Source organism: Trachurus trachurus (genome assembly GCF_905171665.1).
Source record: "Trachurus trachurus genome assembly, chromosome: 19".
Taxonomy (NCBI): domain Eukaryota; kingdom Metazoa; phylum Chordata; class Actinopteri; order Carangiformes; family Carangidae; genus Trachurus; species Trachurus trachurus.
In genome coordinates this window covers 22188221-22426780 of record NC_139913.1, presented here as the reverse complement: position 1 = coordinate 22426780, position 238560 = coordinate 22188221, and the positions used below count along the sequence as shown (strand labels likewise).

The following is a 238560-nucleotide window of genomic DNA, read 5'->3' as shown; positions in this document are numbered from 1 at the left end:
CAGCTTTTACTGGTATGTGAAATCTGGTGTGCACCCAGTGTTTTTTTTCTCTCTCACACTCCCAATCCGCATAATAGCTTAATATATGAAAACAATAATTAAAAATTATTATTAATTCAAAAAAAAAATCACATAGCTATTGACAACATCACATCATTAATTCCTGTGACCATAACTAGCCACAGTGGTCTATGATAGCAAATTTAAAGAGAGGTTGTGGTGATAAATTGCGTGGCGGAAGAGAATACATGAGGACTGGTTGAATTTGCGTTAATAGTTGCAATTAAAACATTGTAAAATCCTGGAGGGTCCTACCAAGAAAAAGGGGTAGAATGTAAGTTATATTATATTGAGCATATGTGACATTAAAGACAACCTGTGCCATGCTACGGAATAACTTCTAATACATTCTATTGGTGGGGGGAGGGGGTTGTTCCTTTCCGATGAACAGGAAAAGTGGGTGTGGCTGTTTTTTTTTTTTTTTTTTACACCAAGGAGTGTTTTGGATGAAAAGCTAATGCTTGCAATCAACTCAGAATCGTGAAAAACCCCTAGTTTGACCCCTCACAACTTACTTAAGGCCAAATTAAAAATTTCGGAATTTTTGAAAGTCTGGTTACAGGTAACTACCCCAACTACTTTTTTTAGGGGGTTTCCCACGGGAGTTGAATTTCAACTAACAGCTAAACTAGAAACACTGGTAACTGTTGGTTGTTTCAAACTCATTCAAATACTAAGCTGGTGTTTGTGAGTGTACCATGATGCTAAACATCCAGTATGTCTTTTGGAATTTCGAGAGTAGGCCTAGCCTAAAATTCCATTGAGGTTCTGAGCCTGTTGATCGCCAGCTAGTAGTGAAATTATCATAGAACCAATGATTTTGGTTGGATTTTTATAATTTTTTCACTGGAATGAGTATACTGTTTGCTGAAAATGATGACACATTGACTGATGTCATAACCTGGACCCATAGTTGATTGCCAATGAAGTAAAGATGAAAATATTGGGAAAAAGTGAGAAAACGCCTAATTTTTTTCCATAAAATTGATACAAAATCATGTAGAAATGTGTTTTAAGAGTTATTTTTTCAGTGGATGTTGTCACCACATGTGTTCTGTGTATCTGAAATGCATTAATTGACAGCCTACCCAGGCTACTGAGGATTTGAAGAAAAAAATCATTTTTTACAATTTCCTGTCGAAAAATAAAGGGTGCATACAGTGAAATGGCCACAATTTTTTTTCGCGATATTTCCGGCAGAGCAGACCCCTCAATTATTGTTCCTTAGTCTCAAATTTAACAGAAAAAACACAAATAAAAAGTATAACGGACGATGTCAGGTTCAACCCATTTTTGAGCCTGTGGCTCCCCGACTATAATGGCTTTTGAGAAAAGTCTGAACAACATCAACATCCCACGGCACAACACTGACCAAGAATGTTATAAAATTACACATGATAGCCTAATACTGTATATACTACGTATATGATACAAATTTAGTCTCTCAATTTGTTTATACTGTGACTGACTGCATGTTTGGACAAACACAAAGCTGATGTCCTTGCAGGTACTGACAAAAGGCTCACCTTCCTCAACGGCTGTCAGTCTCTCTTTCTTATAAAACATATCAAGAAGCTGCCAGAGGTGAACCTTTGAACAGAAATCGAACGTGCTCCTTGCGGTGCAAAACACTGTCTAACAATAACATCTAGGGGTCTTTCTTTTTTTTTTTATTATTGTGAAATTGGACAGTACAGTGGACAAAAACGAAAAAAAAGAACAAATTGTGAAACAAACAACAATATTTGTGTTATTATGTGTGTGTATGTGTGAGTGTGAGTGCGTGTGTGTCCGCACATGTGATATCTATGCAGGTTGGTAACAGTAATGATAATAATAATAGTAATACTCCAATTAGGTAAAAGGGAAATACAATAGATAAATAGTTAATCATAGACATGAGGGAGGGGGGGGGGGGGGGACGAAAAAAAAGAAAAAAAAGAAAAGAAGAGTGACGTAACAATAGTAATATTAATATCAACAACAATACTATACTAATGAGAGGGGGGTCTCTCTTTCACACTAGTGTGTGCCGCAGCACAGTGGTTGAAAATCACTAATAGCCTATATAGGCAAAATATCTATTATCTGGATTACACTAAAAATCATTGAGCATTATAGTTTTGAATCTGTATGATTTCTTCAATTTGATATGCCTGAAGCTAAAAATGAAGATTATGCTGCAGAGAGATCAGCTCACTGACCTCATTTAAATGTAAAATACCTACTTTTGTGCAGCTAGTGCTCTTTCAATTCAAACCATAACAGAAGATGAAGTTTGTTAATATCTTAAAGTAGCGTGGGATTATGAGAGTTGTCTTTTCACAGTTCAGTGAGCTACTCCTGATTAGGATTCAGTCATTGTCAGATGCTTTTTCTGGAAGACGAATGATCCACAGAGGTCTCTTCCTCTCCAAAACAAATGGAACCAGTGATTAGATCCAAGAAAAACACTGAATAAAGGAGTTTCACGTTAAGAAATGTCCCTGAGGTGCTGTGAGCCAAGCCACTGCTTACATTTCCTCATCTTATTGCTGTGATAACTGAAGGTCCATTCAGGGTTATTAAACTTGCTGTCAACGTATTTGCATTTGGTTATTGTTGTGTGGTAAAGCGGGCCGTTCAGTCAACGGAAGTTCAGCGGTTTGATTCCTGGCTCCTTGGACAAGACACTGAACCCATACTTGGCCTTGTGTCGTCGCCGGATGTGTTAATGATTACCTTCCAAACCGTGTGTGTGATGGGGCGAATCCCACAAAAACAGTGTAAATTGTAAAGCGTTTTGAGTGGGAGACTAGAAAAGCACAATATAAGTCCATTTACCATACCATTTATTTAAAGAGGTCTCCTCTTCTACAAAACAAATGGACCAAGATATTAAATTGGAAAGGGCAGTTTCACATTAAAAATCACTGATCCAAATCTGTTAATACATTTGAGGGGCTGTGATCCTCCCTTATGTAATAAACTCACCTTCTTCAATAACTTCTATTAAAATACACATTTTAGATCTTCGATCGAAAAAGTTTGTCGTAAAACTGGATAAAGATTCTGTTTTCACTTTTTCTGCAAACGAACACAATGCTTAAAGTTACAAAATTTACTCTGTTTTCAAAACTGCCAGAAACAGATTGGATCAGCTCAACAAAATATCAGTTTTTATGACATTTTATTGAATAATTTTCAAATTTCACATGTTATGTGATTGAGTTTGCAGGGATTATACAGCAATTACATTGTATTGAATACCAAAATGAATACAAATAATTGCACCTTTATTTCAACAGATATGATTGTGGTATGTTCACCAAAATGACAATATGAAAAGGCCTTGCATTCAACGTTTCCTGCTTCTGTTACAGTTATTTTGGCACTTACAATTTTGTTGCTCTGTGAAACTTCCTCTGTGTATCTATCAGTCGGTGCTTTCACATGTGCAACAGTATCCTGGTTATTGATCCCAGTAATGTCCTGGACAAATATTTCATCCTTGTTTTAGCATCCTGAAGACCATGACAATTTATCCCCAAAAGCTTCTAAATTCATCTAAACCAAACTAGTTTTATAAATGCAAATTATGATATGATATATTTTTGGGCCTAGTGAATTCTTACAATGAACCATTCTGAACAATGTGTAAAAGTAAACCATAACACAATGAAGCTTCTTTAAAATGACATAGGCCTTAGTAGCAACATGCAGGAGAAAAACAGTCATCTCAGTCTTGGACAGAGTGAAAAAAAGAGTCATTTTTCAAATTTATTGAACAACATGATTGATTTTATTAGAAGGACATTTGATTTTACAAAGCCACACAGTGTTTCAGTCGTTATTCACTGATTACTCCATCCATCCATCCATCCATCCATCCTTTCACTGCTTGACTACAGTGTGACAACAAACAGAACTACACAGTTCATTTCATTTTTGTTTAAATGAAGCCAAAACATTATTTCATCTCATCTGGCAATAGATTTAGTTTGGTGTCTTTTGGGATGATTTTCAGGCCTGTGTTGTGACTGAATGCAATATTGGCCTGAGTCAACGCTGTCTATATGAAACTATCATGTCAGTGAGGTAAAAAGATCATCAGAGTTTTCAGTACATTTCACAATAGTACTACAGTTGCGTCTTTTAATTTGTAAATGTACCAGTTAATCAGATACTTCCTGACAAATTTGCCAAAAATAGAGACCAAATGAAGGTGTTAAACAAGGCTCTGGAGGGCTGTAGAGTCTCTTTACAGACCGGCCTGCTGGAATATTCCTCTTAATACCTGCAGTGCTGGAAATAACATGGTAATAGACCTACATCCAAATCTCATAATGTGACTGGAGGAATGGCTACTGCTGCCTCCGTGGCACTTGGCTCATAATTCAATAAAAATGTTGCTTGTAGTCTTCCCGACAACTGCACATGGTTTCTGTCTCCAAAGTGATTCGAGTCAATATTGACATTTGCTGTGTGGTCTGTGGGTTTTCAAACACGCCGCTATTATACAGCACCTCAGCAAAGTTTGATTTGTTTAGTTCACATACCAAAATGCAATTTCATATCCCGGTACAACTACAGTCCACTGAACATAAAATATGTTACAGGCCTGAACATCACTCCGAGTTTCATCCGTGAAGGCACATTTTTCATTTCTGAACACGAGGAGCGGCGAGCCAGTAGACACTGTTCCTCAATTGGTGATGGACAACGTCAATAAAGATTATTGAACCACCAGTTTCTCATTGTCAGGCAGCTGCTGCATCTTCAAGGCCAATGGCTTTCTGTTTACCTTATGATGCAGCCTCCATCCATGCTAATAATACAGTAGCTAAGAGATACAAGGCAAATTATGTATTCTTAAAGGCTGCTTTCTGTCTGTTGCTGTCCTTTTTCGTCTTTAGTCCACCTAGCCAATTATGATCATGACGTTTTCTTGAAATATTAGTAAACCAAAGAAGTGGAGGACACCATACGGAGCTGTTTCCATCTCTTTCAGGGCTTGAGAATCTTCTCTTGACCACATAATATCTCCTAAAGTCTTTGGCTGAGTACTTCCTTATGCATGACCTGCACTATGCTGCCGCCAAGAGACTGACTGTGGATGTGCCTGTGTTGACTAATGCTCACTCTTAGTTGGAACAAAGTTGAACATTCAGTATTTATGCAGGTTGATGAAGAAACAGTGTCAGCTACTTTCTGTGGATGACTTCCTGCTCATCTGTGCTGGTCCAAGGGTGGATTCACTTTTAGTGGAGATTGGCTTTTATGCACGGGCCTTTGCGAGCGGTGATGGAGTCTGAGCTGAACATGCAATTGATTTTGCTCTTAGTTCATGCTAATAGAGCTTAGTCATAAAAATGACAGTGAAGAAGGAGATGGGATGGAGCTCTTAGTAGACTCTGTATAGCTGGTAGCTGTGTAGTGCAGCTCTATGGACTGACGTTTCAGCAGTTTGTTCCACTACTTTGGTCCAAACTGAAATATTTCAAAATAATGGTTTGACATAATGGTGATTGGATGCAATATGGGCCATTGTCATGAAATTCTGCGCACACACAAAAAAAAGATCCCCAGAGGATGAATGAATGACTTAATGACTATTTGATGGACTGCCATAACATGTGCTCCTCTTGTTTTATTATTTTGTTACCTTTAACACACATACAGTGTTTTACACCCTTATCTGGCAACCAATTTCCCTGGAAAGTTTGTGGCTGCTGTATTAACAGCTTGAATTACCTAAATTCTGTATTCATCTGACTGTACACAGAGCTGCTGGGGTTTCAGAGACAGTAAATGGACAGGGAGTGATCTAGTGCCAAGTAGTTATAAAGAGCTTTTAAACTGTAGTAGCGATGCTGGCTAGCAGCCACATATGGTTTAAAGGGACAACGAGGAGTTTCTATTTGGTTATAAAAAAGTCTCACGTTAATGTGGATGAATCTACGTTACCCACACTTGTTAATGGGCCCATTTTCGATAAATATATCGTTTTGTCTCTATCGTTATTTTGTTATTATTAGTGGTGGCGGAGATGCTGGTCGAGCCGACCAGCGTTTTTTTACTTTCGGTTTCGTGGCGAGTCATGAGAATAACGCCGCCGAATCGCCGTTTATGGTCGGAACTACAACGGTATGTGATCGTCTTCGAACCTCTGACTTTAATTCTTGATGAATGAAAACATGAGTCTGTCTTGCGCCGGTCAAAGAATTTCACGGTGCGCGGAGGCTCATAAATGTAGTGTGAAAACGCTTCACTTTTCCAAAACTCCTCGTTGTCCCTTTAAGTAAGTATTACACATTGAAAATACATGAAATAAAAAGGAGCTATACTAAATTAATACATATTGCCATTTAAATATGCTGTCAATGTTTATGACTTTCAGTGACCTGCCCTTGACCCATAAGCATGTTATGTCTTCCTCATAGACCTCTTTACAGTGAGAAGATATGAAGAACACAAAAAGCGATGTGTCTCCTAGATGACACGAATGCCATATTTTTAGTGTATGAATTCTTAAACAGCGTTTTGTGAATAATGCAACTTTTTGAGGGAAGGCAGGAAGCTCAGTGTTTTGCACTGTAGCTACCCTCACAGTTCGAGGAAGCCTGACCTTTTCTCAGTAGTTTCTTTGAATGGTCGACTGTCTGAACACAATTTTAGACAGTGAGACAGTGTAGACCTGAATGCCAGCTGTATTCCCATTTGGGAAAGGGTCAGAAATATAATGAATTAACAAGTAAAGCCCTTTCTTTTCTTTCTTTCTTTCTTTCTTTCTTTCTTTCTTTCTTTCTTTCTTTTTTTCTTTTCTTTTTTTTCTACAAAAATGTCCTTTTTAATGTGAAATAGTTAACCAACAGCAACATAATGTCGTCTGTGCTAATTCTAAATGCACTTTAAAAACCTGTCTCCCCTTTTCTCATCAATTTTCTGTCTGCTCTTTGCTCTCCCAAGAACATTTTGTGGTCAAAGGGAAGTGCTAGGCTACATGTGCCTAGCAGTAGCCTTTGCCCTTTTACAACTGTTGTAATTTTCATGAGGCAATGTTGCACTTACTTTGAGCTTCCTGTCGATAAGTGCATCAGCAACATTTTGCTGATCATGGTACTTCTACTTAAACACTAGTAGCTCTGACCAGCAGGGTCTCTTGCAGGAACAGTCTGGAGAAAGGGAGTTATTTGTTTGTTTCCGCTTTCATTCTTTTTTTCTTTTCTTTTTTAATTATTATTATTTTTTAAATAAGACAACTGAAATAATGTGACACAAAAACAGTGATTTCTTTTTCACATTGCTCCACTACAGTTATTATTCACCATATTACTCCACACTGTCTCATAACCCACCTGCTTCTCTGCTATACCACCACATGACTGCTGATGTCAGCCACGCCAGAGTCAAGGCTGGAAACCTGTAGACAAAATGGTGTTTGTGCGTCCCTCCAGCAGAGTGAGCATGTGTGGGCTATACGGGCTAAAGAGAGAGAGATAGGAAGAGAGGGAGACAGAAACAAACAGGAAAAAAAGAGCCAATTAAACTGATGACACAATCCTCTCTCTATTGTAGCCGCCCGTGCGCGTGCGTGCGCGTATGTCTGTTTACAGCATATTTATGAAGTTCAGCAGCCATATGAGAATTAGCCTCTGTATTCACCGGGGTCCTCCCACCCCTCTGTCTTGTTCTCTAATCCGCCCACATGTATCGTCTGAGGAAAAAAATAGTGCAGAAGGTGACGCTCTTCCAACGGAACAGAGACAGTCACAGAGAGGGAAAGGCAAAGAGAGGGGTGTCTACAGGGCTGCATCTCCTATTTAAACATTTGGAAAAGGGGGAGAGACAGAAGAAGAGCTGAATGGTAGCTACACCCTGTGCCTGGAAGCGTAGAGACACTGTAACAAAGGCTGGCAATTATTTTTTGGCTGTAACAAAGAGGTGGGAGAGGGGGCTCTGAGATCGAGGGAAATAGCAAACAAGCCAAAAAAAAGAAAGAAAAAGCCAAAAAAAAAAAGATAAAGCCAGTTTTCATTTTCAGGGGGACCTTCTGCTTAATTTCATCCGAAAAGACTCATCCCTTTGCCATCATCAGCATGACCATAAGCTCTAAGTAACATTCGGCTATCACGGTGTCAAAACGAGATTTTCAGCAACAGACGCGCGCAATCCTATTTTGATTTATTATAATCGGGGAGACAAAAAAGATCAACTGAATGCCTGCGAGAAACTGGATACTCTCTGAAATCATAAGAAAGAGCGATCTAACAAAGAAAACTACATTTTGATTGATCTTTAAGCTTGATGTGCGTGTTTCTGCGCGCACTCGAAACGAACCTGAACCAAAAGCAAGTGAGTATTAACCGTGTCTGTGTATATGTCTGTATTTTGGTCGCTTTATTCTGCCTTTATCGTCTAATAACGTAGCAGCTCTATTGGAGAGGGAGAAAAAGGGAAATACAGCGTCAAACCTACATTCAACAAGTATCGTTTAATGCACTTGAACTGCGATTTCCCCCCCCCCCCCCCCCCTTTAGCATGTGTGTGTATTGATCAGAATCAGGAGGAATCAAAATGATGTGTTCAAATTGAAATCATAAGCATCCTCCTTAGTTTTTATTCTATTTATTGCTGCTGTGATACAAATATAACTGTACTTTAACACAGTCAGCTTTGAATTATTATCCACTGGTATGATGCCTGAACATTTCATTTTGTAAATCCTGACATTCCTCATTGCACAAATGGTGGGTGTTTCCCCATCTCCACCACAAGATCAGAGCAGTTTCATGCCTCTGAGAGGAATGTGTGTGTGTAAGTGCGTGTGTGTGTGTGTAAGTGTCTGCTTGACTTTCCATGTGTGAGCTGCTTTGTGCTTTTTGTATATATCCTACTATGCATGCATTTGTTTTCCTGGCATGCTTCCTTCAGTGTGTGTTTGTGTGTCTGTGTGTGTCTGCTTCGTGGCAGCACTGGGTAGGTGTCAAGGCCTGAAATGGAGGTTTGATAAAGGAACCACATGAGGAGGGCGAGGGTGACACAAACACACACACATACACACATACAAGGGAGAGGGAGAGGAAGGTGTGAGGAAGGGATGGGGGGGTTATGAGAGCGGTGGGGTAGTGGAGTGGAACCACAAGTATAGCATCACAGAGATCTCATCCTGGAAGTCTATGGGGGCAGTTAAACGTCTAGACTCTGTCAACCTGCTCCATCTGCATTACACACTCAAGTCTCCAGTTTCATAACGCCTCTTCTTCCTCCACTTCCCAGCGCATGCCTCACTTTTTAATTTTTTTTTTTTCCCCTCCTAACTGGCTCCAGCGTTGCTCTTCCCCCTAATGGGAACTCTGCCTCTCTTCCTCCATTTGCTCTCTTCTCCCTCCTCCTTCTCAATCCTGCATTATAAAACCTACAGCTGGAGCTATTTTTAGATTGAGGGTAACCCAGAAAACACCCCTTCGATTTTAGCAAAAAAGAATGAGGGGGTGAAAAAAAAGAAACCTCCCCACCAGAGACAGTGGCATGTTGTCAGTGGATGTGATTGGTAGAGTAGTGATGGGGCTTGAAAAGGAGGGCACTGCTGTTTAAGCAATGAAGAGGGGTAGTGGTGGCAGTGTGGGGGGGTAAATCTATTTTGAGGTTGTGATTGAATTACGCATCTGTCGTATCCTGGGTTGGTGTGTGTGTGTGTGTGTGTTCTTTGCCTCCGACCCTTCCTCTCTCCTTGGATGTGATGGTTTCTTCCTCGTCTATAGCGTCACTTAGGAGAACTTTCCCTCTGCCCTTCAACTCATTTATACCCGATTACGCTCCTTTCCAAAAAAACCCTGAAGCCTTGACCTTGAAGCTTCACCTCTTATCTTCTCTCATCTCCTTTGCTCCCATTAAAAACTCCAACTTCTCTCCCTCCTTCTCATCTGTTTGGATGCTCATGTTTGACCCCCCCCCTCTCTCTCTGTGTCCAATCACCAGCTAGTTCACATGTCGGCTATCAGTGCTCGTAATACTTCTTCTCCTTGTCCCCGTTTGTCTGTCTGGCCTACTGCACCGCTGGATCATAATGGTCCTAATTATGCGGGGAGGGCAGTGTCATTAATTAGGTGTAGACAGGTTTAAATGACCTATGAGAGAGAGAGAGAGAGGGATGGGAGGTGTGGAGGTTAAATATATTTGCTCTTGATGCAAAGTCTCCTAAGAACCTGATTTTAAAGTTGAATACTGAGGGATATTAGCTCGGATTTATCCACGTCCAAAAATAGAGTTCCTTCCCGACATGACACACTATCCCACCGTATGTGTGTGTGTGTGTGTGTTTTTTCCTCTCCCTCCCTGCACTCAGTGCTTTGGGATTTTTCTGACCTCTCTTACACCAGCCATTGATCCTTGAAAGGAGCTTTACCACCTCTTCTCCCATCACTTCTTCCCCTCTCACATCCCCTCTGTCACCAGTGAGGTCTCACACAGTGGGAATATCTATCTGAGATATCTCAGCATCTGTCCTCCTGTGGGCAGGAAGGATTTTAGTCATGGACACTGACTGAGCTTTCAGGGCTCTATTACAGGCTTCATTGCTGCTGCTCTATTCCTGAAAATTGCCTTATGTATTAATCATCCCCTGCTAGCTAAAAGGAGAAAAACAGCAGCCTATATGATTCTTACCCTCATGAAAGAAAAAAAAACGGTGGCTGGTGGCGATCATGACAAGAGAGCAGCGACAACTTCTGGGGGGGCGGGGGGCTTGACCAATATGCACCAGGCTAGACCCCCGAGGGGGTGTTGGTGCAGTATGTGTGGATTGGTCAGCCCCTGGAGATCTCTGCTGGTGTTGCTGAGTGGAGGGGCCGCCTCTGGTAGATTTCCTCTCTGCTTGCTTAATTGATTGGCTATTTAATTCATGTTCTGGGAATTGGCCACTGGTGAGCTTTATTATGATGAGAAATGCCTGTTTTTTTTTTTCCCCCTCTCCTCTGTTTACACGAGCTGTCTCAGAGCTGCTGGGTCATTGTGTGGCCTTGCTCTCTGTTTTTATCTGCATACACACCCTGTCTGTTTTTGTCTCTCCACTCCGTCCATTCATACATTTCCTGCTGTTTTCATTCTTATTTACTCGATTCATACGCCACCTACCTCCCACCAACGTCCCCGCACGTGCACGAGCACCGTATCTTGTCTATTCTCTCCACTCCTGGCAGAATGTGAGTTTCACCGTGAGGTGCAATGACAGTCCGAGGGGGGAGAGGAGAGGACGGTGTGTGGTGTGACACCGCACTAAAAGGGGAGGTGACCGCAGTGCTTTTCACCGCGCTGCAGTGCCTCACTTTGTCCTGTTGGGGTCTCCTCAACACTGGGGAGTGCGTGAGAGAAAAGAGAGTGAGATAAGGTAGAGAGGAGGGGGTGGGGGTGAAGGAATGAGGAGGAGAGGAGAGGAGAGGAGGGAGGGAGGGAGGCGATATGGATGGAACAGCATGAAGCCTTGTGGTTACATCCTTTGATGAGGTAGCGGGTGGGGAAAAAAATGGCTGTGCACCAGAAACACATACGTAATTCGTGCTCCCTCTCTCTCTTTCTCACCCTCACACACACACACAACCACAACCACACACACACAGCTACACACTTGCCTGCAATGCCCTCCTTCTCCCCAGTGGTAGGCTACATTTGCCATTCAGCTCAGCTGTACGTCTGTTTTACATCCCTGCACTTGTTTTCCTTTCTCTCCTCCCCTATCTTAATCACTTCACTCTCTCTATTCCTCTTATTAGTATTGCACACCATGTGTACACCTCCTTCCCTCCCCAGCCACCACCCACAACCCTCCCTCTCCAGCCACTGCAAGGTCTTTTTCTGTCTGCCTCTCCTTCCCCACTTTTTCCTCCCCTCTTCCATTTCCCCAACACCCTCTCTCACTCCCCTCTCTACCTTACCCACAGCACAGCGTCCCTCCCTCTCCCCCCTGACGCACACAGTCTTTTGATCCTTTCCTTTTCTGTCCTTCCTCTTCCCAACACTCCCCCCTTCTCCATCTCATCTCATCTCACTCCCCCTATCTCTCCCCCCTGTGTGATTGGTAAAGGTTTTTGCCTTTTCTGCCAACTGCTGGGTCTTTTCCGCGCAGTCAGCACTCCTCCAAATTTCTCCCTTGCCTTCTCTGTCTCTCTCTCTCTCTCTCTCTAGTGTGTGTGCCCCCCCACTCCCAGTTACTGCTGCTGGTACCTCACAGTCAATGCATCCCATAATCCTGTGCTCCCTCCCCCTCTTGCTGCAGTGTTTCTGCTAATATATATTAGCGTCAGTGCAGCTTTCGTGCATGAGCCATGTGCACGCTCCCTCTCTCCCTCTCTCTATCAGTCCACTGCAGGAATGATCTCTTCTCTCTAATGCTTTATAATGATTAAGCCTCATTTTGCTTTTCTTAGCCCGTTTGCTCCACTCAGGTGTGTGTGCATGTGTATGGATGTATCTCCCCCTCCCTCCCTCCCTCTCCTGCATACTTGTGTGTGTGTGTGTGCAGTGGTGAGGTAGTGGTAGCAGGGTGGTGCAGGACATGGTGGCCAAGGCAGGAAATGCTGCAGGAGAGAGAAAGAGAGCGAGGTGGCGGTGGTGGGGGATTGTACCTCTTCTCTTCTCTGCTCCCCCTTCCTCCTCCTACTGCCTCTCGCTCAGTTTTTAGCTTCTTCCTCATGCACACCCCCCCTCTGCCTTCCTTCTCTTCTCACCTCTGTGTCTTTTTCCATCTGCACTGGATCTCGCCTTCATTCCTCCATTTTACACCCGATGCTGACTTTCTCTACCCTCCATCCCCCAGCTCCATACCTCCTCTTTTTGTGGGTCTTTTTTTCCAAGCCGGCATTGCACTGCTGTCAGTGATCAAAGTGCTGACGCTGACTCTTAAAGAGATGTGCTTACCTCCCCTGTATCAAACTGAAAATCCAGCTAAAACACACTCAACTCTCATGCCCTGAGCTCCTTAAGATCAGCCATCCGGCCTTGTTGACAACTGCTTTCACTCAAACTTAAAATTTGAGAGGTAGCAATGTAATTAGTTGCGGGTAAATGTGAGAAGACCCCCATTACACCCTGCCCCAATTAACACCCAAATTACATGAAGGAACACTTAAGCAAATATATGAAATCAATAAACTCACCACGCATGGTTCCCAGGGAACAAAAAGCCATTTAACCACAGTTACAAACTTGTGGCTGTCTGTGTATAAAATATTCAGCAGTTTGCCAAGAAGCTACAACTGACTATCAAGCACAAGTCAGGGCACTGAGTTACAAAGTGAAGTAAAAAAAAGCAAAAAAGCAAAAAAAGCAAATCATCTAATGGATAAAAGTTTCACAGTGAGATCACAGGAGCTGCGCTGAAAAAGTTTTTGTCCCGGAGAGAGCGAGTGTGCCGCTGTCCATGGTGCTGAAATCCAACCTACCTCACAACACAAGCGGTCCCTGCTGGACAGACCCACAGGACACAGCTGAGTGTGCATTTTACACTCTCCCCGCCTGACCTCACTTTCAAACAGTCTGTTTGGTGCAGTTTTTCTGTTTTGTTAGTTTTTTGTTAAAGTTTCTAATGAAATTAGTGTTGTTAACACATGGCAATACAAACTTTGGCGTAATGATGCAGTGCAACACAAAAACTCATGAGTGCAGGATTTTTCTTGTCAGAGATCCTGCAGCAAATACTTCAGAAAAAAAGTAAAGCCGCATTTAACGCCTTAGTTACTGGATGTTTCTGCTGTGTGCACACAAAATACATCCATTTATTTTTATTGTCAAGCTGTGCACAGTCTTAAATATTATTTTTTTATTCTTTACCCATGCAGTAGCCTCAATCTTAGTGAACCTTACCTGAGAGTTGAAAAGTCTTTTCTCCAGTATCTCCAAAATGTAGAAAGAAAAAAAAAATCAAAATAAGATTTAAAAAAAAAGAAACTTAATGTCAAAACAAGACCTGAAGAGAGACAGCTAACTTTTCCATGAACGAAAAAGAGACAAAAAAAGAGAAAACAAGTGCAGAGGAGAGAGCAGGACAACAGAGTAAACACTAGTAACATGTAAGACAGAACATCTGCAGTGTCCCACATGACAGAAAGCAAAAAGTCTGTTGGGGAGAGAGAGGAGGAGAGAGTTACCCCAAAGTGAAAGAATCTTACTTTGGGAGGGGGAGGGGGGATGGGACAGGAAAGAGAGAAAGAATGAGAGAAAATGGTGCGTTAGAGCAAAAATGCAAAGAGTAGAGGGGAAAAGGGGGGACAGAAGAGGCAGAGAGAATGAGTGTGATGGAGAGAAGGAAAGAGAGAGAGGGGGGAGGGGGCACCACATCGGAATAAGACCGTGTTGTGAGGAAGGAGAGGAAGAGGAAGGAGAAGGAGAAGTGAAGCCTTGATTCTGCTCCTTCAATGAAATGTGATTCCTTTATGCGGAATATGAGAGCGAGCGAGGAAGAGAAAGTGAGGGAGAGAGGAAGAGAGAGGGAGGGAGGGAGGGGGGGAGGGCCGGTGGGAGAGCTCACAGGAGAGGAGGAGGGAAGAGGGGGAGGAGGAGGAGGAGGTGGGGGGCAGTGGTGCATTTCTTTGAATAGAGAAAAAGGTTAACAACATAGATACGGTGCATGTATAGGCTTTTTCTTCTTTACGCGTGTCTTTTTCTGAAGCACGCACCCCCCCACCCCAATACACACAGACACACAGCCCCCCCCCTCCCCTCCCACGGATGTCGATGCAGCTCGCGGGCGAATAATCTGACTGAGAGAGAGAGAGAGCAAATAACTCTGGCTCTTTTACTGCAGCAGAATTCATTCACTTTTATAGTGCACTCTCCTTTTTTCGATGCTCTCCCTCCTCCCTCCCCACTTCTACGCTCCCCCTTTACCCCCCTCTTCTTCCATTACTGTGGAAGAGACAATATTACACTAGCTGTTCACCAGAAGTGTGCCGCACTCTCTTCTCCCCCCCCCCACTTCTCTCTCTTTTCTCTCTTCGTCCCCCCGTCCTCAGGTCTTTGTCTGAGCCTGCCTTGTTTTCCTGATTGTTCTGTCCTTTTCGATCCTTCCATTAAAAATCAGATTTATGGCCTCTCCCCCCCCCCCCCCTCCCTCTCTCCCTCCCTCCCTCCCTCCTTCCTCTCCTCCTCATTTCTGTCTCCACATGTCTTTACGCACACATACATCGCATAGTGTATGGGAGAAAAGTGGCAGAGAGCATTGACATAACTGTGCATGAATCTCAGTGCGATCGGAGGGAGGGGGGGATTAGAACGGGGGGGCAAGGGGGGGGGGGCAAGGGGGGGGGGGGGGCTGCAGCAGCAGTGTGTGTAGCACGCACATAGGCTGATTGAGGAGATCTAACATTAGTACGGACACTGCACTCTCGGGAGGCAATTAACACACATCACACACACACACGCACACACACGGTGCTGCGCCACCTCAAGTCACAAAGGCGTTCTGGAGGATGGGGAGGAAAAAGAAGCAGGAGGAGGATGGAGGATGGATCCCCAGTTTTTCCCTCTCTTTCTTCCATCTTTCTGTCACTCCCTCCCCCTCTTCCTCTCCTCTTCTCCTCACACACTCTTTGGTTCCCAGGCAGAGGAAAAGGAAAGAGCAGGGTTGTTGCAGGTGGGGTGGGTATGAGTGTATATGTGTGTGTATATGGGGAGTGTGTGTGTGTGTGTGTGTGTGTGTGATGGGGGTGTCTGTATGCTGAAGTCTCACAGTGGCCTAATTAGGAAGAGGATTTGAAAGAACAGTGACTCCGGCATCAAGCAGATCAATGTAGAGAGACTGTTGGCTGAACAAGTGAACATACAGTGACAGGCTGGAGGAACAATCCAGTTCAGAGGGGGAGAGAGAGGGAGGAAGAGAAAGAGGGGGTGGGGGGGCGGATAAATGGATGGTGGGATGGTGACCGTGCTGGGACCCCGGTCACATGACAGTAGCTTAAATCTTCCCCATCACTGAGGTGTTAACAATCAGCAGTGAGGATGCTGACTCATGAATGTGCTCCAAGCCACCTGTTTTTTCATATGCTGCACTAATACGCTGCTGAAGGCGTGTGTGTGTGTGTGTGTGTGTGTGTGTGTTTATTTGTTTATTTATTTATTTTTTGGATACTCCAGGATGCTGTGTCAAAAACAACTCGAAGCCCCCCCCCCCCCCCCCCCCCCCCTTCTCCTTTTGCCACTCACTGCACCTGCACAAGGTCATTTTGCACCCATTCCATCATTTGATTATCAAGTTAAGAATTGCACATACAGCTGCCCCCCCCAACCCTCAAACCCCCCGTGATTCTTAATTTGTATTGCAATGTTGATAATCCACATCTATTTCTCCCTTCAGCTAAAATTTCTGCCCTTTTTCTCTCCCCGCAGACTCCTCAGACTCCTCCCTCCTCCTCCTCCTCCTCCTCCTCCTCCCTTCGGTCTCTCTCATCCTCTCCCTCCCCCCCCGGTCCTCTATGCTCAGTTCGGTGTGTGTATCCTCTTTCAAAGGGCGCAAGGGTGGGAACAAGTCGTCCAACAAAGCATGTTACAGCGCAGACATGACTTGTCCGTCGGAAAGCGAGAAAATCGTGATAAACTGCGGGGGGGTGCGGCATGAGACTTACCGGAGCACCCTAAAAACCCTGCCCGGTACCCGCCTGTCGTGGCTCACCGAACCCGACGCGTTCAGCAACTTCGACTACGACCCCAAATTAGACGAGTTCTTCTTCGACCGCCACCCGTCAGTGTTTTCCTTCATCCTCAACTATTACCGCACCGGGAAGTTGCACTGTCCCAACGATGTGTGCGGTCCCCTGTTCGAAGAGGAGCTGGCCTTCTGGGGCATCGATGAGACGGACGTGGAGGCGTGTTGCTGGATGAATTACCGGCAGCACCGGGATGCGGAGGAGGCGCTGGACAGCTTCGAGAATCCAGAACCGGACGCGCCGGACGACGACCCAGCGCTGGGCGGTGCTGATGGGGACTTGAAAAGACTGTGCATGCAGGAGGACGCGAGGAAAGCGGGCTGGTGGAAAACCTGGCAGCCCAGAATATGGGCTCTGTTTGAAGACCCGTATTCCTCCAAATATGCCCGGGTGAGTTCCTCAAGTTGTTTCTCTACTGTTGCATATTGCATCTCATTATGTCTCAGACCACTGCTTGACTCATGATAAGTTTGAAAAACTTTTTTTTTGTGCTCTGTTAAGATGAGAACTGCAGTGGTTCATTGGACACTCACTGTTGGTATGTGTGTGATCCCTGTCAGTGCAGCTTGTATTAAACGGCAGGATATAGACTTACTGATATTGAATAATTAATGCTGATAGCATTGGAAAAATGGAAAACGGTGTAGCAGGTACTAGTTGATGTAACAACCTCGGCTGTTCACCTCCATGTCTTTCACTTGATATATTTCATGTTTGAGACGAGCTGGATTCACACTGAATGCCGTTTTTATTGCTGTCATAATTCCTACCGCCGTATTCTGCTACTTGAGCAGCCTTAATACACATCTGCCTCCAAACGCGCCATCCGCTGCGCCTCTTGCATCCAAACGCCTTCATTAGATCATATTTGTCCGTTTATGATGCACATCAATGCGCCGTATTTCATCTTAGCCTTATTTATTGTAGCACCGCATCGAGGAGGCTCATAGGACGCCTAATCGTCAGGTTTCAAGTGACTGTCTTTCCCCACATTTACCCTCAGTGGTGCTGCACTGTGTTGGGTTGGTTTTTGCCCGTCCACCTTGGCCCACTTGAACGGTACATGGCTTTTACGCGCGGGCTTTATTGCTTTTACGCGCATCTTGCTCCTGTTTTCATGTAAACAGTTAATGGTTTAACTCTTACAAGCAGATGTTTGACGACATTTGATCATACAGGTGTAAGAGTAACAAGTACCCCTGATTGTGTTTTTGATCCCTGGCACATGAAAACAATTTCAGTGGGCTTCTGGTTCTTTATTCTCAGACCCTCCAGTTACAGACAAATCCAGCTGCTTGATCATGACTGCTTTGATTTGTGTTGTTTGGTATATCCACTGATATAGTTTGATCATTCTTGTCTTGCACCTTTTTGTGAAGAATATTTCTCTGTCTTGAGGGTGTGTGAGGACCCAGAGGTGCTGCCTGTGAATGCATGCATGCATACTGTAGGTGCACATGCAAAACCAGACAGTCAGCAGACACCTGCAGTGGCCAGTTCATGCCATCACACTGAAAATAGCTGCATGTCCATGAAGAAAAAAACCTAACCCACTGCACACTCAGCAATGCATACTCTATTTACTATCACAGATGAAGACAATAGCAGCCCACACACACATACTCTTACCCTTGCTTCCCAAACACACACACATACAGACACACACTAATGCACACAGACACACCTCCTCTGGCACCAGGTATAGATCTACATACCTAGTTTCAGTTGCCTCCAAAGGAAGAGCAAAGTGTCTGCCTGTGATGGACAGATAGTCTGGTTTAGGCCACCTGATCCGCCTCTCTGGACCCGGGATCAGGCAGGAAGTGCTTCACAAACTGCCACTCTCATCCCAATTGGATTGATTTCTCACTATCCCACCCTTCGCTGCCCCTACTCAACATAACAGCCTGTTGTGAAGCAGTCCTGTGCAGAAAATCCAAATGTTGCATGAGGGGGAGAGATCTTTTGCGAGTTTCATTTGGCGGACTATGGCCAGCACCAGGCAAAAATAAAGGTACTTTTCATGTGCATGTAAACAGAAGTGGATTAGGCTGCTGAATTCCGAGTTATCTCAGAGCAAGAGGGGGCAGCATTTGCAGCGCTGCCATACCTTGGATGCAAGCTACTGTACCTGCTGCCTCGCTGCTAGAATGCTGTGGATTATGTAATGTACAGTTTAACAGCACATGCACTGGTTACACTGGCTACGATCTCATAAATGATCCAAAAACTCCCATCAATTAAGTGTAACGGCTGCATATGGAGGTCTATGTGACATCACGTCAGGGTTATGCACAGCACAGAGCAGGTAGTAGGTGGGATTCATTTCAGTGGCTGCACAGCACTGGCTCTATTTGTGGGTGAAAAGCAGCTCCGTTTCTCCCCGTTGGTCTAATATACCAGGCAGCGATATACGTCAAACAGCGATGTGACCCAGATGACTTCTTTTTTTTCCCTTTTTTCCACCCTCGCTCTTTCTAAAAGTGTCCTGTCCAACGTGGCAAAACCTCTTGGTCCTTCGGTCCTGAAAGATGCAAATTATATGTGAAGAGAAAAGACAGAGAGATGAAGACAGGCTGGGACAGGGGAAAAATGAGAGCTGATGTGGAAATACAATGAGACAGATGAGAGAGAGACAGAGGGAAGAAGAGGGAGATGAGAGGAAATAAAGGGAGACAGGAGGAGAGACGTTACTCTAATGATTTAAGGGGATTTTGTTTCCATGGCTGTGATGTAACGCATCAGCAATCAATGTTTTGATCACAGTGTTCGACATCCACGCAGGCTCTTCTTTTTGTTTTGTTTTATGTTTTTTTTTTTTTACCCTTTTTTTCTTAAAAAAAAAGAAGAAAAAAAATCACCTCCTCCTTCGCTCATGATCGTGTGAGGCTCGCTCGCGGATCTACCGTAGTGGCACACACACATGTACAAATGCACACATGCTGGTGTCTGTGCTGGCTTTTCTGCTGCAGTAGACACGGGAGAGAGGAGGAGGAGGAGGAGGAGGAGAGAGAGGGGGCTCTGGTGGAAGAGAAAAGAGGTGGAGGGGAGGGGGGCGATGGTGGTGATGGTGATGGTGGTTGAGAGGGATAGGCAGAGCGAGGGAAATGGAGAAGGGGTGAGATAGTGGGGAGAAAAGTAGAGGGAAAAAGGGGGAGCCTGAGAAGGACACGGAGAGAGAGAGAGAGTGAGAGGAAGCCGAGGAGGAGGAAGAGAAGAGGGGTATTGAGATAAACAGGGAGGAGGTGACAACCATCCACCATAGAGAGAGAGATGTAGCATGATGGGGGTGGGGACCCTTGTCTTAGTGTCTTCGATTATCTGTGAAGGCTTGAGCTATCCAATCTTCCTACCCCTAGCCCTCCTGCCTGCCTATTGATTGATATTTTATTGATTATCGTCTCTTTTTGTCCGTTTTTAAAGCCATTCTCTGTTTCTTTATCAACCCTTCAAATCTGAGAATACTGTGGCTCATTCTCCTCTGCTCAATGGTAACATGACCGTTAACCCACGGGCAAAATTTATGGATGTATATGTTTCTGTTTGATGAGGTGTTATACAATACAATTTGCATCTGATTTCTTTATTGATCTGTGCCTGGTTGACAAAGATCTAGTGCAGCTGTAAGACAACAGGGACTGTTGTATTATGCTGGAAAGACACAGATTTTCTCCCTTTTTTTTTGGGTCGAAGTCACTGTTTCAAACTCTGACAATGATCCTAATTGAATATGTAAGGATCCGCCAGTATCGATGAGCTGCTTCGCCTGTGTTTTTTTAATTGAACCAGAGCTAATCTTACTTGATATAATCACTTGTCTCTAAGCTGGTTGAATATATTGTTGTTAGACTAAGATGATAATGTTATGCCATTAAAATGTTAATGTTGATATCCCTAAAGGAAATCATTTTCAAAACTAAAATAGTATAATTATTACATTACAATTTAAACATGTTGCTATCTTAACAGATATATAAGAAATTATTAGGTAATCAAACTGAGTCGGTTTTGAATGTTGAAACTTTAACGAATGACTTTGACACTCTGTATAATAATATAGAGGAAATTCTTACGTAAGCTATTTTTTCTTAAAGTCAAAGTTTAAAATATCTTCTATCAGTATTAATTCTGTTGATGCCTGTCCTCTTGTCGTCCTGTAATGTCGTCCCACTGTCCCCACAGGTTTTTTCCGCTGTGTTTTGGTCACTTCTACTTTCATACCAGAAGGGCACAGTTGTCTTTGTCAGCAATCTCCTGACAAAGCACCATTTTGTAGCTCAGCATGTAAAAGATGCCCCTTTGCCCCTTTCCAAATCTGACTTTTTTTCTGGTGCCTGTGTTTGATTCGTTTCAGGGGAGCAGCCCTGTGTCCAGAACCGACCAACCAAACCCCCCCCAACTACACGCACACACACTCCCACTTTACCCACCCACCCCTCCTGTCCCTGAAGGTCATGTCTTACGGTTCATTGTTTGCTGTTCTTTTCCACAGTGTTCAGTGCTGGGGCGCACGATGCTGCCATAAACACAAATGTGACCCGCCGCTGCGCCAGACAACCTCAGAACAGGTCGTCTCTGGGTAGAAAACCACTGGGCTGGACAGAAAGTAGGAAAAGAGATGTATTGATAGGTGTTAGTATATAGATATGGTGTTGGGTGGAGGAGAAGATCTCCGGGGACAGGGCTTCGGTGACGTTACAATTTCTTTTTTCTCAAGAACATTGCATGACACTTTTAGGGCAGAGACTCTGAGTTCTGTATGAAAATATACAAAAACTGGTTTTAATTATCCAACTATCCACTCACAACAGCTGTCAGAATGATATTACATTTCATTTTCAATAAGGCTCGATGTCCTCGTTTGATATCAACCATACCAGGCGCTCATTTTTACCATATACTAGGTCACTTCTAATTTTGACTAGTCTTGTGAGATTATTTTGCACCAGTTTTGTTTGCCACGTAGCTCCACATAAACAGTATTCCCTCCCAACTCTACCCAGAGCTTAATGGGAATTGTGGGGAAGGGGACAGCCATATTGTTTGTGCAGGTCCCAGCCAATCACAGGTCTTGACAATTTCTTGTTACTTTAACGGTAAAGTGAAAGTGTAGAATTAAACTTTTATACTTTCAGCAATGGGTTTTTTTTTGTATTTGTGCTTCCCAAGTTGTTTCCATTCAAGCACCGACGCTGCTGAAAGGCGTATTTCCCACTTCCATTCTTGCTCCTCTCCCAGTGGACTGCATGTGTCTGAAAATAGCAAAGGGAGGGAAAAGGAGGTCTTAATTTCATTCTCTGGTGTCAAATCTACTCCTCCATCGCTGGTGAGGGTATGAGACTCTGCACTGGTATGACCACTCAGCACATAAGCAGTATGAAAATAGCCTAAACACCAAACCTGTCTTGAAGATGGTGTGATGTATTGTTAGGGTGCTCACCAAGTTTATTAAAGTGAACTGTTTTCCTTGAGCTGCTGGCAGGGTTGTGATAATTAGTCAAGCAGTCTTTCCTGTGCCTGCAATTGGCAAATGTATTGTGCTCTGTTTCAATTTTCCCTGACAAGGTTTTGTACCGCAGGCCTCCTCGGGTTGTGTTTGCATCCTCGGAAGTCACTGTCCCTCCGCTCGCTGCTTTGTAACTTGAGCGCTGCCTGTTGGCGATACATTACAGGATAGATGGTTGATGTCTCATAACAAGGACAGAGACATGATCTTTGTGTTGAATAAGCAAGAAGCACTTCTGAAGTGATGACAACAGAAAAAAGCTAGTGTTTGTTTTGGACCTCTTAGTGGTACTGTATACAGTGACTTTTTGTGAATACATTGTTGAACTCAGTTGATAGATGTTTTGTATTTGAATTTAACCTGATTGCTATATATTTTTCTTTAGGGAATACTTCCCATATCACATCTGGGCGTATTCCAGCTGACAATGATGCTGTATATGGACCAGAGTTGGGCCATTAAGAAGAAGTCAAACATTTGACCCAAGTATTGGCTGAATTTATTTTTCTATCTTTGAAACAATCTAGATGACCAACATATAGCTGCAATCTGCTCTTGTGGTTCATTAGAGATCTGCAGTGGATATAGAAAAACATGAGGCAGAGAAGCTCCTAATTTATCTACTTATAATAGATTAGGGAACCCTCCCCAAGGGAGGGATATTACTGATTGATAACATAATGGGAAATATGCTTATTCATTATTATTGATTGTCATTTTTTAAAATCTCATTTATGTTTATTTATGGTAACACTTTACACTAAGGTACACAAAATTAGAGTAGTTAATGAGTAACTAATGAAGAACTAATGAGGAACTAATGAGTAGTTAGTGAGGAATTGAGCTACACAAAATTACAGTAGTTACTGAGGAACTAAGGTACACAAAATTACAATAGTTACTGAGGAACTACTGATTAATTAACTATTAGTTAATGGTCAGTTCTTCAGGAACCCCTGATCAAATTTCAGAGGAGTAGTTAATGAGGAACTAATGCGTAGTTAGTTAGGGAACTGAGATACACAAAATTAGAGTAGTTACTGAGGAACTAATGATTAACTAACTATTAGTTAATGGTCAGTTCTTCAGGAACCCCTGATCAAATTTCCGAGGAGTAGTTAATGAGGAACTAATGAGGAACTATTAATGATCAGTTCTTCATTAACTCATGATCAAATTTCATAGAAAGTTAATCACAACTTGATGATTAGTGAACTAGTTACTTCATCAGTACAGAATCATTACTCAGTAACATGTCCAGTAGTTAACCTTTATGACCTAAAGTGACACATAATGAGTGGTTTTTCATTTCTTCATCTTCATCTTTACATTAGTAGTTCCTTAAAAAATCACAGACAGCAGGATTCTTTAGAAGATTTTATTCATTAATTTCAGACCACATACACATCAATATGACCATCCATGTTGCCTTCGAAATAAATATGATAGTTTGTCACATGTTTGGTAGGCTAAATGAATGTATCATGGGGCTGTGTAGTACTGTATACTGATCACACCGTGGTTCACAGTAAAGTTGTTTGAGGTGCACAAAATTTAGAGTAGTTATTTACTATGAAACAAATTTGGAATGAATGAGGAACTCACTATTAGTTAATGGTGAGTTATTCAGTAACTCCTAATCAAATTACTGAGGAACTAACTATTACTTAATCATTAGTTACCCTTTTTGTGTACCTTAAGGTAAAGTGAGACATCAAAATGAGTAGGTAATGAGTACTGAATCATTACTTAGTCATTAGTTACCCTTTTTGTGCACCTTATTGTAAAGTGAGAAATCTAATTGAGTAGGTAATGAGTACTGAATCATTAGTTACCCTTTTTGTGTACCTTATAGTAAAGTGAGACATCAAAATGACTAGGTGATGAGTACTGAATCATTACTGAATCATTAGTTACTCTTTTTGTGTACCTTATAGTAAAGTGAGACATCAATATGAGTAGGTAATAAGTACTGAATCATTACCTAGTCATTAGTTACTATTTTTGTGTAAGGTACACAAACATTACAGTAGTTACTGATGAACTAATGAAGAACCAAAATAATCATTTGCCTCTATGTGCACCAAAATAACTTTTGTCTTCACGGGCACCAAAATAAGATTTTACCTGCACAGGTACACCAAAATAACATTTTTTTTATGTCCACACACAAGAAAATATGATAGAATGTAAAAAAAAAATAATAATAAAAAGAGAAAGAAAAGAAAAGAAAAACCTTTGTAGCTTTCTTGTTTTAATAATAGCCTAATAAAAAATAACAAGTGTGTAGCGTCCCCAGCTAAATGATGGTCACAAATGATGAAACTGTTGGTTCACATTCCTTCATTCCATGGACCGTATTCAGTTGCAGACACACCGTAAGAGCTATGAGAAGAAAATAAAATACAGTTACCTTTCCTTTTACATAAATGAAATTATTTTTAACTGCTTTTATCACATAAACAATCATAATAATAATAATAATAATAATAATAAATTTAATTTGTAATGCACTTTTCATCGGCACGATCTCAAAGTGCTACAATTGTTAAAACAAGGTAGGGAAAGTAGAGTTAAAAACAGGGTAGAAGGAAGAGTTAAAAATGTTAAAAACAGGGTAAAGGAAATAAAAACATGCTCAATGTAAGTTGACTCCCTTTTTATCTATTTAATCAAAAGACAATATCCAAATGGAGTGCTGTATTACCATGAAATAAATATTTTTAACCGTTTGTTTTTAATCCAATAAACTGTTTTTAACCTTACCAGACCTCACATCAAACAGACAAAACAGTCCTGTTGCATTAATAAAACAATCAACGAGTTAGCTTAGCTTCATCTCACTTCAATGTGTTGAAGTGAGATGGAGCTAAGCTAAGCTAACTAAGCCGAGCTGGCCAATGCTAATAGCTACCGCTAACCACAACATGTTCCATACATACATGAGACTATCAACGGCGACCAAACTCGAGCCGGACATAAATATAACATGAAAAGGTAACAAAAACAAACCTTGTGCCCCTTATTAGCCAGGTGCTAGGGCGTTTCATGTAAGTTAGGCACACTTTTAGCATTGAAGACACTCTGGCCTTGCATACACACTGCCGGTAAAATCCGTAGCACCGGAAGTTTATGAGGTCTCGGCGAGACGCTTTCAAAATAAAAGCACTGAATATAACGTCGGCTTAATATATAAGAAATAAAGCCCTGACCTTGACTAATGTTCAGAAACTAAATAAATAAACATAAAAACAACAAATGAAGTAATGTTCTTATCATAAAGGTCATTTACAAAGTGTCATTTGTCTTTTATTTTGGAAACGAGATCATCATTTCCTGTGCATCTTTACTGTGAGGAGCAGTGAATTCACTTGGCACAAGAGAAGCAATTGACCATGCAGGGAAAAGCAAAAGAAGGAAAATCCCATTTCGACGATATCTCGAGGATGAGGGTGTGACCGTACAGTGATATTTTAATGGTATCTGTCTTTTTTTTTTTTTTTTGGAAGATGTGTAAGATGACTCCTCAAATTTTACTATGCTAACTTTCTCCAAAGTGACCTAGCATAGCATCGATGCTATGGTCGGTTAACAGAATGTAGCATTGATGCTACACTTGCACACGTTGTACAAAACATTAAATAACCTGTTAACTGCATCTGAATCGCGGGATTCTTTGCTTTCCGAGGGTCCTTCAATGGTGCCTCTATGAAAGTATGCTCAAGTGTTGCATTGATGCTAGCTCGGTTTAGCTCTGTTCCCTTACCATGTGGTTACATGACGCATATCGTCCCTTGTTGTCATAGAGGCACCATTCAAAAAATCCAGTGATTCAGATGCTGTTCACAACTCGTCTCTATCATATACGGTTCATAAGTTATTAAATATTGACAAAAATGTGCAACCTCAGCATCAATGCTATGCTCGGTTTAGCTTCTCTTCCAGTGTCACGTGTTGTCGTAGAGGCACCATTCAAGGACCCTCGGAAAGCGGATAACCCCCCCGATTCAGATGCTGTTCACAGCTCGTCTCTATCATAAACGGTTCATAAGTTATTTAATGTTTTGTAAAACATGTGCAAGCGTAGCATCAATGTAACGTTCGGTTAACCAAACTACGGTCGGTTTTAGAGGGCTAAATTCACTTTGGACAAAGTTATCTTACAGTAAATTTGAGGAGCAATCTTACCGAATTTGTATATATATAAAAAAAAGAGAGAGATACCATTAAAATGTACTTATACTGTACAGTCACATCCTCATCCTCGAGATATAGAACGTCTCTGATATAGTTGAGATGGGAGCTTCTGCTCTTCCTTGCTCTGTCCATTACTTCTCTCATCGTCGTCAAATGAATTCACTGCTCCTCACAGTAAAGCTGCACAGGTGAGCCACCGGAATTGAAGATCTTGTTTCCAAAATAAAAGACATGACTTTTTTTAAGCAAGTAAGTTACAAAGGTTTTTGTTTTACATTCTATGTCATTTTGGTGCACATGGAGGCAAATGATTATTTTGGTTCCTCATTAGTTCATCAGTAACTACTGTAATGTTTGTGTACCTTACACAAAAATAGTAACTAATGATTCAGTAATGATTCAGTACTTATTACCTACTCATTTTGATGTCTCACTTTACTATAAGGTACACAAAAAGAGTAACTAATGATTCAGTAATGATTCAGTACTCATTACCTAGTCATTTTGATGTCTCACTTTACTATAAGGTACACAAAATGGGTAACTAATGATTCAGTACTCATTACCTAGTCATTTTGATGTCTCACTTTACTATAAGGTACACAAAAAGGGTAACTAATGATTCAGTACTCATTACCTACTCATTTTGATGTCTCACTTTACCTTAAGGTACACAAAAAGGGTAACTAATGATTAAGTAATAGTTAGTTCCTCAGTAATTTGATTAGGAGTTACTGAATAACTCACCATTAACTAATAGTGAGTTCCTCATTCATTCCAAATTTGTTTCATAGTAAATAACTACTCTAAATTTTGTGCACCTCAAACAACTTTACTGTGAACCACGGTGTGATCAGTATACAGTACTACACAGCCCCATGATACATTCATTTAGCCTACCAAACATGTGACAAACTATCATATTTATTTCGAAGGCAACATGGATGGTCATATTGATGTGTATGTGGTCTGAAATTAATGAATAAAATCTTCTAAAGAATCCTGCTGTCTGTGATTTTTTTAAGGAACTACTAATGTAAAGATGAAGATGAAGAAATGAAAAACCACTCATTATGTGTCACTTTAGGTCATAAAGGTTAACTACTGGACATTTTATTGAGTAATGATTCTGTACTGATGAAGTAACTAGTTCGCTAATCATCAAGTTGTGATTAACTTTCTATGAAATTATATCATGAGTTAATGAAGAACTGATCATTAATAGTTCCTCATTAGTTCCTCATTAACTACTCCTCTGAAATTTGATCAGGGGTTCCTGAAGAACTGACCATTAACTAATAGTTAATTAATCAGTAGTTCCTCAGTAACTACTGTAATTTTGTGTAGCTTAGTTCCTCAGTAACTACTGTAATTTTGTGTAGCTTAGTTCCTCACTAACTACTCATTAGTTCCTCATTAGTTCTTCATTAGTTACTCATTAACTACTCTAATTTTGTGTACCTTAGTGTAAAGTGTTACCATTTTGTTCATCAGAAGCTGTCTTTATGCTAAGCTAGGCTCACCAGATGCTACCTGTTTATATGCTCAGCAACAAAACACACAAGGCAATTTTATTTGTATAGCCCGTTTTTACAAACAGTTTGTCTCAAAGGGCTTTACATGGCATCATAACAACATCCTCTGTCCTTAGACCCTCACATCCACTGAGGAAAAACTCCATAGAAAATCCTTTTAACAGGGAAAAATCTGAGAAAGCTCAGGGTGAGCAACAGAGGAGGGATCCCTCACCCAGGACGGACAGACGTGACATAGATGTTGTTACAGACAAGAAAACAAGTATTACTCGAAGTATCACATCGCATTTCAAACAGAAGTATTTAACATGCAGTGTGGTAAAGTTACAGGATTGATTACCCCATCAATCCAGCTACCTCTCTTTTTCCTTTTTTTCTTTTCAATGCTCAGCCATCTTCATCCTCCTCTTCCTCTGCTTTGGTCCATTTACCCGTGCTGGTTAATAATAATAATAATAAATTTAATTTGTAAAGCACTTTTCATAAAGTAATCTCAAAGTGCTACAGAAACCAAAAAACAAAATAAACAAAAGACTAAGAGAAAAATCAGACACGATTAAAATCAGACACGATTAAAATCAGCAGAAGAAAGAATAGCTGAAGGAGGAGAAGAAAGTGCAGAAAGAGAATAAAAACATCTAGGAACGACCTGGGAAAGCCTGTCTGAACAAAAAAGTTTTAAGCCCTTTTTTAAAGGCATCGACAGACTGGGGTTGTCGTAGGTGTTCAGGGAGGGAGTTCCAGATGTGGGGGGCAGTGGAGCAGAAGGCTCGGTCTCCCATGGTGCGGAGTCGTGTGCGGGGCTGGTGGAGGAGGTTGGTACTTTGGGACCGGAGGTTACGGGTGGATGAGTGAGGGGTAAGGAGGTCTTTGAGGTATTGTGGGGCGTTGCTGTAGATGCAAAGGTGGGTGATGAGGGCGATTTTGTATTGGATTCTTGAGGTTATGGGAAGCCAGTGTAGGTTCTGAAGAATGGGGGTGATGTGGTCGTATTTGCGGGTTTTCATCAGAGTTCGGGCAGCACAGTTCTGAATGAATTGAAGTTTCTGAAGGTGTTTGTTGGGTATACCGATGAGCAGGCTGTTACAGTAATCAAGCCTGGAGGAGATCAGGGCGTGGACGAGTTTTTCAGCATCAGAGAAGGTGAGGAATGGGCGGAGTTTAGAAATATTCTTGATATGGAAAAAGCAGGTTTTGTACAGATGTTTGATGTGGTTTACAAAGGTAAGTTGTGGGTCCAGCTTCACACCGAGGTTGGTAACTGAGGTAGAGAGGGGGATGTCTTGACCGGAGAAGGAGATGGTGGTTATGGGTGATGACTGGACCTGATGAGGGGTACCAATTTGTATGGCTTCGGTTTTGGAGCTGTTCAGCTGGAGGAAGTTGTGACTCATCCACGCCCTGATCTCCTCCAGGCAGTTGGAGAGGGCTAGAGTAGGTGATGATGAGTGGACCGGGGTTGAACGTAGGTTGGGGTCAGTTCGGAGGTACAACTGAGTGTCATCGGCGTAGCAGTGAAAAGAGATGCCGTGCCGGCTGATGACACGACCCAGTGGCAGCATGTACAGAATAAAGAGGAGGGGTCCTAGGACAGATCCTTGGGGGACACCGCATGTAACAGGGGCTGTTTGGGACCTGGCAGAGCCCAGGCTGATGTACTCTGTCCTGTCGGCGAGGTAAGAGGTGAACCAGTCCAGTGTGGAATGATGGAGACCAATGTCGGTGTGGAGGCGGCTTAGGAGAATATGGTGGTCGACAGTGTCAAAAGCCGCTGAAAGGTCCAGAAGGATGAGCAGGGAGGGGGATCCAGAATCGGCAGAGATGAGAAGGTCGTTGGTAACTCTCAACAATGCTGTCTCTGTACTATGGGCAGTGCGGAAACCAGATTGGAATATTTCAAACAGTGAGTGGAGTTGTAGATGTTCCTGTAGCTGTGCGGCAACAGCTTTTTCAAGCACTTTAGACAGGAATGGAAGATGGGAAATGGGCCGGTAGTTTGAGAGACATTCTGGGTCGAGGTTGGGTTTCTTCAGGAGAGGCTTGATAACGGCAGTTTTGAGTGAGGGCGGGACATGGCCGGAGTTTAACGAGTGGTTTATTATTTGTGTGATAAGAGGGCTTATGACAGACAGGTTTGATTTGATGAGTGTTGTAGGGATGGGGTCCAGGGGGGAGGTGGAGGGCTTCATCTTTTTGATGAAACCCTCAACTTCGGTCTGTGTGACTGTAGCAAAGGTGCTGAAAAGTGCAGGTTGAGGGCAGGCAGATGGCAGAGATGGAGCTGGGGAGCCTGAGAGCTGGGACCGGATGGAATTTATCTTGTCTTTGAAAAATGCAAGAAACCTGTTGCAGTGTTCTACTGTGGGTTCTGTATGGGTTTGGTTTTTGGGATTAAGGAGATAGTTTATGGTGGAAAACAGCTGTTTTGAATTTCCTGGACTGTTATTGATGATGTTGGAGTAGTAGATGGACCGGGCTTCTTTAAGGGCTGCTGCATAGGCCTTCTGGTGGTTTTTGTAGGCCAGCTTGTGTACCACCAGGCCAGATGATTTGACACGCCTCTCAATGGCACGGCCAGCAGCCTTCATCTTGCGCAGTTCTTTCGTGAACCAGGGGGCAGTGCGGGAGAAAGACACAGTTCTTGTTTTGAGAGGGGCATGTATATCCAGGAGGCAGCGAAGAGAATGGTTGTAGTGGTCGACCGATTTGTTGACTGATGGAAGGTTGACTGAGGCCAGCAGTTGGAGGTCAGAGTGCAAGATGGCAGGGTTGATGTTTTTTATGTTGCGAAAATGAATATCGCGTTTAGGCTGGGGGAGGAGAGATGGGCAGAAAATGTCCATGGAAATGATGCTGTGATCAGAGACGCCCAGGTCATATACTGACAGATCTTTGATGGAAGGAGAGTCTGTGATGACCAGGTCTAAGGTGCGCCCTCTGGTGTGTGTAGGTGCATCAACGTGCTGTGTGAGGTTGAGACAGTCCAGTACATGAAGGAAATCAGCTGCCAGGGGGGAGGAGGGATTATCAATGTGAATGTTCATATCACCAAGTATGATGTTATTGGAGGATAGAGAGCAGAGCGAGGTGAGAAGGTCGTGAATCTCTGTGATGAAGGATGGGTGTGGTTTGGGCGGCCGGTAGATCAGTACAGCATTGATCTTGGAAGGGGGTTTTGATTTGAAGGCCAGATATTCAAACGAGGACACATCAGGTAGAGACAGAGGAGACAGCTTGAGTGTGTCGCGGTAAATTACTGCCAGGCCACCACCTCGGCCAGTGCAGCGAGCCCTCTGCAGGTAACTGTATCCAGGGGGACAGGCTTCATTTAATGATGAAAAAACCTCAGGTTGGTGCCAGGTCTCAGTGAGGCACATCAGGTCTATATCTTTATCAAGAATGTGATCATGAACCAGGCTTGATTTATTTGACAGGGACTGGGCATTAAGAAGTTCAGTTTTAATGTGGGATTGATCAGTAGACCTCTGGATGGGACAGAGCAGGCTGGGATCCACACCTCTCTTTTCATCACGCACAGCATGGCACAGTCTCGCGATGTTCCCGGCGATATTCCTTACCGCGGTGGCGGCACTCTGATGACGTATCCGCGATGCGACAGGAAGAGCGGCGAGCCAGGTGGATGAGATGGAGCCGGTGTCGGGAGGCTGGATGTAAATAAACTTTCTCCGCGAGCTTCCAGCTTTAAGCTGTGCCAGGGTGGCGGGTCCGTTTACCGGAGTAATGAGCGGCGCTGGCTCCGGGAAGATAGGACGGATCCATCGGCTGCATACGAACCGGGCAGGGGGAGAGGATCCTAGGCGCAGCTCAGCCGAGGAAAAGACTCTCAGGTGAGCTTTGAGACGGGCAATCACACCGGCACGTTTCCCACGTCTTCTAGAGCGCTTTCTCTGGGGGAGAGGGCATGACAGCCGGCATCGGTGTTTGGAGCCGCAGGGTCCGTTGGAGCGGGACTTTTGGTCACGATCCCTCCGGGGAGAGACAGTAGGCAGTCGGCGCAGGTGATCGGGAATGTCCGCCAGCACCGGTGTTTCCTGATCGAAAAGTGGGCGATCAGGTGGCAACAGGGACTCTGACCAAGCCCTGAGGTCGAGGAGGGTTTGGCGGTCGTATGCCAGCAGAGCAGAAACATATCCGAAGGCAAAAAGCAGTAGGAGCAGGAAAACAGACATAACAGCGAAGGAGCGAGGCGGACGGCTTGCCAACACGGGCGCCATCTTCAAAGCTGAAGGAGGATTGGTTAAGTGCTGAATCAGCAGCACCCCACACCACTACGCAGACAGTCAATTAGTATTAGGACCTTGTGGTAAACCCTGGACATTTCGCTCTTATGCTCTGGAATTGAAATGATTTAGGAAACTGGCATGGTGGAGAGCTCACGCGGTGCCAGAGCCGATTACAGTGGTGGGAGTCTGAATTCTCTAAATGGGGCAAATCTTGTAAAAACACAGGAGAGGAATAGTGTATTGTGTACTGTAGTCACACAAACTGCCACATGCATAAGCACATGTATATGTAAACAAACAGGGACAGTGTGTGTGCATACAGAGGGAGATGTTTTAATTGTGTGCTGAATCAGAACTGCTTCCCCTGCATCAAGAGTCAATTATTCATGAGCAACATCCAGGACATACTGTAACTAAAGAAAGACTCAACATGGTATAGAAACACATTTACCCACTTTCATTATAGCTCACAACTTGCATTTGACCCCCTCAAACACCTGACTGAACATAAATCACCCTCAGCACACTCACCTCTGCACATTGGCCCATACTCTGTAAGTGTAGCCGCCCATAAACCATTCAGCTGAGCGTTCACACTCGCAGCACGCACATAAATCACTGCGCTTGACACGCCCCCACATGTAACCCTCCAGATCACTCTCACACGTGCGACTGTCCCATATGCGCATAAACCAACAAACTGAATCTTAATTAGCTGCTAGTTGTAATTGTAGATATACTTTCCAATTAGTATTCATTTATAAGGCTGGAAACTAAATCTATTTTCGCTATGTATTCTTCTGCGGATGATTTTCTTTATTAATATTGTTCAGGAAACATCAGGAGCTATGGAAACATGACGCTCCCAAAGCCAAAGATGCATCTTTATATAACTCAAGAATATTCCTCTTCAGATAACACCAAGTGGAGAATAATTAGCTAATGTCACCTTTAAAAAAGTAAAACCTGCAAGTGAAGTGGTAGTGTTGGTTAATAAACGACTTAGGTGATAATTGATTTGTTTTCTGTGAGTCTTTTACCATGTTCTAGCATTTATTACATTACAGTGGTAGAATTAATAAATGGCAGAATAATGTTTTATTACTGTACCATTTTGTAATTCTTAAAATAAAATGTCAGAATTTGTGAGCATTTCCAACCTCATCCTTAGTAGTTATTATAGTTATTGTTATCAGTTAATCTGCTGATTATTCACTATCTAATTTAAGTTTGGACTATATGTAAATGTCAGAAATAGTCACAACCCCAAATTTGAGCCATTTAATGAAAAATATGCTTTTTACTGCTAAAAAACAAGAAGGAATCTGTGTGAAACGATGTAATATTTGGAATTTATTGTTAAAAAATTCTCAAAAATCTAATGAATCATTAAAATAGCTGCTTATTTTTTTCCCCAGTTGATCAAATAATTGATAAACAACCAGCAGTAAGATTAAACTGACCATCAGAAAAGACAAAGACATCGGAGACATCACCTATAGTTTCTGTCAGATTTGCTTACAGGCCGAGTTAAATCAGTAAATGATACGTTGCTAATTCATCGTGTGCCGAGCAAATCATATAAGTCGACTCTGACGTTGTGATTGTTGCCGTGCCGTTGTGAGCACATCTGTTTAACAGTTTGGTGAGTGTCTCTGCATGGTTGGCCACGTGTCGTTATATACGTGTGGCACCGAAACAGTCAAACTGGATCCCTGCTCAGTCCCTTGGAAAATGACATTGGAGGGCGTCCCTGGGACCATTCCTGTGTGACCATCTGCTTCCTTGTGATTGTGCCTCATGTCCAAGTGGCAGTGGAGTGGAGGCCGAGCGCGTGTGCCATCCAGTGACCGCTTTAAATGGGAAAACGTGATCAAGGGGCGTGTGTCACACTTTTGATGCGGAGGTGGATTTGGATGGAAATGTGTCAGTTGTCCTGTGGAGGTTTGTTGACATCAGGACACTGGCCTCAAATTTGAGTTGACATAGAAAGGTTTACACTAGTCTGGTACATGAACGTAGAAGTCATTAATGCATGTTTTCTCTTGGAAAAAAGAGGAGGGGGGGGTTGGTCGTCACAGCTAGAAGAACAGGGGCTTGCTTTAGGTGTCTCGGACAATACAAGCCGGACAGGGGAGGACGGATGAGGTGAGGAAGGGAGGGAAAGAGGGAGGATAGACTGAGAGAGAGCGGGGCTGCGTGGCAAGGACGAATGCATATAGCGTGCTGCAGTAATCTGGAGCGAATACAAAGCAGATGAGAGGGAACGGACACGTGTACGGTTCACTCACCTCCACACAGTGTTTGTTTGTCTTCAAAAATGTTTGACAGGACTGCGGAGGGAGCAAAATGGAGGGGACCTGAAAGCTGCAGAGATACGACACAGAGACGACGTGTGTGTGTGTGTGTGTGTGTCTGTTTGTGAGGAGAGCTTACCGATTTAACTGTAGCGTGTCAAGGAGTTGAGTCATTCAGGGAATCTCTGGAACAGAAGTCTGTGTAATGATTGAAATTTTTAACCAGGATCACTTCCAAGAGCATCGACCTCAGAGAGTCAGTGGGTCTGACACCCAGAAAATAAAGTACATGCACGGATTACCCAGAGCAGGAGCTAATTATACCGCTCTAAGTTCAGTGCAGCCTCCCTCCAACCTCCATCGCTCCTCCTCCTCCTCCTTCCTCCCTCTTCTCCTGCATTCAGGTGGTTGACAAGCCTCATGCATACATATGAGACTCGCATAACATGTGTCTCGTGTCTCGTGTTTTGCACGTATGTGATCATGCAGCACACGCAGCCTTCCCAGCAGCAGCAGCGCCTCGCAATCTTTTCCGTTTTTAACTGCCTGTCCCAGCTCGGACATCAGCGTCTTCCATCTGCATTTCCCTCGAGGTGAGACGCGGCTGCTGTTCCTCTGAGACTGAACCAGGAATAAAGGTTCACGAGAATTCGATATCTACCTCTGATATTGTTTTCTGCTGATGGTGGGTCTGTTAATATCAGCCGTCATGGAGCTCCTCCTTGAAATGAACTCAGGTCCCACAGCACACCTTGAAAAAAATCTACACCTAGGCGAGCCAATGTCAACACAGAGAGGAGGTTAATTTAGGTAGGGTGAAATGATCAACCGATCATCTGCTAACAACCACTCGCTGACAACTCCCTTCTTACATTTGGACAGAAATTGTGAACATCTGAGAACATTTGTTTTTGACATCACTGAATTTCTAGAAATACAACATGTGACCATCAGGGGGTTGCGACCACCATTTGCTGATTAACTCATTATATAGTATTAGGGTTGCAAAATTCCGGAATTTTCAAAGTTGGAAACTTTACATGGGAATTAATGGGAACATATGGGAATAAACGGGAATAAATCCGAAATTTACAAAATTGAAGGTTGGCCATTAACAGGGAACTTAAATATAGTTGGGGAAAATATATTGTAGCATAATCTTGGCTAAAACAACCAGATTTAAAGCAGAAGTAAGCGATATTTTTGTGTTAATATAAGTCTTAAATAGTTATATCTTCCGACAGCAATCACTTACATAGAGTGTGTGGACCGAAACACGAGTCTGTCAGTCACTCTGCTCTGCTCTGAGCCGAGGAGAAAACTTTTCTCGTATCCTACAAGTTTTATCCAATGAGGAGAGAGAACGGCATGAAGGGCTGTGTGTGCAGCCAAGGGATGCGCGTGAATGTGGTGACGTAGGGACGAGGACCAATAGATCCATGACGAGGGCGGGGACTGCTAACTCCATCGGCTGACAAGACGTTATGGTGCGTTCAAGGCAACCCGTAACTCGTGTTTTTCCGACCTGTGAAGTCGTACCAGTTCGATCTGGTACGAGTTCACGGGTCGGAAGTTACGAGTGGCCGTTATAGTGACTTTCACAGGTAAAACAGGTCGGAAAAACACGAGTGGGTTGCCTGGAACGCTACAAAGTCGTAAGTCGTGACTTGAAGCTGTAATTTACGGTTTCAAAAGCCTGCCTGGAACGCAGCATTAGCCAAAACGACCGGATCGCTTACTTCTGCTTTAAGTATACTTGTACACTTGAATATCTATGCTATTCCTCAATCACATGCACACAGCACACTACTTACTGAGGGCTATTGAGGGCTAGTTTCTTTCCCAACATTCATGTTTTTGTTGTTCAGTAAAAGAATTGATTGTTCATACAATAATTAAAACTTGATAAAGTTCTACTCACAAATAAATCTGTTGAAATGTCATGTTTTTTTTATTGTATTGCATGGATGTCTGCTTATGACAAAACAAAATATTTACATTTATGTTTGGATACGATAGTTTGTTTAAATTACCCCCAATTTCCAGTTCATTCCCATAAATTCCCAATAATTCCCATAATTCCCATAAATTCCCATAATTTCCATGGAAAGTGTGGAATATTTCTGAAATTCCCCATCTTAACTTCCCATGGAAAGTTTCTGGAAATTTACTGGAAATTTTCCGCCCCTTTGCAACCCAATATAGTATGTTTGTTTAAAATGAACCAAATGGCAGCTACAGGATGTTCCCTCCAGTTCCTGGTGTAGTCCAAGCTAAGCAGCCTCATATTCACTGCACAGACATGCCAGTGGTATCAACGTTCTCCTTTAACTCCCGGCAATAAGATGTACCTCTCAAAATGTCAGCTGTTTCCCTGTAATGTGATAGTGAGGGAGGTAAAGAAAAGATGGACGACATGGAGCGAGAATCCGCAGCCACACTTGATCCATGAACGCTGCAGTCCAGTATTTTCCACACGTGACCGAACGATTAATCAGATTGGATGAAAGTTAATTGCCTCTGTGTGCGGAGCGGGGGGTTGTTTTTCTGTGCGGTATTAGCCGTATATTTAGCCGACTTAATGCTGAATGACAAGTCTGGATGCTGTAACTTGCGGTTAAGATTCTTAGACACATTTCGAGGAGCGCGGCTGCTGCACGCATCAAACTCAGACGAGGAAGCTCCGAGGTTGAGGGTCACACACAGCTAAGAGCCACTGAAGTGAAGACAAGTGAAAGACAACTCTGTACTGTTCTCTCTGCGTCTCTCCTCGTCCCTCTCTCTTGGTCTTTCCACTCAGCTTTACTGCTTGTCCATTTCACACGCCATGTCCCTGAAGGGAACTCTCTCCCTCTCTTTTGACATTTTAGTTGTTCTCTTTGTCTTGTTCAACAGTGTTTGACTGTTGGTTTAGGCTTTTCTTTCTTTTCTTCATTTAAAAATCATGAAAACTCATCTTAAAGTAGCAAAACCCTCAACTTGGGTGCTGCTTCTCTCAGAATATAACAGTGATGGTGGTGATGATGATGGTGGTAAAAGTGACGGCTATTCCTGTAAGCCACCCAAGGTTATACTCCCACTGCACGCTAAGTGGCTACTTTGGGAGTCTCTGAGTGATGGGCACAGTCATTCACCGTAAGATAATAGATTAATCACCCGATGGCGGTCCAACCCGTCGCTCCAGTTGCCCTTCAGGAGAACGTTCTGTTCTGTACCCCCCCCCCTGTCTTTAAATGTTCATTTTTCCTGCCTTCCTTCATTCATGTGCAGATATCAAACCATCATTCAGTCTCTTCTTATCATTGCTGACTCTGCAGCGGTGGTCGCCCTATGGGAGAGACCCCACATTACTCCTCCTCCTCCCATTTTTACCAGTCGGTTGTTCGTTGTAGCGATGCAGATCAAACATTAACATCATGATACAACCCCCCCCCCCCCCCACCACCACCACCAGCACCCCTCCTGTCAATAAGAGGCAAAATCCTTTATTTGTCTTCACATCTCCGTCAAGGTCACTGACAAATGTTAATCTTTCACCGACCGGCCGCTGATCGCTTCCTGCTCCTCTACATTCAGCTCCTTTTCTTTCCTTTTTTTTTTTTTACTCCAGCTGTAGGAGCAGTGTTTGGCTTAGTCCTGTCCTTGGTGCCTGAAAGCAGAGGCTAACGCAGTGGTTGTCATGGTGACAGAGAGCCAGGCAGGGCTGTGGTAATACTGTAATGATAAAGCTCTTCTGGATGGTGCCGCAGTAAACACAGCGCCACTAGGGTCCCGTTAAGGAAGAGCGCCGCACGCCGCCGTGCATGCAAAAAAACGCCTGTAGGGCTAATATCAGCCCCGACCATTTCTCCTCCGTTATATCGCTTACATTCATTGCTCCCAACACCTCCTCCTTTTCTTCCTCTCTATCTCTTTATTGCACCCTCGCTCCCTGCCCTACTCCACCCCCCCGTCGCCGATTGGTGAGACCCACACCATTGTCTTCTCTCCCCTGCTCATCTCTTTTCCTCTCCCTCCATTCCTTCACTCCCTCTTCCTCATTCATCCATCGCAACACAATCAACACCTTCTATCACCTCTCTTTCTCTCTTTCTCTCTCTGTCTTTCAAAGGCTCTTTCCCTCTCCCCCTCCGTCTCTGACTCCCGCTCTTTTAAATTTATGTTGATGATCTTTCCAAATCTAATTTCAGAGTCTAGAGAGCGAGGGAGACTCTATTGGGCCTTGAAGGTCATTGGGCTGCAGGTGTCACACACGGTGGCTTTACTGTAGGGAATCCAGCACATTAGGCTTCACTCCATTATTACAGCATGCCTCTGAATCGTATATCGTGGAGTATGAACATGGCTGTTCAGCCCAGAACACACACACACACAGAGACAAAGTGCCCAAGGAGATAAATAAGTGTGAAGTGACAGATTGCTGCTCCTCCTTTTATCATCTTCCTCCACCTCTTTCTTTCCCTCCGTCTCTCCGCTCATCCCTCTCCATCACCTCAATGCAGTGCTCGTGTAGCTACCACCACTCGCTATCTGTGATCAGCAGCACTCCTCCTGTTGCCCATAGGCTGTTTGTCTCTGTTACGTGGTGAGTCACACACATTCACACACATATGCACTTGTGCCAGGCACTTACGCCAACACATGTATACACTGGCTGGGGCATACAGTAATACACACTGATTTTGATGAGTAGCTTTAAGTACAGTTTATTAATGTTCAGGCAGTGGGAGTTGCTTCTCTATCACACACATGCTGCTGCATATTTAAAAAGGTTTGCCTGCTGTGATGGATTGATCAATATTGATTTGATGTTCAGATCTACAGTGTAATCCACTGTGCTCTGACATCTTCAGATCCGGATTGATTTAATTATACAACACGGGAATTGTTGCTTCGCCAGTATCGCACCGTGGCTTTTAACTATGGCACATTTTGTGTTAATTGCAACCACATCCTATAGGTTAAAGCTGCACATAGCATGTTATCATTAAAGGGATAGTGCACCCAAAATTCAAATTTCACTCATTATCTACTCACCCTCATGTCAACTAAGAGCTGTGAGAGTCCTCTGTGCTTTCTCTGAGTTACGGGGGGGTCCGCGCAGCAGTATTTGTCCATATAATGGTTGTCAATGGATACCAACTTTCTTCGTCCAAAAAGACACACCAAAAAACATCCAAATACCTCCATACTGCTCGTCTGTAATGTCCCTCTTGTATTGAAGCCCCGACATGAGAAATTGTTCCGCCGGTCAGTGCAAATCTTGCGTGATTTGCACTGACACAGGAAGAGCAGTGAACTGAGACACTGGGAGCTTCCGCTACAAACAAGCTTAAAATATAGACTTATTTTTCTTTTTTCGGAACAATTTCTCATGTCGGGGCTTCAATACAAGAGGGACATTACAGACGAGCAGCATGGAGGTATTTGGATGTTTTTTGGTATGTCTTTTTGGACGAAGAAAGTTGGTATCCATTCACAACCATTATTTGGACAAATACTGCTGCGCAGACCCCCCCGTAACTCAGAGAAGGCACGGAGGACTCTGAAAATTCTCACAGCTCTTAGTTGACATGAGGGTGAGTAGATAATGAGCGAAATTTGAATTTTGGATGAACTATCCCTTTAAATGCTCCTCTCTATAGACCTTAAAGTCTCTTTTTTTGTTTTTCTCTGAAGGAAAAGTTCAGCTGTGGCTGTTTCTCCTTGCTGATGTTGAGGAACAGGTTTTGTCTTTCACTCTCAGGGATTCAGATTGAAACACAGACGCGTTACTTCCTCTGTGTGTGTGTGTGTGTGTGTGTGTGTGTGTGTGTAAGATTTCCCAACAGTAAGAGCACCCGACGCCAGAGTTTAATTTAGAGGAAGAGGGAAATCAGGAGAGGCTCTGCAGTTGTATCACAAATCTCTGGTGCCCTTTGCTGCACGCGAAAGACAAAATACTGAGAAAATATTGATTTTGTGAGGATGTATATTAATCCAGTAACGTAAAACTAAATGAAGTTCAGGACTCATTGTTCAATGAAAATCCAGGTTCATATACTATATAAAATATACACAATTAACAAATTACACAATGATTATATTAATAGAATCTTAATAACACTGTAGATGAAACTTATACATTCCATATGTTACACTTTTCAAGTATTTTTTAGCAGCAGCAGTAAACAACATATTCAGATGTGTACATGGAACCTTTTCATTTATCAGAAGTATTTTTTTCCTGTTAATGATGAACATTATTCTTTTACATCTGCTCCAACATGAAGGCTTATTTCACGGCGGTGTAACTTAAGCATCAGCAGACTCTGTGTTTAGACTGGTGGTTTCTCCATCATCGTACATTCTGACCTGTCACTTTAAGTCAGATTCAAACCCTGGACAGTTTTTGTGGACAGATTTTTATGGTGTAGTAAAAGTACACACAGATCTGCCTCCGTTCCTCTGCTTGACAGAACTCGCTTTTCTGGCTAAGGCCTGTCATTTTCTATTAGCCTTCAACATCCTGATAGCGCTCCTTCTCTTTCTTTGTCTTTGCACTCCTCCTCTCACTATCACTTCTTTTTAGAAGTTCTCTTGTCATGACACGGTCACTTCACGTCCAGATCATCGGGACCATGAGCCACCTGAGCTTAGTTTAGCAAATGAAAGTTCATTTGCAAAAGCAGATAAGTGCCATTTTGAAAAAAATGAGCTGATGCTTTTGAATTATTCTTTACATAGTGTTGTTTAGCTTTATTTTTTTGAGTTAAAGCAGAAGTAAGCGATATATTTGTGTTAATATAAGTCTTAAATAGTTATATCTTCCGACAGCAATCACTTACATAGAGTGTTTGGACCGAAACACGGGTCTGTCAGTCACTCTGCTCTGAGCCGAGGAGAAAACCTTTCTCGTATCCTACAGTTTTTATCCAATGAGGAGAGAGAACGGCATGCAGGGCTGTGTGTGCAGCCAAGGGATGCGCGTGAATGTGGTGACGTAGGGACGAGGACTGTTATGGTGCGTTCAAGGCAGCCCGTAACTCGTGTTTTTCCGACCTGTGAAGTCATACCAGTTCGATCTGGTACGAGTTCACGGGTCGGAAGTTACGAGTGGCCATTATAGTGACTTTCACAGGTAAAACAGGTCGGAAAAACACGAGTGGGTTGCCTGGAACGCTACAAAATCGTAAGTTGTGACTTGAAGCTGTAATTTACGGTTTCAAAAGCCTGCCTGGAACGCAGCATTAGCCAAAACGACCGGATCGCTTAAATCTGTTTTTGTACATCTCATCTCCTTGGTCAAAGCCACTCAACTTTGGTTTGACTGATATCACCTGGTGTAAATAATAATTAAAATTTTTCAAATATTTAAAAAAAAAACTGAGTTATCTGCTTTTGCAAATGAACTCTTCAAATCTTAGCTCAGGATCGCTTCCTCTGTCGGTGTCTGAGTAAAACTGACTTCACTAACGCTCCGTCCTTTTCTCTGGACTGCTTCAACTTTTCCCTTTGTGCCTCTCTCTCTACGCATGGATCCACATCGTCTGGTTTGCCTCCCACCTCTCCACCCCCTCCTGTGTCTCCACCTGTGTAGCCTACATAAAAGATATACTACTGCAGTGTTGTCGCTATTTTCAGTTTGCACACTCTTTCGTGTGTGTGTGTGTGTGTGTGTGTTACTTTGTACATGTTTAATGACACTCTTCTTCAGCTTTAGAAGCGCTGCAGCGTGATAAAAACTCAGATCTTCTTCCAGTGCTCCTGGTTATTATATTACTCACATCATTAACATCCTCACAAGGAATAATGGCAGCAGTAACATAAAAAATAAAGAGCATCGCACCTCCAGGCGAATCTTCTCCTCCATGCCCTGATTTGTACATGTGAAGGGATTCTGGTGCTCAGCCAATGAGGGAAGATCCTGAGCGGGCCCTGCTGGTGCTATCCTGCCTCCCTGGGACAGGGAGAGTGGTGGTGGTGGTGGGATGGAGGGGGGGTAGAGAGGTAGGAGGGTGACTGAGAACCTCCGAGTGTATGTGAGTGTGTTTTCACGATACAGAGGGGGAGAGCACTGCAGCAATCTGAGAAAGTAGGTCAGACACCGACTCGCGAGAAACATAGCGGAGGAGAAAAAGAGGTAGGCAAAAGAGATGGAGAAGGAAGGGGGAGAAGGGAAGAGTAGAGAGGGAGTAGAAGGTAGGAAATGAGAAGAAAGTGGGAGGAGGAGGAGGGGGGGGGGGGGGGTGAAGGCTTGTGGAGAAACAAAAACAAACCTGATGTACAAAATGATTTAGGTCTTTAGGTCTTTAGGATATATTTGCTTAAAATGGTGCAAATGGACTTTTCCTACACTGGAACAGAACAGAACCAACCAACTCAAATAACCATTATGCTAATTGAACAACAAGCAGATCCCGATATAGCTCAATCTAAAACGCGGCACACTGGACATTGACTTTCCTGGAAGGTCACTTGTGTGGCTGAATGCTTGTCGGCGGCTAATCTCCTCCATAAATACAGCGGGTCAGAGTCTTAAGTCTTCTGCTCAGTCTGATTCTGTCATGAAGGCAAATATGCCAAGGCTTTACGGTTTCTCCCCCAGCTTTCAGAATCAAAGAGGAGCTGGGAGCTGAGAGGAGCGAGAGCTTTCAAGAAAAATAACTGAAGCTGGTTCCCTCCATTTGCTTCGTTATAAGGCTTCCTCCTATAAGTACGCCGCTCTTGATATTACATAAGTGCATAATGTCGAAAATGCACGGCGACACGCACAATACACTGAGGGCACTCAGGCTTCTTATATATGGACTCCACTCAAGTATGAATTACCTTTCTCTTTTGCTCTCCAGGCCATGTCTGTGTTTTATTATTTATTTGATAAAGCACAAAGTATACTGCATCTATAAATACACTGCAGGGCTTGTAGGAATGGACCACAACGGGGAAAGATCGTGCCGTATAGCCACACACACACACACACCGGTGTTATCACGCCACTGCAATTGATTCGGTGACAATTGAACGAGCTACAGTAGAATAATAAGCTCAGGCGCATATAGACACTAAGCCTGCAGATCACACACACACACACACACACACACACACACACACACACACACACGGCCAGTTTTGAGAAAATTGCCTTTGAGTGAGGGTGAAAAAAAAAGAGCAAATCTGAAAAATAAACTCTGGTCAACAACAGAGATCTCTTGAGGTGGGACACTGCGGTTATGACTTTGCTTTTTTTTGTTGTTTGTCCAGGAAATTTACCCCAAGGACAAAGATTTTGGAAGTGAACCAGCAGACATGGAGCTGAAAGACTTTGTAGTCTAAAAAGATGCTGCTTGTAGAAATGGCACTAAAGGCAACTGTCCCGGGAGGTGGAAGGAGACAGGGAGCTAAATGACAGTAGATACTGAGACTTCTCTGGAAGTAAAAGCAACAGTAGTTGAGTTAACACGGATGCATCTAATCTTGTGAAACACATTGTGTATTTGTGGCAGGTAAACTCTCAAGTTTACGGCCCGACCCGTAACTTTGCTTCTAAGACTTGAACACATTAATTATTTAACAGCGGACCAAAAATAACCCATAGCAGGTCAAACAAACGCACAAAAAGAGAAGAAACCGTTATAATTAGATTTAAATCTTATTTCAGTTTTCATCTTAAGTGGTGCAAATGGTGTTGTTCGTGTTACTTGAGGCTGCAAATTGAATCTGCATGTAAGAGGCTGCATCAGCGTGGCGTTAACTGCAGAGCTTCTCGGAAACAAACGTCTGTTAACTAGAAAACTGCAGTTCTGCTCTGACAGCTGCACCTTGAAACTCATGTTTTGACATTTTGAACACACACACACACACACACACACACACACACACACACACACACACACACACACACACACACACACACACACACACACACACACACACACACACACACACACACACACAGCGCTGTGGGATTTCTCACTTGTTTGCTGGACTGTGACATACAGATGATCAGTTATTAATCCATTTTATCCTTACAGCTTCTTGTCTTGCTCATCCCTCCATCCCATCCTGTGTCCACTCTAGCAGAGTATCGCCAAATAGCCGTGTTTTTCTGTTACTTTTCTACCGATGATTTGAGCTTCTATCTTGGATTCTGTGTTAGATTAGTGCAATGTAATTTTGCTCTCTGTTTCTTCAGCATCTTTCTCCCATGTTGGCTAGATGAGACAATTTTAGAAGGTCTTTCAACTTGAGGCAGGACCCCCAGGTTTTTGGGTGTAGGTGGATCTGGTTTTATTCTAATTATTGTGTTTTCAGTGGAGTCTTCATATGTCTTTTATTTGTGAAAGAAAAACAAACAAACCTAGATCAATTTATACGAATGAATGCATTTTAAAAGGGAGATTAATAGTGAATTGACAGTGCAGTTAATAATTTGATTAACTTATAATCACAGTGAGTTATTATTTTCCTGACGACACATAACATGACATGATACTGACAGCACATCTATTTTTACACCTTCATTGTTCATCACAATCATTTATGACTGTCAGATGTGATTTGGTCAGGGCCTGATGAGACTGATTGTCCTTGGACAACGGTCACAACGGGTCAGATTGGGCCTTTAGCTGAGGTCTGATGTTTTGATTTTGATTTTTCTTCTTCTCATGTACAAGTTTTGTGTAAAAAATCTAAAAAAAAAAATCTAAGGGTCCATTTTGGAACGGGTCCAACATCTCAGACGTAAAGACCTTTTGACTGACAGAGTGAGATAAGGGTTGCACATACACCAGTTGTTTCTCTTTGCTGCGGCTTCAGGTTTCACACTGCAGTAAAGCTACAGTTTTTCTTTATGCTTTTTTAAATGTTTTTTTGCCTTGCTGAATTTTCTTGATTTGCGTCTGACTCCTCTCACTTTCTTTTTCTCCTTTCTCTTCTCCCCTGTCTTTTGTTTTTCTGTTGGCTGGTGTTTCTTCCTTTCCTCGTAGTATGTGGCATTTGGCTCCCTATTCTTCATCCTCATCTCCATCTCCACTTTCTGCATGGAGACGCACGAGGCCTTCAACACCATCTACAACAGGACGGAGAACGTCACGGTGGGCAACACGACGCGCGAGGAGATCGTGTACGAGGTGGTGACCGACAGCTGGCTGACATACGTGGAGGGCGTGTGCGTCATCTGGTTCACCATCGAGGTCCTGCTGCGAGTCACCTTCTGCCCCGATAAGTTGGAGTTCTTCAAAAGCTCCCTCAACATCATCGACTTTGTGGCCATCCTGCCCTTCTATCTGGAGGTGGGCCTGAGCGGCCTGTCCTCCAAAGCTGCCAAGGATGTCCTGGGCTTCCTCCGTGTCGTCCGATTCGTCCGTATCCTCCGAATCTTCAAGCTCACTCGCCACTTTGTGGGTCTCCGCGTCCTCGGCCACACCCTTCGTGCCAGCACCAACGAGTTCCTCCTGCTCATCATCTTCTTGGCCCTCGGCGTCCTCATCTTCGCCACCATGATCTACTACGCCGAGCGAATCGGCGCCGACCCGGGCGACCCGACGGCCGCCGCCCACACCAACTTCAAGAACATCCCCATTGGGTTTTGGTGGGCCGTGGTGACCATGACCACGCTGGGCTACGGAGATATGTATCCGGAGACGTGGTCTGGGATGCTGGTGGGTGCGCTCTGTGCCTTGGCCGGTGTGCTGACCATTGCCATGCCTGTGCCTGTCATTGTCAACAACTTCGGCATGTATTACTCTCTGGCCATGGCCAAACAAAAGCTGCCCAAAAAGAAGAACAAACATATCCCTCGAGCACCCCAGCCGGGGTCCCCCAACTACTGCAAGCCAGACGCCTTGGCGATGGCTACTGCCTCACCGCAAAGGATCTTGGGAAATGTCTTAGGTGGAGTGATGGGTTCCGGAGGCATTGGGGGTGACTGTCCTCTCGCACAAGAAGAAATTATAGAGATTAACAGAGGTGAGAGATTTTGTTTTTATTATTATTGTAATGAAAGTGAATCGGGTAAAAACTGACCCGCTATCTCTTGGGAGATTTGGTGGTTTATCAGTGGCAGCTTTATAGTCCAGTAATTTTAAGCCAAAAAAGGGGTCAACGTTGAACAAATTGCAGCAGAACCAAACTCAATGATTTTGTATCCTCAACATGTCCTGAATGAGGGCAAAAAAGCCCCGAAGAATCCCATTAGGGGAAAGTTTCGAAAAAGACCCAAATATAGGCCATTCATACGCCTATTAATTATTTTTCTCACGTGAATAGGGTAACATTTGACCGATGGAGTCATCTCATTCCAATTTTCAAGCTGGTACCACCACAGCACCTTTATATATAAGTAAAAATAAATAAATTTGCTCATGTTAACAAAGAATTTCAAAAACTTGTAATACATTTTTTGTTTGTCTGAGTGTAAGTAATCAACTCAGTAATTTTCATATAGATATCTAAAGGTTAAAAATTTTGCCCTATTCACGTGAGAAAAATAATTAATAGGTGTATGAATGGGCTATATTTGGGTCTTTTTCTAAACTTTCCCCTGATGGGATTCTTCTTGGCTTTTTTCCCTCATTCAGGACATGTTGAGGATACAAAATCAGTTGAGTTTGCTTCTGTTGCAATTTGTTCAACCTTTTTTCATAAAATGACTGGACTATTAGACGTGCATGCTGATGTTTTCAGAGGTTCACTGGAGGATTAGATTGCCCAAGTGCCAAGAGAAAGAAGCGTGAGTACTATCAAGAAGCGATGCATAGTTGATTCTGGATCCACCCTGGAGAAATCACTGGCCCATCAGAACTCATGTGTAATTTATGATCAACTGGTAGGTCCACGGTCGCCTTAAGGCACCCATCTGTCAGTGAAGAACAAACACTATGGAAGTAGAATGAACTCAATTATCTATTAAAACAGCTTAATGCATCTCAATTTGGGCTGACTGCAGATATTTCTCTCCGGCATTAGCAGTAAAATCAGAAGGAGGGGGTAAATCAGCTCCTTGTTCGCTCTTTGCATGCTGCAACATCAGGCGCCGCTCACATGCAGCAATAATGCACCTTTAATGCATTACTCTACTGCCTGAGTCATCAGACAGAAAATATTGGTTTTATCAGCTTTTACTACATCCTGTCTGCTTGGCTGTCTTCCAGTCTGCAAAGGTTTCTCGTAGGTTGTGTTAGTAGACTTTTTTTTTTTTTAGCAGGAAGTTTTATTAGTCAAAATTGGCTGCAAGGCTCTTTTGCAGAATTATCGCCACAACACAAACACTCCAACGCAATAAACAACAACGATCAAGCTGTTGTATTTTCACTGAAAGCATTTGTATTGTCTGGAATAGCTGTGACCACTCTGAATGTTTTTTTCTCATTTTCAAATATGATGATCACTTTTGATTAATTTCCTGGTTGTTAAAATGTAAAGAAAAATGCAAATGTTCTTCACAAGCTGCAGTTAGATCAGTGATTCCCAACCTTTTTTGGCTCGTGACCCCATTTTGACATCACAAATTTCTGGCGACCCCATCAATCAAGATGTGCCAGCTCAGATATTTTTATATGCTGCATTTTATTTAAACTCAATTTAAATTTGAGAAAGTGAAAGTATAGAATACAGTTGTTTAAGATTGTGTGTGGTGTTTTTAATCATAATTTAAAAAAGAATAACAATTAGTTAAAACAATATTTCATCAGTAATTTTTTTAATCAATTACTAGACATTTCAGGCGACCCCACATTGGGTCCCGACCCCAAGGTTGAAAAACACTGAGTTAGATGATTATTCTGACTGATTAATGACAAAAATATAAATTTATAGTGTTAGTAAATGGATGATAAGACACAACTATTGTTTTAGCTGTTGCCTATTGCAGTTTATATAAAGTTTAAAATCACCTTATACTGTGTTTAACTATATTGCAGTGTCTATATGAACTTGTGACCTCATAATGCCAGCCTTCAATAGAAAATGTATTGCTTTATTTAATTTTCCAGGCTTGATTAATGAAGTACAGTATATTTGAAGGCAAATCTCTGAAAGCATGCATGTGAAACAGTATCCCTCCCCTCTGTGTCGCCCCCTCCCGTCTCTTCCCTCCAGATTCCAAGCAGAACGGTGATGCAGCCTCGGCCGCTCTGGCTAATGAGGACTGCCCCACCATCGACCAGGTGCTGAGCCCAGACGAGAGGAGCCCTATAGGGCGTGGACCTACCCGGGAACGCTACCAGCAGGACCGCGCCTGCTTCCTGCTCAACACCAGGGAATTCCGTGCCACAGATGGGAATGTGCGGAAAGGTACGTTTCACACCAGGAGACAGATACACCAACATGCAACATCTTATGTAAACAGAAAGCACACAGCAAGACGCCAGGCACAACATACTGTAAGCATGTGTGCTATACATGTGGAGTGTGCATCCGGTGCAGATTCTGTAAGTCCACACAGCTTTACTGCATGCACATACCGTCAGATTCAAACATTTAGGAAAGATGTGCTGGATGGGAGAGCACACGTGATGCTGTAAGACTTTCTCAGCCTCAGCTACTGATTGAAGGCTCCAACAACAACAACAACACACACACACATGTACAATCACACAGCCACAGCAGACAAACACACACAGCTCTTCTGCTCTGCTCTGTTTGTTTCCACCTCTTCACACTCATGTTGTCTGTGTTTCCATCACCGCTTGGTATCATACTTTATTTCCTCTATCAGACAGCAGTTTCTCTCTCTCTCCCTCTACCTACCTCTCTACCTTTTCTTTTCTTTTCTTTCTTCTTCTCACTCCCTCAGCCATGTCTTTCATTTTATTGCATTTTTTTCCCTCCATGACGTCTGTGAGGTTTTGTCGCGCGTCCCATGATGTCACGTTCATTCATGCTCATTAACGATCTCTTCTTTCTCTGTCTTCTGGACTCAGACAGTTGACCATGCATTAATTTACTTCTCGTCACTTCTGTTTCTCCCTCTCTGTTTCTCTCTCTCTCTCTCCGGCCTCACCTCGTCCTTTTTATTTTTCGCTTGCTGCCCCCCCCCTCCCCTCTCCCCTCTCCCCTCTCCCCTCTCCCCTCTCCCCTCTCCCTCCTCCCTCCTCCCTCCCCCCTTCTCCAAAATCCCTCTAACCTACCCCACATTTCATCTTTAAACCCATACCCTCATTTCCTGCCTATTTCCCCTTATGTGCATCATCATAACTCCCCTCCCCCTCTCCCCTCCCATTAAAAAAAATAAAAAATAAAATACCATGTGCATTATCTTCTTGCTCATGAAAACCTGACACCTTGATTCATTTACTACTGCAATCTAACCACCACCACTGTCGCCAACCTGCACCGAAACACTCCCTCACACTCCCTCCAAACTTTCAACACCCCCCTTGTTGACAACAAACTAGAGGCAGCAGCCCTGGCACCCAGCCCAGACTCCCCTCTGACTGAGGATTGGTATAAGATGGAAGGGTCTCTGTTACAGCAGGACCTCAATGCAAACTCCACCTCTTCCTGGATCAAACCATAGACCAGAGGTAAAACTAACAAAAATTAAAACGATAAATCAACCAAAGAGCCCTTTAGCTGAGTCAAACGTTTGACTGGAAACAATCCAGAAATTCTGATCTGGCTCTCCATGACATGGCATGTTTTGCAGATGCACAAATTTACACGGCACCAGCACAACACAGCAGCTTTGACACACACACATACTGTACACACACACACACACACACACACACGCACTATGCATGACTTCAGACGATAGATACACACCACCATTTCCACAGTGTTGTGTCTTACGTGTTCAGTGGAGTTTGAAGTGTCACCTGTGAAGAGTCTTTTCTGTGCCTGAATGTGTGCTGTCGATTTAAAATATCACGTTTAATGATCGACAGCTGAGCTTACAGTAGTTAAAGTAGTGGTTGAATCTGAATACTAAGGTTTGGGTTGTAAATGGTATCTTAAGGCTCTGTGAGGTATTTTATCCAACATTACACAACTGATACCTCAGCCCAGTAACAAATTTGCTTCATTATAGGTTTGTGAACTGAGCAACAATCTCAATAAACAATGTGAAAAAAAAGATGTTAAAAAAAATTTTTGGAAAGAAAATGGGGTTGCTCTGTGATACACATCGATGACAATGAGCGGTGAGCACAAAAAAATCTGTGTATACTTGTGTGTTTATGTCTGTGTGAGAGCTTAAAACTCGCATAGTAGTGTGGGACGCCCACATAACGCAAGATAACACCCAGCAACAAAATAACCCAGTTGTCGTGTCCTGTGTCAATAACTAATAAAACACACTGAAGAAGATTGAAGGGAACAGTGGGTCACGTTGTTGTCTGATGTGCCTCTGTGTTGTTGTTGTCTCTCTCTTCAGGTTGTGTCATATCACGCGTGTGTATGTGGGCTTTTTCATTCTTACGTGTTATACACTGTGTCTCTGTCCTCTCAATGCCGTCTGAGTGTTGTGTTTGTGTTGTCGTGTGTGGCTTAATTTTCTTTCTTTTCCCTTCTACTGTGTTTATCCGTGTCGCTCCCTCCCCCGTGGACCTCCACCTTGGTAAACCAAAACATACACTGCAACTCAAGAGCTTTTTTTTTTACCTTGAAAAATATATAGTATATTTATATTCATATAATATGTATATGTAATCATGCACAGGTTAAAGGGATATGCCAACATTTTCTTTTTTTGTGTCTTGCCTCACTCCAGAGTCCATGACCAGCAGATAGACACCATTATTTCGACTGTGCGTGCAGTAACAAGGGAGATAGAGCCGTATCGCCCGTAATTAGCTTAGCTCAAACGCTGGAAGTGTATAGGTAGTGTTAGCCTGCCTCCACCTAAAGTCATCAGAGAAACTCTTCAGCAACTCTAAACGGACCGATCTTCGTCTCGGAGCTGACAAAACTCTCTGGTAAGGCATCTTGAGCGGTCAAATGCCGGTAACGGGACGAGATCGGTCAAAATCCTCCAGTCAGTGCCCCTGACCAAGGAACTGGCTCATAATCTGGAGTCGGTCCCCGGGCGCTGCACCGCGGCTGCCCACTGCTCCTCAGGGATGGGTTAAATGCAGAGAAAGAATTTCACTGTACTAGCTGTATATGTGACCAATAAAGTACCTTTAAAACGGAGGGTTCAAGCAAAGACGGTTTATTTTGGTTCAAGCTAGCTACATCGAGGGTAGGTTAGCTTCCTATTTAAAAGTAAAAGCACAAATTCTACCGTCATGGTTTTCTGTATGTAAAGGGCAACAGGTGTTTTATTTTGTCAAAGTAACTAGAAGTGCGTTGGTCACAATGGCTAGCTTGAGTAGCGCCAAATTCGTCCGAACAAAATTGTAACCAGCTGGTATTTAGACAAATTAACGACACACTGCTGATCTAAACGGCTACTTTCTCACCTAAACATGTTTGAAATGTTGATAAAGTGATATATTTACAGAGTTTAGCGCTAAAATGCAGCTCGGGTAGGAGGCAGGCTAACACTATGCACTTCCAGCGGTTGAGCTAAGCTAATTACGGGCGATACGGCTCTATCTCCCTTGTTACTGCACGCACAGTCGAAAGGATGGTGTCTATCTGCTGGTCATGGACTCGGGAGTGAGGCAAGACATGAAAAAAAATGTATGTATCCCTTTAAAGTGACAAACTCAGCAAAATGGCAATGTATACTTACATGTACATATGCTTTATTTTTTCAAATCTTTGTCTGGACTTGATAGTTTCACACAGTGTTGACACTAATTGCAGTGTTGTATGACAATCGTCTTTCCAAGGCCCAAGGTCATAGGGGTCAGCGGAGCCATTGAGGTCAAGGGATAGTACCTCTTGAGACATGCCACGCTGGAAACAAGCAAAAAAAAGCAAACAAAAACTAACTACTATCACTCAACGTCCTACCTCAGTTTTGTAAACAAAGCCACTTGACGTTTGAATCAGTTACTACAATGCTGATTTACCAGACTTTGCTGTGAGCGTGTAATGGATCTGAAATACTATTCCCTAGACCGTGTAGCTGTGCTTTCAGTGCCTAGTTTAGTACAAAGTTCAGGACCTTTATTTTTTCCTTGTATTTGCACTGTGGAGACCTGGATAGAAATCAAAAGCTGCACTCTGTGACTGAAACACTTACAACACTGACCAGACAGACAGACAGACAAACACTGTGACAGATTTGATTGAAAAGTGGCTACATGCTGTCTAAGGTAAGCAAGCCTCGAGCTGTCCAAGCCCTTCACTTACAGGTCGCTGACATCGCTTCAGTTTCGATGGTTCTTATGTATAAACTGCAATTTAAATGCTCAAAAAAAAAATCCCTCTTTAAAGTAAATCAGGAGGCGGTTGAAGAAAAGAAGCTTGAGGCTCTTGTTAAATGCTTCAGGGTTTGGTTTCCTACAGAAACATTGTACATTATAATTCATATATTTAATCAGGGGATGTAAAACAACACAGTTGAGCCTTGTGCCCTTATACTGATTGTACTTGGTGGCTACAGTAAACAGCAAAAATTGTATATATCCAGGGCCTGATTCTCCAGTTTTTTTCTAATGATATCATACTGTATGTACACAGCTCTGTGATAGACAAATGACACCCAGTGCATGTGTAAAAAAAAAGGCTACATTTTAAACAATGCATATATGAACTTTTAGTATGAAGACAAACTTGATAATTAATTTACAAAAATAGATAGGTTCAGTATTTGATTCCAGTTAGTTAATGTCCCTGTTCTCTGCTGATGATGATAGACGTTCTCCTTCTTGCCTTTAAAGAGGGATCCTCACGCTGTCTAAACTCATTCTTGTGTGCTTCAGTTGTGATTTATTTTCTAGATATACGCATACAATGTCTTTGCCAACTTCTTTGTTTTTTTTGTTTTTTTTATTATCAGCTTTTCCTTTTCTTCTCTTTGATTGTTGGCCATTTGACTTCCTTATGCACCCAATGCAATATGCATGGCTCACTAAGGTCAAACGGTCAATCACCCCTTTGATTGCCCACTCCCAATCACTCCTCTAGACCTTCGTCAAGGATCTCAGTCTCGCTGGGCTCTGTCTTTCCTCCTCTCTCTTCCCTCTCTCTCACTGTATGTGTATAATTGTTTTTCTTTGTATATCTCAGTATACCTAATTTATGTCCTTTTGTTTCCAACATGGTGCGTACATCTTTCATTAAGTATTGTGTGGTGTATTTTGTGCATAGGATTAAGTTATATTTATTTTTAATTTTTATATTTTGTTGTTGCATATGATCTGTTGTTTTTTTCTCTTGATATCTTTGAGTTTTGTACAACTGTGTTTTTGTGGTTTGGTGTTTTTGACTTCTCTGTGTTCTTCCTGTGTTCCTCTTTGAGTTCTACCATCACCTACTACCTGTCTAGTGTGAATTGGATCGATAAAGGAAATTAACAAAAATAATTAGTGAAATCAATGAACAAAAAAATGGCACAAATCTCACTGGGTCAGGACATTCTCAACGACTCCTAATTCATCACGTGTGACCAAAGAATAATGATTATGCCTTTTACTTTTCAACACCCCAACACCACTGTTAAACCAGCACTTTTTGCAATTCAATACAATGTTGAGGTTTAACAAATATTATACATTAAACAGAATATGCATAAATCTATTCATAGACAAGCTGTTACTGTATATCCAGAGGGGCGCAGTCGCTCTTCATCCACATTTCATCCCACGCTTACCCTATCGTTTATTATTTATAGTGTTGATATTTATTAGGATAGGTTTTTGATGGATTTTTTATAGTCTATTTTATCACATCTACAAGGCATCTTTTGTTTCTGCCTGTACTCAGGAAAATTATTCAGTACGGTTGATCATTTTTACATGATAGCCACTGGATCAGTAACCAAGTATAATACACCAACTCTAATTTTAACTCTTAAAAACGTGTTTATGTGAAAATGTGTTTATTTTATTTGGTAACACTTGTCCGTGACCTCTTGTGTGTCATTATTCTCTTTCAGTAAAACTTGTTCCACGTTGTCATGCATGTTGTAACATGTGTAGCAGAACCACTGTGTTTCTTCCTGTGTCTCCTCATCCCAACACTGCAGATATTCTTTTGTCTGAGCCAGATTTTTACCTAGCAACAGGAATAATACATGTTATGTATATACAGTATGTATGTATGTATGTATGCACATTTGATAAATATTTATGCAAATCTATGACAAGTATCTATAGATATGAAATATTAAACAGGATCCAGCTTTAATGATAACAGCTGAGGCATGCAGGCCTGTTTGACCTACATGTAGGTAACAAGAGGAAGCAGGCTACAGTTGCATGTCATTTAGTTTCCCCAAAAGTATGTACTGTATGGACATATTGTGGCTTTGATAATGTTCCCGAGGAGATCAATACATCTAATTATGGGTAACATGAGATCAGACGTATCTTTAACAGGCAATTGATCCCATGTAAGAATGATACAGTATGTAACCGTGCTAAGAATAGCATGTGAAGAGTCAGCAATTCCCGTGTATCCATAGCGAGCGCACGCTGGTGAAGTCAAGAGGTCAAGTGGCGCTCTGCCTTCTGCACACATACAGTACATACAAGAATAAAGCAGTCTGTTAGTTTTGGTTTGGTCTGTTGAACATGATTATTTCCTTTGGTAAAGAGTCTGGTCAGAATATTTGCAGTTTTCCTCTCTCCGTTCCTCTGTGTGTTCCCTCTCCATAACCACCTCCTCCTCCTGTGATTAACACTCATTCTCCATCCCATCCCCAGGCCGCCACTGCAGTGCAAGTGTAACTAAAGTCTGATTGTAGGTAGGTATGCGCTCCCTCCATAGTGTAAATTAAGTGTGACTTTGGGTAGGAATTATGTCATCACTGAATACAATGACAGCCAGACTCCACATTTCCCCTGATAGACCATCCCAAAGCACAAAATCCCTGTTGATGTTGTTGTAAATACAGTAGTTAGCGCAGAGAGGAGGCAGCTAGCAGAGCGTGACAGACTGCAGTGGCTGAGACATGATTACTTTTACAATATGAGCGTCTTTATTGTCTTCTCTGAAAACTTTTCCTTGTGTTGAATTTCACCGAGCGATGCTTCCAAACATCAGGAAAAACGAATCTACCCATCAAGCTTTTACACTGTCAGTATCTAACCCCCGGCCTAGTCTGCATTGTTGTTCATCACTTCCACCTTCATCTAATCAAAAGATGGGAACATTTTTCTCCTCCATATCTAACTCATGTCTCACTTGACAAGTGTTTCAAACCCTCTAATTTCAGACTTGAAAAAGACAAATAAGGGACGTTTATTCACAGCAGCAGAGTCAACATTAAAGCCTTTACTAGATTAGTCTTAGTATGGCTGGAGATCATCATATACATAATACATAGTGTCTATTTTCTCTCTCTCCGTACTCTGCATGCTGCGTGATGATTTCTGCTTAGCACCAAGAATAGATCCAAAGGAGTTTCTCAGCAGATAAAAACCTCCACATACAGGCTTCTCCACTTTATTTTTGTGAGCTCCCATACTGCAAACCTCCAGTCTCCTCAGCATCCGTCACTATTGATCAAAGACAGCGCACAAGTAAAGCAGTTTCCTAATATTAAACCTATAGCATAAAAGCAGCTGACAGGGACATTACTATAACAGCTGGAATATTTGATGTACAGATACAAGTATAGTAAATTATTGGTTTTATATAATTTATATATTTGATAACACAGTTTCATTTGTCTTAAAGACAGGAACAACACTGTTTCATGAGAGAGTCAGTCAGTTTAGATGAGTTCTGGCTGTAAGATGTAAAACGGTTGATTTGTGACATCCACTGTAATGAGCAGTTGGAGAATATGAATATGACAGTTGTTTGTTTTCTACTATCACCAGTACAAACACATTTTGTGTAACCTGTTGACAGGCTTTTAATGTGAATACAATAGCAGTAGGTTCATATGTTTGCATTAGCAAAAACTTAAATTACACCGAATTACATTTATACATAATTTCCGGTCAGAACCTTAAATGTGTAAATTTGAATCCAGCATGGTGATGACAGTAAACTACTGTATGTAGACACACCTAATAGATATTGAGGGGGAAAAAATTAGCTTATAGATAATATCCAAAACAGGATGTGATTTCATTTCAAGTGTTAAAGATAACAACTTATTCAGCATTAAGTCAGGTAAAGAGTTCTCTTATTATCTGCAGCAGAGAACAGGTTGGGTTGTTGTACTCATCCCTCCCGTTGTCGCTCGTCAGTTCTGATTCAGCAAACATCACAAATTCGGCTGCAATTTAATGCGACCTGACAGTTTGTCTCGATACATTTGGGCAATTTTAACAAAACTCTTTTGGAATTGAACTTGAGAATGAAGCGTCATCGCAGATTGGCCGGACAGCTTCTCAGAAATCGCTGTGTGCGGCGCTGCCTGAGAAAAAAAAACCCAGTGAAAATGCATCATCAATATTTTACCGAGTTGCCATCTGACTAATGTGCCTGCGCCAGTCGGAAGAAAAAAAAAAGGATTTTTATTTATGGTTGGCTCAAATGATGCGCAATCTAGAGCGGTGGGGTTGGCCACCGTGCGCCACAGTATTGCTGTGTATCTTCATCTCAGCAGGAAGGCACAAAGGGTGTCATACTGCACCAATGGGTGTTGTTTGTTGTCTGACTGTGGCCTTGTGATGGTTGGAGTTTTACACAAATATGCACCATAACTACAATTCAGACCCAGCATTCCAGTTTTACATTAAAATCACATTAGCAACGTTAAACTCCACCCATTAAAGGTCCGTTAGCCATTGATAGGGCAGGTGACTGCCACCCTACCAATGGTGTTTTCCACTTCACCTGATGCAACAACACTCCGTCAGCACAGCACTATCTTCTCTGTGGCTGCTTCCAACAGTACAGGGGGAATTCAATGTCTGCATGCTGTGTTACACACCTTAAACACAGTGGGAAAGGACACATAGGCTAATCTGTTCTAAAGAAATTGGTTACTGTAAACCTGCAGTGGTGAATGCTGCTGCTTTAAAGTCACTTGTCCAACTGGTCTTGGGTCAGTAAATTCTGCCTTTTTTTTTTTCCTTTTTTCTTTTTACCGTGTGTCATTTCCCACTGTAAACAAAAATGTGAGCTGATCTCCACTACAGGATGCGATTACCGGGGGACAGGAAGTGTTTTTAACTGTTGCAGGGAGGGCTTTTTTGTGTGTTGGCCATTTGAAGTTTACTGGAACAAAAAGCAAATACTAAATTGGCTCTTTACGAACGCTAAACTATTATCCATACAGTGACTTTAAGAGTGTGCATCTTTAAGCTTTTTCACCTAAAGCCTCATGTGGCCAACTCTTAGACTGTATCAGTGATATCTATTTATATCAGTATTTGCTACTATGTGTTTTTGTTAAATTGTATAGTTCTGGCCAAACTGTTGTCTAAAACACCTGAACATTGTGTGTATTTGATATAATACATAATAAAATGTCAGGTGCTTTATTCAATGGGCCTACTATAGGTGTTACATTTCTTAATATCTTAAGAATCTTTTGCTTTTCTGTTTTGAAAAAAAAAGACATATCATAACTCGCATTTTCTTGTTTTGTCTTGTCTTGTCTGTCTTGTCTGTGTCTTTCCCCGTCTGTCCTTTAATGTCTTTATGATTTGATAACATTTTCAATTTCTTATCCTTAATTTCCACTCTGCTTTTGTGCTTCCTTTCTCTTTGATTTCTTCTGACACCATCTTAAACCTCATGTTCATGTTTCAATGATGTGTAATTTTCATAACAAATCACTTGAATATGTTAAATTGGTTTTACCATGCCCAAACATTTCAACCTTGGTTTCTTTTTTTTTATTATTTGCATATGATAACAAAACAAAAATTCAAATATTAATCTAATGTATTTATCAATGGTTAACATTACTGTGTTAAAGCAACGGGCTATGAGAAATCTCGCAGTCTCAATAACATATCGGGAATGGCTGGGTCATCGTTGCGGCTTGCTCCTATCACTAGCCCACCCTTTGAAACCTATGAGGCCCCAGGGCCCTTGCGCCGCTGTCGTTCCCCCATCCCCTCTATTTTGTAGCGGAAAGGATGGTTATGATTGGATAATAAGAGTTGCATTGGATTAGCCATGGACTGATCGCATTGTAGCCTCCATTTGGAGCGTATGCCGTGCAAAAGCAATAGCAATAACATAAGGTGAACTTGAATGTAGAAAGAAATGACCTCTCGTCTTGTGAATCCAATGGTTTATGATGCATGCATCAGGTTAGCTGATGGGGTCAAATACAAATTTTTGTTTGAAAGCTACACATATTTTAAGTTATTTGAAGAAATGTAAAATATATATTATTATTGGTTAGGACATGAAATAGTGTCAGAGGTTTAAAAAAAAAACACGTGATGGAAACGTGCACTGTTACATTTAAAAAGTGTTTAGATGGACATCCATTTTTGTGTGTTCTGGACCAAACAAAACTGAGCTCACGACACTGTCCAGAGAAATGACCATGAAACAAGAGGCTTCAGTTCATTTAGCCAAAGACAAAAATACATTTATAGATTAGTTTGATGTTGAATAGGTTTCTACTTTTTGTCCTTTGTGAATATTAATGAATGTACAGTGTAGATATCATTTTGGTACAGTAATTCTCTTTAAAATCAAAAAAAAAAAAAAAAAAAAACAGACTCGGCCTCTATAAGTCTCACTATTAACACCTCATTTTGAAAGTTATTGTAGCATCATTCAACACAATGTCAAAAGATAAAAAGCAAAAAGCAAAACTTTGCTTAGTTTAAAAAGAAGACAGATATTGAGCCATCTCAACTGTGCAGCCAAACATTTGAAAATTGTAGTATGTTTTATTAAACTGCTGTTAGGATCCCATTAAAGTAATTGTTCCCTCAGTACGTATATAGCTAAAGGTCTATACAGTCATATTTGGCAGTTGCAAGCATGTTCTAATATATTTATGTATATTCATCATCATAATATTAAATGCATTTATTGCAATCATACAAAAAATGAAAATATTTATATCATCATTTGCCTTCATGTGATCGATGGAGGTAGCCAAGCTAGCATCAGTTAGCCACAAGCTCTGGCCTTCGCTGCCACATCACACCAACGGCGGCAGGTTTAACAAAATCTTTAATTTATGCCCAGGAACTTCAGAAGTAACAATCTTTAAACTGACCAATGAAAAACAAGCTCAGTTTCTTACACCATCTTTACTTGTTTACATGCTTTAATTTCCCGACAAGATAGCTTGCTAATATGCATTGCTTGTTGTTAGCGACACCAAATGACCTGATGTGATATAATCTGGAGCTTTGCAGTGGCACATAAACCTCATCAACTGAGTTGATTCTGTGTTCAGCCAGTAAAGTTTTAGCATTTGAAACTTGGGGAGATTATACCCACAGTTGGTAACATTATAAAGGCAGCTGAAGACCTCATGAGTAGGACTTGTTCTGATTCTCAGACAGGAGCACAATTTAGCTTTCTGATCCTCCTTTCACGTTTTCTATTTGATGATAGTTCATGACTGAGTGGACCTTTGAAGAAATGGTAATGTAAAACGTGCAGGCCTACAAGTTTTCAAAAACCCAAATGCAATGTAGCCTACTTAAACTAGTACAATCTGTAAAGTAAAAAATATTATAGACAATAAATTATATATATAAAATTAATACAAGCACTTTACTAACACAGTTAATTTACTAACTTTTAAGCTTGCATGTTGGCAAAAGACACAGACCATATTCAAAGAAAAAAAAGAATACATGACCGCGAGACCATCGCACTTAATATGTCCCAACAATGTTCAGCTTTTCTAAATATGTGTTTTGCTTCTTTTTTCACTTTCAACCTATGTTTTTTAATATATAATTTTACATCTTTACTTTTTTTAATTTAAATTTTTGGTTTAAGTGTTTATCTAAAACGGCTTCTGTATAGAAGTTAAAATGACTAAATACAGGTTGTTGGTAAAATATATGACAGGGTTTATAACATGTTTTTTTTCCTCAGTGATTTCTCATACAGTATTGAATGCCTTTTAGTTAATTTATTGCTTTAATTTTTGTAACTGAGGGCCTTCCTCATGATACATCTTGTGTCAAAAGTTGAGCAAAAAAGATTTTAAAAAATGACATTCACATATGCAATAAACATGCAATATTACTTTAATGCTGGAAAACATGCTGTGCACATACATATGTAAATATGCAGATATATTTTTAATCCTAAAAATGCACAGACAGGCAGTCTACTTGTTATGTTTGATTTAGCTGTTGTTCCAGATCTAAGTGTCCACAAGTAACAATGACATGAGCCATTTGTCTTGTTTTCTTTCAAATCAATGTGGTCTAACTGGTCCTTCAGAGTTTGTGATGTTGTGGCTGCCATTTTTTTTTGATTGTTTCAGTTTTGTAATTTTATATTTTTCTTCACTTGTACTGGTAATGTGTATTTCATCGTAAGGAATGCATTTTCTGTACCACTGATTGTCTAGAATATCATTTGTCAAAAGCTCTTTGACAGACAGAAATGTATTAAGACTGAAATCATGAGGAAAAACTGTAAGTGCTTTAGAACCAACAATTATTTGCAGGTGTAAAGGGGAGAGTATTTCCAGAAAGTCAGGTCCTGATATTGTTACTGTCATAATCTATGGTCCTGATTGCTATTTTGTCTAAAAATCAATGTGCTTCCAGACCCCGAAACTTTCAGGACTTAGATATGCAGTGTTGCTTGAATTTGTTACGGGAGGTTAGAAAAGGTTTGTAAAAGTCTGATTCAGGATAGATTTCGACCATACTGTCACTGCAAGAACTAATGCTTGCCTGGCTTCATCTGATACGGGTTTATGAAGGCCATCGCACATGTTCTCAGACTGAACCTACTAGTAGTCGTGCTTATACGCAATATTGTACATTTCACCTTTATGATGTCAGAAAATTAAAATAATTTAGTGAAGCAGCATGCAAAACTTTGTTCCTGCAGTTACAGCAGCTCCTAGATGTGTAATGTTCACCTGAAATTGTACAGGTAGAAAATAGGATAACTCTGGGATAGTACATTTTTAAATTGAACTTGCAGAAAAAAAAAACTTTTGTGAGCGTAATGAGTCAGTGTTGATTGGCCTGAGTTTAATCCTCAAAGCTAATCCTAGTCCACATCAGCAAATTTGAATTTTGGTCTGTAATTTTTTGCTATAGCATCACTTCTCACAGTTCACACACACACAAAAAAGTGCACATGCATACTGTGTAATCTTAGAACGCCTCCACAATGTGGATGTTAAAGTTTGCAGATACTCAAAATTATTCTAATATGCCACTTTATTTGGAGTGTACGTTTTCTGTTTCAGTCAGAGAAAATGTCCCTCCATCACCCATACTGTATCTGCAGTAATGTTTTTTTGCTACAATCGACTGACAGTGGCTGAGAGAATAACATCACCTTACACAACACCACTTTCCACATGTATGATTATAGAAGTACTGTATTTCCTCAAATTTGCTTTGTACGGTATGCAAATGGATCTGAGTAATGTCAACTGTGGTTCTGTTGAATTCACATCCCATCGCTGTGGCCAATGCAAATCACCTAGGAGATTCTGAAGTAAACATTGCTTAAGTAAACAAAACAGGCAGATGTTGTAAGTGCCTCTATGAGGCCCCTCTAGGCTCTGATGTCAGTTTAGGAGTTCATGCAAACTAGCTAGATTTAACTAGCTAACCCTTCGAAGCAATGCTTAATAGATGAGTGGTTATTATTGAATATGTACATATCTGTATCTACACATGTGAATACATTAAAGTCATATGAAATGAATACATCTATGTTTACTTTGTGAGTGTGGGCAGAAGGTTTTATAATACCTGAGATCCCTGATTCAATTCATATGACACACCGGGTGTTCTGGTTATATTCATATATATTATTATGTCTGTTTCTAAAACAAAGCGTGTTTGTCTATTATTTTTGTACTATTATCATGTGACATGGTTATTTTTAAGGCAAACCATTATTAATTTAGCTATAGCAGCAGCTTGCAGGGGATGTCATTCTTGGTTGTTTTCACTGACAAGATGGGATAAATGCACTTGTACTGAATATATTGAAATGTACAGTAACATTTCAGGGGTTGTTGCTAATGTGAAGGGGAGCATATGAAGTAGAGTCGTGAACTAGCATACATTGTTTAGTTTAACCATGGCATTTTATTGATAAGCATAGGAATGTGAAATGTATTGTGTTGGGTTTTTTGTTTCTATGGTGCATCATATGAGAGGATGCTTAATCTAACTTGTAATATGCACTAAAGGAGTGGTAAATAACTGGTAAATTGGCTGGGCCGTCCAAGGTAAAACAGCAAATTGTAATGATCGTATTTCTGTACGTTTGTGGGAAAATAACGGTACCCCAGTTTAACAAAGATTTATTTGGAGCATCAGTCTTTCAATCTTATGGATCTTGTTAGCATCCGACAGAGTTTTACTCTATTGTTACTACACATATTTTTAGCTCTATCATATGGTAATTTGGAAAGAAGAATAATGTGCATAAGATAATTTGGCGGAAATAATGCAATTTTGTCCTGCATCAGTGAATTAGCTGTTGTGCTTTCTAATACCAGTGCTGTGTGTAACAGCACAAAGGCTGCTTTGGCACCGGTTCAGGCTGCACTGATGCCAGAATAAATAAAGACAAAGACAGAAAAGTCTGGTTTGTATCCAGACAAACAGTGGAGTGCCTTTAGACTTAAACTTAACACAGACAAATCTGGCATTAAGAGTCCTTTAACTTATTTCTGATTTTGTGTAGACTTATTTTAATACTTATTGGGTGGTTTAGATGAATAGATACAGATTCTTCCTCATGATGGAAACCAGTTTCTCATAGGATGTTTCCAGACCTTAACCTGTGATGAAACCCTTCACATTTACTGTACGATTTCTAAAATACGTAACCTAGGTCTCGTTTTCCACTGGAGAAAACCACGACTATTCAGTGGATATTGAGCGAAGAAGAGGCTGAAACGAAGAGCAGATGGGAAGAGCCAGTGTGGCTGCTCTAAGAGATGGTGTTTGTCTTGTGGCTTGATGTGTGCTGGTGAGACCAGAACAGTAGTGTTTAATCTCCTGGTAAATAATGCATGATGCCAGCACATGTGATTCAAGAACTGTTTGCCATAACTGTGGGCAAAGAAGACTTGACAGCGCCGCACCTACTGCTGTTGGCAAACACACTCTTGAATTTACACCTGTGTTTGCAAAATGTATATATTAAAAAAGGGGGTTACGCTTCTTGAGATGGTGTCAACTACATTTGTAAATTAACTACTTGCTTTACTAATCACAATAATCTATTAATGTAAAAACCTTCAATAATTCTCTGAGTATGCATATATGTGTCCATCTGTCAAAAATGTGTTTGTACGTATATGGAAATGTTGGCATACACATACAGTACATATGCACACACAAATATACATACACACAAACATATTAGTGCACAATCATCTCCCTAATATCTTACTTTGTTCACTTTGAAATTCTCTGTACATAACTCTCTCCTGTAAAGACGATGCTATATTTGTTGAGGGTTGGCAGAGTGGAGAGCACGGTGCTGGTCAGCTGGCTGGCAGCTTGTTTCACCCAGTCTGTTGTTTCTTTCTTCTAATATTGTCAGCTCTGAGTTTTTTTCAATGTCACCATTTCTTATGTGCCAACATTGTGTGTTGTGTTTGTTGGAAGATAGAATTGTCATCACAGTTAAAATGTGTACACTTCATTCTGACATGCACAGTTAACCAGCAGTTTAACAGGTAATGGTAATCCCTGATTACTTCCCTATTGTACATAATGAGAGTAACACTACGAAAACTGTGTGATGGAAATCCATGGAATTGGCAAATATCAAACATGAAAAAAAACAAAACAAGATTGTTTTATATTAGTCGAGCACTCCTATGAACCAATCACATGTGCTTACTCGTAATGTTACAAGTTTACTTAATTTTCAATTTCACTGAATGTGATTTGTTTTTCCTTTTTCAAATATTGTCTGTTCTCTCATGGACTCAACAGTAATGGCTTTCTGTTCTTGTCTTCACAGTGTTAAGTTTCTAGCATTCGCCTTCTCTCTAATGAGGAGTCAGTAACCGGTAAACACAATTTTGCGGCGGGAGCCACGTAAAGCGACAGGTGTGACACGGATGGACAGTTTAAAGGAGATCTTTGCGGTGACAAGAGAGAGGCCAGAGGTTAATCATGAATTAAAAAATCATATGGTCTGCTCTTCACGTTGTTACCAAAGCAGCCTCTTGGAACTCCGACCATACTTTTGACAACTTGTCTGACTGACCGTCTTCTTTTTTTTCTCCTTTTTGTTTTTTCCCCTCTTTTTTTCGGCAAACTGACTGAGCATTGCACAGACACACTTTGGGAGAGAAACGGACTCCTGATTACACATTCCAGATGACATCTCTCTGACAGCACGATACTCGCCATCTTGTACGATGACTAACTCAGTACCATCTGCGCAACTTCACGTTTCAGAGAAAAAAACAAAAAAACCAACTAAACAAAACAAAAAAAAAAACACTTGTCTTCACAAAGGACTGAATGAACAATGTAGCATCTCTGCTAACATATTGTAGCATTTGTTGGCCGGGAAATAACTTGACTTAATCCATTAACAGTGAGAGGAATTTTATGCATACAAGGGATCTTTTAGATGTCATTTTCCTCTTGGGTTCCTTTTCCAGTGAAGGAAAAAATATATATATAGAGAAAGTACATGAGAGACAAAGGATTAGTCTTACTTATTAACACTTGACATTCCAGAAACAAAAAGAGTACGGTAAATATACAAACAACGCACTTGAGGTCATCACAAGCACAGCATCCAGCGGCAACCATACTGCAGTCCTTCATTCAAGTTCAGCACTTGTACAGCATGTTCGACACTGAACCTATGTCTTCCATTCACTTCTATCAGACTGAAACACTGCCCTCCTCACATGTTCTGAGATAATCAACAACAGTGACACATAAAGCACATGTAGCATCAGCTCAAACAGGTCATGTATTGCATCTACTGTACGTCTAGCCTCACTTTAAACATTCCCCGAGAGAAACGGCGGAGAAAATAAAGACTCATCTTTATCTCTCATGTACTGCCACGGGCTAGCCCGTCAAAATCCATGTGGGATACCAAAGGTCCTGTAGCATGCACTTGCTGTATGACCTTGTGTAATGAATTGTAGATTAGGAAAAATATTCCGTTCAGGATGAGGTTTGTACTCGCCCTCATGCTGGCCATTGTCTCTGTTTGGTACAGAATAATTCCTCTAAGAGAACTTAGTCCTTTAACTGCCACTAACATTACATTCCTATATGCACATCTAAATGTTCCAAGTATTTTTCCCATGTCCGACTGACACGGAGCTCAGTCGCGAGGAGCAAAAAGACTGACTCAAGGAGAGGAAAAACTCCAAGGGACAAGTGTCAGTCTGTCTTCAATATCCGAGGATATTGGCTGGCCTAAATTACATGGAAAAGGACACCACTACCACGAAGGCACTTTTTACGTCACACACAAGTGTTCATTAGCTGGAAATGATCAGCTATCACTTTGAAAGGGACCAATCAGATAAATGTTCCCCTGTAACACAAAGGCCGACACTGCCAATTAGGCGAGAATTCCCAGACGCATACTGCCCCGTCTCTTTCTTGTCCCTCTTGCTGCCAACGACTGCTTCAGTGGCACGTCGATGTCAAAATAAGGATGGCCCATCAGTGGAGCCCTTAGGCAAAAGGGGAAAATGAGAAGAAATGGACCAAGAAGTAGAGCAAGTGTGGAAGTGTACAAAGAAATCAAATCTATATTTTGATAAACAAATCAACTATCCATGGCTTTGGAGAAAGTTTCCGGGAGAAGAAAAAAAAAAAAAAAAGGTCCAGAGCAGAAGGAAGGAAAAAAAAAATCAGATGCAAATGTGAATAGAAAAATCTGGCATCATGAAGTGGAGAGAAAGTTCTGAAAAACGAAGGAAAGCTAATGTTTTGTCATGAGGGGTGGGTGAAGGTGTTTTCCCCACATGCAGTGGGAAAATGTTTTTTTTTTGTTATGGAAAGACAGTGAGCAATGGAAGACTCTTGCCTATAAAGACATTGGGATGACAAAGGATGGACGCTGAGATAAACAAATGAAAAAAAAAAAGATAATGCATTTTTGTAACTTTGTTTACCAGCATGACTACTTTGCATGACTGTCTTTTCTGCAAGCCCTTAGTTGAAGACAAGGGTGCTAGAGATACAAAAAAAAAGTATATATAAAATGAATTAAAAAAATGTTATATGCAATTAATGTTTTAAAAAAAATTATAATGACAGAGAAGAGCTATATTTTGTTTTGAAAAGTAAAAAAAAAAATGTGAATATTGAAACATGTATGTTTGCAAAGTACACCCTGAACTTTGTTTTGTTCGATGAAATCTCTCTGCTACTACTGCCCTACATTCCTCATTCCAGTCTTTTTCAATAGTATTACTTTGTAACGCAGTATATTTTCTAACCATTCTATCAGCAGCGATCATTCAACACTTTGCCAAACTATAGCATTTGTGCAAAAGAGCGTTAACAATTCACAAAGTCCTATCCCCCCCCCCCCCCCCCCCCCCCCTTCTCTCCTTGAATCATTTGCACAACTTACCGTAGCAGCAGCAACAGCAGCAGTTCTAAAACAACAACAGCTCTACATACCACTACTTTGACTGCTTGATTAGTACTCATAGTTTGCTTTTTTTTTTTTTTCCTTTGGCAATAATACAAGAGTTGTCACGTGATTGTAGCAGGGCAAACGGAGAACCTCAAGAGTATCTTCAACGCCTCAGTGTTTAAGAGATTCGTAAAAAAAGGCCTTGGATTGTCTCGTGGCAGGATTTTGCTGGGATGGGCGGTTCTGTTTCACAAGTCCTTGGTAGGAAAATTAGAGTATAAGTGCAGGTTTTTTCCAATAACAGACTATGAGAGATACTTTACTGTCCTGGTCAACAGTCGAGAGAGAGATTTCAGGTTTGCATGGAACCAACTGCCATTCCAAAGTTTGTGTGTGGTTTAAAGGACTCAGGTGTGTTGATGGTGTGTGTGGATGTCGGTGTTTTGCTATTTTTTTTTTCTAACATAATAAATTCTAGTATATAGACAACGATAATGTGAACACCTCACAGTGATGTGTAAAAAAACGCATGCATTATGACTTGATAATCTCTCGAGGGGGAACAGAGTCTTGACATATCCCCTTAGCCTCCTATCATTGTGCGTCATGAATCCAGTCCTGATAACTATGAACACTGTGCCGTGTCGTAGAGCAGAAACGTCTTCCTCCCAGAGGCAACTGAAAACTACTCACACTCACAGTGTCAGCATGAGTGTGTAAGGTAGCTCGTCTTCGTTTCTTTTTCTTTTTTGAATTAGTTTATTTCTTTTTTTAGATGGTCGAGTCTTTTGCATCCGTCACTACCCATGGAGTTACCGTCGCCCAGCTGGCTAGTTGGCAGCTCATTACAGCACACAACCCATTCATGTGAGCACCAATCAAAGAGACCCAGAGCTTCCAAAATGATGTCAGTAAAAGTACTTTAAGTGTTGCAAAGAAAGAAAGAACATACAAGATACACCAGTGTCCACAGAGGGGAGGGTGATTGATGTTAGAAAAAAAAAAAACTTACTTAAAAAAAAAAAAAAAAAAGGACAAAAAAACATCTCATTGTTGAGTGCTCTCCAAGCACCTCATCCTTGGTTTGGAGTTCCAGGTGAGTTTCAGGTCCTGCTGGTTCAGGACTCAGCTCAGGCAGCTGAATGGTCCTCCGTCCATTCTTGGTACATTGCAAGTTGGAGGCTCACCAGTACACGAGACTCAATGGTGTGATGTAGACCACAGAGACTATTGGAGAATTCTGTCGAGTCTGCGTTGGTTTAACAGGGTCTAGAACTTACTTTTTGTCTATTTGCAAAAATGTTCCATGGGATTTTGTTTCGGTCCCTTATCTTTTTGAAACTCCAGATTTCAGTTCCCATTTTGGTAGGAATTAAGCAACTACGGCTTCGATGGTTACAAAGATGCTTAGGAATATTTCAGAGGTAAACCTCTAGCAATGGTGTGCGCACTTGCAAAAACTTTGTGCTTCACCCAACTATTTTAATTTTTTTTTACAGCCATGTTCTACTGTCCTTTCTGCCTTATTTCTTTCTTTATCATGGTTGATTTAGCCATTTCTTCATTCTCTACATTGTGACTGCTCTGCCAATGCCAGGCTGAAAAAGATGTCTTTCCTTTTCTATTGCATAATACTGCCATTTGATTTAGTCATGTTGAACAGAATGAGTTACAATGTTAAGAGTGCTAAGTCTGTTTTACTTTCTAAACTTTGCAATCTGTTATAAAATGTTTAGAGGTCTCCTGTGTAACACTCACATAACCAAAAGAATAAAAATGCTTTACATGGTAAGTAGGTACCACTGTTAACCTAACAGCTACTATGTGTAGTGACAATACTATGACATGTGGTCAAGGTGTTATGTGGTCCTTGGATGACACGTCCTTAATGAGCAACTATGTGTTTTCTTTATGTGCCTGTTTCTGTTCAATCTGTTTTCTGTTTGTTTAATTGAGGACACTGTATGCAATCTGCACCACGAATGCCACTGATCGACACTTACTGTATGCTCCCTGAGACACAGATGTCCTGTCATCAGTCCAGATGATTGCAAACCACATGTGTAGTGGCTTTATGGCTTTCCATAGAGTGACTTAGCAATCACACTAATCTAAAAAATATTTTATTTTAACAAAGTGATAAGACCAGAGTTGTTTTAGAGGAAATGTAATCATACTGAATAGATTTTACTAATATATTTACTATCTTATTTTAATCAGAAACAATGTGATACACACCACTACAACTCATATGGATATACATACATCTAATATTACTAACATCATGCATTTACGTAAGCATTCCAAAGATGAAAGATGTATGTTCATTTTACATGCCATCAAATTGTATAAAACAGACTTAGGTACTAGTCCATTGTACTGCGGTCTTAGTAGGAGAGTGAATGAGGAGGACAGGTGGTCACTGGAGCATCTGGTTGTGACTTATGCCGGATTTTATTTTTGAAATGTTGGAACACAAAGAACAACTCATCAAGAACTGTATAAAGTATATTTCAATGGAATGTTCATGATCTATCTTTTTATATTTTGAAGAAAAAAAATAGAAACATATCAATAAAGTGTCATAATTGAACATATTTCTACTAATGAGACTTAAAATGTATGAATGTCAATGCGATCTAATGTGAACCAATCTCCATAGCAGCTTGAATGAATAACTGATTAACAGTCATGAGATGCTTTTTCAGAAACATTAAAATTGCTTAAAATCATTAAAATGAACTCAAAATAAATTTCAAAAAGTGGCATCAATGGTGTGTCAGTTTGTTTAAGATTCATAACTGATGAGATGTGCGCTCCTGTGCATACTGACTGATATTATCCTGTACCGACTGTCACAGTTAATGCGTTTCCTCAGCCTGTCAGGAACACAGTATCACAATACGGTGATTGATATAATCTAATTTGAAGTGAGGACACAATGAAAATCAAAACTCTTCCAAGAAACTGAAGGATGACACATTAAATTTGTATCTGGAAGTTTAAGGACAGAGTGTATTCAGATGGCAGCATCTCTAAGACGGCCCAACTTCGAAGTTTCTGTTTCACCCAGAGGCGGCTGCATTGAACCATTGGACTTGTCACATAAAGGCAATCCATAATTTTAAGGTCATATGTAACCCTGTAACGATATTTGAGAATGAGGAGGTAATACAGTGTGTTTTTCCTGTCAGATATCAAATTACTGTTACTGTAACTGGTGATATGCAAGAAACCAGACACCAACATGAAATATTTGATACTAATTAAGAATAATTCTGTTCCTGGACTCGAGAAGAAAAAAAAACAGATTTTGGAAAAAAGAGGAAAGCAAAGAAAATATTTTTACTGTAATGCTGAACTTGGGTTATAAATACACATGCAGAAAAATCAGCACAGGATTGCTTTTAAGAAAAAATGCTTATATCCACTATGTAGGCTGTGAACCATATGTTAGTGTAAGGACCACATGGCAAGAAATAGTAATGTGGTCTGATGAGTCACCAATTTTCTGCTTATGTATACACACTGTTCATTTCAAACACGGCCTCTGTGGTGTTACATCTGTGGCCACATAGCTGCATGACAACTAAAGAATTTAAAGCCAATTTGGAGCTCAGTCAAAGGAAATCTCCTCTCGAAACTGATGTAACACAATGCTAAGGGTATAACAATCACAAAATAACCATTATATATTTTATTTTCACATATTTTAAACACAAAAAGCCAGAGGGATTGCTTGATGCATTCTTAATATCCACACAATTTAATTTAATATGTATCGCAAGGTGAGCAGTGTATTTCTCTCCAAGTGAAGGCAGCTATGAGCAATTGAGGCCTTTCCCAGTTTTTTCTCCTGACCAAAACGTCACCTCCCTCTGGTGGTGATACACAGTAGTGTTAACTTTAGTAGGTTCAGACTAATAACAGGATATCTTATTGATTTGGGGATTTATCCTTGATCATCATATCACAGTTTTTAAAAAACACATTACATGCATTACTAGTTTCAAACACAAACTCAAAATGAACCAATGATATGAAAGCTACTGACAAAAAAAACTGCAGTAATCAATATTATCAGCATTATTACAATAAAGTGTTTTGTAATAATTCTGTCTCAAAATTTGTATTTCTAACATTTTACTTCCTTTTTTAATGGTAAATTTTGGCATTTTCATGTTGGTCTCTGACCAGTATACCTTGACTTCAAATATTCACATGACAAACTCACAGGTTGAACAGGTTAGGTCAAAGACAGTTGTATCATTAATAATCTAAATAATTTTATTTTGACAGTATTTCAATGGAAAGCATTTCTCTTTGCCAGCAGATTATCTCTTTGGCCTACTGACAAATGTCTTTAACAGAAATTATACCCACAAAATAAATAATATTAAGCTTGTTTCGTCAATTTGCAATAATTAGATTACATTGTCCCTTTGTATGGGAGCTGAAGCCATGATTTTACATCTATATCTCCATCACAGCTAATATTCAGCCCTCTGAGGTTCACGAGGAGGTTGTTTTTTTTCCTGCTGAAGCATGTCGTGTGACACACAGGCGTCCTGTGGGGATGAGCAACAGATTGAGCGACTGGCAGGGGCTGATCATGATTTGGAAGCGATGGTGAAGTGAAAACAAGGGTCCAATTATCTTTGAATTCAAAGCATCATCATCAACCTTGAAATGACAGGGGAATTGAAAGCTAAAATAAATAAATAAATGAGCAAGCAAAGCAGAAAAAAGCAAAAATGTGTATTTAATAATTAATGGCTGCATTACACTTTACGGTGTGTGCTGACTGATTGAATGGCTTTGCTGGGACAGTTAATGGAAGTCGGCCATCTTCACTGTTATTCATTACAAGGGACGAGTGAAAGTGTCTGCTGTGTAAAGGGTCTTGCAAGAAAAAAAAACAACCTTATTTTTCACGGCCTTACAACAGCCTCTACTGTGCTACTTTAACATTTATTTGACTGTATTTTATTTCACTGCTACATCTCATTATCTAGCAAAACAGCCATGTCAATGCTAACATCACAGGTAGCAACTGTAGGTTTATAAAACAAAAATGTTAGTTATAGCTCACAAACAACAGCAAAACATGCACATGATGACAACATGAACATCAAAGTCTGTTCTCTGAAATGACCAAAATTACCTTTATGTACCATGGACTTAAAGGAGAAGTAAGCGATCCGGTCATTTTGGCTAACTTCTTGTCAGCAGATGGAGTTAGCAGTCCCCGCCCTCGTCCCTGCGTCACCACATTCACGCGCATCCCTTGGCTGCACACACAGAGAGGACCGCCCCTTTATGCCGTTCTCTCTCCTCATTGGATAAAGGTTGTAGGATACAAGGAAAGTTTTCTCCTCGGCTTACAGCAGAGCAGAGTGACTGACAGACCCGTGTTTCAGACCAAACACTCTATGTAAGTGATTGCCGTCGGAAGATATAACTATTTAAGACTTTTAACACAAACATTCCACTTACTTCTGCTTTAACTTAGGCATGAGTCCAGGTTCACAAAATTAGCTTTTTACAAGCATATTTTACTTTAGAAAAAGTGCTGCTCATCTGGACACAACAGGTTTATATTTATTCTTTTTTTCTTTCTTTTTTTTCTTTTTTTCTTTTTTACAACTACAGAGCTTAATCCATTATGTTTTATTTTTAGGTAACACTTCTTCTAATCAAATCATTTTGTGATAATGAGCCTCATTTTTTCCACTTGTCACTCTCTCAAAAATTCTCACTGTACTTAGTTTAACAAGGTACAGTGAGAGACCTCTGTCAGTCCATGAGTACCATACTTTTTAGAGTCACACCATGCGGTGCCAGGCAAACGTGACATTTGATAGGGAGGTTGAAGGTTGACATGCCCCATAGCTAAAATGGAGGGAAAGGACAGGGAGGGGTTGGTGGGGTCCGGAGAGATTGAATTTCAACAGGACAGCATTCCCAAAAAATTTCGAGACAGACAACGTGAGGCAGCGAGGGACAGGACAGCATCGTGGATGTTCCCAGAGCAAACAACTGGAAGCACAAGTTGTGTACAAGCTAGCCAGGGAGTGAGTGTAGCCAGTCTGTCAGTAGACCTGTGTGTGGGTATTGATTGAAGGCCAAACAAGGACTTTGAGTGTATGACGGACGGACATGATGACAGAAAGAAAGATGGACAACCTGATGAGCCACGGGAGGCGAACAATGTGATTTTTCATCCTGCCATTAGCGTCTGTCAGCAGCTGCTTCACATTTAGTGAGTAAATACTTTCATCTGTGGCTTGTTTCTTGTAGTTTATATAATCCACAGTTCACCTTTGAAATAAGATATAATGATTATTTTGAGGTGAATGAGAATCTCTTAACTGTGATTGAATCTGTCATGGAAACATTTAAGAGCCAACCCTTCAGCCACTTGCTTTTAGTTCTGTCTATAATGCTTATCAGTTGAAAACCGAATCCACTGATGGAGCTGTCCCTCTGGTTTCAGACACGGTTTGCTTTGAAGTCCACTTGTTCTCCAGATTCTCAGGAGAGTGCTTTGCCTCGTCGCCCGGGCTGGGATACTTCAAGGGATGGACAGCATTGACCCACAGGATGACGAAAGAGGAGGCAGAAGCAAAGAGAACGATGGAGATAACGATAAACAGCTGAAGAACCAGCTCAACAGCGAGGAAAAAGGAGAGAAGGAGATCAAAGGACATGAGACGGAGAAGAAGAAAGAGAGCAGACGTTCCGGGTCTCTATGGAGGAGCGGATGGGCGTTGAGTGAAAGACTTGCCATCAATGTCTCAGGGATGCGTTATGAAACACAGCTTCGCACCTTAGCCCAGTTCCCTGACTCCTTGCTTGGTGACCCCAGGAGGAGGTCACGGTACTTTGACCCCCTTCGGAATGAGCTCTTCCTGGACCGCAATCGGGCCTGCTTTGATGCCATTCTGTACTTTTACCAGTCAGGCGGGAGGCTACGCAGGCCAGCAAACATCCCCCTGGACATCTTCATGGACGAGCTGATGTTCTACGAGCTTGGAGAGGAGATCATGAGCCGCTTCAAGGAGGATGAAGGTTTTCCCAAAGAGGAGGAAAGGCCGCTGCCGAGCAATGAAATCCAGAAAAGACTGTGGATGTTGTTTGAGCACCCTGAGTCATCGTCGGGGGCCCGTATCATAGCCATCATCAGTGTTATGGTCATTGTGGTGTCCATCCTCATCTTCTGCCTGGAGACGCTGCCTGACTTCAGGAATGAGAAAGAGTCACGAGAGGTAGGAAATGTTGTGATTCATGTGTTGCTGTAGGTTTGGGAGGATGAACAGTGTGAAGAGTTTTTTTTTTTTTTTTTTTTATGAAGTAATTTAAAATTTCAGAAAAGTTGAATATCACGACGAGGAGAGTCAATGGTAAGTACTGTAATATCCTTTAAAACAGATATTTTAGTGGCCTTTAGAGGATCTATATAGAAACAGATTGGATGGCAATACAACAAATATTGGGAAATTGGACTGAATTAGATCAAAATCCAAATTTCTGTTGAGTCTCTTAAAAAACTACGTAATGGTTTTCTTATCTTTATGTCCAATATCAAACCAGATGATTAAATCCAACTTGTTAAAACAGATTCTTAAAAAGGCCTGAATCAAACCACCAGGGCATTAGGACTTGAATGGGATGAGTGTGGCTGCTTCGGTCAGAGGGAAACCTGATCCCACTGGAAGCAGGTGTTTGGGTAAACACACACTTGGTGAGTACTACAGTGTGTTAAAAGGAAAAATACTGACATGGGGAAAACTATTGGCCAATATGTCTGGAAGCAGACCAGAGAGACGGCAAGAGAATGAGGGAGAGACTTAGGAGAAGCTTATGGTGTGATTATTTTAGTCGGCTGTTAAATTTGATACACTCGGATTCAGGAAGTGCTAAAGGGTAGAGGGAGTAAAGGGTGGGGCCCGGAGTACAAATAAAAGGTGAGCTAAGACATGGTGAAGAGACAGTTAGGTGTGTTAATAGAAGGTCACACAAGTGACCGAACACATACACAAAGGTGAGCCAGAGCTTTCTGGTGGCTTAGAACCTGAGACTAAAAGGTCTCAGAGGATGAGTAGCATACACTGGGTCATGTTAACACATTCCTCCAGGACTGCTGTGCTAGGCCAGGCTGCCTTCGCACAAACGAGCTGCCAGGAAACTACTGTAACTTAGTCCTTTCCAAGTCAGCGGCAGACCCACTGAACTGCATTGGCAATGTTACTCGGCGGTAGTGGCCAGGGAGACGGGATAGCGACGAAGGTGGAGATGGATGAGGAGAGGCGCTGTGAGACGCTCATGTTTCTCTGCGAAGATCTCACAGGGTTATATATAGTCTTAGGAGAGCCCTTGGAGGAGATCAACACATAGATGTCCACCTTTAGCAATAAACACTGTCACTGACCTGCTACTGAAAAGCCACAGGAATACACCAGGATCGTTTAAACTGTCTTGAAACTGTATATATTACACGCAGACCATTACAGCACGCTGAAACCTTTAACATTTCCATATGATCCCTTTCCATGCTTCTGACTCAACGTTGCGTGTAAGATGTTTTTAACGGCCACCATCTAAAGCCTGAGTGTAATGCTAACTGATACGGAAGATGGAATGACAGGTGGACTGAAAAAGAGATTGCTACAGCTATGATTGAAATGTAAAGCCGCAGATGTCAGGCGCTTTTATGATGCTGCCAAAAGTGTGAACCAATGAGATGGCGGACAACATACTGAAATTCAATGTAGTTTAATAGGACACCGCGAAACAGTATCTCAGCAGTACTATGTAAACCACTTTTTATTCACTTTCTGTCAAGACGGATGAGAAGATTGATACCACTCATGGCCATGTGGTGAATACGAAGCCGGAGCCACTGGCCCGGAAACTTGGGTCTGTCCAAAGTAACAAAAAAATCTAGGCAGCCTACCAATGGCCGTCATATATTATATCATGTTTTCCTAACTCGTACAGAAACTGAGCCATATGTCAATTCACTAATTTATGAACTTTCATGTGCCACACTAAATCTCTGCGATAAACACTTTTGGCTATTGTACAAATCAAACAAACAAGTTACTTTTGGAAAGACCCAGGCTCTGCTTTGATTCCTTGTGTCATGTTAACTAGATGTTGTTTTTAGCCTCGTAATTGCCATACAAAGTTGAAAGTCATACAATCTTTGAATAAGTGAATAAGCACTTATAACTTAAAGCAGAAGTAAGCGATCCGGTGGTTTTGGCTAACTTCTTGTCAGCAGATGGAGTTAGCAGTCCCCGCCCTCGTCCCTACGTCACCACATTCCCGCGCATCCTTTGGCTGCACACACAGAGAGGACCGCCCCTTTATGCCGTTTTCTCTCCTCATTGGATAAAGGTTGTAGGATACAAGGAAAGTTTTCTCCTCAGCTTACAACAGAGCAGAGTGACTGACAGACCCGTGTTTCAGACCAAACACTCTATAGAAGTGATTGCTGTCTGAAGATAGAACTATTTAAGACTTATATTAACACAAACATTCCACCTACTTCTGCTTTAACTTTACATTTTTGAAAGATTTTGTCATGTTTACAATTTGAAAAACTTCTCTTTGTTGTCATTTAATTCTTATTAAAGTAGCAAAACATAAGGTCTGCACATCAGAAGTAGCTCCAAAGCTTATTCTTACTATCACGTCATATGTGATGTTTTGGGTACACAGCCCTTCTTCAGACATGAACCAGGTGAACAAAAACACCATGTTTTGAAGAAGGCCTGTGTACCCGAAACCTCACATACTATGAGGTGATAATAAAAATAAGTGTGCAAAGTAGACCTATTTTTAACCTTTTTTACTTAATACATTTTATATTTTCCCTGTCCTCTGCTTTTCAGGAATATTTCTACAAGTACCATGCCCAGGCAAAGAATGTATCCGAGACCATGCCTCCTCCACAGAGTGTCTTCCATGACCCGTTCTTTTTGGTGGAGACCATGTGTATATGCTGGTTCTCCTTTGAGCTCGTCATGCGCTTCGCTTGTGCTCCCAGTAAGACGCACTTCTTTAAGGACGTCATGAACATCATCGATTTCAGCGCCATCCTGCCCTACTTTGTCACCCTGGGAACGGAGCTGGCCAAGGACAATGACGCCAGCCCAGCGACATCCTTGGCTATCATCAGAGTCATCAGGTTAGTGAGGGTGTTCAGGATCTTCAAGTTGTCCCGTCACTCCAAGGGCCTACAGATCCTGGGTCAGACATTGAGGGCCAGCATGCGTGAGCTGGGCCTGCTTATCTTCTTCCTCTTTATTGGCGTCATCCTCTTCTCCAGCGCCATCTACTTTGCCGAGGTTGACCACACCAACACTGACTTTATCAGCATACCGCATGCCTTCTGGTGGGCAGTCGTCACCATGACCACCGTGGGATATGGTGACATGCATCCAGAAACAGTGTGGGGTAAGCTGGTGGGCTCAATGTGTGCCATTGCTGGCGTGCTCACCATCTCACTGCCAGTGCCTGTCATAGTGTCCAATTTTAGCTACTTCTACCACCGGGAGACTGAATGTGAGGATCAAACTGCTTACACCCATGTCCAGACATCGCTGTGGGAAGACGAGGAGGCAGAAGAGGAGGAAATAGAGGAAGAGGACAGGGATCCAGAGGAGGGTTATTATGCCATTGAAGGCAGCTGCAACCCCCTGAATGGGACTTTGCTGGGTGGACTGTGTTCAGAGCAGAGCACGGAGTTCAGAGGCGGAAACACGTATCTGAGGGAGCCATTGGTCACTCAGGTTTAAGGAGGTGTGTTTTGTACACTTGTCAAAACACACTTGAAAAATGAATATACAAGAAAAATGAAAGAGAAATGAAGATGAAAGATGAGTTGAGAATTATGGCTTCTGAAGAGAGAAGCAAACAAAAAGAAAATGGTGTAAAACCACAACATTTTACCACAAATATACCCACTGATAACCTTTTTATTGCCTTTTGTTTATTGTCATTTACAGTTATTTATTGCAGCACCAGCAAGCTAAATGTCACTGAAATGCAACTTTTGTATTATACAACCTCAAAAAAGCAAGAAAAAGACATAAAGTGAGCACATTTCACATTCTCAGGGTCATGATATAAATATAATATGAGCTGTTTTATTTATTAATGCTATCAGCTTGTGTTTGAGATGTAAATGACTTTCTGAATGTCTGTGCCTCGAAACAAACTGTGATGTCTTAGTACTGTCACTTTGTGCCTCAATGTTCGCAATGGAAGCAGATAGATTATTGGCAATATAGATGTCATGTCTCATCAAAACTCAACACCAGCAGAGCTGTCACTGCAAACAGACTGAGATAAACTCTCTTGTAACGCAACCCCACATTCTCAACATTCTTCTGTACAAAGTTCACACTTGTGTAGTTTTGGCTTATGTGACCTGAAGCGACTGACGTGACCTTTATCATGCTGTAATACAACACTATAGCAATACTTACTGTGCTCGTGTTGAAAAGGAAAGTTTTGATTGCTATGGCAGAAGTTTGCTATTTATCTGCTTAAATTATGCAGTTTTTAATAAAGATTATATTTTATTAATTTTCTTAAAAGAAGCCATGTTATTTACTGTATGGTCGCTTGTGGTATTGAGTTATTATTTAGAGATTCTTCATTGTTGCCACTAAAAAACAACATTAGCCTATCAGATATACTGTAGCTACTGTACATTTTTGGAGGATATAGAATATAACAAACTAGAGAACTAAACCTAATGTTTCACTGCTCGGGCAACAGCATCTCTAAACACAACATGTAGTCAGTGAAGGCTGCCAGACTGACTCTATGTTTCACCTTTTCCACAGTGGCTGCAGCTTCTAATAACTTTGCTCTCGATTTCACTAGAACACATTAGACTTTCCACGACATCATGGAAGGTATGTGCACTAATGTGACACTGCTATTGTTAATGGCTTAAATAATGTGTCTTAGTTTACTGTATAGTGTTACTGATGTAGGGTAAGTTTACCAGTAAAGAGAGGATAATGAAATAAACGTTTTGTGATATAAAAACATGATCAGCCAGTGAGAAAAAAAAAAAAACACATTTCCATAATAATCACCAACTCGCTTCCTGTTTCTGTCTGTGAAGTGGGGAAAAATAATGTGATAATAGATGCAACGCTTTTGGACTAAACTAAATATTTTTAGGCACATTTCTTCAGAAAAGTTTGTATTACACAATCAGGTTTATGCTGGTGGTAGTATGTTGTAGCTAGAGCAGTTACATGTAATTTAAATTTTTGTCAGTTTTCAGTGAAAACAATATTCATGACATAATGTACATCCCTCGTGAAATCCCCCTTTTTCTGTGCTATGGCAAATAATAAACAAGGGACCAGTGAGGATTTTATTTTGAAATGAGGTCACTTATTTTGACCCTCACTGCAAAGATCAAGGTGTCAATTTAGTGAATAAAGCCTGAGATGACACATCATAAAATATAGAAATATTTACGCTTTACATCGCACAGACAATTTATGGCAGCTGCCCATTCTGTAGTTCACAGAAAGGATCATTATGTTGTTGTTATGGGAAAATCCACTGGTCAACCAAATACGAAACAAACTTGTGAATATCATCCAACTGACTTTTTTTTTTTCTTTCTTTCTTTTTTTTTTTGGCCAACTTTACAGTAAGACATGCAGCAACTCACATGCTCACCAGAGCTCATGAGCAAAATGGGTTAGGACAGTTTTCCATCATTCTTTATTTATCCACTAGAGGGCGCTCCTGCTCCTCATAATAATCAGTTTAATTTCCTGACTGCACTGTGAAGGCTGTGATCCCTGGTCAGAATGATTTCCTCTCATCCTCCACTCTCTACTTTGTTAAACAGTTTCGTTTCACTGCTGTGTCAGTTCTTGGCAGACAAACAAACGTGAAATTTATAATCATGTTTATTTTCATTCCAAAGTTCTCTCCAGTCTGATAAACACACTTAGTACAAACATTAGCTTACTGGACTTTCCAGATTTCCAATTCAGAGAAACTCCAAAAGCCTCACATAACATCATGTTGCAAAACATTGAACATTTCTTACTTAGGCACAAACATAATCTCAAACAACTAAAATCAGAAAGCCTGTTAAGGTTCTCAAGACACTTATAAATACACAATAAATAAATACATTTAAATAATATTGCCCTAATAGAAACATAATGAGAACTGAAAAGACTAGCCTGCCCATCTCAAAAAAAAAAAAAAAATGCAAGTTTTACCTCATAAATGAAAAGTACATTTTCAGAAGGTGCAAATACAAAGATAAGTGCAGTTCACTATCTTTACTTTTCCATTGAGAACTGAGGACTGACCATAGAGTTAACGTCCATTCCAAGAAGGTCATCAGAGTCCACGTTGAAATATCTCTCACTGTTTGGTGTCTGCTCTGACACACTCTCCCTGCTCAGAGTATTCCTGAGCGGTAGGAACCGAGTGAAGGGGACTGCGTGTCGATCTGGGAAATGCTTTGATGCCAGGGACACAGGGAAACCGTGGTGCGAAGAAAGGAAACGGGTATATCCATCTGCCAGCAGCAGCTCTTGGAAGGTGCAGTCATCCTCTGTGTAGACTCTCTGAAAGTGGCAACAGAAGCACCAGTGAGTCACTAGAAAGACAAAGATACCAAAGGATGCTGAAGATTTATTTGCTTATACCGTACCTGCCCCCTCAAATGGCCTCTACTGTCCACACACAGAAACATGGATGATGACTGTCCCTTGATAACTGTATGACCGGGTTTCACTGATTTCAGCTGCAGCACACCTGGAAACACAGAAGCACATTCATATTCAGTCAGTTTAGTCAGTTTATTTGCCATTTGTGGAAGGAAAAAAAAGATAAATAAACAATCAATAAACAGATACAATAGATAAAATAGATTTTAAAAAAGGACAATTCTGGTGTATCTTCATAAAACTCTTGCTGATTGATCTCAGATTTCTAGTTCTCGAATTATGCAATGTCATGTGTGGATGTACTGTATTTATAAATGAAACATTTGCTAAATTTTTACATACATATGTAGTGTATATTATTAATAACACTTACTGTAAAGAGTCTGAACATCACTTCCTGACACTCTGCCATCTAGCGTTATCTGCAGGTACATGCCTCTTCTGTGGTTTTCTGCAACAAGAAGAAAGAGTGAACAACAAAATCAGTATCACGAAGAATTTAAGGTGTTTCCGAGAAAAAAACATGTCTTCAGGATTCATTGAAAGAAAAACTAAATTACAAAAATGTAATTGATCGTAATTACCTGTATAGAGATGACCCTCTCTGACTTGGTTATTGAAGGATAAAAGTGGGTTGGAGTCAGGGAGATAGAATGACAGAGAGAGAGGAAGTGGAATGAGGAGGAGAAAAAAGGACAGGTAAGAGAAAGGTGTGTGTGGAAATAAAAACATTTGGAAATAAAGATTAAGGGACTCTCAAAAGGAGATAAACAAGGAATAAATAGAAAATAAATAACTTTAGGATTAAAAATAAATAATAAATAGCACACAAGCAAGTTCTCTTTCATCAAATTCTGAATGGGAAGCAAGTTTTGTGCCCTTTTAAAGCAGTTAGGAGAAGGAGGGTCCTATTTCATGAGGGTTAAGTATGACTCAGACATTTCTACATGATGAAACTGTGATTTAATGCTGTGAAGACAACCTCTGCTCTCACGCTATGTATGGGCTTCCTCCGCGCCATTTACTGTAAGAGCTGCTTGTAAAGTCGGACCTCCTTAAAGTTCAGGTGGGTTTGAATTCTTCTGAGCCAAATAAGGAACACATATCCTCTGATCTCAGGTTGCCCTGTTAGTTCATTGTTCAAGGAACTTTTTATAATATTTTATGTATATAATTGTATGCATATTGTAGTATGTCCAATTTATGAAAATTGATTTCCTTGAGCTTTGTCAATAGATGGATATTGACAAAGCTCAAGGAAATCAATTCTAACGTTTCATTTTCAATTTAATCTGGAGTATTCTAGTGAAATTTAATTGGTTATGTAATCACAATGGATAAATACCAGTGAGTTTATTTTGTCGTGTCAAGGCTGAATGACTTGCAGTAAACCAGGGTGCTTTTCCTTCCAGGCTTCCACTTATCAAATATACACGTTTCTCAACAGCAAGAGGATTTAACACAAACTTAACCCTCTGCGTCAGCAGCTGCATTAATTATAACAACAATTATGAGCGGAAGTGACTAACTCGCTTTTCAGGTTTAATGGTGTTTATCTTTCTTTGGTGTGTGCGTGTGTGTGTTTTGAAAAGGAAAATATGGGAAACAGTGGGTGAAACTTATTTATGAGCAGAGGACAAATGTTTATCTCAGTGCAGCTGTGCAGTCACCAGAGAGGCAGTTCATCAGCTCTCTGCTGAGGAAACATGGAGCAGCACCACACTCCAAAAAGTTCTGTCTCGTTCCTGTAAATATATTAGCTCACTTTGACCCAGCTGTTTGTTCATTCATTTTATCATCAGGCCATTGTCAAACTGTCCTTGGTCTAACCTCGGTTCAAAGATTCACTCAACACAGGATCTCAACAGGATTTATGATTTGATGATGGTTTAAATAAGGTAACGGGAATATTAGCTGCTATGAAATAGTGACTGTTTACTATTTAACTCCCATCATTGCCTTTATAAATCTGCTAGCAAGGCAAGACGCAGACAATGACAATGTAATGATTCAAAAATTAAAGTGATAGTAACCTTTTACCACTTATAAATTAGTTGATATCAAATTAGAATATTGTCATTACTTGTTGAGTTTAGCAACCACACATCTAGAAATATAAATAGATACTGATTAATGTAAGTTAATTATGTGATTAACACTTCAATATTGACAAGAAATTGGAAACGATATGACACATTAGCTGTTAATTAAAAAATATATATCTTTCAATCTTTCAATAATAGATGACCAAGTTCATTCATAATTTCCTGATGGTAAAAAATAAATATAAGCAGAATTATGGTCATAAATCCTGAAAATGATTCCTCCATTTTTATCTTGTATCAATCATATAACTCTGATATACTGTTGTGTCTGTCATATGTCAACTCTACAGTGTAACTGAACCAAAAATACATTACTCAAAAAAAGAAAGAAAAGAAAAGTGAAAAAAAAAAATGTAATCCAGTTTTATGGATGGAGCTCAGCCAGGAGATGGCGCTCTGCTGTTTACTCCTTAAGGCCCCATGAGCACAGGAAGTTCCAGCACTGCCAGCACCACTGTGTGAATGTTGATCATGTGAAAAACACTACGGGGAAATGCCATCGCACACATAAATCGGGGCAGATTATTCAGAGTTGAAGGAGATGCTGTGCTTCCTTGTGACTCCAGAGAATAAGGAATTAAGGTTCAAAACAAAATTAGCTAAATCCTAAATACATTTGAAAAAATCCTTCATTCATCCTATTATTTTCACCTTTCATCATTATTACTACTAACTATATGATTATATAAATATAATTCTATATAACTTAACTATGCGTTGGTTCATGTTTCTCCCTTTGACTCCTGTGGTATATGTTGCTGTCCACTTCTTTATGAACATACAGTATATCGGCCTAATAAAAGGCTAAAGAAAGACCTTGAGATTATGTCACCTTCTGTCTGTTTTGTGTAATGTGATATTACATAAAGGTGTAATTTCATGTTGTGAAACATAAATAAATATATATATATTATTTCCCAGTCCCTATTAGCTATTATGTCTGATGTTGCTGCTAAATCCAAATTACAGCTGCATAAGAGGCTATCCCACCTGTCTAAGCCCCTCTCCTCCACCTCACGCTTTGCATGTGTTGTCTTTCAGTATTTCTGAGGTCTTTGTTATGCCTCTTGCCGTAAAGAGTTGAAGCTACTGTAGAGCTGACAGTTCAAAGATAAACTTGATGTATACGTTTTAATGGCTCATGTTTGAATAGATGATGGTGAGCTCTATTACAGCCTCTTACCTGTGAGCAGTCAGTGTGAGAGGAAGCTGCAAAATAACTCCCTCAATAGCATTTTACAGGTATGTTTTTTTAATTACAGCTTTTACAATCATTATCATTATTGTTATCATATTATATTCAATTATCATCACTACTCTCCAGTAATATGAATTTAAATCATAACACAATTTGTTTTTTTTTCTCAAAATGTACACATACAAGTAGCATATCTTAAATGTCCATAATTTAAAACATATTTCCTTTTTTTCCAACCTAAAATGAAATTACAGTCAGTCTTAAAACTAAGTATGAAATGAACGTACAGTTTAATACACACACATACATACTGTACATACATACATACATACATACAATAGCAGTTATCATAAAAAATGATAAAAATAAAACACACACATTTTACAAAGTCCTGACCCAAGCTTTCACATCATTAGATGATTGATATCATGACGTTCACTCTAAAATGGTTGATTTTGGCATGCATATTAACACAAATGCTTAACTCTCTTTTTCCCAGTTTGAACAGGATTTTGTCATAAAGCACTTTGCTAATTGTCTCATTGTCCGACCTATTCACATTTGTGCATCTCTCATCTGTTATGGCTTAAGAACATACATTTCATTTACCCTTTATACACCTTACATTCTCCCTTTGAACCTTCCTCCCCCCCAGACTCTACTGTATTGTTATGTTACTAGGCAGAGTATGTTCTATTTTTAGTCTAAATCGTAGTAAGATCACCTGAAAGGATGTGTGTCGGGGAACCATTCTCTTAATCTGGACAGGAATGCATTTTTCAATTTAAAAACTATAAATTCATTGTGTCAATATTGCCGTCTCACACTCAAAAACAGAAGATGAAATCACGATAGGCGATGGTCACGTTCTACAGAATCAAACAGCATCATGCCACAACTATGGATCAAGATGGAGTGAGAGAGAGAGAGAGAGAGAGAGAACAAGAGAAAGAGAGAGAGAGAAACAGATGAATAAACAGACATTCACTCATTATTTTATCATCTTTTCAGAAATCATTCACTCAGTGTCTTTGATTCTTCGAGGCGTCTGACTCGAGCGTCTTTTGTCGTCTCGTAGTGTCCATTTTTTTGTTTTGATCCTCAGTTTTTTTTTCTTCAAAAATGTGTTTTTTTCCTTGGTTTAGGATGGAGGTGGGGGTCTGCAAAACAGAATAAAACATACCTGATGAACAGGAATAGCTCCTGCTGAGATGTGGCGTTTGATTTAGTGTTCACAGGAGCTATTTTTAGCTACAGATAGAGTTTTCTATGAAGCTGCTTTTCTCACCTGGTGTGCTTATCTTTTAGCAGGAATATGTTCTCACGGACCCAGACTCTCCTCTTGGACCAGAGTTTACTGATAGAGAGAACAGTGTAATTAGTCAATGTACTGTATACATGTGGTTCAATGAGACAGATACAACTAAATCAGTGTAAACCTGCAGAAGTGGAGTTTTCAAAGATATTTTGCTGAAAATTCAAATACATTTTATCTAGTTTGTATGATGATGTATTAACAGTGCTGCACTAATGTACTTGTCTTCGCCAGGGGGTGCTGTCGAATATATCACGAAAAATATGCTTTTTTGTTTTTGCCATGAGGTACATGTGAGTATGAATGAAGCTAAAGTCAGTAGCTGATTAGCTTTAGCACAAGGACTCTAGGGCCTGACTCCCAAATGTAACACAATCATTTCGAAAGTTCGTTCAAAAAAATATACATCTAATTTTATTAATCTTAACAAAAAAGGGGAAAAGAGAAGAATGTAAAAGTAGCTTGTTAGCTTAGCTTAATCTGGGTTTAGTTAAACAAAGACCAAACTCAGGTGTCTGGCCTGTTTCCCTTCAAGGCTAACTAAATCAACATACTGCAAGTATAAACCTAAGATCCAAGTGTAAAACATTTCTCCAGACCTGAAGTTACAGTGTTACAGTGCAACATCCATGGATCATGTTGTTAGTTGTATGCTACTCTAGTCTCACTCACTCCCCTTGTTTTCAGTCTCATCAATTGTCTTAACAAAGGCATCTATCTACCATGAAACGACCTTTAAAGAACAAATTTCCCACCCTTGCCTTTACTCTGCCGTGTCATTGAAAGTTTTCCTCTCTTTAACTGGCTGTTTATATCAAAGTGACTCATTGAATTTGTTTGTAGTATAATCTGTTTCACGGAAAACCTCACCTAACAAAGTCTGTTTTATAGCCTCGAGGAGACATGGGGAAATCTGACATTAACAAATGTTGTGTATTTCTTCATATCAAACAAACCAGAATCTCAGTGAGGATGAACGTCTCCACACAGTCAGAGGATACAGACACACAAGACAACATCTAGATGTCAGAAACTAATATCACTCCACACTCACTTTGCTTTTCCAATGTATTCATGTTTGTTTACTGGATTTCCTCAGACAAGGAAAACAATGACTCTCAGACTCTCAGCTCTTACTAGATGATGATAACACACCTACAGAATGAATATGCTGATCAATGACCACAATCATCTTTTACATTTTTATCTCTTAAACCTGGATACTTTACTTCAATAAATATTCAGTAAATCCAGGGTGGCAGCCTGCAAGGTACAAAATGAAAAATGTCCTTTGTAAAATGGTCACCATGTGTGAATTAAACATTATTTAAAACTAACTAAGCTTATAAGGTTGAAGTGATAGATTCACTTCTACTTTGTGCACTACAAAAGAACTAGAAACTGTCTGGTATAAAATCCTACATGAATATATGTGTTGCAGCATCTTTCCATTCCCCTTTTCATTTTTGATTTTTTTTTGGCTTTATTTTCATGCCACATCTTGATATCAAAATTCAGAAATGTTGACTACATTAGCCACTACACTTTACTTGAGGTGTGAAATGGAAATAGCTACTGTAAAGATCATAAAGGCTTAGGTAGCGCTATCTTCTGTAATGTATGTCAGACTAGTATAAGTGGTTTAATGTTTCATGATAAATATTGTGTTTTGTCTTTCTAACAAATGTTTCAACAGAACAAGACAGGGTTCCTACAGCTTAAGCCAAGTTAAATTTAAGACTTTTTAAGACTTTTTTAAAGCCACTTGAAATGAAATTTAAGACTGACTTCATAATAAACACAAATGCAGAAAAAAGAAAAAAACACCACATCAATTACATAGGGTTAGGGACAATTTTACCCACTTTCCTGTATGTGATCTAAGGTAAAGTGACTGCTACATGAACATTGGATTGTGTCTCTTTCCAGCTGTCCTTTCAAAATAAATGTATAAAAAGTCTGAAAAAAACAAACAAAAAAACACTGACTCGGGAGTTGGTGGTGGTGAGAAATTTAGCGTTGACGGCCGCCACTAACTTCTCTATGTCGGAATGTTACCAATTATTTTGAGATTTGAGACTAATTACAACCATAAAATCCCACTTACCAAGTGTTAACATTTTTAAGAAAAATTGATTTAAGACATTTTAATGCCAATTAAGGCCTTGTTTTTAGATTAATGAATTCAATGCCTTTTAAGACTTTTTAAGGATCCGTAAGAACCCTGCAAGAAAACAGCAGAACACCAGATCCTGGCACGCTCCTCACCTTCGCTCTGGACTTTCCTCAGGGTGACGGAGGGGGTCGAGATGGCGGAGGCACGGAAATTGGCAGGTAATGTTTCTGAGGAGTCGGAGGTCACGCCACGCAGGTCCTTCTCTCTGAACATCTTCCTCCAGGATGGTGACCGTGTAAATGTTTTCGTGCCGTCCTGCAGAGACAAATTAAATAAACGTCAGTGTTCACAGTTGAGGCGATCTATTTCGGGGTCTTATTCATTATGCATAAGTGGGGTTTAACAAAGTAGTATTTGACAAAGCAGGATTTGCTGTGACAATATACCACAGTTGCACAGTTTTTAGTCCTACATGCTGTAACTAAGCAATTAGCACTGGTGTAAACACAGCTGAACCACTCTGGCATGCCAACAATTTGCCAGCAGTGCATGCCATAAGGCTGTCTTTATAAGGAGGAGAGATCCTTCAGTCTGCTTTAGTATTTTACCAGCAGAAAGGAAATGATCATGGCACACATTTGGCAAAGAGAAAGGATTGAAAAGTTTGGATCAAAGGCCCTATTGTTAGTAAAATAGTCTTAGTCTGGGTGGTTACAATCGACACACCCTCCCCCCTCCTAGCAGGAGTGATTATCTTGATTGATTTTCTACTGACAGTCTGCTGTGTCGTACCTCATCTGGCCTCCTCTCCGTTCCCATGGAGATGAGAGCGTTGTACTCCTTCTCCAGGAGCTGCCTCGCCTGCAATAGCGAGACACCAGAGTTTTAAGATCATAATTAAGATAATTTAAGAGTTTAGAGATGATCTCAGCAACGGACAAACAGAAGGTGTAGCAATGTGAATTGTTTTCTACATTCAGCTTCAACAAAGGCGGTGCAGTGTGGAGGAGTACCTGTGTGTTCTGATTGGGGATCTGGAGGAGCAGGGCCAGGTCAGTGTAGTCAAAGGTGTCATCCAGCGCCAGGAGGGACCCGTGCACGCCGCTTTCCAACAGGTTGTCAGCGAACTCCTTCAAACCGATTGACTGCACCCAACACATCACTCGCTCGTTGGACCACACCATCACATCTGTGGAGAAGGACACAGAGTAACAGTTATCTCCGGGACGTTGTAGTCGCAGAAATCACATCTGAAGAGAAGATCTGTCCGTTAACCACAGGGCTTATTACCCACTGGATACTTGTATTAGGTTATGAGAAGGCATGCTTTGTCTTTTATGTGTTTTTTTTTTTTTTTGGTGTGTGTGGGTTTGTGTATATATATGAGATGGATGAACTGAAGAAAGAAATAAAGGAAAAAAAAACCCACAGGGCTCACCTTGGTTCTGATGTTGACTTTCATCCCTCTTCCTCTCCAGCTCCTTCCTGTCATAGTTCAAGCGCTTCAAGCACATGATACCATAGTGAAGACTCACCCTGTAAGTGAGAATGACACACTGCTTTAATTAAGCTGGTATATATTTACACCCATGGAAATAAATGGTGCAAGGAAAAAGTTGAGAGAATCAAACAGATCTGATAAGATGGATAAATTGTCACAAACAAGCCAAGAATCTCTCTTTCAGACCTGTGGAAACTGTCCACCATTTTCAGCTGACCCCTCAGCTCTTTCTTGGTGAGGTGATCCAGCATACGGGCGTCCACCAGTGACTCCATGAAGTAGGAGCGGTACTGGGGTAGACCCAGGCTGGGCAGCCATTCGTTCCCCACCCACTCATGGTTCATGTCTCCGTAGGCCAGGATCTGGAGGACGGAGGGAAGGATGGAGATGAATAGAGAGAAAGGACATAGATACGTCTATAATAAAGTTTCAAAGTGTAATATTTAGTTCACATAGTTATTTTCCAATTTCTGTAGGCTAATGTCATTAGTGACATTTAGAACTGTAGTGAGTAACTTTTACATGTCTGTTCCATTCAAGCCATTACTAGATACACAACACTGATTAAAGGAATAGTTCACCCAAAATTGAAATTTCACTCATTATCTACTCACCCTCATGTCGAGAAGTTTCAGAGTTATCCGTGGCAGTTTCAGAGTCCTCCGTGCCCCAAAATGCGAAATTGTCCCGAAAAAAAATAAATAAGTCTATATTTCAAGCTTGTTTGTAGCGGAAGCTCCCCTTCCCGGTTCATCATTTAATTTTTTTCAGGACAATTTCACATTTCGGGGCTTCAATACAACACGGACATTACATACGAGCAGCATGGAGGTATTTGGATGTTTTTTGGTGTGTCTTTTTGTTATGAAGACAGTTGGTATCCATTTTCAACCGTTATATGGACATGCACTGCTACGCCGAGACCCCCTGTAACTCAGAGAAGCCACGGATAACTCTGAAACTTCTCCCAGCCCTTAGTCCACATGAGGGTGAGTAGATAATGAGTGAAATTTCAATTTTGGGTGAACTATCCCTTTAAAGCTACCTCACGGTATGTTTTTCAGTATTTATTGTTTTCTAATTTCGTATGGACCAGTGCTATTCCCGGGCTACACACAGGAAAGGACACGTTTTACATTAGATGGTTTGTTTAAAGTCTTAAATAGTAAATTTAGGCCGAAGTGATTTTTTTTGTAGAAAAAGTCTTATAACCCAAACTCTAGTGATTTTCACTCTGTTGTCCTCTGTGCTGGTCCTTCTGGTTTTCATTATAGCCATTTGATAAGTTTAAGATTTACACACATTTACTCTCAACTGACGGCAAACAGACTCTAATAAAGCGTCCAACTATGCTCTTTATAAACAACTGACGTGAGGAACAATAGCATTTACAAGTTGGTGTCAGTCAGTTTGTGTTATTTTTGGATTACGCACATTTGGAGGTATGTTTGGCATTTGGTACGTGCTTACAGTAAACCTCACTAAATTATGTTTGTGATCAAAAAGCATCATAGGTCATTTTAATATGTCGTCATTTCCCGAAGCGCCAAAGTGAGTAATGTGTGTGATTTCCTCTTGACCTAACACCAGACTGGTTCAGCCTTCCAGTAACAAGCATCACGTTATTCTGCAGCATGTGATGATCACAAGTGTCCTGATATAAAAACTCACCTGGTCCCAGCTGAACTCCTTCTGCTCCTTGTGGTTCGGGCAGAGAGGAAATGAAAGAGAGAAAGGCACAGAGAGCCGCAAAGAGAGGAGGGGGGGAGATCAGGGGGTGGGGGTGTGTGTTTGTGTTGGTGTTATGGTGAATTGGTGTCAGGGCAGAATGAGAGGAGGAGAGGGAAGGCAGAAGGAGGAAAAGTTTTGTTAGTGAGTGAGAATTAGTTGGAAAAAACACTACATCAAAAACAGATTTTGAGGAATAGTAAGGGAAAGGTGAAGCCAAACATGCCTAATTAGAGAGAAGGAAAAAGAAAAGAGTTCATCAGTGTGTGGACTCCCATGTGTGGAGAGGCCAAAACATAAAGCAATAATACAGGAAATACTGGAATAGGATTTGTATCAGAGCTGTCTCGGATTTATGCAAATCAAAGAAGTGCAGAAGTCACAAGCATAAAGTAAATAAATAATGAAAATAAAATGATAAAAATATTTGACATGTTACATAATACTCCGTCTTACTGGCTTGGTGGCAGCAGCGAGAGACTCCATCTCAGCATGCGTCATCCAGATATTACTGGTCGACTGTAACGACAGAGCACAAACACAACATCCTTGACATCAGTGTATGTTTGTCAGTGTCCAATCTGTGTGCGCATGTGGATCGCACACTAGCACAGCGGTTTTTTTGACTGATCCTTACAGAGCGCGTGCTTGCAGGTGCAGACGGACTGGTGAGGGAGACCATTTCCTGGATGGCCAGGCGGAGTTTGAGCCGGTGTAGAGGGTTGCTGATGCCGATCTCCCTCTGGATCTCTGTGTCTGAGAGGTTGGCCATGATGGCGCCGCTCTTCACGTTGGCACGACACGCTGCCACATACCACGCCGGCATCCCCACCCACAGCTGGGTAAACAGAAAGAAGACGCGCCGCACATTTGACCCCCCGGCAACTTGAAATGACGAATGATGATACTTACAAACGATCCGGTGACAAAGAAGAACCAATGTTTAAATGTCACTGGTCAAACTCAGTAAATAACTCATGAATAACAACATCTGAACCGGACTGATCCCCTCCACTTAGCAGGACACTGGGCCATGATGTACCTCCAGCCATGTAACAACAGTTGGGCCGTCCCATGAGGCGAAAGGCAGACCCTGACGACAGGCTTCCTCTAACAAGTCGTGCCTGGCAGGGAGAGTGGAAAACACAAGTTTGACAGAGATTAATTTCTTCATATCTCACCTTACTGCTGTATCCTTTTATAAATAGAAAATCACACTGAACTTAAGATACCATGACATTTGTGCCTTGCAGCACCTCAAGGGCATATATTTTTTAAATAAATGATACCAGGGGAATAAAAAGCTCTATCCCCCTGGGTTGGTTAGTGTCATGCTCTGCCAATGGCACCTGTCTGTGCCATTTAATAAAACACTAAAAGCTACGGGAAGGTTCAGAGATTTCTATATAGCATGAAACATGTGGAAAAGACGACTGAGTTGGTATATGCTATATGATGAGGTGCCTGTTCTCTTCCCTGCCCTATGAGATTACTATTTCGGTTTTTGTATGTTTTACTGTGTTGCCTTCCCCCTGTATGTGTATATTTATTGATTCTTGATTGTATTGTACAGGTGGTGTATCGTGTTTTGTGTTATACGTATGTCTGCGTCTACTGTGTGATTGTATCCGTGTTGTTGGGATTGTGTTAGCTGTTTTGTTCTACTTTATCCTTGATGTACCTGGAGGAATAGTGGTCAACTTTGACTGAATGTTTGGACTCCAGGAAGAATAGCCAAGCTAATGTGCTGGTGCTAATAGAGATCCAATAAATAAATAAATCTCACTTCTTTTTGCTGCGGCGGTCTTTTTCCACTGTTCCGGTCCCGAGTTTAGCGAGACCTAAGGGGTCGGCTGAACCGAGGTCATCAGAGGGTGTGGAGGCTGCAAAAGGTCAGAGGTCAGAGGAGTGTGACAATCACTTCATGAGTTCACCTCATTGTCAATAGATACATTGAGAATGGAAATGGCTTTGTGATTGAACGGTTCAACCAACCCAGTGAGGCAGATTCGCGCCCAGGTGCGCCCATCCTCCCCTTCTCCTTTTTGCCAAAGAGACGACCAATCGACGACTTGATGCTTTTCTTTTTGCTGGCTTTGTGGAGGGAGTCCTGGCTTGCAGTGATGGCCCCATCAGCAGAGAGACTAAACAGACATGGGGGGGAAGCAGAACGCGGTAAATGTCAACATCGCTCAGTAAAGTATTTTTAAGAGGAACGGTTCTGGAAAGTACCTGCGAAATTCACGGTGGTCGTCCAGGCCGGCACCGGGGTGGGTGTGTGTCATCCGGTCCAATCGTAGGGCTCGAGGAACGTTGGGAGGGTTGGAGTCAATCAGGGCAAGGGCTCTGCATTCCTCACCATCTTTGCTATTCTGTAGTGTCGGGAAAAAAATGAGTAGATTTACAATGTTTGACTTTAAAGGGATAGTTCAACATTTTGGCAAATTGGCCCATTGCCATAATCGCTATAGTCATAGCAGGAGGTTCGTTACCTTTAATTGTCGGTGTAAGCTATTTTTAGAACGGCGGAGCAGAGCAGCAGGCTGCGCAGGGCTACGCTATGGAGGTTAGGGGAATTTCTTGGTTTCCCTCATCAAACTCATCAAATACACAACCCAACAACTCCAAAACGCTGTCGTGGACAAGTTGTGACCTGCATTCATGCAAAACCGTTGGTGCGCGTTCCGTTCAGGGACAGTTTTTCAGCAAGCAGACGGCTCCGTTTTGTAACGTTCCATTATTATCTCATAAGCGTGGTGATTGTGCAGGTTACAACTTGTCCACGAAAGCGTTTTGGAGTTGTTGGATTGTGTATTTGATGAGTTTGATGAGGGAAACCAAGAAATTCCTTTAGCCTCCGTAGCGTAGCTCTGAGCAGCTCACGGCTCTGCTCCGCCGTTCTAAAAATAGCTTGCACCGACAATTAAAGGTAACGAACCTACTGCTATGACTATAGCGATTATGGCAATGGGCCAATTTGCCAAAATGTTGAACTATCCCTTTAAAGGGGTAATCTGAAGCTTATATCTCCACTTTGACGGCGTCGACATTGTACCTGTCTGTCAGTCTCCCTGGCGGGGGAGTGTGGCAGACGGGGGGTGGAATGTCCAGAACTGGGAGGAGAGGGAGACGCCAAGGTGGAGGAGGTGATGGAAGGAGTCATGTAGCCCCTCCCGACACTGTCCCGTCCCCCCAGTGAAGAAGGTGGAAGAGGCGGGGCGTCCAGGGCGACGCTGCTGACCCGGCTCTCGATCTCCTCCGCCCTCAGCTCTGTGCTCTCCTTCTCCTCCTGGATCAGTCTGAGAGAGGTGGAGAAGAAGTCTTTTTAGGTCTTTTAAACATTTTCTTCAAGGTTTTCGCTCCACACAAGCGACAAACATTTCTGTTAGGGGTGGGAGAAAAAATCGATTCACATAAGTATTGCGATTTTTTTTTTGACGATTTTTAAATTTTAAAATCTATTTATATATATATTATACTATATATATAATATATTTATATATATTATTTATATATGTATTGTACAATGTGCATTTGTTCACCTTTTTTACATACAGAGAGTCCAGGTTTTGAAAAGGGTTTAAGTTCACTTTATAATGGAGTATGTTAATTTATAGGCTCCTACAGTATTTGTGTGCAGATAAATGTTAAAATGTAGTTTACCTCAGTCTATATCTCATTTTGTCAGAAAGGTTTCAGAAGACTGTTTTTTCTATAGGCTACTCTATTTTTGCCTCTTTTATGCAGTCCAGGCTTTTGAAAAGAGAGTAAACAAATCTTAAAAGCTGACTTACATGTGATGTGTATTTTTTGGGGAAATATGGTTCCTGGAATAGTCTGTAGACAATTATAATCATTCAACTGTTTCACCGGTGTTAAAAATGCAGACTAAAAATCGAGAAAATCGGCAATATCGTAGAATCGCAATTTAAATCTAATCGGCATCCAAAAAATCTTAGAAGAATCAAATCGGGAGAAAAGCGAATCGTCCCAGCCCTAATTTCTGTAGTGAGACAGACAGAAAAAAGAGTCAAACTGCAAAAAACACAGAACATACTTAATCTCCTTGTTAATGGCCTCCAGTTGCTCCTGTAGCATGATGGCCAAAGTCTGTACATCTGTCTGTCCGCTGGGAGAGAGAAGCTCCGATCCAAACAGTGTCTCCCTGTCGTCCTCGTCATCAGAGCAGCCTCCCTCACCTTCAAACCCCGGGCCCAGCATCGAGCCGCTGTCCCACTCCCCATACTGGACACAGAAAACATGATGGTGAGGTCACAGTTCATGATGTGTCTCATTCTAATAATCCATCCAACCATCATCATCCTAATCATCATTCCCACACGGAAAGAACCTATAGGTTTTAAAGGCCCCATGGCATGAAAAATGTGATTTTGGTTATTTTTTCATGCTTGGGGAGGTCTCTGGGCCACGTATATACTGCCCCATGCATCAAACTGGTCATAAACGGAGAAACGCACACCGCCCATTTGTAGGAACATTCTCTTTGAGACGAGCAGATAGCACTTCCTCCTTTCTGTGATGTCACACACAAGGTAACTCCGCCCACTGTGACCAGTTTTTTTTTTTTCAATTTTTATGAATGCAGTTTAGGTTTCAGTTACTTGCCTGTGATTGGCCCGACCACATGCCACTCAAAAACAGTCAGCCAATCAGAGGAGAGGTTCTCATTCTCTCTTCTGATTGGCTGCTCTGCACTTTGCACTTTTCATATTGCACTTTATTACCTCCCCACAACATCATAGGCCTCTGTCAGTATATTTGTGCTTTTTATGTCATGTATGTGTGGTATGATGATGTTGACATTTTTAAATGTTTTAATGTTTTTAAATTGCACATTTGGAGTTTGGGGAAACGCAATTTCGATCCCCTGTGTAACTGTCAGTTACATTGTGTGATTGACAATAAAGTTTACTGAACTGAACTGAACTGAACAAATGACCTGTGCCTGCTAGAGCTCCAGAAAGAGGCAACAGAAAGGGACAGTATAAACGATATTAAGCAGATCACAGGTACTCAAAACCAATGATACATCTTGTTAGGGATATCAGCAGATAAATAAACCCAGAGAAAAGTACACAGCATGAGGCCTTTAATATAGGTTTGAATATATGTGACATACTGTACATAAAATTGGCCGCTTTGATATATACGCATATATGCTATATATATATATATGCTGCATATATGCACAGATAAACTGCATATAGGTTTCATATATGCGCATATATCCTCATGAAGATATATGAAACCTATATGCAGTTTATCTGTGCATATATGCTGCATATGCACCATATATATAGCATATATGCGTATATATGAAAATGGCCAATTTTATGTTCAAACCTATATTAAAAGCTATAGGTTCTTTCCGTGTGGGGTATCTCAGCTTCAGCTCAGCACCTTATTATCGTCTCTGGGCGGCCCCCAGCGGCCGCGGTGTGCCCTCCTGACCACCACCCCAGTAGAGGAGTTGCTGTAGCCAGATGGGAGCGAGCCTCCACCCTGGGGGTACCGCAGCTCTGAGGCGCTCCCTGGAAGAGATCTTCGGAAAAGGGTGGAGGGAAGTGAGCTCACGCTGCCCGCCCTGCGGTGAGATCCAGAATTCATTTGTTATGTCACAGCACTTGAAAACGACAATGTGCCCATTTTCTGGGTGAAAAGTCACAACAAAGTATCTCTGGGTAAAAAACAAACAAAAAAAGACACGAAAAGAGTTGCATCCACATGAATTAAGTGTGTACTTATTTGCATATTTGGCAGCCACAACAACACCCTCTAGGTGCTGTATCAATAATGACTTTTTTAAAAATAGATTTTAGCAGAAGTACATTAAAAGTAAACAAGAGTAAACAAAAAAGTGTCTTGGAACAGTGTAAATACAGCATCCCTTGGGAGATTCTGCTTTAACTAACACTAACTGCAAAGCTTACTGTATATTAATTGTATAAATACCCCCCCTCAAAAAAAAAAAAAATTCATTGTGACCAACCTGGAATAAGAGGCGCCAGGCCGGCCTCTCAGCTGATCCAGCTCCAGTTGGATTCGCTCCAGCTCAGCAAGCAGCTGCTCCTAAAGTACAAAGGAGAACGGCTCTCATCTGACCTCTATGTTAAGGATTGTGTCTGTTCCTTGTGGGGAAAATGTATTTTCACCATAAATACCTTATTAGCTATAAGATCATCTTGGATTTTCTTCATATTGGACAGTTCCTCTGAAAGAGCGTTCTAACAGAGCAGAGGAATAAACATTAGTTTTTCTTATTCTTATTTTCCACAAACTATACAGCACCAGTGATTGTTGTCCTCCTCACCTTCTCCTCTAGCGCTGCCATCCTCTCTTTGAGGTGGAGCTGCAGCCTCTCGTTGGACTCAGACAGCAGCTTGTCCACTGTGTCTGAGAGACGTTTGTTGTGTTCGTCATTCATCTTCTCCCTCTGCCTAGCCTAAAAAGAGATGAGGCCACAAGAGAAGTGCTCAGGGTAAAAAAATAAAAGGATTGCATTCCACTGACAAAAGGGAATTGTAACACAGCAGAGCAAAAATAAGTGATGTTACCCTCTGTAGTTCCTGGTTCTTCTCCTCCAGCTGGGCCTCCATTTGCCGTAGTCGCTCCTCAAAGTTTCCATGGCGTTCCTCTGCCTACATTACAGGGGAAAGTTGATTTATAATAAATCTAACGAGCTTCTAGAAACAATAATATCCCGATGGGGATAATGATTATATAATAATTATAATAACATTTTTATCACCCCAGTGTCAAAGTACCTTGTTAAGAGCAGCAACTCTTTGAGCGAGCTGGGCCTCGATCTCAGGCAGCGTCTCTGCCCTCTGGAGGGTCTGCTGCAGCTTCTGCTTGGCCTCATCCAGACGTTCCTGTAGCTGTCTGTTCTTCTCTTCGCTCTGGACACACAAACATAAACACACATGTATGAAGAGCTTCAACCTGAACCCGTAGACACCAGATCCAGGACACCACCGTCAGCCATAACAAAAGCAGGCCATTTATTATTCGAGACATTCCCTACCTGTCTGTGCAGGGACTCCTTGCTGGCCAGCTCATTTTCCAGCTTGTCTTTGATATCATGGAGAGAAGTCGCCTCCCTCTGGGCGCTGAGGTACCTGCATGCAACACAAAGCCACTATCAAATGTAAGATTAATCCACAATCCACATACACTAAATTCTAGCTATTTCAGAAACTTTTTATTGGGACAAATGTGTTTTTTTTGTATCAGTTGTTAAAAGAGAAAAATGTGACAGGAGCTGTGTACTGAGCCAACTTTAAACACTAATCATAACTGTTTATATTACACATTTGATTGGACGGGGAGGATGTCCACAATCAGTTACCTTCATTAAACTGTGAGCCACAAAGTCTTTTTTTTGCTTTTATTGCGCACAGCTGAATTCCTAATAAGAATATAATGCAAATGCCATTATGTAAAACAACCGTAGACTGTATAAAGAGGTCTCTGGAGACCTTTGCAACACATTGCCGGCCAACAGGTGAAACATATGCTCCTTCTGCTACAGTATGTCCATTACAGCTGATGTATGAAAATTCAGGCTCCAGAGGGAAAAAAAAAAGAAGGCGCACATCCTCATTAAAATTAAAAACAAATTCCTTAAATACGGCAAAGATTACCTGCGTTCTAGTGTTGTAATTCTTTCCTCCATGTCCTCCCTTTGGCAAAGAGCCTGAAGGAGACAGCGATGTATCATGAAACAAGATAATGAAGCGTCAGATCTTTCATAAAATGCATGATAATAACAGTTTGCATCACAATGATATGATAATGGGCAGGTAAGAGAAAAATAATGTCTCTATGTGCTGCATAAATAGTACATTTTAATGCTATAGGAGTCTGTTTAGAATTAATTCTGCATTGATTTTAGAGTATTAAATCTACAATGATATCAGTAAGGTGCTCTCCACCTCATTACTGTTTCATTTCTCTGAATTCCCCTCTCATTACCAAATAATGCGTATCAGTATTCTACAGCATATGCCCATTGTGTTCAAATATACACTTGTAGCCCCGGGAGTCGAGGGAGCTCAGGGTCTTGGCCAGGAAGAGACAGATTGGCCCGACAGACCTCTTTCACTTCCCTTTGGAGCTTCTGATTGGCCTCCTCCGACTTCGTCACCTCCCTCCTGGCGGCCGCAAGCTGTTCCTCTATTTCCCCAACCTGACGTGACACCACGAAAAGGGACACAAAATGACACAGATTGAACCTACGTGAGTCGGTGTTAACTGCCACAGCACCGAGTGTAAATAGAGACGACAGTGATAGATTACAAATGTCTGCCTGGCCAATGTAAAAGACTCCTAAAGAGCAGCGCTGACATAATTGTAGGGCACTGACACAGATAACAGGCAGAATGTGCCTCCGTCTGTGTCTCTGCTTTCTGTTCAGTCACTTCATCATCTTCATCTAGATACTTATCACCTATTATACAGTATTTTATCACACAAGGCCACATACAATATGTCTGTGATTAAACTGAAATGGGTTCTTTATGTGCATTATACATTATAATAATTATGACTTTTCAAGGCAGCTGTGATGGTCTAACTGGCCACAAGAGGGACGAGGGAAACCAGTGGAGCTACTGGACATCGTCCCCATCCTTCTTGGGATACACTGTCAGAGATGCTTGTGAATTAAGCTGTTAAATCAGTGCATTGACGGACTTTATTATGATAGCCAGCGTTCATTGTAATCTAAATTATAAATCAAAACAGGAATATCAAAGCCTAGGTATAAATGTGCTTGTAATCTAATTGTTATAACTCTTGACTTGTACGGGCAACTTGAGTTGCTGCTACTGATGTTGTGTCAGGCCACTGTATTATCTCTCACTCTTATCGTATGTCTCATGTTTTTTTAAAGTCTTTTTTACTTGCTACAAAACTAATTGCCTTACAGGGCCACAAATAAAGCTGAACTGACTGATTGACTATGTCCACTGTGTTGCTAACCAACATAATAACCTGAACGTCAGTTCTTACTTAATCCCTAATCTTGATCTTAACCTTACCTTTACACCAGATTTACAAATGGGGCACAGCATTAGTTCAGGCAGACTGACTTATGACATCCAGTAATGTTTCAGGGTTGTACAGTGTGGGTAATATAATTGGAAACCTCCCTATATTGCCCTGTTTGTATGTTTCTACTAATACCATTTACTGTTGCTGCTCCTTTCTTCACCACCACAGTCAATGTTAAAATGATAAGAATTTGATAGTTTTAATGTCAGTCCCAGAGGCCGTGTGTTGGTGCTGCGGTGCCATCGGTCATATTCAGCTCTGATTTCCTCTTAAACCCCAAGTCAAATATCCCTCATTTTCAGAAAGCCCCTCCCTCTGAAGTTTCAACTGCTACAGTACATCAGTCTATAGACAGACAGAGCCACACACACTCACCTGCCGACACATGAGGGCCAGTCTCTCCCTCAGCTGGGAGAGTTCGGCTCTCTGTCGCTCTATCTCTCCTTCTTTCTGTCTTTCCAGCTCGCTGTCCTCCAGGCCAGAGGAGGGGCCGTTGGGTAGTCGCTGGGAAAATGGCAATGTATGAAAAAAAAAAATGACAGTGATGAGGAGAGAAAAAAAAAAGTTAGAATCAATGAAGATTTCAGCTAGATATAAATGAGCTGTAGATGAGATGAAATCACATTGACACACCATGGAACCCAAACATCTAATCTCTACTGACTTTCTTGACGCTAACACATACACAAAAACAACTGGAACCAACATGCAAAAGCCCTCCCTTACATCTTTCCCGCTGTCCACCCCTTGTTGACGTCTTTTAATTTGGTCTCTTAAAGAGATTACCTGGAAAGAGGGAGACAAAATGAGCAGACGGACGATATGAATTAATGTTTCCTTCGCTGGTTGGAGCTCTTCATGCCGAGCTAAAGTATCCTTGAGACAAATCATTTTCCTCGGACTTTACCTCTTGAGAAGACGTAGCAAGTTGATCCTCTAACATGGACACCCTCTCAAGGGCCACACGGAGCCTCTCTCGCACCTGTGCGGCGAAGCAATAAGGAGGTGAGTCCACTGGCCATCGTGATGTTCGCAATTTAAGATTCAAGCTGCATTTGTGTCGCTAAAATGGATTTGGTCTTTGGTGCCTCTTGATAAGCTTTTGAGAAACAGCCCAAAACGGTTGGAGGAGATGGAGCCAATTAGAGAGCTCATGACACACAACAGAACATAAGGTATTTCTTACTCTGAGCAGAAATAACAAATCAGAAGCAATGATTAACATGTCATCTGCTCCGTGATTGTTTTTTTTTTTTTTTTTTACAGTATTGTTCTAATATCATTTTAACATTTGTTTGGTAATGAGGAAGCTAAAACTAGCCTATTCTTCTTATAATGGCCATCACCATAACCACAGATGTATTGTAGAGTCAATCCAAATTAGATGCTAAACAGTCCATGTTCTGGTTTGTAGTGCAGCCATCTTGGATCCTATCAGGCTACAAACATGGAGCTTTTAATCAGGGTTTGAGTTGAAATGTAGCATTTATTCTTCAACCTCCAGTAACAGCAGTAACATTAATAACATCAGTCTATTGTTTTGTTTTTGGTCACCTGATGACTGGAAGTGTAATATTCACTCCTGAGTAAAAAAAAACTCTGTCTCTTTAGCTGATAAATGTTCCACTATATTCAGCAGCATCAGACCAGAAAGCCCAAAACTGAGCTGACAGTTGCTGAAACGCTTCATGTCATGGGATTATACTGTTTGTGTTTGTCAAAATGTTAAACTGAATTAAATTAAAGCAGAAGTAAGCGATCCGGTCGTTTTGTCTAATGCTGCGTCCCAGGCAGGCTTTTGAAACCGTAAGTTACGGCTTCAAGTCACGACTTACGACTTTGTAGCGTTCCAGGCAACCCGCAACTCGTGTTTTTCTGACCTGTTGTCTGTGAAAGTCACTATAACGGCCACTCGTGTTTTTCCGACCCGTGAACTCGTACCAGATGGAACTGGTACGACTTCACAGGTCGGAAAACCACGAGTTACGGGTTGCCTTGAACGCATCATAACTTCTTGTCAGCCGATGGAGTTAGTTAAGACTTATATTACTGTACTGTAACACAAAAATATCACTTACTCCTGCTTTAAGTAAGTGTAAAAGTGAAGCATGTTTACCCTTTGTTTTTCACCATAATCAGATTTTCACATCTACAGTAGCAGTTTCATAAATGCAGAGTCTGATAACAGCTCAAAGCTAAACACTCTGACCTACCTTCTCATCGAGGGCCTTATGGTGTTCAAACAGAGACTTCAGGGCCTTGAGGACTTCCACCTCACTGGAGACCCCTGCAGGGGACTGGGCTTGTCTTTTCACCACCGTCATCCTCAGACTGCGCTCATGGCGAGACACCAGACACTCCAGGTGTTCCAGCAACAACTACAGGAGTGTGGGGGTTGAAGGCGAAGGAGATGTGGAGGTGACAGGAGGAATAAAAAAAGAGGTAAGACGGGGAATTTGAAGTGGTTTGAGGGAAGATGCAGAAACGGAGAGAGCAGGAGAGGGGAAAAGAGGGATAGACGAGAGAAGGCTCGGAAAATATGCAGAGGAGTGAAGGGTTTTAAAAGCGACAATGAGATGAAATTGGGTTGTGAGGAGAGCGCCGGGTAGCAGAAAGGGACAAGGAGTGAGTGGGTGAGATAAGAAAAGCAGATATGGACAAAAAAGGAAGAGAAAGAGAAGGAGGGGGGGAAATAGCAAATGAAACAGTGTCACACCCCCACAACCACAATGGGTGAGGAAGATAACATAGAGGCTGTTACAGTGCTAATAAGCAAAATGGCCGCTAAACATCTTACACGTGTGTTGTTTCTCTCCGCCTTGAGCTCAGCAATCTCCTCCTCTCTCTCCAGAAGCTGCTCCCGGCAAACGTTCAGCTCTTTAGTCAACACAGCAAACTCCTGTGGAATACACAAGCTGCGTTCAGGGGCAAAGAAAACAAACTGTTTAAATGAATGGTTTTAATAGTTTAAGTGGTCTCCGCACAGCCACTTGAGCTGCAATAAGAGTTTAAAGGAACAAATAATAATTCAGGCCAGACATAGCCAAATATAGTGAGTCTTAAATTTAAATAGAATGGTCTGCTCTCACCACACACACACACACAAACACACACACTTGCATAAATGCTCAAATGCTAAAAATATATAGAACTAAAGCCCCCCAGAAATGCACTTTATAAAACACCTGAGACCAGGGCCGTAGGAAGACGCACATGATGTAAACCAACATAATAATCATGTAAATCACTGACACAGTTTCCTCCACCACTCTCTCTTGCTCATCTTTCACTGTGAACTCGCATTCATGGATGGATTACATCACACTGTTACACAATGGCTCTGCACTGGAATGCACAAGTGAGACCCCCTCTCTCTCCCCCAAAAAAAGAAAAAAAAAGGAAAAAGACAGAGCATCGATATGTCATTTGCAACACCTCTGGGAATACATTTGCAACCTGCACAGTGTTCAAACAGAGTGCAAACGGGAGAGCACGTCTTCATTTGCTTCAAAAAAGAAAATAGAGAGAGAGAGAGGAAGAAAAAAACCTAAAGACTAAAACCCAGAGAATCCACGGTCAGAGAATGATTTCTTTATGTCTCAATAAAACACATCCATGGCTACAGCTTAGAGACAATAGTTCTTTGTGAGAAACAATGAAGTGCAGATGTTTACAGTCAGGATTACGTGCTTTATGATTCAAAAACAGTTGAAACTATTCAAATGAACTGAGTCTGTCTGCATGGAGGAGGGAAAGAGAGAAAGAGCCGGAGATAGATCTATACAGATGGTAACACAGTGGGTCCATTGGCTCTTGGCCTTATGGGATTGTTTCTTGTTTGGGTAAGGGTCAGCTACTCAGTTAGCTTCCCGTGTCCCCTTGTCATTTCTTTTCTATTTCATCTCACTCTATCTTTGAAGGCTGTGGCCTCCATTCATTTAAATTAATTTGCAGTACTATCTATGGCTTGCAAGGAAACTGAGGTTTATTCATAAGAAACTGATATTTGAGTGATGATTGTATCTCATGTATCTCATATTTATTTGTGTAGCTCTTTTAAGGTCTAATATTGTGAGGCTTATCACTGTACCTGATGTTTCAAGCTGCTAATAATGATCAATATCACTGTCAATTAATCTGTTGAATGATATGTGAAATCAATGTTTAATAGTAACAAACCAACACTCCCAAAAATAGAGGCTAGAAGTAGGAGACATTTTACTTTAACAATGAATTAAATGATGAATCAGTTATCAAAATAGCTGATCGACTTACTGATTAATCTACCACAATTATTACTATGAAAACAAGTATATCTCTTGATTTTAGATCAATATAGGATCAGATGAATTTGCTTTGACTAGACTGTGACTATGCAGACAACAAACAAATGGAGACTTTGTGTACAGTGCTGCAAGGACTGTAAAGTGTGACAGAAAACTATACTGTAAACACAATACACACGTTCGGAGCTGGGGATTTGTCCCAGTGGAGAGGGAAAGCTGTTCATATTACAACTAAAGGATAAAATTTTCCACTTCCAGTCGGTATTAATAAGCAATTTCACTGAGTAAACTAAAGAGAATTCCTATGAAATCAAGTATTCATTTAAGTCAAGCCGAAGCCATTAACAATTATTATCTTCCTGTGTCATTAATCATCTGCTAACAACATGGTCAACAAACATAATAAAGCTTGATTACACAATGAGGGGAACGCTGCGGATGCAACTTAGACTAAACAGCCACAAGATGATAGGCACATAAAGCTACTGCATTAGTAAGAACAACATTAGTGAGGAAAACTCAACTGAAGATGCAGGGGGGTGGGGGGTGGGGGGAAGGGGGTATTTAACATCCACTTTCTAGCTGCGTCACTCTGCATGAACTGTCACAGCAAAGGCTTAATGTCTCATGAGCTTGCTTCACAATGACACTCAGAAAAACACACTCAAACATAACTAGGCTGATGGCACAGAGGGTAGACAAGAAGAAGGGTTCTTTAACGCACTTGCGTTGCCAAAGCATATACTTTCACTTCCAAATGAAACGTGGTTTATATTGTTAAAGACCCCTAAACCAAAAATGCCCTTTTTGAAATTATTAACATGTCAATTTAGTGTGTGGGCTCTGCTACAAGGCATTCTGAAAAAACTGGATTCAATTTTTCAAATTGGAGTCAGTTTTCATGCGTCACGAAACTAGCAACCAATCCTGTTGATTTTGTTTGCATCACATTTGTTGTTCACTGTGTTGTGATCTTATACAGCTAGGGGCCAGATCTACTAAAGGTTTGCGTGTATTAAAACATGTGCGAACCTGATTGCACGCGCAAACACACCTGATCTACTAACCGGGCGCACCGAGGATTGCGTCTCTTAAACGGGCAAAATAGCACGTGCAATCCATTTAGCCTGTTTGCCTTGATGAATATGTAAATATGGGCCTTTCTGCCAGAACGCACAAAATACTGGGAGGAGTAGATGCAAATAGATTTATTTAGCGCACGCAATGTGATTTACCAAACCATGAAGAGATTGCGGTGGCTGTTTTTGCGTCTTTATTTACCACGTCTGAAAACCATGTACTAACTGATACAACTTTGTAAAAACGTATGCGTTTATTGATTTGATGCCTACTAGAGCCCCATGATCTTACATCTCTGCATTTCCTCACATCTGGGTAATTCTGTAGGATAACAGTTTTTCAGCTGTGTCTTTAGGCGCCATTACGCACGGCACACAACTGTCCTGCAGTACGCTCCTCTCCTCTCCAGTACCTGGCTGCTCAGCTCCGTCACTGTATGCATCGGATCAAATGTCATTCTGTCCCTTCGTCCATCCAGCTCTCTGTCCACACTCTCCATGGCGGAAACGAATACTGCGGTTTGCATGTGTTTTCATTTAGCGGGTTACTCTTAGATCACCTGTTTTGCGTGCGCTAACCAAACACGCAATATTTTAGCGGGCGCAAACAATTTAGCGCCCGCTATCTGGGATCTTAGTAGATCCGGCCCTAGATGTTCAAACATGTTATCATTAGTTGTTGTAGCCCAGAGGTTAGGTCGCCGCCAAGGGGGGAGTTGTGGGTTCTACAAGTGGAGACCACTTCTGCGTTCAAAAAACTGCAGTTCTCCGGCGGCCTCTGGGGGCTGGGACCGGAAGTGAGCAACTCTCCATTGACCTCCATGTTAAAATAGCCGACTTTACAGCTTAAAAAAACATATTTATAGCCTGGTGCCTTTAATCTTTGGTCTCTACCGATAGTTTCCACCTCCGTGAACACTGTCGGGGGGGTGAATTTTTTTGTACCACAACCGTTTTAGTGTTGTTTAGGCTTCATAAATGGGGGCGTGGTTACGTTGAGTGACAGGTTCGCAAACAGTTACCGGCTGTTAATTGGTTGCTTTGAGTTCAGTGGGCGGGTTCTCGGCCGGCAAACCGCCGCACTTCTCCAAATATGGAAAGTACACTCCCACTAAAATCCAAGATGGCGCAGTTCAAATGCCTGTAGTAGGAGCACAAAACAGACTCCCCCAAACCAATGGGTGATGTCACGGGTGCTACGTCCATTCTTTTTACAGTCTATGGTCGCCGCCTTGAATGCGGTAGACCAGGGTTCGAACCCCAGTGCCAACCTTGTGTTTTGACTTCACTCCTCCATTTTTTCCTGCCCCGTTAACGCGCACCGCCGTTACATAGCAACACGGTGGCGGTGGGTGGGCGCGAGTCATGATGCATTTGCATACTCATGAATATTCATAGTATCTGAATTTTTCAATGAGGGAGAAATAGTAGACCTGTTTTTAGCCTATTTGGCAGCTTTTTTAAACAACTTTTTTTGTGGGAAAGCAATTTTAATCAAAAAATAGTCATAGCAGAGCATTTTTACAAATTTTAAAATGCCTCTTTAGGGGGACTTTAAAGGTGTACAGAAATGGCCGTTTGTCCTGTTTGTCGCGCCGAGTTGTCACGAGCTGCAACACAAGTTTACCAGAGTAAGGAAAACGAATTTGATTGGTCGTTATCGAGCGGGCGGGATATTCAAAGCTTGGGGCGAGACCGAGCTCCGTGTGTGTGTGCGTGTCTCAGACGTTTGAATGACAGATGACGGATCCAATATCAGTGGCTGATGAATCGTGTACAGGCTGACGTATAATCCGTGTGCCTGCATTATCCAATGCGAAAAAAAAAATACACACTTTCATCCCGGATTTACTCAAAAATAGAATTTTGCACAAAGTTTGGCCTACATCGTCTGAAAGATGAGTTATCACATTAATTTTATGATCCAGAGTGGGCTCAAATTCAGTTTTCTTTTCTGTACACCTTTAACATACACACACGCACGCACACACACACACACACACACACAGTGGTACCTGTGGCAGAGCGATAGATAGCTGCCTTGAAAGTGATTCCTTTTCGTGGCCGAGCTCTCGGAGGCGGAGCTGAGCCGTGCCCAAACTGTCCTGTGTCTCCCTCAGGTTCTCCAGCAGCCTCTCCCTCTCTGTCAGCATGTTGACCATGAGGGACTCCAGGTTCCCTGTGCTGCCTCCTTCATCTCCTCCGCCTCTGGTCTCCCTCCCGCTGAAGCCTCCTCCTCCCATGGCACCTACGGGGCCTCCGACCCCCGCCCCGGCAGGTGAGGAGGGCCCTCCGCCAGTCCCACTTCGCCCATCCTCAGAAATGGTGGGCATCACCTCGCACATCATCATGAGACCGTGGCGTGTGTGTCAAGGTAACCAAGGAAACTAAATGTTGGATTGTGCGTGCAAAATGTCTGTCTTGAGTTGTTATGAGCTTGTACTAAAAGTTTGATGTACAAAATATAAATTTTTACATCTTCAGTTTTCCAAAAATATCATTCCTTTGGTCATGTCTACATATCTTCCCGTGATTATTGCCTGTATGTTTGTCTCCAGCACTTCCTTCTGTATGTCTTTGCTCACTTGTCTGCCTTCACAAAGTCCCAGCCTGCATGGTAAATGATCAGAATGCGTATGTGTTCCTATGTTATGCAAGAAGTATCTACGGGGGAAGCTGTTCTGTGGGTGGCTCGGATTGGAGGAGGGCGAGGAAGGGGTAATGGGGAAGGAAAGGATAAAGGAGGGTTGATACTCCTAAATTGTGTCCACGAGGCAGAGCTCCTCACTGCACCATGGGTAAGAGCTGAAAAAGAAAACAGGCATTGCATTAGATCCCCCTCAATAAACTTCACTGCACATATCACAAATGAAAAAGGACACTGCAAGCAAGAGCTGTAGTTTGGAACAACAACACACGCTAATGCAACTCTATGGAAATGTGACACTAACACCAACTCGCAATTAGCATCTCTGACAAAATAAAAAGCACATTGACTCAGTGCACGGTAATGTGATGACAACACCAATAAATATCATATCAATTCTGGATCTTTGCTTAAACATCCATCCTGAACCTTCAGAATCTCAACTTACAGTGAATGAAAAGAAAGATGTGTTAAAGTAGCTCTCTCTCACACACACACACACACACACACACACACACACACTGGCCCTGCAATCTGAGAAAGATCTTCAGGAGACATGAATTAAATTATCACGGTTCAACTTCCAAAACACAAAATGTTCGAAATCCTGTAAGTTACAGTGGTATAGTTTCACTATTAAAAAAATAAAACAATTAAATCCTGCTCATTATTGAGGTTTAGAAAGATGTGTGGAGAGATTCATGTTAGCTGTTTCACTATTTCCAGTAACGATGCTATGCTAAGCTAACCAATTGAGAGTAGTAGCAAACTTCTCAGGTAAATTCTCTGCAAAAATATAAGCAAATTAAAGGGATAGTTCACCCTAGAATGATATTTCGCTCATTATCTACTCACCCTCATGTTGACTAAGGGCTGGAAGAATTATCAGAGTCCACCGTCCCTTCTCTTAGTTACAGGGGGTCTCGGCGTAGCAGTGAATTTCAATGCAACGGTTGCAAAGGGACACCGGAGCTCTTCGTAAAAAAACACACACAAAAAAACATCCAAATACCTCCATGATGCTCGTATGTAATGTCCGTCTTGTGCTGAAGCCCCAAATTGCGTAATTGTCCCGAAAAAAAATTAAATAAGTCTATATTTTAAGCTTGTTTGTAGCGGAAGCTTCTCGTCTTCTTCTTCTTCTCCTATTCCTGGTCCGTCCAAATATCGCGTGATTCGCATTAACCGCAATGACGCCGGCGCAAATCACGCGATATTTGGACGGACCAGGAATAGGAGAAGAAGAAGAAGACGAGAAGCTTCCGCTACAAACAAGCTTAAAATATAGACTTATTTAATTTTTTTTCGGGACAATTACGCAATTTGGGGCTTCAGCACAAGACGGACATTACATACGAGCATCATGGAGGTATTTGGATGTTTTTTTGTGTGTGTTTTTTTACGAAGAGCTCCGGTGTCCCTTTGCAACCGTTGCATTGAAATTCACTGCTACGCCGAGACCCCCTGTAACTAAGAGAAGGGACGGTGGACTCTGATAATTCTTCCAGCCCTTAGTCAACATGAGGGTGAGTAGATAATGAGCGAAATATCATTCTAGGGTGAACTATCCCTTTAATGCTGCACAATATATAATACCAGCATTGTCTTTGTGATGTGAGCACGAGCAGGAAGTAGCCTGCCCTACAACCTTAAAGCGAATGAACACGATCATGTCACGCTACAACTATATTGATGTTTGATGCAAAAGGAGAACTGTTTTCACTTTTTAGGACTAATCAGAGAAATCAGATGTAAAATAATCTACAGTACTCTCTGATGTCAGCCTTCTCACTTAGTTCCTACTGAATTTGTGAGCTGGTTAATGATTGGTATGCAGGCTCTGCACACACAGCAAATCACCAATCACAATCACAAGAAGAAGAAACTATAAAACAACTAAGAGGAAGTAAAAAAGAAAAAAAAAGAAAAAGGAAAACAATGTCAGTTGTGTGGTATTTTACAAATGAGATGATATTGACCAAAAACACAATGTTTGGTACCTATACATAATGCAACACTGTATATATTGCAGAAAAAATATATATCACAATGTTGTTTTTTCCACTATAGTGCAGCCTTAAAGTACATTTCCCACAATGCTGATCTACTGATTTAAGACACTGAGTGCTATCATCTGGGTTAGGACTCATAAAACTGTTAAAATACTGATCTCAGTCATTTCAAAAAGTATAATTTGTCTTTATTCTCAGTAATGAAATAAATGCAAGCAATTGTGATTTCAAGAGATTGCTCCACTTCTCCACAGTTTTGTTCTTGCTGATTAATTTAGACTGTGTTTTTGTATCTTTCCTCTATAAGGCGTCTGTCTCCCCCTGCTAACTGTGGGTCGAAACAAATAAGAATCCAGGCAATCAACATTATTATAGTGCCTCGAGTCCTGCGTTCAGTCCCCCCATATTCTTCACTGTCTAGTCTACAATACTCAAGGGCTCGCACTGGCCTTTATACTTTTAAGTGGTTTGGACTGATTTAGTGCCCCATGCAGCCATCTTTATGTCAGTGAGACTGGGCTGTGTGATAAAGAATTTCTTTGTCCAACCAAAATCATCCATTTTGTCATCAAACTTATTCAGCACAAAGCAAGTGAGCATCAGCTTCAGCTCCAATGAAAATAAGTCTTTACCAGTGGTTTTATTATTAATATAAGAGATAGGGACTGTCAGCTCTTAATTGGAGGCCTGATACAGCCCTGCATTAGCTCCTCATGCTGGTGAGCTGGCTAGAGCACTTGGCATCCTCACTATGTGTCCCAATAAAAAACAGCTTACTTCCTTTCCCGCTCCACTGATGGATAATCACTGATGCAAGACTGAACTGGCATTCACTGCATGTCCTTACTTCGAGAGTTTAAAACGGAATCAGATTCAGGGCACACCGATGGCTGCATACATGTTGTAAAGTGAATCACCATGCACACTGAAAAAGTGAAAGCCTCATCAAAAGTCAGAAGCGAACATAAAACTCAGTGATAATTTGCCTCACATGGCGCACACCTGCATGAGCAACAGTGTGCTTGCTTAGCTTTGTTACATACATCTGGTCATGGCCTTGGTTAAAAGGTGATTATCACTTTTTGGATTCTCCAGAATCAGATTGATATACATTTTGTTTCCTTTCAAATGCAAATAGTTTGAAAGCATTCACTTGCTACAGGCATTTATAATAAACAAAGTAAAGCTGCTGATCAGGATCTATAGCCTTTTACTGGGGCAAAAATATATTTGTGGTCGTGGATATTTCCCTTGTGTCCACTGCTCTGAGTGGTTGACTTGAATGTGTCACTTTTGTGCATCTTTTTATTTTTTTTATTTTTTAAATATCTCGGATCAAACAACACCAACTAGCTACCTCTGATATTTACTGTTTGCTTTACTTGTTCCTGAGTTCCTGATTGTTACTCAAATGATCCTCCTGAAATCAACTGGATTTTGTACTGGGCCTTTACATATGCCTGTTTAAGAGTAGGCTGGCCTGTAGGCAAAACTTTCTAATGCTCAGTTTGGAATAATCTTGGAATTAGTCATTGTCATTACCAGCAGCTTTTCATTAGCACAGCAGGAGCAACAGAAAACAGGGTAATGTAATTACTGCGGACTATTGTATATATTGTAGCAATCGCTGCACAGGCTCATGGTGTATCCCTCCTGTGTCATTATGATGAGTGTGCGCTCGAAAAAACAAAGGATTCATGGCTGGAGTCCTGATTCAGTGCGGGAAAAACATAACTGTTCAGCCTGCAGTTTTGACTGAAGCGTCAGCTGTGAGGTCACTGGGCTTCAGGACCTGTGTGTTTGTGAGTGTGTGTGGAAGAGAAGAGAGAGATAGAGAGAACTAGAAAAAACAAGAGCGAGCACTCCATGTCTGATGCACCGTCCACTTCTCGTGCCATAACATTACAGCTGTGTGTTGAATAAACTGCTCTTCTTGCTGCCACTAAAGTGAGAGCAGCGGGCACTGCATGGCGACCGAGGCCTCGTGAAAACAATGAGCCGATGATATGATTTTTCTATAAGGCAGAGCCGTAGCACTGCTACATTATGAAGTAATGGTGGAGCTCATGCCACAGTATCAGCACACTGAAATCAATCAGGTTTGTGCATTTGTGTGCACATGTGGGTGCGTGCCTATTATGATTGCCCACATCATCATCATCACCATCATCATCATCATCATCATCATCATATACACGGTCACAATAAATCATGCTTGTACCCTGGAGTGGACAGACTTTCTGTACAGTATCTGCTTGCTAGATATGACCAATTAGGATGTGCCCCCACAATTAGGTGGTGGATCATGTTACTAAATATTCCCTGTGTCCAAAAAAAAAAATGAGCAAAGGAAAAATATCATAGCTGTTTGTGTGAGTGTGTGTGTGTGTGTGTGAGAGAGAGAGAGAGAGAGAGAGAGAGAGAGAGAGAGAGAGAGAGAGAGAGAGAGAGAGAGAGAGAGAGAAGGAGCAGCAAAAACAGCTCTCCTCTACCAGACACTGGGGCGGGGAGAGGGGTTTGCAGGCTCCCACCGCCGCCGACAATGAGAACTAAAGAAAGAAGGGTCTGTGCGATAGGTTTTACATCCAGTTAAGCGTTAAATCACCGCCTCAGCGAAAGACTGCATGCACGACGGATGCATTCTTGGCATTTCAATAAAAGCAGAGCATATAGCGACTAATAATGACCCCCCCGCCTCTCTCTCTCTCTCCCACACCTCCTCCTCCTCTTCCTCTTCCTCTTCCTCCCCCTCCTCCTCCGTCTCCTCTTCCTCCCCCCCTCCTCCTAATACCATGAAACGGTACCCCCTGGGCAAGAAACGCATCATTGGAATCGATAAGTGATTGTCGGCAGCTGGGTAAAAGGGGATGGAGGCACCGGGATTCGGACTGAACACGCTCTGCTGTTTGTACTGGCATCCGCACACTTCATACCGGGCTAGAGCTGATGGGGAAATGACGAGGCTCTCCAGATGACAGGTCGACCAGTCTAGTGGCTATATACCTCCATTTGTGGACGTATATGGGAGGAAGGACCAGTCCGTGATAGATGCACGAGCATGCACGCGCACATCTACATTCTTCCAGTTAAAAAAAAAAAAAAAAAAAAAAAGGCTTAGTAGCTAGAATGGCCTTTCCAGTGTTAAAATGAGCACTAAAGCAAAAAGAGAGAGGGGGGTGGGGGGATGAATCCATGCCTGTTCTCTTAGAGATCCTGCTCGACTGAGGCTGTGAAAGCATCACGTCAGGAGGATGGCCCAAAAAAAAAAAAAAATGCACATCTCACATTTTCAGTAATGGGCCTGCCTCCTCCAGACATTATAGAATTGTAAGCAACTCCATACAGGCCCAGTAACAGTGAGCAGTGAGACGAACTGGGAGGTTTGGCTACAAAGCTCCCAAAGGCAAAGGGCTTAGTTACAGCCATGATTAATTACAAGCAACACATAGTAGGCCAATATACAGTAGCATTTTATGATCTCTCCCTCTCTTTCTCTCTCTCAAGTGGCTATCACCTCACCTAGCCTAACTGTATGAGCGAGCAAGCGCGCCCTAAATAAATCGTGCCGTGTGCTGCCAACACACCTGTCAATGCCTGACACTGACATAGGCTCCGAGTTGCATAGACTATCTAATATAAGCCTATTTGCTTCTATTCAAATAGTCCCCCCTCCCTCTCGCTCTCTCTCCCCACACACACACACGCAAACACACACACACACACACGCGCGCACACACACACACATACACACACAACACCACCCCCTCCCTCAATCCTTGACAACACAATGTTAGGTAGCCCACTTGTTATCACGCGCGCATGCACGCACGCACACGCATGCATTTATCGTTACATTTGTGCATGCATGTTTCCTCCTTCTACGCCTTCCGACGAATATGGTTTTCTCTGCCGTTCAATGGAAAAATCTGGGTTGCGCGATGATGGGGCGGTGTGAAGTTGCATCCTTACCACAGTCATCGCGGGGAGCCTGTAGTGTCCATGTTAGATGTTAAATATCCCTTAGGTCCATCTCCGCGATGATCGCGCCTCGGTGTCCGTGCCCGTGCCCCTCATCCGAAACCAGAGCAAAGCTGACAGTGTGTGTTATTTCTTTCTGCCTCTCTTTTCCACATGTAAACGGCAAGCAGGGGGATTGGGGGGGTGGGGGGACGCGGAGAGAGACGATACGCCACCTTACCACAGACTCCCCCTCTGTCGGATTGGAAGGTAATCGGTCTTAAAGAAACATTCTCTCAGCATTCTCCGCATCTCTGTGATTTACGCGCGCGCCACGCACTCACGCGCACTCACAGGCCAATCAAACACCTGATTAATTATACAGTGTGTATGTATATCACAGACAGGTGCAAACTAAATGCACAGAAATTGTACTCCTAACAACCCCATATTGCCCTTTTAGCTGCAGCCTGAGTCCAAAATCTTTAATTTGAAAAAGGGCTAATTAAGTCTGATAAACAACATGCATACAAATGAATTTGTAAATAATAAACCAGAGTTATATCTGCAGCTCATTCTGGCAGAAGATGTGTGGGGTGATGCTCTGCAGGCCCAACTTCAGACCAGTAGAAAAAAAAAAACTCCTGTGAGAACTGAATATGACATCCAATATTTGGGGCTAAAACTATTAGCTATACTTATATAACTACACCAGTAATCCACCTTTATATGCATTCATTTTAAGGAAGCAGCCCTCATAAATCACAGTTCACATAGTTACAGGGTCACCTTGCCTCCATTCTGCTACATAAATACAGAATGTTTAATGTGTTAATACTGTATTTAAAAATCATCTCTTATTCACAGTCAATGCAGGAGTGCACTTACCGTGTGAAGTGGAACAGAAAGGTTGTCACTGTTTTTCAATGATGGCATGAATATGTTTAAAAATGAGCGTTATTGTGTTCAGTTGCCAACTTTTAACACATCTATGGAAATTGCCATATCTTTGGATGCAGCCCATAATGTAATTAGCATCTATACAATATGAGTTCATCAGCCCACACACACAAAAAAGCTGATTTCATAAAGGCTGTTATTAATATGCATGTTGATACTGATATCACACTTGTAAACAGATGAGCAGATCTCTCTGCAAGTGTGCATGTGTGTGTGTATAGCTCAGTAAACATAAGGTGGTGCTGTCTTTAAGAGAGAGAGCCTGGAAAGGGGTGATGTAATGTGTTCTCAGACAATGATGTCATCGACTGAGACACGGCAAGGATTTAAAGTGACAAAGGCATTTTCAGTGGCTCAGTGTAATTCTGCATCAGGTCTCCTCCGAGAGCAGCACCCGAGCACCCAGGGGACCTTCATTGAGGTGAAAAAAAATGATGCATGAAATGAGAGCAAAACAATACGTGTGTATTGTGCACATATTAAGCAGGAGTTGGCGTCTCACTGTAGCGCACAGCAGGTTTATTAATCAGGATATTTGAGATACAAAACACATTTTGTTACAGGGATAAAAACAGGGTTATGTTGCCGTCCACAAGCAGCCACTATCTACATTTTCTGTCATGTTAGGTGTACATCTGGAGAGGAATGAAAGAGTTAACCTGGAATTCTTGGCACGTATTTGACTGAAACTATACACAAGATATTTGGTGTTTATACCAACAGCTAAACAACACTATTTTTGCATACATAGATTTTATTTTCTTAAGACTTTTTTTGTTTTATTTGCGTTCATTTAAAACCACATATTATGAGTAATTGTTCAAGTTTACCAAAACGTTACATCCATATTCGATATTGTATGTTCCCATTTCACTGTCTGAACTCACAGTTCAGCCCAGTTTCCTTCAGCCACTCTAAACCCTCTTCCTGAGGTATTTTCCTTCACTAGAAGTCACTTAACTTTGTTCTTGTCCTTCCCAAGTTCATTCATTAAGCTCTTTAAGCTGTCACTGTTCTTGCTCTTAGAAACTTGTCCTTAACACTGTTACTCTTGCCTTCCCAAAAGAGGCACTCCGAACCATTCGTCCACCGCTGGATGGAGTGATGGAGTTGTTGCCGCCTCGTTCCTTCACCGTCTCCTTGTTCTCCTCGCTATAACTTCTAGATTTCTTCAGCTCCTCTGATCTCTCTTGGTCCACCTTCTTATCTTGGGACTCCTTTGCCCAACTTTCTTGTTCTTCACTCGTTTTTGCACGTTCACCCAGGCCCTGGTCAGAACCAACATCCTCAACAGGAGCTTGATTGTCAGCTTCTTGGACTTCTGACCGGCTCTCTTGCATTGAGGTTTCTTCACATTCTTTCTTCTGGATCTCTTCATAAACATGTGTCTCTTTTGCTGGACTGACTGAGGTATTTAACGCTGCTTGGTTCTCTGTTTCCACTGTTGAATCTTGGAGTTTATCATCAGTTGAGAGCCCCTTTTCATCAACATCTGGATCCTTGCTGTCCTCATGAGGAGATCCCCCAACATTGCCGGTTGTGTTGACCGGTACAGCTTCAGCCATCAGAGATCCTTCCTCCTCTTCTGGCCTGCATGGTGGCTGGGCATTATTCCCATCGTTCTTTGTAATCTCTGTGTCTGAGATACTGATGTCGCATGCAATTTTATAAAAGAGTGAATGGTTCTCTTTCATTTTTTCCAAGCTTTCGCACACTGTGGATGACATTTCACCAGAATCAGTCACGTCATCAGTGCATGCTGGTGGTTGCTCTATGTCGGTCTGATGTCTCTCCTCACTGCCCATTGAGTCTAGGCCAGGGATCTGCAGCGGTATGAATCCTTGCCACTGGTTGGTGGAGAGGAACCACTTGGCTCTCAGGTCAGAGGATGAAGAACTACTTTCGCTATCATCAAGAGAAGGTTCTTCAAGATTTTTCTCCTCTGCAATCTTGCAACTTACAAATCCCTTGCCCCCATCTTTTTGGTAGACAGTCATGGATGTAACATGATATGGTGAGGCTGGACGTCTGATTTTAGGTTTGGCAACCCCTGCTCTTCCACTGTGATCTTTGCGTTGTATTTTGTCCCCAAAATTGACCTGACTTTTAAATTGCTTCACATTTGCGCCTCTTTCATCTTCATCTTGAGATGTTCCACTTGAAAGCTCATGTTCTGCTGGACTTCGGGCATTATCCCCATAGCCAACATAAGATGGTTGGATTTCAAGTTCTGAAAGTAGAAGAATAATTTACCAGTAAGTTAGTGCATAAGTAGTTGGCAGCATGCACTCTACTGATACAGAATTCCTTTGGTATTTCACTGTAGTAGCTAATGGCTTGTAAAAGCTACCTGGAAGAAATACACTGATTATGCAAATGCAACTGAAATCAATGAACCTGTGCTCTCAGTTTAGCAACTTGATCTCAGTTCCAATCTTTAACTTATTGATTTTGTGTTGGGGAATACCATACGTACCTAATTTCCTCCTTTGTTTTCTAGCTCTGTCAGGGGGCTCCTGGTGACGGTCCTGCCCCTCCCCCCCGATGGGATGTGGATTGTGCATAGAGACACTCTCTCTGACTGCGCTGATAGATAGATAGATAGATAGATAGATAGATAGATAGATAGATAGATAGATAGATAGATAGATAGATAGATAGATAGATAGATAGATAGATAGATAGATAGATAGATAGATAGATAGATAGATAGATATGTGAAATCCACCTAAAGCACGTAAACACACATTTAGAAATAAAAGACTACATATCCCACCTTCTCATGACTCTCTCACGTATACGTTCCACACGTCGGAGTTTGGCCTCTCTCTGTTCCGGGGTCAGACAGGGGTCAGCGTCCATGTCAGGGGTCAGGAGGGCAGTGGGTCGTTCCTCTGCCTGCTAAAGCAGTCCCACATTAGAACCAATACTACACAATGAACCTACCTTAAGGGATAAATCATCGCAATAACTCATTTTTGAAGACCAATGATTAACAGAACATGATGTGAGGATATTAACATTATTACTGACGCAATGAGAGTAAACCCTGTTGTTTTTCTGTGGGTCATGAACACAGGCTAAAACAGACCTTTTAACATTAGTTTGTGAGCTTGACGTTTCATGTTTTTTTATTTTATGAGAAATGTTTATATGATGCTTTTGAATTTATTGTTATTTAATCTCACTTCATTTAGTCTTCCCCTGGTGTCTGAGCTCTCTCTTCCATTTCCTAAACCTGCATGGTCTCGAGCTTCACTCCTTGAAGTCTCTGGAGCCTCGGCTCTGCTCACATCTTGCCGTGACTCTTTCCTGGAAGCCCTCAGTGCACCCAGATGCTGCTGTCTGCTCGTCCTTTTAACTGGCTGATCCTGCTGCATTTCTCCCAAAGACTGGTTTTGATCAGGGCTCTCCAGCAGCAGATGCCTGGGTGGCTTATTCAACATTTTTTTACTCTGCTCAGTCAGTCTCTGCTGCATCTCAGGTGGGATCTGCTCAGGCAGTGGAGTGTCAAGCTCAGCCGGGGGATCCTCGACAGAAACCCGCCGGGCCACAAGAGAGGTCGGCAGTACAGCTGTAACCACACGTGTCACCCTTAAAGGAAAGGGCGCCTGAGGAAAGACCAAGATAGTAATTATGTAAGTAGAACAAGTGTAGGTTTGTTGGTATATAATATAATATAATATAATATAATATAATATAATATAATATAATATAATATAATATAATATAATATAATATAATATAATATAATAATTTATTCAGTTACACTGCTCAGTTATTTCTCTAACCTCCTCTCTGTCTGAACTCAGGATGCCTTGAGTGGGCATGGGAGGTTTCTTCCTGTTACTCAACCTCTCTTGATTTCTCTTCATCCTCTCGACCTGCTCTTCTTCACTCATCTTCATCTTCTAGAAAACATAATGAGTCATTTATCAGCTCTGGACCTCAGCAAAATTGACATAGCAAAGGTAAAACAAGACACACAATGTGTAATTTGCATTTCAAAAATGCCACTAAGAAACACATACTGTAGATTATTATCAGGGCAGTGTTTGCATCTGTCTATGCAGAGATGTATGTGTATGCATGGCTACGTGTATGGCTGCTTGCATCTGTATGTTCACATGTATGTGAGCATGTGAGGAAGGGGGGTTGGGTGGCAGAAGTGAGAAGACTGAGCTACTGTGAGGAGTCATGAACCTCTGGCTCCCCCTCTCGCCTAGAACAAGCACTGCAACATGCCCTAATTGCAAGGAAAATGAGAGAATCAAAGAATTGGAATTTGGCTGTGATTGCAATGAGGAAGGGAAAAAAAAAATCAGCTTTGACTGCTTCTATATTTGGAGGATTTTGGATCACATAGCATGCATGCCACATATGGTTAACCGGGAGACAGGAAATTATAAAGAATCAAACCTTAGTTGATTGGTTGGTTGTGTCTGGTGGGATCCATTTTGAACCAGAGTGAGATTCTAAAGATGGAATGAAAATACAGGAAAGAGGATGAGAAGGATATAAAGAGGACGAGAGGATGGGTGGGAGGAGATGGTGACAGGAAGAAAGAGAAACAGGAAATACGAGGGTGGAGGACAAACAAAGCCACTGGGGAACAACAAAACGATTTAGCCTTTTGTCTAAAACACCTATTAAAGCTGTTTGATACGAGATTAGTCAGAAAAATATCAATCTACTGGCCATTGTGTTAAAATAACTCTTTTCATGTACTCTATTTAAAATGAGTGTATCTGTGCCAACCAGATGCGTCTCTTGGTGCTTTCACATTAAGGAGGTCAGGCTGGCTGTTTCCTCTTCTGTGAGCAGGATCTACAGCCTGACTGTAGATTCCCTGAAAACAAACACAGAAAAACTCAAAAACATGTTCAAAGCAAATCATATTTGACAAAAATAATGCCAAGCAAGGATCAATATTTCCTATACCTCATATGGTGACTCTGTATAGCCATGGTACCGGTCCTGTTGGCTTTCCAGGAGCTCCTGGGGTAAAGCTGGACGGGCTGGTGGCTCTTGTTCCACATCCTGTTGGCATCATAGGAATTGAATAAAAAATGTGCAACGACTGGAGATAAAAATTGTATCTATACCATCTATGTAGATTCATTACACATGACAGCAACATTCATGATCTACTGATCTCGAAGGAACTCCAAAGAAACTGGCCCAGTGTTAGAAAACCTCTGGAGAAACCACAGATCTAGTCAGCAAATGCCAGCACACTGATTTAATCTTTGCCTTGAGTGAACAACAATTCCACGTTTGTTTGTACGAAGACAACAAATGTCAGGGGTCGCTGACAAAGACATAACGGACAGGAGTCGTTACCATTGGCAGTCCGCTCTGCAGCCGCTCCGTGGGAGAGCCGGGGGATCCAGGATGTGGGGCCGGGGGCTGGTACACTGAGAGGAACAGAAAAGGTCACAGTGTTGACACTGTTCATCTATTGTCAGGTTTCATATGCATAATCAGGATGAATCAGGCTGCTATGCACACTGGCGACCCCAAATGGCAGCAAGGAGTAATTGATTTTTTTTTAAAGGCTTAAAAAACAAAACAGAGATATATACTGTTCAGTCCTTTGGTTTAAATAGGTTATTGGCATAAGATTGGAGTTTTTGATATTTCTTTTTTACTCTGAAGTTTCAAATTATCCCTCCATTCCTCTTCTTTTTTTAGATAAAAGATTAAAAAAACAACTTGATAACTGAGAGGCTCTTTGGTAATGAAGCCTTGTGCATTAGGCTGATAGGTTGGCTGTATTCTTGCACTGGCTACCTGGTGTAGCTTTCATTAATTCACTTTACTGCATCTGTTCACCCGTCCAGGAATTCTAGAGCAATCCACCCATATGCTATAGGTTGTATACATGAAATATTCATGGACAATAGTTATAGTACAAGTGATATGTTGTACTGTATAATATGCCTATATAGTTTAATAGAATACTCAACTCACTATGTACTATATCTACAGCATTTTTAGTTATTGAACTATCCTCTCAATTTAACACAGAAATATACATTAAAACATATCACTGTATTTCAGCGGGTTTGGAAATGAATTAAAATGATTACACCACCAATACACTGGATTAAAATTAGCATTTTGCAAACTGGCATAACTCTTGGAGCATGTGCAGTGTAGGCTAAATGTCTCCATGAGCCCCAGACTAAACATAACAGCAGGAGAAGCTGATTCTTACTGTGGTGTCTCTGTAGTCCCAGCAAGAAGCGGAAATGATCCCTGTTGACCTTCAGTCCAGCGAGTATGTCCTCCATCATCCACAGCTCTCTTTGAGCCTGAGACTGCTCCTGATAAGAAAGAAACACATGATTTTAATGTCGAGACTGATATACATACAGTACTGTATAGATACTTTAACTTGTATTGTTATAAAAAAGTATACTTTCTGTTTGAAGTACCTGTGGTATTCCAAAATTACAGATGTGCTGAAGGTGTGAGCGAATAACAGACAGTTCACTCTCCATTCTCTCATATTGACTCCACACCCTCTCCATTTCCTGAATAAAAATAAAGAGACAGATGTATAAACAATAAATAATCCCTCATCAACAAGGCTGGATTATATTAGATCGGATTAGGTTAGATTAGATTAGACTAGATTACATGTATGCTACTAAATTAGGGGGATTTATGCAGCGCCACTGCGTGTCTCTTTTGGGTTCACTGCCACCGGGGGTTTTTACACACCAGTGATATGTCACACATTCTGGCTCGGATTGTGACCAGATCCTCCTGGAGCAAAGCCTTCTGGGTCAGTGCCTCTTCCTGGGCTCGGGGCCCCTGGATCTGCCACTCCTCCAGCTGCAGTCTGGACACCTCCAACGCACACTGGACACTATCCTGTAAAAGGACACTAGTGTCTCAGTCTCAGTTTGAAAATATATTCACAATATTAACTACTGTAGAATGGACATAGTACTTAATTATGAATGAGATTTAGTTTTCATGGGTTCAGTGTGACTGTAAGTGTTCAAAAAATACTCAAGTACCTTATCCATTTGCAGCTGGGCCAGCTCTATAGACAGTGACTGCAGCAGCTTGTCACACCCACACAACCTTGTCAACACGGCCTGTAGAGAAAACATAACTTGTGTCTACTCAAAGAGAAACATCTAATAGGATGATAAATGACTGAATCACAGTCTGGTGACTGTTATAAATAGCCACATGGAAAAATTGTGAATACTCACATCTGCATCACTTTCAAGAGGTCTGATTTGTGGGGTTTCCCTGGAGTCAGGCTTTGAGGCCTAGAATGCATTAAGGTCACTTTTATTAAATAGCACTTGTATTATAGTATTTGGTGTTCCTTTTTGTTCTTGTGAGTATAAAACTAAGAAATATGTGTTTTCATGAAATATATATATTTTTTAAATCTCTTTGCGACCACCACAGTTATTTATGGCGTTGTGTGCAGGTTAATGCTTGAATGCTTGACTGTTAATGCTTGAATGTTACAACTGAGCTTGTCTTTCAAAAGAGCACAGCACAAGCTTCAGCCCTCTCAGCCATGTGTTGGAAAAAAAGATCAAAAGATTTACTTACATATGGATGCACTTGTTATTTAGAAAACACCACATTCATGCAATAGTATTACTATGTAAGATATATCATTGTAATACACACCAAACATACAGATACACTGATTTAATAGCTTCAGATATAACACCACAATGAATGAATTAATAATTATAATAATGAGCATACACAGTTATATATGATTTGTTAGCAACATATAAAAAAAAGACAGTAGGCTACAAATATTTGTGACAATATACAACAGTGACATGAACATAAAACAAGTTAGTGACATACACACAACAGCTAATAATGTTAAAGTCCTTTTGTTAAAAGCCAACAGACATAAAAAAAACAGCTTTTAAGGCGACACAACACAAATATAAAACACCAAGACATCACTGACAGTTTTTTTTCTTCCCAACACAGCACACCATAAGAGCACACAGCACAGTAGAGCGGGCTGTACCAGAGCTGGCGGTAGCACACAAACAGATAAATGGCTGCGGTGATGGTGGTGATGGTGGTGGTGGTGGTGTGGTGGGTGGGGAGCATGTGCGGCTCTCGATGAGGGGGGCAGAGGGGGCAGTAAGTCTGCATGAGCCCCTGCAGAGTAGCTCTAAAGGAAAAGAGCACGTAGATAACACCAAGTAAGAAAAGCCGTTCAAGACTAAAATACTTCCATCAATAATCTATTTTAGTAACTAACTAAATCAGAATGGAGGTGTAATCAATAAATGTGATGTTCTGCACATTTGTCTGGAGGTTTTTCCCTAAATCTATTGTTGATTATAGTATCATACTACCTTTCCTAAAGGTCTTCTTCCACCTGGCATGTGATGAACTGAACCATATGTAGCTGTGGGCTGCAAACAAAGAGATAAGGTTTGAGTGACAGGAGAGGTTTCGTGAAACAAAAATTATACACTCCAGTGATTTAGCAATGCAACTAGAGTGACAGGAGCTGAAACTTCACATTTTATGAAGCGATAGTTAAAGAACTGTTTTCACAGGATGATGAGTGACCAGAATTGTATGTATGAATGCCCCTTTAAAGCAATTACAAGATAACACAAACCAAAGCAATATCTACTTTTAAATTACTTATTATTTGTGTGACAATGCTTAATTTGAGTGAAATTAACATTTTGAATCAAAATTTGGATAGTGTAGTATCTGCTTTTCTGTTCAGTATAAACAAGAAAAACATGAAAGTAAATATTTTTTGGACTTAAAAGTTTCACGTGTGTGAAAATGGCTAGAAAGTAGAGTTGTACTTCTAATTTCCTTGCACTCAAAACACCCTATTACTGTCTGAAAAATAATATAAAATCTCTAATAATCTTTGTCCTGACCTTGCTGAGGTTCTGCCACCTTTCTGACACTGGAGTGTTTGGAGGGGATTTGAACTCCAGGCTAGGTGAAGCAGGTGCATAGTAGAGGGTCTGTGGGACCATGAGCGGGTCATCGTGAGGTCGAATGTCAACCCTTCCCACTGGTGTATGAGGTCTGGACCCCAGCTGACCTCTGGAGGTCAAAGAACCTGTTCCCAGAGCTTCTGTCTGGGTGGGTGGGGTGATTTGGCCTGGAAAAGAATCCTCCTCTTGATTTGGACCATAGGCTCGTCTCCTGCTGAATTCAGGGGGGCTGGGTGCACTGTTTGAAGGGCTGTGAAGACAAACAAAATGCTAAACATGTGGCCTTTACATGAACCACTGGGATTTAAAGGGATAGTTCACCCAAAATTCAAATTTCACTCATTATCTACTCACCCTCATGTCGACTAAGAGCTGTGAGAATTTTCAGAGTCCTCCGTGCCTTCTCTGAGTTATCCAAAAAGACACACCAAAAAACATCCAAATACCTCCATACTGCTCCTCTGTAATGTCCCTCTTGTATTGAAGCTCCGACATGAGAAATTGTTCCGCCGGTCAGTGCAAATCACGCGAGATTTGCACTGACACAGGAAGAGCAGGGAGCACTGGGAGCTTCCGCTACAAACAAGCTTAAAATATAGACTTATTTAATTTTTTTCGGAACAATTTCTCATGTTGGGGCTTCAATACAAGAGGGACATTACAGACGAGCAGTATGGAGGTATTTGGATGTTTTTTGGTGTGTCTTTTTGGACAAAGAAAGTTGGTATCCATTCACAACCATTATATGGACAAATACTGCTGCACGGACCCCCCCGTAACTCAGAGAAGGCACAGAGGACTCTGAAAATTCTCACAGCTCTTAGTCGACATGAGGGCGAGTAAATAATGAGTGAAATTTGAATTTTGGGTGAACTATCCCTTTAACTACTGTATGTGCCCTACACACACTGAAACAACTTGACAACCTGCTGTTCCTCTGACGCACTCTCCGCCTCCCCCTCTGCTCCGAGTGCGACGTTCCCATCCTCCCACCGGTCAAATGACTCGGTTCGCTCACAGTCCTGCTGACATGCCTGTGTTTTTGGGAAGGCCCCTCTCCATCAGAAGGAGATTTAGGGAAATCCACTGATTCAGTGCTGCCACCTATCTGTGTGAAATCCTGATAACTTGAGCAACGCCTGAAAAGATGTAACAAAAAAAGGAGGAAAAAAAAAAATTGGCTCAGTCTCAGAGCACAGTGTAATCGTTTCATTGCATAACACCTCATATCCGCAGGAAACAGAGCTGTACCTGTTCATGGAGCTGTCTGGCTCCATGGCAGCAGACTGGCTGAGAGCTCGGACCCAACCCAACATATCCTCCTGAGTGTCAGCGCTGAAGAAGTAAGAGCGCATTCCCTGGTGCACCACCTAGTTTTACACAAATCATCCACAAGTTTAAACTCTTACTTCTCCCATAATGAAGAATCAATCAATCAATTTATTTGTAAATGCACAATAGAAAAACAGAAGAATCATGTTTAAATAATATTTTTCAGTCAGGTTAAAAGTGGTCACAATACTGAAACCAAATTTAAATCCTTCCCGTTTGAAACCACATTTGCATACATTTGCATAGCTAATGTAATAAGCTCACAACAGTGGGACTGTAAGGCCAAAATGCATTCATGAGATGAGACAACACAACCTTACCTACATCAACTCAAACATGCTAGTTTTTAGATTGTTTTTGATACACTCCTCTATTCTTTATGGACCTTAGGCCTCTACCATTTTAGTTTAAAAGCCCTGGATATTTTTTTACTGGCTCCAACAGAGGAAAACAGGGAGAAAAACCTCACATAGCCTCATTCCAGGGAAAAATAGTTTTTCTGATATTCATACTGTAGGGAGGTTTGTAGCCAGAAAGCTAATGAAAATAAACACAGGAAATAGAAAACAGAATGGGAGGTGTGGGAGAGATAAATAATTGACTGTTTGGCTGCTGTGGATTCTCGTGATAATATTAATTTGATTTTTGTGACCTGTGAAGAGTATAAATTATGGAGGAATAGACAGAATCTGACTTCTAGACTTTCTAAAAGGAAGGACAGTGCTGGTTCTGCTCGTACCCCAGGCTCATAAGTAAAGATGTGCTTATCATTACACAAGAACTTTATGGATTTAAGATTAAGCACCAAATCAAATTCATTTAGTTAAATAATAATATCCATATAATTTGTAAAACACATTTCCTGTTAACAATATTTCACATTGTGTATACCCACAAGGCTGATATAAGAGTTAAACTAAATGATGATACCTTGAAGGTGAACTTTCTGTTCTTGCATTCCCGTGGTGTGCAGAAGAGGATTTTGTAGCTTGGGAGTGGGATGCTGCCGAGCACAGATTCTTCTCTGCTGTCTGATGGAGGGCAGGAGAGAGGAGAACAAAAGAAGAGATGCCTTGTTGTTCATCCAGCTAGGGCACATATAAAAGAGTTCATTCCACATAAAGTACTGTGCTCCTTACCTTTGTAGTAAAACAGACAGTAGTTGGAGAGAACAAACCATCTTCTCTTCCATAGCTTCAAACCAGAGCTATCCTGCAGAGGGACGATTCATTATAGGAGCTCAGTCACATACTCTTAAAAAAACAATGATCAAGGTACAAAATGAGCTGGTTGTTTGTCGTTAGATGTTTGGGAAATTACTTTTTTGTTAAGCCATCCTCTAATCACCACAGCACAGTTGGGGTCTCTCCTGGCAGCCTGGCATCTTTTCCCAAAGTTTTGCACCTTCCCATCACATTCCTGTTCATCAAAAGAGGGAATAACATTATTTTTTAAAGGAACAGTGTCACATAAATCCTTCCACACATTCTTATAACGCCATGGAAGCCGTGAAAGCTGAAAAACGAACCTGTCTGACAGGAAAATAGGAGATAGTGGCCACACTGGAAGCTTGGCTTACTCTGTCCTGGTCATCCATTCTGCAGGGAAAAAAGAATATTCATTAACAACAGCTGAAACACATTAGATAACACTTAGGAGAAGATGAGTTGTTTTAATAAAAACAATAGGACTAACACAGACAAACAAAAGCCTACTGTGAATCAGTGCTGTTTCTATACAGGTGTCTTTATGATATCTTTGTGAAAATAAGTTGTAATTACTTGTGGTATAAACAGATAAAAGTGCACAAGAAATCCAAATACTGCTTATTCTTTTCAAATCAGATGGTAAATCTGAAAAACACAAAATGTCAACACACACACACAATTACTCAGCAACAACTCCCTGTATAGTTGGCCTACATATTTGAATGAACCAGCAGAGAGGGGTTGATGAGGCCTTACCAATACAAACTGAACCAGATTCTCTCTGTGTGGAAACAGTCAGTCACTCCCATGAGCAGCACCCGGTCCCATCATTTTCAGGCTCACATATGCCACATTCTTGTATAGTTGAGATTTTTTTCCTTGTCAACTGTTCATTCTCTCAGAGACTCGGTGTTGTGCTCTCCCATTTCCAGCGAAACTCTCCCACCGGTCTATTCTGAGCCATAACAGGCCGGTGTGCATCCCCACCATGAAACTGACAGGTGACAGCTGCGTCGCCGTGGTAGCAGGGAGGGGCCTGGGACAGTGTGAAAACCAATCTGGCAGCGTTGGGACAGGCTGGTATGACAGACGAGATTTGGAATGTGTCCCAAACTGCAGAACTGCAGCGTAGACTGCTTAGGACAGAAACCAAAATAAAAGAGTGTGGTGCCGGGAAGTAAAGTGGCATGTTGAGGACAAATGTGTAGGAGGGGTGGGTGGGGTGTGGGGCTCACTGTGTCACAGGCCTGTGTTTCTGTAAAGTCATGCTGTCTCTTAATAAGGATTCATCAGCATAATTGCCTCAGGTCACATGGTTGTTTCTTACACCTGAATTTACCTTTTTCCGATGTTTTATCCATTTTGGTGTTAATTCATTGCAACATAAAATCTGTTATATAATTACACCCCACATGTGTTTCTATTTGTTAAACTGACTTTATACTCATCTATTTTTGTTTTAAATTTGTTGCTATACCATTTTCTATAGTGTGAAGAAATTAGATTGTGTCCATCTTTTTAAATTCCCTGTTTTTATTTATTTTAATGATCATTTTAAAGGGACAACGAGGAGTTTCTATTTGGTTATAAAAAAGTCTCACGTTAATGTGGATGAATCTACGCTACCCACACTTGTTAATGGGCCCATTTTCGATAAATATATCATTTTGTCTCTATCGTTATTTTGTTATTATTAGTGGTGGTGGAAATGCTGGTCGAGCCGACCAGCGTTTCCTTACTTTCGGTTTCGTGGCGAGTCATGAGAATAACGCCGCTGAATCGCCGTTTATGGTCGGAACTACGACGGTATGTGATCGTCTTCAAACCTCTGACTTTAATTATTGATGAATGAAAACATGAGTCTGTCTTGCGCCGGTCAAAGAATTTTACGGTGCGCGGAGGCTCATAAATGTAGTGTGAAAACACTTCGCTTTTCCAAAACTCCTCGTTGTCCCTTTAAGTCAAAATAACCACTAATAGTGCCATGCAACTTTAACTTCCTATAAGCTCTTTCTTATGAATTTATGTCCATGTTGAAAAAAAGAAAAGAAAAGATATGAGATATTTCAACGTACAGCCATGTATCCATTTGGCACTTCATTTATGAACTACAGTATAAGAATTTTAAAAACTATAATCTTACCAAAATGTCTACCACTCAGCAACAACTTTATATTTCTGCTTGGATATCTGTTATATGTGATGTTTTCTGGTTTAGATTATAAAACTGATCCTCAGCAGCTTCTATAAGTTGCACCTGCTGCATTTTCCTCAGCACGGCGTGATTTCACAGCTTATCTAAACTGCAGCACTGCTGTTGACCTTCATGAAACAACAATAGAGATGAACTTGATGATAAAAATTCATGAGAACCGTCTCACATGGAGCCTCCACAAGCACTCGTGGGTGACCCGGTGGTTTGACGTGGTGGAGCTTCAGCAATCTATGTCAGTATCAACAACAGTTCACTACAAGCGAGACACGGAGTAAATCAGGGAAGACAATTAAGTCTTTGTCAGAGATGAGAGCAAGGACTAACAACCTCATAGCCGCTGGGGGGTTATGTGGGTGTCGTGAAATATTTGGAGAATCTCCTTCTTAATCAGCGGGGGTCTGGGAGGAGAAGACTTGAAATGCTAAAGAGGGAAGGACTGGAGGACAAATAGTGGGTTTGTGTACCACACAGAGTGCGCTTTGTAGCACCCAAAGACTCTGGAGCATCATGTGAAGTTGGACACAGAGCATGTTGAATACATCGGCACCAGAAACACCCTCCCTCTCCGTCAACAAAAACATTTGCATATCTCCTACAGTCTCATGCCTTTTAATGTCAACTAAATTGTGGCAACACATTCAACCTTACATTTAACAAGCCACTGCCTCAACTACATGCATGCCTTCCTGAGGAGATTTCCTAATGACATGGAGTTGCTGTATGTGCAGAATACAGTATTTCATACAGCTGTGGTCATTACATTTAGGTTTAAAAGACAATAAAGTGGCAGGTTAAATACAGCTGAGAGATGACAGCTTGGCAAAGCTGAGAAAAAGTCTCCCAGTGGGCCTGTTATATCTCAGCCACAGATAATGCATCACATCAGCTGCACTCCTTCCCCATCCTGTTTACCATGAGCAACAGTAACAGTCTGTTCAGTTAATGGGAAACGACTGTAAAGTTATTAAATGATTGAATATACAGAATTGATAAAGTTATCCTGAAATACACTCAAATATCTAGCTCAAGCAAGTGTTTACTGTTCAATTTTTAATTGCTCAATCAATTTCATTCAACATAAATCATAATAAAGATGCCATATTGTTTTACCTGGCTAATTGTATCCGCCTGCTGGCTGCTTCAAGCTCCATCACTTGGCACGTTTCCTCACAGCATCTCCTCAGGCTTGGCTGCCCTCTTCTAGGCAACCTCCAGCTCCTGTTGCCCAAACGGTCACAACTCTCTCCTGTTTCACTCTGCTTCCCTGCTCATACGTGTGAATCTCCCTCTCTGTTTCTCACTGTTTCACTCTCACACTCGGACTTGCAGCAGCAGCAGCAGCAGCAGTGTCTGTGCAGTGATCTACCTACGCGGGCTGTTAACACTCAGCCCGCTTCACTGTCTTCTAACAGTGCACTCTCTGTGAGCCCCTTTCTATCTCTACCCCCACCATCTTCTTCTTCCTCGCCGTCCCTCCCTCTCACCCGGCTCTGCCCCTGACAGCCTCTCTGTCTTTAGCCGAGTGTGGGTTTGTGACTTAGGAATTTACAAAAAAACAGCTGTTCTCTCATTCTCCTGCTTTGCCCCTTTGCATTATTTGAATTTCATTTCTTGGCTCTATGCATTTTGCTTTATGACAATTAAAGATTTGGATGCCAGTCTTGAATTATCATCTTTTATAAAGGCCCAAGCATTCAGAGTATGAACAGCTGAGCACAGAGGCCGGAAATATTTGTTTCACTTGTAATCCTTAAACAGAGCTTGTAGCAAATAATCAATACTAAAGCTGCAATAGATCATAATTGAACATGTCCAGAAAATTAGCATTTTTTAAATGAAATCACAGCAAAGCCAAATAGCACAGAAAAGGTTAAAGAATACAAACTAAACAAAAAAATATTCTAATAAACTTTTTTTTACACATAAAATATATATCTAAGGTAGCATTTAAATGTCAGACATGATCCCATTGTCTTATATGATTACAGTGTCTAGACTTTAAAGGTTTCCGCAATCAGGCAAAAGCGTTTTCCCAGATGGTAGGCTCTTATTTAGGTTTTCTCCTGCACTGAGTCAGCGTCTTCTGGAGTTCCTCCTCAAACATTCTCAAGATAGAAACTGAAATATGCACTAATGCACTTGACTCGGAGGCAGCACGCGAGAAAGATGGTGCTCAACAAAATCCGCCAGTAAGGAGGGAGGAGGGGGGCCGGGAGAGAGGGGAGGGCAGGAGGGGCAGGTGTGCAGGGCTTTAAGGTGAGAGGAGCGAGAACATTTCTCACTGTGAATAATATCAAAAATCTAGACAGGGGGAGAAGCAGCACTCAGAGGAAAAGTGAGAGCTGATACTCAGCAGCAGGCCACCACACATGCCTCAGGAGAGCTGGCATTATTGTCGTACAAGAGGAGGATATCAAAGGAATGTTAAGTGCTACGAGAACAGAGAAGATAAGAGAAAAGTCAAGTCTAAAATTATTCCTGCGGGACAGCAACAAGGCCCGGCTGGTTGATACACACGACTGAAATGTCTGACTATCACAGCTCTTTTCTTGCTCAAAATGCCTGATGTTTAAAACACAAAGCACTGCAGGTGTGGCACCAACGCACAGTGCTCAAATAGTAATCATGCCATTTTATAATTAGTGTCTCACATGTCGTAGGCCATTTGGTTTCAACCAGGAAGGTCGTGAACTTTAGATGCCCAGGATGTCCAGCTCTCACAGGGGGCACATCGGTCTGCCTCCAGATATTTACGACCCCCCACCCATTTAGCATACTTCACAATCACCCTGTTGAGTGACAGCTGCGTGGCTACTCATTCTCTCCTGTTACACGCTGAACAACCTGTGGGGCGGTCCCACTCAGGAAGCAGGAACAGTGGTTTCAAGGCTCATGGGAAATGTAGTTCATGACAAAGAAGCATACATAACCAGAGATGAACAGAGTACTCAACCCCAGTACTTGAGTAAGAGTACAACTACTGGTCAAAATTTACTCCGTTACAAGTAAAAGTAGCTCAGTCGACATGTTACTCGAGTAAGAGTAAAAAAGTACTTGCTTTTAAAGGTACTTAAGTATCCAAAAGTAAAAGTAAGAGTAAGAGTAAATTTCTTATTTTTCACATCAATAAATTACTATATTTTTTTCTAAATGAATTTAAGGAGCTTTTAACTCTTGTTTCTAAGAATTAAAGCGGCCGCCCCATGTAGAGGCTACAGTCCTCAACGCAGGCGTCCCCGGTTCGAATCCCGCATCGGGCAGACCTTTCCTGCATGTCATTCCCCCTCTCTCTGCCTCCCCCTTTCCTGTCTATCTCACTATGAGCTATCAAATAAAGGCAAAATGGCCCAAAAAATATACTTAAAAAAAAAAGAAAGCCTGCAGAAACACCTATAAAAACAAATACGCAGTGGAGAGCGTGCACTGTGATAGGTTTCCTTCTTTGACAAACACAGCTTGTGTCCAATAGTATTTTAGAAAGAAAAAAAAAATAGCAGACCTGAAAGTAACGAGTACTTTTCAGCCTTCCTAGAAATTAACTCGAGTAAAAGTAAAAATATTTGTCTTGGAAATGTATTCAAGTAAAAGTAATAAGTACCAAAGAAATCTAATACTCAAGTAAAGTACAAGTACAGTACTCAAGTAAATTTACTCCGTTACTGTCCACCACTGTACATAACATAACCGTCATCATTAGCCTGTACTCCCAAAAGTGTTCAGTAGCCTATTTAACAGATAAGGTATTTTGTGATAGACAGCCAAATAAATGAATGGAATAAAAAAATGAGTGATATATTTAAATGAATCAAAATAAATGTAAAATCGTTTAATAGATAATGAAAAACTCAACCAAACCCAGTTTTATGCAGTGCTGTTTTGTTTTAATAACTCTTCAAAATGTCATTTTAATGACAGTGGAAGTGTCATCGGTGCCTGCTGCTTTCATTCTGAGTCAATCACGTCTGCCCCCAAGGTGGTGGCTGTCGACTGCCAGTTTCAACTCTGCTGCCTGCCAACTGCACTGCCAGGAAGTATGGAGGTAGACTGTTCTTCTCAGAATTGTGTCTCTTTCTTAGAGGAATATCTTTACAATCATAAAACTGTCAGGCTGACTCAACAATGGATGAGTGGCTGTGAGCGCCCAATGTTACAGCTAATCAGCTGAAAATATAATGAAATAGAATGAAATTTATAACGTCATGTTTCATAGTTAGGGTCCGATATATAGTGTCATCACAAAAAAACAACAAGCTTTTTCTTAAAAAATATTGTGTGTCATTAACAATGAGCTTTATTTTACATATATTATTTCAATAATTATTACATTTGATTATCATTATATACTGTCCTCATAGTTTAATGTTTATTAAGGATCCACATTAGCTGGTACCTTAGTAGCCAGATAGTGATAGTGATATTCTCACTAAAATACACAGATTATAAGTCTGTTAAAGGTACAGTGAATAAAACTGTCTATTTTTTGTACACATAATTAAGGCACTTCAGGTTGTTCATTGTGATAATTTTAATACAGATATAAGATGATTAATTTGATTAACCTGGAAACGATATAGAGTTTGATATTGTAGAAGGTCACAACATTTGTGTTACTGCTTAAATATTCAGGAAGTCAATCATTCATCATTATTGGATTTCAAATGTTTGTCTACATCCTGTTTAGTTTCTTTGTGTTCCATTTGAAACACATGTCAAAGCGATCATGTTAAAGTAGGGATCAACATGGTTGTACATCACTATTGTACAGACAGCAAGAATCCACCAGGTGGAGCTGTATTATCATTTTGTTCATCACACAGAGCTTCTAGGTACTGACAGTCCTTTGAAAATAAGAATACTACAGAACACAGTTAAAACCAGAAGGTGAGCAAGATGTCAAATAGGCCAGAATACACACATACACAAGAAAAAGAAAAAAAAAGAAGAAAAAAAAAAACTCTTGTTACAACTACGTAGTATGTTATGGTATAACATGTTTGCAGGAAACAGTGTCAGCATGTCTGGCGACTCTGGCCCTAAGTGAATCATCATTTCATCTGCACTGAGGAACACCACTGACTGAATATGATTGTTTTTGAGGTGAATTAACCCAGAAAGAAAAAATACATTAGAGTAACAGTTACAATATGAGTTAAACTGTCACGTGCAACATAAAACACTCATCTCAAAATTGTAACTGAATGTTGCACCAAATGTAGTGTCATTTCTGTGAACATTTTGCTACTTTGCTTTCAGGTTTGATGACATCACAAATTAAAAAAAAAAAAAAAAATCAGTTTCCCAGTGTCATGCATGGACACATGTCCTAGATTGGCATTTGTGATAGACAGCAGTGACAGTGAAGATGAATGAGAGTTTGGATATGTGGTGTGTGTTGTGTTTGTGTGTGTGTGTTCTTGTACTTACTACGTTGTGAGGACCGGAACAAGTTTTTAACCAACAGAGTGAGGACCTTTTTGGGAAGTGAGGACATTTTGGCCGCTCACTTTTTCCAAGGGCTGTTTGAGGGTTATGACTTTAGGTTATAATTAGGTTTATATTAGGTTAAGAGTAATGGTTAAGTTTAGGCATTTTTTGGATGGTTAAGGTTAGGGTAAGGGCTAGGGAATACATTATGTCAATAATAATAGTGTCCTCACAAAGATAGCATTACATGTGTGTGTGTGTGTGTGTGTGTGTGTGTGTGTGTGTGTGTGTGTGTGTGTGTGTGTGTGTGTGTGTGTGTGTGTGTGTGTGTGTGTGTGTGTGTGTGTGTGTGTGTGTGTGTGTGTGTTTTGTGCCTTGTGTACAAAGAGAGAGAAAGTAACATGAAACTAACGTTCACACTAGTCCATGTCACACTGTAGACAGTTTGAATGTGGGCCAGAACCCATGTGACAGTAAATCTGCCGGGACCAATAGTGTGAGAATAAATGAGTGCTGCATATCATTAATTGGCTGGTGTTGGTCCGGATGGGAATAATATGGGAGCTCATGGAATAGATGTCATTTAGAATCAGCTACTGAATGCTGGTCATCAAGCTGCTGCACAAGTGTTCACATGAAGCTGGCAAATTGTTTTTGAGGACAGACTCTGACATGAGACTGACATTTTATCCATATAATGCTGTTAAGGAATAATACACTTTCCTCTTTATTTATCAACTTAACATTCAAATATTGGTTGCTAATACATTTTGTTGGACTTTTTGGAAGTTGTGGGGTTTGTTTTTGTATTTGGAGACTGTCATGTCCAGAGCAGTGAAATGTGGGACACTATGTAATGCTATATGTGTCACTCACATAGCATATACCACTTTGCTCATGACACAAGCTTAGAGTTACGACTCACTCACATGCCTGGCATATACGCTCACACATCCTGACACAAACATGTAGGGTGCCGGCCTCTGGGTGTGAGTATTCCTGGATCATGGGCTGAGGTTCTGTTTGTATTGAGCCACAATGGACGTTTGTATCCGTCATATAGGTTTTAACGGTCCCAGCTTACCCACCATAAATTCTCACTCACATTCATCACAGCATAAATCACACTTACATGTCACAAGTAAAGTTCAGCAGTTATGTGTGTGTATGCTATATTCAGTATGTATATATGCACACATATGCACACAGTATCATATTTGCATATACACATACTTGTCTTCACAAACATTTATGTTTATTATGCTGTAAATTTTAATGATGCCACCAATAACAGTGTCCCATCGGGAGGAGGAGGAGGAGAAGCTGTATATGAACTGACCTTAAATCCTCAGTGCATTAGCACCATGTTATCAAAAAACATTAAAATAAAAAATGAAAAATAACACAATGCTAAATTTGTTAACAATTTACTGATAATGCATCAACAAAACTGGACTAAATTACTTTTTTAGACCGATGATGGTTTTTAATGCTTGTTTGTTTTCACAGTACAAATTACGCGTATCTCATTTACATTTTATTAGAATATAGTTTTTATGTTTTAATGTTGTTATGAAATTTTCCAAGAGAAGGTAAAAAATGGTGTGTTATTTATACTGTAGGAGTGATATTTATATTTATAATCTCTAGATTCTTTTAAGAATCAGTTCTTTTTTTTTTTCTAACATGACATACATGGATTGTAAGTCACATTTACTTCAATGTTCACTCTCCTGTTAGCTCAGATTTTGGCTCCAGCAGCTCCTGCGGGAATCATCCAAGTCTTTAGCTGCTAAAAGCTCTGCCATGTTCACAAGCTTGTCACTGTGTGGAGCTGCTGCCTGGTGCTGAGCGGCTGGCATACTGTACACTGGCTCTTAAAGCTTTTTCACTGAAAACAGATCCCTGTTTGTATCATCACAGAGAGAGGAAAGAGAGTGCATGAGAGTGCATCACCCCTTTCACATCGTTTTCACTCTCTGCTGGTAATTCCTGTAGCATCTTTATTTGTGACCCACTTGGCAGAGAGTTGGTTTCAATGACCTATACGTTTAAGAGTTGCATGACTTTATGTCTCTGCACCTTTTGCCAACTTGTCTCATGACCTTTATTGTACAGCATGTGAGAGAAATGACAGCAGAGTCAAACACTGGCATGGCTCATGTGTGTACTTGATCATTGGGGCTCTTTATGGAGCTTGTTAAATTAGGTTGTGTGATGCATTGCGCCTACGGAAGTGTGAACGTTTTGTGTTTGTCTGTGTGCCCCACTTTTAGTTCCTGCAAAGCTCATGTGTTGGGTGTGAAGGCGGCAGGAGTTGAGGCCCACCTGTCGGAGTAGGAAAGTGATCTTCAAGCTGGATCGAGGCTCTCACATATCAAAGCCAGCCCCTATCACCCAGAGGGAAGTGGTTTTCTCTCCTTCTTCTTTTCTCTGGAGCTAAATCCAGAGAGGATCGATTCTGTAAGCACTTTACAACTGTGTGTAACCTTAGCAAACACAAAAGGGCTTTCACCTATCAGGGAATCATCACAGCCAGAAAAACGAGAGGCAGTGAATATGGTCAAGCACCAGTTGTTAAACTCCTCTTGGTTAATTCTTTTATCTGCATGACAAAGTTTTGCAAACACATGTTTATTAAATTTAAAATGTGACAGAGCTCTGAAAGAGTTGTGGTGTTACAGTATTTAAAACCAAACAAAAGTTGGTTTAAATACATACTTTATTTCAGATTGCATGAAGTTACATGACACCCAACATTGATAATATCATTATAAGTTTACAAATATCCAATATGATGCAATAGAACTAGACATACACCATATAATAAATGCATATTCAACAAAAAGGCACACAGTATAGAAAAATATTTCTCTAGAAATAATGACAATGAGTACAATGAATGTTTTTCTTTTAACACAGAAAATAACTAAGACATGTTTGTTACTTAATTAAAGCTCATTAAGGTTTTAAAATAAGACTAATGTGAATAAAACATTAGCAAAACCTGCCTGCTACATCATTAACACAGATGTATTCATTCTGTTTTCCTCATTATTGTGCATGAGGACTGAATTCCCACCCAGAAACCTGGAAGAATCTTCTTCTCGATCGTTGTGTTAACCTTATGCAACAGTTTGACCTCCTTCTCTGCTCCCTCGCCCCTCACACTGTAAAAGCTGATAATCCCTGCAGGCTGGTCGATGTAAACTCCAATTCTGGAGCAATATGGGACGTCGCTTATGCCTTTGTTCATGCCATTGAACCAGATCTCGTAACACGTGCCTGACCAACACAGACCCCAGGACTCCTCATTCTCTCCCAGACCACTTGGTCCACTATTTGCCCTCCGTCCTGCTCCTTCATAGGTGGCTCCGATCACCACCCACCCTGAGTATTCCACCTCCCAGTAGGCCCTCGTGTTCCAAACACCCTCTTTGCACAACACCTATAGGGAGAAAATACAAAAACAAGAGGATAACACTTTAGTTTATGTACCAGATAGCCTGTAAATGTATTTCTGTCTGCTGTATCTTTATTTTCTGACGTACCTGTGGAGAGTACTCGTATCTCTCTGGTCTATCCAGGACGGGGCAAATCTCCTCAGTTCTACGACACACTTTAGACCCACTTTCAGAAATCCACAGCATCTTGTTGGCAGTCTTATCATCCAAAGTCAAATTCATCCAGTCTGTAAGAGAAAATGAAGCTATAACAGTTTTTTTTCTCAATAAACTATGTGTAAATCTTGAAAAAAGTATAACTTTTTTCAATTATTTGAGAAACAAAACTTGCTCTTACACTTCATGAGCTCAGCTCTGCTTGTTGGTTCTGGCATACCCGGCACGTAAACGGAAACCTTTTCTGCAAGGAAAGAAAACAGGCTTAAATACAGAAAGAACTGATGTTAATACAAACATGTGCATTAATTCCATTACCTGCATTTGTCTTCTCATTCTTGTTGGATTTAAGTTTTCTCCCTGAAAATGTAAAGGCCAAAGATTAAACTGCAAGATGTGCTCTCACATTGACACAAACACATGGCACTGACCTCTGATAATCATGAAGTAATCTCAGCATTTAAGGAGCATTTTCAGAGAATGAAATATTCCTATTTTCTGAGTGAGACCATTAATATGAAAAGTCAACAAATTGTCTTATGCCGAGCATTTTCAATTATGTGTTGAAAGTTTGACAAACACACAAAGTTAGTTAGAATAGGATAATAATATTGACCCTTTCTAAAACATGTATTATCTAAAATGGAAAAGGGAACATGTAAGATATGTAAGGAGCCACTTAAAATATCTCTCAACAAAAATATGGTCAAAGGTCTAAATGTCTCTAAATGGTTCGAATCCTGCGTCGAGCGGCCCTATCCTGCATGTCATTCCCCCTCTCTCTGCCTCCCCATTTCCTGTCACTCTCAACTGTCCTATCAAAAAAGGCTTGAAAAGCCAAAAAGAAAAAAAAAACCTTAAAAAAAAATAGGTCTAAATGGCTTGATGCTTCGTTTTGCAGAGATACCCTTAATTTCCTTATTTCATATTCAGATGACTGGCTTTCATGTAAACACTCACTCACGACTAGAATGAGCCAGGCATCATCTCTCATTTGGAAGGCAAACAAGCTGTGAAGTTTGTTAATTGGTAATAACTGTCTTGATACATTATGTGTTATTAGAATGTAAAGATAAATGACATGAAGACTTGTGGTTGTACCTGGTTTGCTGGTCTCAGTGAGGATGACTGCAGAATTTGGTCTGGCGGGCATCTTGAGGTCTTGGCTAATAATCCACGTCCAAAAGTTCTTTGATTCACCCAAAGTAAACGTGCAAGGCGTTCGTCTTGCACTTGACTTTTATACCCTCTGTGAAGATGAGGCCGGGTGGGGTTAGAAGAGTCTCAAGAAGGTGCTGGGGTCAGTGGAACGGCCTCTCAGCAGGGAGGCAAGGGGGTGTCTGCACTTGACATATTGACATGTGACATATGATTAGGTGTGAGGCTTTCACGGGCATCTGACACGCCTGAAACTTTAGGAGTGTGTTCAAAAGAGAAAGAAGACGGCTGCAAACATGACTAAAAGTAAGATTCAGAAACTGGGCTCGTCAGTGTTGTCAGCGCGAGTGAGGTGGGCGGAAGCAGGATCCCCCCAAACAAAGGCAACACAGTCAAAAGGAGATGTTCAACTATGTTGACAGATAATGATGTATGACCCACATGGTGCATCTATTTTTAATTCCTACACCTACCAAGACTCAAGAATGTGTGAAAAGTGGGTTACAACGTCTTGCATCAGGGCCATTCATATTTATTTAAAGAGCAAAACCATGTTTTAATAAATAGGACTTCTTATTGCAACATTTCTTACATTTATGCTCAAGTTGAACACAAACACCACCATAAATCACTTGAAAACACTGCTGGCACCAGCATGGAGACACAGTGAAATAATGGCTGCATGGTTACAAGTTGACACCAACTCTAGTGGGGTGCAAGGAGGGTTTATGTGAGCAAAACTGGGGGATTAATGCATTTGTTTTTGTCATTAACATCATAGATACACAATCTGTAATGACACTGAGGGAATTAAAATGTGAGTTTATATAAACCCCTGCTATTTATAAGATCACTGATAGAGGAAATGGTAACACTTTATTTGACGCCTATCTCTATAACGCATTATAACCATACTAATGAGTTATAATGCAGTTATAGCGCTGTATAACTATAATTATAAACACTCATAAATTATCATAATGCTTATAACAATAATCATAACATACTATAAAGCATATGATAGCATATAATACGCTATAATTGTTAGTAACTCACTAACAATGCCCATATCAATAATGCATTATAAATATAGTTATAATGTGTTATAATTGGCTTATAAACGTGTATAACCATCATTATAAACACTCATAAATTATCATAAGGCTTTATAACAATAAGCATAACACATTATAGAGCATTATAACTCTATTATAATATATATATATATATATATATATATATATATATATATATATAGCATTATGATATTTGTTTATGACTATAGTTATACAGTGCTATAACTGCATTATAACTCATTATAAGCATGACTATAATGCGTTATAGAGATAGGCGTCAAATAAAGTGTTACCCAAAACTACAATATGTCAACTCACGTCAATGTGTATATCAACAAACCAGACAAAATTATTTTAATTTATTAAGTATTTTATTATTTATTCAAACATACCAAACTAAGTAACACTACACATTCTTAACAAACAAAAGCAACGGAGAAATAAATATTCTTGTATAAATAGATCAGTATAAACCTTCAGTGGTCCTGCGGTTTCAGGAAAGTTCACCTGATTGCACTTGGTTCCCTTTATTGAAATGCACTAAACATTTACTGTACAGTATGTCTGTTTGAGGATTATGTTTAATATACATGGATGTTTTAACTGTGATATAATGTGCACACGATTTATTCAAACCTATGCTGTGTTGGTAAATGCTTACATACTGGTATCTTAATAATTACATTAGGATCAGCTCACGATTCCTGACTTGTGATGACTTCCTCCTTCTTTACCATCAGACAGCTAGACTGTGTCCCCATCCAGAAACCTGGGATCATTTTCTCCTCAAAGGAGCTCCTAACCTGATGCAGAAGTTTCACCTCCTTTCCACCTGCATCCTCCTCTGCAGCCTTCACCTCCTCCACAGCATAGAAATTAAGAATACCAGCAGGCTGGTCGAGGTAAACCCCAAGTACAGAGCACATAGGCATCCCTCTGATCTCTACATTGTGGCCTTTGTGCCAGGCGTTGTAGCTGGAACCGCTCCAACCGAGACCCCAGGACTCCTCATTCTCCCCCAGGCCGCAGGATCCATGGCTGTTCCTCCTACCCGCTCGTTCATACGCGACCCCTGCTACCACCCATCCGGTAAACTCCACCTCCCAGTAGCCTCGGAAGCCCAGGATGCCTTCATTGCAAAGTACCTTGCGGAACGTGAATGAGAATAACAGGGTAATTCAGAGATAATCTCACATAACCTGTGATTTACTACAGCTGCCACTGTGAAGAATTTAGAGTAACCTCAGTTGCTCCGGCTTGTAATGCCAAACCACTTGGCTCAGGATTTAAATAAACATAGGGGGCAGCCATCTGATATAAGATTGTTGGTTGGTTGTATACCTCTTGAACGTAGTAAATCAAAAGAAAAATGCATTTCAAATACTATAATTTAAGACCAAATAATGTAAATGCATCTTCATACTATACCTGTGGAGCATACTCATATCTCTCTGGTCTATCCAAGACAGGACAAGTGAGGTCATCAGTCATACGAGCCACTTTGGCACCACCCTGAGTGATCCACAACACCTTATTTGCTGTTTTGTCATCCAAGGAAAGGTTGATCCAGTCTGAAAAAAAGGTTGAAGGAAATGATGATTTTCCTAAAAGCAAACAAAGAAACCCCCACCAAATGATTCGATTGTAAAAACTGATTAAAAAATAATAATCTCACGCTTGATTAGATCAGCTCTGCATTTGGGTTCAGGGATATTTGGTTCATAGGCTGGGGTGTTGTCTGAGGAATGAGAGGAGATCCATTAGTGGGTCAAGATTTACAGTTAGGGATGTCACGATTACTTGTTTTCACAATTAATAGTAATATTAAACGCCACAATTAATTAATCGTAAAGATTCCTTCGTAAATACTGTTACTTTCTCAAAAATTTGATGTTGGAACCACATCGGCAGTTATGTGCAAAAATAAAGGTAAATGCACAGATACTGGTCCATTTAACTAACGTAACATTGAATTAGTAGGAATTTAAATGTTAGGGTTAGGGTTATATTTAGCGTGTCATATTTAATTAAAAAAAGATCAAATAAACGCAAACATTTGGTATAAATGACAGTTTATGACCTGAATATTTCAAACACTTCCCCTGGGGATTAAGAATTGGTCATATATTAATAGATACTTCAAATATTTTGTTTAAACAATGAGTAATGTAGTTATATTTTGACTATATTTGATTTTACACATTCATAGTGTTGTGAAATTAATTAGTGCATAAAAATCGTGATAATCGTAACACCGTGATTATTTCTCTGACAATAATCGTACCAAGAAAATGTATAATCGTGACATCCCTATTTACAGTGTGATCAAGCCTGTGTATAAGTGACTGCCCTACCTGTGGGTGAGTTTCCAGCTTTAACTTTTTTTGACCCTGCAAGAGAGCAACCTGTATTAAGATCACAGTTATAAATACAACAGTGTGCGTATCAGGTGTGTCCCGACAGGTGACGACGTGAGACTCTGCAAAACGGTGTATACTTAGAAAACCATCTGCCTCTGTCAGATCATCACATCAGCAGCTGCATGCTTCCTGGAGCCAGTGGTTGATTCAAGCCGAGCGGCTGAAATTACCGAGACACCTCGCACGCTGCGGGGTCGGCCTCAGTTTCACATGTAGCATGAAGCTGAGAGCGGTTTATCAGAAGAGAGAAGGACAGGATGTGTCCACACAAATCAGATAAGTCGGGTGAAGAAGCTTCGTCACTTGTTTAATGAGGTAAAGATAAGAAGTTGTTTTGGGAAAGATAATGAGTTGTATCACATGCAACTTTTTCATCCATTAACAAAAGTTGCTAAGTTTGGTATTTATTGCATTTATATACTATTTATATATACAGTGCTTTGGTATCATATGCAATGCACTCTCCTGTTTTTTAAGGATGGACAAGAGGAAGAGACACTCAATCGCCCCAGAATTACCATGTCATCATCAGCATAAGTAATGTGTTGTATTAATATCAGGCAACAACACCATTCCCACATGGAAATCAACCGAAAACATGGAATTTACTAGAACTGCATAGATTTTGATTTGATTTTTGATTTTGTGTGGTGGAGAGTTCAAAGTGAGGCTGCGCTCTACAGTAAATCCACTTGTCATCATTAGCTACATTTTTCAAACTTAACAGTTATTTTTACGCCACGCACTCAGCATGAAAGCCATGTCTAAATGAGCGGATATTTATCTGTCTGTTGACTGGAGGCTGTTAGAGGTCATGTGAAGCCACCTGTCTCGATATAGCTGAGGGCGATGGAAATAACCGCTTTGTCTGGGCTCATTACAACCTGACACCATACAAAACATTTAAGCAGCCTAAACTCCACTGTGGCAAATCTGTACGGGGCTTGTTAGTCAAATGGTAATGATACTTGACTATTTTATTTCATAATGGCTACACTGCAGCTATTTCAACACATTGTTTAATTGAAACATTCCCTTGTTTTGTGTAGCCAATATTCAGATTATTGTAAAGCAAACACAATAACACTTCAAGTCTATTTTAAATAACTGCAATTACACGCTTGTCGTAAGACTTACAGCTTCCTCAAGTGATGTTTCCGCTCTGCCTTCCCTTCTTGCATTTTTCATGATAATACTACATAATACTATCTGTACATTAGAGGCTGACACTTACAACCCTGCTTAAAGATTCCTATTTTCAATCACGGCATTATCCTGCACATGCTGCATGTTTAATACACATAGTACAGCATGTGAAATCTGTTTTAATGCAGATGCGGTTGACACTTGCAGACCCTTGCTCCCAGGCAATAAAACGATTATACGCTCCTCACAATGACAAGCATGAAATCAGTCAGTGAATTATTGCCTTTTGCACACACACACACATACACACACGTTCTGACGACCCATTCACTCAGTATCTAACTCACAGGCGAATAAAAAGTGCTGCAGACAAATAGTGGGCTTATTAAATCAGCACATTTAAAGACATGTTTTCTGTATTACATGCACTAACTAATACATGCTGAAATATTTTTTAAATGTTTAATTTGATGCACAAAAAAAAAGATGACTGTAGTGTATTATACACCTTAACTTTCTTACTTTAATATCTTAAATTATTGTATGTTCTTCTTTGTATGTGTGCCTTGTCAAATTTTATCCACAGACTCTCATCCATTATCTAAGAATATCCAATCTAGAAGCCTTCATATATGACTTCTCTAGACAAAAACTTGGCAAAAACCTTGCAAATTTTTGACAAAACTTGATTAACTTGGCAAGTGACTGAGCATCCACTTGGTTATAACCCAAACAATCTATTTAAGAAAATAAAATTCATAACCTCCCAATGGGCCATCAGAGAGGAAAAATAAAGTGTTAAAGATCAAAAACCAATTGTGTGAAATGCAGAAAATAAAGTTCACCTTTGTCCGACCTCCTGGTGTTAGAAATGATTCTTGTTGTAGTAGGCATCTTGATTCCGGCTCGAGGTTGGACTAACTGTTTAAGCTGCTGCAGAGAACCTGTCTCAGGCCTGATGTCACTGCTCTTCCTGAGTGTGATGAGTCTTTGTTGGCTGCAGTGTGTGACAGCTTAATGCTGCTCTTATATACCTTAAATGCAGGACAGAGGTGAAAGGATCCGAGGTGGTGGGGTGAGATAAATCTTGCCAATATAGGAAGAGAGGAGGGGGAGCGTGTGGTTTGTAACCGGAGAGGTGCATGTATGTTTTTCCTTAAAAAGGTTTGATGGATGCCTCGATGTCTATAGGACGCAGTCCGTTTCCCAGTAAGCCCTGCCCTCCTCGCCCTGCATCAATACCACAGATCCCTGCGCATTGCACAGTGACAGTGTTGATGCATTGATGGTGGAGGTGATGCAAACGCACACACACAAGCACATATGCACATTTAGAGTATGCAGCAGCAAAGATTTAAAATTGCATGTGAGAATTCCTGGTGTTTAACATCGAGCCATGTGAGATCCAACAGGTGCAACAATACATTAAAGAAATGGAATAATATACTGTAACTTTAGTTTCAATACAAAAGTTGAACAAGTCAGTATGGGATGTATATGAGAAATAGAAGTTTTAAACTATTAATGTTTCTGTTAGTGCAACATTCATAAACCCTGCAGTTACCCACTTCTCCTGTTCACTGGAACTTTTAAAAGTTAGAGAAAATACTTTACTTTTAATCAGCATATAAAGTTTTACTGAATTTAATTCAGCTGTATGGATATCTTGATGTTTTAATTATGTATCATGTTTAATTATGGCTTTATTTTAATATTTTTCAAATTGGGTCAGTAATTATTTTACCTTTTACTCACCATGGCTTGCTAATTTTAAATATTTTAAAAAATAAAATACAACTGTTAAGTTGTCTACATTGGTGCATTTGTCCACACACAAAATGCTATTCATGGCAATTTAATAATGAAAAGTCCTTTGTGCAAGATGCTGAAATAATGTTAGTATAAACACTGATGAGTCAAATAAATCATTAAATTGAACATCTGATATAAATAGACACTGAAATAGGAATATAGGTTAGACAGGCAGCACATTGAATATATACAAACACAGACCAGTGTAAGCTAAATACATATGACTAAGTCACTTGTTCATGATGCCAGGCTTAGCAACGCTCTTGACCTGAATTATCACATCAACCATTTACTATCACAAATGTCTTAATGCACATGGCCGGGGTTAAAAGAAAAAGAATGTAGCTGGTCATAAACCCTTTCTTGTGATACGCTCGCGTCTCGCTGCCGGCTGCGTATTTACCATTTGCGGCACCCTGCCAAACCTCTAGCCAAGGCTGTCTTGTCCTTCTTGTGTTCCTGCCTACCCCAGCAGATGACTGACTGGGGCACTGATTGCAGTACAGCTGACATATTAAACAGTACATACCAGGAACTACAGCACTGGAACTGCCCTATATTGCCCAAGAGGAAAGAATTGAAGATGCAGTAGAGATGGATGATGGGTAACTGGTTTGCATGTGTACTACTGTACCTGTCTGAGATCCATCAGAGACGCCAGACCTCTAAACCTCTGATGACAGACCAGCAGCCTCAGCCAAATGACTGAGCTGAGATCCTGTTCTGTGGCCGCTCTGGATGTTCAAGGTCGTTATAACCTTTCAGAGCGTCTGTAGGCCTGGATATCATGCAATGATGTGCCACCATCTCTGGACAGAAAAACACACAATATACTTGATTTAACTTCACCGTTCATTTGGGCAATAACATTGACTTTTTGATTCAAACCACTTCTTTAGGACAATTTAGCCAACCAGTACTCAAGAGTTGCTCAAAAATACAGGAGGAATGATACCTAAAAAGGAGCATGTTGTGATAATATAATTTCAACCCTTCATTTTAGTGTCTAAATAGAGGTATTTCTTACTATAAATCTACCACAAAAAATAATTAAATGATCAAATTAAATAAGATATGCTCTTACAATGCTTTATAAAGGTTATGTCTTTACCTTGAGGGACTAAGTTCTTCTACCCTTGTGTAATCCCTCTGTTTCGTACTGGATGTCCATGTTCCTTGGCAGGTATCAGTTTCCAAGAACTGTGTACGATTACAAAGAGATGACAGGATAATTGTGAAAACAGATTCAGAACCTCTCAGATAAATATGGGTCAGCGGGTCAGATGTTGGCACTGACGTGCATATCCTGGTTTGGCAGCCTGAATGGCACGCCCATTAGTGAGCACTGAGCACATTATCTTCACATACCTTACCAAAGTTTTCTTAGGGAGCCCCAGAGGGCCCCAAAACCTTTAATACTCTCTTTCCTGGGGGTATATAAAGAAGTCGTTCGCATCATCGCAGCAGTACGCCGCTGACGGACGCCGACATTCACCAAACCTCAACAGAGAAAGAAGCCATAAAGATGCCAACCAGCGCTCCCAGTACGAGAATTATGCCTGCTGAGAGCAGACCTGGTGAGGGAACTCATTTGTTTAGTCCTCAGAGGATAATTTGATGTACAAAGATATTAACTCATTTTTTTAGATTCATTTTCTAATGTGTCACTTGACTGTAAACCTATTGTAAGTGCAGAACAAGAACCAATCATAGTTTGTTTGTTTTTTACATTTATAGGGAAAACATCCAAGGTTGCTGCTCCAGCTATAGGTGAGATTTTAAAGAAAATCTATTTGAATACGCTGACAGTTTATTTTTTGCTATTGCTTGTAATCATGTTATCATCATTTTGTATTAACCACCAGCTTTTCTCTTCTCATCATTCAGAAAACATCCCAGACTATGAGCCAAACATCCCCGAGCCAACATGCAGAGCTGATCTTCTAAAATGTAAGCACTTCTTTCTTTTTTTCTGCAGTAAATTGTGTAGCTTCTCTTTCTGACAGCGTGGCTGCATATTTTCCACATCCCACAGATTGGATCAACCTTTCTTTAGATGACAAGACAGCCAATAAGATGTTGTGGATCACAGAGGGTGGATCCAAAGTGTCACGCATGACTGATGATGTGACTTGCCCCGTCCTGGACAGACCAGAGAGATATGAGCATATACCTCAGGTATGTTTAAACAACCGTTGTAAATCTGAATGTTACACTTTAATCTTTTTTTTTTGTTCAAAACATTTTTATTCTCTTTCTATTCAAGGTCCTTTGCAAAGAAGGAATTCTGGGCTTCCGAGCTTACTGGGAAGTTAAATACTCAGGATGGGTGGTGGTCGGGGTGACCTATGAGGGGGCAGGGAGGAGGGGAAGCGACGGACCCTGCGGGCTGGGGGAGACCGAACAGTCCTGGGGTCTTGGGTGGGGAGGATCCCACTACCAGTTGTGGTTCAACGGCATTAACACAGAAATCTGGGACATTCCCAAGTGCACCACCATCGGGGTGTACCTTGATCATCCAGCCGGTGTCATCAATTTTTATGCAGTTGAAGAGGTGAACGAGGGAGAGGAGGGTGAAGGCAGAAAGGAGGTCAGACTGCTGCAGCACATCCAGAGTTCCTTTGAGGGCAGGATGTTGCCAGGTTTCTGGGCAGGACAAAAGTCATCATGCATGTTTGTTAAACAAGACGAGTGAAGTTAAGTGTGTGTTGTTTCATTTCCATTTCTTACATTTCCATTCAAGTGTCATTTACAATATATGCACATCTGAAAATAAAGTTTGCGACACTGTAGGATAATTGATATTTAAAACATATGCATATGTATAGAAAATCTTTGTAAATCTTATCAAGAGGCTGCTACTGTATATGTTTTGTGTGGATAAGAGTTTGTCAAAACGGAATGTATAATATTGTCATGTAGTACATGTATATATAATGTAGCATTGTGTACTTTCTGTTCTAGCAACACTGGTGTAAAGAATAAAATACATTATTATGTGTGATCTCATCTAAATGTTAATACATTGTGAAGTTTGAATGTTATCATGAGTTGGAAAGGTTTGATGACCTTCAACACAAGTTAATGTCAGCCACTGCTTTCTCATTCATAATAACACTTGGAGACAGGCTACTGTATGACTAATTACTTTGTTATGGTTATATGGACTTAGAAACTGAATAAATAAATTAAATACATATATTTAATGAATAAATAATTAACAGATATTAATTCATATATACATAACTACAGAGTAAAATGTGTAATTCAGTGTAAACGATGAAACCTCACTTAAAATTTAAAGAAAACATACTTATATACATATTATATGTTTAAATACTGTAATATTAACACATAGGCTACACCTTAGGGTTACCTTGACATCCACAAACTCTCAAGGAGCTCCACAGCTCAGAGAAAGTTGGTGACCACAATTGCACCATCCAAGATATATCACAACTGATCAATCCAACAAGAGTATCTAACACCACAACTGTCTTTTAGTAAGATAATGATTTAAGAGGAGGTGATCTTGCATAAGAAACAGAACAAGCTTCACCTTAGTTTACATGTTAAATATATTTAAGACAGGACAAACAAGGAACTTTTCTTTTGCATTGCTTTGTGTTATCCCCAGCCCGTAGGTCATGATTTATAAATACAAGCTTGTAGCACTGGAACATTAATCCATCAATGTCATGCAAGTATTCAAACCCTACCATACCTTCAGCTGCTCTGGATCTTTCATTCCTCACCTTCCACTGTTAACAGTGAGCGGGGGCCCAGAGGATTAGGCTGGTGACATGAAAGTAGATCCAGGGAGGCAATAAACAAGGTCGCATGAGAGCACACAGACGGGGCTGATGAGGGAGCACGGACGGAAGAGAGGAACTGATGAAATATAAAAAAGATAATGAGGGATACCGACTGGATCCATAAGAAGAGTGAAGAGATTAGATGATGATGTGCAGTTAAGTCATGTTTTGCCAGCAGTAGGTTTTGATGCCTTATGTATGGTGGAAAAAAACAATCAATAACAGCAAACGCACACTACAGAGATTTGCAAACTATAAACAGAATTCCACACAAGGAAGATGCTGTTAACTATAAACTACCAAACAAATGATTTAGATTTTTTATAACAGATAGTGAGGCAGGATTTCTACCAGGTAACTATGACCTTGTCAGGAGTACACAGTGTAGTAAAAAGTGCAGTGCAGTTGAAGTGTAACTTTAATCTATAACCCTTTTCAACATTTCACACAAAAAAAAAATTAATCAAAAATATGTGTGGATTTTTTTCTCCCCTAACCAAAGATTTATACAGTAACTTTGACCAAACTTATATTTATTTTTTGTTGTTGAACAGCTGTTGACTTTGGCTCTTACGTCATTTCTCAAAATAGTTTGGTGCTGCTGGTTGAGGTGTGTGAGCCATACACAACTTTGTCTTTGCCTCCATCTGCTGAATATCATCAGTATCACAAGGTTTTAAATTCAAAATGCCTTTTCCACTCCTTAAATAAGCCAGGGATTCCTCATGATCCAAAATAGCACTTTCATTTTCATGTAAACACTTTAAATAAGTCAATGCTAATTCAATACTTTTTCTACTTTACTCTCTTGCGGCATTGTGTTCATTGGCTTACGGTGCCCGTGCCCCTATGGGTTGTAATGTCTGCTGACAATGACAAATAATGTGAGTGGTCAAAGGTGGCATTACATCCTTCACAATGGTGTCCACATGAGGCGTAAGAAGATAAATAAGAGGTCAATGTTCAAATGAAAAAAAAAAACACAACTTGAGAAGAGTCCTCACAATAATCAATGCTGTAGGGTTAAATGTTTTTGTGAGACTACATGTACTTGGCGAGCAGCAATGGAGAGAGAAGGTGAGGAATTCTTTGAAAAAACAAACAAAACGGGCCCCAACAGCAGGAAGTACAACACTGGAACATTGTTTAGTGTAGATACTTCATTTCCAATTTATTGAATGGACTTTGGCATAGATGTCTGTGTGGCACTGGCGAACCGTAGCCCCAGACTCTGGGCATGGGACCACACATGCTATGCTATTGCTATACACAAAGCCAATAGTGCTATGTCACATGGAGGGATAGTTCACTCAAAATTGAAATTTCCATATAACGGTTGCAAATGGATACCACTTTTCTTCGTAACAAAAAGACACCAAAAACCATCCAGACACCTCCATGCTGCTCGTATGTAATGTCCGTCTTGTATTGAAGCCCCGAAATGCGAAATTGTTCCGAAAAAAATTAAATAAGTCTATATTTCAAGCTTTTTCGGAACAATTTCGCATTGCAGGGCTTCAATACAAGATAAACATTACATACAAGCAGCATGGAGGTATTTGGATGTTTTTTGGTGTGTCTTTTTGTTACGAAGACAGTTGGTATCCATTTGCAACCGTCATATGGACATGCACTGCTACGCCGAGACCCCCTGTAACTCAGAGAAACCACGGATAACTCTGAAACTTCTCCCAGCCCTTAGTCGAGGTTGAGTAGATGAGTGAAATTTCAATTTTGAGTGAACTATCCCTTTAATATATGTTGCACCTCCATGTGACATAGCACTATTGTTTTTATTGCTTTGTTTATAGCAATAGCATAGCATGTGTGGTCCCATGGTCCTATTGAAGGCCCAAAGTCTGGGGCTACGGTTCGCCAGTGCCACACAGTGCCAACACTGAAACTTCTCCCAGCCCTTAGTCGACATGAGGGTGAGTAGATAATGAGTGCAATTTGAATTTTGGGTGAACTATTCTTTTAAAGTATAAATTCAGTATAAAATGTATCCAGTTCAACTTCATACTGACTCATGTGCCAGGACACTGCGATACTGAACATAAATTCAAACATAGGACATTTTAAGACACAAAATTTAACCTAAAATCTATCACAATTCTTCAAATGAGACCAGCACAGTTAATAACTAGTCATTCTGCTTCCTCTTGGCAGATGAAGAAAAGATGTACAGATGTTATTCGTCTATTTTCAGAAACATCTTCAACCAAATAGAAAGCTTTGTGGACAGATGAGACAAAAACCTTTTTGATCCCAAACTGGAGCTTTTTGGCAAGTCAGCTCATTATACACAGAAAACACAAAAACTAGCATTAAGAGAAAATAACTGCAAAGAACTTTACCGCAAATACATGGATCAGATATATTCTGGGGCTGCTTTGCTGCAGCTGGCATAGGCTGTCTGTGCAGGGTACAATGAAATCTCAAGACTATCAAACCATTCTGGAGCGAAATGTGCTGCCCAGTGTCAGAAAGCCCAGTCGAAGTCAAAGGTCAGGGGTCCTCCAACAGGGTAACCACCCAAAACGTACCCACAAAACATTAGTCTATCTTAAAGTGGCCTTCTATGAGCCCTGATCTAAATCCTATTGAACATCTGTGGAAGGAGCTAAAACATGCAGTCTGGAGAAGTCACATTTCAAACCTGAGACAGCTGGAGCTGTCAAAATAGGCTACCTGTTGACATGTGCAGAAGTCTCATTGAGAGTTACAGAAATCACCTTACTGCAGTGATTGCCTGAAAAGGTTGTGTAATAAAATACAAGTTTAGATCATTTTTGTCCAGGCCAGTTTCATTAGTTTGTTTTTTAAAATAATTCTGTTGGTCTGGTTTTCGTTAGGCCTAGTTAATTTGGACTTCTTCTTTAAAAAAAACAAAAACAAAACAAAACAAAACAAAAAAAGATAAATAAATAAATATATTTTGTCCACATCTGTAGTGATTTTATCAACGTTTTCCCTAAAATATCGCGAGACCATCCCCTCTGCTGGCACGTGGGTTGGTAATCTTAAACACAAACCCGGGGAATATAGCTGGATTCATTCAGATGGAAAAGGTTGTTGCCACATTTTTGTCAAACAAAGAAAATCAAACTAACCGTCTGTTGGGATGTCCTGGAGGAGAGGAGCCTTCCTCTTCACAGAGCGGATGTGAATAATCCGAGGATGACGTTGTTGTGGTCCTGTTTGACGCCCTATAGCCAGGCCGGGGCCTCCGTCCGGAGTTTTTTGAGGGACAATGAGTTGGAGACCAGATCGACTGTATTGGTTTGGAGTCATCGACTTTAAAGCCTTGCCGCCGGGATCCAGGTGGATACATTTCTGTACATGTTCCCGTTGAGACACAAAAACTCCGAGAAGCCGCAGGTGAGGAGCGGAGGAGAGCATCAACAGGTGGGCCCAAGTTAGTCCAAACACACTAACAAACACACACACTGGACAGTCTGGCCAGGGCTTTAGTTGCAGAAGTTCATAGTGAGGCAGAGATCAGATTACAGAGGCACAATAAACCAGTTAAAACCAGTAGCTACTGGAGAGCAGCGGGCAGCCTTCACTCAACCTGGACCGGTGTCGTGCCAAGGTGCGTATCCCCGAGAAGAAGTGTTTCCCCTGGCCGCGGGAGCGCGCATGCATCCAGCGAAGGTGGAACTATGACACTGCGCGTGATTTCATCTAAATAAAGGAAACTACGCACATTTGCATCGTTTGATTCATCATTTTAGTGTTCTAGTTTTATCAGCGAGGTTTTGCAAAGTGGCTCCTCTATCAAAATAAATGATTTAATCTGTAGCCTATGTGTTATTCAACGCACTATTATTCACTAGGCCTACACTGAGTTGAGAACGTACTGAAAAACCGAGGCAAGCAGATACTGTACCGTATTTGTGTTACTATAACTTGACATAATGCGCTATGATGCTGTTTGTTGAATAAAATAAACTCCACTTTTCAAAATCAAGAACGCTGTAATTATTTGCTGCCCTCAATTAGTTTCCTCTTTTCCATTCAAAGTTACAGGGTTCTGACCATCAAGTCATTTATTCTGTGTATCACTCAGACCATTTTAAGTAACCTTGGTGAATATGAGCATGTTTCCTCTTCCACAGCCAGAGTTACATGGGGAAACAAATTATTTCAGACTGTCTATTTTGCCTGCCATGAAACGTAGGCCTATCCCCCCTTATGGTGGACTGGTGAAGTCTGAGCACCAAGTCATTTATTCTGTGTATTATTAGGAAACTTGTTCACAGAATAAATGACTTGATGGTCAGAGCCCTGTAACTTTGAATGGAGAAGAGGAAACAAATCATGTTGATCCAATTCACTTTATGCACAGCTACACTACTTCCTGAAATAAGCCAGCTTGTTTAATTCACTGTCTTACATTATTGGACCAACTGATTAATCCAGGTGTGTCTGAGTAGTCACAGTGGTCAGACACACCTGGATTAATCAGTTGGTCCAATAATGTAAAACAGGAATTAAACGAGCTGGCTTAATTCAGGAAGTAGTGTAGCTGTGCATAAAGTGAATTGAGGGCAGCAAATAATTACACCGTTCTTGATTTTGAAAAGTGGAGTTTATTTTATTCAACGAATAGTGCATCATAGCGCATTGTCAAGTTATACACAATACGGTGTACTATGTACCTTGGTTTTTCAGTACGTTCTCTATTCAGCGTAGTGAATAGTGCGTTGAATAACACGTAGGCTCGCTGATAAAACTCGAACTGAACGCTGATAAAACTCGAACACTAAAACAATGAATCAAACAATGCAAATGTGCATAGTTTGCTTGAAATCAAGCACGACACCTGTCACGATAATAATCAGGGCTGGCCCTAGGATTTTGGTGGCCCTAAATAAGATCATGTTTGTGGCCCCCAAAATACTCCAAGCGTAAACACTGTCTGTTCATTTGTCAAAGACGGACAAATGAATTAACTAGGGCTGACCCCAAAAAATCAAAGCTTCGAAGCCTCGAAGCTTCCTCTGTTGCCACGGTAGGCTAATTGATCATGAAGTCTGTGATCAATTTTTTCTTTTTCTTTTTGACACTGGTTGTCATCGGCAATTGTTACATTGGAATGAGTAGGCTACTTGACATCCTGGAAACCCTGCCTGATAAGTTTTGGAGACATGCAGTGTTAGTTTGCCATACACATTCATTATGTCCGCCACGATCTCCCGGTCGCGTGCAACAACTTGGTGCTGACCTGTTGATCTGCCTATTTTGTGATTTTATTTTGTGATTTGTGATCAGCATCTCCTCGTTCATGGTGTCTGAAAACCACTGACCTGTTGACAGCTTCAGGCCGGCCTCAGCCCGTTACAATGTTTTCAAGGCGTATAGTGCGGGAAATATGATCCGCCGTAAACGCGGTGTATTTTGTTTTGAAAATTATTAACCAGGTGTTTTGTTTTGTATTTTGTACACAATTTCCTGTCCTGCACAAGCTGCTCTGTGCTGAATTTATGCGCCGTGCTCCGGCGTCCGGCAACAAAGAAGCTGTGTGTGTTGCGGCAGGCTGCAGGATGCCGCAGCCGGTGGAAGCTCACACATTGACTAGATTAGATTAGAAACGTATCGGCTGTGCTCTGGCACACGGCGGCAGAGCTGCAGCCGTTCTGCATATCTCCCTCTTTCGTTTTTTAGTCTCCTCAGACAACACTTTTAATTAAAGCAGAAGTAAGCGGAATGTTTGTGTTAATATAAGTCTTAAAGACCCCCTCCCATGAAAATCGTGTTTTTCGTGCTTTTCACGTGTTCCTGTGGCATTTTTCTTGTGTTAGAGGACATATCAGCAGAAAAGGAAGTGCAAAATTGCATTTCTGAGTTTTTCTGCCTTCAAATTGCTGTGAACCAATGGCAGACTCAAACTGGCAGTTTCAGGGAGACTGGAGCTGACGTGTCACAGCTCCAGGGGAGGGCACTAGTGCTACAAGCTCCCGCCCCGCTCTGCATCTGGCTCTGAGGTGAAAGGCTTCACAGCTCGGTGTAGCTGTCAAGGTATAACAGGTATAGCTCACCTGGTAGAGCAGCTTGCACTGTGAGCAAGGACTATGTTCCAGTCTGGGATCGAATCCCAGTGTGGAGTTTTACGCTAAACGCGCTGAATCTGTAATTGTACAATGTCCAGCTGTCAGCGAGCGGGGGGTGGGGTGCGAGGAGGTGGCTGGGCGGGTGCAGAGCAGCGCAGTCTCCGCCCACCCTCCAGAGGTGCATTGCTAATGAGCTGGTTTTAAAATGACCAAAAAGGGTCGCGGGAGGGGGACTTAAAATAGTTCTATCTTCCGACAGCAATCACTTATATAGAGTGTTTGGTCTGAAACACGGGTCTGTCAGTCACTCTGCTCTGCTGTAAGCCGAGGAGAAAACTTTCCTTGTATCCTACAACCTTTATCCAATGAGGAGAGAGAACGGGATAAAAGGGCGGTCCTCTCTGTGTGTGCAGCCAAGGGATGCGCGGGAATGTGGTGACGTAGGGACGAGGGCGGGGACTGCTAACTCCATCTGCTGACAAGAAGTTAGACAAAACCACCGGATATCTTACTTCTGCTTTAACTGTTTTTATGAAAGTGCACGGACATGTTAAAAATGTAAAACAAAAAATTACTTTCATACAGACAGTTCAGTTGAGTTCACATCTTTGTTTATACATATGAATCCTTATTAGGGTCCGGGCAGCTAAGCTGCCGGGACACTATTGTATTCCTAGGAATTCTTCTTCTTCTTTCTTTCTTTCTTCTTCCAAGGAAGTCATACTTCCCATGGGCGAAAACTCACCAAACTTTGCACAAAGGTTCAGTCCCATGCCAGATTCACTCAACTCCAAGGACATGTGCCCCCCCCTCCTAGGGGGGGCACAATAAGCGTTTCAATTTAAAAACTTTAAAAATTCCTACCAAACCAACGGTAGATGCTACAGTGTTGAAACTTCACCACAATGTAGCCTCAATACTGCTGAAACTTTTGTCCACTTAAACTTATTACAAATTATGAAGTCCATCACTCTGTTTTTTTCAATAACTGTAAAACTTTTAAAATGTATCTCCTCCCACAATTTTTGCTCAATTGACACCAAACTTGCTACAGAGCATCTCCAGACCGTCCTCCACAAAACTTTTTGCTCTCATTTTTGATTAAGCAAAAATTGAGCCTACAGTGCATGAAAACGTTTGACTGTAAACAGTACTGTAAACATATACCATCAAATTCTTGCTAAATACATTTTCAAACTTCCTGAAAAAAAATGAGAATATTCTGGAGTCATGGTTGATGAAGTTTGGCAAATATCAGAATTTTAATTCAAAAACTGAATTTTCTAGAACATTTTGAATTCTGCTCTCATGGGAACAACTGCAATCAATGTGAGTGTGGAATTTTTAAACATCAGATTTTCTCTTATGAAGCAAAACACTTATCATTAAAAACAAATCACCAACATTTCCATGCTGTCAAGATGCAATTTATGTATTATCAGATTTTTGTTTAGATAACTGAATTTCTGACTTTTGACCATTTCATCACAACAGCTGCCCGGGCACTGACTCACCTGAGTGGATAAATGAAGCTACAGTACACAGCAGTTCTCACTACCAGCCAATTAGCTCAGCGAGTTAAGAGCTGGTTCTTGGTGTCAGAGATTGTGAGTTCGAGACCCAGCAAGGGTGATGATGATGATGACAGATCAAATTGTCACATGTCCTCAAGCTGTTTTGCTGTCTAGATGCAATTTATGTATTAACAGATTTTTGTTTAGATAACAGAATTTCTGACTTTTTGACCATTTTTGAAATCTGCGTTCACAACAGCTGCCCGGGCACTGACTCAGCTGAGTGGATAAATGAAGCTACACAGCAGGTCTCACCACCAGCCAATTAGCTCAGCGAGTTGGGAGCTGGTTCTTGGTGTCAGAGGTTGTGAGTTCGAGACCCAGCAAGGGTGATGATAATGATGATGACAGATCAAAATGTCAGTTGTCCTCCACATAAACACAAGACAATTGTCCTAATGGTGCCATCACAGCAAGCCTCTAAATTTTAAAATCCAAATAGCTTGGACTGGACCATGTGCGAAGGCTCCTAACATCTTAAGAGTCACAGTAGATGTTTTACAAATAGCCTACATATCATTATTTTACCTCAAAAACTGATTTTTCTTTTTACTGTGGTTTCAAATCTGCCTGGCGACAGTGAATGGCTTACTCAATTTGTGAAGCCACTGTTGCACTGCCACTTGTCAATTAGCTCAGTGTGATAGACAACGGTCTTTGGTTCTAGAGGTTGTGGGTTCAATCCTCAAATGATGCAAATTGGACATTATAAGGACAACTGTCCTGTCTTCCTATTCTCCTGTTTGTTGCTCAGAATTGCCTAAATATGCCCAAAAGTAGCCCGGACCCGACCCATTGCTGCGCAGCAGCTATAATTATTATAATGTTTTTAAGAAACGGACGTGTGCATGAACTCAAGAGAAAACTGAGTCCTTCCTCAATGAATTTAATGAAACTTCTCAATTTTTCCACAAGATGGAGCCATGGCGTCATGCATCAATTTAAGATGTATGGTAAAGGGCCACAACTACAGTGCTTTTTTGTTCTATGTTGACTTTGCTTTAACATCTTGTATAAAGCACGAGGTTGACAATACACATCATTATCAGATGCATTTGTTAATTTCAAGTGATTGATGACAGTCACTCTTCCATGAGCACTGCTAATTCTAAACACCAAATCCTTGCCAATGCCACACAGGATTATCTCAAGTACAAAATGGGAACAACATTGTGTTGTTTTACATTTCAACAATTAAACACAACACCAATATAAACTGATTGTCTGTCTGATCTTGTGCTATGAAAATATTGGTTTCAGTTATAAAATCATTGCAACTAGAAAATCCAATTAAAAATGCATTATATGTAGATGTGGTGGAATCTCCCTTTTGTCATGGCAGGGTGTACATTTAATGGATATTTGTAATTTAAACATAATACCATTACAGCTCACTAATTCCTGCTAAACTGTTTGCCATAAAGGAATTATGGTTTGCAGGAACCATTTACAAGAGAAAGCATGCAATGAACAAATAATACAAAAAGAGAGAGAAGAAAACGGTGATAGAGAAACAGCACAGAAAAAATACAATACTGTAATACACAAATCAACTTGGTACAGTATACCGATACTGCCCGCCACACAGGGCAATAATTGGTCGGTCTCTAGTGTAAATTACCAAGCTGGTGCAGCATCCAGGCGCTGTACTGCTATTGAATTTCATGTTTAAATTGAGCCATCTAATTGCAGATGTAATAAATATGACTGTGGTCCCTCTGCTGTGAAGTTTATCCAATGTGAAGAAGCAGTCAGAGAGTATCAGTTCCTGTGGAAGTCAGAAAAGATGTTCATCTTTCTGCACATGACTCTCACAGTTTTGGTGTGTTTGAGTGTTAGCCCAGAGCTGGAAGCACACTGGGCTTACTCACAGAGCTGCCCCTAAACAACTAGTCGGATGATGGACAGCTGATGCAATGACATCAAGCGTCATGATTTGAGGGGAATATAAAAGATCTAATTTTCTGTAAGGAAAATAAAATATGCTACGCGGAGTAATGCATTTGTAGCTGCAGTGCAATTTCCTTATCAAGATTGTTGAGTGGGTTTAGAAGCAGGCTGTTCACTCTCTCTCCTGGGAGAAACACCTGCAAACTTGGTAAAATGTCTGTTTTAAGTTTTGCTGTGGCATGCATGAATATGAATGGTAGGATTAGAGAGGTGGGAAAATAAACACAACTCAGGGGAGAGGGAGTATAGATGAAAAGAGGAAATCTGAGCACCAAAACCTGTCACTTAAATTGCCCACAATACATCCTGTCTAGCCTGTCGACATCAACCCTGTGAATATGAAAGAGAAAATGTACAAAAAGAAACGGAGGAAGACTTAACAGCGCTAATGAGAAGCAATGTAGGTGAGCATCCTCATGCTCCAAATGCAGCATGCAGACTGTACCCATGCCTCCCTCTCACTTCAATCCTACAGGCCTGAAAGGGACATTTCAGCATTTCTTTTTGAAAATACTACATCAGCTAGAAAACCCCTACCATGCAAAACAAATTTTCATTTAAATTCAATTTAAATTTGCACTATGCAGACGCTCCATTAAACTGTATCTTCACAGATTCTGGACTAATCACTGACTAATCACATTAGATACACGGGATGCTGACTGGGGAAGAGTTATTTTCATGTTGCCATGGATCTTCATCTCATCACTATTTCAAATATCTTTTTGAGGAGCTTAACTGCTCAAAATGCTCTGAGAGAAACTTGATACTGTATATCCACCACACTGCCCTTCCCCATCTGTCTGTCTTTCTTTGCCCGAACACTCGTTACCATCACCTAAACTTGTCTGTGATTCCATTTTCTATACCAGGATTATTTTATACTCCCACTACTTCATATGTATGTGTTTACTGTTCTGCTCCCGCTCCTTTATTGACACGGCGTGATATCAATCTTCTCATATAAATCTGAACAAGAAAGTGAATGAGATTTCCAAAAGACTCAATATTTTATATTTTATATTACATTCTCACAATGGTGGAGGGAGTAATCATCAGATCCTTTTAAGGAACAATATGACACTATAAAAGTCCTGCATGCAAAATCGCGATTAAATAGAAATGCTGTATGAAGGTATTGTTTGCAAACTTGCACAGTTTAATCACCACAATTTTCTTGTTTTTTCATATAAAACTTAAAGCTGTGAGGTAACCGCAAGCAACAAGTAACAGCGAGTAACAGTACATTGATACAAGTGAATAAAACATGTCCCTCTGAAATGCAGTCAAGTGGAGCTTTAAAATGTAAATTTTCCAGGAAATTACAGATGTCTCAGAAACTGTTCAGTTCTTCAGAGTGTGTATACTGACTTACGATCCACTACAGTACTTGAAGCATGGTACTGTAGGTTATATTCATAACTCTCCTGTCAATCTTATTCTTTCCCTTCCCACCACTGTGTTATATCCCTTTTTCAACAACTCCAGCTACAGATACACTGGACTGGTGGTCCCTGAGGCCTGGCATGCCTTGCCCCATTCACACTTTGACCCCAACAGCAGGAGACTTGTCTCCACAGAAGCTCCAGCTGTTGACGCAAGCACATTTTTGATAAATGAAGGAAGAGATGACAGATTATGAAGACATACCCAAGACTTGAATCCTGGCCACGAGATGCCAGGGAACAGGGCTGACACTGCTGCGTAGGGTAACATTATAAAAGTATACTGGCTGTGGCCAGCTGACCATGTACAGCTCAGGCTTTCACCAGGCTTTGTGCTACAAATAGGACCCTGGTGAAGTGTTATGGCTCCATTTAAGAAGCCAAAGTGGTGGAGGGTAACTTAGTGCTTTTACTCAAGCACTGAATACAAAATATTAAACTACTTTGCTTTAGTGCTTCCATTTCACTTTTACATTGTATGTATTTGACAGCCATATTGTTGCTGATAAACATTATACACTAAATATATCATCAGCTCATAAAATATGGTGCATTCTTATAAATTTCACTACCCAACTTTATGTATTGCACTTAAAATCATTTCCAGCTCAACCAAATGTGTAACTGCATCAATAATCCATTAACAGAGTAATACAACAGGGGCCAATTATTCACATATTAGATACATTTACTTGTATTTGTTGATAGTGTTTGACTTGAGGGATGTTTTGCATTGGTGCAAAGACACAAAGAGCAGAAATGGATAGGCTGGTTCTATCCAAACAGTTGCTAGGCAACCAGCAGAGAATCAGCAAAGCAAAAGTCACATGACAACACAAAATATCGAATTTCATTACGCAAATTGTCGTTTCTATGCCTTCACGTGGGCGACATCTGTGACCAGAGGCATTATGTTGTCGGTGTCTCAACAACGCACTGAGGCAATGTCTTCAGAACTGGCACAAACATTCACTTGGACTTGAGTTTGGTGGTCGAAGGTCAAAGGTCAAGGTCATGGTGATGTCACATATTTGGAAATGTGATATTCACTTGACTGTGGTTGAACCGACGAGACTTTGGCAGCCAAGGGTCAAACGTCAAGGCAATTGTCACTTCACGAAATATGCTGTTGCCTTTGTGAATGTGATATCTCTCTCAGCAGGACTTTTTCTCTCACGTTTGACACAAACATTCACTTGGACTCAGAGATCAATTGATCACATTTTGGTTGGTCAAAGGTCAAAAAACAACATATTTGGGCGTAAGTCAAGTTTCACAATTGCATTAACTGCAACTGGGCTCACTGGTGTAAAAATACGACCACGAGGCACTGATTCAAATTATTGTTGGTTTTGTTTTGATTAAAAGGAAATTAAAAAAAAAAAAGCATATTAACAAGTGCGTTTTAGATTTAGTCCTAGCCCTGGTGCAGCAGCTCTGTAAACTGTGGACACACCCAATCTAGCTCTTTCTTCCTCTTTAAGTCCAGTTGCTCTTTGAACTTAGGGCAACTGGACACTTGGTCCACTCACAGAGGTTAAAAACGTTTGTCTTCTCACCACTCTGGTATGATAGTAAACTTAACAACATCAGTTTAACTTGCTCTCTAATTTGAGAATGAAATCAAACACTGTTCATTAAGATCCGGTAATGCAGTTGCATGTTGAACTGATATTAAAATATTTAGTTATCTGCATCTCCATTCTCTTGGTTTCACTCACCCTGTAGCATTAAGTGATATGGATTTAAAGGGACCACTAAAATTATTCGCAAATACTTGTTGATCCTGTTCCTAATGTGGGTGTGAGTGGGGATGACTGAAAGATTAGTTTGACACCACAAGGTGCCAGATAAAGTGTCAAAAATTGGGTCAGTCATTGGTCATCTCTGTATTCTGTGTTTCTCCAGTGAACATCAGAGCTCGCCAGGTTTAGTCAGTCCATTAATCTCATCATAAATGAGTAAGACCTCTTTCAGCGCCACCTCATTCTCTTGTCTCTTCACCTTATCACACTCTCACTCTGAGTGCTTCTCTTCTTGAACTCCTTGAGGGTTTCGTCAGACTCTTCTGCGCGCCTCGCTCACTGGAGGGTGTGGGTGACTTGAGTGCCAGGAGAGCTTTGAATAACACAGAGAGAAGGGAGAAATAAAAGGAATAAGCACCACAAGCCCCTCAGTCTTCTTGAAGCAAAGCGAAGACACAGGAATAACCATGCCTGAGCCAGTCCCTGCAGGTATGCAGATACTTTTTGTGAAAGCATAATTCATTGTAATTAGTCTGGAGACTTGGCTTTGAGTGCCAGAGTTGATGCTTGAATGTGGTTTGTTTGGAGGTTTTAGTTTGTTACAGTATATTTGCCTGAGATATGTATACTCAGTTGAATGTGGCAGAACTGATGCTCTGCAGAAAGTGTCGTTTTTATTCTTCGAAAATATTTATTTTTCAAAAAATAACCGTATTTTGGTGTATGTTTGAGATTAGTTCATTATTTAATGCATGCTAAAAAATGATGAAATGATGAAAATGATGATCTGACGAAGAAAAAGCAAAACATTTTTGCGGCTTTGAAGACAAGATAAGCATGACCTGCAGGCAGTTGAAAAATCAAAATGTTTCAGCTAAAACAAATCAAATCCTTTCAAAATATGATCAAAAACAATCAAAGTGTTACCTAATAATTTTGATATTGCTGCTCACTGATTCACTCCTAAGGCCATTTAATATATTGTTAAACAAGTAAATACTGAAGCTCATACAGACATTTTTACCCCTTCTTTGCCTCCATGTCGTCTGTCTAGGAAGAATGTTCAAAAGGCCATAAATAATCACATAGCCAGCTGCTATGATATCATCAGGGTCAGTATGTTCATGACATCAGCCCAGTCAGTTGCCGTCTTATTGAGTAAGACTGGAAACTTTCCAGACGCAATTGTGGAATAATAAGGAAATACAGTTGTTATATTGTATGTGCACAGTGCTGTACTGGTGACATAATCTATCGATGTGCTACTCTACATACTTAAGAGTATTTTTAATCCATTGATATCAAATGACTATGACTATTCTTATTTAATAACGTATTTTTCAAGTTTCTGTATATTTTTTATAACGGCAAACCTGAGACCTCTGTTGTCATATATAGAAATGTCCTTAAAAAGCACATTTTCTCCCATAAAACTTAACACTTGGCACCTTTGGGTTTTCTCATAAATAGTTGTCTTCTGTCCTTCACCAATGTGGTGACATTTGTCCATGTTGACCCAGTGTGGGTCTAAATCACCGAGCTGACAGACACCTAATCTAAGAACCGGTCATAGGACAAGACGGGCCAAGACTGTGGGAAGTGTGTTGAGCCTTTCAGTCCCTTTGACTAATTTGCACAGCGACTGTCTAGTGACAGTGAATGTGTCGGGATTTGCTTGGGCTGTTGGTGCATTGCTCTTAATTCTACTTTGCACTATTTTAATTTGTCTTTTCTTGCATCTGACCTTGGGTTATTTTTTATTTTAATGATCTAATCTAGGCAGTTTTTATTTTTATCCCAGACACATAACCAGGCATTAGTTCTATTCACCATGTAGAGCGACAGAGTTTATCCATGTAATGTGGATATGACTCCACTTTGCTTACCGTATGACTGCACCACCCACTGTGCAGTAATTCCACATCTCAGTAGCAAAGATTTGATTACATTGCTCAGATAACCATCCACTATTCATTTCATAATTCTAAAATCCTATCAAAATTTGATAACATTTTCACCCTGAGTCTTCAGAGTAACAGAATCAGTTATATTCATTATGTATGTATTTACACACAAGATGAGTTGAAAATTTTTTTTGTATGTAGCAGCCAGAACCAGCCCTCTGCTAACAGCTAAAAATATCCCTGACCTTTTCCACTTTGTTTTTTTTCCTCTTAAGTTCATAGGGTTTCACACACCCGGGTGTATCAGGTTTTGCTGTAAGCCTTTCATAGGTCCAGCTGAGATAAATCATTATGTAATCTGTCACTTTCATCCAGAAAGTTCCCTCATGGTCAGCAGGCCTGACGCGCCCTCCTGAGTGTGTGATGGAGCCCCGGTGCAGTCAATCAAGCACATGACAGATTTCTACTCAGTGATTAGAAGCGATCATATGATTCATGGTCGTAACTCCTTTCATCGTCGTGACCTAATGAAACACTATGAGGGCGAGTTGGATCAAAACTGTTCTGGGAAGTTTCTCTAGCTCCCCGCTGCAGTTTATCTTCAGCAGGAAACAAAAATCACAACATAGAGTACAATGATGAAGTGATTAATGCTCACTCTGTGAATGGACAATGTCATTTAGAAAATCACTCTGAAAGGTGCAATTTCTATACAAAGAAGTTCCATCATCAGAAATCAAACACTGATGAAATTGCTGTCACTCACATTTTGATTGACAGATCTTTTAATCAACCTTTTTTAAGCTTCTCTGGTTAAAACTCATAATTATCAACTGTGTGTGTGAAAAAAACTCAACTTATAAGGTTAAATTTTATTTTTTTATCCCTTTATTGTGAAGTTGTGTTGTTCATCTTACAGCCTGATATAAATATGGGCCTGTCACCTGAGAGATGTGACAGATATTAAATTCAAATGGACTCATTTACTGAAATTTCATCAGCTTTCACTGTATGAGCAAGTTGATTTAAAAGATTTGACTTTTGACAGAGAAAGTAGACATCACAGAAACTTGTTAAATACGTTGAATACATTTTTTGTTGTTTAATTCCTCTAGCACACATTTAATTGAATAGTTAGGTGACATTTTATATATTTGTTTGTTTATAGCATTAAATTATGTGTTGCTGAGATATCTTCATAAACCTGTCTAGAGGCACCAAGAGATCCTCTGTGGTTTGATAAGGTCAAGCCACCCAATACTTTTCTTTATGTCTGGGTCATTACACACACAGTAAATCATGTTGTCATTGGTCGACATGGGGAGGTAAACAAACAGTGAGGTGAAGAGCTGAAGTAACTAAACTGACCGTGACAGGAGTAGAGACACCAAAAAAGGTTCACAACTTTTGTTTCCAGAAATAGAACTGAGGCCTGAGATATAGAAATACAGTGTAATACTGCAGGGAGCTGATTTACATGTGAAAAAATAAGCGAGAAAAAAAAATAAAAAATAAAAACTCCCCTAAGGAAACAGACCTTTTTTTTTCTTCTTCATTTTTTTCTAAACAATTACACCCAACAAGCACACCGTCCGAAATCATATTAATTATACATCCACCTCAGCTCTAACAGCACTGCCAGTAAATGAAACCACAGACAGTCTCAGAGGGGAATATTTGAACTGAGGAACAGCTGGTCAGAGGTTCATTATCCAGCTTTATCACAAACTTGTTGAAGATGATCAAGATTCTCACCCCAAGTGGATTGACTTAGCAGATGCTGATGCAGATTTACACTCAGCGCAGGTGTTAAACCCTCTCTCAGGGTGTATAAAGCATTAATGCCAAAGACTTTATGTGGTGAGCAGCATCCAGTTTGACAGTTATGTCAGCAAATCCTTTCATTTTGCACAGAGAAAGTTATTCTTAGGTTGCTAACAGTGCAGACATACTGTGGCTGGTATACAAGTAGCCACTTGGGGCGAATGCGGTACACAAATACAGTTGTAGCTTTAAATACAATGCTAATAAGATATCACCTCTTCACATGAAGGTGCCAGTCTGTCTTAAATATGTGAAAGAAGAAGTGAGAAAGAAAAAAAACAATGGATGTAGCACATTAAAAATTGTGATTATATATATATACTGTATATATATATATATATATTCTTCTTCCAAAGTCAAGTGAATACAATGTGATTTCATGACACCTATTTTAGCAAGAAATTTATGACAAGCCAGGAGCAAACACTTAAGGAGGCAAGGTCAAGCTGGTTTGGCTATTCAAGGAAAGTAAGGAGAACGTGGCGTGGTTTCAGGAGGGTCATAAGACACCATCCATGGCCTTTTCCAGCAACTGCACTGACCCCCACCGAGACTCTTGGGGAGCTGGGTGTATCATACGCCTCTATTTCAGTTGAGAATTTCCTTTTACCAGATTTAGGCCTCAACAATGACACCCACAGGGCTCCACGCTCCAGAGAAACCGAGCGTCTGTGTTTCTCTGTAGCGCCACAGAAATGTGCCTTGCCATTCAGAAATGTTGATGTGGGAAATTTATAGAATAAGTGGGTGAGAAAATAAACCTCAAGTCACCGCGATGTAGGTCAAGGCGTCGTTTCAAATGTTTCTCCCAGAAGTCTTAACATTTTATGTGTGGTCATTTTATAGAATGTATCCTCTTACCTTTTGGGTTGTATTTTAGATTTATGAGCAAGGATTACTAGCTTCAGAATGAAAGTCGATATACGCGACATATGCATTCTTGAAATAACCATTTTATATAATGTAATCAGCTTCAGACAAACATCTAGTTGTATGTTGTCAAATTAAACGACAAAGTGTGATTCATCATTGCCTAAATTAATGAGATACAATAAATGACATGTATATGTTGATGTGTTGTCAATGTCACATGAATACTGTGTGTGAGGGAAGTTTCTAATCATTTTCTTCTGTTTCTGTTTCTCAGCTAAACCGGAGGGGGATGGTAAGTCAGCTGCCACACTACATTTGCCCACTGACCTTTTGTGCCTTCCATTATCACACAGTGACTCGATTATTAGCTCTCACATTTTCACTTTTCACCCAACATCTCCGGTCGACCGCCTGTGTCCAGCAAACACAGACTCTGACCTCTGACCTCTGTGTCATTAGCAAGACTCATCTTCATTTAGCAAGCTACTGTATATATTTACTCAGGATCTGTATTATGGTACATTATCATATTACTCTCTTCAACTCATGTAATAACACCACAGTGAAAAATGCACGAGTGATATTTGAGTTTGTTCATGTGACACTGGTTTGGATTTTAATGTGTTACACATTGATACCATCTATTTGCTCAGCTGTTAGAGTGGTTTGGTTTTTATATTTGTTTTCCAAATACCCTTCTAGATATTGCTTTTCTTTTAGTGCTGAATTTCTAACACAAATTCACTAATTTTAGCCCCAGAGGAGCCAGCTGGAGATGGTGAGGGACGCAGCTATGTGTTTTGTTTTTGTTTTTACTATTTCTATGTTGCGACTTGATCACGTGGTGTTAATATGTGACAATGTTTGGATTGAACCGAGTGTTGAAAATGCATTTTGAAACTAATCAGCCAGGGTAATTATCTGAACAATACAAGAACAAGTGGCTTTGCCATAGATAATAAGTTGAGCAATTACCAAGTCAAGAAGATAGGCCCTCGTGTCAATCAGATGATATGAGACAACATGAAGCTGCTGAAGGGGCTAATGTAATTATTATGCCACTTTGAATCAGTGTGTTTGCATTCCTCAGATAGCCTACAGCATGTTAGCTCAAGCTCCATCCAGAGTGTGTGGTAAAAAGACGTCCCATTGTATTCTCCATGTACGTCGTCCTGCACTCTGCACTCGTCTGGACTGCGTATCACAGCATCAGTTCTCCCTCTGTTTTGTTGTTGTGTTTTAATTACTCTGAGTCTCACTGTGATTAATGTTCTTGTTTTGGATGAAAGTAAAAAAAAATACCCTTGTGTTGACTTTGTGTTTTCCAGCATGTATACTAGAGAGAGGATCCATGCGTGTAACGAAGATACACCATCTATGTGGATTTTTAATACAGATTGACTGCTACTGGGTGTATTTTCCCCCATCTGTGAACTTGTGTTTCCCCACAGTGACCTTTGGTTAACATTTCACTGCAGGCATGTAAAGTGTGAGAATCATCTTCAGCTCTTCTCTGCTCATGTGTTTTGGTTGAGTTGGTTTTCGTCCCTGCAAGATTCCCGGTTTTAAACTTGTCCCTGTCCCGTCACATTCTGCTGCTTTCACTCATATAACTATGACTTTTATTTGCACAGCAGAACCGCTGCCAGAGGAAGATGGTAGGCACCTCCTTAGCGTCAGGGGATAACATTCACCTGTTACTGACTTTCTTCTCAGCTTCTACAATTATAGAGTGATTAATTCTAACATACATCAGAACATGAGCTAATTTTCACTCATTTCCTTTAGATGCACCCCCCCCAGATGCAGGTAAGGCAGAATCCTGGACAGTGAATGCACTTGGTTTAATATGTCTGTCTATAAAGTCTACTTAATGTATTCACATATGAGTATATGTGCAACACTGTGGACCTGCATGATTGTTCAGGTGTGTATCAGGCTATCTGTGTAAAGTTTTGTAAAGCGTGCACAACACAGTAGTCTTTATACCAAACCAAGGCGTTGTTATCAACTACAGTGCATATAGTATGTTAGTGGTTTGGTTACTAATGCTGCCTTGACATAGGATCTAGATGCATTTTATGTTGTATGCCTAAATGTTGTTTTCCGTCATTGGACTGATATGTACTATACATATACTGTACATGTATATGGTGTGGCTCAAGTTGGTTTGGTTTTACAGTCCTATACGTGCACTGCAGCACATATAATTTACTGTTGTATTGACAAGTACAATATACTTCTATGTTCTGGTCTCTGTGTCTTTCTACTGTCAGCAATTCATATAATTCACTGCCTTCTGTTTATCTGTGTATCTCTTCCTGCATGCAGTAACCCTAAACATGTCAAAAAGGAAAAAAACTTCAACTTGTGAATGCAAGGCGGATTCATCTTCTTCTTTTACTTCTTTTTTTTTTTTTTTTTTAAATCAGATGTGATGGTGCATGATATTCCCTTTTCGTGTTTGTTTAACGTCCTCTGTTGCAACTGTCCACTTGTGAAACAACAAGCGTTTGCTTTCCGAGCTTTCAGTTTTGTCTGCTTCCTTGTCTGCAACAGATTCAGACGGTGACGGGGATGGTAAGAAAAGCGCAGCATTTAAATTGACATGTCTGTTTAATTTTTGACCCCCTTATATAATATGATTTGAGTGGGTATCGTGTGTATAATTTGTGTGTAAATTTCAATTATTATGTGCTGGTCAAGGTACCACATAATATATGACGTGTTAAGTGGAACTGGGTTTATTTTATTATTTGAAATCATTTTCATCACTTCAGTTTGGACTGATTTTGACAAAAAACTGATCACAAGGGATCTAATGGAGTCCATCAGGTTACTTATCAAATTAAGTTTCTCTGTTGCAATATATTTATATCTTTCTCATACCATGAAAACCCTCCTTAGAGCTTAGAACCTCCAACAGATTTACAACTCTGACCAAGAGGCAAAGAGACAAAGACCCGATGGGACTGGTCCAGCTGGTAGTTTAAAGCATGATGATATCATTGGCACATTCACCTGTTTTGTTCACCACGGCTGGTACGTGTTGATACTGGCAGACAACTCACTCACTAATAATGCTGTTTATGTTCTTTCAGCAAATCAGAATTTGTTTCTCCACGTGAGGAGTGGCTGCCCATTCCATCTGTGACCTATGATACCAGCTCTCTTTTGCTTCTGTCCCTCTGGCCATTTAAACAATGAGAGTGACAACACAGCTGTGCTTCAAGTGTAACCGTTATTGTGGAACAATGGCAGCTGTTGCAAACATCAGCTGATGCGATGACACTTTTATCGTTGCTTCTCAGCTTAACACGAAGCTGCCGGAGGGAAACTGCAAGGAGAGCTCCAGTTATTTGAGAAATCTTAGTCAGCAAACTGCAAAGGGTTTGTATTTGGGTTCGTGCCTCATCCTTTTATCGGATGCCGCAAGGCCCATACGTGATTTACTTACACCTTGGTTGTGTATCACAGCCTTCAGTATGATGCATAAGTCAACACCCAAATTTTTACAAGTGAAATTCAAGAGCTCTTCTTCATGTTTCAAAGATGCCGCTGTCTGCCGTGGTCTATCATGGGCAGAGCTTCCTGATTGATGAGTTGGACGTCCACTCTATTTGGACCTACTAGTTGATTGGATGGAGAAACGCTATGGAAGTGCCAAGGCTTCATGGAGCTGAAAGCTGATATTTCCTTGTGCTGCCCAAATGTATTGGAAATATCCTGGGGGTAACACAGGCATCTCCCACTTATTACCCCCCTGGGATGAGGAGGGACACCTGTGTGAGTGGAAACAAAGGCTTATGTGCCAACATTCTCACATGTTGCCTGATGATCCCTCTATGGTGACTTGGCCACATAACCTGTTTGGCCCATAGACTGTAAAAAGAATGGACGTAGCACCCGTGATGTCACCCATTGGTTTGGGGGAGTCTGTTTTGTGCCGCTACTACGGGGGTTTGAACCGCGCCATGTTGGATTCTACTTGCCATATTTGGAGAGGTGCGGCCGTTAGCCGGCCGAGAACCCGCCCACTGGCCTCGAAGCAGCGTTCTCCGGACCTGTCACTCAACGTTTTCGCGCCCTAATTGGCCAGAATTTTAAACCTAATAATAGTAAAAGGGTAGAGTTTAAAAAAAATCCACCCCCCTCAGAGTGTGTGCGGGGGTAGAAACTATCGGTTGAGACCAAAAAACGTAATGGTACCAGGCTTTGATCATGTTTATTGGGGATGTAAAGTTGGCTATTTTAACATGGGGGTCTATGGAGAGTTGCTCCCTTCTGACACCAGCCCCCAGAGGAAGCCGAGGGGATTGCAGTTTTTTGAACGCGGAAGTGAGCTTCACTTCTCAGACCGACAACTGCCCCCTTGGTTTGGCCAAGTCATGCTTACTTCCTTTTTTGACTGTTTGGCCATGTGGTATGCAGATGTGATGAGGAGAGAATAGCCACGGACCTCCCTTATTGAAGCACTGCTGCTTTGTGTCCTCAAAAGGAGACTGCTATCTTGGGGAAATTGGCTGCTGAGCTGAAATTTGCCCTGAAATATGGCCTTCTGAGCCAAGCAAGGGGTCAAAAAGCAAGGTGAGGTCATTAAATGTTAACTTTGGTTACTGCAATAAATTCCTCGGGGACCCTGTGCTGCCAGTCTGTTGTATCATCGCTGTTTATCTCCCCTTAGCATTTATGAGTGCACAGCTCATCACCCCTCCTGCCTGTCATGAATGTCCATCTCTGAATGTTGGACTTGGCGAGTTTGACCTGCTGTAGCATCAGTTAATGAAAGAGGAAACAGTGAGGGCAGGGCACAGGCTGGACAATAGAGACACCTGGAGGTCATTACCGTCGGCCCTGTGTGTGCGACTGTGGGAGCACCGGTCCACATCCACTCCACGACTGTCTACGGACAGGCTATGTTAAGCACAATTCTTCTTTTACATGGTGAAGTCATTCGCTTTTCATGTGGTAGCCTGGCTAGCAAGCTAAACACACAGCCAGCAGCTGAGGGACATTCAGAAGGAAACCTGAGGAGATGGACTTTTTCTTTGGTCAAAACTCAGCCTACAGTTGGTCTGATGCCAAGACATCCGTATCCAATTTTAGCCCGTATGCATATAGGAACAGACCTATACAAAGACCAATCTGCCATCTTTCCCACCTCAGTTTAGTGAAATTATGTTTTTCTCCATTTACACTTGCTGACTGAGGGGAGAACTTAGAGGTATCAAGAAGGGATTTAGTGCAAAACACAGTACTGTGCGTAATAGATATATCAGCTCCAGGACTTGCTGCCATCTGACAAAAAATAAGTGGCTCTATCTACAAGAAAGACAAAGCCCATAATAGAGGTTGTGAAAATGTCATTGGTTTCTGTTGGGATGTACTTAAAATAATCATATACACTGTGTCTTAATAGTAAGTATAGTGGTTTGAGGTTTTTATATCTAGTTGCTTGACCCCCCTAGCTCCAGAGTTGGTATTGCACCGCATTGAATTTGATATCAGTGTCTGTGAGAGCTGAACTTCTGTGTGGGAAGTTGTTTATCATACCAAGGCTGTTTAAAGCCATGGGGGTATAGCGTGTGGGGGATTATCATCACTTGGCCAACTGCAGACTGTTTGGGGGCACTTGCACCAGTATTTCTTCTGATCGTTAGCAGGGAGTTGCTGCCAACTTTTTTTTATTTCTATTTTTTCCTGCCATGGAAACCTTTTGAATGTTATAAGACAAGATGTGCTGAATGTCTAGGGTTGCATTAGTCTCAGGCTATCTTGGGAAAGAGATTCAACAAACTTATATTGTACAAATTATAATATTCACGACACACCATTGCTCTAAACAAACAAACAAATAATAATAATTAAAAAAGAAATACAAGAGGTAACACTTGAATGGTTTATTTATATATTTAGGTGGCCTGAGGTGCACATGCTCTGTATGAGCTACAGTAATTGCCTCCTTTGTGAGATGCAGTCTTGCAAGATCAGTCCAAAAGAAGTAATCAAGGTATTTTCAAACAATATTTTTTCCTGAAGTTCGATGATTAAAAGTGAAGTAATCAACAACATTTGCTCACTTTCAGTTTTGGTTGATAACTGTCATGATCTTACCTTCACGAGCAAAGATTCAGTTTTGATTGCATTCCACTGTGTGGTGTTTTAATGTAATAATTCTACAGAATAATCATTCTGTAATTGCTGTTCATTTTGCAATGTTTTACCTCATGGATTTGCACTGACCTATGGCACAGTATAACATCTGATTGTTATACTTCCATAAGTTAAACTGGGGTATTTGTTTTTCCCCAGTTGAGGCAAACCATGCGGAGGAGGGTAAGGGCGAGCAGAAGGCACAGTGCGGGACTGTGGCAATCCACTGCATGCAAATGTGACGTTGATGTTATGAAATGTAAATTAATGCATCCTAAGTGTTGTTATATGTTAGTCACATGTGAAGATGTCATATTTCTACAAGCAGTTCTGGTGGTATATGGTCAGTATATGATTTTTGAATATATAAAACCAAGCAGGAACTTGTGCTGTATATTATGACCTAATTAAGACTTAATGCATTGGTTAAAGATTTCTACCCTCAATGGTAAACCTTTGATATGCGTAGAAAGCACTGACGTACGAAAGTCAGCAGATGCTCTCGCTAAAAGTTTTATACTTAGCACAGTGAGCGTTCATTAACACATTCTGAACCTCCTAATTGGTAATGATGATACTTTGGTGTAGAGATTAAATATCACTGGAACTTCTGTTTGCATGAATACACGAAACACACCCATGCTGCTCTCTTGTCCTTGAATGTGTTTTGAGCTGAGAATACAGTTCAGCTGAGTCTCTTTCCCCTCATCCATGTGAACAACTAATATACTGTATATATATTATTAGTGTCTTAGACTTTTATCTGCTATGGCTGGGGGAAAAGACATCCTGTTGTTGCTCTGGCAGTGAATAAGAGATAAAAGCAGTTCTGGCCAATAAATGTCAATAAAGCGCAGCACAGTAAGTGTCCTGTTGTCCGTAGCAGTGGCAGTGCTGAGAAATCATAATGAAATCATTTGTCCTCTACTTTTATTGCTATTAAAACCACAAAACAGTAGAAGATATTAGTATTACTTGTCACTGGTGACAATTTGATAAACTACTACATTAGACTGATGTCAGAGGAAGTTTATATGGGGTCAGACATAACACATTTCTAATTAGTCGAGCGAAATTAATTGTGCTTAAAATCAAATGCAAAATTGCAGGAAGAAATTACATTCATGATAAGCAAGATTAATACATTCATTAAGAGGAGAAGCAAGTATTGCAATTATACAACTGCTTCTGATATATAGTCGTGATATAGCCTTATGCTAATTTGTAATTGAGTTTAGGGTTTGTTAATTATGACTTACAGTTAAAGCAAAGCGAGTAACTGTAACATGGATTTTGTGTCAGTATGTTGTGAATGTTTGCAGGATCTGTCTGTTAGGCCTGTTACCATAGCTACAGCATTGCTCTATATCATGTTGTGGTTGTACAGTACTGTATGTTCCACATGTTCTGTACGTGCACAGCCTGTGTGTGCAGATGTCATCCAGACGTTTCTGTGGTTGTTCTCAAAAACAACAACCATGTACTGTATTGCACTCTGTCCCTTGCACTTCAGTTTGCTGCACACTGTGGATGTTTGTCAAGTGTCATGCAAAGGGCCGTGTCTATCAAGACGGATATCCCCATTACCACATCAAGCAAACTAATTAATGTCTCCTTTTGCAGAGCAAGGGTCGACTGAGCTCACCGGGCTTTTCCTGGAGAAGCCCCCGGAGAGCGTGGTCGCTGTTACAGGTTAGAAACCTCAATGGATGGGTGCACAGTTGTCAAGATACAGACTGGAAATATTATAGCAATCCACAACATGTGAGTTCATTGTTGTTTGTCAATTGCAGGGTCGGATGTCACTTTTATTGCCAAGGTTGACTCAACCACCCTGACGAGAAAACCCGCCATGAAGTGGCTAAAGGGCAAGTGGCTGGACCTTGGCAGCAAGGCTGGGAAACATATGCAGTTCAAAGAAACATATGACAGAAATACCAAGGTGTGTGTTTGTGTGTGTGTGTGATTTGATCCACTTCTTTTGGAAATAATTCTGCAACTAAGAAGTAACTGGGTAATGTTTTGCCTCACAGGTCTATACTTATGAAATGAAGATCCTCAAAGTGGTTCCGGGAGACGCTGGCGGCTACAGGTGCGAGGTGACATCAAAAGACAAGTGTGACAGCTCCACCTTTGAGATCTCTGTTGAGGGTGAGTGAAAGCGGACTCTGGCCCCACAGAGGCAAACACCGATTCCACACATGCTGATGTTTTGATCTGATCCAGCCCTGATTTGCGTTCTCTGCAACTTCTCTTGTTACAGCTGCACATGCAGAGGAGCATACGGATATTTTGTCCGCCTTCAAGAGAGCGTAAGCGCATTGGGATTTGTGTTTCAGCCTGTCTCAGTGGTCTGTGTGCGCATGTGTGAATACACAAAAGGGAAAATGCATACGTAGGCTATTTATAGTAATGTGTGTGTGTATGTAAAAGTGCATTTGAGTCCATGTGGGATATAGCAGCACAGTAAATTGATATAGGGCTATTTCAGAAGATGACCTTGCCTGACCTTGGTTACATTGTATGTATGTCTGTTTCCATACACACAGGGATGCTGGGGAGGACGAGGGAGATCTGGATTTCAGTGCCCTTCTTAAAGCCACTAAGAAGTGAGAAGCTCCATGATATTTGGTTTAATTATCAAGCACATACTGTAGTATGATTGTATTCGCAAACAAACCAATTTCCAACGACTGACAGGAAGAAGAAACCCCAAAAAGTGGAACCAGAGGTAGATGTGTGGGAATTGCTTAAGAGTGCCCACCCAAGCGACTATGAGAAAATCGCTTTTGAATATGGCATCACTGACCTGAGGGGCATGCTGAAACGTCTGAAAAAGATGAAAGCGGTTGTGCCCAAGCATACCGAGGGTAAGTCGAGTCAGGCGAAGGGTAGAGGGAGGGGAGAGCATTTGAAATATGGAGGAAATGAACTGCGAAGTGAGATTTTACCTCAGGGAGAAGAGGCGGAGGAGACAAAAGGCCTTACAACTGGGCAGAGTAAATTAGAGGAAGGTTTTCATGAACCATTCATTCATTGTTCCTAATTCCCTCCTTTTTGTCTGCTACACCAGCTTTCCTGAAGAAGCTCGACGATTGTTACTCGGTGGAAAAGGGCAAGAAGATCGTCTTGAAATGTGAGGTGGTCGATCCCAACGCCCAGGTGAAATGGTTGAAGAATGGCCAGGAGATCAAACCCTCAGCCAAGTACATGTCTCAAAGCACACACACACACACACACACACACACACACATTTAGTCCCATGTGGGACATTTTCTCAATTAGCCAGCAGTGTGAGGTTGTATCATATTAGTCATCAAGCTCAGTTGGACTTAATGGGCAATGCTTTAAAATATCGAGTTAAAATTATCTCTGCCACAAAGCCATACGCTGAAACGACACTGCCATCAACACGTTTATTTTTAGGTGCGGTCACAAGAAGCCTCCCTGTGGCTTAAGCAATTTGCACTGCTACGACATCATAGGCCCCATCTAGACTAATGCTGCAGCCTCAGGACAAAGACTATTCAAATTCTACATTTACAAGTCTTAATGTGAAGAAGAATCATAGATTAGACAAAAATGTTTACAAAATAGTGAATAATTAATGTTAAAGGATTTGTTTGTTAGTTTTAAACTTCATATAGAGATTATTTTGAAAGGCAGTTGTTACTAAGATTTTGGCTAAAGGAACTTTGACCCAGAGACTGTGGTTTGACTTTCAATCTGTCACTCTTCAAGGTATGTCATTGAGGCAGTCGGCAATATCAGAACACTTACTATCAATAAGACCACCCTGGCTGATGATGCTGCGTACGAGTGCGTGATTGGAGAGGACAAGAGTTTCACAGAGGTGTTCGTCAAAGGTCCTCCATCTCTTTACACTTGACACTTTATCAGCAGGATTCTGGCAACAGTTTCTTTCTTCTGCTGGATTCATGAATGTTTCTGTCTCCATCCAGAGCCCCCCGTGACCATCACCAAGCTGATGGATGACTATCACGTGGTCGTGGGAGAGAGAGTGGAGTTTGAGATCGAGGTGTCGGAGGAGGGTGCCCACGTCATGTGGTCAGTAAACATCCCAGTACTTTAGCGTAATAGGATCAACCCAGCTTGAGTCATCTTCAGGATGTGGCTCTAATCCCTGGCAGAATACAATTAAACTACTTCCTGTTCTTCAAACAGGAGAAAGCCGGTCTTGCAGTGGCATGTTGTATGTAGTTTCTGAGCTGCTGTACATATAAGATCATATTAGATAAAAATGCAAAATCTTGAGCTGTCAATTGATATTAATATTCAATCCCAATTAATTAATCTCACAAGGGTCCAGAGTTATTCATGATTAACTGAAAATTATATTTTATATTAATTATACAATATGATGACACCATCCGTTTGGTGTTAGCTGTGACAGTTTCGCTTGTGAGTGAGCTGATTCATTCCTGGCAACTTAATCACACATTTAAAGAAATAAAATAGAAATAAAAAATAAAAACAATTGTGGTATTGTGGTGGTAAAAGAAATTGTCATTCACACATTTTTATCGCATTAACTTCGACAGCCCTGCAATACATGCTTGGAGCCCTCGCTTTGTTATCTGACGTGCTGATCTGCTGTGTGCATCACATTTTTGAATTCTATAATACACCATCACTTGACTCCTCATGTTCAAATAAGACATCATTTACATACATAATTACATGCAATGATCTGCTCTGACAAACCCACCACTGTTCTAAGAGCCATAACCGATTTGTGCCTTTATGCTTTACATCAACTGCAGCAGACAGACTTATGTTCTTCGTAAAATCGAATCAAACTTAAATGTATTATCTCCTAAGGAGATCGGGAACATGTTAAATTGAATCTGAAGACTTGCCCTGAATGCTGAGTAGCTCGGAAAGTCTGAATTTAAAGCATTATTTCGTCATTTCTTTGTATTTGTTAATATTTTCAATTGCTGGGAACAAAAAAATTAGTATCAGTTAACACGTGAAAGCAGCAATCGATCCAAAGACAAATATAGGATAAATATGCTCGAAGGTGATGATGTAAGACCTCACAGTGTGTGTAGGATTTTCTTTCATGGACACGTAGTATCCTTCCCTTGGCACAGAATTTATTTTTATCATCTCTCATTGATGAATGCAAAGCCCATTCATATTTCCCAGAGCAATTTTTAGCAGTGAGTGGTTGAAATGTGAGTGTGGCTGGTAAATTCACATCAGACACAGGTTTACTGTTCTGATTTGGTATGAAATATTTAGCAGCGACATCTTTCAAAGAGAGACACTCATTTTATATTCATTCCCAGGTTCTTTGAGGATATAGAGCTTCACAGGGACAAAGATACCAAGTTTCGCTTCAAGAAGGATGGAAAGAAGCACACACTCATCATCCAGGAGGCCACGCTGGATGACATCGGAATGTACCACGCCTGGACAAACGGGGGGCACACCAAAGGAGAGCTGGAAGTGGAAGGTACCGCATCAATCTCATTAAGTTTTTATTTCCTTTTTGACTGATTGTGCAGCGTATTTAAAGGGATAGTAGCATTTTTTTAAAAGGGGGATTGTATGATCTACAAATAGCCCCTAAGTAGTTAAATTGCAGTAGAAGACTCTCTGCACTCCTCCCGTTAGCAACGCCAGCCCATAGCCCTGCCCAGAGATTTACAACATACAGTGTTGTGAACAGACCCAAAAAAACGGCCTATTTTCGCGGCCTAAAAGAGGTTTTACCTGAAAAAAAAATACACAGTTCCATTGTTCGCTACAATATAATTTTTTCCAGTCCTACTTAGGGGCTATTTGTAGATCATACAACCCCACTTTTAAAAAAATGCTACTATCCCTTTAAATGCAAATGATAATTATAATAAAGACAACAATGAAGGAGTTTCTTTTGGTTACATTTGTTAAGAGGAAACTACTAATGAAAGTCTGAAGGTTGTATTTTAGAATGACTATATTTAGTTTGGCTTTTCTGCCATCCAAGTGTGTGCTGCTCAGTGAGGATGCAGCTGAATTAACTGCTGGCCCAAGGGCTTAACGCCTCTCTTTGTAAACAAACTAACAGCTCATGGCAGTGGGTGGCAGGATGTTACCATCATGAACCTTTGCCCCCCTCCCCGCACCTTCACTCACTCTGTTTCCTGCCTGAACGCTTCTCCTGTGGTTTCCAATGTCTCATTCAGAGAAGGAACTGGAAGTGCTGCAGGACATTGCCGATCTGACGGTGAAGGCGACGGACCAGGCCATGTTCAAGTGCGAGGTGTCTGATGACAAGGTCACAGGAAAGTGGTTCAAAGATGGAGTGGAGGTTTTGCCAAGCGACCGCATCAAAATGTCTCACATCGGAAGGTACGAAGATGTGTGGCAGATAACACGCAGATGACAGAACAAATATTAGGACACTTTATATCATGAGGCACATGTTTCCCCTCGTCGTATCATCTCCGTTGCTTCAGGTTTCACCGACTCACTATTGACGATGTGAAGCCAGAGGATGCTGGAGACTACACATTTATTCCTGACGGATACGCTCTGTCACTTTCTGCCAAACTCAACTTCCTGGGTGAGAAAGACAGAATTATAATAAAGGAGTTACTGTGGGTGCATTCATCATCAGCCTGAATAATGTTGTCAACCTCTTTCCTTTTCTCCAAAACAGAAATTAAGATCGACTATGTGCCCAGACAAGGTGAGTGGCCTTAAATTGCTTTAGTTTACAAATGACTTGAAACCATTTCATGTTGTGTAATAAGCCCACTTCCACACACTCTTCTCTGTTTTCCATCTTTCTGTAAACCAGATCCTCCAAAGATCCACTTGGACACCACTGGAAGCATGGTCTCCCAGAACACTATCATTGTGGTGGCCGGCAACAAGCTGCGACTGGATGTGGAGATCTCAGGAGAACCACCTCCCACCGTGGTCTGGACAAAGGGGGATCAAGTAAGAGTGTGATAAGGCTTGGGGGTTAGGGTTTGCATACCTTGTCATAGATGTGCATAAACAAAATGAGTGGCAAAATTAATGTGAAACCGTGTCAAAGAAAATGTCAACAGAAATGTCAACCGTGTCATTTATTTACAATCATGGCATCCATGATGATGTGAGGTCAGCAGGATGTCCAGTCAACATATCACTGCAGTGTGTTTGCCCTCTTCTCTCTGTCCCCTCTCCCATTTTCTCACTATCTCTGCAGTTAAATGTTACCTCACATGAAAATAACAAAACAAAAACAAGGTTCAGTTGAGATTTGATCAACCATTGGGATTTTCTGTGCCTACAGGCAGAGGGTTACATGAAAATACACTGCTCCGGATGTTTTCAGTCCAAGAAGCCAAGTGCTTTTTTTGATTGGGAGCAGGATATGACTGTTCCCCAGTGAGACTGCTTCTTATTGTGCTCTAGTATTACACCTATGTGTCGTTTTGTGCTGCCAAAGAAACGTCATCACCCCAATTGGCCCTTAAGTGTCTGTCTGGTGGCCCAGTCTCCCCTGTAGCTGGCCCCAAAGTTAAGAGCCACTCTGGAATCACAGAAATAAAGTAACCCGGCACTAATTCTCCTGTTTCTCATAAACCTATTATTATGTCAATTCACATTACAAAACTGCTGCAATTTCCTGTTCATTAGCCAATCACAGAGACTGAAGGGCGCGTGAGGGTGGAGGCAAGGAAAGACCTGAGCTGCTTCGTCATAGAGGGTGCAGAGAGGGAGGATGAGGGCAAATACACCATTGTTGTGACCAACCCTGCTGGAGAGGACAAGGCCATGCTGTTTGTGAAGATTGTGGGTAAGTACAGTTAAAGGGATAGTTCACCCAAAATTCAAATTTCACTCATTATCTACTCAACCTCATGTCAACTAAGAGCTGTGAGAATTTTCAGAGTCCTCCGTTCCTTCTCTGAGTTACGGGGGGGTCTGTGCAGCAGTATTTGTCCATATAATGGTTGTCAATGGATACCAACTTTCTTCGTCCAAAAAGACACACCAAAAAACATCCAAATACCTCCATACTGCTCGTCTGTAAGGTCCCTCTTGTATTGAAGCCCTGACATGAGAAATTGTTCTGAAAAAAAATGTAATAAGTCTATATTTTAAGCTTGTTTGTAGCGGAAGCTCCCAGTGTCTCAGTTCACTGCTCTGCCTGTGTCAGTGCAAATCTCGCGTGATTTGCACTGACCGGCGGAACAATTTCTCATGTCGGGGCTTCAATACAAGAGGGACATTACAGACGAGCAGTATGGAGGTATTTGGATGTTTTTTGGTGTGTCTTTTTGGATGAAGAAAGTTGGTATCCATTGACAACCATTATATGGACAAATACTGCTGCGCGGACCCCCCCCCCCCCCCCCCCCCCCCGTAACTCAGAAAAGGGACGGAGGACTCTGAAAATTCTCACAGCTCTTAGTTGACATGAGGGTGAGTAGATAATGAGTGAAATTTCAATTTTGGGTGAACTATCCCTTTAACATCAAAGTAACTGAGGTGGTGTGATGTATATATTTCCTGATGTATCTTGAAGCAAATTTTTGATTATTATTATTATCATTACTTTAGATGTGCCTGACCCCCCTGAGCATGTCAAATGCACCGGCGTTGGAGAGGACTGCGCCACCATCACTTGGGACCCTCCTAAATTTGATGGTGGTGCAGCAATTAAAGGTGAGGAATTGATTGTTCTCGCTCCACACATGTTCAGGAAGCACGAATACTTCCTGATTTGTCTTGAATTTATATTCTAGACTTTTGTTATGCTCACTGTGTTTTTACATCAACAGGTTATCTCATGGAGAGGAAGAAGAAAGGTTCCTCCAGATGGACAAAGCTCAACTTTGACGTGTACGAGTCGACTACGTATGAGGCCAAGAGGATGATTGAGGGCGTCTTCTATGAGATGAGGGTTTTCGCTGTCAACAGCATTGGCATGTCTCAGCCCAGTCTCAACTCCAAACCCTTCATGCCTATCGGTATGTCCCACAGCCATCTCTACTTGCTCTTTCTCTGCCTCTCCCTTGTCCCTGCCTTTGTGCATCACCCATTCTCCGTCAGCGGGTCTCTTGAGTGTCTCTCTCTCTGTCACCCTCAGCCCCAACTAGCGAGCCAATGCGCCTGACGGTGCATGACGTGACAGACAGCACATGCAGCCTGAAGTGGCTCGCCCCAGAGAAAGTTGGAGCTGGAGGCCTGGATGGCTACGTTATTGAATACTGCAAGGAAGGAGGTGATAAAAATGCACATTATGCTCATTGTGTAATAACATAAACATTCACAGACAATTTAAACCCATTTAAAACCACTTTACACACACAAGACAACAATATATAATGGCAGAACAAAAAAAACACAACAAGCACTAAGCACTAAGACTCAAATCCCACTCATTGTGATATACTGTTTCATTGTAGACACTGAGTGGGTGGTGGCAAACAAGGAGATCTGTGAGAGACAGGGATACGTGGTGCGTGGCCTCCCCGTGGGAGAAAAGATCAACTTCAGGGTGGTGGCAGTAAACATCGCTGGACGCAGTCCTCCCGCTACACTGGGGCAGCCCGTCACCATCCGTGAGATCGTCGGTGAGTTGGTCGATTTATTCAATTCGACTACTCAGTATGGGCTAATATACACACACTGCAAAAACTCAAAATCTTTCCAAGAATATTTGTCTTATTTCTTGTCAAAATGTCTCATTTCTAGTCAAAACTAATCTCTTTCCACTTAAAATAAGACTCATCACCTAAAAATTAACTTGTTTTTTAGATCATTTTCACTTGTTTCAAACAAATTTTTACTTGAAATAAGTAGAAACATCTGACAGTGAAAGCAAGTTTTTTTGTGCTTGTAATAAGAAAGAAAAACTTGCCCCACTATCAGATTATTTTAAGTGAAAATATGCTTGAAAGAAGTAAAAAATGTCTAAAAACAAGCTACTTTTTAAGGTGATGAGTCTTATTTTAAGTATAATAAGATTGTTTTGACTAGAAATAAGACAAATATTCTTGGTAAGATTTAGAGTTTTTGCAGTGCAGTACCACAGTGTCCTTTAATGTGTCTGGTTGTAATGGGACGTCTCTTTCCGCTTTAGAACATCCAAAGATCCGCCTCCCTCGTGACCTCAGAACAAAGTACATCAGGAAAGTGGGAGAGAAGATCAACCTGACCATCCCCTTCCAGGTGAGAGAGACAAACAACAAAATAAGGACAGGAAGAAGGAAAATGGCTAGAACCAGACTGTGCCATAACCCATCTTTCAATAGAATACATTTTTTTGTGCCATTGGCCATTATGAAAGAGTAAATGTCACATCTTAATGGTAAAACAGTTTGAGGCCAATCAACTGTTGCACTCTGATGCATTTGTCTCACAGGGTAAGCCACGTCCTGTCGCGACCTGGTACAAAGACGGCCAACCCCTCGACCCCAAGATGGTCAACGTCCGCAGCTCCACTGTGGACACCATCCTCTTCATCCGCTCAGCAGAGAGAGAGCACTCAGGAACATATGAGCTGGTTCTCCAGATTGAGAACCTGGAGGACAGAGCCTCCATCAACATCAGGATTATTGGTACGGTGCTGTCGTGATGATTCATGCTGGCTTTTGAAAAATTAGAAATTCACCCAGACTATACTAAAATATGACACCAATGTTTAATTCACACAGATAAGCCTGGACCTCCTCTTAACGTAAAGGTGATAGAGGTCTGGGGCTTCAATGCTGCACTGGAGTGGGAACCCCCAAAAGACGACGGCAACTGTGACATTTCAGGGTACACTATCCAGAAGTCAGAACTGAAGACCAAGGTGAGGAAACTTCAACTTCAGAATTAAAACAAAATAGCTTTTATTGCGAAGTAGTTATTACATCAACAAATAATTTGACATGGTGGAGGGACAGTTAAACAAGTGAAAGGGAAACACTTTATAATAAGTACACGCTATTAAGCATTAATAAATACTGAATTCTTCATTTATTATAACTTATGAATACTCATTAGAATGTAGTTTATAAATACAGTTAGTACTTATCAATGATGAGTAAAAATGTTTTAACTGTGTTTATAAACTACATACTAATGAGTATTCATGTGTTATAAATGATGAATTCAGTATAATGCTTAATGCTTAATAGTGTGTAGTTATTATTATTATTAAGTGTTACCAGTAAAAGTACTAAAAATACGATAGTAACTATAAAAAATAAAGATGAAATAGATACGAAATAGATACTATGTACACAATATATAGAGTGAACTAGGTTCAGGGTTATACCCAGGGGGCAAAATCCCATTCTTTTTGAAAAACGGACACGGAGCGTTGTAAAAGGTTTGACACCAGAAATGGTATGTAGGAACTTCAAGGATTAAAACCTGGGTGGACAACCCGGTCAACTAGCTGCTGGAAAGCTACAGGGGACAAAACCCCTTTCTTGGGTCATTTTGCTGGCAAAATTATGTAAATGCAAATATGTAGGTACTACAATGGCACAAATAGTCATACAACTATAAAATTTGAGTTCCTCTATATCATTTCTGGTGTCAAACCTTTTACAACGCTCCGTGTCCGTTTTTTTGCTTTGCCCCCTGGGTATTATATGGTGTTTATGGTTTAACCTAATCATTTCACTCTTTTTTCCTTTCTCTGCTCAGGAATGGTTCACCGTTTATGAACACAACAGACGGACAAACTGCACAGCTTCAGATCTGATCATGGGCAATGAGTACCAGTTCCGTGTCTATAGTGAAAACCTCTGTGGCAAGAGTGAGGAGGCACGCTTCAGCAAGAACACAGCCACCATTGTTAAGACAGGTGTGTGTGTGTGTGTGTGTGTGTGTGAGACAGAGAGACAGAGAGAGAGCCACCTTTCTCCTCTGATTTATCGGGGCTGACTACGTTTACTCCTCTCAACAGGCCTGGATATGAAAGCAAACCCCTACAAGGAGAAGGACATGAACTGTATGCCCAAGTTTACTCAGCCCCTGGTTGACAGATCTGTAGTGGCCGGGTACAGCACTGCCATCACTTGCTCTGTCAAAGGCTTCCCCAAGGTAAACACGCTTGTTAAAATAGCCTGTGGTGGCTGATTCACAGGAGGATGACAGTGCCACTTGTTATAAGCAAATCAAGATGTGACGTCTGTGTGGGCTTCTTACTACACTGTAGTCCTAATCATCAAGAGGCCTAACACAAAGCAAAAAAAGCATAATAATAAAAAATAAAATTCATAATATCGAAGACATTTTACTGTACCTGTTTTTTTTTTTTCTAATTTGCCTTCTCTGTTTCTTAGCCTAAGATTACCTGGATGAAGAACAAAATGATCATCGGTGACGATCCCAAGTTCTTGATGCAAAACAACCAGGGAGTGTTGACCCTCAACATTCGTAAGCCAAGCACCTTCGACGGAGGCAAATACTCCTGCATGGCTGTCAATGACCTGGGCAAGGATGAGGTTGAGTGCAAGCTGAATGTCCGAGGTGAGGACAGGGGACATACAGGGCTGCGAAGGGTGGGAGGGATGATAGAGGAGACTTTCTGCAATTTGAACATTTTCAATTTGATTTGTTTCCTTTCTATATGCTTGTTATTGATTTAAAAAGAAAAAAAGTTGACTTTTTATGTTGAAAAACACACCTTTATTCTTGCCAAAAATATATTTCAACACACAAAGTATTTAAACAAAACCTAACACTCAGCTTCTGTCTCTTTATTCCAGTCGCCACCAATCCAGACAAGCAGTGAGAAACCGAACAGCAACGAATGTGAAATAATATGAACCAAACAGTGAGTGAACAGTGAATGTTACTATGTAGTTGAGTTCACACTGTCAAGAGTGAATCAAATAAAACCTAGTGCTGCCAGCTGTAAAGACTAGTTTGTCGTCTCCACGTTTTATTTCTCTGTTAAATTCTCTCCACATCCACACTTCACGGTAGCTGGAGGAAAAGAGCTCACAAACCTCCCACACACTCACACAGTCAGGATCTGAATTATCAAAATACATGGCACATTATTATTAGAGCTGTTTCCACAGCTGAGAAGCACCTTTTAGTATTTTTGGCACCAGTCTTCTGCATTACACCTCCCTGGAGTAGCGCCCTCTCCTCCTGTGGAGCACCACTCCTATGCTGAACAACAGCGCCACTGCCAGGAGACCCACGGCAACTGCAAGAGCTGTTATGACACCTGTGGGGGACGACAAACCCTGTTTAGGTACATGTGAATATGAAACGTTTTGGAAGATTTCCAAAAAAGCCAATGATATTTTTAAATCAGACAGTCTGTGCAGAAAATCCCCCACACTGGTCCCCGAAGTGAAAACTGGAATAAAACATATTGCAGTGAGGCGTTGGCAGTAGCATGTGTTCAGATAGGAGCACTGAGACTGAGAGCAGTGGTGGACAGTAACGGAGTAAATTTACTTGAGTACTACTTATTACTCTTACTTGAATACATTTCCAAGACAAATATTTTTACTTTTACTTGAGTTAATTTCTAGGAAGGCTGAAAAGTACTCGTTACTTTCAGGTCTGCTCTTTTTTTTTTTCTAAAATACTATTGGACACAAGCTGTGTTTGTCAAAGAAGGAAACTCTAACCCCTAAAAGCAGCACATCAGTGCAGCTGGTTTCAAAGAGTTAATTCTCAGAAACAAGAGTTAAAAGCTCCTTAAAGCAGAAGTAAGCGGAATGTTTGTGTTAATATAAGTCTTAAATAGTTATATCTTCCGACAGCAATCACTTCTATAGAGTGTTTGGTCTGAAACACGGGTCTGTCAGTCACTCTGCTCTGCTGTAAGCCGAGGATAAAACTTTCCTTGTATCCTACAACCTTTATCCAATGAGGAGAGAGAACGGCATAAAGGGGCGGTCCTCTCTGTGTGTGCAGCCAAGGGATGCGCGTGAATGTGGTGACGTAGGGACGAGGGCGGGGACTGCTAACTCCATCGGCTGACAGGAAGTTAGCCAAAACCACCGGATCGCTTACTTCTGCTTTAAATTCATTTAGAAAAAATTATAGTAATTCATTGATGTGAAAAATAAGAAATTTACTCTTTACTCTTACTTTTACTTAAAGTAAATTTAAAAGCATGTACTTTTGGATACTTAAAGCAGAAGTAAGCGATCCGGTCATTTTGGCTAATGCTGCGTTCCAGGAGGGCTTTTGAAACCGTAAGTTACGGCTTCAAGCCACGACTTACGACTTTGTAGCGTTCCAGGAAAACCGTAACTCATGTTTTTCTGACCTGTTGCCTGTGAAAGTCACTATAATGGCCACTCGTGTTTTTCCGACCCGTGAACTCGTACCAGATCGAACTGGTACGACTTCACAGGTCGGAAAAACACGAGTTACGGGTTGCCTTGAACGCACCATAACTTCTTGTCAGCAGATGGAGTTAGCAGTCCCCGTCCTCGTCATGGATCTATTGATCCTCGTCCCTACATCACCACATTCACGCGCATCCCTTGGCTGCATACACAGAGAGGACCGCCCCTTCATGCCATTCTCTCTCCTCATTGGATAAAATTTGTAGGATACAAGAAAAGTTTTCTACTCGGCTTACAGCAGAGCAGAGTGACTGACAGACCCGTGTTTCAGACCAAACACTCTATATAAGTGATTGCTGTCAGAAGATAGAACTATTTAAGACTTATATTAACACAACAATTCCGCTTACTTCTGCCTTAAAGGGATAGTTCACCCTAGAATGATATTTCGCTCATTATCTACTCACCCTCATGTTGACTAAGGGCTGGAAGAATTTTCAGAGTCCACCGTCCCTTCTCTGAGTTACAGGGGGTCTTGGCGTAGCAGTGCATTTCAATGCAACGGTTGCAAAGGGACACCAGAGCTCTTCGTAAAAAAACACCAACCAAATCTCGCGTGATTCGCAGTAACCGCACTGACGCCGGCGCAAATCACGCGAGATTTGGACGGACCAGGAAGAGGAGCTTCGAGAAGCTTCCGCTACAAACAAGCTTAAAATATAGACTTATTTAATTTTTTTCGGGACAATTACGCAATTTGGGGCTTCAGCACAAGACGGACATTACATACGAGCATCATGGAGGTATTTGGATGTTTTTTTGTGTGTGTTTTTTTACGAAGAGCTCTGGTGTCCCTTTGCAACCGTTGCATTGAAATGCACTGCTACGCCAAGACCCCCTGTAACTCAGAGAAGGGACGGTGGACTCTGAAAATTCTTCCAGCCCTTAGTCAACATGAGGGTGAGTAGATAATGAGCGAAATATCATTCTAGGGTGAACTATCCCTTTAAGGACCTTTAAAAGCAAGTACTTTTTTACGGCCGACTGAGCTACTTTTTCTTGTAACGGAGTAAATTTTGACCAGTAGTATTTGTACTCTTTACTCAAGTACTGGGGTCGAGTACTCTGTCCATCTCTGACTGAGAATATGGGGAAAAAAATCTTCACCTGTGCCCGACCATTTAGTCCTGAAGCCACACTCAGCCTCCCAGTCGTCTGCCACCACCTCCCGCACCAGCTCATTGAACATGGACAAAGGGCAGGGGTTTAGCCCGTTGCATCCTGGCACAGGGTTGGGATAGGGCTCCTGCCAGGAGTCATTGCGGTAATACAGCTCCACAGAATAGGACCTAGGGAATTATTAGGACGAAGACAATGAGATGACACACAATTACGGTAAGTGTTATGTAAATGTGGTTTGTATCGTGTGCTAATTTGGCTGCTGCGGCCCTGGATCTCTGCCAGCTTTTCATCGAAATTGAAAAGGAAAACAAACAAAAAAAAGCTTTATAGTGCGGCGGCTAAATGGCGGAATGCAGTTCTTCAACATGTGGTGGGGATTTTGCTAACTGACCTAGATTGTGCACTTGAATATGCAAGGAGAAGGAGAAGGAAGGAGAAGGGAAGTCATTACCCATCATACTCCTGGTAGAACTCAAAGAGCTGACAGGCAGCGTAAGGAGGGAGGAGGCCGTTGTACACGTCCAGAGCCGCCTGGAGGGTGATGAGTGTGGAGTCATGCTGGAATGAGAAACAAACATCACAGCAGTAAAGAGATGAGCAGATACGCTATGCGAAGACAGCTTAGAAATGTGTTTACTCTATGTGGCCAAACACTTTCACTTACAGCTGAGTACATAATGAATTTAAGAGAGCTGCCTTGCTCCGCAGCCTTGGAGAAATTCCTCAGGATGGCGTTCAGCAGGACCCCTGGCAAATTAACACAGTGTCAACAGTGCAAATGTAATTTCCCCAGATATCAGCACAATCCTTTTGACCTTGTTGAGCATCTTGTCTTAGCACATAATCATCTATGTCATTAGCTCATATGTGCTAATGTGCTTTTTGAGGAACCTGACCCCACACTTTACACTGTCTGAGGCGTCAACAAAGCCTCAGCCAGCAGTCACAACATCAGATTTTGCGGAGAAATATATATATTTTTTTGCTCTAATCACATTTTTGTCACAACACCGCCTCTAAATAAATTGCCTCTGCTTTATTTTAAATGCCCACCTCCCGAGAGCCGGGCCTTGTCTTTGCGCTTGTGGCTGAGGATGCTGTACATGACCTCGAAGGATGCTATCCTCTTCAGGGTGTCCAGGACGTCTTGGGTGGCCCAGCGTGGGAGAGTCAAGTTATGGATCCTCTGCGCAAAAGAGAATAACATTCATTACACCGCATCGCGCTAATAATCACATTACACAACATATGAATCACAACAGCCGGTTTAAATGGCTGTATTTCATCGTTTCTATTATCCCGGCTATTTTTAGCAGCGGCCCGAAGATAACAGATGCTCATTTTGCAAGTGTGAATGAGCGTATTCAACCTGGCCTAGAATCCACCCATCCCATAATTCTTTAATTATCATTTCAATATGTTGTCCTATTCATGTCTTACTGTATGTATAAAAATTATTTCCCCACACGCCCACCGCCTCCCCATCCCTCTGCAGATGTGTTGAAGGGAGCTTTTCTCCCTCTTTCTCTGTGACTCTCTCTGCTCTGCAGCTGCTATTAGGATCAGTGATTCGAGCATATGTAAAGTACGGGATACAAGTGTTATTGTGTTTTAATGCATACATGCTCGTTGTGAAATATCAAGTATACCTGACAGTTGAGAGTGTCATAGACCCTCCATATTTTTTTGCCAACCAGTTTGGACACAGGGTAGCCGGTGTGGTTGGAGAGTCCCTCCACAAAGTACTGCACGGTGGAGACAAGGAAAAGAACAAAGGATGAAGCTCCAGGGAAAACAACACTTCAATTTACATTTTTATTAATATATATGTTTTTTTTGTTGTTCTGGTTGTTTTTGCAGGTGCACTAACAAAGTACTGTATGTTTTTTGAAGTTTGCAAGTCCTTATTTTTACACAGCTGCTTAATATAACAAATGACTGTAGTTGTACTGATGTAGTGGCTTTAACCTTAGACATCACAATTAAAGAAAAAAAAGAAACATGGCACCATTTTGGTTCTTGCATGTAACTTGAAGGTACTGTGCCTCCAGCAGAGGGTGTTAAAATTCAATCCAGGAGACCCAATCTTGATCTCCAACACCACCTTAATAGGCAGCACATGGGACTCTGTTTAATTAAAACCTTTTCATTGTAATTTTTGATCTAATTCAATCCAACCGTTAATTAGAGTCTCGGAGAATGTGAGAGAAATTGCACTGTGCAGCTTTATGTCGGCAGTGGAGGAGTCACCGTGCCTGAGAAAAATCACTGAGAGGGCACGATGTCTACAGCATAAGTAACACGTCCACTGGAGGTGCTGATAACATTGGCACCAGGAACTGTGAAAGTATATGTTTCACCGTTTCCTCAGAAATGTGCATTTCAGGGCGTCTGCTGATCCACCAATGGAGGACGAAAAGGCAGAAAAGATGCTGCTGAGGTGAGGAAGAGTATTATTCACTGCAACTTTGGATTATATAATTCTGATGATATAAAACAGAGTTGCAGCAGGTTTTCAGCGGTGAACGGCCCCATGACTCATGGGAAAGTGATGTTTAACGCAAACTGCGCTGTGAGCAGAACATGCACGTCATCGAACAGATGCTGAGGATGAGCTTCTGTACGAGTGAGTGTGTGTGCTCCGTTGTTTTACCTGGTGAGTCCTCAGGAACCTCTGGTAAGGCTGACTCTCAAAAGTCTCCGTCATCAGCGCTCTGAACCTCGGACAGTCTTTGCCTGGAGACTTCAACAGCTTGAGAAATCAGAAACAATGTGCAGCACAACATCAGTGGAAATGATGCACATTTACTGCAGGTACTGCAATTCCTCTGGGCACAATTCTGTGTTCATTTCACACTTTAAAAGCTGCGAAGAGAGACTCAAATTAACTTGTACAAGTTTCTCTTCAGCTGTGTACGGCCGCTGTGTGACAGGAAATATTTATATGGCTTAGCAGCCCACCTTATCCTGAGCCCTGGGGATGGTGTGCACTGGAATAGGCCGCCACAGTAACTGGGGCATGATGGGAGGCGGGCGTCTGGATGGGGGAAACATCCCAGCAAGGCAGGCCTGGGCACTCATCAGAGTGCGGTCATAGTCGGTGCTCCGGACGTATAACTGTTAGAAAACATGAAGGGAATATGGTGTTAAAATGCTGATAGCACGCTGTCACTGGCGCCAATGGGACACACACACACACACACACACATTGGGTATAAAGGATCGCATTTGGGCTTGCAAAGTGGATATGCATAGAATTTAGTTTCTAAAGATGCCAAATGGATGCACCCAACGAATCTGAAGCGTATCACGAGTGAGTTCTATTTATCCCAAGTTAACTGAGGTATTCCCTTAACATGAGGAGGAGGGAAGTCAGAAAAGATCCAAACGGATGAGAGCGGGAGGGGGGAAAGATCCATCTTGCTGTGATCTCTTCTGACATCAGCCTTCGCTCGTCTATATCTCTCTGTCACCCTGTGTCAGGTTTTTGCACACAGTAAATCACGCTGATAAGGTTGGATGTTCCTGTGATGCCGAGGATGCTTATTTTTTCTCCCCCTTTTCCTTTGTCAAATTAAAATAGACATGGCAGCGCGGGGAGAAGCACGGTGCAAGTTGACTGAGACTTGGGCGACAAATCGCCAATGACAGACACTGAGAAGTTATTTTTGTGGTAATTGCGAGTTATTTGAGAGAAGGGGGGGAAAGGACTGGATGTGAGATTGGAAGGAGAGGGGGGGAGCGAGAGAAAAAAGGAAGACAGTGATTGTAAAGGAACAGAACAGGCAGGAAAAGGAAGAAAAAAGCGGAAATGCTGTCTTAGTTCTGACAGTATGCTGAGCATGCAGCCCAGGGGCATACTGTACCAACATGCTGCCATCTGCACTGTACATGGAACAAGATTACCCAACATGTTACAGCAAATTACAAGGCCAACGCCAGTGATATCACCATTATGAGTCATGCTCATTAACTTAGTGTGTTTACAGTGGTTCCAGACTGTTACTGGCCACACATGAACTTGATTTCACATGTTGTGCTGAGGGCACGCATGAAAACAGGATTAGGTGACACGGAAGCACACAGGCGGGCTCACAGGGGAATTCAGCTAATATGTGAGGGGGAAACAATCATCACACAGCCATGAAGTTCACTTACCTCTTTGTTGTCGTAGTCTTCACTGAGGAAATTTCCATAGCGCCTCTTAAGAAACCTGCCTAGCTCAAACTGTTGTTTCATGCCCAGCTGGAAGGAAAATATCACTGTTATTCTTATTCATTTGCTTTTTGTGTGTATGTGTGTGTGTGTTTTATAAAATCTGATTTACGGTTTGGCAGATTTAAAGTCACAGTCAACTAAATAACAAATTTCAACCCCATCTACAGGGCCGCAAGTTCACTGTAAGCTGGTTAATTACCTGACAGCTGAACATTAAAACTTAAAGATTTTCTTCCTTAATAAAAATACTTAATAAAAAAAACATATTTTATAACATGGCGAATGGAATATAGTGCAGCTTATGACCACACAAAAGAGCTCAACATTAAAGGACCTCATGCCTTGATTGCACAGTCTATAAAATTCTATAAAGTTTTATCTTTATTAAACATCTCTTATGGATTAGTGTGTCACCCCAGTTTATGTTGGGATGGGACTCAGTTTTGCAGCTCGCATGAGCCTCAACAGGATATGTGGGTATGGGAAAATTATTATTATTTTTTTTTTGTATTTGGTTGATTTGCTTGTTAGATTTTGTTGGCAAAGATGCTAATCACACACAGAGAATAAAACCCAGTAGGCCTACCTCAGTCAACTGTCCAAAGCCCTGAGCCCACACTTCCTCCCCATGAGGATCCCTGGGATACGACTCAATGGGCGATCGATCCCCATGTCGGAACACCTTGAAAGTCATAACAGATTATGTCACTTGGATGCAGATGTTAAGACTGCTGTGCTGTCCAAGCCATTACACGGTGTACTTAAGGGAAAAATACAACCCGGGACCGGAGTCAGAAATAGAAACCTAGCATCTCGGACAGTTCACAGAGCAGAGAAGTCATTTTGATGATGTCAGGAGGAATCAAATGCTGGAGTGGCTCTGTTAGCGGGATTAACCCGAGGCATCGCTTTCTAAGCACGGTGATGTAAAACACAGGTTGATTAAACCCATTCACTCTTTTTAGCGCCACAGTGCTAACAGTAGCAACACTGTCAGTGAAAAAAACAACCTCAATGTCGAGTCAAGATAGACTAGTTTGCTCTTGGAGATATGTTGATGACAAACACTTGTTTCCACTGGATTTAACATTGAACTGAACTTGACCTGCATACTTAATATGCAATTAAGCATAAGAAGCTCTACATAATTTAACTGCTAGCTAGCATTAAATAATTAGGTATATCTTATTCAAATCAAATTAAATTATATTAAATTATTGGTACTGAAGTATTAAACATGCTTCTGGAACGTTCTAATGTACAGTTCATTCTTAGTTATTATATATTCATTTATGTGCAGCAGTCTAATGTTAAAGAAGGTCAAGTTTGAATTAATTTGAAGTACAGTCTTCAGTATGATATGCAGTGAAGTAAGATTATGAAAGGGCAAATTAGCACAGATAAAAACAAACACAATTATTAGATGAGACAATTCAAGTTCCACAAATATGTCAAGAAGAGATCCTAACCTTGAATTTATGTAAATTTCTAAATGTCTGGATATACCATGAGCTGCAAACTGCCAATGTGATATAACAGAAATTTGAAACAGAAAGTGATGGCCACACGTGAGAAAAAAAATAATGTGCCTAAAAAAATAAAAAATAAATTTTGTGACATTATATGAGAAACATTTGTGATTTCCACTTAAATCCTTCAGTCATCTTTCCCATTCTATCGTTGAACAACAGTGTGAAAGAAAAATATGCAAAGAGGTTTATGAACAAAGCTGGTGGCTGAGATATGTGTGACGCTGTTGGAGTTTAGACTCAAAGTAATCCTTTGTCACATAAATGTGTAAATATAATAATACTCGGCGAGCGGAAAAATGCAGTGTAATCAGTGGCAATAGAGTAGTAGCACTCTGATGTGATCAGAAGTATCCTCCAGATTACATTAAAATTCTACCCAGCAACAAATACAGCTTGTCAGTAATATTATGTAAACATCCTGCATGTGATTACACTGCGTTCTAACAATACAATTCAAATGGCAGCGATCATTATCAGCTGAATACAAAAGGAGAGGGAGAAAAAAAATGCGGGGTAAACTTACAGCGATGACAAACTTCAGCACCCGACACTCAGTCAAGCAGATGCAACAGAGAAGGAATAAACAGCTCAGACCTTCCAGGAACTTCCGCATCTTTTTGACTTGTCAATCTCTACCTCAGCAGTTCCTCTGCTAATATAAAGGAAATATGTCAAGAAATTTGAATTCTCAAAGGCCATCAAAAGCAGAGTTTATTCAGCAGTATTCAAGCAAAGGTGGTGCAAAATATGTCTTCTTATATGAATTATATAACATAAAAATAAGTGAGTTTGGTCATGATTTTTTAAACACTCCATTGCCCTGAATTTACATCATCTTGATTTAAACATTTATTGCTGTGAATTCCTTTGTCATCTGCAGCTGAGCACATGCACAACAAAGCCTGACTGTATAAATCAACACATGCACTTACCTCAGCATACTTGTTCACACACTGAGCTGCTGTAGTCACAGGATTCACAGACAGGAGCGGGCTGCTGTGCATCCCAAATCTTCAGTCATACCCAGATTGACATTAAGTGCATGTTCCAGTAAAGGAGCCGGTGCTTTTATAGCCCTCCTACCTGACCTCCTCTCGCTCTCTCTCTCCCCGGGGATTTCTGGTCCCAATCTACTCCATCGTCAACTAGAGTCCAAATCACTGTCTGTGCCAATCCCCCCCCCCCTCACTCGCTGTGCAGCGACACGACAGCCCACCCTCGCTGACATGTTTGACTCAGCTTTTAAACTTAAGGACACATGTTTGGCCCCATGTAATGTAGATAAGCCCACTTTAAAGTCACAGCCATTCATCCGTAAGGACTTTCTGGCTTTAGAGGTACAATATGACAAAGAAATTGGTTAAGTTAAAAAAAAAAACACCCACCTGGCTTCTCATATTGTAACTCCTACGTGCATAAACACACTCATGACACACTTACACACTGGCCAAGGGCAACAAACACTCATTATAACTTGCTATGTCATCTGCTGTGGGTTTAACCCGAAAATTACAGGGCCCGGAGTGTTTTCCCTGACTTGGCACACATGTAAGTATCTGTTAGTATCAAAGCAGCTTTCTGGGATACAGTGGGATTAGTGAGTATGAAGGTTTAGAGCCATACAGAGCTGACATCATATTTGATAAGTATAAGATGAGATCTCTTGTACTAAGTTATACACAGTTCAGTATTCACAGAGGGGGCTTGTCAGTGCGACACGTGGACTACATTATACACATGAAATGGAAAAACTTCATAGAGATTCATCTGCAATAAAGCAGCTGACACAATCGTCAGCTTGTAGCTATACGCTGAACCGGCGGTGGATGCGCTCACTCCAACTTGAGGGGGAATCACGGTAACACAGTGTTGAGGCAGTGCATTACAGATGAAGCCATGATCCGAAAATTACATAAAGGGTAACTCAGGTGATTTTTCTTGCTGTCAACAAATCCCATGTTTTGCTTGCACAGCTGAAATTGGACACAGCTTATTCCTCTGTGCCTCCATTGTCGCCCAAAAACTATTAAAAACACATAAGCCACACTTGCACTGCCTGCCATGTTCTGTTATAGCAATGAACATGAGCACTGCAGTTTACATATTCATCATCTAAGTGTCACAAGCACTCACTGCTCCCTAACAAATACAATATTGTCTCTGACTCTCAATAATAGTTTATTTTGCCTTTAAAAAAAAAAAAAAAGTATGAGCATGTGTTTTCCTCCTTTTTCTTTAAACGTGCATCCGCTGACTGAGGCCTAGAGCACCACGTGTGCAGGGAAGGCTACGAGGTATCGAGACAACAGGAAATCATAAGTATAAGAAGTATGCTATACTACTTATGCAAACTATAAACTATAACATTTCATCACATCTCCATCCAAGTGCAGCAGGTAAGTGTGATAGGAAGGTGGAGTGGAGGTGATGAACAGTGATGGAAAAGTATAAAAAGTATGTACATAGCCTTGTACTTTGACGTGAAGATGCTAGGCATTTTGAGGAAAGTTCTCCCTTTAATTCACATGCCTCTTCATCCATAAGTTTATTAACATCATTTCTTTATTCCGACCACAGATATTCATCCCTATCAAACGAGGCTTAGTCATAACAGCTTATTTTTACCGTCTTCCCGAACATAGAGTCATCAATTCAACATTACTTATAGAGGCCCCAAGCTTTGGACTGAATTAAACTTATCACTGAGGTCCATCTCCTCTCATTGCATTTTTAAAAAGAATCTGAAGGAATTTTTTACTTTCCACAGGAACCTAATTATCTTTCTCTTAAATATATTCTCTCTGTCATTGTTCTGCTTTTGTCACATATTTTTTTGCTGTTATTTGCTTCAAGTCCTACCTTGATTCCTGCTGCTATTGATCTTTTGTCTTTTGTTTTGATTTACCTCATGTATGTTGTCTGCTTGTCTCTTGTTTTGTATTATTGACAGGGGTGGAACCTTGTACAAGTTCGCTAGGACTTTGTTCCCTCCTTGCGCATTTTTTTGTGCTAAATAAATGAACCTGAACCTGACGTAGGGCTCAACGTATTTAGTTACTTTCCACCACCGTGCAGATCTCCCTCTGTCCATCTGTTTTACTATCTCACACAAGGTATAAAGTATTCCTCTCACAGTCTAACACACACATACACAAACACACATGTGGTACTGTGGCTGGTACAGGTTGACTTTGATACTCCTGTGGAAATGGATGAGTGAGTCCACCTGTGCGGCTCTGCGGAAAAAAAACATATACATACAGTACTGAGTCTGAGTGGAAGAAAAAAGAATCGTTTCACCATATGAGGCTGTGAGACTCACACGTAAGGTCACACACACACACACACACACACACACCGCTCCGCTACAGCTGATACACAACAGTTCAGTGAGGAGTTACTAAAACATGCACAGACTCACAACTCTGCAGCTCCCTTTGCTCGCACACAAAACACACACACACTTGCACTCGCACACTCACAATGGCATGCACAGCACACCTACACTCCATCCCTTTCCCTGCCTCTCCCCCAAGTGGCTGTAGTGTTTTTGTCTTTGTTGAAATAATTGCAGTGATTTTCAAGACCGTTGTCATGGCAACGCAGAGGTTGATGCATGTTGACAGAATCTGTTGCAGGGCGACCAAGAGACTGAAAATGGAAGATAAGAGGTGGGAGGAGAAGTGGTGCGCGTGTGTGTGTACGTGTATGTGTATGTGTATGTGTGTGTGTGTGTGAAGGTGATGATGGTGGAGGGAGTGGGGAGGGGGGAGGGGGGGTGTTACATGTGCTTCAATCCATATGATAAATGGGGATGAGCAGTATGGGATGTCTCAGCCTGACAGAACGAGGCCCAAGATCAGGAGTGAACAGTTATGAGTGTATTGTGAACAGAAGAGAGAGGGAGAGAAAAGAGAGAGGGAAAGAAAAGAGAGGGAGAGAGAGAGAAAAAGAGAGAGAGAGAGAGACAGTGAGGGAGGAAAGCGGGGTGCTATTTTAGTCCGGGCGTTGTCATGGAAACTGCAGCCTCACTACAAATGGAGACATCCAGAACACATGGATCGTCAAACAAATGGCGTGCGTAGGGCCCAGCGTGAAGCTACGCCATGGCTGTGCGACACCGTGCCATCTCCGTCGAACCCACCCCCACCCATGCACCCACCCACACTGGCACCCACCCCTCCAGCCCCAGATAACAGTGGTGTCTTCTTCATCACAGAGACTGAATATCAATGGGAGGGTTGCTTTTAAGGCAGGGGGGGGTGGGGTGGGGTGGGGTGGGGGGGGGGGGAAGGGGACAACTGCATGGAGTCAGGGGCTGAAGTGACAGGCAATAGTGTCCATTCAGGCAGTGAGTCACAGCCACTTGCTCTCTGTCTTTTAATTAACAGTCTTTTCCACACTTCCTCCTCTCCTCTCCTCTCCTCTCCTCTCCTCTCCTCTCCTCTCCTCTCCTCTCCTCTCCTCTCCTCTTGTCTCATCCTCTGTCTACCCTTCCTCTGTCTGTCTGTCTGTCTCCCATTCTTTCCCTCTTCCTCTCTGCCTCTCCCACCCCCCACCCCACCCCACCCACTGCCCCTCACCCCCCCCACCCACCACCCCCAAGCCCCCCCTCTCCCGCGCTCTGAAGGACGGAGGTATTCCCACATTTCTCCGTTGCTATAGCAACACCGCAGCGAGAACAGGAAAGAGAGGACGCAGGGAAGGGAGGAGGAGGAGGAGGAGGAGGGGAGGATGGAGACATGTTGGTGGAGGGGGTAGAGAGAGAGAGGGAGAGAAAGAGTGGAGGGGGGGGGGGGGCTAAGATGAGGGGATGTGTGAACAATGCTAATGCTAATGGTAGCAGCAGCAGCAGCAGCAGATCAGCCAAGTGTTGGTGAATTCACTGCTCATCGCTTCATGCTCGGCCCAGACTCACATGTCATATCCACATTTGCATAACTGCCAGTGGAGATCAGTCTGCTGTGTATGTTGCCATGGTCATTCACATCCCCCTCAAAATAATACATGAGAACTGACTCCGCTCAACCATTTGACTTTTTTTCTTTTCCCTCTGTGACATTGACCAGCTCTGCAGAACCTGCATCCAATTTCAGTCGTTTCTTGAGCATCATTTACAAACCCTGGTATATCTCTGTGTTGTGTTGTGCTGGCTGGCTGGCAGTGTGGGGCTGAACTGCTGTGTGCTTATCTTCTAGTGATTCAATCAGTGCAAACCAATGCAGGTCAAATGACCCACTAGACTGGAAGATGTATCTATGTGGAATACACACTGAAGCCATGGGAAGACCAGAGCTATTTCATATCGATGTCATCATCCCATTCAATCAGGACAGAATGCAATCTCATTATCTCCTCATATATATCGTAGGGCGTTAGAACAAAGCGCTGTTGCATCAATTTCCCAACATGTAAAAGATGTGGAACAAGCGGCAAAGCTCATGTGGCCTGCAGAAGAGACGAGCGCCCACATCCTCCTCTTTGCTCAGTACACGTGTTTGTCCAGTTGACATGTGGTATAAAACTCGATAGATACATATCAGCCTGAAATAAATATATTCCTTATACATGCCACTGTCATGTATGAATGCTAATGCTGAGTGGTACCTGGCATCGTCTCCTGCATGTCAGCTGTCTCGCTGTCCTCTCCTTTCAATCAATAACTCATCTCTTGACGTCAATATTTTTTATCCCCCATGGGACAAAAATGTCCTTCTTTAGGACAAAAGGAGAATAAGCAAGAGAGAAGGAAGGGAATGTGAAAAATAGAGCGATCACTTTGTCCATGTGAGGAATCTCCATGACTTTCCTTGCTCTTGATCAATGTCCATTAATGTCCTGATGCGCTGATCTGCTTCTGTGCAGAGCGGAACGAAAATAATGTTATCAAACAGCCAGAGCAGTTCCTTTTCAATAATCTTAAATAATACGACATAGATGAGGAAAAGTAAGTTTGTTTTTTTGTATCAGCAGTCTTATAGGCCTACTGTACCTAAATATATAGGACATGTAAAAAAAAATCAGATTCGGCATTTACTTTTTTGTAAATAATGTGCACTTATTTTCTTGCTGAGAGATAGATAAGAACACCAACACCACTCTCATATCCGTATGGTAAATATGAAGCTACACCCAGGAGTTGGTTAGCTTAGCTTAGCACAAAGACTAGAAACAGGGAAACAGTTAGCCTCTATCTGAAGGTAACAAAATAAACTTCACAGCACCTTTAAATATGTTATGTACCGCATTCATTCTTGGTGCATTGGGGTTTAGTCGTCACTGTGCTGAGATCTGAGACTCCATAATGTGTTATTTTTACACTTTGTTTTTTTTATTAGGCCTAAACAAAAGAGATGAAACGTGCTGCAGATCTTGTTCCCTGTGGACAGAACCAGATTAGCTGTTTCCCCCTCTGTCAATCTTCTCATCTACCTCTCACCATGAGTTATAAAAAAACAACAACATACTACTACTAAACCATCGGTGGATTAAGTAAAAATTGCCATATAATTCATAGCAGCATTAAAAGGAAACATTAACCAAGCAAAGTAAAAGCATTCGCCCCTATCTGCAGTTATGGTAAATCAATACTCAAGTAAGTGTAATAATCAACAACATCAACACAGTGCCTGAAAAATGTGTTTGTGTGTGGGAGGGCACACACTGGGGAACAATTTGCTATATACCTTCCTCCAGTAATTACATGGGAAATGTGTGTTTATAATGTACACTGGAAACAAAATATGCACAGGAAAGTAATTACTTAAATCTCAGCCTCCATCATAGGCTTAAAGTGTAACAAGTGAGATGTTTGGGAGTTGGCTTCCTGCTCTTCTCTGTTTTGTTTTTTTTCTGACACTTTTTTAATGATTAGAAAGCACTGAAAGTATCTCACTATATGTGGAACACAGTCTATGAGATAAAGTGAATATGTAACAGTAAAATAACAAATGCCGCTGCATCCAAAAATGTAACCTGCATCATCAATCACAGCCCATGCACATGTACACAACAGCATCTCTACACACACACTGTTCAGCAGCGTTTAGTGGAGAGAAGAGAAACAAATGCAGCTTTTTTCACTTTTTTTCCGGGTGACATGTCTTGCTGGTTAGGTTGAGTGGTTTATCCCCAGAAGAGGCAAAGAGCTGTCTGGGGTTACGAGGGCTTCTGAGTGCCTGTCTGCAGTGTGCAGCAGATACTGTAGCTATAGCTCCCCTATAGTATGTTTTTGTATCCTCTGTATCGCTGTATTATTAATTTAGACCTTTGGGTGAGGGAGGAAAACAATATTCCCAAATCAAAAGATCTGCTGCATGGCTCTTAATGATATTTGGGAGTGGAGGGGAAATCTAAATATAGATAGAAGCAAAAGCTAAAGTATAGCCTACAGTACAGTATGAGAAAGCCTTGTGAGAACAGCAGTAGTAAGCTTGAAATTCATCAACATAGTTTCATGTAGTCAGAAACTGAATCTTTAAACAAAGAGCGGACTTTAAATCGAGCTTTCCTTTTATGCATCTTACACAAATTAGGTCCAACTGGGTCACTGTCATCTTTTCTTCATACTTTCCATAATACTTTGGATTCTCAGTCCGAGCTAAGCCAGCTAACTGTTCTGTATAGTCCATACTCATATAAACAATGCCTAAATAGGCCACAGGATCTATACTTAGTTTTTTTTCTTTCTTTCTTTTTTCTTATTGCTATGACTGCAGCCCACACAGCTGTATCACACAAACTACTCTCGTGTTAAACACATGTGTCTTTTGCTGCAGCCTTTAAAGTGTGAAGACATAAAAGGCTTTCACATTTTCATGGTTCCTCGATCAGCGGAGATGCAGCCCACAGACTCTGACACCTCTGCTTCACAGTGGAGTTTATGTTGTGTCAGGTTCCCCACAGACTCTGCAGTCTGTCTGTGGGCCAGGGGAGCTGAGGGAATCCCTGGAGAAACAAACAGCTGGGAGGTTATTGAATTTGAAGGAAAAAGACAGCATTGGGAAAAGGAGAGGATAGTGCAGGCACAGTAGATTTCTAGAAAATGACTGCACCATAACTGTGCAAGGGGAGACATTGATGCACTGTACGGGGAGTATGTTAGGCTACATTTTCCAAACAGCAGGTTTTTCTCTTTTCTTTTTAACGTAGTGTGTAGTTTAGAATTACAAGTGGGAATTTATGTTGATATACAGTATATACTGTATGCCTCCTGTGGATTATTGTGGTGTCTTGCTGCAAGGCCTGAAACTAGCATTTTTAAATTTCACCTATTCTAATTGAAAAAATCACCCTACTCCATCAGATTATATTCATGCCAACATCACAGAATGCTCGAGCTGCATTTGAGCATTTCTCTTTCATCTTTAGTGCATATTAATGTATTCTTTTCTGCTGCATGTACACTCCTTGCACACTTTCACACACACTCCCACTTCACACGAGCATTACCCTTTTCAAACACAGCAAGAAAAGGACAAATTCAAGGCTTTTCCCCACCATATGTTCACTCACTAACACAAGCTGAGAAACAGTGAAAAGCTGGTATTACAGAACATTTGGTTTGATTACGTTATTTGTCTTTGCTTTGGGTTACAGTTCTAATAAAGTACTACAGCGTTACCATGTAGGCAACATTTTCTATCGCTATTTCAGTGTGCAAGCCCTTTAACAGTGTGTCCAAGAAATCTCAAGGGGTCTGAGGTCTCTGGAGACCAGAGTACAAGCCAAGTACAATTACATTCAAGGAAATGACTTTACATAGTGCCCCCTAAGACATTTCAAAGATAAACTCCATGCTGTAAGGCCCCAATATTTTATCTAAACATAGTTTCAAATTCACCGGCGTAGTTCATGGCTGATGCATTTGTATTATGAATCCCTTGAGGTTGTTGTTTCGTAATGTGGGCTGGACTTGTATCGTGCAGTGGACATCTGTGGTAGTCCGTACAACTTCACCTCAGCCTGGGGTTCAAAGTAAGCGTAAAATATCAAATCTGGAACATGCAGATGAACAGAATACAAGAGTGAAGCAAAACAATCCGGCTCTATTTTGTCAACCGTTTCAATATGAGCACTGATAATGATGCAGGTGCTGAACAAGTGCTGCATATTTTTATCCAGCATAAAAATAATAGCAGAGATTATCAGCAGCACAAGCCAAGTCCACTGAGGTCCATTTTATGCTTGTCTTGCATGGAAAATGTCTAACTGTTCACTAACACAAACTGAATTTCTTTTCCCTACTTGTCACATTTGTAATATCACAGCATACAGAAAAAATAAGAAATGCCAGTGCAGGTTAATGCACAATTACGCTAATGTAACATGACAGAGTATTTGATTTATTAAGGCGGTTGCCATGCTGTAGAGATTACAGCATGTACTGGTGTTGTGTTGAATTTGTTAGATTAATATGACTGTACTTCTACAGCCGCCCCCTTAACCAATTAGTCTACTAATTTGTTATTAGGATGTCAGTCTGCAAAGACTGGTAGATCAGATTAAGATTCTTTTTTATTCTGGAAAAGTATGAGCCCACCTCTAGCATTATAATTCACTATTAAAAGTTTGTAATGTTTAATAAAGTCAGTGAGTAACTGTTCATATTTATAGATATTTACAACAATCAGTTTCATCTTTTTGCATTTTTTTTCACATTTAGCAGCTGCTGAGACTATTGAATTTTTTTTTAACAGCTACAATTGCTATTGCAAATGTAATTTCAAACATAACAGGATTTCAAGGTACCATTGTCTCAAACCACAAAATTATTTTCAAAGTGTGAGTTTGTCTCCTGGTTAAAGCGTGAGAAAAAAGAATGAGGTAAAAAGAAAAAAAATAAATAACAAAATACAGTGTAAACACAATTATTTTTCACACTTTTTTCATTTTGTTTTTATAAAATTTCACGCAATAACTTATTTGAAACATCATCATGGTGAATTTGTTAACTCATTTCTCAGTTAGTTAGTTGTGGTGCTCAGTAGGATGAAGTCACAATGAAGAATGAAGGTGGTTTATGTCTCTAATAGCAGAATAACTCCTTACAGCGAGCGGAAAATTGCATCACAGAAGTAGCAAACAGTGAAATAATATACCTCTCAGTCATTGTATGACAGTCATTGAAGTGCAAGTGTAGCACATGTTGAATTTGCTATAATCGAAGAAATACACTTTGCTGCCACACTGTGTACCTGGATGGATGCATGGAAAAAATGACATTTAATGACAATACATAAAGACCCAAATTCATAATATCACATACTGAAATACAACCAACAACCGGAAAAAAGAAAGAGAAAAAATAAAAACACAAAATGACATTTTTTTTCTTCCATTTTTTTTGTGTTAAATAAATCTAAATCTTTCTAGCGATTAACACTGTTCACTCTTTCTTTTTAAAAGCTTTCAAAACAGACCCAGGTTGTATATATATATTTGTTTTATCAAACAGAACGGCTTACCTTTTAAGGACCAAAAGGTCAGTCAATTTTCTAGTCTTGCAATTTTGGTGTCTCAGGTACGATAATCCATTTCATTAAGAAGTTTTGCTTCCGACAAACCAAGAAATGTCATCTGGGCTGAAGCATCCAGTGCAAGCGACGGTTGGTGCAGAGGATAGACATTTGCCAGTACTCCATGTGTAGCCAGGCTGCATCAAATCTCCACCATAATATACAGTGAGGTACAGTTGCCCAATCCGCAGATATTCAGATTCCAGTCTCAAGCTTGTGATCCTCATTTAAAAGGTGTCACGTGTTTGTTAGCATTCCTTATGTGGAGCCTCCTTTAAAACAGCATCAAGTATATGTACAATGGCAGCCACTATACTAAGATGCAACAAAGCCCTTCAACATTTCCCCCAAAAATGTTAATAACAATGACGATAACAGTGCATGGTGCATGTTATAGATGTCCAGAGGTATGAAAGGAACATTTCTGTGGTGTAACTAGGTGAGTCACCATCATAATTAAACATAGCTACAGTAGTGTTACAGAAGATTTGTGCCATGGTTAAGATGCAGACACGTACCCTCACACAGCACACAAGAAGGTATCTAATATGCTCTTTGAAATCTGACGACAGAGCCACCAAATGTAGAACATCAAGGGAGCGGCCATATGTTGTGTCTTTAGCCTTCATTTATATTCTATTTGTGTCTCAGTGGGGCTACAGTTGAATCCTGCCCACTAGATCCGTCGGTTGGGTTACAACACATTTACATTTACTATGGCTTTGAATGACATTCTCAACCTAAAACACTGACACCAAGTTGAGAGAATACATGGCTGCAATTTAGACAACCTGAGTTATTTGATCAATCCATTTAGATGTGGCATTGTAGGTATTAACAGACATATTTTCAAAAGATGGCTTAGATGTTTAGCATTAAACAGGATGATCGTGCTGTGCATTGATGTAACAGATGTTCCTTTCATGGATTAACCTCTATGACTGCTCAATCTGGGTGGGTTTCCTCTGATATCATTGCTCATATCATCATCATCATCATCATTACTATTCTTCTGTTCCTTTTCCTACTATAAGTGTGGTCTCATTCCTGATAAGTAAAACCATCATCACTCACATAAAACAGCTCATATACACACACACGCACTCACAGACTCACAGAGTTACATATACATATACGTATGTGTATATATATGTATATGGAAAAGTAAAAGAACAAAAAACAGCAAAATTACATAGAGAGCTGCATTACAGTCAAAAGCTCACTGATACTTTGTTGATCATACTATCTCAGGTACATTTATCTCTGATTTATCAATAACTGGTCCCATGTCCAGTTTGTGCTCAATTGCAACAAACATTTTCGGTTCTTGCTTGAAAAATACAGTCTGTCATCCAAAAAAGGCCATTTATTCAATGTATTTCTTAACCTTAATCAATCTTCCCATTTCAAAAACAGTGTTAAAGAATTGCCATGGGAGAAGCATATCGAGAGCTACTTTTAGACAAAAGTGCCTTCATTAAGAATATCATCTAGTTCCATCAAAAACACTAATTTTGCAAAACCAGTAGTGTCTGTAGAACATCTGTAGAAGAGTGACTAAAAGCCTGTCTGAGCATGTTAATAGAGAAGATGGCACCTATCATTACCAGAATGACTAATGGCTAAACCACAAACCATACATTCAATCCCGGTTTAGCACAGAGGCCTGCATAATGTCTCACATTTTACTTATGTGGTTGCCATATTGACCCGCCACAACCCAATATATGATTGATTTATTTCACACGTAATGATACATGGCTAGACAACTGTACACATTATATCAAACTAACAAAAATAAAGAAATACATAGTTGAAACGCAAGAAGCGTAAATGGCATTTAACATATGAAAGTTACACTATAAAAATGTGGATCTTACAATTGTCATACAACCAGACATTATTATTATTAATATACTGTACATTTCCATTCATTCCAATCATCCTAAGATGGATGTTTAATCCCTTCTTGAATGCTGCTGCAGATAGATGTCTAATCATCCTTATGACAGCATTTTATGGCATGACTATGGTAACCATGAGCAAGGAGGTCATATCAAATTCCTGTCTAAAAGCAAATATCTGGCTACTGATCTGATTTAAATAACACATTGTCAACACTTTATTTTACCCATACAGATCTTTGCATTGAATTACCTTTCCGTGTTTGTGGAACATAGTTTTACCATTATTTGATGCTGGCATTTAAGTATCAGAATTGTCAATTCAAATACCAAGTAGCTGGCTTTTACAAAATACATAATACACTCTCAGAACACAAAAGTTTGTAATGATTATTACTGAAGCAACAGACAAAAGTTTGTCAAACAGAGATCTGCATTTACTGTTCTACAACCTAAATGGACTTTATGTCACGAAGCCAATTCAAAGATTCACAATGAGTGTTGCAATTGAGCCCTTATGTTTCTGAGAAGTAGCCAAACTTAAAACATGTATCATAACCAACCTCCACTATCACCGCCCCTGATTATTCACAAAGAAACAAACTATACCAGCTTATGCATCCACCCCAAAATATCTCTGCATCGGAGTCTGCAATGATACATATTTAAATGAAAATATATTTATATAATTTGTGGATTTTTCACAGTAGTTTGTACTGCACTGTACCTTTTTGTCCATCTATTTATGCCTACATAATTTTCACCTTGAGGGAGTCTATTGAGTCACTTGAGAGAGAGTGTGGCTTTTGTTTTGTGTGGAAGAAAAATGTCTCTTGGATTTTGTTCTGTAATGTCACCGATCTTCAGTGTGGTAAGTGCTGTGCATGTCTTTCATCTCTGCTGGCCAACAACAATTTGGGGACTAATTACTCTGAAAGGCTAGTTTTTCCATATAGGAACACAGCTTGTAGAAACTGCAAAAAACATTTGCTTTGGCACAGATTTACATTGTAGCAATGTCCATTCCTTGATCTCCATGGCCATGATCGTTACTACAAACACAAGTGGCCCATTGTGGTAATCCTTGGCTCAGTACACTGTCACGGGTAAGTCTATGTGTTTGTGTATTGCCGTGTCAGTCTATCCTCTCTCCTGGTGTAACGTCAATGCACTCTAGTGTCTAATCATTCCGCGCATATAAACCCAACATCAATCCCCTCTCTGTCTCCGACTCTTGCGCACTCTCTCTCTATACTCTCACTTTTGTTTTTAGATTTGAGTCTCTTGAACGTTTTCCTTCGAGGGCCCCTTGAAGAGAAGAGGCTCCATTTGGGGATTCTGGTTTTGGCCCATGAAACCCTTGATCGATCCATGTAAGCCCATAGTCGGCATGGGGAGAGACATTGGCATTGGTGGGGACATGGAATTGGGGTTGATGTTGGTGCCATTGCCTGATGAGGTGAGCAAATTAGATGTAGAGATTGGGACTGAGGTGCAGGAGATGGGGATATCCTGGCATTGCGTGTTCTTGAGGATCCCTCCTGGTCCCATCCCTTCGCCAATACTAAGACCCATCACGTTGTTGTTGAAATGGGTCTTGTAGTAATGGTTAAGAGTATCTGTACGGCCAATGTTGGGAAGGTTGACTATTTCTGGATGATGTATCCTTAGGGTTCCGTCTCCACCTGGACCAGAATTCATTGTTGAACCACCTGAGATGCCACTTCCAGCCCCGGCTCCAATCTCATCTTCAACATTTACTATCTCGATGGCTCTGGCTGGACCGTGGTGCTTGTGTAGCTGGTGCTGCTTCCGAAGTTTATAGAAGACCACCAGCATTACAGCTGCCATAAAAGTAATGGCCACGAAGCAACCAATGATAATCTTAGTTGTTTTCATAACATCATCCAGGCCTGGAATGTTAGTTACATCCATTATGGACACAGTCACTGCGTTTTCAGTAGCTCTGTTGGCTCGTGGGGACAGCGAGGAAAGAGAGGAGAGGGAAGGTGATATAGTGATGCCAGGTCTGCCCTCTATCACCCCTCTTTGAGCAGTTGGATTAGGAAAATCTATGAAGGTCTCATTAACATACTGTCTTGCTGAGTTCTCCTCCTCTCCTCTTACTGTCTCAACTGTTTCCACAGTGACAGTGGTGAAATAACTGTAGCTGTTGCTGGGGTCTGATGCAGACACATTGAGGACGGCGGTTGCAGTTGTGTTTCCGGCGGAGTTGGTTACCATGCAAGTGTACTGCCCAGTGTCTTGCACGGTCACATTTGTGAAGTTCAGCGTTCCGTCATGAAGCACTGAGATCCTAACTCGGTACGATCCGTGGGTCATCAGAGTGCCGTTTGGAGTGAACCAATTCACCGAGGTCATCGAGGTTCCAGTGCGACATTTCAGCTCAGCAGCCATGCCCTCAGTGACATTGAGGTCAGTAGGTGGCTCAACAATCACTGGGGCAAAGCAGGTAAAGTGGGTCTGGTCTAGTTCCCCTATGTACTTGCCCTTTAGACCTGGGGGCGCATGGCAGCGGGCACAACATGTGGTGTTGCTGGGAACTGTTTCTTTCAGCCACCAGCTGAGCCACAGAACATCACAGTTGCACACCCAGGGGTTGTGGTTGAGGTGTACCCTCTCCAACTGGTGCAAAGGGGTGAAGAGGTCATGGGGCAGGGAATGCAGGGAATTGTGGGAGAGGTTGAGCTCCTCCAGGTTTTTGAGATCATCAAAAGCATTGCGTTCAATGACTGACACTCTTGAGTGCATTAGCCACAGCTTGCGAAGCGACACTAGACCCTGGAAGGATCCAGGCCGAACTATACCCAGCTGGTTCCCCGACAGCTCCAACTCCTCCAGTCGTACGAGTGGGGTGAGGTTAGGGATGTCCTTCAAGCCGCACATGCCAAGATTCAAGAAGCGCAAGTTTACCAGACCTTCGAAGGCAGCCTCTGAGATGAAATCCAGCTTCCTGAGTTCCCCTAGGTCGAGACGTCGCAAAGAGGGAACACGGTGAAAGGCAAATGCCGGTAGCGTCTCGATGGGGTTGTTTCGTAGCCATAGTTCCCTTAGCTTGCTGAGGTACTCAAAGGCTTGCGACGGTACCACTGTGAGACGGTTGTCAAAAAGCTCCAGCGTGTTGAGGTTGGGAAGGCCATTGAAAGCTCCCACCTCAATTTGTCGGATGTGGTTCTTAGAGAGCTGGAGGATTTCCAAATGCCGCAGGTGCTTAAATGTGTCAGACTTGATCACCTGGTGTAGAAAACAAACAAACAAACAGACAAAAAAACAGGGAGGCGCATTGTAGCAACGCCAGAATTACTGCCATCAACATACAGAAAATGAGTCACAATGTGAGCAGAATTTAGGGTCTGCGTGTAGAAGTGTAGAGTTATATTTACCTGAATTGTGTTCTCTTGTAGATTGAGGTATCTTGTGTTCTCTGAAATACTCTCTGGTACTTGATCTAAAGTCTTCCTTGTACAGATGACACGGCTCGCCTGGTTGGAGCAGGTACAGGGGGTGGGGCAGGGGGGTGCTGCCTCTGTGAGCTGAGGTCCATGGTTGTGCAGCCACAACAAAAGCTGGACCAACCAGAGGAGGGGGGAAGGGGTGCAGGGGCTGGTCACCATGACAACACGCATGGCAAATGAGTCATGACCCACCCCTATTGCTATGATATTGATAAGTCACCTCCAAACAGGGGAATTTAAGTGCTTATCTTGATGTTCATATTTGATTCTCTTATTCTTTTGTTTCTCCTTCGAGCAGTCAGTTTAGAAATTGAAAGGGAAAGTGCAATGTTATATTAAAGACTATTTATCATTAATGGATTCTTATTATACTTTGCTCATGCCTCACACACCTTATTCTCTTCAGTATGTCATTTTAGGGAACCCTGGATTTTTTTGTTCCCATGGCAATCATTAGCGTAGAAATCAAATTTTGGGGAGGATTTGCTCTTGAAAGTGTTGTCCCTGTGGAGGCTGTTGCTTCTCACTGTAGGGGGAAGAGAGAAAAGCAGAGAGAGGAAGGAGGTCAAGTAAGTGCACAGTGCTTTAGCTTCAAGATATCAGCCTACCACAAACACGCAAGTATTCCCAGGAATTAATGTAATATATCAAAATACTACACTGTCTTGTAACGGGACATTGTAATATCTTCTCTAAAGAGACAGGCCTGTAGTCAAACTGGCGAGTCAGCTGCCATTTTCCTCATAGGTTGAACTTAACATCTGGGTTATGGTGTGAAATGGCCACAAAATTCTAAAAACCTCAAGCTGGATCACAAGTGCTGCAGCATAGCCATTAGGATGAGAGTCTCATCATCTGCTGGTATGCGTCTAGTCAGCTGCACAGAAGTAGAATCTCACATTTTAAAGAATGCAAAGTTGTTGAATGCAATTACAACTGCCGCTGGGACTCATCTAGACCTAAGGTTAATGCAGAGATTCATGCAATCCATCATGAGGCAGCAGCACAGCATTACAAATGAGATAACAAATGATGCCTGCATGCAGTAATTTAGCAATTAAGATATGAAGGAATGATTATTTACTCCTGCTTTTTTAACTGCAATGCACATGCTGTGTACAATGAGTGACACACAATCAGAAATGATCCCCAACCAATGAAGGTGATAAAGGCACACATGAATATTGACAGCTAGCTTGTGAAGGATGTTGCAAAACCCTTTAATGTCTTTTGTAACACATATTGTGTGTGTCTTTGGTTAAGAGAGTGTCACACACACTTCTTGAAGAAACAGAAATGGCTGCGAGCATCAGCAGACTCACTAAATTTAGAAATGCTTGGGCTTGTTCCCTTATACTGATTAAACCACAGAGAAAGTGTTCATTGTTTTCTCAAGCTCGACACGATGACTCTAGCAGTCACAAGCCTGTGTTGCCCATTGAAAACAAACAAGAGGATCTTTGTTACCTGTTAAATTTTGTGACTAATGTGTTACAATTACCAACATCCCATTTATTATAACTCTCTGATACATTTTCTGAGTGGTTTAGTGTCTAATAAACAGGGTATTTTTTAAAAGCTTCCATGGCAGTCCTTAGCATCTCCACCTAGAAACACGGTTGCTGTGGCAACCTGCTCACTCACCATCTTGTGTTTTTACTGTCCAGTGCCCTATTCCACATTACTGTGTTTAGCTGAGCTTGATGAACATTTGCTGCTCAAAACTGATCACAAACATATTTTTGGTCTGAAACAACATGTCTTTGACTTTAAGCTGAAGGTGTTTTCACTTTTTACCAGATATACCATCAATGGTTTATTGCTCAGTAAGATAACTCGACCAAAAGGAAAAAAAAATAGCATTGCCTATATGCAAATATATATTTAGCCTATAAGTGCAGGGAACCCGGACGGAGCACACATTTGAACCTTGGCCTTCCTTATCACAACAGAGGGAACAAATCTGCCATGAATCTTAATATCTACAAGGTCTGAGGATTAGGTCAACATCAGTCTTTATTAAAAACATAGCTCTGAGAACTCTTAAAGCAGCTATTAAGAAAGCTCATAAGGGAGTGTATGCTAAAAATAGACTTTTTCAGATGCTCTGCACATCCCACAGACTCTCTCTCTTTCTCTATGTGTGTGCATGTGTGACACATGCACACACAATCCCATATCCACAACCTTCCTACAGTAAGTGTATCTGCCACAGAGAAATAATAACACATTATCCATCTCTGCTTAGCGAACAGATGTACATTTTTAAACACAACTTCTGAACCCCATCCAGCAGGTGATTATGCATTTCAGAAATTAAACAGAGTTGAAAAAGAAAGAAAAACGCTCCAGTGTCTGTCCCAGACGTCAGAACTGTATCTGATCCAGAATGGTGGTTAGATGGTTTGAATGGTTATCAGCTCATCAGAAAAAATGATTCATGGAAGCATCAAAACACAACATCATTAATATTCAGTTGGTAAAAGAATGGATACCACTGCCCTGTTTTTGATGCAGTGTTTCATGTACCAGCACCTCAATGACAATGATGTTTATATTCTTGTGCTTTTTTGTGTATCTTGAAAATATTTGTGATTAAAGATGATTTCAAGAAAGTGCCATTCTTTAAAATTCCCCAAAGCACAGATGTAATGATGTTTCCTTTACACAGTAAAAGGGGCACAGCTGTATTCAGCTAAAATACACTGTGATGATGGTATAAAGATTAAGCAAAAATGCACAATTGCTTTTTGTTTGAAGCTTTAACGTGTTTCCATCATTGCATCATTACAGGAGAGAAGCATTTGGCAGCAGTCAACAGTAGGCTAAGCTGTTTGATGCAGCCCTTTTTTCCCCCTTAAAACTGAATGAATTGAGCCTTTTCTCTGCTTTAAGTAGCAGCAAAAGTCACTGGGGTGAGGCAGCTAAACGATCCATGTAAAAGCACCACACAGGGTAAAATTGTATTATAAGGAGAGACCTTGAATTTGGAAGCAGGACGCCTGTTGCCTTGACCTCCCATCTTCAAGTTCTCCAGCACATGAGAGCACAAGAACAACAGCACACTGAGATGATGGCCCTTTATTTTTAGAATATTACACCTTGACTCATCTGAGGGCCAGCTCTGTCGCCAATGGCCTTCATCCTCATCCTTGTGCAAAAAAAAAGTGTTTTCTTTGGGTTATTGCACCGTTCAGACGTCGTCTGAGTTTTTTTTTTTCTAACCAATTTCACTCACAGGTATTTCTCTGTCTTGATCTTAGCCGTTTTTTCATGTCAAGAGCAGATTGCTACCATGTAGATATTGATTATTTGATCAGGCCTGAGAGAGCGCTCAGTCGTGAAAAGACAAATTAGCTGCAAGCTGCTGACCAATTGCTACAAACCAATCACATCATCGTAAGCGCCTGATTGTATCAATGCCTTGCTCTCCACAAACAGAGTCATTAAGGTTTATGAAGAGGCAGAAAATGCGTCTTGTTGTTTTCATTAAACGTCGAGGTTGTGGGATGTTTCCTGTGTGCCTACACAAGGCCCAATTAGACATCATGTATTTACAGATGGTCTGGATGAACACAAAGCGACACAGGTGCAGCAGGGCCAACATCATCTACTGTAACTATGACAACACTAGATTGATTCAGGACGTGGGAATCGGGGTAGGATGGGATGCATTTCAACAGTATAGTAACAAGCATTGCTTTTTTTTAAGAGGGGAAAATTGCAGGTTGATGCCAAATATTTTCTCCACTTTGAGCTGATGACGAGTACATTTCCTCATTTCTCTCAAATCAACTCGTGGAAAAAAGAGAGAAAAGGGAGAAAGAGAGCGAGAGGGGGAGAGAGGGGGGGGGGACATAACCTGTCCATTTTCTCCTGCAGTCGCAACCTCTAATCTGCAATCTCTCCTCATCATATAGCCTCTAGCATAATATCTCCTACAATTCAACAGAATGGCCTTATTCATCTATGCAGCTGCGCTCACTACGGCGCACCTTCTCGGGAACGCAATTGAAATTCTGAATAGGCCTAATTCTGCACATGCTGCATTACAAAATGGCTTGCATCCATTCTCTCTTCAGGGTAATGACAACATGACTGCACCCAAAAATAATCCATAGACTCTACTGTTTTTTTGTTTTTTGTTTTTTTTGGGGGGGTGGAGGGGGGCGAAGATAATATTTATGGACATATGAAACACACAGGCTTACATAAGCAGCCATGTCATTTTAATACATTTGCAATGAGCAGCACAGCTTTATTCCGCCGGCAACACTATGTCTTCTGCTGAGATTAATTATTCACTTAAATTATCATACATCCGTGCAACATTTGCACATTTCAATGCTCAGTCTCTATCATCTCGTGTCTGATTTCAGCATCCATGCATGTTCGGTGACAAATGCAATAATTACGCCGGCCATTTCAGTCCCTTCTACCTGGACATCTCCACGTACCTTAATGTTTCGGCGGCTGCGGCGCGAGGTCGATGTTTTCTCTCTCCTCTCGTCCCTTCTCCCGATCGTCCGTTTTCCAACCTCGCTATCTATGTCTCCTTTTCTCTTCCCCTAAATTGATTCGCTTGTTTCCACGGCTGTGAGCTGGCTCTTGTTCTTGTAGGCTAGATCCGCAGCGCCAACGCAACGCGGGGGGCTACAGTGATGGCAGGTTAAAGATGAACCGAATCCACACACACACACTCACACTCACTCACACACGCATACACACACGTTCACATTCACAGGCACACTCGCGCGCGCGGGTTAAGGAAGAAAAAAAAGGAGGAAAAAAAAAACCAGTGATCAGATTTAGGGGTCGTTGGAGAAAATGATTTTAGTATTATCACATTTAGGAAGGAGGTCTGGGGACGAGTGCATCCATGCGCCTTATCATCACTGGAGAGGAACGCAGGCAGCAAACGCGACGGCGCCCGCTGGGCAGAGCATTTTGCGTCCAGCATAAGCGACTCTTTACGCACTTTCCGTATGTTTGAGTCTGAATCCCACTAAGGCGGCATTAGAAGAATAGATGAAGGACCAAGGACTCGTGGATGTACCTGCCTTTTTTTTGGATGTTTCCATGGATTAAACTCAACATCCAGAGCGTGATGTTACCAAAATAAGACAGTGTTTTTTTCTTTTCTTTCTTTCTCTTTCTCTCTTGCTCTCTCTCTTGTTGATTTTCAAGTCTGCAGCTTTTGCCACATCACATAAACTCAAAATATGGGATGAGAACAGTCACATATTTATTAATATGACTCAGCAGCACTCCATGTTCAGCAGAATTAAATGAGTCAGTGTGTTACGTCTAATAAAGTGAGATTTGAAGCTTTATCAGTGTTGATCACGGGCACCTGTTTGACCAGACGTCACCAAACATCTGCAGTGAGAAACATTTCTGCTCCGCTGAGTCTTAAAGAGTTTTTGGAGGCCTACTAATGTCCATGTTCACAATGAATGCTCAGTGCTAGCACATGCATTTTGGTAATGGCCGGCTAAGATTAAATCTAGCAAACTAATGAGGTCTGTTTTTCTGCAGAGTTTGCATATGAGTATTTATTTATTTTTTCCCAAAGCAATCCTCAGGGGTGAAATTAAAGCTGTACACAAGGAAGCCACCACTATAAGTTGCTGTCAGCATCCAGACAGCGGGCACTCTGCGAGGCTGGCACATTATAAAAACCTAAACCTTTGAATACTTCTGAACCCTGCGAATGTGCATGAGAAGTATTTTGCAAGCAGGTTACAGAGTTTAGTAGGCTGCTGCATGTTTTTAATTAGAGGATTGAAAGGAACGTCAGCAAGTTATTAGCCAATAAAGAAAAGCTTTAGTCAGTAAAGAGATGCCAGTCTCTCTCTCTGGCCTGTCCTTATCGATCTATAACATGAGTGTGTCCACACACACGTGTCAAGTGATTCAGCTGCTCAGAAAGATTGTAATTTAAAGTTAGTGCAGAAGAAGAGAATGCCCCCCTTGTAGCTTCATATCCACCACCAGGACTAGAGTTTGTGGGTAAAAATAAATCTCAGTACATCTTTGCTCTGTCTCAGCTCTAAAGGTCAAAGGACAGAGAAGGCCAGTTATGCTTCAGAAAGACCCCCAAGATATAAACTCTCTCTCCTCCTCTCTATCTCTCTCCTCCCTTCCCTTCCCTTCCCTTCCTCACCCTCTCCCGTGCTCCTCCCCTCCCTCCCTGTGAATGCCGTAGTGAGTATTGTTCACGACCACTAGCTTTTGCTGAAAGCCGCACAGCAATGAGGTCTCTGTGCCTTTTGCCTCTCTCTTCCTCTCCCCTCCCCCTCCTCTCTGCCTTTCTCCCTCTCTCTCTCTCTCTTCTCTCTCTCCCTCCCACCCATCTACCTCTCTCTCCTTCCCTCTCTTTCTCCCTCTATCTCTCCCCCTCTATTAAATTTCCAGTCACACAGTGGTGCAGAGGATATTCCTCCTTTCCCTCTTTCTCCCTCTTCCCTCATTCCCTCTCACTCATGCTGAAATCTTAGCCCACATCCAGCCTCTCGCTCGACCCTGGCTGCCTTTCAGTGCTTTTCTGCCACTCTCGTCTCCCCTCTCTGTACATCTTTTTGCCTTCCAACCCCCGCGCCATTTAAAATGATTCCACGCCACCCATGCCAAACACACCCTGTGCCTCTACTCTTCTTCCTTCCCCCCTCTCTCCACTCTATGTCCTCACTGTCATTGCACATTGAATCTGATATTCCCCTTATGCATGTATGGTACGTTGTGTATGTGTGTGCACGCGCACGTGTGTGTCTGTGTGTGTGTGTGTGCAGGCACCCTTGAGCATGTGTGCGTGTGTGTGTGTGTGGGAGCGATGGAGAGGAGGGAGGGAGAGGGACATGCATTTGTGCACAGTAAATGAACAAACACTCATCGCTGTATTGCTTGTGTCATCAGTACAGGAAGGCTCTTGGAGTAGAAATACAGCGGAGGGAGCTAATCCCACTATCCAGCGGACGAGTGCATGGCATTTCCAATACAACCCAAACCCCATAAACTCTTAATGCTGTGTTAGGAGCCACAGGGGAGGAGAAGGGGAGGGCAATGAGGATTTGGCAGCAACATGCTAGTGCCAAGACATATGTGGCATGCTGATAGCAGTAGAGAGGTGCTGCTCACATTTTGAAGAAGCTTAGGAGGGGGGGGCTGATACACATCCATCACTTTGATGATTTGGGGATTCTAGCTATAGGCCTCACCGCTCTGGAAGCAGGATAGTAGCACACAGTTCATCGCAAAGATAAAGAACGTGAATTATCTATGTAGCAGTGGCACCGATGTTAGATTTGGGTGAAGAGACGTCGGTGATCCGTTCACTGGCCCTGAGTGTCCAATTGGGATCGCGAACAAAGTGATATTTTTGAGGTTATTTTTAGGAATTGTTGCCGAAAAAGTTGGATTGGTGCTCATTGCCATCTGTGCAAGAGAATAAGAGAGATACAAGAGAGAGTTTCGAGTTATTCATGGTGACACCCCTGTGTGTGTGTATGTGCGTGCGTGTGTTAGGGAGACAGAGAGGGAGAGAAAATAGAGAGAAAAATCCTAGTGTCACAGTATCTTAGCAACTGCCTCCATCTCCTTGGAGACAAGAACTGACATCATTTCCTGTCTGTGAGAACTCACTTTTGGTTTGTACACAGTGTGTTTGTGCGTACAACTGCGAGGGCATGTACGTCTGTGTGAGTGTGTGTGTCTGTTTGTTTGTGTGTTGGCGTGTGTCCATGTTCATATGCAGATGTGGGCCTGCAGTATGTGCACTGATGCAGATAGGATGTACGCCAGTGATGTACGCCAGTGTTTCAGTCAGGGTGCATTCAAGAATGTCGCTCAATAGTCGTTTTCAGTGATCCACAATTACACTGGGACTGATTTCTGCTTAAGACAGCTCTTTTTTTGTACTTCAACTATCATTTTATTAACAAGGATTTCAAATGGATCTCTTTACATGAAAACCAAAACAAAGATGCACCCCAAAAAAACAATTTCAACGCTATTTTCTAGCAGCTAAGGTCCATAAATCTATTCTGTATACCTTAAAACAACAATTTTTGTCTGTTTATACTAATGTGAAAGGTTTGTTTGCTTTTATTTTCAGTTCATTTGTAGTACTTCAACAACCAAGACTCTGTGTCTGTATCATGAAGTTTGCTAGTATCTAGACTCTTCTGTTCATGTAGGCCTACATCAAACAGCTTGTGACTTATTGTAGCGAAAATCCAATCTTCAACTGCCATCTTGTGGGCAAAAGAGTGAAGTGCAGCCAGAAATAAAGTATAACAACTCAATTCACTGTTTATACACAAACGACTACAACACAAAAAGTTTAAACTACCAGTATTACCGGTAATACATACCTAATTCTTTGTGTCATACAAATGTAGAAAATTCAACAATAACTGTCCTTTATTTCAAGTCACCAATGTGAAAGATTTGAACTTGCAAATGGTGATAAGTCAGAGAAAAATAAAAATAAAAATATTTCCTAATGTGAGCTCATGGATAGTTACGAATTAGCATATATAATTTCCATGTCCAGAAAGAACGTGTGTACCCAAAAAACTATCTCTACAAGTAGCAGAAACTTGATGATGTTGAGGACAACTTTAAAAACCTTATCCTGTTGGGACTCTCTAATAACTTATGTGAACAATTTACGTCTGGAACTAGAACTCTGAATGATTAGAACTGCCCTTGAACAATCCTGTAAGAAGTATTAGGTGCACTTGTTATTGTTGAGAATATGATTGTTTTATATGATAATTGGAAAACTACAAATATAGTGTTTAAAATAAAAATAAATAAAAAACCTTATCCTGAAACAAGATGACGTCTGTATCTCAGTAAACTTGGGGTGTCCTTTCCTCAGATGTATAACACGACAGCTTCATCATAGTACCTGCCTCCAAAAGATTTCATTGACATCGACATGAAACTGCGACTTTCACATGGAAACAGAGCTGGTTGCAGTTGCATTCAAAGAAATGATTTTGTTTCACAGATGCATTGAGCAGGAATTCCCAAATCTAAAAGATTACTCTAAATGAAAGTCTGCACCCTGAAGAAAAAAAAGGGGTCACTTCTAAAATGGCTTTAAGGAGGAAGAACAGGCTTTAACAGGAAGAATGTCTGGGATTACAGAGAAGTCCACACAGTCAGAGGTTTGATGTTGCAGAAAGCGGAGAGGTACATGCATCTCATCTTAATCTCATGAGCTAGGTTAGGACAATTTAGTGTTGAAGATGCAAATGTCATAAAATAAAGTTCCCACAAAAGCTTGTGATGAACCAGTCCAGCCCTTGGAAAAAATATGGGTCACCACATGAAAGAACACACAGACCTTTTTACCTTCAGCAGATGATTATTATTCCAGGCTCATATGAATCGACACAGTCAGCAACACAAAGAGTCAGACCATCACACAGATCAGCATACGATTTACAAGACGTCACAAGGGATTTGGTCCAGCATTGTGCCAAGATGATGCTTCAGCAGAAAGTGCACACGTCAGCAAAACATTCTTATTCAAGCTCACAACTTTATCATTAAAGTTCCCTCAATCAAAAGGAAGAGACAAGGGAAAGCCAAAGCAGCAAAGGCACGGCTGTAAAACACACACAGTGGCCTGCACCGCCTGTTCTGTAGCCCAAACTGTCATCCCCTGTATAGACGCTGGCATACTGTATAACATATAAGCACATGAGGGACACAGATGACTTGACGTGTTGTCTCCACATATTAATCAAAATTTTTGTAGTTTTCTGTATGCTAATATAATATTCTCTGTGCATCTGTGCATATAAATAAGACATTTTAGCCATGATGGTCATGGTCTGTCAGTTTGCCATTTAATATCTTAAATAACTCAATAGATATGCAACACAGAAATGTGTAGTTACAGGGTGAAACTGTCTGACCTTGTTGAGCAGTTCAGGTTCACATTTGTCTATTGATTAAAATGTCACACTTGTTGGCTCAATTGCCATGAAATTGACAGATACCCATGAAAAAATACAATTTTTGCTCCTGAAGTGCTGACTACATTTCATGTGCTCTACTCTAATATTCACATCAAATGAAGATTTGTACATTTTGCAGTCAAATATAATTATTCCCAATATCTGATTAAAATTTGCATTTGTTCTGTTTGTTTTATTAGCAATTACCTGAAAATAATGACCTTCATGTGATTGATTCATAATGTTAGCACACTAACACGCCACACTAGGATGTTGCCCATAAATCTGCTAAACGTCAGCATGCTGACATGGTCTATAGCATTTAGTGTAGTAGCCGTTTGTCAAACAAATAAAAGTTTCAAATCAAACTTCAAATTATACAAATCAAAGGGCCACCGTTGCACCATGGGTTGTGGTGTACTCGGATGGGAAAAATATAATGTCCAAACAAATGTCCAATTTCAACAAAAATCGTGGTTTATTTAGCCAAAAAGTGAGCAAACAAAGAACAAAGAAAATCCTGTGCCTCTCCCGCTCCGGTAAAAAACTATTTGCCCACCCAGGTGCATGCTGGTCCCTTACCGACAGCAGGTGCCCCCCGAACGTACCCAAATTAAACAAAACACAAAATTTAAACAAGAAACACCTAAACTAAACACATAATAAACTAGAATGTTAATAGAAATTTCATCATAATGAAATCAAATAAATTGAGAATAACCAAAACAAAATACTCACTAAACAAAATACTAAACAGCACTAAATACTACAAATAAATAGCTCCAACATTTAGCTTCAGCCTATAGCTTCATAGAGCTGTCACCCATCTGAGAGAATTTAATAGCCCATCAGAAAGCAGCTTGATCTGTCCATGGCCACATGTCCACAACACTAGCATTGTGAGCCTCACACAGCTCCAAGTGCAATGAGGAGGAATCAGTGTAAGTGCAGAGACTCTGCAGCACCACCTGTGTTTCCTGTTTCTGACATCTCACTGACAAAAACTTAGAACCTAACCCTAACCACATCACAGAGTAGAGTAAGTGTGTAGCCTATGCATAAGATTGCTTTATTCTGTATTGTAAAAGAGGGGGCCCTGGCAGCCGGCGCTTCACAAACCACTTATTTCCACAGTGCACAGCTGGAGCACCTCCGGTTCTCATCTGGACTTGGACAGCTCAGCTTTCTAACTTCCAAATAGCCTACATGAAACACAATTAAAACAATACACAACCTTTTACAGAATTTGCTGTCAGCACCTCCACGTGTAGGTTCCACCCACGACCTGCATCCCCCTCTGGTCCGCAACCACTCTCTCCCCCCAACATATATATAATAGTACTGATACATTTTGTTCCAACAGCCTCAAATCAAGCGAGTCAGTGCAGTGGTGTTGGTTCAACTTTAACCTACCTTTTGCTGCAACTTTGTTCAGCAACCTCAGGTGCGGGATGCGCCGGCCTTCCTCTCAGCCCGGGATCCAAACTCCATCACGTCGTGGTCACCAGTCACCAATTATGTTGTGGCAGAAAGAGGTGGATTACAGTAAGAGAGGAATCAGTTGGTCGAGACATAGGTGTCCAATGGGGAGACTTCTTTATTTACAGCAGCTGTATTACAGAGCTTGACATGCCTTTTTATACTGAAGACAGCGTGTGTGTGGGTGTTGAGTGGACTCATCCTGTTTACTCTGTTCTCAATTCCTAGAAAGGGGGGGACATTTCTCAATTTCACTTATCTTGAACCTTAACAAAGATGTGGGTGTCTCAACATTGTTTGTGTGTGTGTGTGTGTGTGTGTGTGTGTGTGTGTGGTGTACTTAGGCCTATGCCAATATTTCCAGATGTTTCTTGTTGTTTCATGGACTGGTTTCTTCGGCGTCAGAACAGGTAATGGTGACCTGGCTCTCACTCTCCCACAGTAGTCTACTCTACATCATAATAAGCTTATATGAATCTAAAATTAAGAATGTTGTGAATTGACATATCATCTTACAACAGAACCGACAGGATTGAGCAAAGATTGAGAAAATGAAGAAAGAATAAATACTGTAATGAAATCACATTAATGTACATGTAACAAACCATATCTTAAACTCAGGACAGCTGAGTGGTTCGGTGAGTCTCATGTGAAAGTCCCTTATGTTGTCTCTATTCTCTTAATAATCCAAGATAGGGCACTGTCGTTCTTCAGATCTTTTTCCTGTTTTTAAATGTTGACATCCCTACTCCTTTTTTCCAAGAATTTTCTTCATTCTTCCAGATGGAAGACCCAACTGCAAAAGAAGTAAAAAATGATAGGTGTCAAACACTATATGAAAAATCAGTTTATGTATATACAAAGATAGTAAACAAACATTGGAAGGTGACTATGTTGGATGCATGATTTCCAAACAAAATGATCAGGAAAATGTATGGTTAGTAAATGTATCATATACCGTATATATCATATTTTGTAGTCCACTACTTTTTTAAAGGGATACTTCACCCAAAAACCACTTGTAGTAGTAGCTCTGTTGATGTTTGTGCGCATGCGCAAGATTTGTTGCAAGATTTTTCTCCATCATTGTAAACCAGTGGATGTATGATGTAAAAACGAAAGAACGTCTCACACAGGGCTGCGTGAGACGTTCTTTCGTTTTCGTTTTTACTGCTGGGAGCTACCACTACAACAAAGCTAACAACTTTTTCATGTCGCAACTTCAGGACACTGGGTTCAGTACAGACGAGCAGTATGGAGGCATTTGGATGTTTCATAGTTTGTGTTTTGGAATCAAAATTGAACTCTATCTGCCGCCATTATATGAAAATCCGTTACCAGCCGGTCCCCCCCTTGAACTCCAAAAGCGTTTTGATAACTCCAAAAGTTCCCCAAACCCTTCCTTGGCATGACGGTGAGTAGATCAGATCACTGATGTGGTGATCAGATTGTGATGGAACTGACAAACGTTGCATTTAGTGCCACGCGTTACACGTCACTGCTCTGGAAACACTGGTATAAGTGTCTTTTAATAAGGGGCTGCTAGGCTACCCCGTATGTTGTTGTTGTTTGTTGTTGTAGTATTGTTGTATTTTTAACTGGACCCAGAGTCTGGACTAATAAAGTATCTATCTATCTAGAGAAAATTGGTGAATTATTGATTTTGGTGAAGTATCCCTTTAACATGATCAAACCATAATTTAAACGTGGTCCAAGTGAAGCATACAACATTACACTGCTATATGGAGGTTTGTATACCCATGGATCCTTACTAATAGATCCAAGTGATCAAATAGCCTACTAATATTTACAACACCATATAAAAGTTAATGTGATTACCTCTTTTCGGACCTTCGTGTATGCTGCTTTATTGCGGGGACAACGGAAAAGTCCTTTGTCCTTGTAGAACAGACAGTTCACTAGAAGTCTGAATGAAGACTCCATTTTTCTGTTGTCTGGTAAAGTGTAGTCTTCGTCAAATGTGTGATGCATCGCCACCAGAATGACTCTTTCCTTTGTTAAACCTTTGTACAGACAGACAAGAGGGATCATTAATTGCAGCAAAAAGACAAAACTAAACGTGTCATTTTTTCTTTCGATGGGGTCTCTGCATGCTTACCTTCGATATGGGACTCGGCTGCATCGAAGGCAGCGTTGACATCAATCTCAAAACGACTGACAATTGGACAGAAGACAATAATCGCATCGCTCTCCTCATGTTTCTTCACCTGCTTTGCACCTTTGCTGGTGAGTTTTTTCAGAAATGTCTCATGAGAGTCCAAAGTCTTTCCAGCTTCATATGAGTAGATTTTTACCATTTTTCCTGAAAAGAAAAAACAGAGTTTCTGTTAAGTTTGGGGCGATGGGGCCCTGTTTACTGTTCACAACTAATTGTCCAATCAGATTCATTCCTTTGTTGATTTTTCTTAACTTCTCTTTATAGAAACAGAGATGACACCTGCTATTACAGTATGGGATGTTTTCTCACATCCTCAATTGTATGTGATTAGATTAAATATTTCAGTAAGTGGTAGGCTAGGCTACTGTATCCATCCAAAGCACAATCGAGGTTTCTTTGGCTGTGTGTAACCGTTTAGAAAAGAGAAAGATGATGACTCTAACTGAACTGACCTGACCTCAAACACTTCCTGTATAATGTTTGTTGTGTTCATACCGTATGACAGCTTGTTGCAAACAAAAAGGTTACTACTGCAGCAAAGCACAGGGGAAAAAGACATTTCCTTTGTAACCGTTATCCTTAAAAGTGGTCAATTTCACCCTATGGTGAAGTGTTTTCACGATTTGAGGGGTTTGCTGAAAACACTTTAAAACAGAGACAATTAGTTCATGGAATTACTTACTGTTTACAGCATACAGCAACACCGTCGGCTATGGTATTTAATGATTGAATTTAATTTAGGGTCCACTTACTCTTTGAGTCGATGTTCAGTCGAATTGTTCCGTGTGAGACCAACACCCCGGAGTTACACAAATTCCAGCGTTTGTGTTGTGCATACTTTCACTTTCTCACTTAAACAATGACGCAACTAAGGGTGCGCTACCGCAATGTGACCAGCAGAGGTCAGTGTTATAAAAATAGTTGGGCGCTCAAGAGACAGGATGTTAGGCCTGCACGGCAGACCCTGTTAATTTTCACAGTTGAAGAATAACACCAGTGGGAAATACTTTCAAACACATGTACTATTCACAAATTAAAGATTTATGATAAATCACTTTTTATGTCTCAGAGGCCTAAAAGAAGAGAAGCTACAGCCACAGGCTGCAGCTTTTAAAAAGCTACAATCTCAAATGTCCAATTGAAATCTGCAGGATTTTACTGGATGTTGGAGGTTTTGATTTGTTTGTTTGCATAGAAACAAGATCTACAAGACAATCTGATTTTCTCTATATATGCAGCTGGGAATAAATGCACAGATCCAGTTTCCTGTGTCAGCACATCAATTCACACTGTTAGCATCTAAACTAGTCTACTGAACAGCCTGAGGCCCCAAGGCTGCATTTATATCTTAACACTATGTCAACTGACAAGCTGACTACAGAGGATCACTACAACTGCATGTTTGTCACCAGCCGAGACAGTTCAGTGTGTATACTGTTTCATAAAGGAGAGGTGTGAAGTGAATCAGTGGGAGTGTTTCCTCATCCTGGATCATCTGTATCTGTATCTGCACCCAGTGTCAGATCAGAGGCGAGACAAGCTGACATCCCCCCTGAGGTTTCACTTACCTCTGACAAATGAGCAGTGCTGCTGATGGAGTGGTCAGTGGGCAAAGCTTGGCCTTTATTCACTGATCTCTAAAAGACAACCAGCAGATTAAAGAAACACATTGTGTGTATTTCCAGACACATTTTTTATTTTTGATTTGTTTGTTTCCCCTAAAAGTTACATTACGATAAATGAAAAAATCTCTGTCTATTCCAACTTTTATATTCTTAGGATGGTTCTGCATTGCTGTAGTGGATAAACTTGGTCTGGCATCGGTTACAAGCCATTAAAGAAGTTCATAATCAGGGCATGCAGTTAGTTAGTTAGTTAGTTAGTTAGTTAGTTAGTTAGTTAGTTAGTTAGTTAGTTAGTTAGTTAGTTATGAACTGAAAACGGACACTTTCTTACTCTTTCGCACCATCAAACTACCAGACTAAAAGAACTCCAGGTAATAAAGCAGCAGTTTACATTTCACAGACACGGATCTGAGATAATTAAATAACTGTATGTGACATTTGTATAGTATTTCTATCCTTTAGACTGTCTCAATGAAACAGTCTGCATTGTTCACACATCCTGAATGTCTTTGTTATTCCCACTATGATCAAAGGACAGTTGTGTAATCCACATTTATTTACTATTGGCTTTGGGAAATGTTTATTATGTTGATCAGTGTTTCTGCCACATTATACAAGTATCATCTAGTCGTGTAATTTTTTAATAAGCCGAGTCAAAACCAACTGAACCAAAACAGGAGAAGTGCCTCAGAATATATTTTTTTGTAAATTTTTAATTATCATCTCACTTTCCTTTTGAGGGTTTTTGACAGTTATAGAGTCACATGGCAAATGCCAGTCTCCTCTAAAGTGGCCTAGCAAAAGTTATGTGCATTAGGGTTTTATCTCGCATCAAACCAACAAGACAGAAACTGACTTCACCTCAAATCGCATGAGAGACACTAGCAGTGCTATCACCTTTGATATCACATGCACAACGCCTGCAGGAGGTTCACCCCAGGGTCCACAGTCCAAACCACAACTTCAGCTACATGTGATCCATCTGAGGGTCTCGGTCTCCAGTTACAAGCCAAGTTTTGACATTCTGCATGATCCTGCACCAATGTCCAACTTATTACACACTTCATCATATTATCATCTTCATCCTGCTCATTCTTACACTTTGCATTTAACCTGTACCGTAGTTAGTGGGCCTATTGTCAGTAAATCCTCCTATTTAAATGGAGTCTTTGTCCTGTTGTGTTCCCTTTGAAGAAGAGACTGGAGGTCCACAGAACTGAGGAATCACAGCTTCTCATACTGGACTGATTGGATTATGGATTCATAAATTATTTCCTCCTTAGAGGTTGGTTCCTTCAGTGAGTGTTAATTTACACTACACTGCTCCTCTGTCACAGTTTCTGTCTAAAAAATTTAACCGTCTCTTAACTCTATAATAAATAAAACCACACACACACTCTGTGAATTAGACTAAGAGTAAGATGATTTTAGGTACCAGTATCCCTGATAGTGGCACTGCAAAAACAAGCCGCACACTCAGCACAGGCGATTATAACATTTAATCACTGAGCACTATCGCAGAGCTTTGCCGGCTTCTCGCCCCAAGGTTTGATTTACCCGCCCTCTTCCTGAGGAAAAATCTCATTCACTAGACGAATTGCTGAGCGGGCCTCTCCGACCAGCCCCTATAAATCATTCTTTAATCAGAGGCCTCTGAGATTGGGCGCAGACACCCGCGGGAGCAACACAGTGACACCTCAACTCCTCCCCATGTGTATATCTGCAGTCCTGGGAGTTTTTATCCTCTTCTGTTTCCACCTCGGGTTTGTCTGCATTTGTATCAGTCATCGGGAAACTAAGAGGGATGACCCACCCTGCACACTCCAACACCCCCCTCTGCTCGGAGGAGAGAGATGCCAGGCACAAGATTACTGGTTTCAGACTGCGAGAGGTTACACCCTCTCAGGGCTGGCAAGCAAAGCGGGCGACTGCTCCAGAACCTCAGGACTGCTGGGAACTCTGAAAGCTCCATCTTTCTAAACCGCTCATGTTGTGGTTTCCAAAACATGAAATGGGGAAAAATACTCACTAAATCACTAATAAAGGCAGATAGCTGACAGCTCTGGTCAGTTTTCTCATTATCTCCAGATTCTTTTTCAGACAACAAAGTACGTCATATAACAGGAGAGACTTGTTTTTGAAACAAAACAGAAAAGTCTGTTTTCTATTTTTGAATACAGGTGGAGATAATAGTTGTTTGTTTGTGTCATCAGCCAATCAAGATGAGTCCCTCTGTCAAGTCATGAGCAGTAAACCAGAGTAGTTAGTTCTATGAGGACAGGACATGTTGATAAGGGATATTAATCTGATAATTATTACCTATTAGTCATCATCACACATTCTGAGAGCTCAAGCTGACATGTTGTATCCGACCATTTGCCAACACTCATATTTGAGAAGGTGGTGGAGGATTTTTTTTTTTTTTATGCTTTTTTACTTTGAAATATTTCAAATGAATCATTTTTGAAAATAGATTATAATTTCTGTCTGATAGTGGAGAATCATTATCTGGGTGAACTGAATATCCTGTGGTTCATAGTTTAGCCTTGAGCCTCGAGGAAACCGCCGTTGAGAAAAAACAAACTGTTTTGGAGCTTTCAATCATATCACATGATCTTCATTGGCGTGTGGAGTTTTTTGTGGTGCTATTGGGTTGTTGTTGGTGGGTTTTTTTTCTGACTAATTTTAAGCACCGAGTGATATTGACTTTCAGCACTGGACTGGCAGGCTGAGTGGTACAGAGTTATGTAAACCTATACACAACCCTCAAATAAAGACAAATCTTAAGTGAGAAACCAAAAAAGGTAACCTCAGGTCACTTCAGAATAAAAAGAGAATCTGGTAGGGATTTGTGCAACAGGATGAAAATATCTCTCACAGTGAAAAACCTACAGCTTCCTCTGAATGGAGGGCTGCGGTGCTGCCGGTAAGGGTCGTGGAAGTATTAAATCATGGATATGTCTCATCCTGAGGTTCTTATCTGTCTTGTGCTGTTGGTGTAAACTGCTGCTATTGCTTCATCCCTCACACATGGAGACGTATTCAAAGTCTATATTGCATCTCATGTGGCTGGAAGGAATTTCACATATAGGGGATGTATGATCCATGTTTACAATGCAGGAGCAGAGGCGATGCAAAGAGGTGAGTGCGGTCAGATGAGCGCGAGGAGGGAGCTGCTGGACCTTTTTTTTTAATTCAAGGATGCTCTGACGTCACCATGTAGAAGTGTTTTTTTTTCTCCCCTCTCTCTCTCTCTCTCTCTCTCTCTCTCTCTCTCTCTCTCTCTCTCTCTCTCTCTCTCTCTCTCTCTCTCTGTCTCTCAGCCGGTTTGGAGCTGACAGTCCGCTCAAGTTGCCGGAGAGCGCGCTCACCCTCTGCCTCTTCCCCTCGTGCGTGATGACCATGGAGACGTCCAGGAGTTTTTTTAAAGGAGGACGACGTTGCCAAAAGTCAGTGGGCAGCGAGGGATGCCTTTTCAATTCACGAGCTGAGGAGATGGGGCACGGATGGATTGTGTTAGTATGCTGCGTGACCAAGTGATGGAATAAGTGCTGACTGCCAGCTGAACTGACTCAAGTTTTTTTTTTCTTCTTTGTCCTGCTTTGGAGTCAGTGAGCAGTTCAAAGCCACTGAAACAACCTGAGAGGACGGATCGCAGAAGCAATTAGAAAACCATGCACTGTTCATATCCATGGAGAGATGGCATGCGTGCTCCTCTTCACTCGACTTCTTCCCTTCTCACACAGGCTCACCAGAACATCCATTTGCCTGCTATCTCTTCTCCTTTCATATTTGTGCTACTGTGCGCTCTTCCCTGCCGAGACCATCATGCAAAAGTCAGGTGATCCGAGCTGTCAACGCGTCCTGGCCGATGGAGCCAAATTAAGGCGCCTCCAGAAATCCCTCTCCTGCGTTTTGGCGCCGCTGGATGTGAGAGCGAGCGGTGCTGAGGCGTCCGGGCTGAGAAGCGCCTCTCAAAGACCCCCGTCGGCTCTCCTCCACGTCGTCAGGAACGACACGCCCAGCCCCCCGATGGGTAGTTTAAAGTTTGGGAATAAAAAGTTACCAAATGCCATCATAGTGGGTGTGAAGAAGGGCGGGACGAGAGCGGTGCTGGAGTTCATCAGGATCCATCCTGATGTGCGAGCAGCTGGAACAGAGACTCACTTCTTCGACAGGAACTATGATAGAGGTCTGGAGTGGTACAGGTAAGAGCACAGCTCGCCTGCACAGGTGCGCGTCCATCTGTGCCTGTCATGTTGTCTGTAAACAGACTCTGCAAATGATTCTCGTTTTGTGGCAAGAAATCAAAGACCGAGGCTGTTTGTGTTTCTACACTGTGGAGACTTAAAATAGAACATGGTCTGTTGGGTAAACCTGTTAGTTGGGACAGTAAATTATTTGTTGCCTTGATTGGTTCAAGTGCAGCTTTTTCACATAGCTGCCTGTAGACATATTGTCAGCTGTGCCTGCTGGGTCTAACATATATCTGCTTGTAACTGAATAGTGAAGATATATAGATATGTTAACGGTGACTATTTTGCTTTGTGATTCAATTTTTATATATATATATATATATATATATATATATATATATATATATATATATATATATATATATATATATATATATATATATAATTCTACCTTGGAAATTCAAGGATATTCAGATAAGATGTTGTTGTGGCTGTTCATCCTACAGCTTCTCTGTCTGATAAGCCCGTCTATTCATGAGGGAGTTACCTAAGCAATACTTTAACACCTATAAAACACTGTGTCATCTGTCAGTCAGTGTGAGCTCCTCTGAGAATTACAATCACTCCTCATATAAAATCAGTTTCCTGCCGTTACAAATGTGGCCTTGTGCTGTCCTTGCCCCCCACCCCCACCCCCCTCTCTCCCCAGGGTGCCTCTCTGTGTACAGTGCACTGTGTTTTAGAGTTGGGTAAACATCCTCGATGTGTTCTCCACGGTCTCTTGACTCATTTCACATCCTTATTGCAAAGAAACTTTGGAGGCCTGATTTCTGTTTACACCAGCACAACAGTGGCTCTTTTTTTTTTCAAGATGTACCGTGGAGCAATTCATCAGATTTCTCATAAAAATTCAGCCTCTGGAGGCGAACAGTGTAAACAGAGGTGTGCAGGCCCGCTGTAGCTGCAAGGCCTCTCAGCTATTGTCTTGTTTTTGTTTGTAATAGTTAGACTAATATCTATAAATGAGATTTACACTGGATGATTTATTGATTTTAAAATGCTAAATGAAGCACTGTTAACAAAGAGGTTCCCCATTGAATTCTTTGTTTGTCTTTGTTTGACAGATGATCAAGCGTCTATTCCACATAAACAGCCGCCACATCACTATTTAAACACATTAATTACAGATGTAAAGCAGATGTGTCCTATGTGGTTTAGTCATGAAGCAAAAAGAGACAACCACGCACAACACATTCACAAACGCAGACTGACTTCCAAATACATTTCATGTTAATGATTGGCTGTCAGGTACCCTGCAGGAGGTATACGTATCAGTGGTATTATAAAATAATTATAGACTGAAAGTATCTCCACTAATTGGCACTCTTCAGGACAGTTGGAGGCTGGAGCCCTTTTATCTCAGAGATGTGTCTTGGAGGTGTGTGATCCTTCTACCATCACTGCAATGTGATTGGCAGCTGTCAAAGCTGTCGAGGAAAGGTCAAATGGCAACTTTTTGTCTGCGGAGGATTGCCTCCAAGACAAAGAGTTGCTTCTCTGAAACTAGTTAATAACAGCTAAATTATTGTTTCCTGTCTCAGTTTTAGTGTGAGATCACGTCTGCTGACGCTTTGCCTTTGGGCAAACAAAAGAATAAAGAAAACAGAGAAGTGATATAGATACCTGGGGATGGCTCACTGGGTACACTGCAAAAACTCAAGTATCTTACCAAGAATATTTGTCTTATTTCTAGTCTAAATGTAATTTATAGTCAAAACAAATCTCATTATACTTAAAATAAGACTCATCACATAAAAGGTAGCTTGTTTTTAGATACTTTTTACTCCTTTCAAGCATTTTTTTCACTTGAAATAAGTAGAAAAATCTGATAGTGGAACAAGTTTTTCTTTCTTATTACAAGCACAAAAATCTTGCTTTCACTGGCAGATTTTTCTACTTATTTCAAGTGAAAATTTGTTTGAAATAAGTGAATATGATCTAAAAACAAGTTCATTTTTAGGAGATGAGTCTTATTTTAAGTGGAAAGAGATTAGTTTTGACTAAAATGAGACATTTTGACAAGAAATAAGACAAATATTCTTGGAAAGATTTTGAGTTTTTGCAGTGTATGGATGTGGATGCATCAGATGGAGACTGGACTGGAGAGACCAAGTGAGAAGAAATGCAATAAAATGGCACAAGTCTGTGCAGCACTAAAGGCTGCAGTGCGGAGCCAGGTCGGCCAGGGACTGGAGCTAGTGTGGAAAAAACAAATAAACATTTCATATTATTTTATGGGCCACTTGAAGTACAACAAAAGATTTATCTAGTGTAAGCAGCGAAAATTCATCCTTGCTTCATTTTCCAGTTTTTTCTTTAATCTATACTTTAGTCCAGGGGTGGGCAATTGTTTTTTCCAGTGAGCCATACTGACTCTAATTAAGTAAGTGAAGTGATGAACCTACTGCTATGACTATTGGGATTATTATGGCAATGGGCCAATTTGCCAAAATGTTGAACTATCCTTTTAAAATACACAAACCGACTAATTTGTAGATTTAGCTGAAACTAGTGAAATTAGTCAATAAATCGACTAATTGATTGTTAAAACAGTTGCAAACATTAATTTAGAAAGGTTTTCCATAATCAAGTAACCATTAAGTCATTTTAAGTATAAGATCCAAATCCATCCTGTACGTCTACAGCACCATGTCTTGATAACCATTAGACAGTTCTCTGGTGTTGTTGGCAAATGGTTAAGTCATAATTGACTGATTATTCTTGAAAATATCTTTGACTGCAGCCGTATCTAAAGGCCCCCGTTACAATCTGTCCTTAGTCTGTGATGGTCTCTAATCAGACTTCAAACTTTTACTTTGTGGGGGTGTTGAGTGGCGCAGGTGGTTAAGCAGGCACCCCATGTATAGAGGCCACAGTCCTCAGGCAGCCCTTTCCTACATGTCCTTCCCCCTCTCTGCCTCCCCATTACCTATCTCTCTCAACTGTTCTATCTAATGAAGGCACAAAAAACCAAAAAATATACTTGAAAAAAAAAACTTTTACTTTGTGAAAGCATACCTGTTCACATGGTTTCTTTCAAAGACCACAATGGCCTAGTTAGAAGACCCAGAAGTCACTCTGCTATATGTGTTCTGTTTGAATTCATGGTGATTTATTGCTCTTGAACCATGCAGGGCTGATGCACAGGAGAGCTGTCTGCAAGACAGGTCTCCTGTGACAACAGCCTATGACTTTGCTTCTGTGCTCCTATTATCATTTACATAGAGAAACTGGGTTCACACTCAAGTCAGTTAGTGAGGTTTTACATCTCACTTGTGTAATCCTGCCCTAAATAGACATCTAATACACAATTTATTCCTTTTGACTGATGAACGCAAGGACATTATGTCCTCTGAATCTAAGACTTTAACCAATTCAGAACAGCTAGAAAGTATGTTTTAAAAAAACAGTAATGTAATGTCAGTGTAAATGAAAACTCTTACCTCACTGGAACTTTTACTCTGTGTTTTCATCTTTCATTCAGAGGTTTAATGCCAAGGACTCTTGAAAGCCAAATCACAATGGAGAAGACACCAAGCTACTTTGTGACAAAAGAAACACCACGCCGCATCTCTACCATGTCCCCCAACACCAAACTCATTGTGGTGGTGAGAGACCCTGTCACTCGTGCAATATCAGATTACACTCAGACTTTATCCAAAACCCCAGACCTGCCGAGCTTCCAGGATCTGGCCTTCAGAAACCAGTGCCTGGGCATCGTGGACATGTCCTGGAACGCCATCCGGATCGGCCTGTACGCTGTGCACCTGGAAAACTGGCTGCGGTACTTCCCCCTGGCTCAGATCCACTTTGTGAGCGGAGAGCGCCTCATCACTGACCCAGCGGGGGAGTTGGCTCGAGTGCAAGACTTCCTCGGGTTAAAGCGCATTGTCACAGACAAACATTTCTATTTCAACCGCACCAAAGGCTTCCCTTGCCTTAAGAAGCCGGAGAGCAGCGGCTCGCCTCGCTGCCTGGGCAAGTCCAAGGGCAGAACTCACGTGCAGATAGACAGAGACGCTATAGAGCAACTACGAGACTTCTACAGACCTTACAATGTCAAGTTTTATGAAATGGTGGGCCATGATTTTAAGTGGGAGTAGAGATTTGGAGACACATTTTTGAGGCACTTATGTATTCCACAAATCTCCTGTCAGAACTGGTTTGCTACAGTAAAGTCATGGTGAAGAGGAGCAGCGAACTCTCAGCAGACATCAGATAATTTGTGTGAAGCAGTAAAAACAGTATTATTCTTTCAAGAGACACTAATGAACAGAGTCAAATCTATAGTATGGCATTGCTTTTGCACCTGTGATGATCAGTTACCAGCCAGCATCAGCGTCCTGCTTGTTGTTAGATATTATAGCCGTCATTCCAGCTTCAGGATCTCACGATTCCAGCTCCTGCGTCCGTATGTTATTGCTGACTGGATCCCACATTTGCTGACTGCTTTATAGAAAAAGAGGAAATTCCAGGGAATGGGATTAGTTCCTCTTAAAACCTGCTTCACTAATCAAGGCAGGGTTTGAAAGCGAGACCTTGGAAAATGTCAGTGAAGTCTTCAGGGAGAGCAGAATTAAGCTGCAGCACTGTGGTGGTAAATCCAAAATGTAAAGCCATAGCACAAGTGTGAACCACCTAATGTTACTAACTGTTGGTCTCATCAGTTTCTATACACAGTGAGGGTTTTTTTTCTATCTATCCAGCATGAATCAGATTCATCCATGCTGTAACATTCAGCACATCACTTTGTAGTCTGTGTTTTATTTGCAAAAAAAAAAAATTCATGTTTCTATTTTTGTTACAAAAAGTATTTAATCACTGCCTTACACACAATGCTTGTCAATGTACATCATTAAATGAAACACATGCACAAATATATTTATAAAGGTATTGACTCTGTCTCATCTGAAGCCTTGACCTTGATGAGTTGCATTTTAGAAAAATGTGTGCTCAATCACTTTTTAAATCCCCTCCCACTGGCAGCTTTTGCTGGATTTATATAAAAGCAAACACCAAATGAAACAGTGGTCCTTTAAACTGAGGGCTGACACCGTGATTAAAATTCGAACAAATTAGAAAAATGGCTGAATCTGTGCTTTATGCATCTAGTTAGCGAAATTGTGGGTTTTCAACAGATTAGGCAATCTCGACAGTGTTTGTATTTGTCACCCGTGTTGCCAGTGGAAAACATTTCCTTTTAGCTTTATTGCATTCTGTGAGATTTTCCCACTGCCTCTGTTAGTAGTAGGTGGGTGAGTGGGTGTTGCTGTAAGGAATTTCAATCACTTTTCAAAGACAAAGCAGGGAACACCTAGTCGTGGCAGGTTATCAAATAGATTTTGGGACTGCATGTCACATGATTGCAGTGAAAAGTTTAGGTTTTAGCTACACAGTGTGAATACTAAAGCCTTCTACACTACAGCAAAAACAAAGGAAAAACACTTGGAGATACATGAGAAGGGATGTTACAGTTTACCTTATGAACTGAAACATTAAGTTATTATAGTTCTCAAATTCTATGTCACACAATATCATATTACAGTATGTGCAAGACCTCAGATCACAATTTAGATGCTTTAAATGATCCCATTATATGATTTACCAATAACCTATATATTAGTGTTGGTACATATTTGGGTGAGAACATGGAAAAACCAAGAGTTGGGAAACAACAGCTTTGTGTTTGAAAGAGACTTAAATAAATCACAAGTATTTACTGGGTTAATGGGAAACAATTTCAGAATTATGCCTTTAATATTATTAATGCGTAACAAGTAAAGGACAGTGTGAAACTTTGAAATATTGATAAAGTTATGATGTGTTGTACTAAAATTGGTGCATTATTTAACTTGTTTATTTGAATGATATGAACCAGGCAACAGTAATGTAGGTTTGGATCTATGTGACAATCAAAACACAAACAAACAAGGTTTACTAAATTACATAAAGCCAAGTTATTATTATGGCAATTTATTTGAATTTAACTACAAATAGTACTGAGGGAATAGCACTGTGAATGTGTTGGGTAATTAAAAGTACTTATGCAGTTTAATTCCAGGTCCTGGTATTATCTCCTTCTCCCTGCACCCACTTTTTCCTTGCTCCTACACCAGTAAATATTTAATTGGAACATCTATGTACACTGCTACTTGTGGTACTGCGATATAAAGTGTAACCGACATCCTTTGCGGTCCCGAAATAAAACTGTTGCCGCTCAGAGACATCAGCAAACAGGAATTAAATCAATATCAACAAATGTAGATCCTACACAGGAGTAAGCCGACATATGGAGAGTGCATAGAGACGTCTGGGGTTCAGTGAAGGGCTCACAAACACAACAGCAGAGACTGGCTCAGCATTTTAATGTGTATCCTTACAAAATCACAAGCAATAGACGTCGGGACGTTGAACCGTTAGAATCGGTTTTCTTATCTAATAATACTCATTAATAATGATTTTGCTCCCAGTGAAATGTAGGACACATTGCTCCTCTCTGTTATCTACATACCTCAGAAGTCGAGGACTTTTATCTGTTTGAATACTACTTCATCTGAGGTTTCTCTTGAAATTTACATGTAACACAGTATCCTTTGAAGATTCCTTGGTGTTAGACAGAGCTATACAGAAAGTTGAGCTTAGGAAGCCTCAAACCTGTTCCTGTTTTTTTTTTCTCAGCCTCTCAGTCTCCTCATCCTCCTCCCCCCACGTCTGCAAATGGCTCCAGTGCATTGTTAAGAGAGAAATCATAAAAAAAGATGCTCCACTCTGCTTGACCCCGCTCTCCATCCAGACATCTGCCTTCTGTTTCCCACTCTCAGTCCTCACAGCTTCTCTTTCTCTCTCTCTGTCCTCACATTCATTAAACTGGTGGTACGACCTCCAGGTAGGGGACGTGGGCTGTGTGTGTGGCTCCACCACCTACCATGGCCCCTCTTGTCATCATGCTCGAGCTCACCAGCAGCTCATTTCTGCGGCTTGCTGAGCGCAACACAGGTGAGCGTCTCTCCGGTCGTCACAGTGAGCAGCAGCTCTCTGTACCGTACACATGGGTCCTAATTAGGCCTGAGGGCTGGAGAGGAGCAATCCCCTAGAACAAGCATCAGCCAGAGTCTGATTAGACTCTGCAAGTCAACGGCTCTCCAGAGATTGCTTGCAGGTCAAATCTCTCCTTCTCTCTTTCTCACCCTCTCTCTCTCACACACACATACACACATATACACACACTCAGCTTCCTTTTCAAATATGAATCCCCTCAGGAGCCGGCCCATGCAAATCATGAAATCCTTTGCATTACGGAGCACCATGACGTGACCTATTTGCACTCGTGCTAATGAGGTGCTTGGTAAGCTTAATGAGTATTTGTTAAAACTAATGTGTGGATATTGTGTCAATTAATTTTTTTTTTCTTGTTGTTACCAAATCTTGTGACTAAGTGATTCATTTTAAACAACTCTCTACACAAGGTTATGTTTTAATGTGTGGATTATGTCTTTAATTAAAAAGATTTTTATACATAGTATACTTACATCCATAATGTCATCCCTATGGAGCTGCTTGGTAATTATTAAAAACTGAAAATACCTGAAGGGATCAGTTAATACTTTAGAGTGCTGTTAATAAGGACTAGTTGTTGCTGAGACTAATAATTAGACTTCAAGGACCAGAGCTGAGATATATTGTTCTTTTTATCTTTTATATTCCATGGAGAGTTTTGGAAGGAGGCTTGGAGCATTCTTGATTATAATTTTTGAACATAGTGATCTGATATTGATTAATGCAAGGTGTTTCTTTTCTTGGGTTTTTTTTTTTTTCTTGTTTTTTTTTTTTAACTTAACTGGTGAAAATCAAAACAGAATAGCAACCAAAAAATGACTAAATAAAGTCAAGTGCAGAGGCAGAAGACAGACATGACGGTGATGTTACTCGTGCAGATAATGTAGCTCATCTCCTACAGAATCCCTGTTGGTTAATGTAGCTTCAAACATTCACTCTTTTGGATTTTTAATGAGCATACAAGTATAAAGGATTATTTCAAAAAGGAATTCTCCTCCGAAATGTTAATATTGCAGTCAGTATTAGATGCAATTGTTCGCAATGCCTTAACTATTATGCAGGCCTACAGGAAAATGCATTTCACATGCATGCTCTATTTAAGATGCACTACATTAAAATAGTACACATTCGCAGAGCTCTCCCCGTCCTTTGCTCGAGATGCTCACATGAGATAGAATGAGGTTCCCTGGTATCCGAGCGAGACAGCAGCTGACACTGCAGAGGCAGGGATTCAGCGGTGTACCTCCTTCAGTCCTAATGCCTCAGAATAGTTTAACTTCTGCAGTCGACAGGATGTCCCAGCGGTCGAAATAACCAGTGGCTTATAGGAGCCAAATTAAAATGAAGCGCTGACAACTGTGGCACAGTCTCAACTACGTAATGATATATGTTCTACAACTATTTGCAGACTGGCGTTGGAAGTGTAGTCTGCAGGGATGACACTTAATAAGCGTGTGCATGTGATGCGCTCTATTAGGATGATGGAGGAGACCAGCAAAGTGAAGAACAAGTGAAGTGTAATATACATAAGGTTCAAGTCAAATGTCATTTTAAATGTGGGCTATGTTATTCTTTTCTTTCTTTCTTTCTTTTTTTTGACAGTCTGTCTACTGTTGAAAGGAAGCTTACTGTGACATTTTTTTCCTTTTATATGTGCATGTGTGGGTACTGATCTTTGCATCTATTTTACACATTAGCAGCCACCAGCCCACCCCATTTTAACTTGTCTCCAGCAGAGAGTGAGAGGAAGATGGCAAACATGTGAGATTTTGTTGGATGTGTGCCCTTTCAAGATTTAGATCTGTGAAATTCTGCAAAGTCCTCCAAATTAGAAACAGTTGTTCGGTGCCATCTCCTTGTTGTTGTATCTGTTTGTCAGACGAGGCGAGAGCCTGTTTTCTGTGGAGCAGCCTAAGTGAGGTAGAAAGCTGATTAGATTGGAGGAGTAGTCAGACCTCAGCATCTCTCTCACCAGGAGATGTGTTCTAATTAGTGTGTGTGCCTCATGTCTCACTGAGGAGAATAACAAGCCTCATCCCAAGGCTGCCTCCAGATCAACCTCACATCCGCTGCAAACCAAAACACATCTGATGCTTCAGCAACCCCCGGACTCCAGACCACACCTGAGCCGACATGCAGTGCATTAGGATTTTGATGGGGGTTTACACCGGGTGGAAGCGCTCTCGAAGCAGGAAGCCTTGCAAAGC

General features: G+C 41.1%; 10 protein-coding genes and 1 pseudogene across 26 annotated transcripts; 5 read left to right on the top strand and 6 right to left on the bottom strand.

The window, feature by feature from the left end:
• The first annotated feature begins 7826 nt into the window (after positions 1-7826).
• Positions 7827-66995, top strand: LOC311003010 (voltage-gated potassium channel KCNC1-like; annotated as a pseudogene). Its single transcript, XR_014596511.1, has 6 exons — positions 7827-8394; positions 16420-17126; positions 45483-46464; positions 48595-48789; positions 49893-50021; positions 64636-66995. The product of XR_014596511.1 is annotated as a voltage-gated potassium channel KCNC1-like (transcript).
• Positions 66996-73206: 6211 nt separating this feature from the next.
• LOC311003011 (potassium voltage-gated channel subfamily A member 7-like) lies at positions 73207-79121 on the top strand. 3 transcript variants are annotated; one of them, XM_083994650.1, is made up of 4 exons: positions 73207-73504; positions 73739-74510; positions 77142-77437; positions 77579-79121. In XM_083994650.1, exons 2-4 carry the CDS (start codon positions 73824-73826, stop codon positions 78045-78047), a joined length of 1452 nt encoding a protein of 483 aa, XP_083850776.1. In that variant the 5' UTR covers positions 73207-73504; positions 73739-73823; the 3' UTR covers positions 78048-79121. The 3 variants fall into 3 exon arrangements, with proteins under 3 accessions (XP_083850776.1, XP_083850775.1, XP_083850774.1); XM_083994649.1 differs by having other exon boundaries at positions 73773-74510; positions 77142-79121; XM_083994648.1 differs by having other exon boundaries at positions 77142-79121.
• A 1461-nt stretch (positions 79122-80582) lies between these two features.
• Positions 80583-81744, bottom strand: LOC311003256 (fibroblast growth factor 21-like; the record flags this gene model as incomplete). Its single annotated transcript, XM_083994966.1, has 4 exons — positions 81560-81744; positions 81349-81426; positions 80960-81063; positions 80583-80873 (listed from the first exon to the last, which is right to left on the bottom strand). The coding sequence occupies exons 1-4, from the start codon at positions 81705-81707 to the stop codon at positions 80583-80585; spliced, it is 621 nt and encodes a 206-aa protein (XP_083851092.1). The 5' UTR covers positions 81708-81744.
• Positions 81745-85326: 3582 nt separating this feature from the next.
• LOC311002291 (liprin-alpha-3-like) lies at positions 85327-107729 on the bottom strand (the record flags this gene model as incomplete). The annotated part of the gene is made up of 31 exons (XM_083993612.1): positions 85327-85438; positions 85567-85635; positions 87862-88024; positions 88502-88570; positions 88723-88898; positions 89148-89245; positions 89397-89572; positions 90882-90908; positions 91395-91457; positions 91576-91776; positions 91981-92062; positions 92725-92821; positions 92934-93082; positions 93171-93310; positions 93994-94237; positions 94996-95183; positions 96360-96543; positions 96949-97028; positions 97121-97183; positions 97270-97401; positions 97514-97597; positions 97724-97858; positions 97984-98077; positions 98603-98655; positions 99055-99147; positions 100389-100517; positions 100740-100799; positions 100921-100995; positions 102227-102391; positions 102811-102912; positions 107394-107729. 30 exons carry the CDS (start codon positions 107727-107729, stop codon positions 85583-85585), a joined length of 3711 nt encoding a protein of 1236 aa, XP_083849738.1. The 3' UTR covers positions 85327-85438; positions 85567-85582.
• Positions 107730-115816: 8087 nt separating this feature from the next.
• plekha4 (pleckstrin homology domain containing A4) lies at positions 115817-130076 on the bottom strand. Of its 8 annotated transcripts, none has more exons than XM_083994121.1 (24): positions 129798-130076; positions 126793-126862; positions 126585-126683; positions 126404-126476; positions 126195-126295; positions 125184-125302; positions 124859-125071; positions 123870-124182; positions 123321-123380; positions 122984-123133; positions 122187-122246; positions 121986-122066; positions 121684-121836; positions 121395-121493; positions 121175-121283; positions 120298-120371; positions 119896-119994; positions 119713-119803; positions 119374-119429; positions 118746-118865; positions 118143-118565; positions 117731-117855; positions 117431-117540; positions 115817-117184 (listed from the first exon to the last, which is right to left on the bottom strand). In XM_083994121.1, the coding sequence occupies exons 1-24, from the start codon at positions 129836-129838 to the stop codon at positions 115977-115979; spliced, it is 4047 nt and encodes a 1348-aa protein (XP_083850247.1). In that variant the 5' UTR covers positions 129839-130076; the 3' UTR covers positions 115817-115976. The 8 variants fall into 8 exon arrangements, with proteins under 8 accessions (XP_083850247.1, XP_083850248.1, XP_083850250.1 ...); XM_083994122.1 differs by having other exon boundaries at positions 117731-117852; XM_083994124.1 differs by having other exon boundaries at positions 118248-118565.
• A 16753-nt stretch (positions 130077-146829) lies between these two features.
• On the top strand, positions 146830-148038 carry LOC311002526 (stonustoxin subunit beta-like; the record flags this gene model as incomplete). Its single annotated transcript, XM_083993917.1, has 5 exons — positions 146830-146920; positions 147081-147113; positions 147231-147293; positions 147379-147521; positions 147610-148038. Exons 1-5 carry the CDS (start codon positions 146869-146871, stop codon positions 148036-148038), a joined length of 720 nt encoding a protein of 239 aa, XP_083850043.1. The 5' UTR covers positions 146830-146868.
• A 14088-nt stretch (positions 148039-162126) lies between these two features.
• mybpc2b (myosin binding protein Cb) lies at positions 162127-185562 on the top strand. Of its 7 annotated transcripts, none has more exons than XM_083993653.1 (32): positions 162127-162417; positions 166804-166821; positions 167284-167307; positions 168167-168187; positions 168318-168338; positions 172842-172865; positions 174306-174374; positions 174476-174624; positions 174716-174833; positions 174946-174994; positions 175232-175291; positions 175383-175552; positions 175756-175888; positions 176424-176548; positions 176645-176750; positions 177998-178164; positions 178880-179045; positions 179153-179259; positions 179356-179385; positions 179497-179639; positions 180327-180486; positions 181254-181358; positions 181475-181663; positions 181783-181917; positions 182102-182269; positions 182779-182867; positions 183061-183256; positions 183353-183492; positions 184338-184497; positions 184600-184736; positions 184979-185165; positions 185405-185562. In XM_083993653.1, exons 1-32 carry the CDS (start codon positions 162396-162398, stop codon positions 185428-185430), a joined length of 3414 nt encoding a protein of 1137 aa, XP_083849779.1. In that variant the 5' UTR covers positions 162127-162395; the 3' UTR covers positions 185431-185562. The 7 variants fall into 7 exon arrangements, with proteins under 7 accessions (XP_083849779.1, XP_083849778.1, XP_083849780.1 ...); XM_083993652.1 differs by having other exon boundaries at positions 168164-168187; XM_083993654.1 differs by lacking the exon at positions 168167-168187.
• Positions 185563-185764: 202 nt separating this feature from the next.
• Positions 185765-194500, bottom strand: LOC311003253 (testicular acid phosphatase homolog; the record flags this gene model as incomplete). The annotated part of the gene is made up of 11 exons (XM_083994962.1): positions 185765-185874; positions 188123-188304; positions 188589-188695; positions 188802-188884; positions 189191-189323; positions 189787-189882; positions 190791-190889; positions 191099-191254; positions 192296-192382; positions 192942-193037; positions 194411-194500. 11 exons carry the CDS (start codon positions 194498-194500, stop codon positions 185765-185767), a joined length of 1239 nt encoding a protein of 412 aa, XP_083851088.1.
• Positions 194501-207577: 13077 nt separating this feature from the next.
• Positions 207578-209955, bottom strand: lrrc4bb (leucine rich repeat containing 4Bb; the record flags this gene model as incomplete). Its single annotated transcript, XM_083993569.1, has 2 exons — positions 207578-209563; positions 209713-209955. 2 exons carry the CDS (start codon positions 209953-209955, stop codon positions 207578-207580), a joined length of 2229 nt encoding a protein of 742 aa, XP_083849695.1.
• An 11432-nt stretch (positions 209956-221387) lies between these two features.
• On the bottom strand, positions 221388-224275 carry LOC311002503 (uncharacterized protein). The gene is made up of 4 exons (XM_083993893.1): positions 224169-224275; positions 223357-223560; positions 223077-223261; positions 221388-222033 (listed from the first exon to the last, which is right to left on the bottom strand). The coding sequence occupies exons 2-4, from the start codon at positions 223553-223555 to the stop codon at positions 221983-221985; spliced, it is 435 nt and encodes a 144-aa protein (XP_083850019.1). The 5' UTR covers positions 223556-223560; positions 224169-224275; the 3' UTR covers positions 221388-221982.
• Positions 224276-228713: 4438 nt separating this feature from the next.
• LOC311002473 (heparan sulfate glucosamine 3-O-sulfotransferase 2-like) lies at positions 228714-233400 on the top strand (the record flags this gene model as incomplete). The annotated part of the gene is made up of 2 exons (XM_083993856.1): positions 228714-229249; positions 232782-233400. The coding sequence occupies exons 1-2, from the start codon at positions 228741-228743 to the stop codon at positions 233398-233400; spliced, it is 1128 nt and encodes a 375-aa protein (XP_083849982.1). The 5' UTR covers positions 228714-228740.
• Positions 233401-238560: the final 5160 nt, after the last annotated feature.

Coding starts and splice junctions, on each gene's coding strand:
- LOC311002503 (XM_083993893.1), bottom strand. CDS start 223,555: ATGGTAAAAATCTACTCATATGAAGCTGGAAAGACTTTGGACTCTCAT. Junction 223,262..223,356: donor AGCCGAGTCCCATATCGAAG/GTAAGCATGCAG, acceptor GTCTGTACAAAG/GTTTAACAAAGGAAAGAGTC. Junction 222,034..223,076: donor ACACGAAGGTCCGAAAAGAG/GTAATCACATTA, acceptor CTTCTTTTGCAG/TTGGGTCTTCCATCTGGAAG.
- mybpc2b (XM_083993652.1), top strand. CDS start 162,396: ATGCCTGAGCCAGTCCCTGCAG. Junction 174,995..175,231: donor TTGTCCGCCTTCAAGAGAGC/GTAAGCGCATTG, acceptor CCATACACACAG/GGATGCTGGGGAGGACGAGG. Junction 175,553..175,755: donor TGTGCCCAAGCATACCGAGG/GTAAGTCGAGTC, acceptor CTGCTACACCAG/CTTTCCTGAAGAAGCTCGAC.
- plekha4 (XM_083994121.1), bottom strand. CDS start 129,838: ATGGAGCTTGAAGCAGCCAGCAGGCGGATACAATTAGCCAG. Junction 118,566..118,745: donor TGAGTTCAGACAGAGAGGAG/GTTAGAGAAATA, acceptor GTCTTTCCTCAG/GCGCCCTTTCCTTTAAGGGT. Junction 117,185..117,430: donor AAAACAAAGGAGGAAATTAG/GTACGTATGGTA, acceptor TTCTACTTTCAG/AACTTGAAATCCAACCATCT.
- LOC311003011 (XM_083994649.1), top strand. CDS start 73,824: ATGGACAGCATTGACCCACAGGATGACGAAAGAGGAGGCAGAAGCAAA. Junction 74,511..77,141: donor ATGAGAAAGAGTCACGAGAG/GTAGGAAATGTT, acceptor TCTGCTTTTCAG/GAATATTTCTACAAGTACCA.